Below are 243,689 nucleotides of genomic sequence, written 5' to 3' on the forward strand. Positions count from 1 at the left end.
TGTCCAATTTACAAACAGAAACCAAAATGATTCATGGTACTTTAATACAAAATAAAACAAACTCCTTCCTCCACAACAGGGTCCTTTCTGTCCCTCTGACAGCCATTCTTCCACCTCATCACTTGTTTTCTCCCATTTTCTGAAAGAGCTTCCTGGACAAAAATAATGCTGATCATGTAAGACAGCATTGTGAATATCAATGAAGGTTTCTCTTCTTTTCCTTCTGCTCCCAGTTCCTTCTCTGGGCAAAAAGTAAATAGAGTCAGCTGTAGCTGACACAGAAGCTGAGGAGGGAGGCACATTAGTTTGTCTGCCTGTCGGGGATTTCTTGTGTAGCAGCCTTCAGATCCAGAGCCAAACTTCCCAACTCCATCTGGGACAGGATTTGGGACAGGATCTGATTTTTTTCTTTTTGTTCATGCTCAAATATCTTATTTACTTCATTACTTTTTTCTTTTTTTTTTCTTTTTGGTGGAATTTCATAATGAGACCTTTTTAATACCAGTCTGTAGATTAGTATAATTTATTTTGGAAAAGGTGAGATGCTAATTTTTAAGCACAGAAAATACAGAGGCACCATAAAATTAACCTGGGTCTTGTTTTGATGCATATGTGTGAATTTGTAATTACTAATTAGTTTGTTCTAGTGGTTGCCTAGGGACAAGTGGACAGGACTTTGTTATAAAGTACAGGAGACTATTCCAGCAAGTAATATGTGCATATAAATATTTGCTGGATCAAAGGTGCTAATTTTACTGATCTAGAGAAAATTACATGCTAAAACAACCTATAGTCTATCAGTAAACACAGCTGACAGTCTGCTTTACAGATTTTTTTTCTTTTTTCCTGCTTTTCATTTCTTTTCTTTTTTGTAGGTGTTGCTGGTTGTCACAAGTCACAGGGTTAAAATCCAGGGATTTTTTTTGCAAAAATTGCAGGGCAGAACTGTGCTGAGCCCCTTGCTGGGGTCAGCAGGTGCCTGAGCTGCATGGTGAGGAGGTGGCACCCTGGGTGTCAGGGCACTTCTCTTTGTGCTGTGAACCCTGCCAGGGGGGCACAGTGCAGATATGCCATCAGGAGCCCTTGGAAAATACATGTGCATGCCACAGAGAACATTTCACTGCTGTCCCTTCATCCACAAAGCAGCAAAATGGAGAGGGAGCTGGTGCTGCCTCGGGGAAAGGCTGCGCTGCTGAAAAGTTAAATTGGCTGCTGAGGTTAAATTAGCCAACACCAGTAACACCCAGCCTGGGCAGTAGGAATCTGCCTGACCTGGCAAAGGGAAGATGTAAAAGGAAATGTCCCTTCCCCTGTTGCCTGTGAGGAGTTTTCCCTCACTCTGCCCCGTGCTCACCCGCCCTGCTCAGCTGCTCCTCTGACATCCTGGTGGCAGAGGGGAGTTACCAAGGAAGCACTCAGGTTAAATTTTACTCCCACGTCAATCCTGACCTTGCATCAATAAGTATAATTAACTCCTATTGACTTGAGTTTCCAGAAAGAAGCCTCACATGAGCTGCTGAATTGATCCACTGCCATCACGGAGGGAAATGTGGCCCAAGAGTGCAGGGGTCACACACAGCTAAACCCACAAGTGGGAATTAACTCTAAATAAGATGCTTCTGTGACCACGTTTGACAAATAAACACCTATTAGTGTATAAAGCATCACTGGCTGAAGACAGATCAGCTGGCAGCAGTGGTGCATAGGCATTGGTAAAATGCAGTTTTTCAGATCTGCTCCTGGAACTCAGGCTGAAGCTGAGGTGTGCCAGCCCTTATTGGGAGGGAGTTCCTAAAAGTCAAATTCCACAGTGTCCCCCTAAGGAGCTTCCCAAATCCTATACAGGTGTGTGAAGGATTGAAGTTGTGAGTTAAATCTCATCTACCCCATCTTCCCTGCCATGAATATCCAAAAAACCCACGGACCTCCATCCCAGGGAAGATGATGTATGAAAGTGAGCTACTTTGGCCCAAATGCTTTAATTCTGAGCACATTCTCCTGCTCATCTCTACTCAGCTCCAGGAACAGGATTTTCCAGCACCAGAATCATACAGGGAACTAGAAGAATTCATGGTTCAGCAGAGGGGTACATCACATATTCCAAAACCCTGTGGATATGGCACTTGAGGAAATGTTTTAGTGCTGAACATGGTGGTGACAGTTGGATTTGATGACCTAAAGGTCCTTTCCAGCCTCAACAATCCTGTGATTCTGTGCTTGTGTCTAGACTTTGTGAGAAAACATGTTTTTAATAAGCTTTCTGGCTTCCTGCAGAAAGCCCCTTGCACTCTCAGGTTTTTAAGCTTTCACAACTTCGACCACAGAGATTCTCAGAACTTTATTTTATATTGAATGGAAGTGGCTCAGCCCCTGAATTGCCCTCAGCTGAATGGGTGCAGCTCCCAGGGAAATTATCACTGAAGCGGAGGATACAGGCTGTTGTGTCTTTTCCTTTCCATGCCATTACAAAGAACATGCTTATTCAGCCTTTTAACAGACTGGCTATTTCTACTTATTCAGCTTTTGCCATGTTCCTCATTATTTACAGATTCCTTTTTCTCTTGAATTGCTTTACTTCAAGGTACTGGTTAAAATTCATGTGGTTTCAGCATTACCACGTTTTTCATTACAGCCTTATCACTCTTACCAATGTCTGCTTTTTTAATATTTTCTTATATTAAATAAATTTCTGTGACTGTAGTCAGACTACAGAACTGTAGTTCTTTCACACTATCTTCCCTTTTTTAGTGCCAGCAGCTCAAAACAATCTGTTACTGCCAATAGAACTCAAAATTACCGTCTTTTAAAACGAGGTAGACTGCAGGAAGAAATCTTTATTATTTGGATTATGGAAGATTTGGATGTTTCCCATTTTGCAGAGCTGTGTCAGGCTCACTCATAGTGGGATGCAGGAAGACAGAGACCTTGAAAACCCTTCCATCAACTGCTTCGATGACTTGGGGCTTTTTTGCCCAGAGATATTTTGGGATTCCCATTCTGCTTTCAATTCACACTGTCCCTCAATCCCAACAATCTTTCAAGTGTGGGCAAGCCCCTCACTCCTCGAGGTGAAGCTGTTGGTGACCAGGAGGGCTGGGAGCGTTCCCAAGGACATTTGGACAGAGCTGTGGGGACTCTGCTGTGGCTCCGAAGGCTGGGCAGGAACAGGGGCTGGGAATTCCAGCCTGGAGGAGGGACACGAGCTGGAGATGCTGGAGCCTTCACTAAACAAATGGGTTTGGTTATGAAACTCCCTGGCAAGGAGTCACGGACTAAAAGGAGCTTCCCAGGGCCGGACAACTCGCCCAGACATGTTGGGACTGAGCAGCTGCTTTGGCTGCTGGATGGTTTGGAGGAGGAGGGAAGAGGATTTTGTCTCATGGGTGCTGGACTGACTGCTGGCAATCAGCATTTCTGCTGCAAGGTGCCACATTTCCTTGAAATATCATCATCAACACCTCTAGTTTTTTTGGTTTTCCATTCTGCCCTTGTATCACCATTTATGTTCCCCAATCTGCTGCAGTGACAAGGTTTGCTGGGATCAGTTTTCCACAGGACTGTGTTTCTCCACAGGAGGGAAGCACTTGGGTTTATGGTAGGTGGAGCTGATGGTTACACCTTTGCCTGAGAGAGTTGCCCAATACTTTCCCCCGTGAACCCCCAGTTTAATTATTTAACGTTGCAAAACTTTGCCAACAAGGCAAAATTTCCGTGCCATCTCCTTTAGAAGGTAACTGCTCTCCTCCCTCACTGCCAATGCAGAAGGGAGGAAAACACGGAGTTAAATTCTTCTCCCTGTCCAGTTTTGGGGTTTTATGGAGTTAAATTGCTAGAGAATAGCCCACGAATATTTAACAAAGGAAGAAATTGTCAATTATCCTCATTTTTGCTAAGCGTGGATATCTAGCTGAAATGCTTACAAACTGGACTGGAGAAGGATGCCCATGCCTTCAATTAAGACCAGAAAAAGCTACAAAAATTCAATATATCTTGGTCATCTGATCAGTGGATTTGTCTTGTTGTGGTCCTTTTGGAGAACTCTTCCAGATCAGCTGCTTAGTCATGACAAAGGCCTGCACCATCAGAAAATAATAATTTAAATTCCTGATTACTTTCTGTTTGTGGGGCTTTGCTTAAAAGCTGCAGCAGAAATATTTCTGTGCTTCATGTGGAGACTTATAAGGTTGAGCAATCCAAGAGGGGTGGCTGAATTGGAGCTTACAGGGGAAAAAAAGTATTTCTGGGCAAATCAGGAAAACCTTATAAAGATATTTTGAGTAATACAAATTACCCTTTAGTCCCCAAGATTTGTACTCCCTAAAGATGGGTAAATGAAGGGGTGAAATAACATGTGGGTATGGCAAAATTGGATTGAGAAGGACCAAGAGACATCCTTGGAGGCAGCTGTGCCCACCCCAAAACACTCCTCAGTGCCAAGGCGTGTGAGAAATTCCCCTGGGGATTTCATTAAATGTTTACACTTGTGCCAGAGCAAGGAGCATTATCGCTGTTCATGTGTGTCTGTACATTGTCAGCATTGTCAGCTGGCCAGGAGCTGTCAGCCCGTTTAGGGGTGACTCACACTCCAGAACTGTGCCAGCAAAAGCTTTTGGGGACAGCCGGAGGGAGCCCTGTGGCAAAGGAGAGGCTCAGATTTTGTGCTGAGGTTTGGTTCAGATTTTCCCCACTGCCCTTGCAGCCATTCCCTTGTTAAAGAACACCTGTATCCACCTCTGATGGGCGAGCTGCAGGACGGATCTGCTCATCCCTCTGCGTGCTTTGCACTGGGAGCTGAATCAACGGGAAGAGAAGGGAATTTTGAGGATGAGTATTTGTGTCTCACCTCCCTCCTGCACTCCCTGCCATTTCATGCTCACACATGGCTCCGTGCACCGTTTCTCTGGGGTCTTGGGGTGTCCATGGAGCTGCTGTGAGTGCCAGGGCATGGAGGATGATGATGGGATTAAGGAATTCACAACCACAGGGACGATGGTCTGTAAGTTACATAACCCCACAAACCTGCTTGATTTCACATTAAGGAAATTTAGCTACAGCATTTAGAAGTAAATTTGCAGCTGGAGACCTGCACCCTGATAAACCATCAGGACACCGATAAACCATCGGGACACCAATAAACCACCGGAACACTGATAAACCATCGGGACACCAATAAACCATTGGGACACCGATAAACCATCGGGACACCGATAAACCATCGGGACAAAGATGAAACAGAAGGAGTTAAACGTCCACCTCCGGAACACTGATAAACGATTGGGATACTGATAAACCATTGGGACACCGATAAACCATCGGGACACCGATAAACCATCGGGACAAAGATGAAACAGAAGGAGTTAAACGTCCACCTAATTTTATGGACATCATATTCCCCCACAAGGTTACAGCGAGCCAAGTTTGCACTGTGAAACTACCCACGAGCTGAAATGTCCCACAAATCCCACTGCTGAGAGCACCCACAAGGCTGTCATTCTTCCCGGGGGGACCCAAAATCCTCTGGGAACGCTCTCGGTGAGTGATAAACCATGGGGACAAAGATGAAACAGAAGGAGTTAAACGTCCACCTAATTTTATGGACATCATATTCCCCCACAAGGTTACAGCGAGCCAAGTTTGCACTGTGAAATCACCTGCTAGCTGAAATGTCCCACAAATCCCACTGCTGAGAGCACCCACAAGGCTGTCATTCTTCCCGGGGGGACCCAAAATCCTCTGGGAACGCTCTCGGTGAGGCGTCCCCGGCCGCAGGGGCTGCCGGTACCGCCTGATCTGCATAGCCACGCCCTCATCTGCATATCACCTGCGCCATTGGCCAGCGGTCTCCCCAGCGGTGGCGCGGCCCGGGGCGGTCAGGCTCGGCGCCTCATTAGCATTCGCCCCGCCTCCCAGCGGGGGGACGGGGAGCTGATTCGTCGTCTTGGCAACGGCGGGGCGCGGCCTCGCTCTGCGATTGGCGGAGGCGCCTGTCAATCCACCGCGGCCAGGGCCGCACTTCCGCCTGGGTGTCCGCGGTGCCGTCGCTGGAGCCGGTGCAGGTAACGCCGCGGGCCGGGCCCGGGGCCGCCGCGCTGCGCTCCGCGTTCCGCTACCGCGGGGCCTCCGCTCCCCTCGCAGCCCCAGCGCCCCCACGGCCCCGTTCGGGCCCGGCTCGGGGGTCCCGCCCCGTCCTCAGAGGGCCGCGGGCCGCGCTGTCAGCGCGGCGGGGGCGGGCGGTGGAGCGGCCGCCCCAACGCTTCCCTCCCGTCGCGGCGGCCCAGAGGGGCCTGGATGTGCCGGGGGGGCTCGGGGCGCTGCGGGCCGCAGGGCCGTGCTGCAGCCTGGGCAGCGCTGGGGCGAGGTGCTGAGCTGTGCCCGGGGCTGAGGATCCTGCCCGGGGCTGAGCTGTGCCCGGGGCTGAGGATCCTGCCCGGGGCTGTGGATCCTGCCCGGTGCTGTGGTTCTGCCCAGTGCTGTGATTGTGCCCGTACAGAACCGTGCCCGGTGCCGCGATCCCGTCCCGCCTGGGCCGTTCCCGGTGCCGTGATCCCCCCGGTGATCCCATCCCCGGCTCCGTGCGGCTCCGGCAGCCCCATCGCTGGGATTTTTCTGATTTTACCCGGTTTTTCCGATCGCCCTTGCAGCTGGGCGGTTGAGCAGAGGAGGCCCGGCTCCCCCGAGGAATGTGCTGGGCTCGGGTTCAGCACAGCGCAGAGCCTCAAGGGGCCTTTTAGGTCACAGCTGAAGCAGTTGGGGTTTATTCGGGGTTGGCTTTTATTTAATTTTGTTTTTCAGTTACCTACTCGGTGTTTCTCTTACAGAGAAGGGGAAAAGCAAGATGGGAAAAATAGCAGGAAAAAAGGCTTCTTTTTAAATAACATGCCACCAGAACTTCTGCATGGTAATAAAGGTAAAAGATCAATTTATTTAATTTGGTTATTGATCGTGTTTGTCCTCTCTGTATGTTTGGATTCAGGACTTCTTTTGGAAGCAGTTTGTTGGTGTGCAGCACTTGCAGGCCAGAATTTCAAATGTAGTTTCAAAATCACCTGGATTTTATGTGTGCAATAACCTTGTGTTTCCTCTCAGAAGTGTCTGCCAAGCAAGCAGATACTTCTTCCATTTACTGTGAATTTTCTCAGCTAAATTACATAGCCTTCATTTGAGATTCCAAGAAAGTAAAAGGAAGCATGATGGATCTGCAGTGTTCACTTGCACCACTCTTCCCATAGTGTTTCCTTTTCTAAAGCTTTGCATGTGAGGGAAAATAAATTTGATCATTCCAACTTAACCTTCTGAAGTTCTGTAAATCCACGTTCATGTTGCCATCTGGGGGCAACCACATTAACAAACTTTACAGTAGCGTGCTCAGGGACTTCTAAAAGCTCAGGGCAGTTTCTGGAAGCAGTGACTTGGGTCACATCCAAACATGAGGCGCTGTGCCGTGGGATGGGACTAGGAGAACTGGCTAAACTAGCACGGAAGCAAGAAATTCCAAGTGCTGATTTTCCCCCTGAATAACCCCTTGGGTTTTCAGTTACAGTAAACAGAGCTTTTTCTTACAATAGTTGTGGAGCCATGCACGTGTTTGAGCACATGGCAGAAAGCTGAGGGCAGTCTGGGAGAGGATCAGCAGTGATTGTTATGGTTTTGCTTTCCTGGACCAGCAGCACCTCATGATGAACTTGTAACTTCAGGAAGTCCTCAAAAGGAAGTTGAGTTGTCTGCTGTCCAGGAAAAAATATGGCTTTTTCCCTCCAGAACTGGCTCTTCAGCCATGCCAAAATAATCTTAGAAACAGAAGGCAAAAGTTTGAGGTAGAAAATGGTGATTAGACAACAAACCCTGTGCTTGCAGGCAGTTAAGGGATAGATGGGCTAAAGGTTTCAGCTGATGCAGTATTGAAAAGCAGTGTGGTTATTTGTTATTTGTTTGCTGACATCTTTTGGTAACTGATCAAGAAGATTGTTTCCACACTTGGATGGTTTCTTCAAGTCACTTTTAATACTGTTACTGCTTTCTATGATATGTACTTGCTGGCAGATCTTATGACTGAAACTGGAATTTCTTTCAGTTTTTCTTCTTGTGAATTCTTCTGTGTGAACCTCACATATGCTGACCTAGAACAAAGGTGGAAAGCTTTGCTTTCTGTTATCTTAGTGTTGGCTGGAAAACCAGCCAAAAATCGGGCTTTTTTTTTGCTTTGATAAGGCTATATTTTTAAATCACTGTTTGTAGTGCCAGTCAGATGATTTTTTTTTGCTGTTGTTTGAAAGCAAGATTAGCCTGCAAGTACGCTGAATTTTTAAGCAGATAATTTATTAGCTTTGATATTTGAGGTAGCTTGTCCTTGAACAAATGCAATGTTACATCATGCTGTTCATATCTGGGCCTTCTGTTTACAAGGTGCCATTTTTCTGGTCTTTCACTCCATCAGTTTTGTCACCTGCCTCATGGAGATGTAAGAAATGTCTGTATTTGACACTGGTATGATGTTGTAAAATGCTTTAGTGTTTAGTCTCTTCTTTGTGAAGTAACTAAAATGTTTGGTTCTTACAATTCTTGGAAGAAATGCACCAAATGAGGCGTGCAAAGAATATGTGTTAAATTAGGAGTGCTCAAGAGTTGGAATGTTGTTGCTGAGCTTGCAAATATGCAGCTGATCACATGGGTGTCTTTTCCAAGCTGAATAAATTGGAAAGTGAGAGCAAGGAACAAATTGGTCACTCTGTGTCTGCCACTTTGGAGATAGGGGACTTTGATGTTTTTCCTGTTGCAAAAAAAAATAGAGGTTATGCTTTATGGCAAATCTTTAATGGATTTTATTATTTTATGGAACAGAACTTGGAATTCAAGAATTCATTATCTCAATCCTTGCATCTTAATAATTAATGTGCAGACAAATGTATGTGATGTAATTATTTACTTTGTATCCTTAAAGGCTTGTAAAAGCAAGTTGCTGGAGAGAGCAACAAGCAATTCAAATGTAGCTTACCATAACTTTCAGTTATACTCTTTAAAAATGTATTGTTGATTCAGTGCACAAAGATAATGTCTCAATTTTCAGGATCAATAAGTTACAAGAATAGACTAAGCTTACTTAATCTTGATTTTTTTTTCTTTCCTCAAATACAGTTACAATTGGAAATTCATTTGCTGGTCTAGACAGATCATTTAGATTAATTCAGTTTATTTTATTATGCACATAATTTAATGAGACAGGTTTGTAGTAGATTGCAGCAGCTCTCCATTCAGAAAATGCAGAGTGTTGTCTTCCTGGCCTTGTTTATCCATCTGCTGGGAGGGAGGGTTCACAAAAGGTGAATTGTCCCTGCAGCTGCAGAAGCAGAGCTGGACTTTTTAGTCTTGGCCCTCTTGGTTTTGTAGTCCCAAACTTGAGCTGTCTCTGCTCTGTTGGACACCTGATGGCTGTGCTTGGTGTTAGACCAAACTGGTCTGTGCTGTTCCTGCTCCAGTCCAGCTCCTTTGCTGTGCTGGTCAGTTTTGGATGAGATAAAGGCTCTTGGGATGCTGTGAACCTCTGGGGTACTGCAGAGTTTGTGTGCTTGGGGTATTTGTCAAAAAATGTGTTTTTGTGATTGGATAAATAACTTCATTATGTTTTTACTAGCATTATTTTTACTCTTCTGAGTAAATTTTTTTTAGGCCTTCCAAAAGAATCTGTTAGTAGATCTCAGTGCTTTGATTCTAGTGATAGTTACTGGATAGTTACTCCAGGTATTGGAGTTTGAAGGTGGTAAAGTGTGAGAATTCTGAGGTGTCTGTGGTTCACATCCCTCTTGCTCAGATCACTAACTCACCAACCAGCTCCTCTGCTCCCTACAGCATGTCAGGGCAGTCAGGTGAGGATGAGAATCCCTTCAGGAGCTCTCGGTGATGAATCCTGTGTGTGTTAAGGCTGCAGAGAATTCTCTCTCCAGCCTGTTCCTATGGGGCCCTTCAGCAACCTGTGCTGACTGAAATAAAAACTTTTCCAGGAGAGCAGAACTGCCCCGTGCATGGATTCTTTCTGGGTTGTGCACTAGAACAATGAAACTGTTGAGTGGTTGTTTAATAGTGGAACAAAAATGTTACCCATCTCCAGAGGTGTAAATGACTTTGTTTACATGCCCATGTTTTGTTTTAAACAAAGTGCTGTGCACGTTTTGTTACCCAGGTGGGTTAATGTTACTGATCAGATAGCTGGGTGGGTTCTTTATTAAAACTGGGCTCTAAATGGAGAATTTGTCCCGTCTTGAGAAGTCAAAGTTAATTTTGTTTCATTTTTAAGCAAACGGAGTAGCAGCCTTATACTGGGATTCAGTAAGTATTTACTATAAATGCAGCTTTAAAGGAAATTCAGTCATAGCATAAAATCTGACTTCCTAAAGCTTTTGCTAATTTGTGGTATCACCTTAAAACCCCCTTCAGAAATAGGCTGTTAGCTGTGTGCAGGTGCTCATGCTGGAATCTGTGTGTGAGGAGGCATAAAAATATGGTTTCTTCTACTGCAGGGCTTTGCGCTGGGTTAGTCACTGTCATCCTCCTGCTTTATTTGCAAAATAATTGCTACCATAATTGTCTAAAAGTCGCTGTGAAAATTATTTACAAAATTCCTTGTGCAGAGTGAATGTAAACCTGCATCTTCCTGGAGAGAATGAGTCCACAGGGACAAAGCTGCCTTTGAGGAGGAAGATCTATGAACTCACACACAGAACTATTTTTGCTGTTCTAGGGGTTTTCTCCAGTGATATTTTATGCTGTAACTGTCTTCATAAGCTTCAGTGATCAATTTGCAGGGGTGGTTGCATTATGATGAGAAATACCCAAGCATCCTTAATTTTATCTTCAAAGAAGTGTTCCTAAATGATTAATTATGTATCTACTGACACTTGTGTCCAAAGCCACTGTGCTTGGAGTTATTGATTACTTCCTACCTTCTCTCTTACAAGTAAGATAAAATAGATCCCCAGGAAACAACTATGAAATAACTAGTTTTACATCCAGTATTGAATGATTTATTTTTTTAACAGTGTGGCTGGAAATGAGCTGATTTATCACTCCTGATCAAACCTAGCATTATGCATCATGCGTGGAGAGGTGTGCAGAACAGAATTTTGTCATTTTTTACAGTCATAGGCCATGAAATAGTTTCCAAGGGAAGGTTACAGAGTCTGAAAAATGCTGTATCAGATACTCTCAGGTGCAGAAATGTCTCTGATCTTGAGGTATTGTTAAGAAAGGAGAACATTTACAGAATTCTGCATGAATTTCAATGAAGTGTTTTGTACCAAAAAATATTAATCTGCTGGAATCAAGTTTCCTTGATCTGTTTTTACATTTGAGGGAAGTTCTGCAAACTAGTATCCTTGGCTGTAGAACAGAATTTTTGGCTGAAGTGAAAGTGGGGAATAGCCATTGATTCCATAGGTAATTGAGGTTATTCTGGGAGGATATTTTCTGTCCAGATTCATCTTTACAATTTTAATGTTCAATAAATAATGCTTCTGGTAGCAGCACTGGAGCTTTGGGCTAGGACAATGATTAGTGTGTGGGACAGTTACTGTCATTTTTCTGATGCAGAAACAAGTTTTGTGGCCTTTAATCCTTTGAAAGCCAGACTTGTAGTGTTTCAGTTGTCTCTTAATTCCTGTGAAGCATCACCAAAAATTGGTATTTCTGAGAGAACAGAACGTGGTTCTGTCTGCCATAAATGGCTCAGCTCATTTGTTCAGAGCTAACCTTTCAGATGTTCAGTTTGTTGTCATCATTGTTTCAAGTGCTGGCACTGAACTGTCCCCAGGCCATTTAATAACTCCCAACTACATAAAAGCCTGTGGTAGGGACAGCTGCAATTTCCCAAGAAATGGAAGAGTGACAGTGGGCTGAGTGTTCAGCTGATGCTTCTCATTCAGCCTCTCTGCCCTTTATTTAACAGATTTGAGAAGGAAGTTGCCCTACTCTTGCTGTGGTTGCAGAGAACTTTATCTTGCCAAGACATCTGGCAGATGGTATTACATTCAAACTTTGGACTAAGAAACAAATCTCACTTGGGAAAGAAAATCCTCTCTTGGATTCTGCTGTCTGTGTGGCTGTTCTCTGGCTGAAGAGATTGTAAGTGCATAACAGTTAATCTAAATTGCCAATTAAATTTGCTTCTTGGCTAATTTTTGTGGATGCTTTAGATCCAGTGTTGCTGGTAACCTAATTTCATGAGTCAATTAAGATTCATCCTTGCTGAAGCTTTCATTCAGAGATGAAACACTGCATGTTTGATGTTTTCAGGAGATGTGTATGAATTAAACACACATGAATATTTATCTGTTAGTTCAAGTTATTTATTTCTGTCCCTTGAAGCACTACAGCTATGTTTTATTGCAGCTGGCAACTCAAGAGATGATGGGGTTGGCTCTTATTCCAGCAGTCGTATTGTACACTGGGGATTTTGTGTTCTTTGTTTCCCCATTTCTTATTTTTGCTGTTATTATGAAGGATGTGGATGTTTAATCTTCTTTTGGCTCTTTGGGAATCTCTTTCTGGACAGGAGATACATCCTGAACACAAAGTGTCACAGAATCAGTGAGTAGTTTGGGTTGGGAGGGGCCTTAAAGCTCATCTCGGGGGACACCTTCCACTGTCCCAGGCTGCTCCAGGCCCCTTCCAGCCTGGCCTTGGCCACTTCCAGGGATTCAGGGGCAGCCACAGCTGCTCTGGGCACCCTGTGCCAGTGCCTCAGCACCATCACAGGGAAGAATTTTATTCTAATATAAAATGTAAACCTGCCCCCTGTCAGTTTGAAAATTCGTGTTCTCCCTTACCCTATCAAAGTAATGAAAACGTTTTTCATGAGGAAGGTCCCAAGTGACTTTTTTTTCCCTTCTTCCTTTTTCTTAATTGCTTGCAATTTTTCTCTTTTCATGTTGAAAAACTTAAATGATTTTAAAATTTGCTGTGAAAATGCACACCCAGCAAAACCTTGTTAGGCATGTGAAAAAGCTGATGAATGTGCTAGTTCATGAATTCTTTGGTGGCACTCTTAATTCCAGGGTACTGAACTCCTACCACCCTACCTGCTTGTGCTGGTGAACCTCTGGGGTTATTTTAATGACTGCTTATTGATTCTCTGCTTGGTTTTACTTAAATGCTTCTGGTTTTACTTAAATGCTTCTCTCTAGATTCTGTGTAATGAATAGAACAAAGTGTTTTATATGTTATGTACAGCTAGAACATGTGCTTTCAAAAAAAAAAAAGTATTTTTAATTTAGAAGGGTGGTGTTAGCAAAGCTTTCCAGAATTGATGCATGATGAAAATTTCAGCTTGAGGTCTGGAGGAAAAAGGCACTGCAGCTGTCCCCAGCCAGCTTCAAACCTGAGCTTGCTGAACCACATTCCAGCCCAGTGAGCCACTCATTGTAAATGCTGCTCTTTCTATAGAAATGTAAATGTTTCTTTAAGGAGGAGTAACTTTTGGTTATCCAGCTGGGTCTTTATTGAGGATTAACCTGGAAGAACAAGTTAGGATAGAGGAACTAGTCCATTTAACTTAGTGTAGTTACAGGTTTAAACTCTTTCAGGGGTACAAGTTTTTGGGGTTCTTTAATTGGTGTAGAAGTTCCTAGGATCCAGGAGCGTCCAGGAGCATGGTTGGTTGTTTTTGTTACTTTTCTCCTGAAAATGAAATTTGAGAGGGAACAAGCCTACGAAGTGACAAATTTGAGGGATTACTAATTTCCCCAGATAAAGGCAGTGCATTCCCACACGCTGGTTTTGGAGAGCAGCCCTGGAGGTGGAACGTGCATCTCCTCTCAGGGAGATGCTCACATGCACGTCACAGAATGCCTGGAGCAAATTAGGCAGTTTATAAAGTGATTTTCTTGAAAGTCTTGTGCTTTTGTTGTCCTGGTTTTAAAAATAAGTTCAAGTGGGAGGAAATGGTTTAAAATAGAAATTGTACAGAGTCTGGGACTGGTGTATTTCTGGAAGAGAATTTGTGTGCCTTCTACTGCTGGGGACTGTGACCTTGTAGGGGACACTGTGACCTGCAGAGAGCTTTGCATGCAGAGCGTGTTATTGGCAGCCACATCAACTGGGACTTGTCACTGCCGAGTGACAGGTTCAGCACTTTGTGTGACATTATTCACAACCACTTTGTGCTTCCTTGGTCGTGGGCCCTGGCTGGGGCTGGCTGGTGTGAATAGTTTGTTACACGCTCTGCATCAAGGCTCTGGGGGTCACTGGGAGAAGGGAATTTGCTCCTGAGCACCTCCTGGGACCTGTCTGGTGTTTAGGAACTGCCCTTTCTGTTTGTTTCCTCTCCTGTGACAGACCTAGTTCTGGAAGGCAGGAATTCTGGAATTCTGAGTCATCCCTCCCTTCTGCAGAACCTATTTCAAGGTGTGCTGTGGAGGTGTTCCTGCAGTTTTTATTTCAGCTGCATGTTTTGTTTTCTCCTTTAAGGAAGGGGCTGGCCATGCTCATCAGTCAGGAATGTGTGATCCTCTCTGATGAACTATGAGAATGTAAAGGTTTAATGGTTATCACAGAGTCATAGGATGGTTTGGGTTGGAAAGAGCCTTAAAGATCATCTCATTCCATCTCCTGCCATGAAACATAATAAATTAGTTCATACCAATCCATAGCCTTGAAATATGAGGAAGTAGATAAGCTTTGTTGCTTACCCTGTAAACCACAAAATCTATCCTGGTTGTGGCCAGGGGTGTGTTGTCATCATTAAATGAGGATTTTCCAGTTCTCTTAAGGTGCCTGTACTTGCAGCTTTTCCCTGTTATTGATAAGGTGGTTTGGGGAGGGAGTGCAGCTGGGCTGAGATTCCCTGGAAAAGCACATTTCTGGTGTCTCAGTCTCTCAGCTGGGCTGAGATCCCCTGGAAAAGCACATTTCTGGGTGTCTCTGTCTTGGGCACCCAGGCCCAGCCCCTTGGCCCTGCCTGGAAAGTGAAACCCACTGAGATATTTATTTTAGCCTGTAAAGCAGCAAACCTCAACTGCTGAAAGTGTTCTCTCAGCAACCAGAGTCTGTGTGGAAACCTGTTTGTTACATCCCTGTTGGTTACTGTGTATGCAAGAAGATGTCCAGACAGACTTTTTGTGTTCCTTCAGCTCTGCAGGGCTGAAAGGTGAGACCATGACAGGATGTTTGTGCTGTATGAAAGATTTTCCAGGAGAGCAGCTGGGCCTGAGCTCCTGAAGGTCTGTCTGACACAGGAGTGTTGCACCCTTCTTTCAATGGCAATTTTGATTTTTTTTTTGATAATTTTTTTTTAAAGGGTGCTGCTAACCACCCTTGCTGGTGTGCAGGTGAATTCTTGTGGGAAATCAGGGAATGGAAGAGGAAATATAGATTACAGACGCTGAATATGAAGCCACCAGGATGTTTTTGTTTTCTGGTATTTCAGCCTAGTTAAAAGTAACTTTTGGTGTTGCTCTTAGTAAGAGAACAGGATTTAATTCCATAATCCCATTTTTTTGGCTCATGAAAGCTGAATGCTGTTATCACTGTGTGTTCAGCTACATGCAAATTCATGTTAATCTCTGCTGTATAAAATAACTGAATGTAAAAGAAGTGATGCAAGTGGGAAGTTATTCCTAGTGTAACTCAGCAAAATATATTATTTTTTCCTTTTTTAAAATGTTCCTAACACCTTAGGACAATTTATGACTGTAATTATTTAAAGTAATTTCAATGAATATTTTGTATATAACGTACTGGCATATGATTGAATTTTCAAACAGCAGTGAGTTTCAGGTGTGGTGTGAGACAGATGTCAGGAGAGCACAAGATAACTCTTCTTTTCATTTGTCTCTGATTCTGGTCACTTTTATTTGTACTTTGTGAGTGTTTTTATAGGAAAGCTTTGTTGTCTCTGCAGTGAAACTGCACACTGTGGGATGTAGTTCCACTTCACAAGGCCTTTGGTAATGCAATTATTATTGTGCAGGAGAGGGGAGAGGAGAAACTGGCATTCATCTGTATGACCTTATTTATTCTAAGGCTCTTAATGATATTTGACAGTTTACTGAGTCATAATTTCTATTTCTTAGTGCTTTCTATACAACTCTAAACAGAAAAAAGGAAGATGCAAGAAAACATGGAGAAAATAATGTAGTTGTAGTCCTGATCATGAGAGGGCTGTGTCTTGTACATATATAAGTTTCCTTCTGGAAATATTGGCAGCTGTTTTGTGAGGAGGATGCAATGCTTGCAGACAATGAAAGCATAAATGTCTTCCATCTCCAAAGACACTTGGAGGATGAGGATTTGTAAATACGATATTGCTGGTGCAGAGGTTGTTATAAAATCCTAGAGTAGCAAGGAGATGGGAGGTTCCTAAGAGAAAAGTGACAAACTGAAATAGCTATCCTTGAAAGACATAAACTACTTCAAGGCAAACACTAAATTAATTCATTAACTTAGATGAGCCCCATAGTGGGCTGGTTTAGCTCCTCCCTCTGAATGGACAGTTAGAACTGTATGTATGTGAGACATTCAAACAGCTTTTGTTCTGGGCAGTGAGGGGAAAAAGACCTGGAACACAGTCTGGTTTCTTGCAGAGAAAAAGAAGGAATTGGCTTCAAACGTGGTACACTCTTCTCCTAGGAGCAGAGTGCACTTCTGGCTTTGTTTCTCTTAATTGGAATGGAATTGTGCAATTATAATTACTCTGGAGAAACTACTGTCACAAAAGCAGTGGAATCTTTGGGATCAGAAAAAATTGAGACTGACAGATTGAGGTTGTTTTGGAGGAGATATTGATAGCATTGCCATGCTGTCATTTATTGCTGTGCACTTGGCTCGTTGTTGCAACCTGGTGAACATTTGTAAGATTGAAAATGAAATTTTCCCATTCTTCTCCTTAAACTAAAAATGGGTGAGGTAAAAATATTTGCATTACACCATTGTCAACCATCTGGAAAAAATCTAATTTAGTTCCATCCATAAGGTAGAGCTGGAATGCTACATAAATCTGTAAGTTATTTGCAGAGTGCCTGGTTCTCCTGAGGAAAAGTTTGTTGGTTCTTTACATTCCTTCTAGAGGGAAAAATCTCCAGTTTTCTCTTTGAGAGTGCATAGCAGTGGCCTGACAAAACTTCTCTCAGGGTCACTGCATATTGATTGCATGATGGAGAGTCAGGCCCAGCATTTTCATGCAGTGGTCAGACTTTGAGATACCAAGGTTCTTTCTTGTTCCCAGCTTTCTTGGTTAAGGATGCAATAAAGCTTATCATCTTGCTAAGGAGAATTTTTGGTTTGCCCGCTGGCTTTTTCTTCTGTCAGTTCTCTGTTCCTTCTAGCTGTACTTGCCTGAAATTTAACTTGCTGTAAATAAGATACATTTTACAGTAATGTATATGAAGTATTGATACAGAGAGAAGTGTGACACAGTAAATCAGCTGTTCTCGTGGCAGGTAATAGTTGTCTTCAAAATTACTGTGGTTATCAAAGAAAGCTGTTTACTTATGAATGCAGAAATCCATCTTTTGCCAAGGGAAGAAACAGGAAAATTAGTGTTTGTCAAGTGTGAGCGTTTGTACACAGGAGAAATGTGGAAGCTGCTAATTCTGTTTCTCTGTCTTGTCAAATAGATCATCTAAAGCAGCTGGGTATTTGCAAAAGAAGACCCTGACAACACCCAGATACTTTAAATCAAGTTCAAGGATGCATTAGAGAGAGCTGCACTGGCTGCACCAGATTTCACCCTGAAGGATGAACAGTGAAGAAGAATTTTATGATGCCGTTACGGGTGAGTGATGGGCACAGTGCCAAGGGGAGAAAACCCCTGTAAACTGCATTGTGTGTGTGGTGGGGGGCTGGCAATATATGGCTGTTAATAATAAATCAAAAGTGAACTTGGGTTGGTAAAACTTGTAGTGCTGTCTTCTGAAAAGTAGAAAAGGAAAATTGTAGCTCGTGTCCAGGCTTGGAAATGAGGGGGTTTTTTGTTAAAGCTTAATGCCAGTTATTATTTCATCACTAGAATGGTCCTTTAGTGGCCAGGTCTTGCTTTTATTTTCTGTGAAAATCAATTTAATAGCAGCTTGAGAAGCAGACCCTTTGAAAGGTGAAATATTTCCTGTGGGTTGTTTTTATTGTTAGTGTATTAATTTTTTTTATTTTAATGGAAAACTTATTCTAAAGAATTGAAGTAGAAAATGTTTTTCTAGTCAGAAACAAATTGTTGTAAAAGCATGTTTTTAAGATAGGGAGCCAAAAGTCTTTGCAATCCTATTTTCTCTAAAAAAGCAAACATGAATCACTTCACACTTGAGCAGTGTATCAAATAGTACTTTGCTTTCAACTAATGAGGATGAATAGTTATTTATAAGAGCTTTAGATGGCTTTAGTGGTAAAATAAAATGCTTGAAGTATTTTAATAAAGAAAAAGGAAATCCTCTTAAAGATTTCAAACAATTTTAAAGATTTCCACTTAAATGTCTCTCAAGAAATCCTGTAGCAGAGGTGAAATGAGAAATATTGAGTGTGCAGTAGTTAATATAAAATCACAGGAATGAAAAGAGAATAATGGTAAGTGTGAAAGCTGCAGGAATGGAAGTAGCATGGTAGATAGAAGTGGGTAAGGTAGACTTAGACATGGATGGTTGGAAATTCATGTGAGGAATAAACAGAGGGGGCTGGGTGAAGCAGTGTGACTGACAGCAGACCGTACAGGACTTGTCACAACTGTGTCACAGGGGAGAGAGGAAATTTGGTTTGCATTCATGCCAGCTGGGAGTGAAGGGGACTAGTACTCCAAATTCATCTGTAAAATCAAACCATTGTACCATTAAAATCTTTCTGTGTGTCATTAATAATGGTGAGCTCAGGGTCACTGCCATAAATGAACTAGATTTTTTTTTCCACTGAAAAAGGTGTGAAAAGAAATGTACCTCTAAACATGAGGTTTGCATTGTACAGCTTTGATGGTGATGCATTCCTTTGTCCCTTGCTGCAGAAACTGCACAGCCCTTGGTGTTTGACCCATCTGTATTTAGACACTCTGGTTTTGTCAAACTCTTTCCTCTTCCTCCTCTTTTTTCCCCCTACCTCAAAAAGTTGATTCCCCCTGCAAGAGCTCCAGGTGGTGGTGACTGAGCTGTTCTTGTACCTGCAGTCCTGGCTGACTCTGCTCAGAACTGTCCCCATGTCATGCACAGGACGTGGTCATGGGAGGGAATGGTGTGCTGTGTGACTGGGAATCGTCCTGCTGGCACATGGTTTGTCCCTGACTGGATGATGATGGCACTTTTGGAGCTGCAGCATGGACTGGGCTGTTGATGAATCAAGGGGATGGATGAGTTGGTGACAAAATTTCCATGGGGAGAAGTTTCTTTGCAGTCAGAGGTTATTAGCATTGCTGACACTTGACAGCCTTACCTCATCAATGAGTACTGCCTAGGGAATCCCTTGGGAATGTTACCTGTGATCTCACTGAATTCCAGACCTCACAGCTGCCATGAATCTGTTTTTTCTCAAATTCCAGTGGCCACCTTCTCTGGGGCTGGATCAGGACAAAGGTGGTCAATCCTTAGATGAATTTCATCTTCTTAGAATTTTTCTGAGAGACAAGGAGCATCTAGCTTTGATCCCTGTCACCTCGGCTGTGTTAATGTCATCACAGACTTTGTAAAGACTGTGTGCCATCAGGGACCTCTTCTGAGCTGTATCCTTCATTAATATTGTCAGGTATCATTTTGCCAAAGTGTTTTGTGGAAGTGTTGCCACAAAGCAGGAAAGTGCCTGGCTGTTTACCAGGGTAGTTTATTTTTGAGAACACAAATAATTTAATTTTGCTTTTTTAAATATTAGCCTGCAGTTCCACAGAAATGTGTTCTGTGCCCATGAGGCTCAGCTGGTTCATCCAGCCAGGTGTATTTGTGAAGGTGTTGTTGCTTTCACGTGGGGAGGAGGAAGTGAGGTTATCTGCCAAACTGATGTATTTTCATCTGTCTGGTTCAGACTGAATCAATGTCTGTGTAAGAATTGCAGATGTTGTGAAAGGCCAACCTGCCTCCATCAGCTGCAGCTTGTGACAATTGACTTATTTTGGAAAGGGGAGAATGGTTAATTTCTGGCAAATAAAAACAATACCTCTTGCTTCACTTGCTGTCTGCACTTTCAGCATGTTTATCCCTATTCCTTTTTTTAGGGGTGAGGGCTCTCAGTACCAAGGTGTTTTGATTCCCTTTCTGCCTTGGCTGACAATTAATTATTGCTCAGGGAGGTTGCTGACTGTCCAGAGGGGAGGGCTGCTGTCCCTGCCCATGACTCAGGAGCAGCAGGCTGCTGCCTTGGCTCATGGGCAGCACGCTCTGGGTGGACTTGGTTCATCTGCAGGATGTGGAAGAGGAAGGCTAAGAGATCTAAAGTTACTGGCAAGTCACTTTTCTTTAAGCTCTTGAAATATATTTATGTTGGCACCCAATTTAAGTATTTTACTTTGAAAGTTTAAGTATTTTTAAAACTTGTTTGACACTCTTAACACATGTAAATGGGACTTCTGATTAAGCTAATTGTTGACATTGTATTTCTGTCTCTGGTTCCCATCCTCCTTTTAAATCTCCATTTTTATCCTCACTCCCAGTGGCTTTTCAGTATGAAAACTGTCCTGTAAGTAACTCTAACCTACTCGGTTTCTCAAGTTCAAAGCTTTATTGGCAGCTGGCGTAAGGCTCTTTTTGGAACTTAGAAAAACTACAAATCATTTCTGTGTGCTCTTTTTCTTCCTCTCCATAAAACAGTGTCTGGATAGTTCTTAATGGAGCTATAATACCTAGAACTTCATTGAGAAGCACCTTGCTAAGCTTTCTCAATGGGCTTGTAGTGGATAAGTCATGTGATGCTAAGGTGGAAAGTGCAGCTGAAAGTCTGTGATTATCTGGCTGTGTACCATAGTGGTTTTGGTGTTTTGGTTTTTGTTTTTTTTTTTAAGTAATTAGGTGGAAGTGCACTCTAATAAAAGCAGACTTACCCTTCTGATGTACTTCCTTTTCTGGAGCAGGGATTTAATTTTTGTTGTTTGTCTGCAAGACACTCATTTGAATTGGCATTTATTTACTTACCAATGACATATTGTTGTCCATAAATAATATATATACTTGAATCTAAGTTCCTCTTGTGCTTTACAAGAAAAGGACAAAACAATTCTGAATCGTAGGAAACAAACACTAATGTGGATAACACAATGATCATTTGATAGGATTTGCAGGGTTTCAGGTACAGTATAAAGACTGAAATCACAGTAACCTTTTTCAGAACTATTCCCCTATAAGCCAGTGGACTATCCCTGTTGTGAAGCTTTACTTTTACATTTAGGTGTTTTAATCCCATTGAAGTGATGCTGTTCCTTGTTGTTGTGTGAGTTTGATCAGATTTTTTGGATGAACTTGAAAAAGCTTTTTTTTTCCAACTTATAGTTAAGCTAATAAGTTATTTTGCTGCTTGTACTGTAACAGGTTCCAAAAAAGCTAATATATGGTTAAACATACTATTTTAAAATCAGAAATATTTTGTTGTGAGTTGACTGAAGGTTTTTTTAAGACAGGTGTTTCAGGGTACTCCTCATTTTAATGACCTGAATCTGTGTGTGACTGTCATGCTTTCCAGTTGAGTACTAAGAGTGCCAAGGTGTGATTATTGCTGTGTAATTACATTATTGTGACATCAAAATGTAGGAGACAGGGCAAGACATGACATCACTCATTACACCTGCTGTTTACCAAATAAAATCCTATCAGTGGGACTTCCTGGTGCAGTTCTGGATATTATTGCCATGGTCTTGATCCCTGAAAAAAGTGCAGCTTTTTGTTTCTGGATTGTGTGCCTTGCATGAATTGCTCTAATGCAGCAAAAGCAGCTATTGGAGAGGTTAAAATAAAGTTGAAGTACTGTTTTGTGAAAAAGTTAATGGCAAAAGATCACAGCATTTTAGTCTATTTAAAATGGAATAATCTTTGTCACAACTGATTTCTTTACTCCATTAGAGTGTTTGCAGGATTTGTAATATTTCAGAATCTTTCTGTGCCCACAGCAGACTCTGGGACAGGCCATAGCTGGGTGTGATGGGAGCTCAGTACAAAGACAAGGGGCTGCCCAGGCTGTGACAGCTGGAACAAAAGGAATGCAAAAATTATGTATTCCTTAAAACCATGGCAAAAAGTGTATGCCAGCAAATACCCTCATTTAATGTTGCTTTTGACTCTTAAATTGGAAGCTGGAAACTAAAGTCTTGAGGAAGAATTGACCCCTATGGCACTCAGAAAGGATTAATGATTTCAGAATTAATTTCAGCAAAAATGTTCCTTTATTACACTGACTGATCAGCAGTGATTTGTGTTGCAGTGCTGTGGCAGCTGTGAAGGATTGTATTAATTGATCATTTTAGGGTGTTCTGTGGTGATGCTGTTGTGGTTTACAAGTGGTTTGTTTCTGCAGCACTGAGGGGAGGCCTCTTGCTGTTGACTGAGACCAGGGGTGTGTGTAGAGGTGCATAGAATGCTTTAAAAATCTTCTCATTCAAAGCCATATGCAAAAATTGTCATTATTTATAGTACTATATTTGTAATTTATATGACTAAAAATCATTAGGAATCTTGGATAGTTGGTTTAATCCAACTTTCACTTAGGGCTGCTTGATAACACAAATTTGTGTTCTACAGATTGCTGCTGGTTTAACACTTAGGGATTAAAGCTGGTCCAAGCAGGTTGCTGCAGGCTGGGCTTTGGTTGCAATGGTGTTTCCAGTAGCTCTGGACCAAGTGGATGGATCTGGGAGATGGGAAGTGCAGCCACCTCCTGCAGGTCCCTTGTAGAGCTCAGGGAATGGTTCATCCTGGTGTGCACATGTTCCTGTGCAACCATTAGGGAAGCATTAGATAGTTTGCAGGTATGGGTGGCAAAAAGAAGTTCAATGTCCTACATTTCTGTGGTTCCAGTTGTCTGGGTGTTTGCCCCTGCATCATGAAATAGCTGTTTTCTCTTTTTTAAAAATTTTTTTCCTTGCCTATTAGTAATGTAAATTTAATTTATTTGATGTCTTTGAGGAAAACTACATAACTGAAACAAATTATTGTAATTACACTGCAGCTCTGGAAAAGAGAAAATGCTGCTAATCTGATTAGGAGCTACTCGAGAGCTTTTAAGATTCTAAATTAGTGTTACATTCAGCAGCGTGAAAAATGATAATTCTTTATTCTAATGCAATAGTTGGCTCATAATACTCCTGGAAATTAGGTTGCTTAATAAGGGTTTTCACTCTAATAGTCTTTGAAATAAACTAACCTAGTCTAGGCATTCTTCGGGTGTGAGACTTGCAAAATGTGAGTGGCACTCTGCGGCATGGGAAGGCTCCTAAGAAAACTGTTGCATTTTGGTTTTTATACAGGCTTTGATTCTGACAATTCTTCAGGAGAGTTTTCAGAAGCAAACCATAAAGGTCCAGAAATGCTTGATCTAGAGCCACACCAAAGCAATAGCACTGGAAAGCATAATGGAGAAACAGAGATCCAAGAAAATGGGATTAAGAGACACAGGTAAACACAGAGAGCTGCAGAGGAGATGGGAGTGGAGCACGTGCTGGCTCACACCTTTTGGGACATTGCTGTCCTCAGAGGGTAATTCTGTGGGGTTGGAAAGGCATTGCATGGTCTGCTTCCTGTGGCAAGTCTGGGGGGATGCTTTGCTTCCTTTATAAGTTGCTGCAATGGAAAATAAAATGGCTTGTTGTTTAGTGGGCTGATAATGACAGTTTTTTGGTTTTTTTTTTCCCCATTACAGGACATCATTACCTGCTCCAATGTTTTCTAGAAGTGATTTTAGTGTGTGGAGCATATTAAAAAAATGCATTGGACTGGTAAGTTAGCTTGAATGAAGCATCTGTGTTAGGTCTCCTAATGTCAGCTAATTAATTTTATTGCTTCAGCATCGAGACACAAAATAACATATGGTACATTTTCCTTTTTTTTTTTTTAAGTAAGAAACAATTTTAAACTGCAATTCCCAAAATCTCAACATTTATTTATTAACAGTACTATTTCCATATCTTCTTTAGGTGTTAGAGCAGCATGTGGATTGGCATTTTTGAAACTGTCCTTTAAGAACTAGACTAAAGCCATTAAAATATAATCAAATGTTTGATTGACACAATGCTCTCTTACCTGCTCTCTTTTTTAAATTCTTTACTCAGCAAAAGGTGATTTAGGACTTTATTTTATTAATTAATGTCATCTAGGAGATGCAGTTGTTCCCTCAAAACTCCTTTTTGGTGGGATGAGTGACCTATCTACTCAAGCTTTTGCTTGGACCAAATCAGTTGAAGTTAGTTTTTTTCCCTTGCTTGTGCCAAGGTGAGGAAAATGTTGCATAAACTTCATCTACTGTCTGCTAAGTTTTAAGCATTTACACAGATGTTTTAATGCTCATGAGTGCAACTTTGTAATTAAACAGCCAGATTTTCTTGGGTGTAGTAAAAGACCTGGGGAGTTGGAAATCTCTGTGTGAACTTTGTGTCTGTCTTTATCTGCACAGGCAGAAATGGTCTGACACAAATAACAGGCTGCTTAAATAAACCACTAAAATCTGTTAGAGCAATTCAAGTGCTATTCTTTATGTAAATGTTCCTTTCAAAGAATAATTTGTGGTTGCTGCAGTGAAATAGATAGATTTTATGCAAATAAGCATGTGAGGTTTTCCAAGGAGCATGTGGCACTTCAGTATCAGCACAGAGCTGGTTGGCACATTATTGCTGCTACCTAGGGAGATTTTAACCTCTTCTGCTTTACACAGAGCACAGCAGAGAAGGTAGCATTCTCTGTGGATTTATTAGGTTAGCTGAATCAATGTTTTAAGTTGTTATTTCAGATTGCAAGTGGGGTTCTGCAGTGCTTCCAGCCCCTTTCAGCTGTAGCAGATCTGCTTCAGGCTTGCCAAATATCCTTTGAGGAGTACTATAAATAAACTCACCCACAATTCTTTTTCCAAAATTCTTGTTGTTGCCAGTTGTTTACTTAATGTTGTGTCTAAGAAATCAACCTGCCCTTTGGTTATGTAGGAGCTGTCCAAGATTACAATGCCCATTGTCTTCAACGAGCCCTTGAGTTTCCTTCAAAGGATAACAGAATATATGGAGCATATATACCTCATCAATAAGGCTTGTAGTCTTGCAGATCCCCTGGAAAGAATGCAGGTAAGAATCCCCACCACCTTCTGGGTAATTCACAAGTCTTTTTTCTCCCAGTCTTTGATTTTAAGACAGTTTCTCACTTGAGTGTATCTCTTTCTCAGGGGCTACAGTAAGAATGCCCAGTTTGTCTGTCTAGATGAGTTTCTTCTTTCATAGTGGCTGTGTAAAATATTTGTGACATTTTGACCCTTCATGCATACACAGACCTTAAAAGAAAAGTGCCACAACTGACCATGCCCAAGGATCTCAACTCATTTCTTTAACTGTGACTTTTTTAATGGTTTTATGTGTTGTGAAGATGAAATCATGGCTTTATATCACTCTAAATTGGTTTGCTGAGTGATTTTGAAGTTCCTGGATGAAAAATTGTTGTGACAGAGACAAATTTACCACAATTTTCTTCTCCAAAACTGGTTGTTATTGGGAGTAGGATACAGCACCTGGCTGCTCTCCCACCAGGGCAGTGAATATGGTGACACCTGTGTGCATCAGGTTGTGCTGGTGTTGGTCACAGCTCTGGTTTTACTCAAGTGCAGTGGAGGGTTTATCTTGGTTCCTGTGGTCCATACCTCCATTTCCCAGCCTGCAGGAGCTCCTCAGTGTCCCCTGACACTGGATTGTCCCTGAACCTGCTGGCCTGGCTCAAGAAGTCTCATCTGTGCTAGAAATGGTTCCTACCCGGCACTAGGAGAGTGAGGATCTGTTCCCAGCGAGCTGAGGGTGGGGACAGTCAAAGCTGGGGGAAAAGCAGATTTAAAAAACCAGGCTGATCTTCTAGAAGTAGGTGAGGCAGAGTGTAATCTGGCAGAATTTACCACAGACAATAATTCCTGTTGGAAATGAGATTCTTAACAAGTGCTTATATCTCCCCACTTCCTTGTCACTTTTCTATGGCTTACAAATGTTTTTGCCTTAAGAACTATAAAGCAATTCCTTTCTGGAATAATAAATACTGTAATGTGCAACAAATAAAGTACAATAAACTTAGAGTTTTAATGCACTGTTCTCATAACAATGTGTTCTCAATTTACTTACAGGCTGTAGCTGCTTTTGCAGTTTCTGCTGTAGCTTCTCAGTGGGAGAGAACTGGCAAACCATTTAACCCACTGTTAGGAGAAACCTATGAATTAACCAGGTAGTAATTTAATTTGGGAGCTGGGGCTGTTTGTGTTCTTGAGTTAGCAGACTCTCACACTGGTTTGGTTGTAGTAAAATACCACTAAAGTATATTTCTGAGTATAGCTAAAATTCTTTTCCTCAAACTATCTCAGAATTTCTGAGAAGTTGTTATAAAAGCTAATAATTTTATTTCTAAGTTTAGGCAGAATATTCTTTGAATTATTTAGAGAAAAATTGGTTCATGTTCTTCCACCAAAAATGCTTCCTGAGCAGACACTGTTAATTAATTTTAATATTGTTTTGTTGATCATGTCAGATAGAGAAATTAGTCTGAAGGACTTTGAGATTTCTCAAATAAATGGGTGATATGTCTGCAGTAGAGTAAAGAATTTTCAGTCAGACCTTTTCATGTTGCCCAAAGGGTTTCTGTATTTTCATGAATTATTTCAGTGAAATTTCTTCAGATGCCTTTCTGGGTAGAAATCTGCTTTGGGGTATAAAAGGAAAGTGTTCAGAGTAAAAATCCTTTAATTTCATTAATTGTAAAGGTGTCACAGAACTAGAAAAGGAAAAGTCTCACCTTCAGTTTAATCTAAAAATACTTCACTTTTTTTTTAATACCAAATCTTTTCTCTTGCAATATTAAAAATACGCTTACTGTTTAATGCTCTTTTTTTGTTGTTGCCAGGGAGGACTTAGGATTTAGGTTTATATCTGAACAAGTCAGCCACCATCCACCTATTAGTGCATTTTATTCTGAAGGCCTCAATAAGGACTTCATATTTCATGGATCAATCTATCCCAAACTAAAATTCTGGGGAAAGAGTATAGAAGCAGAGCCTCGGGGAACAATTACTTTGGAGCTTCTGAAGTGAGTATGAGAAGTAAATAACTTTTTTTTTTACTTTTTGTAATAACCATGTTGGCTTTTCAGCGGTGATTACCTTAAAACCCCTTGCTGAAGAGGTTCTAAGAATTGATTTACAAGTTAATTTTCACTGCTGAATTTCAGAGCAGGGGTTTTTTTGTGTTGTGCTTTCATAGCTGTAGCAATTTGACCCAGTTTTTCCACCATGAAAATTAGCATTTCTTACATATTGGTTGTTACTGAAAGCTAGTTCTGTGAAGGCATGTTAAATTTAAATATAGAGATGAAATTCTCTTAATGGGCTGTTCACGCTCATCTCAATTTTCAGTGTTGCTGTTGGTTTTGGTGGTTTGTGTGCAAAGAGCTGCATCTCACAGTAACTGTTCTGTGTGGTAAGGGAACAGGAGAAACCTGTCAGGATCCTTCCAGAGAAGGATCAGCTTCCTACTAAAATCAAGAATGTCTCTCCAGCTTGCTCCCAGGCTCGTCCCTCATGAATTACATGATGTCCCATGAGTTGTTTTGTGTCCTGGTGGCACAAAGACTCTGGAGCTCTCCAAGTGGGACATGAGGATGCACTAGAACAGTTGCAAATAAAATATTCTGCATTTGGTGCTTTTATAAAAGCCTTTCTGAGGCCTAACTCAGGTGGTTTTAAAATGTTGACTTAAGAAAGTTGTAGACATTTGGTTTCAATAAAAAACCAACTTGCCTTGCACAGCAGGCATTGGCTTTTCCTGTACTTTATTTTGGAAGTAGTTTAATTTTTCAGCTGCTGGCATCTAATATTCCAAAGTTCATAAAAGTATGAACTGGTCTTGGAGATAAATGATGATGGAAATAAAGGAAATTTCTTCTGAGGTAGAAGGAACTGTGAATGTTAGTGTAGAATGCAGGTGTTACCAAAATAATGTTTGTTCCTCGAGAGCCTTTCTTTAGAGCATTATTAAAATTCTTGCTGAACCTAATCAAGGCTGAGATTTAAACTGGAAAATAAACAGTTAAAACATTTCTTTTCAATAATTGCTTCAAGTTAGCAGCAGGAGTTGAAATCAAATTTTGAGCCTCTCAGTGTTGTGATTCAGACCATTCTGTTGCTTTGAGGAGTCTGAGAACTGCTCAGGGCCTGAGTGAACAAGGAGCTGTTTGGGAAGCAAAGCTGTGAGTCAGTATTAAATTGTGCCTTTATATTAACCATGACTATTTTTCAGAGCATTTAAAGACACTTTTCTCTCACTTCTCCAGCACAAAAAGTGCTTCAATTGTTCAGCCCTGATCATAAGTGCCTTGTATTGTGTTTTGGTTTATGCTGTAAAGAATTTGTGTCAGAATAGTTCAGGAATAAAACTGTTTAAAGGCTGGGGGGTGAATTTGAGGGATTCTGGTATTCTTTCCCCCAGCTGAAGAGTAGTCATTGTTCTAAAGACTCCTTGAAGAAAAGGAGCTGTGGGAAATAGTGAGACTTCAATGATCTGTTGTTTCTCTGTACTGGGAAATGACAGATGGGTTGGAAAGATGACATGGGAGTGTTCTCTCCATGCTCACTGGAAGCAGAAGTGCAAGGCACTTTTTACAGTGAACTCTGCTTTTTCTGTATTTTCTGTTAAAACTGAGTTTTACAAACTTTTCTGAGATGGATAGATTGTCTACCAGGTAACTTCAGTATTTCCCTTACCAGCATGGAAAGATGAGTGTGAATAGATGGCTTTGACTCTGCTAGTGACAATAGGAATCCTGTTGTTTAACTTTTTGATCATTTCTGGAATAATGTCTTTTAAGGATTTTGAATCTGTAAACTCACCTTCAAAGCTTTTCACAAAACAATAAACCAAAAATAAAGCCAAGTGGAAAATCAGTTCTAGGATTTTTCCTTCTTCTCAGCAAATCTTTGGAGAAAGGATGGAATTGAGTTGTGAACTGAATTTTAAAATGTCATGTTTGTGGAGCTTGCAATAGTGCTGTTGTGTCCCAGTGGTGTTAAACAACCAAATAAAAAAAAGCAAAAACCACTGACACCCCCAAAATTACCTTCAGTGGCACTGGACCAGGCCTCAAATACAGATGAGAAAACTTGTGGCATGTTTGTGGAAACCACTTATGCAATTTACTGCTGCTGCAGCAATTGAACAGAAGACAGGCATTAGTCTGGTTCTCCTGCAAATACTATGTTTTATCACTTAAAACTTCAAAATTCAAATGAAAAAGTGGAATTCCTGGACTGCTCTTTATGTTGGGCTGAAATTTGTAATCCAAAGCACAGCAACTGTAAAACTCATGTGAGAAGGGAGAAGAATAATGGCAATATCACTTCATTAACTTGCACCAATGCTTGGATACAACACATTGTTGGCTTGTAAAGACAAGTCTGTTTCTCTTCTGTTTTGAAGAGAGTGCTGGATATTCAGAGAAATGCTAAATATTTTGCCTTGCCATGAACAGAATTGAAAGCAGGCTTCCATCTCAAGCTCAAGAAAATGATTTCTTTCTTTTATTTCCTTGACAGGCACAATGAAGCTTACACATGGACAAATCCAACCTGTTGTGTACATAATGTAATTATTGGTAAACTGTGGTTGGAACAGTATGGAGTGGTAGAAATTATAAATCACAGGTAATGCTGATCATGAACCCAGGGGCTGTAGGGATTGTTGTGGTCTTTTGTGTTACAGAGCAGATTTTGATTTTTGTCAGACACACAGGAAGCTTTGCTTTCTAGCTCCAAAGTCTTGGGGTTTTTTTTGGTTTTGGGGTTTTTTTTGTCTTTTTGTGGGGTTTTTTTTTTTCTTCTCCTGATAAATGCAAACTCTCCCTAGGCCTGAGATTACTTTCATAATATTATTAATGAAAAGGCACAAAGCCAGATGGCCTATGAAGAGCAAAGGTTTTACATTTGTGAGTTACCCATCCAAATTCAGCACCATTGCCAGAGAACAGAAATTAAATTCAACTCCAGAACCATTGAACAGAATAATTGTCAGAGGTGGGTTGGGCCTCCATTGTGTTGATTGTGATTTTTCACTTTTTTAGTTTAGATAATGGACAGTGTCTTAAATTAAGGGTACAGCACAGAAAAATTACTGCAGAGTTGGGAAATGGGAACTTGGAGACTGTCAACTGCTCTGCCAACTGCCTGAATCAAAGCTTTTTACTTGGATAAAATAAATTACCTTCTAAATGAGGGAAGGAATTTTGTGAGAAGCATTACTACTGCACACGTTGCTCTGTCAATAAATGAGAGCTTCAATCCAACAAACTGCTGTTTGATACTTCTCATAGCATCAAATCTGTAACCCTGTCTTCTGTACTTGCACAAAATTTGGTCTCTGGAATTTTGAAATTTGTGTGTCATTTTTCATGTCCTGGTCAGTCAGATAATCAACCATAGTTAAATAAAAATAATTATATATATATATATATATATAACCATAACTAACCACCAGCTAACTGTGACTATATTAAAAATTTAAATAAGGTAAAATAAATTTTCTCATGTATTTAGGGGCTTGCTTCTCTAAGCATGTACTTATTTCCTCCACAGTACTGGAGATAAATGTGTCCTTAATTTTAAACCGTGTGGACTGTTTGGGAAAGAGCTTCACAGAGTAGAGGGATACATCCAGGACAAGCAGTAAGTGAGAAAAACCTCTTGGTCTCTCTGATTTTAACACTGGGGCATTTCTTTTGCTGGCATAGTGACCACAGTGATGTGAGTTTAAAGTTGCTAGCAATGTAGTTTGTAACTCATTTTTGTTCTCTGTGTCAGTATTAAACCCCCTGATTTCAGGTTGATAATTTTTAAGCATTATTAGAAAAAGTCTCCAGTCCAGATTTTGGAAGTGAAGGGAAAATGCAGAGTAGCTGCAACTGATTTACAATTGTACGGTCATAATTCCAGTCTTCAGTTTAAAATAATGAGAATGTGGTTATTAAAAGTTTTTAATTAACCCAGACCTGTTTTGTGACTTTGAGTCTCTGTATTATAATTGGCTTTGATGTACCCACATTCATCTAACAGTGGCAAAAGCATGTGGCTGTCATGAGGATCTGTTCTGGAGGGATGGAATGAGCTGAAACCTTTTCTTTGCCTATCAAACATCTGTGTTTTCTAAGAATCACCCATTCTGTGATTCTGTGAAATCTGCAAATAGAAACAAAATACAGCAAAGTAGGAAGCTGAGTATTTAATATAGATCAGAATCTGCAAAGCTTGGCTTAGCAGCCCAATCAGAAGGAAGAGCTCAGTGTCCTTTGCTTTGTTTCTGTGCAGCAGGAAGAAGCAGTGTGTGATCTATGGCAAGTGGACAGAATGTTTGTGGTGCACTGATCCCACCACATACGAGACCTACAAAAAGAGTGAGAAGAGAGGCAGTGAGCCGAAGAAGAAGTCGGTAAGGGGAAGGATTCTTTAGGGAGAAAATATTCTGAAATATCAGAAATTAAATCAAAACATCTTATTTGGGTGAATGGGGGATAAAAGCTGCCTTTGGTTGGGGTTGGATGGGGCAGTGCAAAGGCACTTTGAGCTTTGCAGGCTGTAGTGTGAGCTGCTGGCATGGAAGGGAGCTCAGAGGAATGGTGTCTGCTGGAGATTGGTCAGAGAAATCATGAATTATCAACCCCCAAGCTGATGGTGTCCAGTCCTTGGATGAGAAAAGTGGCTCTACTGCCAACTCCAGCAGTAAAAATAGTTGGATTTGGGCAGTAAAAACAATAGCAGTTTTGTTCAAGTCAGATATGCTTTTTGGTGATGCAGATTTTCAGAACTTAGGATGTAGAAAGTCTTTACAAAAAAGAGGTCTGGGAACATACAGGGTTTTTACTTCATATGTAAGCAGTGTCAGGGAAGTTGCTGCCAAGACCTCAGTGTCAGATGGAAAATGGGAAATATTGTATGTGCAGCAGAGGACTTTGGGTTTCCTTATATCAACAGTTACTCACTGAAAATGAAAAGTTAAACAGAAGCTAATCACTCTTGATGTTAAAAGGCTCAAACTTTAAAAGTATTCACATCAGAAGAACCTAGAGCAACAACAGGCCTTGCTTTTGGCTCTGGATTCCATCATGGTACAGGCTTATATTTTGACTCTTTAAAAAAGATAATAAGGTTCTGTTCATCTTAAGAAAATCAACTCTTTCTTTCCTTCCTTCCTTCCTTCCTGTTGAGACTATTTTTATATGGGGAACTCTAACAGTAAACCAGATGTTGACATGGAAAGTAGCCTAGAACTGTCTTTTAAAATAATGAATACTCAAACCAAATGATTGAAATTAGACTCTTAACCATATGGAGCTGTTTGCTAGTGTATAAAACAGGCTCTGTTTAACCTAGTAGGGTATTTTTGATTGAAACAAATGAGCCATGTCAAAGAGGGCAGAAAGAAAATAGAAAAGGGGTGGGAGCGAGGAAAACTGTTACTGTCACTCCAGGATGTTACTGCCTCAAACTCCCCTTCTGGTTGTTGTGGTTTTAAATGGGTTCTCATGGTGAAATGCTCTGAAATTCCACAGTGCTGCTGTCTGTGTCCTGCAGCAGTCAGATTCTCTCAGGTTGTGAGAGCAGCCCCCTGAGCCATTGCAGTTTTACATGTGCACACAGCAGTGCAGCTGGTAACAAAGGAACTTGGAAGGAAGGTCACTGCATTCATAAACTTAGGGACACACTCTTCACAGTGAGAAAACTGGCAGTGATAATTGTGATTGGAGTCTGGATCAGACTGGAATGAGGGCCTCTCTTCTTTTAACTGAATGTTTTGCAAATAGTGAAGCAATATCCAAAACCAGGCATGCCCTGTTTATGACTTAAGAACTAACTTGGGAACTGGTTTAAATTTCAGTCTTGGCTTATTTGCACCTGTAGAAATAATGGTCATGTGAGGTGAAATTAATGGCATAGGATAGAAAGGAAGCTGGAGAAAACACTTTTGAAAGACATTAATTTACTATTATTACCATTAATGATTTATTTTGAACAGATACTTAAATTTTATTTAAGTGTTGGGAGACTATTCAGGGATATCAGGAGCAAGACATGATAAAAATGAGAGGGGCTGTATACAGAGTGAGGAAAAGCAAACAGGAGGGGTGAGGCAGAAGTACAGGAGTGTTCAGTATCTGAAATGTGAACAGATTCTTCAACAGTCACTGCAGAATCCGAGATGAAACCATCCAATGTTCCTTTGTTCCTCTGCCAAATGTTATCTCTGTTTCAGAATGAAGAAGATATTAAATCTGAAAATGATGAGGCTGATGATATGCCAGAGGTTCAAGACACAGTGCAGTTCATACCAGGCAGTAAATTGCTTTGGAGAATAAACTGTAGGCCACCAAACTCATCACAGGTAACTGTTTCAATCTGCCCCTGCCTTGCTCTTGCTGGTCCAGCATGAGTAATGGTCCAGGGAGCCTTGTTGCAGTGTCACGCCTTGGCACAGGACCAGGCTCTGGCAGTTCTCGCTGCACTGAAATTATACTCCAGCAAGCTGTGCTTTGGTCCTGTGCTGAAAGCAGCCTGCTGTGCCTGAGCTGGCACAGGGAATGTGTGCTCTGAGTGCAGCTGGGTATCTGGGGATTCAGCTTAACCTGTCTGGGAGATCTTTGCACTGAGAGTGGCTGAAGTATGGATACACATTCCCTTCTGCTGGCCCTGCTGTTCCAAGACAAGCTGCCACAGGGTGCAGTAGCTGGGCAGCAGGATATTTATCCATAGTTTCAACAAGCCTCTTAGGTCTTTTAGGTGTGGGTGGTTTTGTTTGGTTTTTTCTAAAAATGGTGCTGTTAAATATCAATATTGTAGGCAATCTGTCTTAATCCTCACAAGCAAAGACTGCTTAAAAAAATGAAAGCTGTGATTTCCATCCCCATCTGTCCTTTCTTGTTCTTCCCCTCCAACAAAACATCCAGCTGGTGTTGTATGAACCTAACCTTGCCTTCAGGGCATGCAGTAGGGGTTTGACTCAGCAATTTCTCTTGGAAGCTTTGTTGTATCCACTCATTGCAAGGAACCCAGCACTGCTTTGCTGGAATAACTTGAGTGTTCTCTTCAATTTGCTGTTCAGATGTACAATTTCACCAGTTTTGCTGTGAGCCTCAACGAGCTGGAGCAGGGCATGGAGGCAATCCTGGCTCCCACGGACTGCCGGCTGCGTCCGGACATCAGGAACATGGAGAACGGGAACATGGGTATGTGTTTGCTGCAGGAAACACTGGCACAGGAGTACGTTCTGGGAGGGCTGGCTGAAGGGAGGTCGATGCAGGAAACAATCTTCAGTTTCTCATTCTCAGAGCAGCCTTATCTCTTTTTCATCCTGCACACTGAACATGCTTTTGAACAGTGTATGATGCCTGTTTTTTCCCAGAAGAGCCTGGGAGAGCAGATGCATCCCAGGGCTGCTGTCCTGTGTTTGCATGTTTGTTAGCTTGGGAGCAGCTGCAGACGTGCTCCACTTGCTCTGGAGTTTGTCCGGAGACATGTGGTGAGCAGACGTGCTCTGCTGCTCTGGTGTTTGTCAGAGGAAACACAAAGTGAAAAAAAATCACTCTCTCTGTTGTTGCCTAATCTGAGTTCTTCCCTGCTGGCTCAGTGCAGTGTTTCTGAGAGATAAAACACCAACATCTCAGTTTCAGCTCTGTGTTTGTAGCAGCAACTTCTCTGAAATGAGTTGTAGGTTTTTGCTGTTAAAGACTCTGTACAGCAAATGCTTTGTCTTGCTTATATGAATTCTGTTTCATTTCTCTGCTCTTTCCTGTGTTTTCTGCATTTTTGTTTCTTTTTTGCTAAATTACCAATTTCTCTTGAAACATTGGCTAGATGTGGCAAGCAGAGAGAAGGAGAGACTAGAAGAGAAGCAAAGAGCTGCTCGCAAGGAGCGTGCGAAAGACGAGGTGGAGTGGCACACACGGTAAGGGGCAAGGAAGGAGGAATTTGTTTAAGCTTGGAATAGTTGGGTACTGCTTGAATTGTTTTTGTTCAGGAGAGCATGTGTCTGATTGCTTCCGTGACAGCACAATTTGTAGTGTCACTTGAAGCATTGCTGGGTCAACAATTAAATATGTAGCTGGAAGCTAAAATTGTTGATAAGTCTGTCTTGGAAAAAAATACCTAATACCTAACAATGAAGCCTGTCATAATTAACTACTGTGGTAATGCTGAATTTTTTTTTTAACCTACAGAGGTCATGTTTTTGTTACAATGAATGTTAAAATGTTAAGTGTCATCTCTCCTTTAACCAATTCCTGTCCAGCTTTTGGTAGTTGAGGAAGACGTTGTGGCCCTCTGGGGCTTTTTATTTTCACACTCTTTGGATTTCTTGGCTTGGATACTTCAGAAATTGCCTTTTTGATTGCATATTCAAGTGATTTCTGAGTCACAGAGTGCATCAGGGAGTGATGTGTGATTTGGCTGCTGCTCCCACAGGGTGCTTTTCACAGCTGCCAGTGCTGTGCAGTCAACTGTGTGCTCATGGCCAGTTGCTTCCTTCAAAGGCAAGAACTTTGGGATGCTCCATGATTTTATGAAATTCAGAAGAGAAAGCATTCTTTTCCCAGAGCTGGAGGAGTAGCTACAGATTTTTTCCAGTTAATGCCTTGAAAAATCTCTTCCAGAGAATATAAAATTGGTTTTGGTTAACGTGGTTTAAAAGTGAGCAGCTGTTGATGTTCTGTGCAGGGCACAGCTCCATAGAACAGAAACTGTTTCCCCTTGGGAGAAATTTCCAAAAATGATTGTGTAACAGATTTGGCATTCTTTTAAAGTAAAAAAAATATATATAATCTAGAGAGTCAATGTTATTTTTACTTGGAATAGGACAGGAATTTAAAAATCCATTTAATACTCCTTGACTTTATGCTAAAATAAAAGGTGCTCTACAAGGTGATGATAATTGTGTAGGAAGTTCAATTATTTTCATGTTCAGAATATTTCCAAAGAATTTTTTTATAAGAAATACCAGTGTATTTTTAGAATGGTTTGTCAAAGAAGCAACACTGGGGGTTTTTTCCTCTGCTAATAACTATTCATTCTGTTTCCTTTTTTTCTTTTATTGTTTCTCTCCTTTTTTTGTTTTACAGATGGTTTCATCAAGGCACTAACCCATACACTGGGACTCCAGATTGGCTGTACTCAGGTGGTTATTTTGATAGAAATTTCTCAGACTGTCCAGACATATACTGAAATTCCAGAAGCAATTGCTCATCTCATCCGGACATCTAGTTACTAGATTTCATTCCAAGCCAGTTACTCTGGTTTTGTTGATAGCAAAAACCAGCTTTTCAAAGTAAATTTTAACAGAAATTCTATCAGTCAACAATCAATGATTTAATTCTCACTAACGTTGGATTGCCAAATATTTAAATACTGCTGCGCTCATTCCGTAAAGCTGCACCTGAAATCATCAAGTTTTCACTAATTTTCAGAGGGACCTTTGGTTCTCCATTTCCTCCCCTAGTTTCTCTGGCAGGAGGATATGCTGTATCCGTAGAGCACATAACATCCTTGAAAACTACGTAACTTAAATAAACTAGAGATAATATCCTTGATACTTAGTACAATAGAGAAGAAGCTGAAGTTTTTGGCACTCGGAGCAGGGATGAAAAGCCAACGTGGTACCAACAGGATCAAACCCAGTCCTGTCACACTCCCCATGCTGTATGTAGCACTCCCTGGGGCAGGAGCTCCTGGCCCCACTCTCAACAATTCCATAACTGAGAGCCTTGGGAACACAAAACCCAGCCCCAGGCTCTCTCACTGTAGTTGTCTGTTACAGAGTCTTCACAACTTTGGGACACTGTGAGCATTAAACTGCATACCTGTGATAAATCCCATAGAGCATACGTTAGGAGAAGGGAAGGGCACACCCAAAATGTGCATTTCCTGAGGTCAAATGCTGTCCTTACCATAGGAGAAGCTTTGGAAGCAATAGCAGGAATGTCGAGGTGGTTCCAATGTACAATATATTGCTTGCTACCACTTGGAGGCTTAACTCTTCTGCACTACCTTTGGCAGCTTTGGCACTGTGTATGCTTCTAGACTAAACTTTCCTTTGGGAGCACTTCCGTGTGTGTATCCACGCAGGTTCATGTTTTGGGGAAGTTTTGGTTTGCATGTTTCTCATTATTAGGTCATGTCTGTTTTGTATGTGTGAAAAAGCAGAATCAGTTTAAAGCTTTGGCAGAGTTATACCTATTACAAGTTTCCTGTGAGCACGTGATGTCAAAAAGTGGGATTTTTTTTTTTAATTCCATATCAAACCATCAAAGCCATATAATACTGGAAATAATCAGTTACTGAACTGATGCATTCATTTTCTTTCAAGTGGTATACTTCAGGGGCCAGGGTGTGGAGGAAGGCTTGAAAAATTTGGTCCAGTAATTAAAACTTATCCTTATGTTGCTGCTTCTTTTATGGAAGTTTTTAATTGAGTAACCAGGCAAAAATGGAGAGCAGCTGTGCTGCTGTGTAGTTTACAGTAATTTAGAAATTGTTGGTGTTAAGTGCCAGCAACATGAAGAGTCCAAGAAAGAATTTGTCTGATTTTTGTCCAAAACATCTGTGATTTCATCCAGAAAGTAGATTTTTTTAGTGTTTCTCAGAAAATTAAAAAGCAAAAGAAAATTAACATATTCATAGAGAAATTCTTCCAGCAAATCATGTGTACAACAATTGGATTACATTTGGGGAAAATTTAGTTGTCTCCATTGGAAAAATAAGCCGTAAAACTTCAAGGCAATAAGGAGGGGCACAATCTGAATCTTGTTCTTGGCAACTTGATTCTGTTGCCAAAATTTGTAATTTGTGTTGATGGAAGTCCTCAGAACTTGAGCTGGACTTAGTGGCACAGTGGGGTTGTGTTTGTTCCTAGTATGGGCACAGACACTTCTGAAAAGACACTGCTGATCCACATGGAACAGCATAAAAATAGTTTTGATAAAAACCTGAGCTTTAATGACAGTGTCAGGCACTGTTAACCCTTTTCAGACGTGCTGCACATACCATAGGGAATTTTTTGTTAGGTGAGGATTAAAGTGAATCACATATTAGACCAGTGGGAGTTTAAAACTTACTTTAATTACATGGTATGTTCGATGCTGGAGTGATGTTTTTAAAACAAGGCATATAAATAGAAATTGCCTGAATGGAAAAAAAACTGTACAGTTGTTCTGTTTCCAAGAGGAGGTGTACAGGTTAGCATCCCTTTTGTCTAAGCCAGGATTTAAATTCAAAGACCTGAAGCCTTGTCATTATGTGAAAGCATGAAACAATTGTACCAATGTGTTTAATCCAAACTTCAGTATAGAATCTTCATGGGATATAAAAAGAAACTGGGAACATTTCCAGTTTAAAAACACTTCATTAGTTACATCTTCACCCCTGTCTCCCTTTCCTTTAGTCTGAAGTTTTCAGTAAAATTTCAGATTAGTTCCAAACCCATTCTTTTAATTTATTGTTCTTCATTGGCAACACTTTCAGAACCCTTCCCTGCGCTGCTGACACGGCTCTGCTTGGCCAGCCCTGGCATTCCTAATGCTCTCAAAGTCCAAAAGTTTTTATTTTCGATGCAGATCTCGCCTCAGTAGTTTACGTGTCAAAACATTAATAACTTTGCACCTTTTGAAAGAATGTCACTTTTATAACTTGATTAAACACTGTATATAAGATAACTGTGTTAGTATATGTTAATACAGCTGCATAGAGAAACCAGCTAGAAAGAAATTATAATAAATACTTAATAAATAAATACCCTTTGGGCCTCTGGATGGTGATAGAGATTTTTGTGAGACCTGTACAGACCTGTACAGGTGGGGGCGGCCAGGAGGACTTTGGCTTTGTTCAGCCAGCTGTGGGGCTCAGAGATTTTTGTGAGACCTGTACAGGTGGGGGTGGCCAGGAGGACTTTGGCTTTGTTCAGCCAGCTGTGGGGCTGTACCTTGATTTCATTGGGATGGTCACTGGGCAGAGATGATTTAAATCGGAGCTTTGGACACCTCCAGCCCCAGGTGGAGGTGCTGGCTGGAACTGGCAGTGGGAAGAGCCTCGGGAGCACTGCCAGTACTGACCTCGTCTGTGTGAGGATGGAGAGGGAGCTGGAGCGGGGGAGAGTGGGATTCTGGTAAAAAATGACTTAAGGAGGAAGTTTTTCACAGAAAGAGTGGTCAAATACTGGAATCATCTGCCCAGGGAGCTGGTGGAGTCACCATCCCTGGATGTGTTTAAAAAAAGACTGGATGTGGCACTTGGTGCTGTGATCTAGTTGAGGTGTTAGAACATGGGTTGGACTCCATGATCTTAAAGGTCTCTTCCAACCTAGAAATTCTGTGATTCTGTGATGTTATCAATGTGAAAGTTCACTTGGTATTGCTGTCAGCATTTGTGTCTGGGAGGTGATGTCCTGCTGTAAACGGGGAGCAGCTTTTCACACATCCAGCGTTTGTAGAACACTTGGCACCTGGATCAATGAGAACAGGAGCCATCGATCCTAGAAGACACCTAATGAGAACTATTTATTCTCGTTTAATAATTTAAAATAATTTTCCAGTAAGTTTTTAGCCCAAAACCGCTTTTAAAAAGCAAACCCATGACTCTTCACCCAAAGCTGCTGTTGGGAACACACCCGTGTTGACTTTTTTTTTGCCCCTGTGATTTGGGGCAGGGAAGCAATACTGAAATACTGTGAGGCAACCCGGGCTTTGGCCATGGGCCCGGCGTGCCTTTCGTGGAAGGATTTATTTTTGTAACCATTCCCTGCCCTATAAATAAAATAAAGGCGATGTTAAAGACGCGCTGGCGCTAGGCTGTGCTGGGACGGGGGCGAGGGGGTCATGAGGGCCTGGGGGGTGTGAGGGGGGAGCGCCGCCATGTTCCGTGACACAGCAGGGGCGCCTCGCCCCGCCCCCTTTGATTGACAGCCGCGCCAGCCAATAGCGCGGAGCCGCGGCGGCGCGCGCCCCGCGCGGGGCGGGGTTCCGGCGCGCGGGGCAGGAAGAGCTGAGGCGGCGGCGGAGGAGGAGGAGGAGGCTGAAGGCTGAAGGTACCGCTCGGGACCCGCCGCCGCTCCCCCGGGACCGCGCGCCCAGCGGCGGCCGGGCTGGGGCTCTCCCGCCGCGGGAAGCCGCGGGGAAGGCGGCACGGCGGCCTCGAGGGGCCCGGCAGAAGATCGCGCGCGACCCCGGAACAGCCGCGGGGCCGGCCGGGCCCGGCATCGCCGCCAGGCCCGCGGGTCGGGCCGTGCGGAGGAGGGGCCGGGGCAGCGTGAGGGGCAGCGCAGCTCGGGGCAGCCTGTGCGGCTCTGCCCGTGCTGGAGCCGCTGCGTGAGGATACAGCGGGGCTTCCTGCTTTGAACCATGGTTCCAATTGAAGAAGGAAGCGCCGGGGGACGGTGGTTTAATTTTCAAGCGGCTCAGTACACAGGCTGTCCTTTATTTGTGAGGGGCTGTAGAGCCTCCTGTCTTCATCCAGAGTTCTGCTTTAGCTCAGTTGAATCACCCTGGAACTCTGCAGGCAGCAGAACAGATTGGTTTTGTGAAGCCACCTGGTAAAGGTTGACATTTGATACTGGGAAGAGAGGATATGGGAAGGTTTCTCATCACACCTGCTGCTCTCTCTTTCCAGGATGTCTTCAGGTGCGTTATTTCCAAGCCTGGTGCCAGGCTCTCGTGGCTCCTCGAGCAAATACCTGGTGGAGTTTCGGGCAGGGAAGATGTCCCTGAAAGGCAGCACTGTAACTCCAGACAAAAGAAAAGGCCTCGTTTACATCCAGCAAACTGATGATTCCCTCATTCACTTCTGCTGGAAGGACAGGACTTCAGGCAATGTGGAGGATGTGAGTATGAGCTGGTGTTTCAGTGCTGGGGTGTTATGTCATGCTTGGATCTGCTGGCACTGCAGGAAGAGCTCCTGCAGGACAAATTAGGGTGAGAATGTCACTGACAGACCTGCACTTCCACATGCTCTCTGCTCTGAGGAGCAGATGGAAGAAAGTTTGTGGAGTAGAGCAGAGGGATTTGGGAGGTGAAAAGGAATGTTGATGTATTTTCTCAAACATTTGTTTCTCCTGACACACTTTCCAGGATTTGATTATTTTTCCTGACGACTGTGAGTTCAAGAGAGTCCCGCAGTGCACCACAGGCCGTGTGTATGTATTGAAGTTCAAGGCAGGATCAAAACGACTCTTCTTCTGGATGCAGGTTTGTGGGAAGCCAAGGACAAAGGTCTTGGGTGAAAATCCCCCCAGTGTGACTCATACCAAGAGCAATTCTCTTGCAGGAGCCCAAGACAGACAAGGATGAGGAGCACTGCCGTAAGGTGAACGAGTATCTGAACAATCCCCCCATGCCAGGGGCATTGGGTGGGAATGCCAGTGGAGGCCACGAGCTCTCAGCACTGGGAGGTACAGTCCATTCTCTGCTCCTTCATCTCAGAGCCTTTTTTTTTTTTTTTTAATTTATGTCTAGACTAAGCCCCTAGAGTTCCCTAGGAAGAAATCCCTGATGGCTGTGGAGGGTGAGCTGGGGACAATGTTATTAACAGAATGTGCCTTTAGCAGAATAAACTGTGCTGTTAAATAGGTGTAGGCTGAAAGGTAAGACTGCCAGGAGAAATCTCTTTGTTTCCAGTAGATTCTCTGGAGTCTTACCTCTTTATGAAACCAAGTTACATTTATCTTTTATGAAGATCATGAATCAGTAAACACTTGAAACTGTTTTTCCATACAGAATGTGATGCCAATTAATCTCCTGCTGTTTGAGCCGGAGTGCTGTGAAAAAAACCATGTGAATATGTTGTGTTTCAGAATGTTTTTGTTTTTAGGTGAGGGTGGCTTGCAAAGCCTTCTTGGAAACATGAGCCATAACCAGCTCATGCAGCTGATCGGACCAACGGGCTTAGGAGGACTTGGTAAAATGCTTTAATATCTTTATGCCAAAATGGTCTTTTCTCCTGCCAGGTTAAATCTTACCTGACAATGTTCTCAAGCAGTGCTATTGATCTCAATAGTGCTTCTTTCATGTGAGAAGGCAAAGCCCTGCCTCAGAGGTGAGCTCAGGGACAGAAAAAGGGTACCAGATTCTACACAGCACTCAGCTCAGGGCTTGATCTGCAAGGAACTGTGGTTCTGCTCCTTGCTGTACTGAATCTTCTGCTTTTTTTTCCCTTGTTTTTTTCTACTCCACTTTTTCTTCCTAAATATTCACTGGAGCAGGGGCTGAAAACCAGTGATTTGCTCCTGGTGAATGTGCTGGTTACCAAGCTGTGGGATTGCTTGTGTTGTCTCTGATTCAGTGAATATTTGTGTGCAAAGTAGAAAGAGTTCAAGAGGAAGGTCGGAGTGGTCCCACCCCACAGCACTCCCCAGTCAGGGGGCAAGGCTCAGGGCAGGGCTTTCTCTCCTGGGCAGCCCTGGGGGAGCTGGAATCACTGGTTTCTGAAGGGGCTGGGGGCTGTTCTCATTGCTGTCTGTGCTCCAGCAGCGTTTTCTGATGGGTCAGACCCTCGAGTGTAATTAGGCAAAGGAGCACAGCAGTGACAAAGGTTCTGTGCTTAAGCTCAGAAGTCCAGTTTTGTGGATCTGGCTGGTGTCTTTTTAGCCTCAGATGCATATTGGTGGGATGTTCAGATGCAAATCTCATGGTAGTGTTGGAAAAATCTGGCCTTTCGGGATGTGTTTGGAAAAGATCTTCCTCTTGAAGCTTCACATAATCCTGAGACTGTCCTCCTTTTTTCAACACTTTTCCTCAGCAATTCTTCTTTCCTTGCCTTTACGTTCAGCCAGAACCAGACTGACGTGTAGCAGAAAGAGAACCATCTGCTTGCTGCTGCAAACAGTGGTTGTGGTGAGTCCCTGGGGATCATTTCCCCTGGGAGTGTTGTCTTCATCACAGCTGGTTTGCATCTCTTGGGGCTCTGCAGAGCTCCAAAGGAGCTCTCTTGCTCCTGGATCACTTTTACCATGAAATGGAGCAGAGCAGTGTGTGGTGAGCTTCACCTGCCACGCCTGCTGCTGGGGAAACTCGGGGAAAGTGACAGGAGGTGTTGGTTCCATGGGATTGTTCCTGTACAAGGAGGGGCTGGCAGAGGCTCATTCTGACCTGCAGGGTCTGTAGCTGCAGTTGGCCACGGGTTTGCTCACTGTATGCTGTTCTGTCCTCTGATCCCAGGTGCTCCCAAAGGTGGGTGAGAAATGCAGGTGCTTTGTGTGTATAATCAGGTGTGGTGCAAGGAACTGCTGATGGGAAATGGAGTGTTTGGCTGATGTGGCTCAAAGGAGTTGTAGGGGAGCAGTGAAGTCCCTGACAACTCCAGGGGGGCCAGCAGCCAGGCCTTCTCCCAGCTGAGGTTCTTCTCCCTGCCACAAGTCCTTGGTAGTTGGGAAGTGTGATGGAGGAGGCTGGTTCTGGTTTCTTTGGCATAAGGGTGTTGGTTTCCTGCTGGCTGCTCCCCTGAGAGCACTTGGTGTGTGGAGCTGTCCTTCCTTTGCCTGTGAAGTGTTTAAGAGCTTGGCTAATTCTGTTGCCACATCTCTGCGTTAGGTTTGAAGCTGCAAACCCCTGGTCTGTGAGGAGAGAGTGGTGGCGACTCAAAGACACCTCTGGGATCTTCTGCTGAGGGCCTTGGTTTTAGAGTTCATAGAAAAGTTGGAATTTTGGTGTAGCAGATAAGAGGAGAGGGCTGTGTCACAATGATGGCACAAACCAGAGTAACTTCACACCTAGAAACGGAGTAATTTCTGGGATGTTCAGCTCTCTAATGGGGATGCAAGATCAGAAAAGAAGATTCTGTTAATTTGGAGAATGGGATAGGAGGGCGGGTTGGGCTCTTTCACCCCCTCCTCTATTTTAGCAAATAAAACCTTTCAGGTACAAGAGCAGCCTCTCCAGAGAAGAGAGGTGCAGAAAACCTGAAGAAATAAATGTCTAAACCTGTTCTTCTTTTATGTTCACGGAAGGTGGGCTGGGTGCACTGACAGGACCTGGGCTGGCCAGTCTGCTCGGCAGTGGGGGACCTCCAACCAGCAGTTCATCATCAAGGTAGGAGCCCTTGTCTGCCCTGGGCTATTGCAGTGGGAACTTGCCACTGCTGTGGGAGGAATCATGCCTTATAGAATGGGGAATATGGTGGGAATCAAGGCTGCTTATTACCTCTCTAAAATGAGGTAGGAGTTTTTCATACTGTAAGGGTTTGAAAAGAAGCTTTTCAGAGTACAAGAAGTTTTTGCAGGGGATTAATGACCCTAATTATCTTGCCCAGCTCTCGCAGCCAGTCGGCTGCAGTGACTCCATCTTCCACCACTTCTTCCACGCGGGTAACGCCGGCCCCGTCGGTTCCTGCGGCTGCCTCGGTGACCAGCCCCAGCCCCGTTCCCAGCTCGGGTAATGGAACCAGCTCAGCCACAAGCCCAACACAGCCCATTCAATTGAGTGACCTTCAGAACATTTTAGCTACTATGAATGTGCCATCTGGAGCAGGAGGACAGCAAGGTAACAGTGCTCTGACCAGGCAGCTGCTGGATCCTGGAGTCCTTTGGAGCTGTTTTACTGTCCTGTCCTGTTCCACATTGGTTTGAAAGGTCTCTTAATTTTTTTGTTCCTGTTTTTTGGTGTGTTTTTTTTTTAAATTTCATTGCTGGTTTTGACTGCTTCAGGAGACTTATTCTCACTCCAAAACTGAGAGGGAGAAAAGATGGTGGCAGTGTGGTAATTATTTTAATTCTCAGACCCTGACTAGATAATTTGATTTACATGACAAAAACCTGGGGTTTGGGTGTAGTCTAACAGCCAACCCTTTGTTTTCTCCTAGTGGACCTGGCAGCTGTTCTGACTCCTGAGATCATGGCTCCCATCCTGGCCAACGCTGAGGTTCAGGAGCGATTGATGCCTTACCTTCCCTCAGGGGAATCCCTGCCGCAGACTGCCGAAGAGATCCAGAACACCCTGACGTCTCCTCAGTTCCAGCAGGTAGATGCTGGCTCTGGGGGGAACTGCACTTCTTCCTCCTTTCCCATCCTCCTGATTCACCTTGCCCTCCTTTTCCAGGTTCCTGGCAACCTCAGAGTGAGAGGTTGCTCAGTAAAAGTGGAAAGGAGTGACATGGGTTTAATTGAGCATTAGTTCTTCCTGCAGTCACTCAAGGGCAGATGGGGAAATAGTTTTTACTTTTTCTTTTGGAGTTGAGCTTTACCTTCTTTATTATAAATGTGCTCTGGCAAATGACAGAAGTAGTAGTAGCAAATTTATTACTCCCTTTCCAAATGGCTCCTTAAAGGTAATTTCATGTGACTGAGCAGAGGAGATGCTCATGGTTACTACACTACATCCCTTGAAACACCAGTCCTTAATTGCAGGACACTGTGTGATAAAAGTTGGCATCTTACAGACCAATCTGAAGTAGTAATTTACATCAATTGATTAAAATTTGTCCATTTACAAAATTTCAGAAGCTTAAATGACTGGTTTAGATTAGACTGTAGCTACTTCCATGCAAAAGGAAGCAAGGGACATGTAACTGGTGATTATTTTATTGCATATCTGTTCCCAAGCCCTGCCCTGACAGGACTGCTGTCCTCCTGGGGTAACTGCTGCAGGAATCTGATGCAAATTTTATTTTGATGCTGTTGACTCTAATCCACAGGCTTTGAGCATGTTCAGTGCTGCCTTAGCTTCAGGACAGCTGGGGCCACTCATGAGCCAGTTTGGGCTACCTGCAGAGGCAGTAGATGCAGCAAATAAAGGCGGTGAGTGCTGGTGGGAGCAGGAGAAGAGGGGATTGTTGGGGGTGTTGGCACTGCACACAACCACTGAATAAGGGGTGTAAAGATCAGCTTCTCTCTAACTCTCCCTGTCTGAGAGTTGTCAGTCTGCAAGGTGACTCTTGCACTGGTTTACCTTGGTGGGTGGGACAGGTGTTCCAGCAGACAGAGTGAGGTGTTCTGTGCAGTGAGAGAAGTTGGGGCTCTGCAGAGATGTGTTAGCTTTTTTTGCTAGAGATGCAGAAGACTCTGGAGATGGCACAGTCACCTTGTTCAGGAATGCCTTTCTTGTGGGAGCCTTGAATGATTCACATGAAATCAGTGAACACAGTCAGGGCCAGCTCTGGCAGTGAGACAGTCCCTTTCCCCTAATGAGCTTTTAGCATCTCTCCCATTAATGTCAGATTTCTGGTCTTGGGATGCTCACACACAATTAAAGTGCATAAAATGCTGTGTCAGAGAGATCTGGATGTGTGTTACTTAGTTTAAAATTTTCCTCCCTGTTTGCTTTCTAAGTAACAAAGCTTTAACCTTGTGTGGACAATGAGGTCCAGCCCAGGAAAGGCAATAACTCGTGTGTTTAACTTCTAGATGTGGAAGCCTTTGCCAAAGCCATGCAGAACAGTGTCAAGTCAGACCAAAAGGAAGGAGACTCTAAGGACAAGAAAGATGAAGAGGAAGATATGAGTTTAGATTAAGTTATTTGCTCTTCCTTACAGATATTCCTAGATACTAACTTAAGCAACTGCAGTAGGATTACTAACTTCATATTATGCTTATATAAATCTACAAATAAAGAAATTTTCTTTATCTGCCATACTGTTCCTTCCAGTCTGTACAGTATCCCTACAGTGCTGATTATCCCTCTTCCAGCTCATCAGCCTGATGCTTACTCTCCCCAGGTAAAGTGAAAGAGAGTAACATAAAACTTTGACTCCGAAGTATGTACCAGTGATTTACAAAGACCACCTTTAATACTACAACTTTAAAAACAGGTCATAATTACATTTAAGATGGACATGTTAAAAACCCATTTTACAATATTTACCCCTCATAAAAAAACCCCACAATATAATGATATAAGTTACAAGTCCATTTCAGAAGCAAGATTTTGTCCCCAAGTGGCCAGAGATATATATACACACACAAATATATATATGACGTGTAAGTGCACGAGTGAACTGGGTGTCTTGGGAGAAAAAAGCTGCTTCAAGTGGAGACTGCACTACACCAGGGCTGAGGGAGGCTGAGCAGGAGCCAGGGTGGGTGAGGGCCAGGTGTGGAGGTAACCTTTCTCTTTCTTCCCTTTCAAGCAATGGTTTCTTGCTTCACACAACAGGACTTTTGTCAGTGTACTACCAGTGCTGAGTGCAAGTGCAGAGCCAGTGGTGGTTGTGCCTTTCTGCTTTCCCTCAGCAGTTCTCCCAGCCTATTCTGTTCTTCTTTTTTGATTCTTATAAATTATTCTGATAAGAAGATGCTAATTCTGTGAACAGAATTTTGTCCAAGTTCCCCCTTGCAGAGCTCTTTGCGTAGCAGTAGCAGGTGAGCTGAGCCTGCCCTTGGGGGGAGGTTAAATGTGCCCTTGCTTATAAAACCCCAAAACCAACGGAATTAATCCAGTTTGTCCTAATTGCATTTATTATAAACCAGAAACTGCCTGCAGCCTTTATCACCAGACAGTCTGTGACATTTATTAACAGCCTCAAGTGTTCAGTGAACTAAATCTATGTGCCTTGTACGTGTGGGGTGAAGGGACAGGATTCAGGACGAGCTGCAGGGCTGCTCTGTGCTGCACCACCATGGCCCACGGGGCAGCACGAGCCCTGCTGCAGATCCTGGACCACCCAGCAAGGACTCACCTGTCGCCACATCCCGCTCCAACTTTTTGGTTCTATTTGTGAAACATCCCCAAAGTGCCCCTTTCTCCCCAACCATCCTCCCCTGCCCTCCTTCCCCTGGGATTTGCGGCCCAGACCTGTGCCTGCAGTCACTGGAGAGAAGTGTGTCTGAGCACCGTCAGTGCTCTCAGTGGTGACACCAGGGCTGCAGCAGCGTTCTGTCCCTCGGGCTGTCCCTGGTGTGGCACTTAGAGCACGGGGCAGCCCTGCAGGCTGACAGAACCCCAGGCAGCCCCTGCTCGAGGCAGCTCCACGTGCCTCTGGTTAATCTGCAGGTTCCTGACACAGCCCACGTAGTGAGGGAGGGGAGGTAACAGCAGCCCTGTGCTGGCCTTGTCTGTGTCTGCAGAAGAAACAAAAGCAGGCATTAGTCTGGCAAAGGCTTAAATACCTCTTCCTCACACCAGGAATAGTATCTGCCTTGTCCTTGGGGTATTTCATCCTGGAGCACATCTTTCCCAACTCACCTGGCAGCCCTCCCAGGGAGAAGGTTGCCCTTGCGCTGGGTGCAGGAGGTTGGCTGGGTCCCACTGTGTGGTTGCCTTCTGTGTCCACATCCACCTGGATTACGTTTTTCCATTTGGTAACTTCAAAAGAAAACAACAGTCAGTGCTTCTTCCTTACCCATGGAGCAAGCCCACCTCTGCTCTCCAGCCTCGACCACTGCTGCAGCAAGAGCTGAACTACTGAGGGTCAAAGGGCCTGGCCTAGCTCTTGGGAAATGCCCAGAGTTGGGACAATCTCCCCAAATCCTCACCCAGGGCTGGCTGAACAAGATGAAGGTTTAAAATGCAGCTGTGACGAGATGGGGCTGCAGCTGTTCCCCCAAAAAGGGCTTGATGCAAGCCAGCACTTGCTCAATGGCAGCTACATTAAAGGCTGAGCTTCCTGTGCAGGTATGAACTCTGCAATCCCCCCTCCCAACTATGGGCTTGGAGCCCTTTGGACACACTCTACACCAAAGCAAATTGGGCTTTCACTTCCAAGCTGGACATAGTCCAAGATGGATCAAGTCCTGTGGCACATCCTTGGCCTTGCCAGCAGCTCCATGAAGTGGAAAAACAACCTGCTTCGCCTGACTACCAGAGCTGACAGTGCTAAGAGCAGGGAGGAGTTCTTGTTAATTAGGAAATTGCCCTCATGGCAGCTACAAACTCCCAAATTAAGTGCACACAGCAGGTGGATAGGGTTTAAATTCCTGAGCCTGGGCTTGTCCTGAGCTCCCTAGGAGATGTGGGCTGAGCAGGGCTGGAGCAGAGGCACAGAACCAGGGGAGCTGTCTCCTCACCTGCAATGGTGTGCCACTGCCCGTCGCAGAGAGCTGGGCTTGTCACCGACGCTGAGAACTCATCAGCCCCAGAGCCCGCTCTCACAGTGACCTGGGGTGAGAGAAACCCATCAGAGCTGGAGAGCTGAGAGGGACAGGCAGCAGACACCCACTCCCTGAAAGCCTGTGGGGGATCCCCCTCCCAGTACCTTGGTCTCCTCCATGTAGAGCAGGAGATGGTGGCTTCTCCGCGTGCCGATGTGGAAGATGAGGCCAGAGGCACTGCGGGGACGCACCTCCAGTGTCACCTCCAAGTCCTGCTCAGTCATCACTGCGTCAGCTGGAAGAGAAACGCCACTGGTGAGGAGTGGACATTCCCAAGGAGATTCCCAGGGAGTGTGACCCTCCTAATCCCTGGCCACAGTGGGGTACCTAAGGCGATGGAGCCACCATCTGCAGCAAAGAAAACGCCGCTCTCCAGGGCGCCCTCGTAGCACGGCGTCACCCCAAAAGTGCGTGAGGGGGGACCCAGCGGCCTCCCGTCCAGCTGCGGGTTCCTCAGGCAGCCATCAAAGCTGGAGGCCGATGCAGCCTGTGGAGAGAGGCCACTGAGCACACAGCAGGCAAAGCTGGGAGGCACAAGGTGATGCCACAGGACTGGGAACAGGCTGAGAGAGGGAGATGCCATGGGGCCGCCAAGCCCTTACCGGTATGTGAGCCTTGGCTTTTCCAGCTGGAAGCCCCCCCACATACAAGGGGGTCTGGGCCACAAAGAGCCCCGTGGTGGCCACTGCAGCACCCTGGGCTCGCAGCCCATCGATGACCAGCTGGGCCCGGCTCTGGTCCCTGCTGAAGAAGACCTGCAAGGAGCAGAGGTCAGTGCCAAGACTGGGAGGAGCCCCAGCAAAGGGAGGCCTCAGCTCAGAGGTTCAGCCAGCCCCGGCTGTGATTTCGCTGTCCCCTTTGCTCCCCTGGAAATGCAGCGTACCACACAGCCAGAGCAGGGCTGCACTGAGCCAGCCCCTGCAGGGGCACTGCTGTGGTTCAGGGAGGTCCTGCTGAGCCCCGTGCCCCGCTCACCGTGTGCCACCGCCGGTCACGGTACTTGTCCTTGCTGCGGATGCGCAGCCGCCCAGAGCAGGGCTGCACTGAGCAGCAGGGGCACTGCTGTGGTTCAGGGAGGTCCTGCTGAGCCCCGTGCCCCGCTCACCGTGTGCCACCGCCGGTCACGGTACTTGTCCTTGCTGCGGATGCGCAGCCGGCGCCTGCCCACGTCCACCAGGAAAACAAAGCGCCCGTTGGACACAAAGAGAGCCATGGAGGAGCCCCGCTCGCCCGCCACGTAGAACAGCAGCCCATTGGAGGAGTTCAGCTTCACCTCCAGCGAGAAATGGGACCTGCAGGGACAGGGAGTGTGGGAGCACCCGGCTCTCCCGCAACTGCACGGCACATGCGCTTCCAGGCCATGATCCCAGGGCCAGGACTGCACGGGGTGGGCACGGGGCGAGGCTCACCTCCACCCAAAGGAGGCTGGGATCTCATCAAACTCCCAGCGGCTGCTCGGGGCCCCCCCAAAGCGGAAGGAGCCCCTGGCTGTGCGGGGCTGGGGGTGCAGCTGGCACAGCCCGTCCTGGTCGTGGCGGCGGCCCTTGGGCGCAGGCTTGCCCGGCACCTGCAATGTGCACCAGGGAATAGAGTGAGGGGAGCATTCCTGCCCTGCCAGCAGCACTGAGGAGGATGAGGAGGAGGATGTGGGGAGTTCAGGCAGCAGCTGGTACCTTGGGTTTCCGCCTGTCCTTCCTCGGAGTGACTCTGAGCTGCTGTGACTGCTCGCCCAAGGGACAGCTCATGGTGACATTGATGCTCTCCACGTTCTGCTGCAGGTCCACCACCATCTGTGGCTCTGACATCCTGCTCACGGGGAGAAAAGGTCCTTGTCATGGCAGCTGGGAGGTGGGAAGGGGCTGAGCCCTGCTGTGTGCAAGGGGCACGGTGTCCCTCACCGCCGGACGAAGACGTTCCCGATGCAGCCGGTGAGGTTGCTGAGGGCCCCTGGCTCTGCAGAGCCCCCGAGATGGAAGAGCCGCCGCCCGTCCTGGCGCCGCTGCCGCCGCCCCGGCCCGGGGCCCGGCCTGGTGTCCTGCAGCTCGTCATCCACGTACAGCCGGAGCCTGGGGGGCAGCAGGGGCTCAGCAGGACCCCGAGGCTGCGGGCACCCCGGCCCCCAGCAGCACCCCCAGCGGGACACCTACCCATGGGCATCGCTGTAGAAGGCCACGTAGTGCGCCCTGCCATCTGCATAGGCACTGGCAGTGGTGACTTCGCTCCCCAGCAGGTTCAAGGCCAGCTGGCCCCTCTGGAGGGACACCTGGCACGTCCCCTCCTGCAGAAAGCATCACACAGCAGCTCAGCAGCTGAACCCCAAGGAAGAGCCCACTTTCCCCCCAGGAGCTCAGGGTGCAGATCTCACTGCAGATTCACATCCTGGCCCCATCACAATCCCCTCTTGCCCAAGGGGAAGCAGCACCCTCTCCAGCAGCCCCACTACTGGGACATCTGGGGGTCTGCAGGTGCCCACCTGTGTGGAGTGGTGGTAGAGCAGCCCCTCAGGCTGGCTTGTCTGGAAGCTGAAGCCGCTGTAGAAGTCCCGCAGCCCCGGCACATCCGTCAGAGCCAGGGTCAGGTAGCCGTGGCCATGGACACTGACTGAGCGGGCAACCTGTGACAGACAGCACAGAGGCAAGGTGGGAGCCTGGCCCTGGCCTTGCAGGGGCACTGGGACACGAGTGAGGAGCTCTGCTTCCTTGCTGGCTCTGGCTGTTGCTATGGCCAACCACGTGGAGCAAGCACCTCACCACAACCCCTCTGCACTGAGGACTTGGGAGCTTTCTGCCCGTTTCTGTGTGAATGAGGGGAGATGGGGGCTGTCCTGGGGGTCCTGCTCTCCCTTTCCCTGCAAACCCTTGCCCAGCATGCTGGCCAGGCTGCCAGGGCTTTGTGCTCACCAGGAGGTCCGAGGTGCAGCCGTAGCTGACGCCCACGGTGCTCATGCGCTTCAGGTCGACGTATTTGCCAAGAGCCTTCAAGCCCTTCATGCAGCCCCGGATGGGCCCACCCGTGGGGAAGAGAGATTTCAAACTGCAGGAGAAGCAGACAGTGTTAACGAGGACAGCCCCAGGCAGGACACAGCCCTGGGCAGGATCTGGCCCTGCAGATCTTTCAGGGAAAGTGCCTGGGAATGAACTGTGATGGTCACAGGTATCTCCAGTGTCAAGGCTGCTCCAAAGCACTCAGCATGGCAAAGAAGGACTTGGTGACACCCACCAGCACCTCATCCCTCACCAGAGATGGAAAAGGTATAATCCTTAAAGGCTCAGGATGATGGACAGGGAAAGGCAAACTTCCCCCTCAGTTTCAGCAGGGTTCCAACAGCCCTGGATGTGGCTGAGAAAGGGCCAGGGCCACCACCAGGGACTCGAGGGGAACATGCTGACTGTCCCACCCCAGTGCAGGCTGGACCCACCTGGGGGGCAGCACGGCTGGGGGCACACCCCCCAGGTAGTAGGAGACAGCATTCTCCAGGGAGTTCTCCTGCTCCACCACGAAAATGGTGAGGCGCTCCACCCGCACCAGGATGCGCTTCTTGTTGTTCATTTTGAGGAGGAAAATCTGGATCTGGAGACAGAACAGAGAAATGATCCGTCAGTCTGGGGCAGTTAGGTCCATCACAGAGGGCAAGACAAAGTGTCAAGTTAATGGCTCAAGTCAAAAAACATCTTGCAGCTCTGACTCCCTCAAAAACAAGGGTCCATGTGCCTCCCACCCTGGATGAGGAGCGTCCTCTCCCATCCACGAGATCCCTGTTACCTCTTACCGCTTTGTTTGTGGTGCTGCTGATGGTGAGGGATGAGGAGTTGCTCGGTTTTGCCATCTCCAGGCCAGAGCTGAAATCATAGTAAAGAGCCAGCTTCCCATCCCGGATGGCCAGACACAGGAACTGACCCTGGGGGAGGCAGGATGGACACTCAGCAGGTACCCAGGATGCAGCTGTGGCACTGAGCCCACCTGCCCTTTAGCATTGGTGGGAGCAGTCCCACTTCTGTGCCCTGTCACAGTTATTTGGGATTTATTTTCAGCCCTGTGCTGGGGCAAAGGGATAACACTGCAAGCCGGAAACGCTCCTTGCAGCACTGCCTGCCCCAGTGAACCCTGGCTTAGCTTGGAGGGTCTCCCAAGCTCTGCGGAGCCCCTCCAGCACCAGCCAAGTGACTGCTGTGAGGTTTGGGTCCAGTCCTCTCATGGCTTTTAACAACAGTGCTGAAATCCTGCTCCAAAGAGATCCCCAAATCCCTCCTCTCCCAAGTGTGCTGAACTGGGAATGCCTGGACTGTCCACTGAGGGATGAAGGCTCCCCAGGGGAGCAAGCACCTGCCTGGTTCTCCAGGAAGAAGATGATGCCGTTGTAGGAGACCACGCGGATCTCCTGCTCGAAGCGCTTGGTTGTGCCGAACTGGCTCTCGAACTTGATCTCCGCGTAGCCAGTGCCATCAAAGTAGGATCCATCTGTCAGCCAGGGGTCTCCCGTGGACTTGGACCTGAGACACACAACAGGAGGGATCAGTCCCAAGGCATGGAGCGAGCAGAGCTGAGCTCCTTGGGGCAGGCTGCTCCCAGCCCAGTGCCCACCTGGCGCAGGGTTTCTCGGCAGCGGTGTCCAGCTCGAAGGTGTGCTGGAAGTTGTAGAGGCTCACCACCTCCTCGTTCAGCGTGTCCAGCTCCAGGCACCCGCGGTAGTTGGGAAAGCGCAGAGCAGGAGGAGGCTGGGAATGAAAAACCCAACACTTGAACAGGGTTTCCCTCCTGTAAGAGCCTCCTAAAGCCCGCTCCCCGCTGCCTGCCTCACCGTGAAGCTGGAGGGGTAGCCCCCCACGTAGAAGACCACGTTGCGTGGGTCCAGGTTGAGCAGCCCGTGCTCTCCCTTGGCCACACTGTCTCCCTTGATCTCGTGCACCCTCTGCCTCTCCACGATCACCGACATGTGCCCGTACTGCAGGATCCTGCAGCAGGGAGGGATGGTCAGGAGCAGGGGAGACCCCCAAAGGAGCAAACCCTGCCCTCCCCGAGCAAAGGCCCAACCTGTTGATGCTGATGGTGACAAACTGCTCTCCAATATCCTCATCAACACTCAGGGAGGTTGGTTCCTCATCTCCAAGTTTGTAGATCCAATGCACTCTGCGGTCCTTGAGCACAATGCCCAGGTAGTCTCCAGTGGCCTGAACTCAGGGAGAGACAGGGCCACATGTTGGCATTTGGGACAGGCAGGAGCTCTCCCTGGTGCTCCCAGAGCTGCACTGGACAAATAGCCCTCTATTCCACCCCTCACCCAGGCTGATGCTGCATCCAGGGGCTTTGTGTCCCCCACAAAGATATTCAGGGACCAGGTGAGGTGCTGATGTCCAGGCATGGACATCACTAATGCAACATGGGCTCTATCCACCCTCTGGCCCCATCTCACCTCTTGGCTGCCCAGGTACAACACGAACCGCCCCTCCTCTGCCTCGTCCTGCTGGCTCCTGGGCTCGGGGTTTTGGATGTAGAATTTGAGGGATGTGTAGGCTGCTAAATCCTGCAGATTGCTGGGCATCCGGACCTGCACCCCTGAGCTGCCATTGAATTTCATGGGCACTTTCACCTGTAGGGAGACAAATACAGCCCTGTGGCACTGAACCCACTGCCACCTGCCTGGTCACTGCCAGTTCTACCAAACCCCAAGAGAAAGGGACACCAAACACCCTTCCCTGTGCATGCCACCCTCGGGTGAGCCCTCCTGCACCCAGGCCCCCTGAGCTGACCTTGCTGGCGGCGTTCCTCGCCTGCGTGATGAGCTGCCGGATCCTCACGATGTTCTCCGACACGGTGGCGTTCTTGTTCCTCCTGTTCTCCAGGCTGCTCAGCTTCTCCAGCAGCAGGGGAATGGTGCTCTCCAGGCTGGACACTGGAGTTGGAAGTGGAGCCAGGAGTTTTGGAGGTTAGCAAGGAAGGGAAATGCAAAGTTCAGGCAGTTTGAGAAATGCAATGTGAGCAAGTCACAGAGAGACTCCCCTAAACCCATCAGCCTTGACGGGGTCTGAGAATGCTCCACTGCATGCAACCTCCTGCAGTAAAGCTACAGGTGATACAGACATTGCAGGAGAGGAAAATAGAAAGGGCCAGGACTTAAAGCATTGGTATTGGCTACCTCCCTCTGCTCTTGATCTGGAGCCACAAAGCACAGCTTCCAAAAATACTCTGGGGGCATCTGTGCATGCAGTGGCTCATATAAGACACCCTGATAGCCCACCTGGCTCAGCACTCACCAGATTTCTGCAAAGCACAGCTTCCAAAAATACTCTGGAGGCATCTGTGCATGCAGTGGCCCGTATCAGACTCACCCTGATAGCCCACCTGGCTCAGCACTCACCAGATTTCCTGGCATCCTGGACTGCCTGGTTCAGGTCTTCATTTCGGAGACCTCCATACTGGTTTTTCCACTCATCCAGGTTCTTCTTCATGGTGCTCAGGGCATCCTCCACTCTTGCAGCTGTTTCATTCGCCTCAGCAGCAGCTGCTTTGGCATTCTGGATTGTGTCCTTTGTGTCCTCTGCAAAGAAAGAAATATCTCTGAGGTGTCCAGGAGCAGGGAGGAAGCACCTTGGATCACAGACAGTGCACGAAGAAGGGAGTAGAGAATCAGTCCAGCTACCCCAGAACAAACCTTGCTCCCTGCCCAGCATGTCCTGCACAGACTGGAGCTGGGTCAGGAGCTGCTCCTTCCTGGCACGGAGGTCAGCCAGCTTGTCCTTTGCTGTCTGCAGAGTTCCTTTAATAGCTGCAAATAAAGAAATGCACGTGCTGTTTGTTGGAGCTCAGTGCAGCCCAAAGGACAGCAGATCCTGCAAGCAGCCTCTCTCACCCCCATTGAGTTTGCTCTGCTGTCTCCTTGCAGCCTCCTCCAGGCTGCTGCTGTTCCTCTTCAGCATTCTGGAGGTGGCCCCGAGGTTTTCTGATATGACATTCTGTGAAAAAAAACAAGGGACTCTGAAGAGGAATTCAAGTCTCTGGCTCTAACTGCACACAAAAATGCTTACTCAGACAACTGCAGAGGGGTGTGACAGGGAGACCCAAACACTGAGTGTGGGCCCAGCTGTGGCAGACTCTGCTCTCAGGCACAGAGCACAGCGCTCATGTGTCAGAGGGAAGGGAGTTTGCTTTTTGCCCATCTGACAGGGCTCCCCACAGCACGTACCATCAGGGCCTCACTGGCTGCCTTGTCAGCGTCGTGGGCTGCCTGCTCTGCTTTCCTCACAGCTTCAATGATGCTGGCGTAGGCATTGGAGGCATTGACTGCCCTCTGGATAAAGCCATCCTGGTTTGTGTCCTGGATAATGCTGTGTTGGAACGTGAAGCCATCAAGTCCATGGAAAACAGCCTCTTGCCCATGCCCTCACAGACAAACCCCTCTGTGCTCCTCAGCACAATGTGTGCTCCAGTATAAAACTTTGGAGGTGATACCCTATAGCATCAAAGGCAACCCACAAGGAAGGGGACAGAAGGAATTTGACTCCATCTTATCAGAAGGCTAATTAATTACTTTTTTATACTATATTATTCTATACTACACTACATCTGAACTGGATCTGCCAAGCACTCACTCTGCACACAATTGCACAAACTCTCTACCAACAGTCCCAACACACACACTCTTGGCCCTGATAGTCCAAGGAAACAAAACATCATCACTTTGGGTAAACAATCTCCACATTGCCTTCTACTTTGGCACAACATAAGCACAGCAAATGAGGTAAGCATTGTGTTTTCTTTCTCTGATGTTCAGAGAATGTGAAACCCAGAAATATTCTTGGGAAGAATTGTGCCCGGCTTTTCTCTGTGAAAAGAAACCTAGCAACAATAGCCCCCTGTTCCTCTGCCATGGTGGGGCTGCAGTTTCCCATCCCCAGCTCTGGCAGCAGCCAGCCTGGCCAGTGAGGCTCAGGACAGGTGCCTCACCCAGACAGGTTCCTCGCGAGCTCATCCAGGAGCCGGGCGTGCTCCTCTGCCTGCTCCACGATGGGGATCTTGCTGCTGGCCGGGGAGAACTTCTTGACCCGCTCGGTCAGGGGCAGCTTGGCCCCATCCAGCAGTGCTGCCAGCTTCTCGTATGCCTGCAAGGACATCTGTCACTGCTGAGGGCTGCCACACCTCCCCTCTGCCCACTCTGCCAGAGTGCCTCTGCCACTCACCTCCTTTGCACGCTCCATCATCTGCAGGAAGTCAGAGACCTGGGCAAGGGCATCCTTGGCCATCTGCAGGGTCTCCTGCACCAGTGCATGCTGCTTTTGGAGCTCCTGGCTCTTTTGCTGGACACAAAGACCCTGGGTTAGGGACCAGCAGGGCTGGGACAGCCCCCCTCAGCCCATGGCCAGGACCGTGGTGAAAGTCTACCTGACTCTCCTCGAGGTTGTTTCGGTTCAGGCTGTTCAGCTCCTCTGTCTGCCTGGTTTTGTTCACGGCCTCGTTGAGGGCATCTCGCAGATCCATGAGCTGGGAGCTGTGCTGGGCCAGCCGCTCCTGGATGCTGCTCACCAGGTCCTGGTTGGACTGCCAGCGGGCGTGCAGCTCGCTCTTCACCCGGTGCAGCACTGGGGAGGGGGGAGAACTCTGCTAATTCCTCTTCCTGTGTTAAACACTCCTTCTGTGCCTGGCTGCCCCAAAGCCTGGCTGTGGTCTTGGCAGATACCAAGGTCAGAAGTGACCATCTTCCACCCCTCCCTCCTTTTCAGCCTAGATGGCACAGGATCCTGTCCATGACTGTCTACAAACCCTCAGAGAGATGGGATCTCTTTCAAAGACACACAGCCATGCCTGAAAAGATCCAGATGATGCACCTGAGGCCTTGATTACTTCCACTGTGAAAAATTACTTATTTCCAACAAGAGCCAGTTCATAATTCCAGCTTTCAGCTTCTGAGTTATGCTTTGCCAAGGCTTGTTAATCAGAAGTGCTCTCTTCCTACACTGCCAGCATCCCTGATTGGGCTCACTGCTCTCATTCCTGCAAGGATGCCCTCAGGACAGCAGAGCCACCGTGGGAGCTGGCTGCTGGTTGTTAGTTACTCTATGGGGACAGCAAACAGGAAGAAACATGGTGTGACTTATTCACATCCATGTGTAATGTGAATACATCACATAATGGTGATTCCTGGTTCTAAGTGTTGTCATTTTTGTTCATCAAACAGAACTACCCACTTAGTTCTGCTCTGAAATTTGCCTTAAGGGAAAAGGAACCATAAATGATCCTGTTGAAGTGTCACAGGGAACTCTGAAACTCCTATAAAAATGGCTGGGGGTGGCTGGTTCTTAACAGCGCTCTCTAAACACGACCATGACGTGCAGTGTCTGCGTGGGCTCCAAGCCAGACCCAGCAGGACCTGGGCAGCCCAGCTGGACTCACACTTCTGAGCCTCCTCGTGTTCACGCCTTGCCAGCTCCTCCTGGGCTCCCAGGCTCCTCTCCTTCATCTCCCTCAGCATCCTCTCCACCTCGGCCAGCTTCTGCCGGAACTCCTCGCCGGACGTGGTGCTGGCATTGTCTGCCCCAAACCTGGCCATCTGCCGCACCAGCTCTGCAGAGAAACCACGCCCTGTTAGACTGAGCAAACCAGTCCTTCACAACTCCCTGAGGTTCTTCTCCTCACAAACCACTGACAGCTTTCAGACAATAAATTGCTTGAGATCACCCAGAGGCACTGCCCCATGTTTCAGCCCCCGTGGCCACTACCAGTGACACATGTTACATCCTGAGCAGCTTTCTGCGGCTCTGCCTCTTGTCCAAAATCCAGCCACTCTGCTTTGCTCAATCTCTCCTGAAGCTGCAGTGCAGACTGCCCCTGTTTTGTTCATTTTAGTAACATTTGTGGAAGCTGAATGTGTTTTTTTCCCAGACTTGTGTTTAGCCAAGCAGCTGAGACTCACAATAAGGCTGGTCAGGGTAAAAGCTGGGATTCTGAAGGGATCTTCCTTTGTATTTTCCCTTGTTCTCTCCATGGCTTTCTCTAAGCACTGCACTACTTGGCAGTGGTTGAAACCAAGACCATGGCATACCACAGGCATAACCCCATAGTGAAGATCCTTCTTGACATACCTGCAATGCCCCTCTGGATGCTTTGGATGTGCAGCAGGAGCTGTTCTCCCCTCTGGTACGTGTCCCTCGTGTGCTGCTCAACGCGAATCGCTTCTCTGTGAGTCATGGTCATCTACCACAAAAACACTGGCTTAGCTCAAGTATGAGATGACATTTTATGTCTTTTGTCAGTGGGACTTGCTCCCAAAACACACACAAGGCCTGGGAATGTGTTGCTTGTGAGGTCCTTGGAGGAGCCTGTCCTACAAGGCACTGAAGGATGATCTTATTTAGCACTTTCAGAGAAGCACAAGCATTAAATACAACTCCACTGCAACAGGCTCTGGATGCTGGAACAATCCCAACACCACAGAGTTCAGCACTGTTCTGTGCTCTTAACACAGGGAAAGCCCCAGAGCCTGGAGCCAGGCACACCTAGGTCCTGATCAAGAGACAGGGGACTGCAGTCTGGCTGTCTGGTACACACAGGGCAGTTTGTCCTTGCAGCTGTCTGGGGAGATATGTCATCAAGCAGAGATTTTTCCTTCTCCCTCAGATTAGGAACAGGCAGTTTATAAATCAAATCAAGTGAAATCAAATCTTGCTCAGTTTATCCATTCTCTGAAGATGTGACTGCTAGGATGTAGACTGCATCCATGATGGACCCAGATGTTTTGTGTTCCTTACTTGTATGTCCCTTCTATAAATTATATTTGATTCAATTTATTTTTACTGCTTAAAGTTTAAGCCACCAAAAAGCAAGCAGTAAATCAAGAAAAACTACCAGTATTATGAGATGTTCCACGGCTCTCCAAGGAAGGAAAGCAGGTAATCCAGCTTGAGCACCTAACACTGCAACTTAGTTCTGACTGAGCAGGAGACCTGACCTGCCTGAACTAGGCTCCTCACAGCCTTCAAAGCCTACATTTTGGTAAAAGGGGGCTTGTGCTTTGGGAAAGAAAAATGGAGAAATACCCTACTTTGTGCTGCAGAGCATTCAGGTCCTGTGTGAGATCGATGTTCTCATCCTCCAGCTCATCAGCCCTTTGCCTGACCCTGCTCATGGCTCTGTGGTACTCACGGAGCTGGTTCTAGGAAAAACAAAAAAAGAAGAGCCTAAATTAGGCCAAGAGGCCAGGAAACAGGGGCAGAAGGTGCTGTGAAGCCTTCCACGTACAGCAATGGCCAGTATGGTGCCGTTGAGGCCGTGGAGGCGAGCCCAGGCGATGGAGCTGGCGTTGAGCGTGACCAGCTGGCCGCGGATGGACGGCAAGGACATCTCGATGCTCTGCAGGTCCTCCAGCAGGAGCAGGACACAGCTGTCACACACTGCAGGGAACGCAGCAGTCAGCACAGGCCCTCTCCCGGGCTGCCCTCCCCTCCTTCCCCAGGACAGTGGGACACAGACCTTCACACTTCATGCTGTTGGGGCCGTTTGCCACCAGGATCTCGTGCTCGCGCTGGCAGACGTCGCACTGCTTCCCCGTGAGCCCGTTGGGGCACGTGCACTCCCCAGTGCGAGGGTCACAGGAGCCCCCCCTGCACTCACACTCTGCAGGGTGAGAAACAGAGAATCATTTTGTGCTTTTACCACTCTGGAGTGAGGGGAAGGAGAGGTTTTATTCCAGCTATGGTGGGAATAAAACCCCACACGCCACTGGTGGGGGTTCCCTGTGCAACGCAACGACGCGCACAGGCCCTCAGACAGCTGCCAGCTGTTTTCTCCCCCCAAAAACTGCACCAGCAGCCCAGCCCTGTCCCAGTGCCCCTGGCTGGGAGCCCACACTCACTTGTGCAGCCGCCCTGGCCGAAGCCCCAGTAGCCTGGGGCACACTGGTGGCAGCGGGAGCCGCTGACGCCGGGCAGGCAGTGGCACTGGCCGCTCTGCGCGTGGCAGCTGCTCCCCACGGCGCCCACGTCGCAGTCACACCTCCGGCAGCCCGAGCACCCCTCAAAGCCGTAGTACCCCTCCTAGGGAAAAGCAGGACATGGACGCCCTGGTCAGCAAGTGTGCCTCTCTCCTGGGTCAGTGATGGGCGACCACAGCTTTCCTTTCTAGGTGTGTTTTGTGCACCACAAAATTCAAAGCAATATGGGAAAGATGTGGAGCTGCATTGAGAATACAGAAACCTGTGTTCTGTGCCCTGTGAACCTGCCTGTGCCCAAGCTGGATGCACCCAGGAAAATGGGGTTTACTGCAGTTTCACAAATGATGCCACTTTACTGGAATGCTGCCTGCACTGCTTGCTGCCAGATCTTTAATAGGCTTTTGCCATGTACTCATGCAAATTCAGCCTTGACCAGCTGGCAGCCAGCCCTGCTCAGCTCACAGGCCTGGGGGATGACACACCATGGCTGCCCCTCATCCCCATGACAAGGACAGACGCCATCCCAGGGCCCAGGTGACCCTCACCTCGCAGCGGTCACAGTGCTGGCCTGTCACTCCAGTCTTGCAGAAGCACTGGCCAGTTTGTGGATGGCAGGAGTCAGTCCCACAAGGCGAACAGTTGCACTCTGCCAGGGAAAAATCCATCCAGTATTACACTGAAGAGCCTGTCAGCCACTCACAACACTTACTGCTAACAGCAAAACTGCTCTTCCCCCCTTATCTATCAAAGTTAAGACAGAGCTTCTCTCTTGGATTTGCTTCTCACAACTTATGCCCACCACCCCTTTTACAAGCTGCATTGGGCTGCTGTTCCTCAGAGGGAGATGAGCAGTGCTGGGCACCCTCCCCTTGCCCCTGGGCTGGCTGCCTGCCCCACTCACGTGTGCAGTTCTTGGCCACCACGGCGTCCCCGTAGTAGCCGGGCGCGCAGAGCTCGCAGCGCGCGCCGGCCGTGTGGTGCATGCAGCCCGAGCAGGCGCCCGTCAGGGAGTCACAGCTGCTGAACAGCATGTTGGGATCCGTGTTCCCGCTGCAGTCACAGGGCTGGCACGAGCTGCCGATCACCAAGGGGTTGCCGTAGTATCCCGGGGCACACCTGGAGAAACGCAAGTTACAACAGAGTGAGGATCCTGCAGCTCGCGCCTGCACCGCGCGCTGGAGTTGCACAACTGGAGCAGCCTGAGCATGCAACACCTGTAACTGCTGCAACCCTCAGGGATCTCAAAGCACTCTGTGTTTTGCCTCGGGATGCCTCAGAAAGGTGCCTGTATCACAGGCTGCAAGTCAAGGCAAAGCACACACCTAAGTCACACACCCACAGTAACAGAATTTCAGGAGTCAGGCATTTGCAGGCTGAAAAGGACTGAAGGAAATGCTGCCAGAGCAAAGCACACAGGGGTAGAGCCAGCTGCTTCTGCTGCAGTCCTTAAGGAGAAAAGCCACAGCAGTGGCTGCACAGGGTTGGTGTCTGAGGGCCCCCAAACATGGGTGCCACCCGCCTTACCGCTCACAGTTTGGTCCAGCGTAGCCTGGCTTGCAGAGGCACTGCATGTTGGATCCCTTGTGGACACAGCCAACAGCAAAACTGAAATGAGAATGGGGACACAGGGAGGAGCAGTTACTCCTGATGTGGTGCCAGGGGAGCTGGTCACTCGTGGGCTGCTGGGGCCTCAGGCAAGAGGCCATGAACACGGTCTGGGGACAAGGACAAGGCTGGTACTGGGACACCTGCCCTGGTGGGGCACAGAGTGGTTCCAGTGGTTAAACAGTGAGGCCAAACAGGAAATCCCATCCTGGGGTGCTTACTTGTTGGAGGCAACTGAAAGAGGGCATGGGCACCCAACACACTGCAGGGGCTCCTGGGCAGAGGGGCTGCCCATGTAGCCATCCTTGCATCGCTCACAGTGGTCTCCTTCTGTGTTGTGCTGGCAGTTCTGCAAGGAAAAGGCAAACCCTGGGCTCAGCGCTGACAAGAAACGGTGGCTGCACTAAAAACTCCCCATCAGGATGCCTCAGTCCTTCCTCTCTCCCAGAGCTGCCTTGCACCCTAAGCTGACCCTGAGCAGGGTCACCACTGAAATAGTGAAGCCAATGCTCTGACTCAGGCATGGTTCTGCCAGCCCAGTTAGTATGTAAAGAGCTTTTGAATCACATGCTACAAACCTCCTAACTCCAAAACATCACACTGCTCCACTGCATACTTACAAGGCATATCCCAGAGCCTGGCAGGCACTGATCTGAGTGGCCATTGCAATGGCAGGGGATGCATTTTCCCAGGAAGAGCCCCTTGGTGTCCCTGTAGTAACCTGGAGCACATTCCTAAGGAGACAGAAAAAGGCAGAGATCTGAAAAACAGCCTCATTCTTTTGGGAAAAGCAAAGAAACTAAGTTAGTTTCCATGACAGAATTCCCACTGGGTTATACTGATGGAGAAAAGATTATAAGCAGAGATGAAGATTTTTCAGGGCAGTTCCTTCCTGCTCCTTTTAACCAGGAGAGAATTGGCCAGAGAGAAGGACCCATTCCAAGGTACTGTAGCACCTGAATGATTTCCCCATCATGTCCCTTCCAAGAAGGCAGGTGAAACTTTTGCATATCTCACAAGTGTAGGGTGTAATGGGGAAATGTTCCTTCCTCTGGAACAAGCCGAACTGTCACTTCAACTGAAGCCAGCCTGGAGGCAGCTGGCACCCAAAACATGACTATCTGACCCCTCTGACTGGCACAGCATGTGACTGCCCCCTTACCTGGCAGGAGTCCCCCTGGTAGTTAGCTGGGCAGAAGCACAGCTCCACGTTGCTGGCACGGACGCCCGTGGCTGTGTCCGTGGCCATCTCCAGCACCACACGGCGCAGGGACACGGAGGAAGAGAGCTGGGAGAAGAGTGCCCGGATCTGCAGCTGCTCCAGGTTTGCCAGCACCATCATGAGCTCCTCTCTGGACACAGGGTTGTGAGTCTCTGTGTGCCTGAAGTTACCCTGGTGGGAGAAAACCTGGCATTACTGGCAGGAAGCACAAGCATGTGAACATGCAGCCCAGCCTCCATATCCCTGCTGCTGGAATCTTTCCCCTCTGCCTGGGTGAAAGAGCCCTGCAGCACCTAAAACGCTGAGCTCCAAGCACCTGTCCCTCTGCCTGCATGAGGTCTTGTCCTTTCCTGCATTATCTGAGCACTTCACTTGTGTGTGCAAACTCACCTCCACCAGCTGCAGCCGGCCTTGATGTCATCCCTGCTGCTGGAATCTTTCCCCTTTGCATAGGTGAAAGAGCCCTGCTGAGCTCCAAGCACCTGTCCCTCTGCCTGCATGAGGTCTTGTCCTTTCCTGCATTATCTGAGCACTTCACTTGTGTGTGCAAACTCACCTCCACCAGCTGCAGCCGGCCTTGATGTGCCTCCCCTGGGGATGGGTAGGCACCTTCCAGAAACATGATGCTCATCTGATTGCCCTGGGAAAAGCAAGGAAGGTGTCAGTCATCACCTCATCCCGCTCCTGCCTTAGCAGGGACACCAGGGCATTTCTTGGGCTGCACCTTGAGGATGACGTCGGGCCGGGACTCCATGGGAATGAACACGTCACCCCTGCGAGGGTTGGAGTGCAGCTCGTAGTGAAGGTGCCCTCCATAGGAGGAAACCTGAGGGAGACACAAATCCCACAGGTTGCTGCAAGTCCAAGCACTGAAACAACTCAGGGATGGCCGTGTTCAGCAGTGCCTGCGCGTCAGGCTGCTGGTGAGGTCAGGGAGGTTCCCCATTCTCCTACCTGGTCCCCAAGGTAGGAGCTGGGTGCAACCCAGTAGAGCTCCTGGTAGGCATCTGGGAGGTTTTTGAGGTCAGCAGTGACGAGCTGCTCCCGTGGGCTCAGAGCTGTTGGCACCTCGTGGCGGTCGCTGCTCAGCAAGAGCCACCCGTTCATGTCGACAAACTGGAGGGGAAGAGCAACTCTGGGTCTTCTGGTGGAGTTACACAAAGCATTTGTGTGTTGATGCTCCAGAAGAATAGGTCCCAGAGCAGCAGAAAGGGGAGTAACAGGCTCACACCTCACATGCATCCTCATGAAGCCACAGGAAAGGTGATCATCACCCCCGCCCAGCACAAGAGAGCCCAGAGACCAGGAAAAGGGGCTGAAAGCAGGAGATGGGCACAGGGAGTCAAAGATAACCCTCCTCACTGGGGATCTTCAGCAGGATTAATGCAGGACAGAGACCCAAGGGCAGCAGGGAGCCAGGTGGATGGAGCACACCTGACCTGCAGGCTGTGGTGGCCCCAGCCCCTCTCACCTCAGCTCGGTGCTTCTCGGCACTGCGGCAGCGATCGGTGGCACCGAAGCAGAAGCACTTGGTGCAGCCCTTGGGGTTGGTGGCATCCAAAGAAAATGTCCCCAGGCGGCACTGGTCACACCTCAGGCCCTCCACGTTTTCCTGAAAGATAAGCAAAGCTCAACAGTGTCAGCAGCTTCTCACAAGGCCTCAGTGGAGGACAGGGCTGTCTGAGTGATCAAAGCAAAGTGCTGTGGTGCTGGAAGACCTTAAAGCAGTCCCTCAAACAGGTTTGCTTGTACAGCACCCACCAAACATTAAATTCACCTAGAGAAAGCACTTTAAGCCCTACAAAGAGGCTGGAGCTCAGAAGGTGTTTGAGTTACTCTGCTGCCATGGAGCCAGGAGCCAATAGGGCTGACAGCTCCACCTGCAACCAGCTCTGACACTGGGCTGGACTCAGACTGGCCATCTCCCCCAGAGAGAGCCCAAGGAGAGAAACTTCCTGGCCAGGAAGGATGAGGAGGTAAGAGCTTTTCAGGGTGTTTTGAACCCACCACCCCACGGGGCAGGCTGGGTACACACAGCCTCTGCCACCCCCTGCCAGAGCTGGAGAGCCGAGCCAAGGAGAAAGGCACCACATGGAGGCACTGGGGGACTGACCTTGCAGTGACACTGCCCCGTGACGGGGTCACACACGCTCGCCTGGGTGCCAGCCTGGTGGCAGTCACACGGCCGGCAGTCGGGGTAGTGGTAGTAGCCAGGGGCACAGAGGTCACACTGTCGCCCGATGACGTTGGGCTTGCACCTGGGTGGACACAAGAGCCACAAGAGCTTTCAGAGCTTTCCTCACCCCCATTCTGCACATTTCCTGCCCTTTCAGCTTGCCATCACTCCAGCAGGGACCAGGGATGCTGCCAGCTGTCCCCAGCGCCAGGACAAGGCTCCCTCACCTGCACTGCCCACTGTCCACGTCGCAGCCTGGCTCTGCCAGCTCCTGCACGCCGGGCCGGGAGCAGTTGCAGTCCTCACAGCCAATGAGGGGGTGGCAGCCGAAGGTCTGGGGCTCACAGACAACACACTCCGGCTTCAGGGTGTGGGGAGGGCAGATGCACTGCCCTGTCACTTCATCACACAGACGCGTCCCGCAGTCACAGGCTGCAAGGGACAGAAAAAGGCTGGGTTTGGGCCAGGCACCCAAGCGTGGGGAATGGACACAGAGCACAAGCTGGGAAGGCAGAGGGGCAGCCAGGGGAACTCACGCCTGCAGTTGGGGAAGCCCCAGTAGCCGGTGGCACAGCGGGAGCACTGGCGGCCGATGACGTTGGACTTGCAGGGACACTGTCCCCCAAAGGGCTGGCACTGGCTGCCCCGCGCCCCGGCCTCGTGGCAGCGGCACGGCTGCGCCCCGTTGTTGTAGAAGAGGGACAGAGAGATGGCAGAGTCACGGCAGAACCTCGAGGACGTGCTGGGGCTGCAGGGGGAGGCGGCAGGGGTCAGCGCTGCACATCCCCACAGCCTCCACACCACCCCACAGCCTCCACACCACCCCAACCAGCCAGAGCTGCACATCCCCACAGCCTCCACACCACCCCAACCAGTCAGTGCTGCACATCCCCACAGCCTCTACACCACCCCACAGCCTCCACACCACCCCAATCCAGCATCTCCTGCAGCCACGGGGACTTAGTGGGAGGGAGAGCCCTGTGACACTGAAAGCTCCCAAACTGATCAACAGTTTGGTCAACCCACGTTTGGTCAACAGAAGGGAAACCTCAACCAGCCCCTGCCTGCCACACGTGAAGGGAAGGGGTGCTGCTCCCTGAGGAGTGTGCAGCCTGCAGGCACCCAAAGCCAAGCATCTCACTTGATGTAGAAGCTGTTGACGCCACAGCTGCTGATGAAATCATAGGACTTGTCCAGGGGTTCCTCCTGCAGGTACTGGGAGGTGTAGCTGTCCTCAGGCACCACAAGGATGTAATCCTGCAAAGTAAGGGTGAGACACCTCAGACAGACAAGCACCATCCAAAATCACTCTGAAGTGCAAATGCACCTTTAACCTTTCATGCCTTGCTGGGACAGAATATAACACACCAAGCACTGCAAAGACCAGGAGCCACCTCTCTACTGAGGTCTGTCCATCAGGGTCCATTTAAGCTAAAGCTCCACATGAGGAACAGCACAAATTCACCAGACTAAAATCAGGCAGAATACCTCAGAGCACAGCACTGGCTGTGCCACAGCAGGGAGGCAATCTTTATAATATGAAATTTCTACACATGAAGGCACCTGGGCTCCAATTCTATCTTTCAGCCATTTATCCAAATTTTGGTCAACCTTCTAGTCCTGCTGCCTGAGAATAACAAGAGCTACCTACTCTCATGATGCCTGAACAAACAATATTATGCAGGTTTAAAATATTGCTAGAGCAGGAATAAGGCTTATTCTGGATTATCACAAACTATGTATGCAAGGTAAAGCTTCAGTTTCTGCCTGGTTTCGATACCAAAACCAGACAAGGAAGGACACTATCATATACAGAAGCTGCCCCTGTAAATTCTGGCCCCAGTTCCACACCACGAGGCTGGAGACTGCAAGTTCCAGGGTAGTTCAGAGATAAGTGATGGTGGGTAAGACTCCTGCTGTCACACAGTGACAAAAATCCAATGAAAAGCCCTCTGCTGAAGCCTGCCCAGCATGCTCTGGAGCTTCCTGGAGAGAGGCTCACCAGCCACAGCTGCTTGCCCTCTGGCACTCGAACAACCACAGTCAGGTCATTATCAGTAACATCCAGGATGATCTGGTCCTCAGAAACCACCAGGCTCCGACACCCGTAGCCATGTGGGCAGAAGTTTGCATTGGTCTGACCTGAAAAAACAACAGATGTGTTGGTCTCACCTGTCCCCTGAGTCCCCACCCCATCCTCCCACTTTGGAAGGGGTAAATCAGTCTTGCTTCATTTTCGCAATCCCTGAACAACCCACAGTCAACCTCTGGCATGGAAAAGTTCCATTTCTTCTGCCAACCAGCAGCTTCCCCAGGCTGCTGCTCCTCTCACCTTGCCAGATGCGCCCACCACTGATGAGCACCTCCACGGGGAAGGTGGGGTGGCTGGGCTGGTAGAAGTGCAGGATGAAGGCGTAGCGTCCCAGGGTCTGGATCCGGCTGTTGAACACCACTGCAGCCTGCCCCAGCACGGGAGAACACAGACAAAAATCCACGTCTGACACACACACACAGCTGGGATGTTTCTGAATTACTGCACAGATTTGGGCAGGTCGTGAGAATTCAGTGAATCAAGCCCCCCATGCCTCCATACTCTCTCCCCTCCAATGCTGCCACCTGAAAAGCTTTTCCTGGGATCCCAGAGAACCAGACAAGGTTGGATAAAGCCAAGAGTGGTGAGTCCACAGGAATTACAGGTTCAGGGAGAAGTTTAAAACTCAGATTAAATTCTGAAAATGCTAATTGATAAAGCATTAATCAACAACTACTGAAAATTTCTCCTTGCCCCACTGGTCCAGTGTCACAGCACCAGCAAACCAGCCCAGCCCATGCCTGTGCCCCTACCTGTGGGGACTGCAGGAGGATGAGCTCTGCAGTGGGGTCCATGGCTGTGGGAGGACGAGGAGCAGGCTCCACTGGCACCCCAGATGGAGCCACATGGACAGCCTGAGCCAGGGGCACCTCTGGGGCAATGGGCAGAGCCTGGGCCCCCTCCAAAATGATTGACTGAGAAAGCTTCAGGAACCTTGAGGGGACACAGGAGCTGCTGAAAAATAAGGAGCAAACAGGATGTGAGTATCTCCAGAAAGAGAGAGAGGAGGGAAGCACACCCTGTAACTCCTGGTGGATTACAAGGAGTGCCTGCTGAGGGAGAGCTCACTGCCAGCACCCCTGGGGCTCTGGGATATGGGCTCAGCAGGAAGAACAGGAGCCTGGCTCAGGCCAATTCCTCTGCAAATATTTATCTGAAGCAGTGTCAAAAATCTGGATACAGCAAGGGTCTTGCAGACCTATCAGTCTGATCCCAGTCTGTGCTCAGAGGACACAACCAAGGAGCTTCACCTCAGCTGGAGATTTATTCATCAAAAACTTTAAAAAGTCTCTGAGCCTAAGGGAAGCAGGACAAGTAAATGTTTTTGGAAACAGTCCCATTGATGCTAAAGCTGAGGGGGACCTGAGACCCTCACCTGTTGGATGAGAAGGTGCCATGGACACTGATGCAGTGCACTTTCGGCTCGATGAGCTCCATGGTGAACTGTGCAGCAGGGATCAGGTACACTTTGTGCTGCCACAAGGGAGAGACACACCTGGTTATGTGACAGCCTCTGCCCCTGGAGCCACAGCTGTCCCTGTGCCCACCAGCCAGCTGGCACTCCAGCTAATGCATGGCAGTCACGCCTCTGCTTATTCCTTGGCACAAGCATTATGGCATTTAGATGCTCCACATATTGGTGGGATTCTTCTGTTCTTAGCTAAACTAGGAATGTCTTCAAGATAAACAAAACTGCCCCACTGCAAGAGCAGCTGCTTCTCCCCATCTCCTCCCCACTCCCAGCCCCAAGATTTACTTCAAAACACCCCACTGACCACACTCTCCACTTGGACTGGTTGTGACACAGACCAACATCCAGTATCCAGTCCAAACAGGACCAGAAAACCCTTCTACAGGCTGGGTCCCATTCCACCTTTCCTCCCTGTGCCCTGCCGACAGAGCTGCCCTCAGAGGGAGCCTTACCAGGAAGAAATCAGCCAGATCAGAGGTGAAACGAACAGTGGCCTCCGAGGTGAGTTCAAAAGTTGCCATTCGACTCTGGGAATCTACCGCAATCCCTCGACAAAGGAAACTAAGAGAAACACACATTTTGAAATCAGCCTTGTACAGGGTCATGACCCATTTCTTGTCCTGCCAGCTCTATGTCCTGAGGGGATTTACACAAAGTCCCTGAAAATCTTTTGATGTTTTTTTCTGGCTGCTTGCAAGAGCAAAGTTTTCCAAGGACACCCCAAACATTTGTTTCCTACTGCAAAGGTTGCAATCTGAAGCCAGACAGGGTTTGACCTGTCTCCAATAAACCTGCCTGGAGGCCATTCCCTAAGTCAAGGTCCCTACCAACAATTCAGATGTAAACAGACACCCAAGATCATCTCCTGCAGGGGCAGGTACATACCTCCTGAGATGGGGTGGCCAGCCACTAAAATCTGTGTCCAGCTAGAATGAGTCTGGACATGCAGAGCTTAGGTGGACAACACTGAAACCTGCTTTGTTTATGTGATAAACCCAAAAAACTTCAACTGGAGGGGAGGCTGTCCCTGCCACGGCAGAGAACTGGAGCCTCTCTGCCCCGAGGTGCCCTTACCTGTAGACACAGGGGTAGAAGGTGAACGTGCCCTGCTGCGTGGCCGAGCGCGGTGAGCTCACGGCGATGCCCACGCTCTGCAGGGCGTTGGTGTTGGCATATTCCACCAGCAGCACGTACTTCCCAGGCTGGGCCACGGACAGGGACAGCTGCACTTCCACCTGGAGCACAGAGGGATCACTAGGGAGGGTGTGCAGGCTGCTACAAGCCAGCCTCCTCTGCAGCTCAGGGGACAAATCTCATCAAATCCTTGCAAGCCTTTACATGTGAGACTCTGGGTCTGGGTGCCCTGAACAGAGCTGCAGGGGTGCAAAGCCTTTCTGGTGCAGGTAAAGCCTGCCCAGGTGTAGTTAAAGCCCCAGACAGGGCGGGCAGGGTGGCCAGGAAGGGGACAAAGCAGAAGTGCCACTCACATCAGTGCCGCTGCAGCTGGCCATGCGGGGGTGGGAGGGGGTGAGCAGCTCCGTGGGACACAGCCTGGGCAGCCTGTTGTCCAGCCTGCACACTGCATCCACCCCTGGCACGGCAGGGAAGCCCTCCACGGACAGGTACTTGTACAAGAGGCAGCTGGAAACACACAGAAAATAATTGTGAAGTGCAAAAGTTACATCATGATTATAAAAGCTGAGAGCACCCACACAGCCTGGGCCCAGCCAAGTTTGTAAAAGGTTTTGGTCTACCAGGAGGGCCAAGGAGCAGCTCTGGGCAGTGTCCCCACTGCAAGGGACTGGGCATTACAGGACCAGGGAGGGCAGTAAAAACAAAAAGCTTCTCCCCTGTCAATGGGTTTTATCCTGGGGACCACCATTATAGTGGATGGGACAACCAGTGTCCAGAGCCCAGCCAGCCTTCTTGCCAACATGGTCAGAAAGGTTCTGGGGAAGCAGAAGCACTGAGATGCTCCAAACACTACCAGACTGCTCATTTTAAATAGTCCAGCAAAACCTACTCATGGCAGTCATTTCTGAGGACACACACAACCACAGACAAGCTGGCACTGGGAGCCCAGCCCAGCAGAGAGGTGGGCTATGGTGTCACTGTGTGAGCTGGCCCTCCAGGGTCTGTGAGAAAGCACAGACTGGCTGTGCCATGGATGAGGAGATCTGTGGGCTGGCTTTCTGGGCTGGTGCAGGTTCCACAAGCCTTACTGGCCACAGCCAAGTGCTCTACGAGCAGTTTTACTGCACCACTGAGTATGGACTGCGCATATTCCTTAACCCCAAGCCAAGAGGAGCTGAGCAAGCCCCACACAGCACAGAGATGTGCAGATCCTTACTTCTGGGTGGCTTGTTCAGGGGCTGGCTGGTAGACACAAGGCTCCGTGACCTTCAGCTGCAGGATTGGTGCTTCGTAGTATGAGCTGGGCAGCAAAACCAGGTAGTCCTGGGAGGAGAGATGGGAGAGGTGTTCTGCTTGTCACACCTGTCCCCAGGGAGCTGCTGAAGCCCCCACGGTGGGAGGAGCACATGCCTTACCAGCAGCACGCCCTGTGCTTCAACAACCAGAGACCAGGTGCTGGGGTTGAGCACGAAGGGCTCCCCGAAGCTGTTCTGGGGCACAGTGACAAAGGCTGGCTCCGTGCTGGGAGCAAAGACAATCTGCTTGGTCTGCTCTGTACCTGGAACGGGAGGGAGGAGAGGCTGTGAAGGGACTGGAATGGAAAACCTGGGGCTGGACATGGCTATGCTCAGGGAAGCAGCTCTGTGGTGCAGGGGGGAGTGACAGGTTCCCACTCTCTCGGGGCACCACAGTCCCACAGTGTCCTGGAACAGAGACATCCACTCTCAATCTGCTCAACAGCCTAATGGGAGAAATAAACATAAATCACTGCAATCCTCAATGCAAATCCAGAGCTGTCACAGTGTGCTCTGCATCCCCAGGCTGCAAAGCACAGAATGCTGCAAGCCAAGGAGAGTTTTGCCAGCTAGAAAAGGAAAGAACTCATCTGTGAAGAGACAGACAAAAAGAATTGCCCAGATACATTTCCTCCTCAGGGAAATTCTGACCCCAGCTCCACAGGCAAGATACCTGTCTTCTGGCAAAGTTTCAGGCCCCCAAGGTGTGCTCCTGCCTTTCTTCCTGCCAACCACAGACCCTGCACTTGAGATTCAGATGTTATTTTGAACTGACAGAACAGAATGGGGGCAAGGCCTGATCCTGCTGCTGCTGAACAGCTCCTTGGCTCATCTGACAGTCCCACAACCTCATCATTAGTGGATGCAATCACAATACAGCACCTAGAAGCAGACTGTGCCTGCCCAGCAGGTCAGGAGCTTTTGAAGAGCACAGGTGACAGGGATTCACCAGGAATGGCTGCATTTTGAGCAGGTGGGATGAAGAAGGAAGTGGGAATGTGGCACACTGACTGTCCTGGTGTGGTGCATGGACACCAAGGCACAACACACAGGGCCAGAGGCTAAAGCAAGGGCTGTGCTACTGCTGGGATGGTTAATAATAACCCCTTCCCATGTGTGGCAGCTCTGTGACACGCCTGGCATCAGCTGAGCCTGGGACTTCACTTTTCCAGATGGGAAGCAGAGGTGAGGACTCAAGCAGTGAAGAGATTTCCATGAACTGGCACGGGGGTAGATTTATTGATTGAAGTTTCAGATCCCTTTGAGGCAATACACAGCTCCAGCTGAGACATCTTTTGGAGGCAGAGTGGAAGAAACCAGGCTGAAAATCCCATACTTGGGAAAGGCTTTCCCTTTTGCAAGCCACATCTTCCAACTTTTTCCAGGCTGCTTGTTCTTTGCCTTGTGAAGCCCTTTCCATCCAGACATGAGATGGCTCAACACTCCTGAAGCCTCCCAAGGATGCTGCTGTCCTGTTGCTGGGGCACCAGTTTGGCTGCTTGCCTTCAGCACTAAAAAAATCACATTGCTTCTGCACAAGTGAAGCACTTTTTAAGGCAAATGAGCTCTGCTGCTTGGATAGGACAGGTCAAATACTTCTTGATCTTTTGTAGGATCCTAAAGCATGACCACAGCTCCAGCTCTTCTTTTCTTCTGCTGTGTAGTATGACTGGACATTACAAAATGCCATTTTTCCTCTCAAAAAAGAAAAAAAAAAAAGGTGGCAGAAAAATAGTATTTTGGCATTTCAAACCTTGCATACCACATCAAAGGCAGAACCTATGCCAACTCAGGACAGAGGAGAGAATTTCACACAGATAGTTTAGGTAGTCAGTGTTGACAGCCTTGTGCTGTGGATGTGTGGTCTGAAGGAAGAGCTTCAGCAGGACAGTGTGGCTGTGGCATCTGAAGGGGTAAAATGTGCCAGCCAACCATCCACCACGGCCTCAGGTGTGCTCCCATGTCATCCTGCTCAGACTGTTTCCCAGAAAAATTGCTGTCCAGATTTCCAGGCTTGTTCAGACATATTTTGGTGGCTCCTCTCCAGCAGCTTGTGGCTTGATGAGAGGACACTGCACCAGAGTGCAATGCCTGTGTAAGATGTGTAATTCCACGGCACTTCCAAGCCCCACACCACGTGTGAAACCAGCAGCCTGGTTTGGGAGAAGCACACGGGAAAGGCAGGACTGCCACGTCAGGGCATCTGGTAAATAAAACCACATCCAGCTGCCAAAGACTGGATCCACTTCCCAGCTCCTGGCCCATTCTGCTTTTGTGGAAAGTCAGCTCAGCTTTGCCTGGGGCACTGGGGTGATCTTTTCCTGTGCTGGAAAGGTTGCATGGAATTGTACAACAGCTTTGTCTCCCACCAGCCTGGCTGGTATCAGTCCTCACTCAGTGCAGCCCCAGGGCTGGGCCCACCTTGCTGCTGCTTTGGTAAATAAAGGGGGCTGCAAACTCAAATCAGCCTTTCAACTGGGAGAGCAGGACTAATGGGTAAAGCCATATGGAAGCGTCTTCTGGAAAGGATGATGCAGAAGGCTGCCTGGGATGGGGAGGAGGTGGCGATGGCACAGGGAAGCAGAGCAGTCTGGGATCCTTACCTCTCCTTCGTGGCTGATAAGCTGTAATTTTGCCATACACAGTGGCCCCTCCTGAATTAATATACCTCAGGATGACATGGAACAGATAGAGCTCTGCCTCCTTCACGTCTACAGTGACTCTGATTTTATTCTGCAAAAAGCAAAAGAGCACACGGGGCACACATCACTGGGGGGGCAGCTCCTGAGCGCCCACCCTCTCTGGGGAGGGCCTGACCCGCCTGCCCTACCTGCCTGCCTGCCTGCCTCTCTTCCCCCTCCCTCGCCAGCCCAGGCACGGCTCTGGGCACACCTGACACGGGCACACTCGGGACAGACACACCTCGGGCCAGGAGAAGGGGCAGAGGAGCAGTGTCGCAGCGTGGGACGCTCTGAGTTAGTCTAGAAGTGAAAAATGCACTTACAGTTGGCACAAACATTAAACTTTCCTTCCTCAAGGACCGAGACCCTCCCTTCCACACTGGCGGGCCCCCGGCTGACGTAGCGGAAGACGAGGCGGAAGAGGTCGGGGGAGGTCACATTGACAGTCACCACTACCTTGGGCTGGTGGGAGAGAGAGAGGGGAGAGAAGCAGAGCACACCTTCAGTTACCTCCACCACCCTCTCTGCCAGCCCAAGCGCAGCCCTCGGCTCACTGCTCCCAAAGCAACATGCCACAGCGCGAGGAGGAGACAAGCACGCGGACCCTACTGCTCACAGCACCTCGTGACACTGCCCCTCGCTCTGGGGACACCTGGGGACAGCCACCGAGGGAGCAGCCTGCCTGTGGAAGGGGGTGGGAAGGCTGTGACCACACCTGGAGGGTGCTGTGGCCCAGCAGGGTGTCCTGGGGCACACACAATTACATAGGAAGGTTATAGGAAGTTGTTGCTTTTGTTATCAGTGCGCTGCAACCAGCCACCAGGTACCAAACTCCTGCCCTTGTACTGATGGGGCTCTGCCCAGCTGCCTACAGCTGAGGCTGGGAATTGAGCTGGTGCCTCAGGAATGTGCAGGGCTAAGGACCAGCAGGGCCAACAGACCATGCAACTGATGGCACATCTGCTCTCCTCCTGCCTGGACACTGCTTGGCAAGACCCCAGCTAAGGAGATGCTCAGGTCTGACCCATTTCAAAGATCTTAGGCTTAAATAATCTCCTGCCCAGGGAGGCTTTATTGAGGGCTGTGCTCTCCAAAGCTCCAAAGCTCACCATCTTCCCATGGAGAGCAAACTGGAAGGGTTTTGATGATAACAAATTACAGGTGAGACCTCCCAGATGAAAGCCACGTGTCAGCCCTTCTATCAAGGTCCATTTCTAGCTCAAACACCAATGCAACACTGCAGCTATGAACCTGAGCATGAGCTCCATCCTTAAGCTTTAAGGCTGGGATTTTCTCAAGGGAGCCCTACAGGAGTTCACTGCTTAACTCCTACCTAAAATTTGGTGGGAAACAGCCCCTCTGTTATTTCACCTAAGCACAAAAATGTGAAGAAAACTCAAAGTACATGCACCAGAGTAAGGAGCATCTTACATGGAACAAGACTGCCAGAGAATCACTGCCCTGTACTCCATCCCCAAACGTGCACACACTTCGCAGAGGCCATGCAGAAGAAAACACCAAGGAGAGAAAAAGAGTCAACAGAAGAAACAGCTTCACTTCTAGGGCTTACACAACTCCAGGTTAGCATAAACCATTGTTACAGCAAACCAGCTCACAGCAAGGGCAAAGGCTGAAGGGTAACAGGAGGTCCAAGCTGAACATGGCAGCTGAGGAGGAGATACTTATTTTTGGAAAAGGGAGGAAAGGTTATGCAGAGTTAGTTGAAAGAGGACAAGGAAACCGAGAGACAGTGTTTATAGACATCCCTGTAAGTAATCACCATGCTACCACCTTTGTCTAAATAGACTAGGATGTCATGGGATTCCCAGTTTAGGATCTTTCCCCTCATCAGTCTATGCCACCCCCAGCACTACAGGAAGTATCTGCACAAACAGGCTATATATACACTGTGCTGTTTATGTTGGCCATCCTGTGACTTTGGGGGTTTCAGGAGCACTTGGGGTGGAAGATGTGTGCCAAAAGCACATCAGTCCTCCACCGGCCACATCCTCCCCGCGGGGAGCCGGGCTGGGCTGCAGCCAGCAGGCGTACCTGGATGGAGGACATCTGTGCATAGCCTCGCCAGCTGAAGCCCTCAAACTCCAAGGGGTTGTAGCCAAAGCGCACAGCCCGGCCGGACGGCGTGGTGCCTTCCTCCAGCTCGAATTTCAAGTGGTGAAGGTCAGGGAAATAATGATCCTGCGCTGGTCTGGGGAAGAGAGAACATCGTTACCTGCGGGGCTGCCCAGTGCCAGCAGGACACCTCGGCCAGGCTGATGTGACAGCAGCCCGGGCGATGAGGTCCCCATCCCCGTGGTGGCAGAGGACACGCGGGAGGTAGAGCATGCCAAGGTGCAGCTTACTGGGTGCAGGTGGGGCCGCGTGTGCTCTGCCGGCAGCGACAGGCTCCGCTCCGCGCCTCGCAGGACGGTCCCAGGGCCCCGCCGACGTCGCACCGGCAGCCTGAGCAGGAAGAGCCTGTTTACATTCCCGCCGTGCTAACGAGCTCCTGGTCGCTAATCAAAGGCTCATCCCAGCGGGCGGGGAGCCTGGGGCCACTATTTTTATTCCATTGTATCCGTTTTCATATTTGGCCCCGGCCCCACTTGGATGGACTCGTCGTCCACCTCAGCGCGGAGCTATTTCCAGGCGGCTGCTGGAACAAGGTCTGCAAACCCTCACGGCCAGCGCTGCAGCCCTGCCACCAGCCGTGCCAGCACTGCTACGGACGGCCCAGAGCAGCCCATCCCCTCCTTTACCTCTTCCCATGGGCATGGGGGAGAGTGGGATCTCCTTTATCTCTTCCCATGGGCATGGGGGAGAGTGGGATCTCCTTTACCTCTTCCCATGGGCACAGGGGAGAGTGGGATCTCCTTTACCTCCTCCCATGGGCACAGGGGAGAGTGGGATCTCCTCCTTTACCTCTTCCCATTCACAGGGTGGAGAGTGGCCAACCCCACGTATCCATGCCCACCCTCTCCCAGCAGGAGGAAGGGGCATTGCTGCAAGGATGTGGCCAGTGGTTCAAACACACCAGTTTATGGTACCCAAAAAGGGGCACCTCACCTGGCTGTTTGCTCCCCAGCCTGACAGACCTGTGTGCAATAGCAGAGAAGCACGACCTCAGGTCTGCAGAGCCACAGTAATTCCCATGCTCTGGGCTGTGTTATAGAATCATAGAGCCAAGGCTGGAAGGGACAAAAAGATCAAAAGATCTTTGAATTCTGACCATCAATCCAGCACTACCACATTTGGGGTGATGCACTTAACCGCATCACCCCAAAAATGATGACTCAAAACAGAAGGTGGGACATCTCTTGCCCCTTTTCTCCAAGGTCACCAACCAGTCAGTCTGTGCAATGGGGTCAGTTCTTGTGGCCCCCTCACTCCCCAAACACACCACAGAAGGGGCTCACCTTGGCAGCCAAAGTAATTTGCGTTCTCCATGTTGAAGTAGCCGTCCTTGCAGGCCGAGCAGAACTGCCCACACACGTTGGCTTTGCAGAAACACTGCCCATCGCCCTGGGAGAGAGGCAGGCATGGAAACTCATTCCCTCCTGCTGCTTGTCATGGCTAAGCTGTTCCTCAGTTATTTGGGATCTGGTCTGAGACACTGCAGGAGCAGCAGTCTGAGATTCATGCTCCACATGGCTTCCTGCGCGTGGGTGGGCCAGATAAGGGCCAGATAACTTAAATTACCCAACAATGCAGGCAAACAAAAATCCAGGCATCCTGGGACAGACCCAGAAATATTTAGGTGCCTAATTTATGACAGGTCTTAATCCCACATTCTCATGCAAGCCCAGATTGTGGTGCAAGCGCTGAGAGCTCAGTGTTGGGGCCTCTCCAGCAGCTGCTGGGACAGACAGAGCTGAACACTCCCAACACAGCACATCAGAGGAACCTGGGAGCAGAGAACAAACCCACCTGCCGGCACTCTGCGATTCCACTGATGGTGCCCTTGGTGTCACACTTGCAGCCTGAGGAGAGGGAGATGAACAAGAAAGCCAGAAGGTCAATCAGCCCCTGAGAAGAAGCCTGATGGGGTCAGCACCCACCACACCAGAGGACACTGGCTGGGGTAAGAGGAGCCAGGAACTGGTCAGGTAGAAGGTAGTCCTGCACAAGAGCTCAGATTTCATTTTGGTCAGCTACTGTTGAGGATGCAGCTACCAAAGACATCTGCCTTTTCTCCATATTTGGCCATGAAAAATTAGGTGTCTGTAGGGAGGGCTGAGAATGGCATAACTCATTGCATGAGCCCTATGTTTCACCCCAAGCCAAAAGCTCCAGGCTCTGGCCTTTCCCCTTTCCACATGAGGGTTACCCAGAGGACTCCAGCTCTGACACATCACTTCTGTGTCAGAGCTGGGTGAAGATGGAAGGAAGGAGGATCTGGCCTTCCCCCTTTCCATGTGAGGGTTACCCAGAGGACTCCAGAGCTCTGACACATCACTTCTGTGTCAGAGCTGGGTGAAGATGGAAGGAAGGCCATCACTTCCACTCCTCCTGGTGCTCACTGGCTTGGGTTTGGCTCCTGCACCATGGAGGGGATTTTGCAGGCTGTGCAAATGCAAATGCCATTTCCTTACTCAGGCAGCCATAGGGGTTCTCTGGAGTCAGGTTCCAGTATCCAGGCTTGCATCTGTCACAAGCTGGGCCTTCCACGTATGCCCGACATGCACAGGAGCCCTGGGGAAAGGCAGGGGGAGAAAGGAACAGGTGAGAATCTGCAGCACAGTGTTTGAACGTGGGGTCTGCTGCTCTGGCTGAGCTTAAGGACTTGGTCCAAAAGGAGACAAAGTAGATCACACAAAAGGACCTGCAGGGGTTGTGGCAGGTTCATTTCATACTCACTGGGGCCAGCGAGGGATCTGCAGTCTCCAACCCTGCTGGGTTACAGGAGCCCACTAGAAAAGAGGAGTAAAAGAACACATTTACTGCACTTGCCACCCCTTAGCTGTCCCTAACTGGGGTTATTTCTCCCCTTGCAAACATTTTGGGGGATGCTAAACGCATTTAACAGCACCCAAGAGACCAGAGTGTGCCAGGAGATGAGGGACAAGGGGCTACCTTCGCAGTGGGGGAAGCCGTAGGCGCCGGGCACGCAGCTGTCACAGCGCAGCCCCGTCACCCGCGGCCGGCAGCTGCACTGCCCCGTGTCCTGCTCGCAGGTGCCGTGCAGGGACCCCTCCCGGGAGCACTGGCAAGCTGCAAGAGAGGGGACAGAACTGCTGGAGGGGCCTCCAGGGCTTCCCAGCAACAGCCTCTTTTGTCCGCCTGACCTTCGCCAAAAGCAGCCAGGCGTGGCTGGTGTAAATAAATATGTATAAATAAAATTCTCATTCTTCGCTTTTGGTTAAAACCGCCCCATCTTTTAAGAAAAACAATAGAAGTCTCAATGCTTATCACAGCCATTCACATACACTTACGTGTACTTCAGAGGCAGGGAAAAGTTTTGGTTGAGGAGAAGGGGTGTGATTTCATTCCCTAAAAGTCAGTTGTCAGTGACACATCAGACCCTTCAAAATCCCAAATACTCCAGAGCAGCATTTGGCCATCAGGGTCTGCCCTGTGAATGCTGGATGTGGGCAGCAGGGTGAGGGCAGGGCAATGGCTCCACAGCTTCTGCAAGACCTGCTGCCCATGAATGCACAGAGATGCCACTGCCCTATCACAGGAAAGGTCAGCAAGCTGCCAGGGAGCTGCCCATGCCTTCCTTGCCCAGCCAGCACACCTCAAACCCCTGCCAAAGGAGACATTCTAGGCTGACACCCCCACACTGGCTAACAGCTAAAGACTGCTCAGGAAACAACAAATTTTAAAAAAATATAAAAATCAGGTGGTTCTTTTCTTTCCTTGCTGTGGTTCTTCCACAGCTCTGCAATGTGGCTATGGCTTTATGAGCCCAAAAAAAAAAAGTGACTACTGAACTCCTGTGAGACCATTTCATCTCTGCCTCCAGCCTCTTCAAAGGCATACTGCCGGCATCAGCATTTGGGAGGAGAGTTCTGCCAGCTGGCAAGGCTCAGGAGTCCACATTTAGTACTGTGCAAGAGGGTGATGATGCTCTTTTGTTGCTTCACGGAAATTGTATCACGGATTACTTTTTAATGAGCAGTAAATTCTTGCAGGGAGACATAAGAGTACATCTGGCTTCTAGTCGGGACTGCTGACAGGGAGGGAGATGGGGACACTCTGCTCAGGGCTGGGGAGGCTGGTCAGAGCATTTGGGGCTGCCACAGGTGTTGCTCAGTCCTGGCACCAGCAGCAATAGTCCAGGAGTGATGCAGGACCCAGGGAAATGGGTGGGATCAGAGAATCATTAAGGCTGGAAAAGACCTCTAAGATCATCACCTAACTGTTCCTCCAGCACTCCCAAGCCCACCACCAAACCACGTCCCCAAGTGCCACATCTACATGATTTTTAAATCCTCCCAATGATGGAGACTCCACCACTGCCCTGGGCAGCCTGTACCAATAATTGACAATGTTTTGGTGAAGAAATATTTTCTAATACCCAACCTAAACCTCCCAGAGTGCAACCTGGGACCATCTCCTCATCTAGTTACTTGGCAGAAGAGACCAGTCTCAGTCTGGCTACACCCTCCTCTGAGTGGCTGTAGAGAGCAGTAAGGTGTTACTCACGTGTGCAGCTGGGGAATCCATAGAAGCCCAGGGCACACTGGTTGCAGGTGTGTCCTGCAAAATTCCCATGGCACCGGCACTGCCCCGCTGGGCTGCAGTTGTTGTCCACTGCACCCCGGGAATCGCAGGAGCAAGCTGTAAGAGCAGGACTCTGATGATCCCTGTGATCTGTGGCCGAGCACTGCTGGTCTGAACCACCATTCAGCCCCCCCCAGGAATCAGCCACTTCCATCAGAAAAAATAATTTCTTAATCCCTTGGCAAATCATGCAGTATTTTCATTGCCATACCAGGAAAATGCACTGAGGGGTCTTTATAGCCCATTCAATGTTCCCCAGCAGTTTAGTAGGCTAATGCACTAAAATGACACACATGAAAGGAAGGCAGAGACACCAGGTCACAGCAGGGCCGTGATGAGGAAGTGTGACTGATAAAAACTGCTTTGTCTTCCAGGCTTTGCTATGATCCATGACCCCCAAAACAAGCCTGCCAAACTCACAGTGCAAACCACACAGATTTGACATTGACAAAGACCAAAGTTTTTCAAGGACACCTATGTTCTTCAGAGCAGCAGGAGCTGGGGTTCAGGTGCTTACCGTAGCAGTGGGGGTAGGAGTGGTGGCCAGGGCTGCACTGCTCACAGCGGGGCCCAGCAAACTCGGCTCTGCAGAAACAATTCCCAGCAGAGTCACAGCCTCCTGGCAGCGTCCCGACAGCACTGCAGCCACACACTGCAACACACAGAAACCACCCCCTGAGCTGGGAGCATGGGGCAGGGCTCATGGCAAAATGCCTTTTCCCTGGGGTTCTCAGATAGGCATCAGGTGCTGCTCTAAGCGTTCACACCATCAGTCTCTGCCCACAGCACACATTCTCCAAAACCACCTTCCAGTCCTTCAGTCCCCTGCCAGAGGACTCTGGCTGTGCCCCCACCCAGGCCTGGGAAGGACAGATACTCACACTGGCACAGAGGGTAGTTGAAGTAGCCTGGAGCACACTGGTCACACGAGTGCCCTTCAAACCCTGTGCGGCACAGGCACTGCCCTGTCTCGCTGTCACAGGTGCCATCGTACTGGCCAGGGCCAGAGCACTGGCAGGCTGCAAAGCAACAAGGGCAATAGTCAATCAGCAGGTTTTTTTGTCTTTAGCCTTCTCAGGAAAGGAACCACAGCATCTGTTCCTCTGGGGTAGAAAAGCAGTTGCTGGAGAAAGCACGGGGAACAGAGCTGACAGCAAGCATGCCTGGCCCATAGCTCATGTCCATAGCCAATTCCTCCAGAGTCCCCCACAGCTTGGGAGGATGCTGGAAAGGTCAGGGCTGGGTGGAAAACAACAGCCCAAGTGCAGAAGTCATGGGAATTTATCACTTGGAAGCAGAGCTGTGGGATTCCTCCTCCCCAGCATGGGTGGAGAAGAGGGAGAAGCCCAGCAGGGCGAGCCTGGGGACGCTGCCCACGGGTACTCACGCTGGCAGCTGGGCCCGTAGTGGCCTGGGGCACACTGGTCACAGTGTGTCCCCTGGAAGTTGGGCTTGCACACACACATCCCCACGCGGGGGTCCTTCCGACAGGCGTTGCCTTCTGTCCCACCCGCGTAGCAGTCGCAGTCTGCAAGGGGACACACAACAGACACCATACACGGCTGTCAGCCCAGCTCTGAGGTCCCACAAGGACACGCAGGAGCTGCCCTGAGGCAGCTCAACTGCTCAGGAATGCTTCCACAACCTTCCTATCAGATAAGAATGCTTTAACCAACCCACGCCTGGCTCCTGGGGTGGCTGGGAGGCCTCAGCACCACGCTGCTGGGAAGGTGCAGGGTGGGCAGCAGGGCAGCACACAGGGCAGGCAAATGCTGCTTCCACAAGCCCAGGCAGAGCTGAGTCAGTGCTGTGTGGGAATAACCAGAGCCTTTGGCTCATCAGGGTGAACTCTGGGCTTTCTCCGTGGTCACTCCACGCTCAGCTGCACCCGACACCTTCCCACTTCCAGGGCAGGGTGTTCCAGGCAGGCAGTGCCAAGGCTCTGAGCCAGCCCTGCTGTCACCAACAGCAGTGTTGTGGGGTGCTGGGCTGGGAGAGGCAAGGACAAACATCATCCAAAAAGCAGAGGGAGGGGGAGGTGAGGAAATGAGAAGGGAAGTGAGAAATTCCAGCTCAGGAAAGAAAAAACCTGTCTGGAAGATACAGACTTCAAAATATCAGAAGGAAGGAAAAGGTTATCTGGAGCGTGCTGGGGAGCATGAGACAGGGGAGGATTTGGTGGGAAAAGACAGAAAAAAGCAGAAGGGAGTAGATGACCCAAGAGGAGTGAGCATGAGAGAGGAGGGAGGTGGAGGGGAGCAGGGATGAGAGCATGGATGAGCTTTCTAAACAACAGAGGAAGCAACACAGGGTGAGTGGCTGCCTGTGCACAACCCCACAGCAGAGTCCCAGCCCAGCCACAGCCCCTCCATGACCTCTGGGAGAGGTTCCTCACAGGGAGGGCAGAAGGGACATCCCCACATGGCCTGGACCCCAGAAAAAAAATCACACTGTCACTACAGGCTAGAGTTTCCACATCTGTAAAAAGGGGATCATAAAACTTCCTTTCCCCCAACTCAGCTGCTGGTTGTACTCTCTCAAACCACTCAGGGCTGCCCCAGACAATGTATGTGCCCAAGCTGGAGACCTGATCTTGCATTGGATGGGAGGTGTAACAGATATGATAGCGTTGACAAAGCATCAAAGAAAATTGCACTGCTTACTTATTATCTGTCCTGCAGGAAGCACTTGTTCTCCAGTACTGTTGTGAGAGAAAGCTGGAATGGCTGTGCAGAGAAAGAACATTGCACAAGTCAGCACACACACTCAGAGCAATCCTGATGGAATATCAGGCATTGACAGTCCCAGAGCTGGACAGGATGAATAAAAATGTGGATTGTGGAACAAAAGACAGATGTCCCACTAAACAACAAACCATTTTTAGCCTGTCTTTCATATGAAAGTGGGAGATGAAACTCCAGCCAAATGGGAAGCTCCCGTTGACTCTGTTCAGAGCAGCTCAGCTCTGGTGCAGCTCCCACCCAAGCCAAATGTGGACTTGTGCCCACCTGAAGGAACTCCTGGGACAGGAGTGCCACGTGGCACGGGGAAAGGACATCCCAAGAGCCACAGCTGGAGCTGCTGGCCCTTCCCACAGCTGCGTGGGCTCCCAGCAGTGAACCCCCACTCACGGTAGCAGTGGGGGAAGTCGAGGTAGCCCTCGGCACAGGCGTGGCAGTGCTCCCCAGTGTAGTTGGGCTTGCAGTAGCAGCGCCCGGTCAGGTCCTCGCAGGTGCCGTCGGTGAAGTCAGACTCACAGTTACAGCCTGCAGAGAGGGACAAGCCACCAGCAGTGTCACTGATTGAGGCCTCAGAGTGCCTACAGCAGGAAAACCTCCCAGGCCAACCCTCCCGAGTGCCAGCAAGGGCAGCAGGACGTCACTGCAGAGCAGTCCACACTCACGGTAGCAGATGTAAGGGGAGTCGATGGGGTGGTCGGGGGATCGATAGTAGCCAGGGATGCACCTCTCACAATTAATGCCAGTGGTGTGGTGCTGAAAGACAGTGGGTTAGAGAGCCGTCAGTTCCTCTGCCTGCAGGATTCACACTCATCTGCCAGATTTACTAACAGGTTACAGAGGAAGCAGCTCAGGAGCAGCAGCACACCAAAGACCTAAATCTGCTCAAAATTCCACATACACCGACTTGGGAACAAAGCACTTCCTGCCAACTCTATCCTCCCATAAGCACAGCGTGAGTTTCAGGTTCATATCTGACCTTGAGCCCATTTCACTTCTTTCAGGTGGTAAAATGTCCTGACCATTTTGTGCTTGAAGGATGGGAGCAATCTGTTTCCTCCCAGCAAGGAAGCACAGCCAGAAGCTTCATGACAGTGCATGAATTAACCATGTCACAGTCACCATCATCTTGGGAAGGGAAGAGCAGCTTTCCCACTTTCACAGAGACTGAAGACTGGCATTTTGGTGGGCAGAGACACATCCAGGGAGATGCCAGAGCACTGTGAACTAGGTAGGGATTACACAATGTGCTGGGTAGCAACCTGTCCCTCCCAATTCTGGTATCGCAGCAAACTAAAGCTTTAGGAGGTAGTGGTGCTACTAGGGAACACCTAGAAACCCAAGTGCTATTCTCATTACTGCTGCAAACTCCTTTAATCCACAGCAAAGAGACTAAATTTCCAGGCAGAGACCTAATTTAGATAACAGAGGGGCTTGGTGGAGAGCTCCCAAGAGGCTGAACTCCAGGCTGACAGCAGAAACAAACACCAACATTTGCAACAGCCTTTTCCAGAGAAGCTCTTCGGGCCTACCTGGCAGTCAATGCAAACACCTCCCCCTTCAAACTTGTCCTCACGAGTCCTGCTGGCTTTGTGTCGCTCCACCTCCGGGTCGTAGTAGCAGTCATAGGCATGGCCATTGCAATTGCAGGCTGGAACACAGAGAGAAGGGAGATAAACCACCCATGAGAGCTCCTTCAAGGTGCCACCTCTCCCTCCTGGGTTTGATGGGTTGCTTTTCCGTGAGGAAAGATGCTTGAGTGCATCTGGGGGATTACATGATCTACCAAGCTCTCTGAAGTCTTTTAGCTCAAAAGCACAGAAGCAGCAACTCCTTCACAAAGTCTGGTCTGCAACCAGGAGAGTGCAGCGGGCACAAAATCACAAGTAAAGTATGTGCAGGCGTGTATGGATGAGAAAAAAATCACCACACTGTGGGGCCTCGACTAGCCTGGTTTAGATAGCAGCATTCTTGCCTCTTTTATCCCACCCTGGACAGAGGTGAGCTGTAAAATCCAGCACCAGGTGAGGGGGCTTTAGAAACTCCCAGGATTTAAGATCCTTTGCCACCCTGTGTTCCTAAGACATTGTTTGGTGCAGCTCTGTGCTCTGCACTCCCAGCACAGCAGAAATTCCACTGTCGGCACTGACCATATGTTTCTCTGGACAAATAAAGATGTCCTGTATGTAAACACATCCAAACCTAATTCATCTTGCAGACAGGATTGAGCAACGAGACCTGCCTGCATGAAGTCTTGGACATGCTGGAGGAGCTGGAAGGGAAGCAGAGCCAAAGTCCCACAGGAACCTCAGAGACCTCCCTGCATGAGCCTCACCTGAACACCAGCACCTGCTGTGCACAGTGCCCCTGCTGTGCCACTGCCCCCAGCTCACCCAGTCCCACTCAGCACCAGCCCAGCAGTGCAGCAGGGCTGTGCCTGGCAGGAAGGGAAAGCCCAGCCCTGTCACCATCCTATTTCCTGAAAAATCCCTTCACCAGGATTTCTTCTCCTGGGAAGCTGAGAAGCCTCAGAGAAAAATGAAAACAATGACTATCTGATTGCTTCTCCTATGTTTTGCTGTTTTGGAATGTGGTCTGGAGACTGTTTACCCAACAGGTGGGTTGTATGATTGGTTTCATGTGGGTTGTTTTCACTTAATGAACAACCACAGCCAGCTGTGTCAGGGACTCTGGAAGAGAGTCATGAGTTTCCATTACCATTCTTGTTAAGCCTTCTGTCTGCATCCTTTCTCTATTCTTTAGTATAGTTTTAGCATAGCATTCTTTCATATCATATCATAAAATAATAAATTAGCCTTCTAAGAACATGGAGTCAGATCCACTGATGTCTCCCCTTGTCTGCAAATCCAAGGCAGCCCCACTTACGCTGGCACTCGTTGGCGCTGTCGGCGGTGGCAGGCTTCCAGGGGAACTGGTTGTAGCCGGGGCAGCAGCGGTCACAGGAGCCACCACAGGTGTTGTGCTGGCAGTCACACTGCAGCCTGCGGGGACAGGAATGGGGCACAGACAAGGTTGGGGTGATGGCAGGGATGTGTGGGATGGGGAGCTGCTGTGTGACCCCGCTGTCACTGATCTGGTACATGAACGAGTGGTATTTGCTAATCTCAGTGTTCTGGAAAAGTGGCTTTAAGGCTTTTTTTCAACTTTTTAACTGATTTATTTTTTTTCTGAGACAAACACCAAACTTCGCTATTCCAGCTGCATTCTGTCCCTTTCTTCTCCTCCACCACAATTCCTTTTTTTCTTCACAGGGAGACAAGGAAAAGAGAAAAATCAGCCATGATTTAAAAAAAAAAATATCAGCCAAAATTTTTAGAAAATCAGCCAAAATCGTGTGCCACTGCCTAGCCAGCTCTGCAGAGAATAAAATGTGAAATGGTTGGAGGTGGCAGTGGTAGAAACCGAGCTGAAGCTGATTATTTGAGAGAGTGTAGCACGGTGCAGGGACACAAAGATGTCCCCATCACTGTGCAGGGGAAGCATGAAAGGAAAAAATGATAGCCCAGAGCCTGGAGAGGGATAGTGCCACACAAGTGCAGTCTGCTCCTCCAGGTACACTGTGCTGCAGGGAGGAGGGCATGAAATTTGAATTAAGAATTTCAGTGGATGCTGGCCCCACGCTCCCTGTGCACTGCACCTCCTGCTTTGCAGGCAGGGCTGTGCTGGGTAAACAATCTCAACAGGGCAAGGAATTTCAACAGGCACCCGATGGATCCCTGCCCCACCACCAGGGTGATTCATTAACGTCAGTGACATCAGCCCCAAAGCCTCCACTTAGCACAGGGCCATTCCCATCCAACACAAATGCTTTCTGTTGTATTAGACTTATGGATAATACAGCATGTTCCAGCTTTTATCTGTGCAATTACTCATTTCCCCTCAGGGCCAGTCTGCCACTCCCATCTCTTCCCTCCTCCAATGCTTTTCCATTCAAAAGCAGTGTGTTTAAAAATAAATGTAATTCTTTTAGAACGTTAGAAACAAAAGGAGCAGTCATTCAGGGTGAAGTGTAGGAGTGCAGACACTCTGCAGTGAGATGAGTGCCACAGTTTCCACCTACATGTAATTTTAAGACCTGCAAGTCTATGTATAGTGAATTGCCAGACAGAGGCAGCAGCACAAGTGACCTCATTTTAATGAAAATAAGGGGATGATCTGAAAGTTTTGGGGAATGCAAGTAGGACTCGGACTCGGCATGTCTGCTTCAGGCAGAGGGGTTGAGAGGCAGAAGGTGCCAGGGCTGCTGCCAGCCCTTCCCTTGCAGATGCCACGGGACATTTGGCTGCAGGCAGTTCTCTAGCACTCACCATGCCCCATTCCTGCCCCCATTCACAGGCTGGGCTGTAGCTGGCAGAGTCCAGGCATGAAACCGAACCCCTGTCTGGAACTTAAGTGGCAGAAAACAGCCCTGAAATATCCACTAGGAACTTAGTTCTTCAAGGGTTTGCAGACCCAAGGGGGAGTCTCAATGAGAGGCAAACCTTGGCCATGTCCCTGGAATGCAGCCACCCACAGACCTCTCACCTGGCTGACCACCACTCAGCACTTTCAAGGAAACAAGATTTTATTGTTTTTTTCCACAGCAGCAGCTGGAATCAAGATTAAGATCCATGTACATGCGTGTGGAGAAAGATGGTCACTGAGTCAGAGAACTTATAAACCTGCTGAGCAGTGTTCATCTCCCTGACTGGAGGACGTGGCTCCAGCCACACACCCCACGCTCCTTAAGGCTCAAGATGTTTGAAGAGAACTGGTTCAGTTCCCAGAATGCAAGCAGAAGGCACTGCATGAGTAAAGATGCTCATTTCAGAGGGAGAAGGAGGTATTTATTTAGTCTCTGCTGTTCAGAGTTAGCGATGACCTCTCAGAGAGCTCATCTATTACAGCTTTACTGCACCTTGTGCCCAGTCTGTGCTGCTAATGAATTACAGACAAATGTGCATACACCACAATATTTACATGTTTCATTGACTGAGTATATACAAGGGAGAAGAGGGAGCGGCTGTGTCCACACAGCACATATTTCCTGGTCATCCTGCTGTAAGAAATGAAACCGCAGTCCTCCCGCTGGAATTGATGCTCAACAGCAGAGACTAAACAGTTTCCAGTGAGCAGCTGTGGCAGAACTGAGAGCAGCACACAAGCACTACAGCATCTGGATTTGGCTGGGACATCTGAGGAGCACAATCAAGGGGGAAAAAATAAGCCCCCTCCTCTGTTTCTGACTGTACGGAGAAAAAAACAGCTGCAGAGAGAGCCTGACAGATGGCACAAATCTGCTGGCACACACAGTGCTTTGCCTTCCAAACGGGAAGCTGGAATTCAGGATGCAGCAGTGGGAAAGCATCCTTCATCTGTGGATGTGCTTCTGACCAGCCAGGCTGCTGCTGTCTTTGTGGCTGCCTTCATCATCAGGCACAGAAGGAGCAGCTGGACTCTGCTTGTCTCCTCTCTTTGTGGCATCTGTGATGGGGCAGTGAAGCCACAGAAACAGCTGCTCTTATCAGACAGATGCAGAACCCTTGTATGGTTCTCCTTAGCTCAGTCAGCCTGCTAACACACAACTCCTGTCTGGGTTCTCCAGTTCCTGAGGATTCTGATCTCACTGCTCCAAGGGTTTGCCAAGAGAAGAGCTGTGCCTCGTCCTGCTGGTGTTCACCTTTGAGCAGGAGAACATTCCTTCCCTCTGCTTCACTCAGCCCATTCCAGCTCAGGGCAAAGAGAGAAAGCTGTGAGAAGTGCAGAGAGCCTTGAGGAGGCTGTACCTGCCCACAGGTCCCTGCAAACACTCACACAGGGCCCAGATGTGCTGCCAGCTCAACACAGCTGGATGTGCAGCCTCTGCAGCTTGGCACTCCACACAAACTTTCCAAAGTTGGCCGAATGTTATCACTGATGGCCAGGAAGTCAGCTCATGGACATGCTTCATCACGTCCTGAAATCTCTGCCAAGATTCCTAGCTCACCTCTATCAAAATTCTCATCCTGCCTTTCTGAGCAACAGGCACAAGAAACGTGGGGACGTGCAGAAGAGAGAAGTTAAAATCAACAGCAGAGATCTCCCCCTCCCAACAGGCTGAGACTGTGGGATTTTCAGTAGGTCAGGCCAATCCACATCCTTTTATCTGCATTTCCCTGCCCAGCTGCTGTCACACATCAGATTCTGAAGAGGCAGGACATGTGCAGAGGGCACACCACACAGACTGCTGAAGACATGAGTTCCTGGTAGCTGGGCCTGTGTCCCAAGGGGTCAGTGTGTCTGAGCCTCAGCTGACGTGGCATTACAGATACCCCCAAGCTGGCTCTGGGCTGTGTCAGGGCAGGGGGGCTGGGATCCTGCCCAGCAGTGCCCACTTCAATGGGAAGGCTGGACACAGCTGCTCCTGGAGAATGGCAGCATTTCATCAATTACTCATTTTCTCAACTGAAAGCATCAGATTTCTGCTGACTTGCCTGTGCTCCTGGGCTTGCTAAAGGGTACAGCAATGCCATGAGAAGATCTATTTATCCAGCACCTTTTCCTGCTGTATCCCAAAGGACTTACAGCTGTTATGTTCTGACTGTACAAAGTACACAAGCAGGAGATGTTTCCTCCCTCAGGCCAGCGTGATCTGCTCTGGGTGAAATGCAACAGCTGCTTACCAACATGTGCTGCAACATCAGACAGCAGGCTGGGGCCAAGAGTGAAGATGCCAAATGCATCCAAATGAGAGTGGAGGAGAGGAATTTCAGGAGACAGAGATGGCTGCAAGCAGAAGTGGCACTGAACAAGGATATCCAACATATCTCTCCTTGTTCAACCCTCCCTCCCTTCTTGGAGAGCCCCAAGCCACTGATACACCCAAGAAAAGTCCAGGTATTTCCATGTCAAAGAATCACTTGTCCCCATGAAGCCTTTTGCCCCACACACATGTGCACTTTGCATCCAGCAACACCAATGTCTGAAAAACAGGAACTGTACGTTCAAATATTTATGAACTTCCTTTTGTCAAAGACTTTGGCACACTCAGGCAGGCTTGCTTACCAATACATCTTTGTTTTAATACTTAACAGCTTTAACCTTGGCTGGGACTCACTGGAATTTTATTTTAGACGATCCAAAAGTTCTACATGATCCTGATGAGAAAGAAATACAAGCTCCCCTCATCCAGATGAATCTACCCACCCCTTTCCATAAAGGCAACATTCAAGCTGCAAACAGATGGCTAAAAGCAACACTTCCAAGGTCTGAAGCAGCTCTTTGGCATTCCAAGTTGCCAAGGCAGATGGGAAGCTCCATTAGCCAAAATGTAACTTCTTTACACATTCTTATTCCTTTGCAAAGAGTTGTTCAGATATGTACATAACCCATCTATGGTTCTATGAGCAGAAATGGGAAGCAGTCTCTGGTTTCAAGGGAGAATTATTTATGACAAGGGAATCTATTTATGACAGCACTGTCCCAATGCTTAGGAAGCCACATGGGAAGCAGGAGACTCCTCTGCTCAAGTTCAGAAATGATCCCAGGACTTTGATGGGAAACCTCCCTGCTCTGCATCAGTATCCCTCCTCATCATTCTCACACTGCTCCAGTGGGATGGCAAAGTTGTGGACAGGGAAACTCGACCAGGAAGCTGATCTGGCTGAAAAATACTCTGACAAAAAGTGTGATCTTTGCTACTTTGTCTGGAGCGGTTTCTGCTTCTTTCTCAAGGCAGAGACACGAACAGCAGTGATGGCACCATTACAAGCTCAGGACAGGACACAACTAACTCTGGGATCATCTTTCATTCTCAGAACAGCAGTTCAATGCTTTCCCACGGGGTGGGATTTTGCAGAAGGTACCTGTAAGGGTCGTTGGGGTCTTTGGCGTCGCAGACGTCGGCGTGGCCGTGGCACACGCAGCGCCCTCCAATGCTGATATCCTTGATGCTGTAGTAGTACTGGAAAGCAGAAGGAAAGCTGGCCATTACTATTTTCACAAACCAGATTCACAGCCATTCTAGTCAAGATTCAGCAGGACTTTAGCCAGTAAAATGATGTGTTGGGACATTTCTCTTACAAACACTGCAGGCTGCAGTGTCTGCCTGTGGTAACATCCACCACCTCAAACAGAGTCCACCAGCTATGAGTGAGGGGCTCCCAGCACAGCCAGAAAGCCACATGTGACACCAAGAAGTGTTTCCCAGTTTCACATTGTTGGTGTCTTCCCAAGCAGCCTCCAGCTCCAGCCACAGCAGCATCTGCTGCAGATGCCTTCAGCTTTAGGGGCTGCAGGACCAAGAGAAAATCCCCACGGGCAACACCCAGGGTGTCCCCTCCCCAGAGGTGGCTTGCACAGCCCTCCAACAGCTCCACCTCACCAGCACGAGGCACCACGGCCTGCCTTACCCTCCTGGTGACCGTAGGGTCCCTCAGAGCTTTGCCCATCAGGTGGCCCAGCAGAGTGTTGGTCTGCAGGAAGCGCAGGCGGATGTTGGTGGCTTTGGTGAAATTCCGCAGGAGAGGAGAGTAGGAGAAGTTCATGGCTCCTGGGCGCCCGTTCACCAGAGAGACAACAATCTGTGCATGGCAGGAGGGAAAAGGCCAGGTTGGACTGGGCACTGAGCAGCCTGCTCTAGTGGAAGCTGGATCTGCTCATGGCAGTGAGTTGGAACTGGGTGGTTCCACCCCACACCATTCTGTGAATCTGTGAGAACAAATCCGCGTAACCCTGTGGGGCAGGAGGAAATCAATCTCTCTCCAGATGACTGGAGCAGCTCTCTGTCAATCTCATTTGGTTTAACTGAACGCTTTTAATGGTATCCAAAAATCAAGAGGGAGCCCATTGACAGGTGTACCAACAGCCCCTGAGTAACCCTGGGCACTCCAGGGGATGGAAACAGGGAGCTGCTCACCTGGGCACTCCAGGGGATGGAAACAGGGAGCTGCTCACCTGGGCACTCCAGGGGATGGAAACAGGGAGCTGCTCACCTGGGCACTCCAGGGGATGGAAACAGGGAGCTGCTCACCTCCCCGTTTTCCAAAGGCACGATCCGGGAGTACTCAGTGGTGCAGATGGCGTGGTCATCCCTGGTGATACGGTCCACAGTGTGCTGGCCAAACTTCTCAATGCAGTCCCTCTTGGAAGCTGTTCATCAACCAGAGACGAGAGCAGTAAGAGAAAAGGAACAATTCCCAGCCCTCCATGGATTTTCCCACGCTGACCAAGGAGAGATGGGTGTACAATCTCTGTTAAGCATTTACCACATAGAGATTGCTTTGTGTCATTAACTCTGTCATGGCTAAGTACATGTCCTCCACTTAGGGAGGGTGTCACTCTAACAGTAATAGGCAGGAAACTCCCCAAATCACCTCCCTGCAGTAAATGAGGAAGGTCAGAATAGCCACTGTACCTACTGCCAGCACCTGCAGAGAAACCCACCCCTCAATTTTGGCATTGAGCTCACAGTTTAAGCTCCAGCCTGAGATCTTATTCTGGTCTCAATCTGCTGCCTTGCTGGCAGTGGATTTGCTACACTGCCTCCACTGAACTGCAGAAGGGCTCTTTGCTGCCAGGGCTCTGCTCCTGGGGTAGGAGCTGCACCATCATTTCATGTGGCTCCTAAACCTCCTGGGTCAGTCTCAAAGCCAGCACAGAACCCAAAAAAGGAGCAAACACAAGCCACACTGACTGCTGGGACATCTCTCCCCAGGCAGGGTGGACAAGCAGACATCCTGCAGAGGTCCCCTCCTCACACCTTACTCTGAACTCAGCGAACCAGAAATGCCAAAGCCACCAAGAGCCACTCCTTGGGGACAGCAAACGAGGGCTCCTGCCACTAAGTGGCAATGCAAGGCTGGATAAAGGCAGGGAGCAGGCATCACCAGGCAGCCACTCTGCTGGCTTGGTGACCTTCTCTGGGGACACTGAAGCCAAGGCTGTCCTTGCAGCTACAGGAATGGCCTGGCTTCCCAGTATGACTGCTCCTGCAAGTCCAGCACCCTTGTCCCCAGGTGTGTGACATCCCTGTGCTAGCAGAGCCAACCAAAGCACTGCTGGGGCAGCTCAGGGCCTGTGCAGGGTGCTGAGCACCTTCATCTACCCATGCAGAAACCTGCTACTCTCAGGGGCTGCTCCCTCAGGAAGAACCTGGACAGAGGCTGCTGCTCCTTCCCACTCCCTTTTCACCTGTGCCAGGAGCTCACAGCAGAGCCTGCTGAAGTGAATGTCACTGCAGTGCTCCTGAGGGTGCTTCCACGGGGAGAAAAAGGAAGAAAAGGCAGCCAACACAATCTCCCCTTCCTGACAGTGCTGCACAGCTCACACAGGAAACTGAAGGGGAAGCGTTAACCCAATCCATGGGAATAATCCTCCAAAATCTGCCTCAATGTGCCTCCAGAAGGGAGGTCCCCCACTCCATGTGCTGTATGGGTAGGCTGAGCCAGGCAGAAGGAACAGCAAAGAGGGAGCAGAGAATTTCTGCCTCCCTGCCTTCACCTCTGGCTTGCACCCATCCACACCTTGTCTCCAGAATGTGGCCTTGCTCTGGGAAATGCTGTTTTGGCAACAGCAAGAGCTCAGTTGCATGCACAGAAGATGTGGAAATATTTAACACCAGGTCTCTGGTGGCTTTGGTTTGCTTCACCAGGTGCTTTTTAAAGGCAATTTATTTTTAAAGCCCCAGGCAAGGAACCTGTCACCAGTGGCTGGAGATGATTGATTTCCAGAGCACTGCCACGGCTGCATGCAGACAGGATGCTCAGCCCAAGGAGCTACTCAGGAAAACCAAAGAACTCCTCCAGATATTGCAACATCTGCACAACCATGTGAGCCAGAAGCTGGGCATTCTGAGCTAAAACAGAGTAACCCATTGGCCTTAAACTCTAGCAGTGCTTTAAGGAAACAGACTCACCCAGCAGGCTCTTTCCTCCCACAGAGCAGAGCCCAAAATCACCCTGGCACCTCCAGGGACAGCACTGAGCCAGGCTGGACAGTGCCAGTGCCACCCCTGGCAAGGCTCACTGGCAGCTCTGAAGAAACTCTACATTTCTGCCAGCTGCTTTTAACCCTGGTACTGACCTGGCAGTGTTTTTATCAGACCACCTACAGATTTCCCTGTGATAAAAATAAACCTCTGCAGAGGACTTCTTGTGCTCGCTAATCTGGCAGGTTTTGGAGCAGCCACCTCTTTATTTCCATGGGAATTTTCCACTGGGCTGTGTCACTGCACCTCCCTTCTCCAGGGCCTGATGTTTTGGGAGGGAAGGGGACTCCAGATGTTGCAGCACTGCCACTACACACAGGAGCACACCAGCGGGGCAAGAGCTCCCAGTGCAGCTCCAACCATGCAGGAACATGACTGTAATGGGCCCCAAGAGGCTTCAGAGCTGGCAGAGGAATTCTCAGAGAAGGTAGAAGAAAGCAAAGCAGGAATTTGACAGCAGTAATTCTCTACTAGCATGCAGCAGAGAGAAAAACATGCACCCCAGAGAGCAGCTACCACACTAAGGCAGCACAGAAGTAATTCCTGCAGCTCCTTCTTGCACAAGAAGAGCCAGAAATCCAAAGCACAGCCTGACAGGTAAGCCAGAAATATGAGCCTTTAGGGACAGCCCAGGGCAAGGCCTCTGAGTGCTCCCAAGCGCTTTCTTGCCAGGTTTTAAGCTCTGGCTGTAGATCTTAACTCACATCTTCTCCCAATTACTGCTGTGCTTCTGGGAGGAGCTGGTGGTTAACAAGTTCCTCGGCATCCGGCTACCCCACAGACCCTCTGGGAGAAGAGTTTTGTAGAACCAGCTGTTTCTTAAGGTTTTAATCAGAGAATTGGGAAGCCAAGTGCACAGACTGGATCTCCCTTCCAGCCAGCTGTCTCTGATCCCACCTTGCACAGCAGCAGGACAGCAGCTCCCTGCCCTGCACAGCCTGGATCCAATCTCCGGTACTGATAAGCACAAGGGAATGTTTTCTGCATCCAGACTTTTCTGTGGTAGCAGCCACTTGGAAGTGAGCTGCTGCTTGGCTTCTGGAGGAGCTGAAATACAGTCTGGGATGGTGCAGGGAAGAGATTGAAAGAGGAGGGCAGGGAGGAGATTATAAGAAATCTCACCTTCAGACCTAGAGCAACAACACCCAACTGCACACACTGATGCCAACTTTGGCACTCCCTACATGTCATGATGGTATTTTTAAAAATTCATTTAGTACCAGAGAGTATAACTCTCCTCCTGTCCTGAGGAGCATTCAACCTTCAAGTCTGCAGCCTTATTGGGCAGATGAAACAGAAGACATGTGCTGCATCACAGCAATGACACAGCTCCAAACCCAACCCTGTATTTGCACAGAGTTATCTTCACCACAGCCTCACTACCTGGCACTGAGCTGCAGCCCCCTGTCATACTCACAGGCAAAATACTGCCAGGGCTCGTAGGTGAGGCCAAAATCAGTCGATCGCTCCAGCACCCAGAGGTCAGGACGAGGGGAATTGGCAAACTTGATCAGGACATACGCCACGTGGAAGAGCTGAAAGAAAGAACACGGAGTTAGCTGGCTGCTTGAGGCACCCTGAAAAGCAGGGAGAACTTCTTGGGATGAAAGTGGAATAAAGGAGCTGGCACTTTGCAGCTCGTGCAGCCTGCGGAGCGGAATCCTCCATATCTAAAGGGATGGTGATACGACAGAGAGCCAGATTAGGGAGCTCAGCTCCCACTGAATGCAAACACAGCTCAGACTTTGTGGCTACAGGCTGTGCTCAGATTGTGCTGGGCAACACCTCAGGCTTAGCATTACAAACCAGCTACAAGGCTGCCCTGGGGACTCGGCTTTTGGGCTCTTTGTGGGGTCACAGGTGACACACTGGCCTGCCAGCCAGGGAACATCCCACTGTACCTTGCAGACAGTACCACAAAATCCTTCTTTTTGTTTTTTTAAGGCATTCCACATACCAGCTTCACCAACATAATCTGTATTTGGAAGCATGTTGCAGAAAAACCCCAGCACAGCTCCTCTTCCCCAGGTGCCACAGGGAGGGGAGAGCAGGAGACCCACTTGGCTCCAGCACAGCTCCAACACGGGGCTGCTCCCATTTGTCTGGACACTGACATGTGCACACACACTCCTGCCAAGTATAAAATAAACCTAGTCTTTAAAGAGCTACAATGTCAGGGCTGGAGAGAAACAAAAGCCCCAGCAGAATTTCCCTTCCCCGGCTGGCACAGGCTCGCTCCAAGAATCCCCACTCCATCATCCTGTCACAAAGTGATATTTAAAGGCAAATAAAGTTCTCTTATCAGAGGAAATTCCTGATGTCAAAAACAACCCAAAAGGGAGTTTAGTGCTTGAAAGGCTGAGATTTATAGCCCAGGAGTCCCTCCTCATGCAGAGCAGGGGCTGTATGAGCATACACCCCCCTGAAGACTGACAAGTATCCAGAGGGACATTTCTGCAAGGGGAGGAGAAGGACGGCTCCATGCCCATCTCAGCCGTGCAGGAGAGCCAGAACAGCAGCCAGAACCTCAGCCCTGCCCTGGCCACACACATCACCGAGCCAGAGGACATTCATTAATTATAACATGCCTCCAAAACAGCCTTGACAATCCAGACTGGGTGAGCAAAGGGCAGAAGAAACAAGAAAGAGGTATTTAAATCTACCAAGACATCTATAAAGCACAGATCCTGCTGGGGCCAGTCAGACAAGGGGTCTGCTGGTGTGCAGATATAGAGCAAGGGGATGTGGGCACCCCTGAGGACTGGCCCCAGCTCAGCTCCCCCCTCAGTAGGACATTCCAGCAAAAACCTCCTCAGGAGACTCCCAAATGCTCCTCTGGCTCTGGGGCAGCCTCTCCTCCACTTACCAGGGGGACTGGTGTGAATCCCACTGCAGGCTGGTGACATCTGAAAACACACCTGGGTGTAGACTGAGGGGGCTTGAGGGAGATGCTCAGGGAGGAGTGAAGCGGATCCAGCTGGGAAATCCACATGAAGATCAAGCACAGAGGGTCAGAGGCTGCTCTCCAGCTGGGAATGGGCAGCAGGGTGGGATTTGTCACCACTCTCAGGGTTTGCCATCCAGAACAAAGAAACCAAAGCAGTCCCCCAACTCAGTTCTCTGCTGCCAAAAGACTTTCAAGCCCAGCCAAGGGGGAAACAGGCATCCTTTTCAAAAGCTGAGGGAAAACAGACCTCAGTGCTGCCCTAGATCCCCTCTGCAACATACGTGCTGTCAAGGCATACAAGACGAGGCTTTTTCTGAGGAGCAGCTTGTTCTGCCTGCTTACCCTCTCAGCAGAGCTGGTATTTGATAGTGACGCCCAAGAGGTTCAGCTCAGGCAGCTGCTTTCTCTGCAGGACCAGCTCCCACAGCTCAGCATCTGCCTCTTGGCATGGGAACAGGGCTGAACACCAGCCTGTGAAGTTACACCTTCCCTCTGCTCTAAACCCTCCTCCAGCTTTATCCTGCAGGGAATAAATGAACGTTCCTGCTGGAATCTAGCGCTGCCTGTAGCTGCACAATATTCCCTGTGGCTCAAAAACACCTGCACATGTTCTGGCCCCAGGCACAGGGGGTTCTCTGCTCTGAATGAGCAGCAACCACAAACACCAATTTAGAAATGTGAGGTGCATCCCTCTCTTCTGCCTTTCTTTTTGCAAAGCCAGTAATGAATTTACTGCCAGTAAATCCTATGGAATTTCTAGGGGGTCCTCCTCTTTGCTCATCAGCTTTATGCTGGAACAGAGTGTTCCTAATTAAATGTGCTGGACTCCAACTCCTGCATGCTTCTGGCTCTCAGAAGTCCCCTCCCTCTGGAGGGCACGGATTGCCATGCGGGCAAATTGATGCAGCTTTTGCTCAAACAGTGAAATTTGACACAAAACCAAGCCTCAGGCTCAGCGATTCACGAAGTGAGAACAACAGCCAGAAAAAAACCAGTGCTGCTGCTGGTTGCAAGCTCAGGTGTAAATGGCCTGGGGCAGGGCAGGGTTGAGCAGCCACAGGCTCCAGACCCCTCTGAGTTCTCTCCTATTCCTGCTTTTCATAGCAAAGCACAAGAACCTCTGGGTTCTTGCTGGATATGTCTGGATCACCTGCAATGCCTCAGCTGAAAGACAGGGCAGATATTGGCTCTCAAAGCCAAACACAATTCCTCTCTCCATACCCAAATCCATCTCTGGTGCTGTTACTGCTGCTGAATTTTATTCCAGTTGTGACCGCAGTCTTGGGACACAAATAAACCAGCCAGTACTGCCCAGCCACTCCCCTTCCAGCATGGAAGGGTCATTCCTAATGGAGCACAGAAAATATTCAGGAGTCTGTGACCACAGTGACCCCAAACCTGGAACAAGACCCATGTCCTGGTATTCAGGGGGATTTTTGTCCAGTCTGGTGAATCTCCTGCCCCTCCATCCAACATCCTTATCTTGCAGATTATCACAGCCTGGCCAGAAAAAATAACAGCAAATTGCCTGTTTCCAGTGCATCTGCTGAGAAAACTCAGATGCAAAGATGGAGCAGTAGCTCTAAAAATAGAGCTGGCAGAAAAGCCAGACTTTTCATTCCATGTTTAGTTCCAGTACAGTTCTGCCCAACCAATATTGCAAGAGAAATGGTTGGGTTTTTTTTCAAAGCCTTTATTTAGCTCCTATTATCAGTCAGATGAATAAAAACCTCTTATACTCTCAGCCACTTCAGACATTTTCTTCCCTTCTTCATGGAGAAAAGAGGTGAAACACCAGACTTGATGCTCACACTTGTCTCCAGGCACACATATCCCTTATTTTCCCTACCTTGAAAACATGCCAGGTACAGCTCAACCTTTGACCAGCCTCTGGAATTCCATAAAACGACCTTCCAGCCAGGAAATTCTGACACTACTTTAATTAGCAACCAGATTTCTTTGAAAATAGTAACATCTCTACATGGAGTTGATGTTGCTGTTAGTGGTTTTGAAGCAAGTTTCCTTAGTAACAATCACTTGCAGCTGCCCCAGTGCCTGGAAGGATGGAGCCAGTGCTGGAGCCAGGAGGGGAAGACGGAGATGAGGGCATTTCCACGCTCCATCCATTGGTCTTTAGATGGTGGGCAGCTTTATCCAGCACCAAAATACCATTAAAATGTAATCCTGATTACTGCCCAGTGTGATAGTGTGCATACTTAAAGAATAAAAACAGATTCCAGAGAGTCAAGGGAAACTCAGCTGCTTTTGGAGCAGCACATTCTCTATTTGTTCATCCATCCTTCTGTGTAAGCAGCACATGATGGCAAAATCACACTTTTCTTCTCTATTCCTTTCCTTAAGACACTGATTTCACTTTTCCATGTGGGAATACGAAAACAGGACCAGGTCAGTGTTGCTTTGGTGAGGGAGTTCTGGGGAAGCCTCACTGATATTCCAAGGCACCTCAAAACCACAGAGAAACATTCAATAACCAAAATAGATCTTCACATTGTTGTAAAATTGACAACTACATTTCCACCAGCAGTAGGAGGGGTTGTTCTTGGTTCTGGGACTAGGAGGTCTGAGCAGGCTGTGCTGGCTGGGAGGCAGACCCAGCTCTGCTCCCAGACCCTGCAGGAGCAGTTTGCACAGCAAACCACTCGCTAATTTTCCACAGCACAGATTTATTACCTTTGGCATTGACTTATGAAAATAGCACCGTGTAAAAACAAAGCAGTTCATCTCTCCCTGACCACTGCTCCAGACCCCTGTGGAGTGAGTGTGTGGAGAGCATCACCAGCACTGCTCATCCCTGCTGGGCATCTCCTGGGAGGGTGGCAAGGACCTGCTGAGCCATGCCAGGGCACAGGCAGTAATTCCCACTTTAGGGGCACATGCAAAACCTACAAGCAGGAAAAGCAGAAAAAGAACTGCTATGGAAAGTGGGGGGAAGTGTTAATTTAATTTTCCCCACTTTGAAAAATGAAATTATTTCACTCCCTCTCAAGCCCATCCATCCCTCCAGGCACTGCCTGGTCCATCACTGCAGCCACAAGCCCACCTGGAAAACGTGGAGATGTCAGAGCCTGGTGGGGTTATCAATCCACAGAGCCAGGGAAAAGCAGCTCTCTGGGAGCACAGGTCACCTCTGTCCACAGCCTGGGCGAGTGCCTGCTCTGCTGCCAGGAATCAGCCTTGGAAACGCTCGGCAGCGCTGGCACCACAGCACTGGCAGCAGCTACAGCTAAGAAGGTGCCTTTTTGTGCACCTTTTATCCCCACAAACAAATATGCAGGAGGTGGAAAAGCCCTGGAAAGGCAGAGAGCTTCTGTCTCACTTTGAATTTCTCCAGGTCAGTGATCTGTCCCTTCTGCATCCTTTGCCTGTAATCATTTATTCTCATGGAAGCAGTGAATTTACTCATTAACAACTTGACTGTCCCCCTGCTGAGCTACTGCAGTCCTACAGCAGATTTATTTCTCCCCAGCCCATCCATCAAAATCCTTTAATAAGACCTCTCACATTTAGTGTGTGTCTACTTTTTATTTTCAATCACACAAGAACTGCTCCAACCCTCCCAGGCAGCAAACAAAGGTGCTTCTCCTCCAAGTGGGCACGGCTTTTTATCCATTTTTTTATAAAATACTCAAGTGCCTGAGAGCAAACAAACCCCACATATAAAAGCACAAAAGTCTGTGTTTGAAAGAGGGGTGTGCACTGAAATGTGCTTTGCCCTCATTTTGCTCTTTTCCCCACAGCAACTCCTGGCTTGTTCTTGTATGTCTGTGTCTCAAATCCTCACTCCTAAAAATTACATTTTTCCAAGTTATTCATGGAGGATTACAAGGTTCTGAATGAGAAGGTTCCCTATGCTTGTATCTCAAGATTTTAACAACCAGGCTTTAGAAACAACCACCCATCCCTTCCACCACAGGGGAAGGACAGAGGTGCAAAGTGGCAGCTATTAAACACCTCGGCAGGGCAAGGGAAAGAGGTGAGCACTGAGAATCCATTTTGCACCAACCTCTTTTCAAGTTTTTCTCTCAAAACTCTGGGGTTTTATTGAGAGAGATCAAAGAAAACACTCTCCATGAAGCCACAGATTCAGAGCTACCAGCCAGCATGAAACCTGCTCCGTGCCATAACAAGCAGCAGCAGCAACCCAATACTTCATGGTGTTATTTTCTAAACAGTGCCTGTTCCCTTCCTAAGCAGCTTGGCTTAGATGAACAGCTGATGGAGCGTTTTCCACAAAGGATTTTTTCTTTAAACACCACTTCTGAGAAGGATTTGGCTCGTCCACTGATTTCACACACAGCACTGCTTTATCTTCACAGCATCCTCCTGTTCAAGCTGTCCTTCCCCTGCCAGTGCCACACACACCTCCTGCCAAAGATCCTCGGGGGACTAAATCTGCAGCACTTGGCACATGGCAGGGCAGAGCAGTGCCATCCCTTGTGGCTGCACAGTGCCGAAGATCTGGATAGCCAAGTTTTAGAAACGACCTCCACCAGGGCAGCAGCAAGAGCCTGGCTGGCAGCAGGCTCAGCCAGCTGGCACTAAGGAGAGGCACAGAGGAACACCCTGCTAAATCCCTGCCCAGCTGGAGCTGCCAACAGCAAATGCCACACAGGTACAGGTGCAGCATCCAGGGATGCTGACACGCCAGCCTGGACACGGCCAAACAAGCCTGTGCTCAAACCCCAGCAGGTGGGGATCAGCCCTTTGTGGGTGCCCAAGAGAAATCACAGCAGAGCAAAACTGGTCAGGCCAGAGGGGGATGGCTGGAATTCCTTGGGATGAGGCTTCAGTCACTCCCAGAGAAGGACTTTGCCCACAGCAGCCTCTCACTGCACAGTAGGAGATTCCTGCACTTGACTGAGATGGAACTTTGCTACTTCACAGTTGAAGGGCAAAGCATTAAGTAACCCATTAAAGACAAGCCTTTGTCTTTTTTTTTTTTTTAATGTGTCCATTTGTCTTTTAGCCCAGATTTAAGCTACAACACCCTCAGGGAATGGCTCAGTGGACTCCCCTGTCCTTGGGCACCTTGTAAGGGGTACAAGCACTGCTGTGCAAGGCCAGCTCAGCCCAGGGGCTGACTGAGCCCAGAGAATGTGCAGAGGGGCAGCTGCCTCCACCAGCACTCCCACCCTCTCCAGCTGCTTTAATCCTCCTGCAAACACCACCAGAAACCCAGCAAGGGGTGGCTGTAAAGTGGCCCTTAAAACTTCCTGGTGCTGCAGAGATAAGACACTCTAACCACATTTTCAGGATTTCAGGTTCTCATACTATTTACCTTGAGGTGTCAATTGTCCTTGATGGTTAAATACTCCTAGGAAGCTTCTGGGAATGTTTGTTCTTTTTTTTTTTTTTAAACAGAGTGGTGGTTTCTGAGAAAATATGTGAATTAATAATTAGCTGGTAGGATTAGCAGCAGTTCATAATAGGGTCTTCCTCCCAGTATAATACAGTATTACATGAGAAGAGGGATAAGAAAAAAAGTGACTCAGAGGAAAAAAAATCCTCTTTTACAGAGACACAAAGCGCCCTGATGGCCCTCACTGTGAAGAGCCACATGCTTGTGCTGTGCAATGTGCAGGAGTGGAAAAGCCAAAGCTCCTGCAAGCAGCTTCAGGCAGACAGGTGAGCAATAAGCAGGTGTTCCAGGAAGACTTGGTATTCTAGAATTAACTGGAAGTCACTCAAAACCAGCCAGCTAAATAAATCCAGCCACTTACTTCATGAGAGAGAAAAAGCCCCATATAATTCTGAAGGCTGATTTTCCAAGGGTCTTGGGTTCACTCCCTTAAACTAACAGGAATTTGAGAGTAATTTTAGCAAAATGAAAACTACACCACAGCAGAAACTCTTGTAATCCCAGAACATACAGAAAAAAAAGTGCCTTCCTATAAATAGAAAAAGTGGGGAATTCCAGCTTGCTAATACTGACTGATGTGCTTGCAGCCTAAATCTGAAATTGCTATGAAAAAGGCTGACTTGAGGGATGTCATCTGACTGCAGTTATTTGAGACTGTGAGAAGCAGAGTCTCTTCAGGGAGCTGTCACTCCACACGCCAGGAGAGTGAGGTTTTTGTTACTAATAGGAAAGAACTGACTCAGCTTTTAATGCCAGGAAGACTTTGAAAGGAAATGAACAAATCTCCTTGGAGTGCCCCATTCTGCCATGGTAAATTCCACCCAAGGAGCACATCTCTGTCCTGGAAGGAGATGAGCAATCCCTGTGCCCAGGATGAAGGGCTCAGGGCTCACACTGAGCTCCAGCATGGCATTGGAAATGAGCCTTTGAAGTCCATCTGGGTCATCCTGTGGTGTTCACATGGACAACATCCCTCAAGATCCCAGTGCTGCCTCTGCTCAGGGAACAATCTCACACCTGTGTTGCAGGGACATCAGCAGGGTGCTTTGTGAAGAAGACTCAGAAACAACAGATAGGAGACATGAAGGAGAGGATGGCACTGCCACAGCTTCTCCCCATGGGGCCAAAAAACCTAATCTATCCATTAGTTCTTGGGGAGAAAATCCAGATTTAGAGATAAACCTGTCCCTGTTCTCCTCCCCAGTGACTGGCCATCACTGCACAGCAAGCACAGCTGGGAGGAGAGCCCTGCTCAGGCCCTTCCTTGCTGCCAAACTGTCCCAGCAGCTGCAGGAATTGTCTGTAAGGCCTCCCTGGGCATCTGCTGCTGGGACAGAGAGCCACGGGCTCAAAGGCAAGAGCTGCAATACTTTTAGCAGCCACAGCCCTGCCTGGTACCTCCTGTTTATCAACATGCAGTCTGACAGGGTAAAAACCATGACCTTGAGCACAAGGAAAAGAATTCCATTAAAAATCAATGTTCACTCCTCTACCTGCCAATGACATCACCCCTGTGAAAGGATTTCACCCAGAGTTCATCAGTCCCTGCTGCTCGTCCTTCTCATTTCCTCGGAGAATAACTGAACAGCTCTGGGTTAATTTGGTGTAAGTGTTCCCCCAGCTGCCTGCGTGCTGACACACAGGGAGCAGTGTCCACAGTCACGGATTGTTTGCTTTTAAAACATATAGGAGGAATCCGTGACTCTGGCAGCGAGCGTGATGAAACCGAGCCGTGAGAGCAGGGCACATTCCAGAGCCAGATGTATGGGCACAGCTGGGACACAGCCCAGCTCAGAGCTCTGCTCAGGTCCTCTCCTCCTCCCTGAAAGGAGGCAGAGTGCTCTTCTCACAAATCCCATTCTCACAAGCCCCCACAGCACAGCCTGCAAGGTGCAAGCCACTCGTGCCCTCATAAATAAAACTCTGGGCAAAGCCTCGATGGATTTGCCTCCCCCGAGCTGAAGCTCCCACTCAACCAAGCAGGAATTTCAGCCTGCAAGGGCCAAAATTCCTCAATTTCCTCCCCACAGCTACTCACTAAAAAATCTGGTCTGACCTTTCGTACCACTTCATTTCTTCTGCTCTGCAATTAAAAAGTGGCACAGCCGGGACATTGATTTTTGCACGTTTCTGTATAGAAGCAGCGTGGGCTGCAGAGGATTTGGGAGTACTGAGGCAGATTAATATTAGTATTATTATTTGTGTGACACCTACACTGTACTGCTGATTCTCAACTTATCAAAACCTGCCTGTGGGTAAATTACACCCCAATAAAGATGGGGAGCCAACAAATATGGAACTCCTGTGGGCAATTAAAGGCAAGCAAAGAAATTGGCAGATTAAGAAAGGAGTCTGCCTGGTTCTCAGTTTGGGTTCAACCTGAGAACTGAGTTCCTGAGAGATGGAATACTCAGCAATTCTCAAAACCATCTTTCAAGAAAGGATTTTTGTTTGAACATGTCTGAAACCCCCTGGAGCCAGTGTTACCCTGCAGCTCACTGTACCTCCCCATCACCACTCTGCCTTCAACACCTCCCAGTCCCAGGCATTCAGAGAGAAAAACCTGCAATGCAGACAGGCAGGAGACCTCTCTGCACAGGGTCAGCAGAACCCTAGTGATGTAACACCAACTTCCCAACAAGCTGGGTGGGAGGGTGCACAATCAAGACAAAATGCACAGTGATTAATTTCTCCTCGTTGTAGAAGTGTCAGATACCACAAGATGGATTCATGGAACAAGAATGCAGGGGAGGAAAAGCTGAGGAGGGTACATGAGAAACCTTTCCATTTAGGCCAGGTATTAAGAGCAAAATCCTTTAAATGCACCAATATTTTAAAAAAAATAGTGAAGTAATAGATACGATGTTGAACAACTCTGAACATAATGAACTTGTATCTAACAGGTGGTCCCAGTTAACCTAAAAGCTCTCTCAGGTACCTCACAAGCCAAGGCTGTGCAGAGCAGCTGGTGGGAAAAGCAATCATCCTGAGCAGCCAAAAGTTCAAATTTCCTTGAACTTTTGGCTCTGCCAGTTCACTCATACTCTCTGAAGTACATTATCTCTGCTTGCAGGGTTTACTCCAGCCTTTCATTGTTGTCTTATCTCCAGCCTCTTCCTGCCCCAGCTTCAAAAAGAACAGAGAGCATCACAGAACAATATGAATGAGCTAAAAAAATATATTAATAAACACCAGCCCAAAATCTTCACCAACCAGGCTGCCCAGCACACTTGGAGAGGCAGGAGGGGGTTTTGCAAGAACAGATGAGGAGAAATAATCTCCCCTGGCCGATACAGGGTAACTACAACATTCCCCAGACCAACCTATTTGCAGCCCATCAGTAACGTCAAGCTAGGCAGCATCCACTGGGACACAGGAGCAGGGGAAAAGGCAAACACATCTCAGTTATGTTTGTGCCAGCATCATAAACTATGGTCCATTCTTGGGTATGATGGACTAAAGCAGCTTATCTACAACTCACAGTGCAAACTTTTTGGACAACAACCCTGTAAGCAGTTGATTCCTGCAGTTGTGAGAGTGCACTGAGAAGGGTTTCCCAGGATATGGAGAAAACAACCTTCTCTGTCTGGCTGAGGAGAGCATGTCCCAGAGAAGACCTTTTCCTTGGACAACAGCCATGCATGACTAGTGGGAGAAATCCCCACGCATGTCAGACCAGCAACACATGCCAGGTGGTGGGCAGCCCTCTCCTGATAGCACAGCAGGATCCACACATCTGCACAGACCCAGAACAGCAGTCAGGCATCCAAGAGATGCCTCAAAACACACCTGAGCTGGGCCTCTCTACAATGCCCAGGACAACAGGTTCTGCAGCTGTTCTCATCTACCAGTTTAAAAAAATAATACCAAAAAGATGAAAGACAAAAACAAACCAAAAATCCCAAAAGTGGTCCAGCACCTCCCACACAGTCCAGGGCTTGTGAATCACAGCCATACCAGATCCCAGGCTGCTGCTGTGGGATTTCTGCACAACCTATCTGCCCAGGAAGAGCACAGTTATGACACCACAGCAGACTGGAGACCAGCATAATCTCCCAGATAAGGCTTGGCTGTGGTGAAAGGAAATTGGCTGCTTTGTTTCACAGCAGAGCTCCCTCCTGAGCACCTTTCTGCACAGCCTGCATCTCCCCCCAGCCCTGTGGCTCAGCTCTGGAGCCCAGCAATAACTCCCTGGGGTGGGCTCTGGGCAGCACAGGAGGCTCAGCCCTCCCTGGACCTGCTTAATTTGGCCCTTCAGACTCATTTCACATCTCCAAAAGAGGCCACTGTGCCCCACCACTATTGGCTCACTGAAGGAGCAAACCCGGGAGCCCCATCCACCAAAGGCTGATGCTAACGAAGAGCAGAAGCCAATTAGCAATCCCCCAGCTGACTCATCAGGGGTTCCTGTGTCCTGGATGTGCTGCAGGGTGTTCACCTACTCTGACTACACTGAAAGTCTCTTGAAAAGCAGCTTTGAGGTCATGCAGGCTATTCACATTTTGGGTTATTTTTAGAGGTCCAAATGATGTCGGGATATCCGGGAAGACTTCACAGATTTAGTCCCATTCCCACAGAGTTCAAGACCAAATTGTTCAGAAACTCATTTTATCCTCAAGGGTTTTTTCTAATGCTTGGCTTATACCCTCCTGCTTCTACTGGTATGTTAATTAGTTTTAAAAAAACTTACTAAACATTATTTTAAAGTAAAAATATGCTGCAGTTTTTGTGGTCAAAGCAGATATTTTAAAGCATTTCCCATATTGGGAATAAGGTCTTTAACATCTGAAAAGTCCCATGTTGCCTTTCCCATTACTTTTGAGCTGTTGCCACAGAGAATGTGAGAAGCAAAAAGAATGGAATAATTTTTGAAGTTACATAGGCAGGATAGAGCACAACAGGTGATTCAGAATCCAGGTTAGGCTTTGCAGAGATGGCAAGTCCAACACCAACAGCTGTGTTACAGGGGTAACTCGCCCAACATTCCCATTTGGATACCTGTGCCTCCTTACACTCCCCAGGGGCCACATGGGCTGCAGGTGAGCTGTCCATCCCAGGGAAAGAACAGGGATCACAGCAGAGACCTGGGAGAATTCCCAGCCTGGGAATCAACCACCTTCCCCCACCCACTGGGCAGCTCCTTCATCTCCTGTCCGAGAAATATTGCAGTTCCATTTTCCAGCTTGGCTCTTTCCCTTTTGGGGCTCATTGAATTTTGATCCGCCCACAGCATTCTTGGTATTTTTTTCCTTTCACACTACAAATTATCATCTACAGCATCAACTGCTGCTGTTCTGCTCCCAGGAGTCCTTCACGGATGCACCCTGGTTACAACACCACTCCCATGATGTGGGTCAGGGGTTGCTGTTACCATCAATGGCAGCTCCCACCTCCATCTTTCCCAAGAAAATCCCCTCAGACCTGGACACTGTCACAGCTGTCCCTGGCATCACCATCCCTTGGCACCTCCAAGCTGGATGCAGTGACCACAGACAAACTCCTGCAGTGCCCAAATTTCTGTCCTAACCCCATGCACCTTCTTGACCAAAGAGGAAAGTAAGTGCCAAATTCTGGCAACCCAGCTACCTAACATCACCTGGAATGAGTACTGGATGACACCCTGCAATTCTCTAATTTCTGGAAGTGCCCAGGCCACGTTGGCCAGGGCCACTAGAAGCAAGCTGGAGCATCCTTGCTAGGACCAAAGCCAATGCTGGCAGAGGACAGAGCAATCCACAAAGCTGGAATTCACCCCTCCTCCTCCTAATCCAAAATAGCCCCATTGCTGGCTCATCAGGCTCAGCCCAGAACTCAACTGCTTCGGGGTCAGATGAGGAGAAAGGAATTGTAGGAGGCAGCTTTAAGTGTTGGCTTTAAGTGGCAGGGCTGGAAAGTTAATGCAAAGGGGCTGCTAAGGATTGCTGCTGATTTCTGCTGTGGGGCTTGGTTCTGAAGGCAGATCAGGCACTATAATCAATAAAGTGCCTGTGCACAGCCTAGGGACAGCTGAATCCCTGCCCTGTCCATCACACCAGCGCTGGCTCCCTGCAGCCACCAGGGCTGCTGCCCAGAGAACAAGCCACACTAACTCACTTGTCCACAGCAGATTATGTTGTGGAATATTTATTGCCTTCCCGATCGGAAGAAAGAAACATTTCTCTCTTGGACATAATGAAGAACACATTTCCAGCACTTAACAGCTGGAAGCTGGAAAGGTGGCCAAAGAAAATCCCTAACTATTTTTTTCCCCTTTAAAGTAAGCATCTGGAAAGCTAATTTCTGAGGAAGAGGAACCTTCCTAAATCAATCCAAGGAAAGAGTCAAACTTGGTCACAATTTACAGGCAGGGGCTGATAAGATCACATTGTGAGTGTGGTATCAACAACATGGTTTCTGTCTGTCCCTGTCAGCTTGACTCCAAGAGGATGAGGAAAGGCTGTTTTTATTTAATGAAATAGAACAACTCACACTGGCAGAGACTTTCAGTGTGGTTTTGATCATCCACTGAAGTATCAGGGAGTTCTTCAATCTCCACCCCACATGGCTGCAGCTGATACACTCTGGGTGATGCTGACCTGTCCCCAGCCCCTGGGATGACAAGTGAGGTCCCTCCACTGCCTCAGCCTCAAACTGTCCCTGGGACCAGCTCCTCCAGCCTGTGTCAGCACGAACACAGGGAATAACAACTGGCACACGTGCCTGCAAGCAAAGCACTGCTCTGCCCAGGCCAGAGCCTCACATTAACCCTGCATAGGATGAGAGGGTCCCTATTCCTCCCCTTGCATGTTAACAGCATTAACTTCCACACCATGAGTGCACCTCGAGGGCTGGAGGCAGTCACTGATGCTAACTGCAGGGCTGCATCACCTGCCAAGGAAGCCCTGTGCCATGGCTATTCACCACCTGAAGCCGATGCCAGGCTGCCCAAATCTGCTCCAGGCCACAGAAGGAGCTGATGGGTGGGCACTCCCCAGGCCAGAGCTCCGTGCCCCCACACCTCAGCAAGCCCTGCCCTGCACACACTGAGTGCTCTTCCCAGAAACACAAGCAGCTGACGAGAGCAGAAACGCTCCGCTTTGGATGAGATGTCTGGGAAAATGCTTCTCCTCTAACTTTCATGACAGGTTCAAATTCTTTCAGAGGGAGGGCTAACGCGGGTTGTTTTTAAACAGGCGCTGTGTTATTGTAACCAATAACAGGAAATTGATGGCTTGCAGTGTGGTGGGACACAAGGCAGTCCCCCTGGGGCAGGCTGCTGACTGTCCCCAGCACGGCCAGATGCTGTGGGCTGGCTGGCTGTGGAGCAGAGCCTGCAGAAAGCACCCAGCACCCTTCACGGGCCAGCAGAGGGAAGGCAGAATCCAGAGCCAAAGCATTTCCAGATGCCCCATCCCATGTGTCCTGTAGCTGTGGGGTAACTGAAGCCTTTGTCCAGGTTTGGTGCTGAACACTTCCAAAAAGGAAACACAGGACAGGCAAAGAGATTCCCCTCCCTCCTGAATCCCTGGCTACCACACACCAGCCACTGGGAGAAAAGATGCTGCTGGCAAATTCAAGACTTATTTGAGAAGCAGGCTTAGCTCACGCTGTTCCCCAGCATTATCCACCCCAGCATGGGCCCAGGCTGTGCCAGAACAAACAGCACATCAAATAAACAACACATTAAGACAGAGCACGCTGCGGACACGTGCGGTCACTCCACTCTCCAGCCCAGTGGCCCCTGTGGCTCAGACATCCACAGCAGCTTCTCTCTGCTCCCTGTAAATGCTCCTCTGACCTGCCCCAGGGCTGCCACAGCAGGGCTTGCTGCTGAAAAAGAAGCCCAGCCCAAGGGCAGCAGCTTCACCCTGCTGGGGACTGATGCTTCCAGCACACCTCAGCAAGGGCTTGGCACACAAAGGAGCCAGAGGCCAGCTGCAAAGCACATCACTGAAGTGCTGCTGCTGCTCACTCAGCACCCAGCCAGGGCAGCACGAATCCACCTGCTCACATTTCTCACACTGAATTTCTGGCTCGGGCAGCAGCAGGGACGGGAGGAAGCGGCACAGCCCAGAACTCCATCCATCGGTGGGTTCCAGGTCACGCTCCTGACCCACTTCCAAATCCGGGTGGTTTTTATTTGCAGGGCACAGGGAGCTGCACCGCCAGCCATGCACCTGTCACCCCTCTCCCTTTCAGCAACCTGAGCCAGGGCCACCACGCCGCGGACACGCTCACATCCTGTCCCAGCCCCGGGGACACTGAGGCACGCAGGGCAGGAATGCTGAGCTGCACCAAGACTCACGGCTGGTTTGGGATGTGGGGAAATGAACCCCAAAGCCTTTCCAACACCGGCACCAAAGACAACACCCCAGCCAGCTCACATTTCCTCCTTCCTGGCAGTGTAGGGACACAACTGATCAGTCCCCCCACTGCAGAAATCCAAGTCCTTATCCCAACTCCCTGCCCAGAAAATAACACCAGCAGGGGCAATTCACTATCCCTCAACACAAGGAAAAAACAGGACCAGACTCACATAGCAGTTATGGATACAGCATGAACAGGGGGCTACAAACTCAGCATGCCTGGAACACCCAGTGCATGTCCTCACTGGACACGTGTGCAGCCATCAGCACAGCGAGTTCATCTTGATCAGGGTCTGGGATTTGCTCTGATTCAGGCAGGGACAGTGCACCCCACACTGCTGCTGAAATCTGGAATCTGTGCTGCTCCTTGGAGCAAGAATTAAGGACACCAGGCTGGTACCTGGCAGATGGCAGTAGCATTGTTGTAGCACATCATGCCACTAGAGAAGAACAAGAAGCTTTTATTGATCTTTTATTGGTGTCATTGTCCCAAAATGCCTTTAGAGCAGCAAAATAGTAATAACAATAGAATAATTCTACCCTTTGCTGAACACTCTGCAGCTCTTCTAGAGGCAGAGCCCTTTGAGTGCAACTTAGCATTGAATACAGCCCTGTGTGTCACAGTGACATGAACACCGTGGGGTCTGCAGTAAGTGGCTATTGGGAATAAGTGGGATCCCAGCAGGACACCAGCAGGACAGCAACCTGAGCAGGTCTGGCTCAGAGCAGTCAGACAGCTGTACTTCAGTCCACAGGAGGCCACTGTACTGTAAGGATCTGCTCCCAAGGGGAGCTTTGTAAATATTTTCCAGGATGAACATTTGTAAATAGTGTCTTTCAACACGTCTTGAGACCAGATTCTTGATGTCCTGTTTTCAAAAGGGAATCATCATCTTCAAAGGCAGGGAGGCAAAGCCGTTCATGCAAACAGCACAGCTACAAGCAATGCAGTTTGGCACTGGTCCCCAGAGCTGCTCAGGTGGGTGTTTGCACTAGATGTGTGTCTACCAGGCACAGCCACAGCCTCCCCTGCCACGGCTCCCAGCCCTGTTCCCAGGCACATCACCCTCAGAGCCCCCAGCAATCCGATCTGCCTGGGGAAACGTGATCACCTCCCCCTGTGCTGCTGAGGGACACGGGTCACATTCTGCCAAGATCACAGCACAGCAGACTGGCATCTGCCTGGAGCCTCACGGCTCATGAAATCAATATACAGGCCACGGGAGTCATTTTGTCTCCTCCACTCTTTGAAGAATTCCCTCCCTTCCTTCTCCCCAGCCACAAAACCCTGCTCTGGGTGGTCCCTCCCAAGACTGTAAATTGACTTGCTGAAAGCCTTAGCAAAAGAAAGGTCAGATGCCTTCCAAACACAGAGCTGACAGTGCTGTACAACTGTCCAGACATTATTCCAAGGCTGTGCACATCCCCACAGCTCCCTGCACCACAGCAGGCACTCACACCTCAGCCAGGTGCACTCACTCTGCACAGGTTTCCCCCAAAACAGCACCTGCAGATGCAGCCTGCTGTATGGCCCAAACCTGCACCTCTGGTCACGGCCCAAACCTGCACCTCTGGCTACAGACTGGAGTAGGGGTGGGGTGGGCTGTGGAGCTGCTGCCCTTCCCTGGGATGGCAAATTCCCACAGGACTTCACAATATCCTTACTCTGATGGTTGTGAATAAAACACAAGGGGACACAGAGCAGTGACAAGACCACAGCTACACCTGACAGCAACCTGCAGGACAGTTTTCAGTCTGTTACCTGCAAACCACACAAGAAACTGCAACTCTGGACCGCATCAACACATTCACTACAAATCCCACTGCCTCAGACCCTAAAACATAAAATCACCTTGCAGAACCCCTAAGTGTCCAGCAATGTGAGAAAACCCAAGTGTCCTACAGGTGCTCCCAGCCTTGCCTGTTGCTGTCAAGCCCTGCAGCATCACTGCAGGGCAAACAGGCATTTACAGCCCCTCCTGGCTCCCTGCTCCCACTGCCCAGCCCTGGGAAGGAACAGAGATAAGGGGAGTGCTACAGAAAACACAGGGGCTTAAGAAAGCTCTGATTTAGTGGAGATAAGAGGTCTGGGTGAGTAAGCACACACCACTGAAACAAAGACCGCTGCTGAAAGAAGGGCAGGCATATGGGATGGCACATGTCCAGGGTGGGGGTACAGCACAGGTGTGTCTGACTTCAGAGGTTAAAAACCAAGTTTTTAAGCATAGCTATGTTGTCATTCTCATGGCACCACATCCTGATGAAATGTGCCCAACTGGCCTTCATGGAAGTGGCTCTCTGCTGATGCCTCGTGGATGCCAGAGCTGCCCAAAGTGGGCACTCACATGTTTCAGGCAGAAAGCAGCACTGGTATAAAATACAGAGTGCAAAGCAGCATCCTCCCCCTGACCTGGCTGATGGTGTGTGAGCACAGCCTCAGCACAAGCCCCCAGCACACTCTCCTAGCAGGTGTACAGACATGATACCAAAAGTGGGGAGCTTCCAGCAATGAGACACACGAACAACAAGGCGGTGGGGGAAGAACACAAAGGATGAACTGGACAGAAAAATCCCATCTCCAAACACAGGGCTTGCTCTATCAAGAGGCAATCCCATGTCTGCAGCAAGCTCAGAGCCTGAGGGAGCCTGCTAAAAACAAAACTGCAACAACTGGGGCTCTGCAGGGTCCAAAGGAGCTCCAGTCACCTACCCAGTGACTCCAAACCAAGCTGGCAACCCCTGGGATAACACAAGCCAGGAGTAACAGCTCAGCACAGCCCTTACTCTGAGCACACAATTCCCCAGGCTCCTTAATAAGACACACTAATTTTTCACACTGTTAAGGGCAAAGCAAACAGCTGAGACATTTCTGTTCCTACACCAGGCTCTCGAGCACATTTGCTGCGTATCTTATCAGCAGCTTCAGCAGCCTTTCCAAGCCGTTTCAAGACTTTGGCCTTCAGAATTCTGGAGAGGGGGTGGAAAAACCCTCCATTCATTCTTACCACAGCACAGCACATTTTCAAGAGGACATTCCTACCATCCAGAGCAAACAAATGTTCCCAAGTGTGTGTTCTGTGGAGTTGTTTGAGTTGCAACAAGTAAGATCAATACAGGTTCACTGCACAAGGTATTTAAATATTCTTAAGAGGAGTTCCTGGGCCAGTTTAGAATTAAAAGGGAGAAGCCAGACAAAAGAATACTTGTCTGTGCTTTAGACAGCTTGCAGGCTGGTTTTTACACCCAGAGTTTTACAAGCACAGCTCCATCAGTCAGGACCACAAGCTTGTTGGGACGGGCTCTCCAGAGCATGCTAGGAGCTGTACAAATCTGGCACCTGCTCCTAGGCACTGCAGTACTAAAAATAAAATATAAAAAATACCATAAAAGAGCTATAGTAGGACCCTTTTCAGTACTGCCAAAGCCTTGCTGATTTACTAAGTTTGCTAAGGAAGCCCTTGGCTAAATCACAGACTGATAAAAGAAGCACTCAATACCCTTCCATAGGATACAAACAGGATTTTGTGCTTTGGATGAGACTTGAAACAGCATCGGCTCCTTCTGTGGCCAGCAGTGGATAAGATCTCTATGACATTCCCAGTTTCCTGCAGGTCCTGGGCAGGGATGCCAGGATCTCACCAAAACACAGCATGTGCACAGGTAAATGCCACCTGATCTGCTGTGACAAACAGGAGCCAAATCTTGTGTCCCACAGGGCACAGAGCAAGGTGTTAGAGCACAAGACCATGTGTCACCTCCTCTATACAACACCCCAGGGCCCTGGACATTCACTGTTTTTCTTGCCATTCTCAATACAGCTCTGAATTTGTGACAGAAAGGACTTATGCCTTCATGGAGCACTCAGGAATCACTAAGCAGAGCTTCCAGCTACAACACACTGAATGGTGCATGGTCAACCAGCATCTTCACCACAAATTGAATTCTAGAAAAAAAATTCTTAAAAACCCAAGCCTGCTGCATCTCAGCTCTTAATCCAACTAAAAAAACCCCAAGATTGATTTTAACCTTGACAAGGCACAACTTGTACATCTCTGACACAGCAATTTCCCATCAAAGAGAGGATTTCAGACCCAGCCTGTCCGTAACCTACCCAAGTCCTCTTTTTCCTTGTCTTTATGGGATTTTAAAAAAAAAAAAACACCAAAAAACACATGTCATACACTTCACTTCCAGAGCTGCAGGAAATCCACTCTAAGCTGCATGCCAGCGTCAGCTCCAAGGGTTTCCTTGGGCTGTTCTCTCAGCACAAGGAGAACAAAACAATCTTGGCAGCAGGCCATGCTACAAGAAAGTATTTCCCCCAGTTCCCTGGGATGCAGTGGATATCCTGTCACAAACCTGCACGCATGGGAAGGGTGAGGAGAGGAAGGAAACGGAAGAGGACGAATTAGCTAAAAATTGGCACAATGTGAGAGGTCTCGGCTTGCCACCAAAGCCCCTGAAAGGCTTTTCATTTTAAATGGCCCAGTGCCAATGATGAATGACTCGCACACGCCTCAGGTACCCCAAGCTCCCCAGCACCCAAAAGGAGTACACTGAAATCCTCCCTCCATTGGATTTGGAAGGGCACATGGATGCTCAAGCCCTGACACCTGATTTATGTCTGGCTCAGAGGTGGCAAATGCCTGTCTTTCCTTGTATTTCTTAGTTCACCATTTCCAGGGCCAAGGGGTTTTGGAAAGCCCCTCTCTGGATCACTGTCAGGCTCCAGATCCCACACGTACCAAGATGACTCATTTCCAACAAAAGTCTCCCTTGAATCTTGTGTGAGGTCTCTGCATCCAAGCCCAGTGCACCCAGCTTCCAGGCAGCACTTTCTGCCATTCTGGAATTCCTCTGTCAGCTCCTGCAAGCCTTGACAGCGCTGGCTTTAAAGCCTGGTCGTTAGCAGATTTCAACAAAGCCAAGCTTGACACGTGCCAGCAGGTTCACTCTCCTCAAAACGTGCATCCCAGGCGTGCAGCACGTTGGCATTTGTCAGCAGTTTCCCCACGGTGACACTGCCGCTCAGCCCGCCGAGCTGACCCAACTGCAGCACACAGCAGGGTCAGGGCTGGATTAACATTCCCTGCAGCACTGCTAACACCACACAGTGCTTGTGTGTGTGGGGTTCCTGCTGCTGGTCAGACCTGCAAGGCTCACAAGAACAATCTGTCCTCACAATTCCCCCAAGACCCCTTTGTACTTCCAGCCCCACTTACAGAAACTTGAAGCAAGCCTGCTCCAAGGCAGAAAACAACAACTGGAAGAGAAAGAAATAATCAAACCCCTTCCTGGAGTCCAGCCAAAATCTTTGTGCCCACTAAGTTTGGGTGGATGCAGACTTTGCCAAAGCCTGGAATAGGATTAAGGAACAGCTTTAGCAAACAGCCAGGACAACAAGAGTGAAGTCACGATGAAACCAGCAATACAGATTTCTGTTTGCAGTCATGAGCCTGTGTTTACAGTTTGCAACTATGTGCAAATACCAGAAAGCCATTCTTTTCCTCTTCCCATTGGAGCTTGGCATTATGCACATTTAATTACATCCAAGAGATGCCTACAGCAGCATGCCAGCTGGATTTTGGGCACAGGGCTCCAATCCACAGTGATGGGAACTTGCAGGAACCATAAATAGAGCTCAGCTGAGCGTGTGTGTGTGAGGGAGAGCTCTGTATCACAGCAGGCAGAGAGAGAAATGGGAAAGAGAAACTAAATTGTGGCATTCTCAGTTTGGCTGTTTGCTTGTCCCTGCATGGGTTACACAAATAACCACTGGCAAGACTCAGGATGCCAAGCAGAAGATGCAAAGTGATTCTCAGGCAGGGCACAACAACTAGGGCAACTTACAGACACAAGCCTTGCCAGGAAATCTGCTCCATCAAAGACACAGTTTACAGCACACAGCTCCATGGAAAAAGCCATCACTGATATGCAAATCTCACAGATAAAGGCAACTTCTGCTAAGGGAAACTGCTGTAAATTCCAGATAACCATGCACACCATGCAGCAGGAGCTCAGCTGGTTTAACCCTGCTGCTGAGCCCCAGCTTCTCCAGGAAGATGTGGCTGGGAACAAGAGGCACAGTGCTTTCTGCCACATCACCTCCCATGAATGTTTTGTTGTTTGACAGAGGGAAGGACAAGAATGTCAAACTACCATCCTAACACTGTTCTCCAGGAGCTCTGACTGACAAGTCCTGGCAGGACTTGGAGCAGCAGCAATCACCAGCAATGATGCCTGCTCATCCTCTCCCTGCCTCTGTCTGGCTGCCTTGCCAAAGCCCTGGGGCCAGGCTGGTGTGCCTGGAGGAAATGGGCAACGTGGCTTCCTCCACTGCACAAACAGGAGCTGGCACCCTCCAGACCCACCTTCCATTAGCAGTGACCTCATGCTAACAAAGGCGTTTTTATAGTTATGCTTGGCAAGCCCTTCTGTGGGGAACACAACGTCATTCCTCTCATTCTTGTCAGTCTCTGGTGACCAAGGCAGCCCCAAAGCACAGCTCAGTCCTTGCCTTGAGCAGAGTCATCCATGTGTCACTCCCGAGGCTTTGTGCTCTTCCTCCCTGGATGTCCCAGTATGACCCATCCCTGCTCCCAGCTCCCCTCTCTAACCTCCAGGATGCCTCCAGAAACAAAACCTCAGCTAGCAGGTCTGTGGGAATAGGCCACTTTTCCCTAATCAGATATACCACTGATCTGGAGTCTGCTCTTAGACCAACTAGGAAGATTCTTCCCCAGCACACCAGGCATGTGCCTTCCCCTTGTGTCTTCCTACTGATCTCAGTTTTCACTCCCATCAAACAGGAAGCAGTGCGCTGTTTATTGCACTGCTTGGCATTACACACAGGAGGGGAAGTCTGGAATGTGAAGAGCACTGAATCCAGAAAACAGGAAACAACTGAGGATCAAGGCTGGGCACAGCCTGAAGGCCCACGTTTATGACTATAATAAAAGGATAAGGCAGAGATGAATGCAGGGCTGAGCCAGGCTTGGTAAAGCATCAAACGAAAAGTGCAGGGGGCTAGAACAGGCTTGAAAGAGCAGGGAAGCTGACTAGGCAGATGATCAAGAGTGTATTTAGCATCCTCCCTGCCAGCCCTGTGGATCTGAGCCAGGACATAGCTGGGCTGGAGCTGTGCAGGGCAAGGACAGCTCCTGGAACAGCCCCAGGAAGCAGGAAGAGCTCACTTGAGGGGCTTCTCATCCCAACCAGGACAGGCAACGAGAACTAAACGGGCTGTGCAATGCCACAGGATGAGCCTGGCTCTCACAAGAGCAGGACTGGCAGTGACTGCAGGCTCACAGCCCTCGGGGTGTGTGCAGGACACGAGTTCATGGACAGACGAGCACTCACAGGGCTGAGGGATGCTCTCACTTGCTGAAAAAGTGACAGACAGGAAAAGGGCTGCACTGAGCCAAGCCAAGAGCTTGACTCAAGAAATCAGTCTGGTCTGAAACAGATTGGTCTGGTGCTACACAGGCTCCTGCACAGAAAATGATGGAGATAAAATGCAATATTCCCATCCTGCAGGTGGGACAAGCCCAAGCACAGAAAATGCTAAACCACTCGATGGGATGCCAGCACGCTCTGTGTCAGAGCCGTGAACTCTCTGCTTCCAGGGACATTCCCAAGCAGCTCCCTGTACCATCTCCCTGAGGGAGGAAAACAACACCAGCAGGGGCCTGACCAGGCAGTCCTGCTAGCTTCCAGGGACATTCAGCTGCTGTACCATCTCCCTGAGGGAGGAAAACAACACCAGCAGGGGCCTGACCAGGCAGTCCTGCTGTGTTTTAACTCGCCTGGCACAGCCAGGCACGGCCAGGCAGAGCTGACCCCGGAGCACGTGGAGCCACACACACACCCCAGTCAAGGCACACTCTTGTTTTCCAGCCCAGCCAAGCAGACACTTTCCAGGAGAACAGCAAGAAATTGCCAGGCTTGCCTTCCAGCTATTCATTACAAACTAAAGCCTCCCCTGCTCCAGCCTGACCTCTCCCCAGCCCACGCTCACCCCAAGGCTCTCTCCTAATCTTTGAAGAATCCCTGGGAGCTGAGAAGAAGGGACAGGCTGGAGGAAATAAGAAGCTCCACGGCAGGAGACCTCACTGTCAGCCTCTTTGTTTCTCACCACACCAACGTTATAAATAGGCAACAACACCTAGGGAGAAACTAGAGTGGAAATCTTGCATGCATTTCTCAGAACCAGCAATTATCCTTTCATCAGTCATTACCTGGAGCTGTTCTGGGGGGGGAGGCTGAGGCTTATTTTAACACCTGGTTCAGGTCTAGGCAGAGCAAGCACAGCCTCTGGGAAGATTAAGCTGTTGAAGCACAAGGGTCATTTGTATGAGATGCAAAGAACAGGCAGAAACAACCTCCTGAGGGTACAAAAGGTGGCACAACTCTGAGTGACCTGCCCAGAGCTCCTGCTGCCCTTCTCTTCCCTGTGCTCACAGCCTGGCAGACGTGAGGCAAGGCAGGTCTTCTGGGAATCAGATGTTACAAGTGAAATCCTACTCACTGCAGCCCTGGAAAATTAATTTTAAGCAGTACTGGTTTGGTTCATGACTTGAATAAACATAACAGACAATTAAAATTCATGTGTCACCAGTGATTTACCTACGCCAGTATTCTGCACATCTTTTCCTTTAACAGCAACCAACAAAGAGGAAAGAAGTTTCAGCCTTGGCTGCTCTGGAGCTTGGCATCCAATTTGGCAAGGCTGTTTGAAAAGGAGAGGATGGGCCTGCTCTTGCTGCCAGAGGAGACAGATCCCCACTTGATTAACAACCAGACACTCCCTTCCCGCTCACCTGAGCGGCTCCCACACAGCCCTTGGAGCCAGGAATCTGGTGGGAGCTGGCACATGGCCCTTCTCGACCTTTCTGTGCTAAGTGAAAGCAAAAATCAGCACCAAAAAAAGAAAAAAAAATTCAATAGCTGCCGGTCCGGGTCCAGGGAACCGCAGCTTTGAAGAAACAGAAGAGACTTCACAGCTAAGTTAATTTAAACAATAAAGTGTGAAATAAACTGGGAGAGAAGATCCACCCACTTGGGCTCAGTGCCAGCTCCCAGTGCTGCACGCTATCCAGTCACACCTTTTGTGCCTTTCCCAGAAGCACTACAAATGTACACCCTGCTTCCAGCCCACATCCATGGCCAGGACAGCAGCACTAAATGTGCTCTGCAGGTAAATGTGAGCCACAGACCATCTCAGATCAGGGAGCTACAGCTCTGAAGCCTACAAACAAAGGCCCTGACCTCCTTTTGAAGGATTTTATGGCAACTGGAGAGGACTCTACACAGGAGAAGAGACCACAGGCTCAGCTGTTGAAAGTAAAAAAGAAAAGTTCTGCTCAGCCTACTTAATGTGCTTTATTTTTAATGCTGCTTTTGCTCCAACAGCCAGAGAACAATTTGGAGAAAGAACGTCTTTGTTAGAGATTTTACGCCCCAGCCCTTTATTTAAGGTGCAAAAGCTCACAATAAATGTCACTAAGCTCTCCTACCCCTTTCCCACAGTGGTGCCCCAGCACAATGAGGACCAAGGAGGAGTAATTACCAAACAGCTACTCCTCAGCAGTAAGAGAACTAAAAACCATGTAAAAATAAATCTGAAATCCTGACCCATTCTTGCAATGCTCCATGGAAAACACACCAGGCAGGTAAGGCAGCCTGTGGCCCTGAGAGAAATGGACACTGTGAATTTTCCAGGGCTGAGTGCTGGGGAAAATGCTGCAGAAGACATCCCCAGTGAGGGGAAAGGAAAGAGACTTCAACTTTCCCCCTGTGAACAGCAAGAATGAACAAGAGTGCCCTTGAGGGAAATGCAAGCAGCAGCTTCATCACCCAGAGGCTGTGAGGGCTCCCACAGCTACAGAAATGAAGGTGCAAAAGCAACAAGGTGAAAAAACAGAAATTTAAAAGGTTTTCAGCTGAAAATGCTTGGATGACCATCACCCCCATCCCACATCAAGCACAGGGAAAGCAGCCTCTAGGACATCTTTATTCATTAAGAACTCTGAGTGCTCTCTTGGGATTTCATGAGTTAACTCCCTCAAGAGGGGATTTTTCAGTTAATGAAGCCAGAGAATAAACATCAGATTCATCTTCATGTTGAAAGCTTTTGCTGGGAACAGCAAGGTGAGCCTCAAGCCCATCAGTTTGCAGGATTTCCTTCCAGCTGCCTTTCACAGAGGGCTCCTGAAGACCTCCACCAGCAGCTCCCACTACTATTTCAACTAAATTAAAACAAATGGGAAGTGAGAAGCTGAGGTGAAAGAAAACTTCAGTGTTTTTACACACAAGGTACCATGCTCTGGATCAGTGGTGTTACTTTAGCATTAGGCCAGATCTGCCAAAGATGAGTAAGGATTTAATACTGATTAACAAGAATACAGCTCACACACCAAGGACTGAGCTGCTTGTGCAAGTCAGGCATTCAGCTACACCTGCACATTTGTAGGCATCCTGCACACCAGACCATTGTACAAAGCTGGTCCTGAGGGGCCACGTTTGCAGTGCAGAAGGGAAAGGAAGCAGGTTTATGTCCTGAAAATCCACCACAGGAAAAACACCCAGCTCCTTCAGAGCCAAGCTTCACACTGAAAGACCAGCAGCCTGTTGCCAAGGGCTGAAGCACCTCGCGTGCTTTGTGTATCAACACCTTTACTCTGGAGGTGGAAGAGCCTAGCAAGCACAAGTTAATCAGTCAGAGGCCAAAAAATGCAGCAGCTTTGGCAGATCTCACTGTAACTACTAGAAAACTCAAGAGGTGCTTCTCAAAGCACCTCAAAAGTTATCAATTTACTCCCTTGCTGAGACACATCCCAGTGACTACAAGATCCACCTTGGCACTGGCCCTGAAGCGTGGCTCACAATGCCTTTAATTTCCTTTCCATCTCTGTGAATGTAATACTCTTTTCCTCCTTCTAAGCCCAAAGGGAGCTGCATTTCAAGGAGTTCTGGAGATCTCCAAAGGATGAATGGATTCACTTCTCCTCAGCAGAGGTGAATGGATGTCAGCGTTTCTGTCAGGCACTGCCCCCCACTAAATACCTCTGGGTATCAACCAAAACCCCTGCAAAGCCTCAGTCAGAAATCCTGCTGCTCTCTGGTGTCACCAGGGCCAGCAGAGGGGCAGGGGAGATGGGGGCTGCTGCCCAGCCACCCTCCCACTGCAGGAATTAACCGCGAGCAGGCACTGGCACGAAGCTCCTGCTCTCGCATGACTGCGAGCATTCCTCCCCCAGAGTTTATCATACAGCACCAAATACCCATAAACATCTCAAGGAAGGGCTGGCCTGGGTTCACCTTCATGCAAGGAAGATGTCAGGCTCTGGCAGGGAGCCAGCCATTCATGTTTCCTTGAGCTCTGTCAGCTCTGACTCAAATGACCTTTTTGGGGGGTGAAAAAAAAAAAGTCTTCCATCACACCCCTTCCTCCCCCTCCACCCACTGTGGCACTTAATCACAGCAGGATCACAGGGGACAATTCCCATGGTGGCAGTGAGTCATGGTGTCCTGTCCTGCTGCAGCAGAGGCACGTTCCCATTTCCAGCTGGCCTGGAGGCTCCGGGCAGGAGAGGAAAGAGCCTGGAGCTGAGCAGCAGCACAGCAGGTTTAAGAGCCTCCACCACAACGTGGATCTTTGCCCTCCAAGCCAGGCAGGACAGACACTTTTTGAGATTTTGACAAGTCCAGATTGTCCAGGTACAGCAGTGTCCTCTCAGTTCTACTCTCCAAAACCTGAGCTGTACTTCATATGGTGCCATGATGTATTTTTACACCACATTCAGGCAGTGGCCCAGCCATTCATCCAAAATATACTAAGCACAATGCCATGATTACAAGAAAAAAAAAAATATCTCTCTCCATACTCCTCAGCATCTCCTAAAATCCATTTAACTTTCCTCCCTGGAGCTGTTTGTCATATTTCTGGCACTCAGACCTGGGTCTGACATGGAAACCTTCAAGTGACTTTTCCTCTTCTTGCAGCCTTTCTCCCCCACCAACTCTGAAAAGAAAAACCACTCCTCCCCAAGGAGGCAGAGCCAGACAAGGTACCAGCAGGAGCAATTCCCATCCAACCCCCAGCAGGTAAGTGGACACAGCCCCTTCCCAAGCCATGGTGGGAGCCCTGATCCACCTTGCTGATGAAGCCATGAAGATTAGGCTGCTGCTGGCAGTGTGATGTGAGGAGAGTGTTTAATATCCTCACACCAGCTGGGTGGCCAGCCCAAGCCATTTTGGAGCTTATTTGCTGGCTGTGAATATTCCTTCTCTCCTTCCCACAGGATTTTAACACCCCTGTGAGGAGGGCAAGCTCCCAGCCAGCAAAAAGCAAAAGGCTGCTTAATTAACTGACCCTCTCCCAATTGCCACAGCCTCACCAAAGGCTGGAGAAACCCGACTGCAACTGGTAATTAAGCACTTATGGCTGGAGAGGGATGGAGCCAGCAGGGAAGCAGAGCAGCAAAGGAAGGGGCTGACACCACAACCCCTGTGCCAGCCCTGTGTGCCCCCAGTGCCATCAGCACTCCAGGCACTCAGGAGCCCCCAGAGGGACAAAAGCTTTTAGTGGCTGTGAGTCCCTTAAATTAAACCTTAATTGGTCCAAGAGCTCTCTGGATTGATACACAGAGCAAGGAGAGGCCTGGTTTGCCAGCCAAGAAAAAGCCCTGCTGTCAGACATGCCTGGGAGGGTGTGCAGTTCTCACTGGTATCCAAGGAATTTGGGAAGCCTGGCTGCCAGGTACACTGGCCTGATCCTGCACCTGCCCTGCTGACCACACTGGGTCCCAAGAATTTCTCTCTCTTCTATCCTTTCAACCAGAGTCAACTTCAAAGGGAGGAAATTGGCGATTCTCTAACTTTTAATCTGTTTCTATTGCCCGACCTACCAAAACAAAGGAGTTAAAAGCAAAGAACTGACTCTCACCAGGAGTATAAACAGGTGATTACAGCAATTACATGCAATAAGGCCATGTATGAAGGGGAAGCCACTAAAACCAGCAGAGGCTTGTATTTAGGTACTGTATTGTATTGGTATTTAGGCTTGTGCTGCTCTTGGGACCAGCTGGGTCTGTCAGGTCTTGCAAAAGTGACAGGAAAGCAGAGGTTCTGTGAGGAAATCCACCCCAGGTGAAGCACCTGCCACCAGCACCACACATGCAAATTCTGATACCAATCCTGCAGAAATGATGGTGCAATCCCACCTGCCTGGGTACCAAGGGCAAACAGACTCAGGAGAGAGAATGTCAACGTAGACCAGCTCAGTTTTAACAGCACTGAAGTCCTCCCAAATGATTCCAAGCTCTGGCTCCCAGCACAGCAGCTCTGAAGGCTGCAAATCCCCAGGTGAGCCAAGCTCAGCAGCTTGCAGACACACAGAGCAGCTGGGTTAGCTCTGGCCTAAAGCCAGAAGGCTGCCAGGGAGAATGACAAAGAGGAGGAGAAGCTGCTCTCCAAAAAATCCCTCTGCAGAGGAGCAGTGACACAAAAGCCACATAGCAGGCTGGCCCTTGGTCACAGGGGGAGTGAGTGCAAAGCAGCACATCCCTGCCAGCTGGGATGTTTCTGAGAGACAAACACAGCAGATGCCACCTTGGCTGGGGAGGGCTCTGCTCCCGGAGGCTTTGCCCACACAGCTCTTGTGCAGATATTTCACTGCTGCTCTACAGCACAGCCTGAGACAGCCTGCACTCATGGAGAGAACAAATTTTTTAAGGGTGTTTGGCAGACTCCAAATGAGTGCTACAGCAAGGGAGGGAGCCGAGCAGAGCCAGTCCTGGGGACTGAAGTGTGTGTTACAGGCATCTAACTGAGGGGTGCATCATCAATACAGACTGGCCATCTCTGGATGTAAATTTGGAGCCAGGCACCTGCAAATTGCACTGACAAATGAGCCTTTACTATAGCAGAGAAAGATGCACCTGAAAAGATGCACACGAGTTAAAAGTTTTAGAGCCTTGAATGTCTCAGGGCTGTATTTTCCCATTTTGGGGTGAGGCCTTGCCAAGTGTCCACCTTTGAGAAGCAGGTACCCTCTAAAAGGAATGGCACCTATATAGTGACTTAACTTTTAGGGAAGATCTAAATAGTAACAACAAAGAGCACAGTGTAGTTAATATTACAAACAGGCAAGAGGTTTTCCCTTCCCTATTTTAACCAAAGCCTCCTGCCCTGTCATTAAAGAGTGGATTTTATTCCACACTTCCAGCGAGGTCCACTAAAGGATTTTAGAAGCAGAAAAGCAGTTCCTCACCAGCATGGTCTATGACATGAAGAAGAAAGGATTAGCGTTACCTGTCCGAGGTCCAGGGTGACGTTGACCTGGTTGAACTCCAGCCCCCGGGAGAGAGGGGGGCTCTGCCACCAGCGCTCTGTCCCATCAATGGCATTTGTGATGGGGTGGGCCTTGTTGCTGTTTGCAGAGGAGCAGATGTCGCAGTACTGGCCCTGGAAGAAAGTACAAAAAAAACCATTTAACTCTGGCCAGAAAAACGTGGTACAGAGCAGTCAGGTATCAAGCAATTCTGAAAATACAGGGTTTCATTCACTGCAGAAAATACAGCCTGCTAATGCAAATCAAGATAGAGAAAGTTTTGTTCACACCAATTTAAAGCGTGGGTGCAAAAAGGCTCATGAAAAGGCTCAAAACCCCCACAACCAGCCAGTGCAGAATCTGGGCTGCTCAGAGCAGCATCCCCTCTGAATTTCAGATATGCAGTGAACATGGACAAAGGATCCCAGACTCAGAGGAGTGGTTACCAGAAGCAGGAGTAGCTGAGGGAGAAGCTGCACTGCAATGGAGAGCAGAGGCTCAAACTCCATGGTCAGCAGCTCCTGTGCCGAGGCTGCCACTCACACCCAGCCCTACCATTCAGCCACTTCCATGGTCTCAGACTGGCAGCTCCTCTGCCCAGCTCCCTGCAGTCTGTTTCTTGTCCACCTATTCATTCCACAATATAGCTCTTTCAGCTACATTTTCCAGCTTAGTCTCGCAGCCAAGTTCCTTTTGCTGGTGATGCTGCAATGCAAGGCCAGGAAGGGACAGCCCCAGCTGTCAGCTGGCCAGGGACTGCCACCACTTCTCTGCCTTGCTTTTGTGGCCCCGGGTGGTTTTGTCAGCTCCATGGACACGCTGCCAGAGAAAACAACCCCACAACTTTAACAGCACCTCCTGAGCAGGATCACACAAAGACCTGAGCTGTTAGGGGCAATTCTTTCTCTCTCATTAATGGACAAATGAATCTGACCCACGCTCAAAGAAACCTGCAAAGCCCCCTGAAAACTGGCAAATTGTTATGTGGAGCCTCTGTTGTGTGGCTTGAATTGCTGCTACAAACAGAGCTGTGTGAGAGGCAGCTTTCCTTTTAAAGGCACAGTTATCCCCAGGCAGGAATGCTGCCCTTGCCTGTCCCAGCTGCAGCCAGCGTTAATATTGCACCAGGTACAAGATCTCAAGACAGGCAATCCCCTTCCTGCCCTGCCAGGGCTGAGGCAAGACAGGGCCACTGCAGAGCAGGTGATCGTCCAGATGCTCCAAACTCTGGAGGGATCTCAGTGCAAATGAAACGGATTTCACAGCATTATTCCCCACTACCACGTGCTTTGTTAGTTGCAGACAACTATGCAATACAAGTTATCCTGAACAAGAACACTTTTTAATTAATTCCTACAGAGATGTGGAAATAGAGATGGGCAAGCACACAGCCAAAGAAAAAGGGAGCTGAAACCATCCAGGTAACCCTGACATACATACAGGGAGCACTCAGTGTACAGAGGGGTCACAAGGCTGGTTTGGACATGCTTTGAGCCAGGAGGGAGAGCAGACCAGATAAAACTGACCCAACTCTTCAAGCTCAAACCTTTAATGGGAACCGGTGCAACAGGTTGTGTGGAAATTTCTGCTGCACGACACACAGCACTGAGGTGGGGGGGAAGTGAGGCAAGGTTACAAAACACGGATAAATAACAAAAAAAAAGATTACTTTCATACTTTAAATTCTTGCCACAGATGCAAAAACCATTTTGAACCCAAACTTCACATTGATGGGAGACAGTCAACTCAAGCTGGGTAGGAGGGGAGTAAAAATTAGGATCAGCTGCTCCACATTCATAATGCTGCTGTTGTCCCTCCCTGGGCAGCCTGCTGGGCTGGGAACACATCAACAGCTGAACAGGTCTGCTGTTCAAATGTGATTAGCCTCTCTGATGCACCAGTTGCTCATTAGTTGTTTCATTAGAGCCAGACCTAAACCTGACCAGAATCATTTCCAGCTATTTGTATTTTAGAGCAGCTCGGGCTCCTGCACATTGTGTCGGGTTCTCCACAGGGAAGTTCTGACATCAGCAAGAGGATTTTAATTAAAAAGCAACAGTGAGCTGCAGGCTTAGCAGAGCCTGCAGGTTGCCAGAGCAGGAGAGGCATGGACACTACAAAGGTATGGCCAAAGGAAGAACTTCAGCAATGCAAGGAGTTCAGGGCAGCTCCAAGAACATCAAACTGCCACTATCAGAGCAAACTGCAAAGAGGGAGAGATAAGGAGGGAGTTTGAATGAGGGGCAGCTTGCAGAGACCTGCAAAGCCTGATCCTGCTCAGGGCACTGGGAACTTTGAAATTTCCCCTGAGCATAAAGGCCAGCTGGGCACCCTGCTGGCACCTCTCTCAGGGGACACAGGTGGCTTTGTCCCAGTTCATCTGGCCCTGCCATGACCCAGCACCAGCTCCCCCCACCTGATTTATCAGAAAGCCACAGGGAGCATGGGGCTGCTGGGGATGAAGTAAAAAGGGCAGGAAATGGGGTGTAAAAAGTACAGTTTGAGACAAAGTGCCTGCTTGCAGGCTGCTCCCAGGGCTGTCCCTGCAGAGACAACTCACACAGAGTTAGGCAGGTACTGTCACACCACGTGTCATTCCTGTGGGCAGCAACAACTTGTTCCAAACCTGTGTTTTCATTTTCAGCCAGTTAAACCACTGAAATCCAACCCTGTCATAGCTGCAAACACAGAAGAGACACCTCCAGAGAGGTACAGCACCAATGGTCACCTGGAGCACTGAGAGCCAGATTCCTTCTGCCACACACCAGACAGGACATGGGATAAAGGGGCACCAGCACAAATGGTCACTGACACTGCAGCACATCAAAAGACAGTGCCACTTAATTCTGAGACATTCAGGGATGAAACAGCTTCAGATCCCATCTGTTATCAACACCTGGAAGAGTGAGAGGGCCAGAGCTCTGGTCAGTGCCCACACTGCCAGGCAGGGACAGCTCAGGGCTGCAGCTCAGTGTGCAGAGCAGAGCTGTGAACAAAAGGCACAAGCAGCACTGCCTTGAAATCAGTCAAATTTCCTGTACGTTCTTAAATTCTGAGGTCTGTAATTGCTTTAATTCGTGCCAGCAACCTGCCTCACTGCTACAATCCTCATCTGAAATAATCACCTACAGCCCTGCCCCACCCTCAGGAGCAGCACCATCCCTGCTGGCTCTGGAACAGCCCCCAGGCACACGGGTGGGATGGGGAACATGAGCACACAGCTGTGCCTTTGCAGACTTGTCTTGGAAGACAGCACCTCCAGTAAAGTTTAAATAAAAAAAAGAAATCTGTGATCTCTCTTCTGCCTTATCCTCGAGACATTATCATCCAGGCAGGGCTGACTCGCACTGAGGAGTGAATTTGACAAGGGAAGCAAACCTCCAAGGCAAGTCCCTTTCAGCACACCTCAGCGTTGCTGTGCCTCACATCCTTCCAGACTGAAAAGCCCCCCACAGTTGGAAATGCAGTCTTCTGCCAAAAAGCCCTGAATAAAGCAAAGGGAACTCCTTGAAAAGGTTTACAGCCTTCCCACAAGCTGTGCCAAAACCACTGCAAGTGACTTTAAGGCAGTTTTCTGAAGTAAACTTAATGATTATTGACATTTTAAGACCATCATGTTTAAAAGTTGGTGAACTCCCTTTTCTGAAGCCTCCTATAATGTCAAATTAAACTAGAAGAAAATAGAGAACTGACTCAATTAATTTATTAGACAACTGTATTAACGTTTATCCCAGGTCTTGAACCAAGCAAATGTCCCTTCACCAGCACAGCATGTGGATGTCTCTTGCAGGGTCCCAAGTGGCATTTTTCCAGTATTCCTGATGAAAACTCCTCATGCCATATCACACACAAGCAGCAATGACCAGGTGAATGAAGGAGGGCAGGGACTCCAGGCTGGTAGGACACGCAGGCAGTGAGGACATGCATGTGGAGCTCATTATTGTTGTTTCAGTCTGCTCAAATTGAACACTTCCCTCCCACCTCCCTCCTTGCTTTAGTCACCGGGTGGTGCCAAGACCCCTGAAGGGGATGAATTGGGAACTCTGACCTCTGCTCTGATGCCTCCTGTTTCCTCCCCTCCCTTTTAGGTGCTGCCTGTGGTCATGGAAAGGAGCCACTACAAAAGGAATTTTCTAAAGCTTTCAGACTGAGTGAAGCCCGCTGGCCTGGGAAGTGGTGCTCACATCAAAGCCCCCCTGTGCCAGAGCTGCACAGGGGACAGGAGGGGGTGGCTGCAGAATTCCACAGCTCAGGAGCTGTCTTTGGCAGCAGGGGGATGCTGGGGCTGCCCCCAGAGCTGGTACAGCCTGAAGGGTTTATTTCAGTCAGCAGCATCCTTAGTGCTGCGTGTCACGCTGAGCTAGCAGGGTGGCCAGAGCACAGATGGACACACGTGGAGTGATAAATGCACACCCACATTTGCCAGCTTTTCCAGGCAGCCTTATCCTCCCCGTTTTGCTTGGCACATTATTCACATATTTATTTGCAAATGCACAGAGCAGCAGTTACTTCTTCACCCTCCCTTACTCCTTTGCCTCACAAAGGCACAATTACTACATAGAGGTCCCTGTAAGCCTCCTGCTACTGGGACTCCAGGCAAAGCTTCTTTAGGTTACACTATTTTACAGTGCAGTGAAGCGAGATGTGGCTTTAAAAGGTGGCAAAGCTCTCAGGAGGACACGTCAGGTTTCTGCCATCCAGTGACATCTTCAACCATTTATACTACACAGAGAGCAAAATTCCGTGTCATAACCACACAATAGCTGGAAAATTCCTAGTGCAGGAGAATGTGGCCAGAATGAGAAAAATGCTTCAGAAATTATCTTGTAACAAAGCCACCCCCACCGAAAGGCTGAGAAAGTGACAGATTTCCTTTGCTCATCATTATTAGTACAACAGGGACAACACCACTGCTCCACCGCAACAGGTGAGTGGCACCAGGGCTCTCACAAGCAGCCAGCAAAAAACCACTGAGCAGCAGCTGGTGGCTCCATGGCTGGCTTCAGGCTGTGAGAACACTTCAAATCAGAGCTGTTCTTCCCAGCTTGGGCTGCCCTCAGGGGGGACACTGGGTCTGGAGCTCCTGCAACTCAACCTGGTGTTTTACAAGCCCGTTTACAACTGTTCTTTCCTCCCTTCGAGGGAGCCATAGCTCTTACACTGCACTGCAGCTTTTGCCGTACATTCCTGGCTGCAAGCTCCCTCTGGGCAGCTTAAAATGGGACCCCTGAGATGAATCACCTGATTGTACAATCCGCTCTTGTAACTTTCCCCTCGGCTCATCCCAACGCCCCATTGAACACACGGGGAACGGCGGAGTTAAAACACATCAATGTAAATATCATCAGCTCGAGACGCATCAAAGCGACCACTATCGCATTTACCATAACCATTCCCTGACTACCAAAGCGAATTTAGGCGCTGGCTCGCCCGGGATTTTACAAACACAAAGAACGCGCAACTTTAAAAAGAAGGAGAGCCCGGCGAGCCGCGTTCCACGCCAGCAGCTCCAAGGCTACGGGAGAGCCGGAGCACGTGTGTGCCCCCAGCCCCGCCGCTCCGGGCGATGCCCGGGCACCGCCGAGCCCCCGGCACCGACCCGCCCGCCCCAGCGCTGCGGGGGAAGCCGGGCTGGGAGCGGGGCCCTGCCCTCGGGGCCGCACAAAGCGGGCCCGGCCGTACCTGGATGGTCTGGTTGGGGTCGCCCCCGGCCACCGGGCCCCCCACCAGCTTGCAGTACAGATCCTCCACGGCGCGCCGGCTGCCGGCGCCCGCCGCCTCCTCGCCGCAGGTGGCGGTGGCGGAGATGCGGGTGCCCTCGGCCAGGTTGAAGTAGGGCGGGTGGAGGCTGTGCCCGTTCACATCGCTGGGGAAGGAGGCGGGCGGCCGGGCGGCGGCGGGCAGCAGACACAGGAGCAGGGACAGCGGCAGGAGCAGGGGCCGCGCACCGCCCCGCTCCGCCGCCTTCGCCATCTTCGCTCGGCGGGGCCGGGCACCGGCTGCGCTCCCCGGCTCCGCTCGGCTCTGCCCCTCTCCGCCGCCGCCGCGCTACTTCAGCCCCGGCGGCGGGGAGGGGCCGGCGGCCCCGCCGCCCCGGTTAACCCTTTGCCGCCCCGGGAAGCCCCGGGCCCGGCGGGGCGGGGGAAGGGATGCCGCCCCTGCCGAGGGCAGGCGGACGGGATCCCCCGGGAACAATGTGCCCATTGTGTCTGCGGGGCTGCGCTGCCCGCGGCCGCTCGCTGGGCTTTCAGCGCGTTAAACTCCATTAACCGATGGATCGGGTTATCTGCAGGAAAAACTCTATTACTAATTAACAAAACGGGGGAAGGCTTGAGCAAACCCAGTTGGCGCTCCTCGAGGTATGCTGTGGGTTCTCGGTTGATTTGGGCAGTGAAAATTTTACTTCCACTTTCCCCGGAAAGGATGGCTTTGGGGAAATGACTTTACCTTCTCACCTAAGGGGGAAGGAAGCAGCTCAGCGATAACCCAGCTTTCTCCCATCCCCTGGCTGCCCATGGACAGCCCCTCCGTGCTGTGACACATGCACTGTCAGCTCTTTATATGCTGCTGGGGGGAAGACATTTTACAGATAAAAACCTGAATATAAATACAGAGCAACACATAAATCAACCCATCAAACCACTGCTTTGATTTTCTGGCAAACACAGACTTTTTTTAAAAAACAATAATTAAATAATATACACGAAATGTTGTGCTGGAACTGGACAAGACTGGATCTTTAAACTGGGACATAGCAGGAGACCGGGTCCGGACTCCAAACAGTTGGATTGCTGCGGTATTTGAACCCCACAGGAAGCAAAACAAGCTCTAAAGTGTGCCCAGGTCTTCACAGGCTGCTGCTGGGCATTTGCTCTTTGCATCACATCATCCTCTTTCTTTCTTATTTTCTGTGGACACCCTAGGAGGTACCAGTCCTCTTGAAAAAGCTACTGTCTTAAGTATGAAAAGCTTTAAAAAGAAAAAAACAAAAACAAAACCAAACTAAAAAAAAAAACCAAAAAAAAAAAAAAAACCACCAAAAACTTGTGACGCGTGTGGCTCAAATATATAGCTCCACGAACGCCCCGTGTGTTTTTTTACATGGCTTGTACCAGCCAGGCTCTGCAATTACACTGATTTCAGCGCTTTCGGGGGCTTTTGAAAGATCCCTCTTACTGTAAGCGGAGCGCTGTAAATGGATACAAGCGTATATCTGGATTTATTGTCAGGTTTCCGCAGGGTTCCGCAGGCACTGGGGCGCTCGCAGCCCTCCAGCCAGGTGCTGCTGGGGAATGCTGGTGGGTCCGAGCATCGGGAGGTGGGGGATTTGCCATTTTTGCCGTTCCCGTAGTGCCCTAAGCCATCGGGAGCATCCAGTGCCAGCTGTTTCCCGGGATCACATTGTCATGACATCAGGAGCTGCGAGCGCAGGGCGGTGAGAGGTGCCCGGTTCCACATGGTGAGGGAGCACTGAAGCACGGCCGCCAAACCCATTCAGTCAGAAAGATTTCCTAAAGCGCTTTCAGACATCTTTTAACCCCTTCCTGCTCGCCCGTCTCTTTGGAGACCTTTCCCCTGCTTTCCCCACTTAGTGCAAGATCTTATCTCTAAGCGGATGAATGTATCCTTTAAAAGCTAAATAGAACCTTTAAAACCAAATTCTTATCAAGAGAACAGACAGTCTTTGCCCTTTAAACCGTGCTTGAAAATGAGTAGGTTCCGCTGGGAACAGCCACCTTTGAAAACACTTCTGCTCTGCAGTAATCGTTAACTAACGTGTTTATGTGGGGGAGACCAATACTCCACAGGACAGGAATTAAAACTTCCTTCAACTTTATCAAATACCATATTTAATTAGCTACTTACACCCCACGGCACCTGTAAATACATAAAAAGAGTTAACAAGGAAAGCAGGGCACAGATTAGGAAAATAACTTTCTCCCACCCCCACAAGAGTTTCAGGGCAAAACGCTTGGGCCAGTCTAATATCTGTAATCCCTCTAGTGGTAATATAATTAATCTCCCTTCCAAAATGCAATTAAGGAAAGTGAAATCACAGATAGCACGTGGGTTTTGTGGCACAGACTCAAGAGCACCACGCAGAAAAAATGACCCTTCTGCAGTCTGAACTGGCCTCCAGTTGACTGTAGAGTCAAAGACAGTTTGAAGACTGGAATCATACTTAGGCTATCTGTAACTGAGGGGATCTGCAGCTTTCCAAGAAGCAATGGAAATAGTTTAAAGACAGGGCATTCTAAGGGTCTTTTTCCAGCACAGGAAGAAAAAGACAGAGGGTTTCTAACACTGCTAAACATTCAATTTAGAGGTTAACAAAAAAGTTGAGGTTAACAACTTAAACTCCTTCCCTGATTCCATCTCTTTTCAGCCACACTCAAGAAAAAAGAGTTGTATTTACTAATTTGAATGGGACAGGAGTCCCATCTGGTCTGACATCTCACCTGAGAGCCACCAGCAGCAAACATTTCCAGTGAAAACCCCCATGGGTGGCTGAGGAAAACTCTGCTCCCCGAAAAGTTGTTGCCTGATTTATACAGCTAGAACTTAGCTTGGGTAGTGAAGCACTTCTTCCATTTAAGAGCTTTTTCTAAGCATAAATTTCAACATCCCTGGACATTTGCCATTCCTTTACTGCTCTGATCCCTCTTTGAATTTTACTGGTTTCTTGAGCCTCGCACTGGCGCTTCTTGGCTCGGCTTCACAAAGCTGGTCACAGTGACATGCTCTCAAATAAGAGGTGCTGAAGCAGAAGAGACTTTTCATTTTAAATCCAAACCACGACCAGTGAATGCAGAGAGAACTGGAAAAAAAGAATCCAGCCTGTAGCATTCCTGCTCCAATCTTCTGTGAGCCTACATGTAGTAACACGACCTCAGCCGTGCTGTTATCCATCTGCACCCATCTGCTAAAGGTGTCTGAGTTCCACTGAAGGTTTTACTTTTGCTTCCCTAAAAACTGCAGGGCCATGAGGAGCTTGCCCAAAACTGCCAGCAGAAAACACAAGCTCTTTCTTCAAGCAAGCTGTAGAGTGGCAGAAGGAGTTTGGGGCAGGGACAGGAAGAGCTTAAAAGAAATCTGAGAACAAATTCAATGTATGGGCTCCAAACAACTTATCTTGATGAGGGAACCCAGTTCCTAAATCTGAACAAAGATTCTGCAAGTTACAAGTGAGAGTTTTCCTGTCTACCCAGAGCCTTTTAACCTCCAGCAGGAGCACAGGGAAGCATCCCACAGCCAGAGGCGAGTAATTCAGCAGTGACACAGACAAATTCTGCTTCCTATGAATAAATTCTCTGGTTTTATCTTGTCTATCATGCAGAGAAATGTAAGGAGTTCTCCTCACTCCAGGAAAAGCAACATATGGCCAATGGAGAAAGAGCCATTTCCTTGCAGTATTTCCTACCAAGGCACCACCACAGCCAGAGCCATGACTGAGAGCAGGGCCTAAACCAAGAGAAATAAGTGAGCACATGGTTCTTGTAGGGTGTAGGGTCAGGAAGACATTATCTTAGGGAAGATTTAATCACTTTCCTGCTACCCTGCAGCAGGCTGTGTGAAGGAAGGTGTTTCCTGAGCTGTGCTTGGCAGAAGGAGTTTGGGGCAGGGACAGGAAGAGCTTAAAAGAAATCTGAGAACAAATTCAATGTATGGGCTCCAAACAACTTATCTTGATGAGGGAACCCAGTTCCTAAATCTGAACAAAGATTCTGCAAGTTACAAGTGAGAGTTTTCCTGTCTACCCAGAGCCTTTTAACCTCCAGCAGGAGCACAGGGAAGCATCCCACAGCCAGAGGCGAGTAATTCAGCAGTGACACAGACAAATTCTGCTTCCTATGAATAAATTCTCTGGTTTTATCTTGTCTATCACGCAGAGAAATGTAAGGAGTTCTCACTCCAGGAAAAGCAACATATGGCCAATGGAGAAAGAGCCATTTCCTTGCAGTATTTCCTACCAAGGCACCACCACAGCCAGAGCCATCACTGAGAGCAGGGCCTGAGCCAAGAGAAATAAGTGAGCACATGGTTCTTGTAGGGTGTAGGGTCAGGAAGACATTATCTTAGGGAAGATTTAATCACTTTCCTGCTACCCTGCAGCAGGCTGTGTGAAGGAAGGTGTTTCCTGAGCTGTGCTCTGTGCTGACCCCAGAACTCCACACCATTTATTAGGGTGCTGTGCCTTGACTCAATGTGTCAGGAGCAGCTAGCAGGAGCTAAGAACTAATTCTGCACGAGCTGGAGTTGGACTAACACAAGCCAGAAGTACAATCAATAACCTTCAAGCACATCCCCAGCTTTATAATTTTACATCCTCTTTTACATTCTCTACCTGAGGAGGTTGTAAAACAAACCCACAAAAGGCATCAGCAGGTCCCATGCAAGGTTTGCTGAGCTCACAGAGGCTCAGAAAGGAGCTCCCCTCCTGTTCACACAGACCCCCACACATGCACATACAGACAGTTCTGCAAACAGCCCCCAAACAGAGACCTAAAGTACATTTCCCCTGTTTGTTCTTCAAACTGACAGCTCAATTACAGCTTTTTAAACCCTTCTGCATCGGGGGAGCAAGGGCACAGCTTGAATTCAGTGGGAAAGGACTGGAGAGTTTTGTTGAAGGCATGAGGAATTTGACCAGGATCTGCCTTGGTTTCTGAGACTGGTTCTTAGGAACACATAAAGCCAAAAGCCAGAGGGGATGACCAAATTCATCACACTACCATCTGCTGTAGTCTGCTTTTATTAAAGTGTTTCTGGTGCTGGTTTTGCCATATTGACAGAAATAGTTAAGACTGGACAAACCAGACCAAACTGATAAGGTGATTCAATAGGAAGCAACTCTAGGAAAAACATAATTCTTTATATCTTTTTTAGAATTGAATTACACCATGTGAAAATACAACCCACTAAAACTGCCAAGTACCAAGGAGTGTTGGCAAGAGCCAGATTAGGACACATCTGGAATGAACAGTTATTTTTCCTCTGTCAGTAGAATTACTTTAATGTGTTTTATCTTTGTTTCCTTTATAGTGTTCCTCCTTTAACATTTATTCAAAATTGAAAAAGACTGTTTTGAGGCAGAGCTGGTCAACTTGCCATGCCCAAGCAGCACCTTTTAGTTAAAACCAAAAGGAGCAGACATCTGTGTTTTGTCTCCTGTGGACATTTTCACGAAGAGATCAAGAAGATTCATAATGCAGCAGGACATGTTACTCTACACCAGAGAATTCAATTCCCTTTAAGGTCAGCCTGTACCTTCCTGGTAATCAAATGGTTCCAAAACCCTCCCAAAGCCAGAACAGGTGTTTCATTCATACTGTCTGTCTACCTGGCAAGGACCCAAATACTTTCTTTTAAAGCCTAAACTCTGCATTATTCTGGGGCACATGGAAAACAGACCTGAGTGCTGTCTCCTAGGCACGCTTCGGGCTGGGTCATCACTGGCTACGTGTTTTTCTTTGCACAGCTCAAACAGGAACACAGCTGCTTTTATGTTAATAACTAAATCATGCTTTCAATGTGCCACACAGCCCTGCCTTCAGCCAGAAGGGCCCTGCAGATTTAACGAGCTGACATGTCAACAGAGATCAGTTCACCCACCAGAGAAGTGCAGCTACTCCTGGGGTGAGCTCTGGTACTTGTTCAGCACTGCAGGAGGACCAAGAGCTGTGTCAAGCTGAATCCACGGAGGAAGCAGGGGGACAAGTGAATGTGCTTGGAGTGAAAACCAGAGCAATGCTGGGGTTACACACTCCCTCAAGTGTGACAGAGCACTGGGGGCAAACTGGAGACACACAGACAGAATATGCTTTTTCTCCTTGTCTGAAAGGTGGGACACATCCAGCACTGCAAATGGGAAACTGACTCAAGCCTGACTCAGAGAATAGGACTGCTCCTACTATGTCATTGTAACTTCTTTGAATGCCTGGAAGTTCATCCTCCCACAGATTACTTCACCGGGGTTGTTTCTGTGTCCTGTGGGTATGTGCACATAAATACTCTTCAGGCATGGGGTCATGACATACCCTTGTTGGCTTCCATCAACATATCTCCAGTTTTCCAAAACTTAGATGGAAATTACTGGTAGCAGATAAAAACCCAGTAGCATTTCTAATCTCTGTCATACAGGATAGTTGTATTGCCATTTTCCTATAAAATCCTGTTTCATTAACGAGAAATAATACACAGCTAATGACAAGTGTAATTAGGAACAAGAAACAGACCCCACCAGAGGAAAGAACATCTCAAGCAATGTCCCACACCAGCAGATGCCCTTTTCTTTTCACGTGTTTTCCCAGAGGAAGAGGATGCCCAGTCCAACACAGGGTGGCTGTGGCTCCCCAAGGGAATCAGCAAGAGCTCTTGTGTCAGTGACAAGGATCACAGTTGGGGGAAGGTGCACAGAGCCAGCAAACACAGCAGTGACAGCCACAGCCCTGAGGTGTGAGGGTGGCACTGCCCCAGTTTGAGGGCACCAGCCTGTACTGGTGCAGGTTGTGCCATTCTCCGAATGGGACCTGGCACAGCTCTGCTGCTCTGCATCTCCACACGCATGAGGATGAGCTCATACCTGCATTTTCCACCTATTTCAGAGCTGGAAAGAGGGAGATTATTTGCTTCCAGGACTCTCCTCAAGGCACAAGACAGTGCTGGGTGACAGAGTTTACCTCCAGCCGCGCATTGTGGCTCTGCCTATGGGAAATGCTTTCCCCCTTTTTTTTTTTCCCCTCTGGGATACATTCAATCCAAGCACAATATTGACAATCAACTCTTCTTTCTGAGATTCCCAGTCCTAATCCATGGGACTTGCAGAGGGCAGAAGCATTGTAATGAAATATTAGCAAGAGTTGCCTTGGTAACTGCCCCGATGAAGCCCTCTTATATTCACTGAAGTCCTCCCAGCGTGACTAATACCTCCAGGGCTGTAGTTACACCAGTCTGAACGTCCTGAATGCATGACCAAGTCAGCAGAGCAAACACACTCAAGCCCCATTTATACAGTTATGGCTTAATCTGATTATTTGTAGTTTGACCAAGTGCAAGAGAAATTTGTGGAGCTTCACTCTGCAGCTCCTCTCTTTCATCTCACCCCTCTCGATAACACAGGTTAGGCTTTCCCATTCTGCAATTTCTAAGACAGAAAAGCCAGCAGCTTAACAGCTGAGTGCAAATTGCAGTCATCTGTTAGAATGCATTTGTTAACATTTTCTTTATCCTGTTAACCTTATCAGAGAGCAGAACACAAGGGGAATGCTGAGGGCCTTCATGCAGTGCAAAGTAAGAAATGCTCCACGCACACATCCCAGCGGCCCTTCTGCCACAAAATCCAGATCTGACCAAGCCTCTCCCAGGCCCCCTGGCACTGCAGGCACACTGCTCCCCATTTGCTGTCTGAGGTGCTCAGGTACGTGCTGCTGACCATGTACAGCTCCAGGCTTGCACAAACCAGAAAGTCTCTGTTTGAGCAGATGCCTGTGAAGAAAGCCCTGGATTACAGCTCTGCTGTCCCCAGGAAGGCTGGCACCATCCCACCCACAGGGCATTGACAGCAGGAGAAACTTCAGCTTCAGTTCCCTCATAAACTGCACCTGACAGCCTGGAGTGCCATCACTGCCCCAGACCTGGGCTTGCTCCTTGTGCTGGCTCCCTCCATCCCTGCTTCCACCCCAGGCCTTAATTTTAATTTTGTCAAGCTCCTTTCACAGCCAGCATTGAGGATTTACAGGTCCCAGAGAGAACAAGTCAGTGAGTGCCCTGATCCTCCCTGCCTCTCACTCTTGCTCTTATTCCTGGGAAAACGATTCATTTCCCTGAGCAGGATCAGGGCAGAGTGCCTGCAAGAGAGGAAGGTTTGCAAGAGCAAGAGTTGTCATCATTCACCAGCCCCAGCTGATTCACACACTAAATACACACCACAGGCTGGGAGCTCTGCATAAAAAGGATATTTGTGCCTTTCTTTAGTGTGTGCTCCCCATGTGCAGCACAAGACAGATTTCACACCTGTGTCCACCACTGATAAGAACAACCCATAGCTTGGGCTCCATATCAGGAAAAGATTTAATTTATTTCCATTGTCACAGCCATTAATCTGAAATCTAAATGACTTCCTATTTGGGAAAGCATCTGAGGCTTTTTTTTCCATGCAGATTATTCCTACAGTAGCTTAATAGGAACAGCCAGCTGTTTTGTGCTTAAAAATAATTCCCTTCTGTAGGAAGAGGTTACAAATAGGAAAATAGGTGCTTTCTCCACAATAGAAGAGCTACGAGCCTGTTTCAGACATCACAGGGACAGATGGTGCCACAGCCAAGAACTTAAATTATTTCTGAGGCTCAAGTCCCTTCACTGCTGCTTCCCTGCATGACCTTGGACACATCACTTAACTTTTTCTTTCCCTCTTCACATCAACTCAAAATGAAAAGGAGCAGCAGTCATAGGGGAATTATAAGAATAAAAGCTGTAAGATGCTCAACCATGCAATGTAGGTGCATTTTGAAATTTGTAAAAAATGGATTTAACAGCTAAGCTCTGCTTGGACCCCATAGGTCCGATAGCCTTCAGTGAAAATCCCACATATTCTGCCCAGCCTCTTCCCCTTCCAGGAGATCAAACAGCAAGCACAAGAGCTGCTGGTCTGTCAGGGCTTACACAGATCAGAAGCACAATGAGCTCTAAACTCAGCTCCAAGGGCTGGTGAATGGCCAAGCCATGGCCAGCTCTCATCCCAGGGCAGCTGAGGGGCTCTCCAGGCTGGGAGTTCAGGAGGTTGCAGAGGGATGTTTCCCTACAAACAGCCCAGACATGCTGGAGAACCTTGGATCATCCCAGAGGACGAGCTGAAGTGCAGAGTGGCTGCAGGCCTGGAGGTCAGGAACCCTTTTTCATTCCAGGGGGAAGCACTTTGGGGTCCTTCAGTGCAGAGCTTTGAGTGCAGTTTTGCAGCCCTAACACTTCAAATAAGGCAGCTGGAAACATAACAGAGAGTAGCCCTGGGCTTGTTCTTTGGCCACTGGTTTTCCCTTGCCATAAACTCCAATTTCCTCAGCACTTTAGGGAAGGTTTATATTGTGCATTACCTTTGTACAGCCCAAGTAACCCAAGAAATCTCAAACTCAAATGCCTGGTTGCTAGGATAGATCCTATTACTGCTTTTAAATGCTTTGCATTCATATAGAGGATGATATTTTAAATAACGAAAAAAGAAACCCCATAATCACAGCCAGGCTATTTGTGGGAGGTTTCTTCTCAGTTTTCAAAGATCCTTGAAAAGCTGGCAAGGAAACCAAAAGCTATTTCACTTTCTTTAGGAGCACTAAAGGGAAAAAGGTACTTTGCGGATTAGGAGATTAAAATTACAAATACACTGCCTGATAATTTTATAGTAATTAAAGTAATTAACTTGATTGTGTGCTACCATTTCAGCTGGCTTGGGCTTTTAGAACCTTATTTAAAGGAGCCACATCATTAGAGAACTTCAGATGTGGAATTACTGCTGAACGGTATCCACCCTGGATCGATCCATAGCTCTGAACTCATAAGGACTCCCAAGATGAAAGCCATTTGGAAACTCCTTATGTGATTTATGCACATAGTGCTACACCTGACATCCTCATCTTCATGGCAGGGGATTTATTCCTTGCCTAATGAGGTGAAGGTCAGGCGTGCCACGCTCCTTGTGGAAGCAGAGAGGGTAGGGGCGTGTGCCCCTTGGCATTCCTGCCTTGGGCTCTGCACTCCAGGAGTGAATAAAGCAATTTAATTAGCTCTTGCCTGCTTCTACTAAACAGCTCTGGAGGGAGGGATGCAGAGACAGTGTAATAAGGAGGATATGTGATTTGCATGCTAATGAAGGCATGCACACTTTCTCTGGGCAAGCCTTGACTTGACACCAAGATTAGGAGTTGCCCCAAACCCAACTGTCTTCCAAAGTGAGCTGCCACACACAGCAGCAGGAGTTTCACAGGGGTTTAAAGTTAATTACAGTCTATTCTGCTTCTGCTCTTTAATGTCTCTCTGGCTGTTCCCTGGCCTGCAGCTCCCTGAAAAAGCAAAGTGCTTTGGGATGTTTATCAAATCCTTATTATTGCAGGCCCTGGCTGGCTTTGGGAGAGGAAGTGTCAGAGTCCCTGTGCTGTTTGTGGCTGGTGTTTGGGGCTGCAGGGAGTGGAGGGGACGTGCTCCCCACACAGGAGGGAGCGAGGCTGTGGCTTCACAGCGTGTTGTGTTTGGCAGCAGCACTGACACCATCAGTGCTCACCCTGCTTCCCCTCTGCCCGTGCCAGCAGAAGCGTTTGTGGAACCAGGTTGTGAACTGACCCAGCTATAAAAAGGGGTGTAAACAATTCTTTTAGAGTTTGTTTTTGTAAGCTCTCCTAACCCATTTAAGGAATAGCCCTCCCTGTGAGGCTGCACAAGGCAGGCAAGTGGAAGCACAGCTATTTCTGTGTGAGGCTGCTAGCACAGGTAAGCACTGCAGGCTGCTGAAAGGCACATCCAGCTCTTGCTGACTTCAGACAGGAGTTCCTAATATCAGGAGTAATGATGTATAGCCAAGTGGAGTGTCATTAGGCCAGAACTGAAAGTGATCCATCTGTTTTGCAGGAGAGAAAGACAGGTCAATGCACTTAAAGCAGGGTTTTTAATTCTTAGAGCATGCATAAGCTGTGCTGTTTCAACCAGCCTTACAGATCTTGTCAGGGCAAAATCCCAAATGTTTTGCTGGAGTAGTCTCCAGCCAAATCCAGATTTTCAATGGGGATGGCTGAGTTTGTCAGGAAAGATAAATGAGCTGCAGTAATCAGCAGCAAAAAAGAAAAAAACCCAAAATATTTTAAGTGCTTATCTGGAGTCTGGATTAAGTCCTTGATTTTCATGAGTTTCCTACGTGGTCTTGGAAGGATTGCTTGCCTGCACCCCAGTTTCCCAGCTGGAAAGCAAATACAATCAGACTGCAAACATATTGAAGTGAAATACTCCTAGGAGAACAGGAAAAAGACTCACCAACAGCCCATGGCACCAGCTTGTACCCACAGCAGGGACAAGATGGCAACAGAATCTCACAGGAGTTTCAAAGCCATGTTCTCAGGGAAGATCCTGGGTGGTCTCTGATGCAGCTTACATTGATAATTTGCAATAAAACACCATCTTGGCAGCATACCTCAAACACCTTCCTACTAAATGAAAGCCTGACTTTGTCCCTGGAGCTGTTCAACCTGACACAGCTGCTCTGAACACGGTCCAAGGGCCCTGCAGAGGTGGGAGGAACGTGGGAAAACCCTGCACAAGTGTAGGTGAAACAACCTCCTCATTTCCCCCAGATCCCTCAGCTCACAGCCCAGGCATGGCTTCTGCTCTGCTGGTTCAGCCACCCCACAAGTGCCTGCTGGTTTTGTTCCCTGTAGATATTCCCTGTCCCACCAAACCACCTGCACCAGCTGGACTTGGGACCTTCACCCAAGACCCCATCCCATCCCAAAGGATGGGACCATCTCTTGTTGGGTCCATTTTCACCTTCCCCAAACTGCCTTGCTGTCACCAGCCAGCAGAAACTTAATTTCAAATCCAGCAAATATTCCTCATATGCTGTGGGCTGGATTCTTCAAAGGCTGTCATAACCCAGTTCCCATCTATCCCATTTTTGGGAAGATCCACCTTCACACTTTTTAACTCCAGAGTATTTCACAAATTGTACTGAAGGATTGAGCTTGGGGGGTTTTTTTGAGAGAGATGTGACTTACAATCTGCATTTGTACACTGCAAAATGGTTACATTTTGAGGTAAACTATGAACTCCTGAAAATCAGACGTGCAGCACGAGCCACAAGATCAATAGCTGTGTGTGCCAAATTCTGCCTGGTGTGCAAAAGATTGGGGAAAAAGTATTCCACATGGGTGCTCTGAAATGTATAGCGTGACAGAGAATTGCTGTTCTGCCAGAGAGCAATGGTGCTCTGGAGTCAGAACTCCTTCCCTGAGAGCACCACAGCACGACCTGAGCCAGCAGAAAAGCCCCAAATTCTTTGACAAGTACACACATCCTGTTGCCCTGCTTCACAAGGGCTGAGCAGCAGCCATTTACACGAGGTTACACTGAATCCGTGCCAGACTCCTTCAGAAATACTTGAAAATCCTCCATGAGCATCTCCAGACAGCAAGTTTGAGAGGAGATGAGCTGGGGAACAGCACAAGCCCCACCAAGGAGAAGGAATCCCTGCAGAATTCCTCAGGAATGCAGGAAAACCTCACAACTCTTCCCAATATTTTCTCTACTCTTCTGGTGGTTACTAATCTTTATGGAGTTTACATTCCATCTATCATTTTTATAACCAGAGATCAGAGAGGGATTATGGCTGGGGGTTGCAAGCTATTCACACAGAGACCCTGTTTGTCTAAGCAAAGAGAGCAGCTCTCCTACTTTAACCATTTATAAGGTGGCAGAAACATCATCTGGGACATGTTCAGAGCTAATTTCTTGTCCTACGCCAGAAATTTAGGTGGTGCCGTTTATATTTTGTCAGAAGCATCTCTCATACACAGCAGTCAAAACGAGGACATGCCCCAGCAGATTGTCGTTTTTACATTCGGTTCACATCCAGCTTTTCTTCTTCTTTATTTTTTTTTAAATCAACATCAATAATTGCATCCCTTCTCCCACACTGGGAGTGTGCTGGGAGCTGGAAGTGCTCTGATGATGGAGAGCTGTGACCCCAGGACCTCTGGCAGTCATAATTTAGAGAAGTCACAGTGCAGATCTAAATTCGTACTAAAGGTCAGATCATCCCCCGGGGGCTCGCTGCGGCCAGAGCTCGGCTACAAGAGAGCTGGGCTGCCCAAATTGGCCAGAAAGGAGCTGAAATCCAGCCCCCTGCGCTGGGTTTGGTGTGTCTCAATCACCCGTGCCTCGGATGAAAAGGTTGGTTGCTTAAAATGCGGCTGCCACCTCTCCTCGGTAACAATGATGTTTGAAAAGGTTCCTTTGATCTTCAGCAAACACCACAGCCCTGATACCAGAAATGCCTGAGCCACCCAGATCCCACTTCCCGTGAAGCTGAGAGGTTAAAAGAAAAAAAGAAAAAAATTAAAAGAAAACAAACACCAACAAGCAAAACAAAACAACAACAAAAAGAGGAGCAAGAATTTTTAAAAAAAATAAAATATTTGTAAATATTCAGTGGCTAAGGAATGAAACTGATTCCCTGATGCACAACAGCATCCTCTTAAATATCAGGGAGAGCTTTAATCCATAAATTTACATGTAATGAGAATAAAGCAACTGATGAAGGGAAGGAAAAGGGACCTCAGGAGACTTTTTGGAAGAGAAGGGGGGTCCAGGTTACAGCAGAAAGGGAGAGTTGGGGATTTAATGCTGGTAAGGTCATAGTGCAGACTTTCTGATGAGTGGTTTTCCCCCAGTATTTTCTTGCCCTGATACCTTTGAAGTGCCATATAAATTATCCAATAACCATGAGGAGTGGGCCTTACTGGCCTGATAGTGAGTCCTTTCAGTGAGTACTTTACCCTAATTTAGAGACCACTCCCTCTGTACAGATACTCGCAGTTACTTCAAAGGAAGCTGGCACCCACTCGTTTCTCCTGCCAGGTGTGTTTTTCATCTCCTGCCCAGCTATTGTTTCAGCTCAGACCCTCAGCGGGCACCAAGCCTGCCCAGCCCACCTCCAGCCACTCCAGCAGGGTGGCATTGCAGCTTTCCTGCCTGGGCACGGCCAGGAGTGGGCATGAGGCTCTTCTGCTGTGCCCTGCTCTAGGATAAACCACGAGACCGAGCTGCTATGGCATCTGGAAACCAGCTTTAAATGGAAGATCTTCTGTTAAATAGATCTGAACGTCTTGAGTTGATGGGGAGAGGAAGAGTCACTTCAGAACAGAACTTGAGCCCCAGCATTTAGGAAGGAGATGCCTGCTGGCAGGTCTGGGGGTGCTCTGCATCCCACAAAGGTGGGCAGAAATCTTCTGAAGCTGCTCTTAAGCACCCTCAGCATGAGCAAATCCAGCACTGGGGGTCCCTCCCAAAAACCAGACCTTCTGTGGGTTTGGGGGCAGTGTCAGGACTGGTTATAAAAGTGATAGATGGAATGTAAACTCCATAAAGATTAGTAACCACCAGAAGAGTAGAGAAAATATTGGGAAGAGTTGTGAGGTTTTCCTGCATTCCTGAGGAATTCTGCAGGGATTCCTTCTCCTTGGTGGGGCTTGTGCTGTTCCCCAGCTCATCTCCTCTCAAACTTGCTGTCTGGAGATGCTCTGGAGGATTTTCAGGTATTTTCAAGGGGCAGAGAGGAGCTGTGCTGCTGCTCCCTGGAAGGGGAGAAGTGTCCCCAGGCTGCAGCTCACCCCTACGAGGCAGAGCTGAGGCTTTCCAGGGCACCCTGCACACACTCCCCACTGCCAGCCCTGCAGGGATGAGCAGCCCCAGCCCCTGCCCACCTCCCCCACAGCCCACTGGTGCCTTTGCAGCCAGAAACAGCCCTGGGGACAGCCCCGGGCAGCTCCGGAGGCAAAGGTTACAGGTGTGCCCCACGCTGCCTCCCGGTGCACCCGGGGTGACAGCTTGATGGATGACATGCCACATGAAGGCTGGCAGCCTCTCTGCCTGGGAGGAGCAGGGAGGTTCAGGAGCATTTTTCTCCTCTGAAATCATCTCCCTGCCTGCCTGCCATTTCTAGCCCCTGCAGCTCTGTTTTTTTCCCCCTTAATAAAATGTTTTCAAGACAAAATGTACCAGGAGAAGATCCCCTCCTTGAGGTGAAGACAATCAGCATTCCAGGGATTTCCATACTTCATGGCTGGCTGTTTTCACAGTCACCTCCTGGCACAGCAACGCAGCTGTGGCACAGGGGACAAGTGGCACTGGTGACCTGGCACTTCTTGCACCTTTCTTTGGGAGAAATAGGAGAGAGGGGACAGACCCTCGTCCCACAGGTCACTTCTGGTTATTCAGAGCACTATAACCTGTGCATATCTCCTTTATCTTCTTCCCAGTTTGGATACTGGGAAGAGTTTGGCTCTTTCTAGCTCTGAAAAGGACCCAGTGATTGCCCTTCACTTCCAGAACAGCTGGGAGCAGAAATCACAGCAGCACAGGCATTAACGCCAGTCCCATTCCTACTCCAGGCAAAGCAGAGAGATGCTGCCTTGTGAAAACCTGAGTTTCACTTCAGACTCCTTTCCTGCTGGAGAGAAGAGGCATTCTGACAGCAAGAGACTCCCCAGGCAGCTTTGGATCAAACCCAGGGATGTGCACAGCCCCACTGTGCAGCCTCAGTTCCTCACCTCAGCTCAGTAAAAAATGTACAGAAAAAGCCAAGTCCACACAGAAAACCACAATTTCTTCTTTTAAATTCATGATGTGAAAGGAGCAAGACTACAGAATTATTTTTACCAATGGAAAAAAGCCAATGCAAGGAACAGCAAGGGAAAGCCTAGCACCTGGGGCTGCAGGCATCACTCAGAGAGCTGTGCTGTAGCAGGGACACCAATGCATGGGAAAGGACAGACTGCAGCTCTCCTCCATTTCCAGAAGGCCCAGTGCCCACCCCCCTCTGTTCTGGCAGTTTCAAGTGACATATCCGACCGTGGCTCATAAATCTCAGCTAAGCAGGGCATTTCCTTAGGCCCTGTATCTTTGTTTAATCTCTGTCTCTAGACCAGGCTGACTTCCCAGGTCGTGCATGCAATAGCTCAGCAGTTCCAGCAAGTGACAGGAATGAATGATGACCCCATGAACCACCCCAGGGCCCCATGCACCAGTCCAGAGCCTCGTGTGCCACACCATGAAACACCCCAGGGCCCCACATAGCACCCCATGAACCACCCCAGGGCCCCATGCACCAGTCCAGAGCCTCGTGTGCCACACCATGAAACACCCCAGGGCCCCACATAGCACCCCATGATCCACACCAGGGCCCTGTGTACCACCCCAGGGCCCCATGTATCACACCATGAACCACCCCAGGGCCCTATGTACCACTCCAGAGCCCCATGAACCACCCCAAAAACCACCCCATGGCCCCATGTACCATGCCAGGGCCCCACATATCACCCTATGACCCACCCCATGGTCCCATGTACCAGTCCAGGGCCCAATGAACCACCCCAGGACCCCATGTACCACCTCAAGAACCACCCTAGGACCCCATGATCCACCCCAGGATCCCATGTACCACCCCCAGGCCCCACATATCACCCTATGAACCATCCCATGGCCTCATGATCCACTCCAGGACCCCACATATCACCCCATGATCCACCTCAGGACCCCATGAACCACCCCATAGTCCCACATATCACCCTACAAACTACCCCATGACCCCATGTACCAGTCCAGGGCTCCATGTTCCACCCCAAGAGCCACCCCATGGCCCCATGAACCACCCCAGGGCCCCATGAACCACCCCATGGTGCCATGTCCCACCCCAAGAGCCACCCCGTGGCCATGATCCACCCCACAGCTCGGGCTGCTGCTGCCTCTGCTCCCACAGCAGAACATCTGCAGCCACCCTGTGCTCCTGCTCAGGGCTCACAGCAGTGCCCCAGTGCCTGGACAAAGCTTTGCTGTTCCACACAGGCTCTCGTGTGGTTCACCATGCACCATCTCCCCTGATGACAAAGATTAAATGAGTCATTCCTTAGCAAGTGTTTAGCTGGCCCAACACAACCTCATGGGGCTCTCTGATTGTAGCTACTTCAATCTGTTCCACATTAGATTCCCCTAAGCCAAAGAGGGTTAATTTAAAACTTATGTTGGGGTGTTATCACAGCTTTCACTGCAGATTTGATAAAGCCCCAAGTGCTCCAAGACCCACTGTGATAAAAATGAGTTTTCAGGAAGGTGCCTGAGTCAGCCAAGCAGTGTGCTCTTCTGAGAGAGAGGGAATCTGACTCAAAATGCACCTCACTTAGATCATGTCTGATACCAATCCATGGGAAAAAGTTGGTATTAGCAAAGCCCAGTAGCAAAGAGTTTAACTTGTCCAAGTCTGGGGACTGTTCTTTGGGTTTTCAGTGAGTGCCTGCTATTAAAATCCTTGTGCTGTAAATAGTCCAAAATCAACTATAATTTTAGCCTGTGACTCAAGCAGAATTTAAAAAAAAATCAAAACAAAACCACCACAAAAAACATTTAAAAAGTAAAACAAAAGACACTTCACTTTCATTTCTGAGTTACAAAGCAGCTGAGAGTGGACTGGGGGAGAGGACATTAATTCACCTACAGAAGGAATGAATTGAGGCAGTGGCTTATATTTAATGAGTTTTCAACATACTGGCCATGAAACTCCAGTGTCCCATGCATCCTGGCATTTTCCATCATTGGAAGGCTCCAGCCTAACATTTAAAAATTAGAGATTGGTGTTTGCATGGGATAACAAGTTTAATCTTTTTAGCAATGGAACTGCCTGCCTGGCAGTGGTGGGGAGGATTAGGTATTAAGATGCAGTTTTATGAATGGGGACAATCAGCCAGAGCTGTCAAGCTGGTTTTGTTGGGATTATCAAGGTAATATCCAGAAGTGAAGGTGTTCATAGGAAACAAGATGCCAAATGCAGCAGGGCTTTGCCTTGCAGCAATTAGCAAACAGGTGAAGAGTCATTACAAAAGAAACTCACCGTGGGCAGACACAGACAGGAAAATATTTGCAAACAGAAATCAAACAGGGCAAAATAGACTGTCCTGATGTCACTTTCAAAAAGCATCTAGTACAGATCTCCCACTTGTCCCAGTCCCAGTGGCTGCCCTAACCCATGCTGACTATTTACCTCAATACAGAGCCATGAGAAGTGGTGTCCTGTGTGCCAATGAACACCACACCACGTGCTGAGCTGCTGCTACATGCACAGGATCCTGTTGGGGCAGTAAAATGCTCAGTTGTCTCACATTTGCCTCCACAGCTGCTCCTCCTTGAGTGAATTTGCTGGGAAGGAGCTGTGCAGTCTCAGCCAGGACACAGCCATACCAGGGTGACTCTAATATTAATTTCTGACTTCTGTCCCCTGGACCAGTTCCTGAAGGGAACATCTCTCCAATCTGCTCGAAGAATCACACTTAATTGAGTACAAGCTGATTTTTCAGAACACCTGGGGGAAAAAAACACACCACAGATGGTACAGAAAGGATATTCTCAGCTGCCTCCATTCCCAGCACTCAGCAAAACATGAAACACGTGAGCAGGTGAAGTCAGAGCACACAGGCAGACACTGTCTGTCATCAGCACAGCACAAATGGCCCCTGCAATTAAAAGCACAGGCTCTGTCTGGTTCTGGCATCATTCATTTCTGATAGCTGCTGCCATGCAAGATGCTGTAGGTGAAACTAAACCTGGAAAGCCATCATAATATATCACTTTTATCCCAATATCTGAAGTGAAAAGTATGCTTATGCTGGAATGTGACAATTTAAGTGTTGTTCCTGTCAATCTCCAAAGGCATTTGCAGTCACACTGAGCTGCCCAAACTTCTTTGCTCCATTTGAAAATTTATGAGTAATAAAAGCAGTGTTAGGTGATGAGCAGAGGGGACAGGTGATGCTGAAATGAATTAGCAGATGAAATCTTGGGGACTTCTCTGTTCCTCCTCACCCTGCAAGCACCTGTCCCTTGGAATATTCTGATATATGTGGTCTTGGTTCAGGAGAGCAGAGGCAAGTGGGAACAGCAGGGAAAATGAGCATGCCTGTGTCTGAAGAGTGTGGAACACTGGGGTGGAGGCAGGGAAGAGAATAGGTTCAGAGCCCTGGGGATCCCCTGATGGGCAGCCTGCAGAGCCTCTCCTGGGTGATGGTAACCACACAATCCCCCTTAGACAGGGAATGGCTTCTCCTCCCTCCCAGCGCCTCCATGGAGAGCACACTGTGTTCCCAGCCTGTGCACTCCCATCCCCACACACCCTTTTTCCACGTGGGAAGCCTGAGGGCGGCCAAACAAAGGGATTTTTCAAATTTCATGTACTGTAAGTGCCACGGCTACAAACAAGATGAAAAGAGGACCCAGCCCCACTCCTGCAGGGGCACTGCCTGTGCCAGTGCAGTTGCATGTCCTTTATCTGTGCAGACAGGGTCCTCAGCTCCCCTTTCAGCCTGGTACATCCAGCACAGGATTTAGTTAATCATCCACAGAAAGAACACAGCCCTCTTTGTCAGAGCCCCGCGGGTGTCAAAGGCTCTCCAGGGAAGGGGTGGGCATCACTTGAAATTATGACACTAACGAGGGTCAAACACTCCTTGTTTCCCTTCCATCAACCCCACTGAGCCTGTGAACCACTGTGGAGAGCCTGAATCTGGAGCAGGGTGCCCACAGAGGGGCCCTGCCCACCGTGCCAGGGCTGGGCTCTGGCATGGACAGGCTGGAAGAGGTGGCATGTGGCCAAGGACAGGGTGGCTCTGGCTCCCTTCCCCAGCAGGGGAGACCTGTGCATGGCACAGAAAACTGGGAGAGGCTGCTGGCCCACCAGTGACTCCCAGAACTCTGGTCTTGGAGGAAATGCATGTCAGCAATGCTGCAAGACTGGCTGTCACTGGAGCTCTGGCTGCCACTGTTGCTTTGGGTGCATTAAAATCTGCATCCACTTCTGCCTGGCAGCACCTCTCCAGCTCAGAGGGGATGGAGCAATTTGGATTTTCCAAATTTTTGGATTGCTGTCTTGAAAATGGCAGTGTTCTTTCATCCCTTGCCTTCCCACTGCATACATGGCCTCCCTTGTTTTGGGATGAGGCACAAATCCTTCATGAACAGAATGGGGTTTGATGGAAACCCCGTCAGCCTCTCCTCAACCAACTACACCACGGCAGCTCCTTAGCTCAGTATCTTCTTGAAAACTTAATTATTTTGCCTGCTAAAGTGCAGCAACTCAAGCAACAATTTCTAAACATGTCTCCTTTGGGACTGAACCTCAGAACAGCCCAAACCACTCCACAAACGCCCCCCACATTTCTTGTGTTCAATCACAAATCTTAAGGAAAGCCCAAGTTATGGTGGCCTGAGGTGAAGCCACAGTGGGCATGGTGACCCCAGAGTTGTGTCCACTCCCAGAACGGTGTTTTCAGTCTCAGGAAAGAGGACTGAGGTCATGTTGGTGATGTTGGTGTGGGCTGGTGACTGAGCACAGGCTGCCCTGTGTGGGCTGACCCACTGTCATCCCAGGACCTACAGCAGCCAGAAGAAATGTGCGTGGGCAGAATTCCTGCATCCACAACTGGCCTCAAAAATCAGATAATACCATGGGAAAACGCAGGGATGACCCTTGGGGAAGCAATCCTGTATCCCCAATAGCCATTTGAGAGTGGCTCTAAAGCTGTCACCACTGCACGTAATGCCCCTGGGTTTCAGCAAATGCTGAATTGTTTGAGAGCCGAATCCCAAACAAACTGCCTGGATCTGAGCAATTAGAGAGAAAAATAAGTATGTTCTGCCAGCCAACTGCTGAATTATCGAGGGTATTAAGCACAGCATGCAGCTAATAGCAAAGCTTTGGATTTTCAGGACAAGCCTTTCTCCCTGCTCTGTTTGTTGGAAAGAATCTGAGAAATAACAGGATCAGGACTCATTCCCAGCACTACCACCCCTACTGTGGGATGAGATGGAAATGCCACTGTTCTGGGTACAAACTCTTTGCTGTGCTCCCAAGGGAAAGGGTGGACTTTTAAGAATTGGGCAAGATTCCCATGATGGAGAGAATTCCCTTGGTAGGTTTGTACTGCCCTGTGACCATAGTTGGCTTTCTGTCGTTCCCTGAGCCCTGGGATGGGCAGAGCAGAGGATTTGGTGGTGTGGAAGAGGGCAGAGCCCTGTGGGCTCTGGGGGATCCCACACTCCTCTGGCACTGGAAGCCCTGCAGGGGGATAATGCTGTCCTGAGGATGAGCCCACTGGCACTGCTGACACAGCACTTCTTTTCAAATGTAAACACTGGTTCCTGGCCCAGGAAAGCATTTCACACTGCCCAGCCCAAACATTTTAATAAAAACCCTCCTCTCCCTGAGTCTTGCTTAAGAAGCTCCATTTAATTTCCATTAAGTTAATGAGCTTTAGTGTTTGCTATCTTCACTTTGCTTTCTAGACTGTCTTCAGAGTGGTTCTGAGTTTTTCCCTACAGATTTCATGAGAAGAAATATAGCTTTTTAAAAAACTGCAAGAGGAAAAGGAAGCTAGTGGTAAAACATCTGATACTGCAAGACATGATAAAATCAGGGGAGCTGGCAGAGCTGGCAGGCTGCCCTGTCCTCCTCCAGCCCTGGCCTATGTCCCTTTGTGAATTGGCCTTTGTTCACTACAGATTCACTCTAGCGGTTTCTCACACCAGAAATTAAGCCCTATTTTATCCAAACCTGGCCCAGAGGGCCTCTGGCTCCCAGCCAGAACATACAGAGCATTTCTTTTTATTTGCTCTTCTTTTCTCAGTCTCTCTCCCTGCAGGGTACTGCTATTATTATTATTATTATTTTTTTCAATCTTCCATTTTACTGATTAAAGTGCTTACATTCATGTTGATACATTTGTTTTGTGGTGCCTTTGGGGTCATGAGGAAGCACAAATTATTCTGGATTGGATGGGAGCTGGGAAAAGCTGAGGAGAAAACCAGGATATTATCGGGCATTCCTTTGGTACTGACACACTGCTATCAGCCTGGTGATGATCCAGGGCTGGGGGGGAGGGAAATGGCATTCGGATAAAATGAGATGGGCTGTGATGTGCCTGAGGAGGGCTGGGGAGCAGGCTGTTATCAGCAGGGCCGTGCTGTGTGTGGTGGCACAGGGCTCCTGTCACAGCCCCGGGGCGCAGCCAGGCTGTCCCTGAGCACAGCACTGCCACTTCCCTCAGTGCCACACCTCAAACCACAGGAGCACAGCACCAGGGGGCTGCTCTCAGCACACACCCTGCATCCCAGCAGGGAGACACATGCCTGACAGCAGGAGCAGTCCCCCCAGAGCTCTGCCAGATGTGGCCCCTGCAGCATCTGCACCAGGAGCAGCCAGCAGGGCAGAGCTCTGTGCTGCCTGCAGCTGCCTGTGCTGCTCCCCACGGGCTGCTCCTCTCCTGCTGCACATCCTGGGCTCTTGGCTCTGCTCCCAGGGCTCCCAGGCTGCTGCTGCACACCAGCACCTTGCCCAGGGCAGGCAGGAGCCCTGGGGTGTGTTGCTGGTGCCCTGAGAAGGAAGGAAACATCAGGTGAGGGATCTCTAAGTGGAGGCTGGCTGAGCAAAGCTAAACATGCCCTCTCAGCTGTGTGTAAAAGTGGCTTCAAAAAGGGGTGAAAATGTGCATCTGAGACAGTGAATTCTGACAATGAATCCAAGCATGGGGGTTTGAGAGCAGAGACCTTTCAGCAGCTCACAGATGCTGCCACCTTCCTAATTCACAGGGTTGGGGAAAGCAGTGCCCACAGGGTCAGGAGCATCTCAGAAGTCACTGACTGTCCCCTGCTAGCTCCTGTGCCCCTCAGGGATGCCAGCACCTTGCTCTGCCTCTGGCCTCTCTGGCTCTGCTTGGTCTCAGACAACAAGATGTAGGGTGAGATCTCTAATGGGGGAGAACGAACAGAATCAAATAGGGAAATGTTAGAGGACTGTAGGACAAAAAAGGTTTTCTTGGCATCTTACAGATTTTCTTTGCCATCCTCCTGTTATCTCAGTTCCTTCTTCATATCTGGTTTCCATTTCCACCTTCAAATTCTCTTTCCTGATCCTAGAGATCTGACTGTGTGCAGGCTGTTTCCAACAGATAACTGGCTCCCCCCAACACTAACTGAGCCCTTTCCCTTCCCTCTGTCCCAGCTTGAGATGAGACCTTGTGCAATTGTCTGGGTTTTACCCCCAAGGGCTGTCTGCCTTCGTCTGATAAGACCTGGACCCTGTAAATATTTGCTGAAAAAAAAATATCTGCATCTACCACGACCTCAAGCAGGTCAGAGAACAGAGTCTTTATCCAAATCTGGAGTCGACTGTCTCCTTAAATCAATTTAAACTGAAATGAGATCCATTCCTCCCTCGTTCCCTATGCAAAAGTCAGCTGTAATCACAGGACCCTGAGTCTTGCAGAGGCTGGAGAGCAGAATGTGCCTCTGACAGGAGTGCTGGGCAATTTATCACAGCAGATTACACTCGAGGGTGCTCATGTGACTGGGATTTAACAGTCAATTAAATAACACCAACACTTCTAACAAAGGAGCTGGGGTTAAGGAAGGACTCCAAAATGACTCCTTTTCCTTCCTGGCTCTGATGCCAGCGCTGGGAATCTCCCTGTTATTAACCCAGATGTTCAATTAAAGCTGACCAGAACAAATGAAATTGTTCTGAAATGTCCCTGCAGTGGGAGTCAGACAGCAGAGCTGCCCCTGAGGCACTTTGTAGGGAGCTGTCCCATGTCTTGGACTTTATCAAAAGGACTCCAGCCATGTGTTTAGTGCAAGTGATTACGCTGCTGCTGCTGCTCAGGCCATTTCCAAGGAGCAGACAGGGAAGTGCTGCTTCTTGTCAGGGTGAGCCAGTGCCAGACAGGGCAGATGAACACGGTGCTGCTGGTTCAGAAGGACACATCCAGCTGCCCACACATTGACCAGAGCACGTGGGAGTGCAGTGCTTGCACAGTGAGCTCAATGCCTGGGCCCCAAAGAGCACATAAATACACAAAACTCTCCCTTCCCCATCTCTTCCAGCAGGCAGCAGTGCCTCCCTCCAGATCTCTTATGGCTTTCCTTGAAATTCCCCCCAAGTCCTGAGCACCTCAGTCTTGCCAGCTGTTCCCTCCCTCCTCTCCCACTGCTCCTGAACGTGCCCATTGCTCCTGCAGTTATCCTGCTTATCCCTCCTTACAAGCAGACTCACTCCCAAGGCTCGGGCATCTCCTGCTCTGCTGGCACCAACTCCAGCCCCACATTTCTCTGCTCTTTATCTAACTACCAAGCCACTCTGTCTCTCCTCACACAGCTGTGGAGCGTCCCCTGCACCTTCCAAAACTGCAGCAGGACACACACAGGCTCATGGTCTCAGCATTCAAGTGAGCAGCTCCTTTCAGGACAGCAAGAAAAGCTTGCTGCTGTATTCACCTTTCACTAACCAACATTTGCATCTGTTCTTATATTCCAGTGGCTTTTTACAAGAGTAAAGAAAAAAATATTTGTGGTACTTTTTGCTCATTTTATCCATTTTCTTCCCCTAAATGCTGCTTCCCAGGGCTGTTCTTTGGGAATCCCTCTTTGCAGTTGCTTATCCCTCCTTACAAGCAGACTCACTCCCAAGGCTTGGGCATCTCCTGCTCTGCTGGCACCAACTCCAGCCCCACATTTCTCTGCTCTTTATCTAACTACCAAGCCACTCTGTCTCTCCTCACACAGCTGTGGAGCGTCCCCTGCACCTTCCAAAACTGCAGCAGGACACACACAGGCTCATGGTCTCAGCATTCACATGAGCTTTCAGGACAGCAAGAAAAGCTTGCTGCTGTATTCACCTTTCACTAACCAACATTTGCATCTGTTCTTATATTCCAGTGGCTTTTTACAAGAGTAAAGAAAAAAATATTTGTGGTACTTTTTGCTCATTTTATCCATTTTCTTCCCCTAAATGCTGCTTCCCAGGGCTGTTCTTTGGGAATCCCTCTTTGCAGTGGGTCACCCCTGGAGCCAGAGCTGTGGCAGCACTGGGCCTTAGCACACAACAGACCTTCTGCCTGGGCACAAATGGCATATTTAGAGGTTACCTGATAAATAGAAGGACACAGCTTGTGTGACACAGGTTTCCTCACCACACAAGTCAGGAACGGGTTGTTACACTCTTGTGAGGCTGGCCAAGATGCTGAATTTTTTTCCCACCCCATGGCAAAAGAAACAACCTTCCCCATTCCATACTCTATCTCTCTCATTGGGTGAATCCAGAGTTTTGTTTTATAGGTTCCTCTAAAGCATCAGAATTGTTCCCAGTGTCCTGTTCTGGACAATTCGTCCCAGCAGTGTAGGACATGGTGCTTTCCTAAAAGACTGTTTTATAAGGTCACTTCATCATCTGGTCCCTGTTCCACGAGGTCATTCAAAAGTCACAACACTGGAGTCAAAATCCCCTTATGCTCATTTTGGTGGATTGGAAACTACCAGAATGTTTGCTGGAAGAGACAAAATGTGGCTGAAATAAATCCACAGATTTTCCCCTAATAGACTTGCTAGAATAGTATTGAGGTCATGACTCCCCCTCACTCCTCATAATTGCTGCAGCATAGCCCTAAAAATACAATTTTTTTTTCCATGTATCAGGAAGGAGTTGTTGAGAAATCTCTTGGAGCACATCAATGTCAGCCTGATATTTTACTTGGGAACTCTTTGACAGGATGCTCATTTTCTCACATCTACACCATTCTTTAACACCAAATCCACACCTTTCCATGAAGAAGCTGTTGGTTTTTTTCCAAACAGTAAATGTATATTTTCTACCTTGTTTGTATTAGGATGTAGTACCTAAAAAAACCAAATTAATGCTTGAGGTAAAACTAGAATTAAGAGACAAGACCATGGTGTGGTCTTGTGTCCTTCTCCTCAAATAATCTCCATCTGCAGTGGCAGGGATGACACAGAGGGTGACAGTGACAGAGAAGGTGCTGCTGTCCATGTGTTTGTGCTTCAGAAAGGCCATCAGGTGTTTATTTACAGCTCCCGGGAGAGACACTGACATTGTGTCTTAACAAAGACTTCATATTCCACCAGGCACTTGAAGCTCAGACCCAAAAGCCAACACTTAAACAAGTTCCCTACTTCTGGCATGTTGCTTTTGCCAATATTTGCTGCTTGAATCACAAGTGACAGCCAAACAGTAATTTGGGCTGTTCATTAGAACAGCACCATGTTCTGCTCCTTCTGAGGCCACACAGATATGCAGAATTAGTTTTCCAGGGAGTGGTGGCTTCTGGGAAGCTGAAGGATAGAATGGAAATTGCTGATCGGAACAAGAAGCTGTGGATCCCTTGAGGGGACACACAAAGCAGCACGGGATGCTGCTGACACTCTGTTTAAATTGGGTGGATTTATGAGCTTTTCTGATAAGAACTGCTATCTGGGGCTGGGATCAGACCCCACCCCCCTGTGCTGGAATTTCTCTTGGTTTGTTCTGTTCCCAGCTCCGAGCACTTCTGGAGAGTGTCCACGTTGTCTCGTGCAAATTCATGAAGATGGGAATCTAAGGCTAGTGGTGTCCTGTGGATTGCATTAAAGGCTGCTCTGACCTTAGAGATGCAGGAGGTCTTTAGGCTGGGCAGCAGCAGCAGGAGCAGCCCTGGAGCTCCAGCTTTGTGCCTTGGGCTGGGCTGACAGTGACCAGTCCTTGGTGGGATTTGCACTCCTGGGTGCCAGCTACTGATACCAGCAAGGGGTGACTGAGAGCAGGCTCCCCACGAGCACTGCATTTTGCATTTCAGAGTCTCCAAATGCCAGAGGCATTATCTCAGGCTGCAGAACATTGTAAATCAGAGTTAATTCTTTCCAGCAGTCAGCTTTGATATGGCCCTCCCTCTCATTACCCACTCCCTAAAGGAAGAAAGAACACTCAAAGGGTCCCAGCCCCATAAATGTTCCTGGATTCAAAAAGACAAAAATGACACTATTTTATTTACATGCCCAGAAAATTGGTGGTGTAAAATTCCCCTGCAGGATAGAGGATAAAACCAGAGGTTAAAAAGTAAATTAACACACCTTCCTCTGGCTCAACTCTACTGAGTTCATTGCAGATCTTTAAAGTTTATCCTACTTGTGTAAGTTATTTAGAAAACTATGTCACCTCCTTGTATAAGTTATTTAGAGAACAATTTTTGAGCACTCTTTATATTGATTTAAAGCTTCCTACTTTGTAAAATAACATTCATTTGGGAGATGGGTAAATTCTGGTATAGGATGTAGCAGTTGACAGGTCTTGCTGAAAACCAGCATCACTGCTGGAAGCAGAAATGAGTCTCCTGAACCTTGGTCCCAGTGCTGCAGTTTTATGGAATGCCTGGGATGCACACTTGGTGGGAAGCACACCAGAACAGTTCCCTGCTCTGCAGAAACAAACAGAACTTTTTTTTTTCTTTTTAAAGGCACTGAAAGTAGTGAAGGCTGAGTAACAGAGCAGGCATGAGCCACGAGGTGTCTGATGAAATGACATAATTTGAGATTTTTACGTAACCACATGGAAAGCTGTGATATGTGCATGAGACTTTCCTGGATATTCAAAGTTTTCAGGGAATTTTGACTTGCAGCAGTGAGTCAGCACTGTTTCAAGCGAGGCAAGCATTAACCTTCCTGTCAGGACATTCTTAAACAAGCTTGAAAAAGCAAAACCACAGAGATAGGTGACAAATAATACATTTTGGGAAACAAAAGATCAGCACCTGGGGCCTTAAGACCAAAGCAGATCCGTATCAACCATTCAGCCAAGATCAGAAGTGAGCAGTGGCCACAGTGTCACTGGCAGGCAGGCACTTCCACCTGTCCCACACCTGCAAAGCCTCCTGTTTCCTAGAAAACTTCAGCATTTGGGAGAAGGTCAGAAAAAAAACCTGTAAAATTGTCCCCCTTTAACCTAAAAAGGGTTTATCCCTACTGTGGTCACACTTGTACCCCTCTCCAAGAAGGCTGCTGAGATGTTGATTCCCTATGCAATGAAAAGAGCCAAAGTTTGGCTGTGTTACCCCTGCAGGAGGATGCAGGCTCTCCAAAGGCAGTGCAGTGTCCCCATGTGCTGGCTTCCCAGCCAGATGAGCTCTGTGCCGTGATCAAGCTCCCTCTCAGGTAATATACATTATAATATACATCCCAGCCTGAAAGCTGCTTCCTCCACCTCCCTTTGTAGTCCGTGTTTTAATCAGCACCATCTGGGATTAGCTTCCTTTTATTTGCTTATTTTTGGGTACAGGCAGTCTTAGATCCTCAGATTTTGGTCAGCCTGCCTGGAAACTCTTCAAAGTTTGGGATTACCAGCTCATGTGCTGGAGACTGGGGCAGGGATTCCAGGCACTTGGGAGCAGACACGAGACAGGAGCAAAAGTGACCCATCAGCAGACACTGAATTCAGCTGCAGCATCAACTTTTTAAGGTTAATTTCTCAGCACAGCTGGCTTGGGGGCAGTTCTGTCACACATCCACGCTTGGCTGAGTGATCCAGCACAAATGACCCCATTTTCCCAGGAATGCTGAGGGAGTTTGCTGCGAGCATGGCTCCACTGGCCACAACAGCAATCAGGCGTGTAAATCCCTTTCTTTTAGCCTCAAACTGCTCAAAAGGAGAATTAAATTCCCAGCCTTTCTAGCCCTTGTAGGAGAAAGAACTGAATGAAGCAGGGACAAGCAGCAAGTAATGATCTCTGCCACCTCCCCTGTGCACTACCCAATTTATTTTGAAGTGCTATTTTTGTTCAGCCTCAGACATTTGAAACATTTTGCCTGGAGCAGGAAATATCACATTTCCCAGCTCTGTGAGCAACCTGCACAGAGTGGTGCTAAACACTTTATGAAAATGCTGTTCTGTGAAAGAAAACAGGTGGTATTTCAGCATTTTTGCTCAACCTGACTTACCTGACAGGCACTGCAGGTCATGAGAGGGACTGAGTGACTTCAGGGCACCAGTGCATTGTATTTTGGTATTGATGGATGGATGGATCAAGGTGCTTGTCTGGGCTCTGATGCCCCATGAAAACAGCAAAAAGATTATTGTGCTTAGAGCCAGATAAGCAGCACCTTAATTTGGATGGATGTGTTGTGTCCCAGCACACAGCTTACAGCTCACCAAAATGCAAGTGTGACTCTCACTTCCATCCCTGCAGGAACCCCCAGTCAATGCCCCACAAGCCTTGTCTCCCTGCACAAGGATTGTCCTCCACCCTCTTGGAAGAGCACCTGAATGAACAGAAAATGAATGTACAGCTCTGGGGCTCCCACGATCTGCAGCCTAATCCTGGTGCTATCAATCCAGGTCTGTTTTAATAAGGAATAAATGGATTTTCCTGTTTTGCTCATGATGGTAGTTGGTAAGTGACCTCCCTGCTGTCACCCATGTGTTTTTCCACCCTGTGGAAGGGGAGAGGGGAGCAGCTGGGTGGGCACTGGCAGCTGGCCATGGTCAGCCCAGGACTGCAAACAGCAGCCAAAGGGGCCCCAATCCTCAGCAGAACAGGCACAACCTGCTCTGCTCCATGGCCCCAGTCCTGTAGAAACAAGCCATGGAAGAGGATTTGTTAGCAAATTTGTGAAGTTTGCTCATTTGTTAACATGCTCAGGTGTGTACATTGCAAAATACTCTTGGTTCAGCCTGGTCCCAGTAGTTTTACTCATTATCAGCTATCAGAATAGATGTTAAAATAATACATTTTCATAATAATTTATTTTAAAAAATAAACCCCATATTGACCTTATTAATTGTCCTTAATTCTTAAAATCTCAGTACCTGCAGTTCCTGTTGAGGATTTAGCCAAGCAGAACTTCTGTCTGATGTTAAACAAAAGTGTGTTTCCTAGCAGGAAAAAAAAAAAAAGCCTAATTAATTCTCTTTGGTTTTTTTCCATGGTTGATTAGTCCAACATACATACAGGGAAGCTGCCTCCCTAGGGATGCCTCAACACAAACAGCCATAAATGAATTAACTAAAATCAAAACCTCCCCTAACCTGCTCAAAGTAACACTTGCAGCAGAGGTGTATTTATCTCTGTGTTTGACTCAGAGTGACAGCAATTGAACAAAACAGGAGCTGGGAATAGACAGCTCTCCACAACAGCCAACTGGAAAACAGAACTGCTGCCAAATCCAGTGGAACTAGATTATCTCAGTGCTCTAGGTGGGCTTTCAGCAGCCTCCAGCACCAGCACGTGCTTTGGGAAAATAAACAACATCCCACAGAGCTGTCCCAGGTGCCCTTCTGCAGGGAGCACTGCTGAGACAGCTCTGCTCCAAAAGCTCTTTGGGTGCTTGGACACACATGGAGCAAAAGCAGAGCCTTTTTGTTGTCCTTTTTTCACTGCTCCCCTGAGTCTGTCTCCTCTGTGCAGAGACCCACGAGCAGTGCCAGGGGAGCACTTTGGGCAGGGCTGTGCCTGTTTGGCACCTGGAGCAGGGCTGATGCTCTCAGAGCTGTCACCTCTGTGCCAGGGTGACAGGAGCAGCTCCTAACCCAGGCTCTGATCACAGCAGGCTCACAGCTGAGACACACTGCAACAGCTTTTTAGCACTGTGGAGTTCATTAGAAGAATGCCAAGGCTTAAAAAGAAAAATCAGTATTATGAGACTTCTACAAGCTCCTACCAAGCCCCCAGGTGCTTTCAGGAGTTTCAGGCTCTTGTTTGAGCAGCAGAATTTTGGCTGAAGACACTAAAATAGCCCCAGTGAAATCAGATGTCTTTAGGATGCCACTGCCAAGTCCTCGTAAGTAGCAGCAAAGAATTTCACGACTTGGTGCAATGTAACCATGTAAGGGCAACTCTGTCCATCTTGTACAGTAGAGTATAGTTCATTCCCTTTCATGGCCCTCAAACATCTGAACTATTCCTGTTCCGGGAAAACAAAGAACATTTTACATCACAATACTAGAAAATGCAACTGAAAGTGGATTTTTAAAGGGACACATGTCCCCCCTTGACAAGATTCTGCAGGAATTTTGGTAGGACTCGCGTGCAGTCGTGCTGGTGAGGATGGTGTGAACTTCAGGAAGCCTTTAGCACAGCACTAATCCATTCCCAAGTGAATTGTTTCAGCATATGGCACCATTAACATTTCATATTTTGACAAGAAATTAACGACAGAATAATTTACTTCACTTTTTTTTAACATTCCAAAAACCAAATGGCAACAATCAGTGTTACAAAGCACAGAACATTTTAAATTACAACATAATCCTTAAATACTCAAACCAGAAGTGTAAATTTGGGTCAGCTCTATACTAATGGGGTTGTACTGCTTAAAAAGACATCTGAGAGACCTCAAGTTCATCTTGAACTTTTAAGCTGTCAGTTTGCTCTGCCTTATGGAGGAATTCCACTGAAATCCACATGGATGAACAGAGTCTCAGGGGATTAGGAACAAGCCAACAATATTTAAACTCTTTGGTAAACCAGGCATTTATCAGCAGCAAACAGTTAAGGGTTTTATTTAAAGTTCTACCCTAATGCCAAGGCAGAAGCAGCTAATTTAAGATATGTCAGAAAAAAATATCAAGTCCAATTCAAACTTATCTCCTCTTACTGTGTGCAAAAGAAAATAAGGATTGGACATAAGCCAAGCTGAAATCTCTCCAGTTTGAAGACTGTATTTTTCTTTCCAGAAAATGTTTTCACAGATTTATCTCCTGGAAAAATGAATTATTTCTAGGAGAATCACAACATTGTCATCCCTCCTCCCCCTTTTTTTCAGTGCATCTTTCATGGTTAACTTAGATGTCAGAAGAAAATAGCTCAAAAATAAAGCATGGATGAACTTCCCCCCTTGCTTTGGTATTTAAAAGGTTTCTCTCTTGTGCTTTGTGTATTAAGTTCAACATGAACGAAATTTTTTGGCTTTTTTAGCCAAGTTCCTCCCTACTTGTAACACCCAGGAGTTCACATTTTAAAAGTTCTATCAGCTCAGAGTAGTAGTAAATTCAAGTTTTATCAGTGGGGAGACTGTGCAGCCAAAGATGTTTCAGGTTATGGGTCTGCTAATAAGGGCTCTCAGCCTGCTGAGTTTTGATTCTCTGCTGCAACTCTCCTGGAATAAATGTTTAATTAGGGACTTCATTGTATCTATACAGTAGCTTACACTCTAAATCCTAATTAATGATTTGCAAAAGAAACTTATTAAAATTACAAAAAAAATCTCACACCACACTGTAACTCCACTTTAACATGGCCTGATTTGCTCTGCCAATATTCAGTAGGTATCCATGGTGCCAAAACAGGACCTTCCAAACAAATATGCTGCACTTTGTCACATCTGAGAAGAAAAATACAGGTAAGATAGCACACATGGGTAGTCCAGCCACTCTCCTTAGTCCAGAGGTAACAGCATCCCTGTTCCTGGCTGTGCTGAGGCTGAGCCTCGTTTCCCACGTGCACCCACAGGAATGGCAAACAAGTCAGAAATAAAGCACATGGTGACCCCTCTCAACGTGACAGCTTGCAGCATAAACAGGAAAGCATCACCAAACAGCCTCTGCCACTTGGAAGAGCTCTGGGAGGGCCTGTGCAGAGATCAGAGGATGGACAACTGCAGATGTTAACCCAGAGATGACCACAAGCAGGGAAGTGTAATCTGGATGAACCTCTGAGAATGTGCAGATCAGGATGCACCACCAGGACAGGCCCTGTGTAGTTGTGGGTATTGTGGAACTGGTAAAATGCAGCTGACAGGGGAAATTTCACATACAAGTCATACCCTATTACCCCATTTTATAAGCCAAACCCATATAGGACATTTATTTAAGTGATAATTACAAAGTGACAAATAAATCTGCTGTGTGCAAACAAAATCTACCAACACAAAAGCAGCACCTGGAAGAAAGGACAGACCCTTTCTTGAATCCTAACAAAAAGAATTCCCTCAGTTTTTCCAGTGAAAAAGCAGCAAGCTCAGTTAAGATTGCTACATTGCAAGTGTTCCATTACAGATGCAAAACTTATTAAATCTGGCAAAGAACAATGACAGTGAAGCCAAGAACAAAGTGGAAATCCTTGACTCTGGCACTGCTTTACAAGCTGATTTGTTTTTAAGAACTCACAGTGAGAATCTGTATATTTTTAAGACACATTTCCAAGTCTTTCAAGACTAACTATAATAAACCCACTTGTGTTTATGACTTGAACAAAAGACACAGCACAATGTAGTTTTGAACTGTTTATTTCACATGTCCCATACCGGAGTTTCTTCAGTTAAAAGTTCCTACAAGAAAATGAAACAAACATTGTTACAAATCAGTTTGCTTCAACAGCTCAAGTAAATATCTTTGACCAACTGTGTAATCATCCTATAAATGCAATGTACAGATTGTCATCCTCAAAGCTGGATTTGGGAATGGAAGTTCCCCCTGCAGGAGTTAGAGGGTAAGATAAACATACGTACTTGGACACAATTCCATCATTTTTTGCCAGACGCAAAATGGAGTCATCTGATTCACCCTGTAAAGAGAAAAGGAAATATTCTCAAGTGTCCAAATAATTGCTGACATATGTGGAAGAGAGGCAGCTGCAGCAGTTAGTGCAGATTAGTGTATTCAAAATAAACTGTTACTTTTTTGTCATCCTTAAGGGCAATTCCTTACCTTTAAGGATGACAAAAAAGTAATAAAAATATAAATGCATATATAAAACAAAATATAAATGCATATATAATGCATACTTAATATTAAAAATATGCATTTGCATGAACAACATATATATATGGATAAGTGGATTTGTGATACACTCCTCATTTTAAAGTCAAGGTTGTATCACCTCCAGTAATTATAAACAACAGATAAAAGCCAGAATTAGTACCTTGATACACATTCTTTAAAGAAAATAATTTGTGTATTTTATTTTGAAAAAACAACAAACATCTCCAGAAGAAATTGATTATTCCAAGCAATCCAAGGCCCTGGCACAGGGAAGCTGTGGCTGCCCCATCCCTGGCGTGTCCAAGGCCAGGCTGGGACAGTGCAAGGTGTCCCTGCCCACGGGAGGGATGGAACGAGATGATCTTTAATGTCCCTCCAAACCAAACCTTTCTGTGAGTCTGTGAATCTGCTTACACACTTCACAGAGTGTTCTCAGGGCCAGACACACAGCTCCTCAATGACTGGAGATCAGAAGCAGCAGCACAGCAAAGCTGCAGCTCAGGAAGGTGCTCACCATTCTCCGGATGGGGCCGCAGATGGCGTAAGTCTTGAACTGGCCGTTCACCCTGCCTGTCACCTTGTCCACCTGCAATCACAGCCCAGCTTTACCAAGTTTTACACTCTCACAGCACAATTGCCAAGTTAAAAACTGCACAAAGATACTTGCAGTGTTCAGAAAATAAATCCCAGAATCTCAAGGCAAACACTGGAGTTAGAAAGTCAACTACAATGATCTTTGCACAGCAGCTTTGTAGCTACACAGTGCAGGCATAAAATGCAGTGGATTACACACTGACAAGAACTGGTTGCTAAAAGAAAAAAAATATTTGAGTTCTGAACAAATGGAAAAGCTCTGTGTAAAGTAGATTTTCCTGCCTTTACTCTTTTTTTGCTTCTTTTAACTGAGGTCATATAATGGAAAATTGAACTGAAGGGGGAAAGGGACAGACTTGGTACATGGGTAGGAAAACGTCCAAGCTGAGAGACAAATTGTCTCACTTTCTCCAGCTGCTGAGAAATTTAACAGGAAAAACACCAAAAGACATAAATTATGGATTTAAACAGGGTAGTGGACCCTGTCATACCAGGTGGGCTCATTTCCATGTTCTGCTAATCTCTGATCCTTTGAAAACAAGGAATAGGGATCACTGGAGGAATTAAACATGCTGAAGAGGAAAGTACTTCCCTTAACAATTACAGGAATTACAGGGTGGTTTTTTAAAGGTTTCTCTTTTTTTTGGTGAGATAACTCAGGAGCCTCAGATTTTTAGTGGGGATGTGGTCTCCCATTCAAGAACCAAATCAAGCTCTGTAGCTCATAAGCGACAGGAACATTCTGTCCACAAAATTCCTGAAAGCTGAATTTAATAAACAATTGGGAAAAAAAAAATCCATGCTACAAGGAGCTTAAATTAATTAGAACCCACATGTATTCACTGGGAGACTGCAGGAGTCAATGCCTATTGTGACTTTCTTTATTGAATTACTGAAGATACATCACAAGCTGTTTGATTCTGTAACTTTTATCAAAGTTTAAAGGTTTAGCTCTCTCATCACATATTCTGTTGATAAACTTACCTCAGAAATGTTTATCTGGATGGAAGCATGATCCTTAGCACCAATGATTCGGTTGCTAGCAGAGCTAAGGAACAAAGCAGGACAGATTTAAACAAAAGGAAACAGCAGTGACAATGGCAAAGAAAGCCACTAGAGCCAATCCTACAGGCAAATTAAAACTGCACAAGGAATTCGGACAGCAACAGTTTAAGCTTTCATTACTTAGAAGATTAAAATGCAGTTTTAAGTACATTTAAAGGATATTTTCACTTATTAGCCAGTTTTCCCTTCACTTTGGTTTCTATGTGCCCAGTTCACCTTCATGCAGTGTACAGGGCAGTACAGGCCCCCAAAACACACAGAATGTTGTTTTCTTCTCTAAAATGCAAAAATACAGTCAAGATAATTAATAAAATTAGTTCCTATGCCTTTTTTTGCTGAGAGCCACTACAGCTGTCAAAGACACTCAGGTTGGGATACTCAGGAATTACAGACTGTAAAACATATTTAACTTAATCTAATAAAATTCATACAAGTGGCTTATTTTTACTGACTTTTTAAACTGATAGAAAACTGACGTTTTTTTTCTCCTCCTACAGATATTTGCTGCTACAAAAAGCCCTTTTGCACAGGCTGCACAGGTGATGGCTCCAGGGATGTTTCTGGGATGGATTTTGGGGTATTTTGGGCACCCCTCCTGCCCTGGCTGGCCCCTCAGTCCCTGCTCACCATTTCCGAGGGACATAAAGGTCCACGAACTCCCCGGCGTCGTTCTGCATCTCGTCCTGCTGCTGCTGGGGCACTGAGCACACACACCTGCAGGAATCACGGAATGTCGCCATTGGGGAGGGACCCACAAGGACCACCGAGTGCAGGTGCTGGCCCGGCACAGGCACCCCAGCATCCCCGGCAGCGCAGTCCCATTCCCCGGGGAGCCTGGGCAGTGCCTGCTTCTGGGGGAAAAACCTTCTCCCAAAATCCACCCTCACCCTCCCCGACTCAGCCCCAGCCTTTCCTTTGGGGCTCGTCGCTGCCCACAGTGCCCAGAGCCGTGAGGCGATGCCGGAGCCCGACAGGACCCACACAGCCGAGCCTCGCGGGCAGAACCGTCCGCGGCCTCAGCATTGCTGCCGCGGCTCCGCCACCGCTCCCGGCCCCGCTGCCCTGGCCCCCACGGCCCCCATGGCTCCCGCAGCCCCCACGGCTCCCGCAGCCCCCACGGGTCCCGCTCCCATCGCTCCCGCAGTCCCCACGGGTCCCGCCGCCCCTCCCGGCGCCGCCGCCATCGCTCCCACCTCACGCGCGGCCGGGCGGAAAGGAAAGGGCGGGCCCGGACGCGGAATTACGTCACAGCCCCGCGAGCGCTTCCCGCGCGGCCGCGTGACGTCACGGCGGGCTGAGGCATGGCGCCCGGCCCGGCCCGGCCCTGCGGGGCGTGCGGGGCCCGCCCTCGTCCCCCCGGGCAGGGGCCGCACACCCGAGCGGGCCTCTCGGTGCCGCTCCGGACGGCAGGTGCCGCTCCCTCGGCAGGGGGGTGCGTCCAGGGGTGCCCGCTGTCCTGAGCGCTCTGGGATTGTGAGCAGAGCAGCCCGAGCCCTCACGGAAACCGAGAGAGCGTTCCGAGCTCCTCCCAGCGAGCACCAGGGCTCTGGAGGAGCTGGGTCTGAGAGGGGAGCCCCTCAATCTGTACAGATATCTCCAAGGGCTGGCAGAAAATGTTGCCTTTGTAGCGGTGCCAAGGAGAAATGGCCATAAACAAAAACCACAGAAAATCCCACCTGAACTTGAATAATTTTCCATTAGGGGTGGCAGATCACTGTTACAGCTGCCCAGGACATGGGCAGTCTGTCTCTGGTGACATTTCAATCCCACCTGCACACTCCTGTGTCACCTGCTCCAGGTGACCTGCCTCAGCAGCGGGGTCACAGGGGATGATCTCCAGACAGCCCTTCCAACACCCCCCATTCTCTTACTCCAAAACGAGACGTTTGGTTACAAACCAGGTACCAAAACAGGTTTTATTTCACAGCATCTTAATTTCACAGAAGAAAAAACAAACAAACAAAAAAAATACCTCAAACCAAAACCAACAGGCTACAACTGAGACTTTTAAATAATGGAATATGACAAAACTAGAAGAGTTTTTGTTTACAGGAAAATGTACAGGCTCTTCTCAAGAGAGTTCTCCGTGCTGAGCCACCCCAGCAGCACCTTCACAAAGCACCAGACCCTGCTTTGGTGTAAACCTTCAGAGCAAGAGGAGTTCGGCTGTGCAGACGTGAACAGCTCTGGCTCCGGCTCCGGGTCCCGCGCTGAGTTTGAGCACACACGGTACTGAGAGTGCTTTGCCACATGGTGGCAGCTTTTAGGTGAAAAGAGAGAGATTCCCGCACAGGAGGGCGAGCTGGGAAGGGCAAACCCGGCGGGGAGAGCAGGGGGAGCTGCGGGAGGATCCTGCAGGAGGGCTGGGCTGGCTGTCCCCTACAGCAGGGCTGGGCTGGCTGTCCCTGCATCATCCCTGGCTGTCCCTGCACCATCCCTGGCTGTCCCCGCACCATCCCTGGCTGTCCCTGCACCCATCCCTGGCTGTCCCTGCACCCATCCCTGGCTGTCCCTGCACCCATCCCTGGCTGTCCCCTGCATCATCCCTGGCTGTCCCTGCACCATCCCTGGCTGTCCCCTGCACACACACATGCTCCTGCACAAGCCCCAGGCTCTGGCAGCACCACCCCAAGCCCAAGCTCTGCCACACAAGGCTGGCACTGCCCTGCATCACCCCTGGCTTCCCAACTCGAGTGTGTGCCCAAGCCAAGGGCTACAATAACTATCAGACAACATTCAGCTTCCTGTAATTTAATGCTCCTTTATCCCAATTTGTTCTCCTGGAAGGAAACAAAAGCTTGCCGGTTTTATGACGTAAACCCACAGATTCTGGGAGTGTAATTACAGCCCAAATGGCCACCTGAACTAGACAAACTTCCACTGAATACAGACTGCAAAGTGTTGCAAACCAAAGTGCATTTTGTCCCTTGGATGGTGAGAAAGGAAAGTTAACTTTGTTACACAAAACTCTTTATACACTAAATAAAGAAGTTCCCAGAGAAAGACACGTTCAGATTTCATTCATACTAATCAAGCTGTTCTGTGAGAAATTTCATTGCTCTGTTGTACCTCTGGCCCCTCCACAATGCCTTGGGAAGTGGTGGACCACCTGAGCTGTCTGCACCACTGTTTGCTAATTGGAGGCTCATTACACACTAGATGTTTAGTACATCACTATTTCTGCATGCAAGGACAGTTATATTCAGTAGAAAGTTTAACTAGTAGGCAATTTTTTAAAACATTTTGGAAGATATCTGGCAAGCTTACTGTCTAAACTATTAGCTACATCTCACTTCTGGAGACTGCAAAGTCCTTCTGTGTTAAGAGAAATCACAAGCATATTAAATTTCACACAAATAATTTGAAGCTACATACAGCTGAACACAGTTACAAAAAGTTTGATAGTCACTGTAATTATTATATATGAAAAATACACTTTGAGCCCCACTCTGAGAGGAAGGGGCTCCAGTAAAGGTTGCTGCAATTCTAATGAAGCCAAATTAGCTTCAGACAAAACACAGCTGAAGAGCAAGGATTCAGCTTTGGTTTTGGCTACCACCAATATTTAATACAAGGAACAGGAATTTACATTACTTACATATTGGATAGCAAGTCCCTGACCTCAGCATGAGGTCTGGCAGTTTATGAGTCAAACCTCAATTACAACTTCCTCAGCTGGAATAACCAAGTATCAGTTTTGTTCCTTGCAAAGGGACCCAGTAACTTGTATCATAATATTGCTTCAGAAAATGAACCCATGAGCCAATACCACAGAAGGTTCCACGGATAATCAAGAATTCATTCCCAACCTGGATACTGTAAAAATAAAGGAAGGAATGAGCCAACAGGAAGAGAAGTTATTTGAGCTCTGTGTATGCACTAGAGAGCTGCTGGGCACCAGCCAGTAGTGGCTGCTCAGATGTGCAAGAAATGCCAGTTTTATGAGGACCATCACAGTGATGCAACGCTTGGAAGAACAGAGAGTAAAAAAAGTAGCATTTTAAATACCGAGCATGCTTTGTTTCATTGGCCTCAGTTGGCAGCAGTAACTCTACTGGCTTCATATTTGCTCAGATAAGACCATCTAAAATACAGTCAATCCTAAAAAAGGTGCTTATTTCAGGCTACAGAACAGAGAAACAAATAAAACCCCTAAATTACACATTTGACAGCAAATTGCTCTTAGTCAAGTGCTCATCTTCCACTCAAGAGTGAATCAGGACGGCAATCACTTCCCAGCTACCTCACTCAATGTGTGGTACTTCATGACAGGTTTTCAAACCAATTTTCCTTCTAAAGCAAAATGTATATTTTAAAGTTATTTATAGTAAATAAATTGAAATGGAGTAATTTCAGTCTTGCTACTTATAGATCATAGAATAGATGCCCTGTATATTATTAGTGCAGATATACTGGAATTGTTTTCCTTGTATGCAAGGCCAATGCAGGTAAAGAATAAATGGCTATACAAATTCAGGATTCCCCACTAAATAACAGAACTAACTTAAAAAGCACTGGTACCAGACCAGCCAGTTTTAGGCACATCTTTAAAAAAATAAAGTATGCATTTCATTAATGTAAAAATGTGAGAAGGTTCTTAGAAACATCTGAATTTTATGGTGCACTGGAATGGAAGTGATGTTCCTTCAGTTTCAAGGAATACAATAAAGGCTTAAAACAAAACAAAACAAAAGAACCAATACCATAGTATTCTTCATAGGGAAGAACAGTTTTAGTAAAACCAGGAAGATAAATAAGAATAATAAGCAGCCATGACAGCTGACTGGTGAATATTTGTGCTTTAAATGTCCAAAAGAAAACAAAAGTTCAGTAACTCTTCTCGTACCATGCCCCAGATTTGGCATCTGTGTCACAGACCTCGACAGTTCCCATCACCCTGCAGCCTTCCCAACGAGCTGGAGCCAGTGGCACCTCCACAGGCAGCATCCTGGGGTGGGATCCCAGCACAGCTGGATGCCAGCTGGGATGGAGCTTTGGTTAAGACTGTTGTGTGAGCCGTCTGTAGTGAGGTAAAACTTGGTTTTCAGGGAGATACAGAGCCAGTTCCAAAGCCACGAGGACAGTGAATTCGAAACCAATGAGATCCCTTCTGTTGAATCTGAATCTCTCTTCTAGTTTCTGTCACAGTGGTAACAAAACAAAACAAAGGAGGGGAGAAAGAATCAGTTAATCCAGGTGATTTCAAGGCATTGTTAGATTAAGTCTTTGATGCACAGCCTGAGCTTATTTTCAGAATCAAAACCAGCTTATCAGCTCAGCTGTGACACCCACACAACTGTTACTGCTTCTCTGGCAAACATATACAAGTGCAAAAATAACTTTACTGGAGGATCAGTAAGACACTAGCCTGCACCAGGCAGATAGTTTTAATGAATTAAAAAACAAAGCAAGGAAGAGCCCTAATGAGACATAAAACTGCCTGGAAGAGCTGATCTTCCATGCTAGCACGTGCCACTGAAAACCTTGCATTTAATCTCTGCCTGTGAGCTGGGGAGGAGGCTCTGACAGCAGCTGGAACAAGGCTCATAGCACTTACATCTATTAGGTGTTTCACTTCATGTTTCCTGAGGTCACTGCTGATCTTGGCTGCGAGCAGAACACAAGCACCAGCGCACAGTTTGCGGTTCTGTTTGTTGAGTTTGCCTTGGAGGACGAGCTTCTCAAAGTAAACGTAAGCCATGGAGACAGTCACGGGCTCCAGACTGCATTCCTCACTCAGGTTTCTCATCTCTCTCTTTAAACTGGGAATAGGAGAAAAGACACCCCCCCAGACATGACAGATTTTATTAAATGCTGTAGAAATACTGCAGCACAGCAGCTCAGAGGAGCATATGGGCAAGATTCCTATTTGGAAAACCACGACAAGTTCTGCTAGAGTGGAAAAGCCCAGCTGGTGCTGATGCACAAACTGATTTCACTCTTCCAAAACACTAATTCACCTGGCTGACAACATCCACTCTGGTAGAACAATTCCTCATGTGCCCATAACGACCAGAGCTTAGCTGCCTCACTGGCACACAGGCTATTGCTGTAGGATTTCTGGATTTCTTCTGGGCTCCCAAACTGCTTTGTGATTCATGTTGTAAGAGTGAAGCACTCTGACCTACAGAAAACCACAGCAGAGCCCTGCAATAACAGCAGCTGCTGCACAGAGACCTGTCGAGTAGACACCTTGTGTAAGAGCCAGGTGAGGGGAAGGCAGCCTGCTTGCCACACTCCCCACACAGCCAGCCCTTCAGCTCAGCATCCAGCAGGCTTGGAGGTGGATGGCTCCTCCCAGAGCTGCCATCCATACTGCAGCTGCATGTTCCCTGCAGGAACACACTGCTCTGAACTGCTGCAGAGGAGCATGCAGGACTCAGGCAGAACAGACTGCCCAAGCAAACCTTCCCCTGCAGCTGAGCTACACGTGGCCCTGGTGACTCAGCAGAATCAAGAAGTGTTCAAGCTGGCTATTTCAACAGGCTCTGATTGCATTAATCTCCCTGTAACACCAGCAAGATTACAGCTCTCTGAAGGTGCAACAATGCATCTTGGTGAGGAGCAACCAGATGCATTTACTCAAGGATGAGAAATTCTGTGTGGCCTCCACAAAAAGCTTTTTTTACCAAGTCTTTCCAGATCTAACACTCTTTATCCTACAATCTTGTTCAAGTCTGTGGTCATCACTGAGTCTGGTAATTGAAAGGCAAAAATAGCCAGCAGGCCCAGAAAGCCAATCCAGTTGGAGTGGGACTGCACTGCAGCCAAGCAATCAGGTTACAAGTGTTTGTTTCAAAGCTAATGCTACTCCACTGTTAATTGGCTCCTAGTGTTAGTACACCACAGTTGGTGAAACAAAACCCTTGAGGTGGAACTTTGAAAACCAACTGTTACCCTTTCTCAGCATCCTGAAGATTCCAGCACAGGGCTGTCATCCTACAAGTCAGCTCAACTGACAACAGGAGATTAGTGTTTAATCATATATGCTATTAATAGATTTAGTATTTGCTGCATACAAGTGCAGCCTCAGACAGTGTGGATGATGTCCTTGTTATTCAAGGCTTATTTCTTACCTCCTAATTTTGCTCAGTGTCAACTTGATATGAGGAAACTTCTCTCTAAAGGTTTCATTCATATCCTTTTTAAGGTCTGAGGGTTTCACATACTCTATGACTGTAGTCTGAAATGCAAGAAGCAAAATTTATCATTTGTCTTGTGAACAGGACTGACAGCCAACAACTCTTCCAAAAACACTAATGCAAACTTGAGTTTTATTATTCGCAATGTAACATTTCTGAAATATCCCAGAGTTGAATCCCAACTATAGACAAGACCTTTAAAAGAACAGTAAACAAATGGTTACAAGAAATAAATGACAACATGAAGACAGGTGTCAGGTTGGCTTTTGACAAACTCACTGTACAAACTCAACTGTTTGTATTTTTCCTAATCAATTATCAGAAAAACCACTTTTTCTTCCTAGAGGAATTTTTCTTCCTCAAAAAAACTTTTTACAGGAGGATCTGTCAAGGAATCTCTCCTCCTTCAGGTATGCCAGTCACTCACCATGTAGGAGGCAAAGATGAGAACACGTTTATGTTTTCCACAGGGCCACTGAGGATCATCCAGAAGATTTGGATCATACTCTGCAGCTTCTCCAGCTTCACTTCCTGAGGGAATGAGGAAAGCACATTGGGTCACCAGAAAAAGTGCTTTAAATTCCCTGTTTCCTCCTTAAGAAAAAGTTTTCAAATAGCAAACATTAAGTGTTGGCAGATCTCACAGTACAGGCAAATTGCAGCTACAGGCACATGCTTGCATTTCATAAATGCACCAGTCACAAATTAGAACAATTAAATAAACCACAACACATTAAACAAACTCTTTCTCCACCACACACACACCATGCCTGACACACCATTTTAGATTTAGTACAAACTGAGTTTGCATGTACAAATATACCCAGACAACAACTGCCAAAGACTGAATTATTTTGCCTGTACTCTAACAGACAGCAGAGTTGTTGTCAGGTTTGCTCTTTTACACAAGAGAAGGGATTCTTGGCACAAACTCTGGCTTGTTACTGTGCTAGAAGGCAAGAAGAACCACCTGGGTCTATGTACACCAGATGTTTCTTGGTGATAAATATAAAACTTTACATTCCCAAGGAAAAGCTTTGTGCATCTTGAATGGCATAAACAGAACTAGGCCAGATATATGGAGGATGTAAGGAGTTTGTGGAAGCCTCAGTGCTAAGGCTCATTATTTGCACTGCACTAACGAGCTGCAGCACCTCCATCCCAACAACACACCGAGCACCTGCAGTTGTCTCAGACAAATCTCTGCCTTTTCTGCTGCGTGCACCAGTGATGACAGAGCTGGCTGCTGTCCTTACCAATGTCTGTCCCTGCTGGTATTGTTTTTGCTGTCACAGGTTTGTATCTTGATCCAGGAAGACTCCGGGGAGCACTGGCTCGACAGGGGGGAGCAGCACCGTAGGCGTCGGCTTTGCGAACAACCAGAGCGTTGGTCGGGTACAAGAATTTTGCATAGGACACAACCTGAAAGAAGAGAAAGTTGTAGTGGTTATGGGGGGAAATTTATTGAAAAGCTTACTTCCAGACACCTAGGATTTTCCAAATGAGAGTCCCCTAGAGTCTAGATTTGGGAGTGGGGAGCTTGGAACTCTTAGACAGGAGGAAGGGAAAAGTTGGATGAGGAGTGCCTTGTTTCCACAATTTTAAAATGAAGTGGTGTAGAAGATTTGGTGGGATGGCAAGGAAAAGGCAAGAATCACGACTAAAATTCTGGCATTATAAATTTAACTAAAACAGCATGAATTTCATCCATATTTCTATCAAACTTCACTCACATGTTGCCTCAGAGAGCAAAGCCAACTCAATTCTCCAGAAACAGAGGCAGAAGTGATCACAAGCTTCATCAGCCTCTTCAGAAGAAGCATTGTTGCAAGCCACAATTTCAAACTATGGGTCTAAAGCTTCCACTGCTCTGAAAAGCCACAGCTCTCACATAATGGACAGCAAAGCACTTCATAAATTGATTTGTCCCAGCATGAAATGGTCCTGGGATGAAAAAATAAATGTCCTTACCTTGCCATCAGCACCCAGCTCTACTCCTTCCAGTCCAAGCACCATCTCAGTAGATACTGAAACTCCCCCAGAAGGATGTCGCTGTTTCTGTCCCTCCATTTTCAGATCACTAAATGCAGGTAAGAAAGAGCACTATTACACAAAATGCAAGCCCAGCTTCCCACGGTAAACACCAGCCAACACCACCAGGTCAGAGCTCTCCTGCGTGGAAACAAGCCAACCCCTCAATGCCACCTCCAGGAGAGCATTAGTTTTTAATTACTCTTTTCAAAAAGTGGAGATGTTCATTAACCAAAGAATCAGATTTCATTTCAGTATAACACAAATCTACCAATCTACCTATTAAAGGTAAATTGTTTTTAATATGATCTTTCTGCACAAGACCATTCCCAACCCTCTAATGCTCAAACACATAACAGCAAACTTGATTTACATTACTTGTTTCCCAGGATCAGAAACCTGCCTTTCAAGAGCAAATTTGCAACCCCTGTGCACACAAGCTCAAGTTCAGAATGAAGCTGCAGATCTCTGTGTCAGCGATGGCAGCACGTGGCTTTGTCACCAATATTCCAATACAAAATCCAGTTTTCAAGTGAAGAACTGCCTTGCCAGCTTGCAAGCAGAACAGCACAGTGCTCAGAACTGCTCTGAAATAGCTCCAGTGACCTTGCTGCTTTTCTATTATGTGGGAGAATATTTTCCCATCAACTATTTTTATGGCATGTATTTGCATACAATACAATTCCCACCACTAAGCATCCGTTTCCTTTGTCCATAAGTTACGGACAGGACAGAAGTGACAACACAATTGCTTTGCCAGAACAGAATTAGTGTTTTGTATGGTATATTTGTGGATAACAAACCTTCACAGAATGGACTTAAACTTCACAAGGGACTGAAGAAAGACGCAGGGAAATCCAGTTTGCGAGTTTTGTTTCTCATAAATGAAAACAAAAGCTGTAAACAAAAATGTAGCCCAAACAGTTTGTAAAAGCAGTGTGAATCAGTCCAAGCTGTTTCTGCTGTTCTTAGGTTGCAAATAGTGATATTCATGGTTTAAAACAGAAACAAAAGAGTGTCTGTAACTTATTTAGGTGTAAATTCACTATAAAACCTTAAGAATTTCCACTGAAGGCAACAGCACCCTTCCCTGACACTCCCTGTGCTGTTTTGCTGATATCAATGTTTGTGGCTCTAAAGACAGTTGATTTCTGACCACTTTAGGAGTATAGAAAACCTACACAGCAGCAATCACATTATCTGTTCAAAGCTGATTTCAGAGATTTCACAGGACTGGAGCTCTTTAAAATGTGAATAAACACTGGAAGAAAAGTCTGCTTTTTCCAGTATTTTTCTCTTGGAATTGGAATGAACACTGTTACTGTGGCAGTATCTGGTTTTACTGCTCTGACAGCAAGCTCTTGTCCTTACACATGAATGGCAGGTTAAATAGGCTCACTCGCTTCAGGACAGGAGACCTACACCAAGCACACTCATTCCAGGAGATCTTTTGAAACAGCAGAGCAGACATCTCACAGAGCAGAGGCTCACCTGATCCGCAGCCCCTCGCCGTAAGGCAGGATAGAAAACGCCACACACAGGGTTCGTTTAGCACAGATCAACACTATCCTGCAAGCAGATGGGGAAAGATCAGGATATGAAGTAAGATCCAGAAGTTACAAAGCAGCTTTTTGTGGGATATTAACACAAGGCTCTTATCTTGCTCTGCAAGTCATAGGTACTGCTATGGATTAAACATTTTCAGAAAGCAGCAGAAGAGCAGAGGTTTAACACTGACCCTGCAGGTCCTTGGGGCTCTCTATCAAACCTCAGTGTTCAGGACCTGCCATCACCTTGGGAGCTCCTCAAAGGAGATCCCAGTCCTTACACATATATCTATATTTATGTAATTTTTACATAAACATTGTGAAAAGATGTAGATAATATTCTACATTTAGATGAAACCTCACACTTCTATTAATAATAAACATAAATGCAGCCTCCCTTTGTCTTCTGTTCAGCAACCATGAGCCAAGAATTTGGCTAAAGCAAGCCATTCTCCTTAATGGCTTCTCCATTTCTCCTCCATTCTCAGCTCTGACCTGTGCCAGAGATAAGGAAAGTGAGAGAAATAAGAAAAGTGAGAGAAGAGAGAATGATTTAACCTCCTCAGAGTAGGCTGGCAGAATCATCAGTGTATTGCTGCAAATGTAGCAGATATGAGCACCTACCACCTTTGACAGAAGTCTGGATAAAGCTAACAAGGCCCCAGGGGCATCCTCTAATTCTCACTGATATTAAATGTCTTTCTGCATGGAACTGGAGGCTGCTTCCTACTGCACACAAGTACAGGGGGAACCTCAAACTCCACATGTTACCTGCTGTTCTTGGTGTCATACTGCCTCATGTTCTTGATGAAGTGCATCTTCTTCAAGCTTTTGTGTCTTGGAGACCCAGATATGTGCTTGGTTCTGCAATGATAAAAAGAAAAACAAACAAAAAAGCCAAATCTGTTAAGCGTTCTGAGAAAAATTCATGCCAGTTGTATGATCAGATGGCAGCAGTAGCATGCAGGACCTCAGATATTGGCGTGGAAGAGGGTGGAGGGAGGAGAGGACTGCATGCAACGAGCTGAGGTTAATGCTGCTTTTGAAAACAAGTACCTTCGTACACTGGCATATTCCACTATGTCTTCTAAAAAGTCTAGAGAGCAGCGCTGGGAGATAAAACGCCTTCTGCAAAATGCACAACACCACGAAGAGTGAACAGCATTAGTTCATGGCCTCTGAGTTTATGAACTGCAACAGATCTATGAGCTCTTAGGATGCATGGCAGGTTTTCTGGATTTTTGTTTTGTTGCAAGAGTGCTTAACTAAGAGTTTAAAATTCCTTAAAAGGCCAAGAACTTGTCTCCCCCTCTAGGACTCCTGAAATACATATTTATACCAACTTCATCAACAAGACCATTCATCATCTGCCACACAGAAGAATGCCTACCTCTAAGTTAAACACCTAAAAAGCTTCCAAATACTCATTTAAAGTCTGGCAAGAATGTTACAAAAAGACCCCACCATCAAGGGAGGGGAATAAATAATTTTCTATCAATTTAAGCTCAGATCCAGCTACATCTGTATGATGACCAAACATCTGTGTGCATTCTCCATTCAGAACAGCTGTCTCCAGCTCCAGGAGTCAGCAGACTGAGAGTCTGTGACTGCAGCTCAATAAAACTGACAGATCTCTCTGAGAAACAATAGAGAGGGTTATTAGAGGAAGCAAAAAGTATTTGGCATCCATGTGAAGTCCCAGAATGGAAGATGCAAGAATAATAGTAGGGCTCACGTGAGTTAGTGTAACAGCAATAGGATATTACGTTCAAGCAAAAAAAAATAGACTTTGCCAAAGTAAGACGAATTACTATTGTCCAAGTCAAGTCTTTCTTTGCTGCTAGAGATTTACAAATGAATTGTGCAACTTTGACTGCCATTTCTACAGGAACAATGCACTCCACCAGCAAAAGCTGACACTACAACTATCAGAGTCCATATTTTCTGCCTTTGTTTGAGCATGCATTATGCTACACTTTTAGCACAAGCCATGTGTGTTCAGCTCCAAGGTTTTCTTCCCAAGTGAGACAGAAACTCAAGTAATGGGCAGCACTGCCATGGAAGTCAGTGTAGAAGCAGCACACAAGACAGAAGTTGGAGGACTCTGGTTTGACAAGACCAGCTTCTGGCAAAAAAAAAATAAAAAAAATCAAAGCTGCAGCAGAGCAGACTCTCAGCTGCACTGTTCAGGCACTCTCATAAGGAAGTAAAGATCAGAACTCAACCAGGTAGGAGGATGAAAAATTAGTGTCCTTTCTGCAAACACAAGGGAGGCAAACACTCCCACAGGACTAACACCTTCAGTATTGCTAGAGACTGCCTCCTACAAATCCACTGCCATTAAGGTGCAACTGGAGAACATTCCTGGCACAACTTCAACACCCTCCACCAGCACTTCAATTTTAAAATTATTACTGGTTTGCTGCTTTTCAGACAGAATGGCACAGGAATGTTTAACACTTTCACATTTACATGGCTCTCCAGTCTAATCTAGCATCTAAAATTCAATAAAAAACCCTTCATGAAATGAGGAAGTTACTGCAAACCTCCTGGCTCTGATGCAGTTGGTAACATTCACAATCTTCCTTCCCTCCCAGGGGAGACCTGGCTGGATGGAGACAGAAAGACGCCGTGTATGGCAAGCAGAGGGAAAACACAGCTAATGCCAGTGGGCACGGGTACAAAAAAAGCACATAGTTCTGTTAAAGGATGCTTGGTGTGAGCAACAGGATGGACTGGGAGAGCCATGGCTACATCCTCACTCCTAACTCCACGGTGGAGACTCAGCCAGGGTGTTACACCTTCTGAATACCCCCTTGTTTTCTCAGTAACAGGGACAAGAGTGCAAACACCTGAACCGAGAGCAGATCTGGAAGTAAAACCCTGCTGCAGCGAAGGGAAGATCCCACCCCTTGACTCAGAACCACAATGACTCATCCCCACTCTGCCAACAGGAAACTTCATTTTTAGCTACACTTGTAAATAATTTCTGCCCTCAGCGAAGCTGTCACCTTGGAGGAATCCCTGATGCTGAGCCAGACACTCTCCCTCAAATCCCAAAAGGGGGTGTATGTAAAGAATTCTCAGTAACCCAAAGTACTTGAAACAATTTCTAGGCCCAATCCAAAACTTTCCAGCAACACAGCACCCTCAATATGTTCTGAGAATCACTAGTGCAGTACTTGGAGAATGCACCAAAATTTGACAGTTTTTGAGCAGTCTGCACTTATAAATATGCACACACAGAGATATTTGCTTTAGTTTGCGTGCTCTTCTCATGCAGCCAACTCACACTTGCACAACAGGCTGCACTGGGTCACTCCAGTGACTGCTAACTTGGATGACAAAAAAATGTCAAGTCACCTATGCTGTGCTAAGCAGCTTCACCCAGGATAACACTTCTTGCTTGGGTCCGTGGAATTCAAAGGATTTTAAATGGTTTCCATAGTGTGTTTGTTGCTGAAAGCAACCTAAATACTAAGAATACCAACACCTCTACATGTGCTATGTTATGCAGCCTTACCCACGTGTGACTTGGCAATTTGAAACTGAAATACCCAATATTAAAATGTTCATGGGTTCCATGGAGCAGGCTGTAATTCCAACAGAAAATCCAAACATGGCTGCTTGCCAGCACCAGCCATTGCTGTGACAAGCTATAGAGGGTTTGGGTGCTTGCATGTCCCTGACCAGGAGCTCATTTTTGGGTGCTTCCCAGCCTTTTATTTCAGGAGCCAATAAAGCCAAAGCAGTACACTTCCAAACCATTAAAAACAGCAACTGTGTTTACAGAACCAGAACCTCGAGGGGACTGATCAAGAGCAAAAACACACAGAGCCCATGCCCAGAGATAAGGGGCTATCAAGTAGAGGAATTCTGGATTACGCCGTGGCTCCTTATCTCCCTGTGCACACCCAGGCTCACACAATCCAACACTGCTGCCAAATCCCTGACCAGCTGAACACGCACTTTAAAAAGCCCAGAAAAACCCAACAAATTATCTTCAGAGCTACATTTTGACTCCTGCCCAGCAAAGCAGCATTTTATTCTTCCTGATGGATCTCCCACTGAGGAAACTCAATGTTTAAGTGCTTCCAGCTTCAGAGCTGTCCTGGTCCTGCCAGGGTCCCACACTGGACACTGGGGAAGCAGCAGGGGGATCCCCAGCCCCGAGGGTGACACAGCTCTTCAGTGTGGCCAGCAGGACAGGACACAGCTAAGAGCAATCTATGAATAGCAAGGGTAATCCCTACATGTCCTGTCTTATGAATGCAAAGAAGAAAGCTTGCTAAGTCACAGCTCCAGATTAGACAACACTGACCTTTCTGCTGCCTTGCCAAGAGTTTTCTCCCTCCTCCCACCTGCACTGGGCTACCTGCAGACACCCAGGAGGACAAGGACAAAGCTTTGGGATGTTGCTGCAGTTGGAAGTGTGCAGTTGTTTAGCAGGTACTGAATGCAAGAGATGGTGGCCCTGTGCTGTCAGATGTGGCTTCAGGCACAGACCAGCCTTGTCCACCCCTGTTCCTGGGCCACTGACAGTCCTCTAAGGCACTCCCTTGGGCACCCATGGCCCCACTCTGCACTCTCAGATTCTGCAACAAACAGCACAAATCTCATTTTAACCCCATAAAGCTAGGCCTTATCACCCAGTACTGGGCCTGACAGTGGACAGTGGTGCTGCTGACATTTGGCCACTTGGAAGCTCCTCTGTTTTGCTCTTCTGGTTCCTGCATTTCTGCCACAGCAGGTGAACTGACCAGCTGGCCTCCTGAAGGGTGAAACTGAAAGCTTCTAAAATCTCAAGTGTTTCTCCCATTTTCTGATTAATCCCCATCCCTCTCAGGTACAGGGCGGCACTCTGAGCCCACCACACAGCCAGAGTTCAACCAACATTCAGATGTTTCCACCCAAGTTCATCTTATGCTGTGATCTCTTGTTCTCAGCACCTCCAGGATCACCAAGCCCAGCAATAGGAGCATTCAAAGATGCTGCCAAGGCTCTCCCTCCTCCAAGAGGCCCAGCAGTGTGGATTTGTTTCTATTGGAGCTGCATCCATGGCCCTGCAGATGCTGCATGCACACACAGGCACACACCCCAGGCACTGGGCTAAAATTAGCAGCAGGGCTGATACCCTCTGCTGCTCTTTAGCCATCCGTACTGCCAATAGATGAGTGCAATGGGGGAGGTCAGGGATTTTTAATTACTGTGTAAAATTAGGGCCTAATAGAATTTGGTTTCCTATTTCTCACTTGAGTTTTATTTTAATATGATGTCCCTTTCTAATGTCCTTTACAGGCCTCAGTAGGATCACATTTGTCAAGAGGCTGAGTCATTAATACAACAAGGACAAAAAATCATTTACTGGTTTTTGGAAGCACTAGCTTAAAAACAACTGTCAAAGGTAATTTGCACAAGAAATCCAGATCCCAAATCCTGTTTACAACAGGAATACATACCTGTCAGCTTTGTTTTGCCAAGACATATTTTAAACATTAAGCTGTATTGTTTTCATTCCTTAAGGCAAGACAACAAACAGATATGAACTGTGCTTGGGCTTCACTAGGTAAAATACAGGCATTGGAGGATTAAGAAAGCTACTTCCTGTATTTAAGCTCACTTTTTAGCAGCTGCCATTTCTCCTGCAGCCCAGGAGATATTCAGAGATTTCAGAGTGTGTGAGTGGGAGCATCCCTGCTCTGCTATCAGTGCCCTGTGCCTCACCACCCTCGGCGCTCACACTAATGAGTTTCCTGCTCAAAAGCAGATTGAGTACAGCTCACTGGTAGCAACAAGTTATCAGTAATTAAAGCCAAAAGAAGCCCGAGACTGCATTTACACTGAATCACATCAAAACCATGTCTTTGGTAAAACAAATGACTTCACAAAGGATCTGTGTCATGAAGAGCCCAGCACCGAGCAGGCCATTTTCATGGGTGGATGATTTCAGCTCAGATGTTCCTTGAGAGGCAGAGAAGAAAGACACTTTGCATCACCAACAGTAAGAGTACAGCTCAGTGCTCCTCCTTCACAAAGTCGGCTCTCACTGTTTTATGGCACCACAAACATGCATTTGGATTGCAGGCCCCATCCCAGGAGCATTCTGACATTTAAGTACCAGCCTGCCAGAGGATAAATATGAGTCTCACAGCAGGGCTAGTTTAGCTTATTCATCAAGTAATCTTCATTTTAAAGGGTAAACTGAAATCAGCCACATGAGTATGAAAGATACTTTTAGGCTACAGAGCAGGTCCCTCTGTGAGAGCCCAGGATGAAGGAGGAGGCCTAATTCCTTCAGCTTTGTGCTCCTACTCAAGGTTTGCCTGCAAAATTGAAAGGGCACCAGGGGCTTTCCTGCTGGTCCCAAACAGCCAGGAGAAAATCCTGCACTCCTCCACCAGCACAGCCACGTGCAAGGGAAGAATGTGTCACACAGCGTGTGGAACAGATGAGAAGGAAGAGAAATGAAGTATAATTTGAATGAAGGTGGAGGCCGAGTAAGTGGGAAGCTCACTAAGCCTGGAGAGTTTTAAATACTAACAAGGAAAGAAATTAGATAATCTTCACAGCAGCTGCTACTTCATTGCTGATTCACAACCACATATGATTAAGGCCTAATAGAGAATGAGCTTTATATTCATTGAGTTTCATAAATCACATTGTTTTGGTGCTCAGAGTGTTTAGACAATGCAAGGAGAAAATAATGCCTTCCAGTAAGTATTGTGAAAGCCCAGCTGTTGCAACAGAACCACCAAACCAGATGTGAAGTTTGCTGTGCCCACGGCCCTCTCCTAAAGCTCACTCCTAAAAATCCCTTCTACTTCTCACAAGGCAGGCTAGATGTGCTGGCCAGAATACCACCAGCATTTCTCCAATTTTCTCCCAGTTTCTGGAAGTGTTCATAGCTCACCAACCTGGCTGCCCCCTGGGCTTTGTGCTCTGCTTACTCAGCACTGAACTGCTGACCAAAACAGGCACGTGAAATGCAAAGTGTGTCCTTGATGACACTGTGGGCATTATGCTAGAAATATTCATGCACTTCACTGAGAGATGATGCTGTCATTTCATCATGTGCCTTGCTAAATAAAAGCCTTCAGCACAATAAACTCCCAAGCTGAAAAAAAAAAAGGAAGATTAAAAAAAAGAGAAAGAGATGCTCTTAACTGGGAAGGAGAAAATTAAAATTGGTGACTGGAGGAAACCAAATCAAAGCAAGCTCAGAGAGGTCCCACAGTGTTTATATGGGCACCTGTTTTTTCCCATTTCATCAGCCATCCCCTTCAATGCACAGTCAAGAGGTTGCAGCTTTACTAGGGCAAAATTTTATGCTTAAATTGCAGCAGCCACAACAGAGCAAGTGCAAATCTGTCCCTGCTGCTGAGCAAGAAGCCCTGACCTGCAGCAGTTCAGCCCATGCTGTGGGGACTCCAAAATGAACCAGCTAGGCAGCTCTGAGGCAGGTGTGCACTTGGGTACCACCACCTGAGCAAGAGCTGGCACAGGAGGAGCATTCCCTGGAGAAGAGCTCCAGGATCACAGCCTCAGCAGCAGGGTCAGCCGGCAGCAAGCTTTGAGTTCTAAGGGCTTGGTATGTCTTGTGAAACAGAGAGCCAGCTGAAGGTTCTTCCTTTAACACCTTTCCAGGGAATAGGTAAATTCCTCTTACAGCAGGTTACAGCAATTCCAGGTGAATTCCAATCACAGTTGGTTAAATACACAACAGCTGTAAACCAAAGGTCAGGAGTCTGGGGCTCTGTCTGAAGAACTGGGTTGACTGAGTGGCTTTAGCTGAGCACCCTCCAACTGCAGTCATCTGCTTTATCAACAGTACCTTGTGCTCATTAAAGAGCCTAAATTTCATTGTGCATTTTTAAAACTCCAACTACAGAGCCAGACACCTTCAGAACAACCTTCAAAAGAAGGCTCAAAAATATCTTCAAGCTCGCTCAGCCTGACAGCCGCAGAGCTTTAACTGGTTGACAGATGGAAAACAGGAGAACACAGTATTTAATATACTATATATCTAATATACTATATATAACTAAATAATTACTTTTAATATACTATACTGTAACACTCCTACAGGACTTCCTCACTGGAGGTCTGAATGGGATTCCCAAAATTAAGCTATTCTGGTTTTTATATTTAATTTGGTAGTTTTCATTCTCTGATGATGAGTCCTTGAAGCAAGACAACATCATACTGACCACCCTCATCACCTCCTGCAGAAAGGAGCTTTGAGCTGGAATCCCAAAACCTGCAGCATCCCAAAACCCACTGCCAGGCCTCCTGCATCACTCTGAAAAGCTGCAGAATCCATCCACAAGTAAAATCAGCTGCAAGTGCAGTTAATTGTGCACAGACTACTCCTGCCTGGAGAGCAAAGATACTTTAAAGCCTCTGGACTGTCTAAATTGAAGAGGTCAAATAACCTCGGTGTTGGAAGTGTCACAGATTGCCTGACCCAGACCCATTCACAGGAGTGCACAGGATACAAGGACTTGCATGTTCTGATCTCCAAGCTTCCTGCTAGGCATACAACTCCCTTCTGCTTAATAAACCTGGCTGGGAATGTCCACAGGCAGCTATAAAACACTCAATACTGGACACATGTAATTCACCTGCAGTCAAGAATATGAGAGAAATCTGCTGAAGCAACCTGGGGAGGAGACTGCAGCCTTAACTTTTCAGCTGACTTTTAAATGAAGTTCAGGCTTAGAATATGCTCATTTTCAGCCTCGAGCAGCATATCCCAGTCTGCTGTTCACCTCTGAAAGGTCAAAGCTTGTCATCTTTGACAGAGCTCACTGCTTCCTGAAAAGCACCATGTGCCCAGCTTATTCCAAATTAGGTTCAAAATTTAGACTACAACTTTTTATTTCATCCATCTCAACAACATCTGTTTATTAGCAAAAGGGTTTTTATAAAAATATTTATATTCCTTTAAGTGACAACAGCAGCTAAGCTGACAGTAGGATAAAACAACATATTAACCACCATAAGTAAAAAATCCTGACAAAGCATTTCTGCTGTTCCACCCACAGAACTAATCTGATCACACCTATGTCAGCAATCTGGCATCCAATTAACACTCAAAAGCAGAGTAGGTCCAGAGTGTTGCTGTTATCAACTACTGTTTAAACTCCCACTTTCAAAATGACCTAAATTTGCTGATAAATCAGAAATGACTGAGCTATCACAAACACTCAGTTCAGCTCCCTGACCACTGAACTCCAAGGACATTAAAGCATCAGTCACAAATAATTTAGTCTCTGTGTTTATTCTTAGGCCCAGAAAAATGCAGCAAATTATGGCAAAACCAGCTGCTTTTACATTACACTATAATGAAACCTCAGAAGCACAACAAGCATTGACATCCAGGGCTGTTGTTTCCATTTTTCATGCTTTCATAACCTGGCTATTTCCAGGGCTCTCTGCTATCTGTGTTTCCTCAGAAAGCTCTGCCAGTTTCAGACCCAGCTGCAGAAATTCATTAAAAATCTGTGAATGCCGATTTGTTCCCTGTTTGCTGCCTCCCTGCACTGCCTTCTGTGAGGCTCGTTCTTTGAAAGAACAAAAGAACAGAGCAAGATGGAAAAGGAGAAGGGAAGAGGGATGGCAAGCAGATCAGGCAAGCTGGTATAACACAGCATTGTAACTTAAGATCCTGTAAACAGAAGATTCCTTAGGAAAATGCAAGTGGAAGGTTAAAGTCATTCCGTTTGTAACGCTCAGCCAGCAGCACAATGAAACCGAGCACCCAGGTTTGAATGGTGCCTCCTCTGCTGAGTTTCCATCCTAAAGGACCTGAGAGCTATGGAGGAACTCCAGGCTAGTCTGAAGGTGTCTCCTTCCCTGGGCTGTACTGCAGATCCTGCTGTACCAATAACCAACCCCCAACTGGAGCAGAGGTGCTGGCACACCCTGCCCTGAGCCACGCTGGCCGCTCTCATCAGCTTCTTGCAACCTCTCAATCAAGTCAAACAAGGTCAAGTTTTGTAATAAAGCTCTGCCCAATGATACTGTCAGTAGATAGAGATGCTGATAGGAGATGGAGATCTCCATGGATCGGGGCAAGCCCCAGCAGGATGAAATTCCCAGATATGGCACAAGACTGGTCACTGAACACAGGCAGAGCGAGTCTGGAGACCCTGCAGACAGTGATCCTCATGCATCTGAGGAAAATTCAAAGCAGCTCTTGACAGGGACTCAAAAAGGACTTGGAAGAGAACAGCTGCCCAAAGTGGATACCAAGGATGAAAAGTCCAGGATGGCAGTGCACATTCCACTTTCCCCTTCCCTCCAGCAATTTCACTTGCCTGTACCTCTGTATGATGCATTCATGATCTGGAATAGCAACATCGCTGTATGGCAAAACAATTCTCAGATTCCCAAGTCTTAATAAAAGAAGATCCATTTTGTAATTGCTGACTTTGGAATCTTAGTTTGCAAACAGCTCACCCAACATGAAGGGGACGGAGTAAAAGCAGCACTGTCCTAAAGGACATTCCTCCTGCAATTCCCTGAATTATTCCTCATGTATTTACAACAACAAGAGATGCCTCTGCTCAGTGGGGATGGGAGATATTCTGTCACAGACATGAAACTGCCCAGTGAAACATAAGGTGGTAAGTCACTCACCCTGTGAGTTGACAGTGAAATTGTCATTACAGAGGGATGGTCCATTTCAGCCACTCCTGTGCCCAGTGTGACTGGGATGAGGCACACTGGCTCTAACACATCTCCATAGGCAGCACAAAACTTCCTTTTGTCAGAAGACGTGTGTGTCCATGTGAAGATGTAAATCTCCCTTTTGATGGTTTCAGCAGATGCCCTTTTTCTTTCAAGATGAAAACCAGATGAACTCCCACTCCAAATCACCCTCAAAAGTAGTATGCAAACTGATCAATACAATATATCCAGCCAGATCTTCCATTCTTTATTTTGTCATTACTCAGACAGAAGCCTTTTGATTCCCTTGATTGCCTCTTGCACTTCTCTCTACCTTTTCTTTCTGATTCATCATTCTTTTCAGCCAGATTGATTAGAATTACTCTAGTGGAACAGCTCAAACCTGATGCCAAAGAAAGAGGCAGGAATGATATCAAATGGGAAGATCTTAGGAATATTTTCTTAGTGACTTGTCATGGGAAGGGGAAGGATCATCTCTCCAGAACTCTGCATGCACAGGCACAACGAAAGCCACATCCACAAAGGCAACTATGCTTTGAAACTCTTGATACAAAACTTGCCCTCAAGAGCTTCGCCTACAATATAAAAGCAATGAAATTAAACCACACAGCACCTCCTGTGCTGGCTTTTGTGGACCAGGAGTGCCGGGTAGGAACTGTTCCACAGCAACACCCTCACTCCAGGCTTTCCTGCTCAACAAGCGGCACACAACTGCACAATACAGGGCACCCAGCTGGCAGCCACAGCTCCCATTTCTCCAACAAACAAGGAGGGAAAGGGCCCTTCCATGACAAGAAAAGCAATAACATTTCAAGAGGAAAACACCCCAGGAGGGACAGTGCATGAGGATCCCCTCACATTACTGACAAACAGCTACTTCTCTTCAAATTCATCTGAACCCCCAAGCTGGGATACACAGGACATCTCCACTGCGAGATGCACACTGAAAAGGGATACCCATCAACTGCATTAGCAAACTCTCCAGCTTTAAAGCACCGACAACATCTCTATTTCAGCTCACTGACAAAGCTCTTGAAGCTACTGTAAAGACCACAGAGACTTAAAGCCTTTGATACTGCTGCCTATCTGCAGGCTCAGAGGGCCAGCTCACTTTACAGAGCTGTTTATGCAAGAAACGGCCTGAAAAGAGTTCTTTCAGAGCTCAAATCCCCAAGATCTGAGCAAGAGCCTGCCTTCCAGTCGATTGGAAAAGCAACATTTTCAGCCTGACAGAAGTCCCTTGGAAATGCAATGGTAATCCTGCTCTGAAGGCCAGAGCATCCTCCCCCGAGGCTGACTCCAAGTCCCCTGTGCACAAGCATTCATTAATACACAGTTGCAGAGACAAGCAGCACAAGAGCAGGAGAAGGCACGACACCAGCAGCGGAGGAAGCGCTCTGCCTAACAGAGACCCTGCCAGCTCCATCTGGAAACAGAGAAACGCAGAAACCGGGCTGGGGAAAAGCAGAAGGCAGGGTTCAGGGTACCGCAGACCTGCAGCCAGAGCCTCAGCGAGAGATCCCCTCCGCAGATCCCCCTCATCCGCCGCTGCGCCGCGCGGGGCATCCTCCGCGTCCCCGGGCCCGAGCGGCGTTGCCGAGGCGGCGGCAGGGCGGGCCGGCAGCGCTCCCGGGCCGGGCCGCCGGGGCAGGTGCTTCCTCCCGGGGCTACAGCGGGGCCGGCGCCGCCTCCCGCGGCCGCTGTCCCCGGGGGCGCCCGTTTCCCATGGCCCGCTCCCCTCCCGGAGCCGCCGGCCGGCCGAGGGCCCTGGGAAAGTCCGGCTCTTCCCAGGCCCGCGGGGGGTCCCGGCGCTTCCCACGGCCCGCGGGTCAGCGCGGCGGGGGCGGCGGGTGTGGGCTGGCCCGGCGAGCCCCGGCCCCTCACTCACCTCTGCCGCTGCGCCTCCAGAGCGAAGCCGCCGCCCGCCGCGCTCTGCGTGGGGCTCAGCAGCCCCGGGGCGCCCGGCTTGGGGGCCGCCAGCATCCCCGGCAGGGCGGGCGGCGCCGGGGGCGGCGGGCACAGCGGGCCGCCCAGCAGCAGCTGCGGCAGGAAGATGCCCCCGCGGGCGGGGTCCGCATCCCCCTTGGCTCCGGCGGCGGCGAGCGCGGGCACGCCGGGCAGGAGCAGGGCGGGCGGCGGCTGGCATACGGGCTGCGGGGGCAGCAGGCGCGGGGGGGCTCCGGCCGGCTCCGCCGCCGCCTCTTCCCCGTCGCCCGGGCCGGCGGGCAGCGGCGGCTTCTCGGCGGGCGGGCAGGGCGGCCGCCCGTCCAGGGAGATGTTGTTGAGGAAGAAGAGGGCGGCCTGCCGCCGCCGGGAGTCGCCCCGCTTGCGCGGCGGCGGCTGCTCGCGGGGCGGGCGGGGAGGCGGGGAGCCGCACGCCGTGGCCGCAGCCATTCTCCGAATGAGCCGCGGCCGCCCGGGCGGGGCGGCTGGAACGCAGCGCGGCCGGCGGCTCGCGCGCCCATTGGCTGCGTCGCGCCGGAATGCAAATGAGCCCGGCGGCGGCCCCGCGGCCACCCGGCCCGGCGCCCCCGACCCTGCCCGGCCTCTCCCTTTCCTCGCTCCGCGGCTTCCCTGCCGCAGCCACGAGCCCACCGTGCCCCCATGCAATCCCCCCTTGTGTCCCCGCACGGCCACCCACCGTGTCCCTTTGTGCTACTTTCAAAAAACTTCTGCGCTCGTGTCCCCACCCAGGCATCAGCAGCGCCGCTGGCCGCCTGTTCCCAGGAGGTCCTGACCTTCCTGCAGGACACATCTGCTGGACCCATCGCGGGCGCTGAGCGCGCCAAGCGCTGCTGTCGGAGCGGGTGAAGATGCTCTTGCTCGGTCCCAGCGGGCTCGGAGCCCAGCCCCAGGCTGGCCGGGCTGAGGCGGACCCCAGCCCGCCGGCCCCGGGCGCAGACCCCGACTCACCCCCAGGCAGCCCCCAGGGCCGGGCGGAGCGATGGATCCGCGCTCTTCCAGCTCCTGAGGCAAAGCCAAGGCAGTGCTGATGCTGGGCCGTATATGGGCAAGGCAGAGCCGGGGCTGGGAGGACATAAACTCGGTATTTATCTCCGCAAAGTGACTCAAGGCATCTCTGCGCCACACGTTGCTTCCCGGACTGGTGTGTTTGTGCTGCGCGGGATAAACATTCCCCTCCGGCACTCGAACCACGTCTGTCACATCCCGGGATGATGCTCTGCCCTTGCCTTTCCTCGGGGGACGGTGATGTGCGCTGGCAATGTCCGTGCCGCTGGAAGGGGATGTTTGGGAGCTGTGCTGGGCGCGATGGAGCCTCCGGAGCTGAGAACAGCAGTGTGTGGGTGCTGGTGGCCTCTGTGTTCCTCCGAAACCGAAATGAAGTCTTCCCATGCTTCCCACCTCTCATGCCCTGAAGCAGCTTGTGCTCCCAAGCAGGATTTTGCCCACACAGTACATATTTTAAAGTACAGACCAAACCTGCCGTTTGAGATGTTTACCACTGAAAGTTGCAGTTACTGTATTTGCAATGCTGGACCCTTAGAGTGGTGAATGCTTTTGCCAAATAGGCTTAAAGAAGCCACGTGGCAGCTCTTAATATCGCCTGCAGGCTACACCAACAATCCAACTGATGTCTGATGACATGGCCTGAAACATGGGCACTGAGTAAAAGATAGGTTTTGAAACTGTCCTATAAAACACATAAGGGTTCTATGTCTTTTCATATGCCTGTTTCATAAGATCGTTTTTTGTACGTTGTTGCAAGTGGGCCATCAACACCTCTTATAGTATTAGTAACATATAATAATAATAATAATAATAATAATAATAATAATAATAATAATAATAATAATAATAATAATAGGATTAAGATAGGAGATGTAAGACAGTGTTTTCTTGTAGGATTCCATTAAAAATCCTACAGTGAAATACAAACTCTGCCCTTAAAATCCCAAGAACGCATTCAGCATCTTATACTATTCAATATAGGTCAGATTTTGAGCCTAAATTATTTGGCAGGACCATTTCATATCACAGCTGTGGAAAAAAATAGTTTGGGATAAAGAGGAATTAAAATCCTTCCTGCTGGCAAGATCATCAAATAAGCCAGGGGATGAATAGGCATGGAAACCTATCTAGGCTTGCTGCAAACAATTCCTTAGAACCCAAGACTGGATTTTGAAAAATAAATGTGTGGCTTTTTTCTCATTCTTTGCCTGTAAAAATAGCTGTGGGATGTAAATCGTCCCACTGAGTCAGCGCAGAAAGGAGCAGCCTCCATGGCTTAGTGGGTTGCTAACTTCAAAGCTGAATTTAGCGGTTGGAGTGTTGCTGCTGTAAATGTTGGGGAGCTTTTATCTGTGTCTGACAACTCCCAGTGTTTGAGTACAGTGAGCACAGTGCTGTGTTTCAGAGAATGTGATGCTGAAACAGACGAGTGGCACATCAGCATCACTCCCACAAAAGGCAGAGCCTGGGTACAGCCCTGAACCACCTTTTCTCCCTGTCTGCTGCAGGGAGGGAATCCCTGGAGAGGGGAATGAAGGAAGCCCAAGCCCGTGTGTGTTCTCTCCTCCACACACAGGGATGCTGCTTTGGAGACAGGCTGGACTCTCCACCCTGCTGCTTCAAGTTCTGGCTGAAGCCTTTCCCAACCTTAACCGCCATGAAATCACATGGAAGTGGACAAAGGCAGGCAGTTCTGCATTTACAACGACGTTATTGCACAGATGTAAAATGTTCTCTGAATCACCAATACTCAGCTCACACTCATTTTGCTCCTGGAGCTCCTGCTCTGCCTTAAAGGAAGCCCTGGGCTGTTTGGATACATGTCTGAACAGTCAGGGGCTGCTGGGATAAGGAGCTGGTGTGAAACAGGACAAGCCTGCACATCCTTATTCCATACTATTTGGGGAGTAGAATCACCAAGGTCACAAGGATTTTTCTCCATGCAAGAACTGCAGGATCTGGTCTGAGCATCTGATATGAGACAGCATTTTAAAGTACTTATGTGGGCTGGCTGTTATATTTTTTGCAAAATCATGGCCCTGAATCAAGCAAAGATAAACAGGTCACAAGTATATTTAGGCTGGGAACCAGAAGTGCAGCTTCCAGTTGGAGGAACTACTGGTATTAAGATAAGGCACCAGAAATTGCTGTAGACATTTTTCCAGCCTAAGCAGGGTGGGAATGGGGGTCCAAGAGACCTCACAGGGACCAGGATAATCTCTGGGAGTCTGGGAGGAGGACAGAGAAGTGCATCCAGAACTTACTGTCCCTTCTCTCCTGAACAAGCTCTAATCCTTGTCCCAAATTTCCTATCATAGCTTGCCCCGTTTAAATTCTCTCCTGAAATCAGCACACCCAGGGGCACCAGCACTCTTTGGAGCTCAGCCTCACACTCACCACATCCATATAAAGATCAGCCACTGAGTTTTTGGGAATACACATTCCCCTAAGCTCATCTTCCCCCCTTCTTGGGTCTGTCTCAGAAAACACCCGCAGCTGCCATTCCCTGCTTGTGTTCCATGTGCAGGGAATGATGAAACCCTTCCTAACCCCATGCACATGTTGGACCTCTCCTGCTCCCTGCTGGCACATCCATCCCCATTGCTCTCCTCCTGCATCCCAAACCCGTGAGACAGGTTTGGCCCAACTCTCAGTGCCACCAGCTGGGTGATTTTAATCTGCCTCCAGTGGGTTCCAGTTCGGGGTCCTGGTGTTTTCTGGCTGCTGCTGGAGCAGAGCAGCAGAATTCCCTGGATTGCCGTGGGCTTGCCCTGGTGGGTGACGCAACCCTCTGCTCTTGCTGTGTGTTCACAGTTACAGCAAAACCAGCTGCTGCTCCCCAGGAGGCAGACATTGCCAGCAGCCCTGTGTGCCTTGGAGAACAGCTCAGGTTCTCCTGCGTGACACAGAGCATTTAAAACACATGCAACTGGTTGATTTAATCCCATTTCTCTGTGCTCAGAAGGGCCCCGTGCATTCAGGAAAATGTTGTGTGCTGTTTACAGGAGGATTTGTGAATGAATGGATCAGACTCTCTTCCCTGAAGCATGTGGTGCTGCACTAAATGCTGTTATTAATAAATCAATAATTTTCATGGGAGAATCTTGGGAAATGTGCTTTCTGGAGAGGTCCCACTGGAGCAAGTTTGGTATGAGCAGGGTGTGCAGCACAGCCTGAGGAACTCCTGAAGTCTTGGTGGTGATATTCAAGGCAGAGCAGAAAGCTGTGGTACCCAAGGGATGCAAGAGGAACTTGCATTTTGGCTCAAAAATTCCTGCAGTAAACTTTGCTTGAGATAAAGGAGCAAAGGAACTCCCCAAATCTCTTCCTTCCAAGAATCGCTGCTGCTTGCTGGATTTGCTAAATCTATCCACAACTTCACAGCCTCCTTCCAAAAGTGTGAAGGCTTGTCCCTATGCTCTGTTCTGAGCACCCAAGCTGTCCCTGTCCCCGCTCCCTCTGAGCTCCTGGCTGTGAACTGCAGAGCTGCAAGAGGCTGCCAGGGTCCTTTTTCTGCCTTTTTCTGCCTTTTTCTGCCTTTTTCACACATTCAGGGCGTATCTGACCCTACACAAAATGCCCATCCCGCTTAAATCCCCAAAACAGGATTAAAGCAAGGCTTCAGTAATGCTTGGAATGAGTTTTCCTGTGGTGGACTGAGGAGTGAAGCTGTGTTTCCAAAGCCAGCACTGTAAATGGGCACTGCTCACAGACCAGATCACAGCTAAAAGCATTTCCCTGCAGAGAAGGTGGTGCTGAGGCTCATGAAAAGGGCATGGATTCAATCACCTTCAGATTATCTATTGCCATGAAGGCAATGCCACAGCAGAAGGTTGTGAGGGGGAAGAATCTGATGTGCATATCTCTATTTCTGGAGCTTTTGGATCCTGCATTGCAGCCAGCTGAGTTCCCAGCACAGTTCCCTCTAGCTTTGAGCTTGTGGGACTTCCTACCTTTCCTTCCACATACAACACAGGAACCTTTGTGGGTGAGAGATTTTTTCCCCCCCTGAGATGGAGATTTATACTCACCACTCAACTTACACAAATTTACTCCTCACAAAATTTTACAAATTAAGCCTAGACAGAAACAGAAGATGTCATTCTGCTGGTTAGTTTGGCGGGAGGCTGAAGCTCAGGGAGGCCTGGAGGGTCTGAGAGCTGAGATGCTCTGTGCTGTGAGGATGATTCAGCATGTGCAGATCCTTAAGCATCAGGAAGCAAAGGAGTTGCAGTGGTCTGTTACCGGAATTGTTTGGTTTGACAGGTAATAAAGGAACCACTCACTGCTGTTTCTGATGGATTAAAAGTGAACAGAAATGGTGACATCATCTCTCTCCCAGATTTCTGTGCAATTTCAAATCCAGCCCCTGACCTGGGTGAACCCAACCCCTTCCTCTGGGCAACCACTGCACTGGCCCACATGCCCTACCCACATCATGGCACTGGTGACACCAGAGCTGCAATTTGTCTGAACGAAACAAGTGTGAGCTGCCAGCCTCCCAGAAGGACTGCTCTGCTCTTGGGACAGCTTCCCTTCTGCTCTATTGCTCTGTGGGATGTAACTCATGCACTCTGAGGGTAATTTCAGTGCATTTTTGAAGGTTATTGTGTAACACCTCCTTCTCATACTGAACAGAAGTGTGGCAACAAAAGGGATTAACTCTGCAGAAAGCAGAGACTGCTGGGTCTGGTACACAAATGCCATTTGGAGTCATTAACCAAAGTCCTGTGGAGTTATTAAAAGGCTGCTGTGCTGAACGCTGCCCTGTGTGCTCCTGCAAACACAGCACCTCAGGCAGGGCTGAACCTTCACATGGAAACCTCTGCAGAGCTCCAGAGCTGCTTGCAGGGCTCAGATTTCTTCCTTACAGCAGAATAATTCAAGTCTGAGGCTGCCTGCATATCACCAGATCAATACATGCATTTACCTGTCAAGAATGACTTGAACAAAAGACTGACAAGCACAATTTTGAGAGTTAATGGACCTCAGCAATTATCCATCTTTCTGTAGCACGGTGAGGAGGTAACAGCAAGCCAGGGGATGGTAGGAGCAGAGAAATTCCAGGATCAAGTGCAGCATATAAAGTTTAATTTACTACAACTACTTCCTCAGAGGAGCACTTTGCTCAGAGCTGACAAAAACTGTTTTTTGTTTTTTCAGATCTGGGATTGCCCTAATTGAAATGTGTCCCTGCCAGCCCCTCAAACACACCCAGCACGAGATGTGGGTGAAAATGTCTAATGAAAAAAGGCAACATAAAAGGTATTAAAAGCCCACTAATTTAAGGTGGATTCTGTGGTGGTGTCATGCAATGTGAGGGGAAAGAATCTTTGTGGGAAGAAAAGAAACTGAGGACTTCATTATTTTTGGCAGGACTTCTGCACATTTTGCTTATCAAGGGACTGTCATAGGGAGGTGATTATTTTACAGTCCATGAAAGTTCCCTCCCTCCTTCATTTCTCCCAATCCCAAGCAACTTCCCTAAGTCTCAGGGGCCGCTTTATGGGATTGCATTTCAACTTCTTTTTTTCCTTTTCCTTGCTGGGGTATTTTTAAGAGACAGTTTTATCCAGTTCATCACTGTGGTCAGTGGGTTATTGCTCTCCCCTCCAAGCTGCTCAGAGAAGGGACAGAGCTTGTGCTGTCTGCCCAGGACTGAGATTGGAAGGCATCAGTGATGGTCCTGATCCATTTCCCATGGCCACAATCCAATGAATGGTTTGAGCTGGGATAAATCAGCCCTGCAAGCCTGGTGACCGCAACACTGCCCTGGGCAGCTTGTTCCAGTGCTTGATAACCCCTTCAGTGAACTTTTGTTACCTAGCATCCAATCCAAACCTCCCCTGGTGCAATTTGAGGCCGTTTTCCTCTTGTCTTGTCACTTGTCACCTGGGAGAAGAGACCAAGCCCCACCTGGCTACAGCTCCTTCCAGGGAAAAGGTCCCCCCGAGCCTCCTTTTCTCCAGGATGAGCTCCCCCAGTCCCCTCAGCAGATCCGTGCTCCAGACCCTTCCCCATCACCCGAGGAGCTCTTCCAAACCGTGAAGACAGGGGGAAGATGACGGCTGGCTCAATAATTTTTCAGCCTGGGAGAGTTTCTCTCCTGTGAAATTCCGTGACAGCCGCGCCATCCCCGCGGGATTCCCGCCGCTCCATCCCCGTGCCGGAGCTGCCGGCTGCCCCCGCTCCCTTCCCGTGGCTCCACAGCAGAGCAGCTGTGCCCTGGGGAGGATGAACCGCATCCCCGGCGCTCGGGGAGCGGCCCCGGCCCGGCCCGGCGTGCCCAGCAGGCGGCACTGCCCGCCCGCCGCACCGCCCGCACGGCTCCCGGTACCGGGACCGCACCGCCCGCACGGCTCCCGGGCCCGGGACCGCTCCCGCACCGCCCGCACGGCTCCCGGGCCCGGGACCGCTCCCGCACCGCCCGCACGGCTCCCGGGCCCGGGACCGCTCCCGGGATGGCTCCCGGACCGCCTCCACCCCTCCCGGGACCGCTCCCGGGACCACTCCCGGATTGTCCACACTGCTCCAGCTCCCGCACCGCTCCCGGTTCCGCACCGCCCGCACCGCTCCCGGTCCCGCACCGCTCCCGGTCCCGGTCCCGATCCCGCACTGCCCGCACCCGGTCCCAGACTATTCCCGAACTATTCCCGCACAGCCCCCGCTCCCGGTCCCGCACTATTCCTGCTCCCGCTCCTGGTCCCGCGCAGCTCCCGGTCCCGCACCGCCCCTGGTCCTGGTCCCGCATCACCCGCACCGCCCTCGGACCCAGTTCCGCATGCTCCCGGTCCCAGTTCCGCATGCTCCCGGTCCCGCACCGCTCCCGCAGCTCTCCCGGTCCCGCACAGCCCGCACCGCCGACCCCGCTCCCGGTCCCAGTCCCGCAGCCGCTCCCGCAGCGCTCCCGCCCGGCCGGGTGATGCGGGGCTGCCCCGGGCAGTGCGGGGCCCCCCCGCAGCCGGGGCTCTCTGAACGGGATTTTGGGGTTGTGGAGATGGGAAGGTGCTACGAGCAAAGGGTGCTGCTCTTGGCTGGCTGTGCTTTGCCTTCGTTCGTGTGAACGGGCAAAACCTCCACGTTTAAACAGAAATAACTGCAGGTAAAGGAAGTGGGAGTGCCCCATATCAGGAATTGGCTCTGGCACTTCTCTGCTGGTCTCTGTTTTGTCCCTGTTCCCTCCACCTGTGTGCCAGGAACAGCCCAGCCTGGCTCCTGGATCGATGTTGTGAGCAGGGATGCTCGCTGCAGCCCTTCCCATCTCATCCCATCAGAGAAAGATTACTAAGAACAATTTATCCACGTGAAAAATAGCTCCCAGCAATGCTGCCAAGGTCAGTGTGAGCTGCTGAGCTGTGCTCTGCTGTGAGCTGCAGCTGGGTCTCACACGCTGACCTTTCCCAGGCAATGCAGGACAGGCATTCCTGCAGGGACAGGTGGCCCTGGGGACAGGGAGCACCCAAACCCTCCCTTCCCATGCTCTTCTCCCTGCCCTCTCCAGGGACTCATCCCACCTCTCTGCCCATGTTCTTGCTCCTTACTTAACTAGAAGAGAAAACCCTGGACTTTCCCCAGGTCACACAAGAGCCATGTGTGTATGAAACCTGGGTAGGGATTTAATTGAAGCAGGTTTGTGCTTGGGGGTCTGCAGTGTTTGGTTTGGTCACCACCCCTCAGCCAGCCACTGGGACATCCTTCATGAGGAGAGAAGTCTGGTGGTCCATTCTCCAAGTGTGAAATCCCAGGGATGAACACGGTTCTGATGCAGGGTGAGGGCTCCAAAGACACATCTCCTCTTCCTGGATCCAGTCTGAGGGTCTGCTCTGGCACAGGGCTGGGATCCCTGACTGTGGGGCTCCACCAGCAGTGACCTGGCTGCTCCAGGTGTCACCTGCATGGCTCATCCTTGCCCAGCCTCTCCTGTGGCACTGAGTGAGGAATTTCAGGGTGCTCTGCTCACGAGTGAGTCCTTATGAACTCCCCACTGCCTGGCCCAGCATGACAGGAGGATTCACTCTCCCAGCATGGGTGGGATTCTGAGGTCTCTGAGCTCTGTCCTTTGGTCTGCAGTTGCTCCATCCTGCCCTGCTGTTAACTGTCCTTGGAGGGATCATTGTGGGAAGCAGAGCAATTCTCCAGTTCCTTTGTGATCCCCACTGGGCATTGCTCCACTTTGATTTTCTTTTTTCCTCTCATTGACTTCTTAGATCCTGTAAACAGCCAAATGACAGCAGGAGTTAACCACAGAGAAATGGATTTACACTTCTAGAGTCAGCGTGGCCTCATCCCCAAACAGAGACAGCACAGGAGGAAGCAAAGCTCAGCACAGAAAAGATGAAGAGAAACCCCTCACATGTGAGATGTGTGGGTATCCAGGGGAGGCTGCTGTGCTCCTGGACACAAAACAATGTGAAGCAGAAACAGGCAGAGAACTGACCTGATGCAGAATTGTCCCTGACAGGGTACCCAGAGCAGCCAGATGCATTCTGTGGATTTCTCCCTGTTCCAGCGTGGTTCATGGCTCATACCACATGCTCCATCACCCCACTCCTGCCACAGCTGCACCCATCCCTCACCTGGGACATCCCCTTCCAGTCCTGCAGGGTCGTGTGTGTCTGCCCTGGGCCACACAGCACAGCTTCCCCCCATTGCTCCAGGTGGCTGGTTTTGTACAGCAGACCCTCTTGTCACCTGGCTGTGGTGGTGTCCCCTGAGTGAGCAGGGCCCTCTGAAGGCCAGGCTGCTAAACAAGCTCCCTTCAAGCTTAAGCAACAGCCTTCTCTACATTTATGGCTGGGCCAACACTTCCCTGTTTTTACCACCAGGACAGAGCAGGTGAGCAGCAGGGTTTTTCTGACAGAGCCTTTTTTAAGGCTTGACAGACAAACTGGCTTATCCTTGCCCTTATCAGGAGCAGTTTTCTGCTTGTTCACCTGGAGGGAACATGGGTACAACACATTCCTCTGTCAGCAGGGAAACCTCCACAGCCACAGTGGAAGATCAACAGAACTGGCAGAAACCTTTCTCTGAATGTCAATAACTCACCCCTGGGAATTTGGCCTTCCCCAGTCACCACCTCCCTGACCAGATAAGCAAACACAAGGGACTAAGCTCTGTTAGCTTAGGTGCTTGGGGTGCTCTCCTGGTCAACCTGCCCAGGCTAACCATTAGCTGGACTCCTCTGGCTGGAGATATGAGTGTTGCAAAAACATGGCTCAGAGGAGAAACCTCCTCTCCCCTGTCCTTGGGCATTTCTCACAGGAGTCCCTCTGGAAGCAGCAGAAGTGGTAGCCTTGAGCTGATGCCCCAAGGAACTTCTCCTCCCTACCTTTTATCCAGGTATCCTGTCCTCTTTTTCTCTTCCTCTGCTGCCCATGAACTTTGTCTTTGGTGCAAAAGTATTTCCCGTCAGCCTCAGCTTCTTGTAGGATCTCATCTTCATACTTCTCCTACACCAACGAGAAGAACAGTCAGCCTACAGACACCCTGGCTTTCCCAGGGAGCTGGTGGCTTTGCCAGGGACCTTTGTGACCATTGCTATGGAGTGATGACAAATGCTATTGTTCATAAACACTCTTGACTGACTGGAAAGAGTGGAACTTCTACCCCTTAGCAGCAAGTTGTGCAACAGGGTGGGAATGAGGTTTGGCACCTGGTGCAGGAAGAGCCATTGCCTTCTGGAGGGAGTTAGGGCTGGCACAACCTGTCTGATGCCTCTGGGACCCAGCAGCATAAGCTGATAGCTGAGAACAAACAAACAAACTAACCTCGCTGTCCGTTGTGTCTGCCTCATCGGATTCTTGCTTCCCAGACTCGGCATCATTGTCATCTAAAGAAACACAAAAGAAGGGTTTTTGGCTGGTGGCAGGCTTGACAAGCTCATGAGCAGATGCAGAGCCACTGGCCCAGGCTCACAAAGCCACTGAGGCAGAAAGAGCTTCAGCAATCAACTGTGTTGTGAGGCAGAGGCACTGCAAGCCTGGAATGAATGTTTAGGAGTGCTCCAAGACTCTGTTGGGAAAACAGCTCCCAGGAAAGCTGTATCCACAGGACTTTGCTGCACCAAGGTCACAAGAGCTGCCCCAAATCTGTGGCTACATACAGGGGGGAAATTGGGGGTATTAAAGCCCCAGACTGCACCTTCCTGTTTGAGCCCCAGGTGGGGAGAAGCGTGTTGGGGTGAAGAGGCCAAAAGGGACAATCCCACGTCTGCTGCTGGTTCAGCCAGCAGCTCTTGGCAGGGAACGTGTGCTGAGGAGCAGAGGAAGGAAAGGCAGGGGAGACACTTCCCTTCCCAGCAGAAGCATTTCACTGTGCACAGCCCCTGGGGCTGCACAGCCCCAGACATGTACCTGCACACACCCGACCTCTGCACTCACTGCATCTCCAGGGGCTGGGGCCAGGCCTTGCTGGTGGTGGCATCACCCTGTCTGCACACACAGTAACACCTCAGCTGGCCATGGTGGCCAGAAAGGGCTGGGCACAGGGCTGTGCCCTCTTCTGAGGGGCAGGGGCACCCCCAAAGCTCAGAACTTGTTGCTCATCACACCCAGCCCTAGCCAGCATGGAGCTCAGCAGGGCAGCCCCCTCTCCTGAGGTGGGAGAGCAGGTGATGCTGCTTCCAGGCATTCCTGCATTCCCTGTAGCCTGATCCCATCCTCACCTTATCCTTCTGCAGGTTAAGGTTCACTAGAAAGTGCAGAAGTATTTGTGTATTGTTTCCCGGGCTTTGTGTCAGCCTTAAGGTGAGAACTGAAGAAAGTCCTGTATTCCCACACCCAGAATGTAATCAGCTGAAATTCTTCTGCCATGATGATATCTCCTTAGCATGTAAATCACAGAGGATTCTTTATTTTTTCTTTTTTTTTCTTTTCTTTTTTTTTTTTTTCCGCCGTGAAAAATCCTGCTCTGGAGAGTGTTCCCAAACCACTCCGACACGCCCAGACCAACTAATCCAGGCGAGCTCAACTTTCTGGCCAAGCCAGTAAGGCTGGTACTGAGCAGCAGACGTGCTTCCCACTGTGATCCCCATGGCTGCTGCCTCCCACCTGCCTGGACAAAGCTGGCACCTGTGTCTCCTGGGGGTCAGGCAGGGAGAAAGCCTTGGAAGGGCTCTTGTGGAGGGTGGAGCAAGGAGAGGAAGGAAAACATCCTGATCTACCTGCTGCAGGTGGCAGCATCCCTGGCCCTGTGCTCAGCCCTGTGTGCTGTGCCATCACAGGACACGCTTTGCAGCAAGGGGGCAGACAGGGATGGTTTTCCAGTGCAAGTCCTGCAAACCTCTTGCATTTTCCCCATCTCTGCTGGGACATTCTGAGCTGCTTCTTCCCTGAGAGGAGTGGGAAATGCTGGAGCAGCAGCACTATCTTATTGCTGCTCATTGTGGAGTGGGTTTTGCCAAGAGGTCAGAGCTGTGCTGACTCCTCAGCTCCTGGAGAATTCCATGCCCCCAGCGTGGAGTGCAGGGTGCTCTGCTGAGTGTCAAGAACACCCTATGGATGGCTCCTCTCTGTGCTTTTCTCCAGAAAAACCAAATTACTTTCTCCCCGTTTATACTAAGCCTGAACTTTGGATGTATCTAGGGTGGAAAGCTGAGCTCTCAAGGACAGAAATGTGAAATCTGAAGTTCCCCCAAAGGCCCAGAAGAGTGGAGAGGCAGGAGCCCTTGGTCCCTGGCAGGTGGGTTTGCAGGAGTGTGCAGAGCCCAGCAGAGAGCTCTGGCCTGGGAATGCCTTCACCAAAAGGCACCTTTCACTCCTGCCTTCTCAAATGTCACACTTGCCTGGGGCTTCTTACCTGCATCTCCCTTCTGTGCAGCCACATCCCGTCTCAGCCCAGCCTCAGGAAGGGCCTCTGGGTCGCTCGGCGTGGAGCTGTTTGTCAGATAAGCCCGTGAAAGCGTGAGCTGTGGGACACAGGGAGCACAAACGCTGCTGTCACCCGGCAGGACAGGATTGTCCCCAGCCCTTACCCGGTGACAGTGACACCCACAGGGACAAGTATCACAGAGATGCTGTTGTGCACTCTGGTGTGCTTGTAGGGAGCCCAGTACCTCCTGTGGGAAGGGGCACAGCCACTGCCTGCCCTTGGGCCTGGATAGAAACCCTGAGGGCACTGGAGGGGAGGTGGGGAGTGAGAGCCAGGACTGAGCAACCACAGCTCTGCCATGTGCAGATTGGCTTCACACCCATCAAACCCACCCTCCCACTGGTCACAGTGGTCCCAGCAGCAGTGATGGGCACCCTGGGGTGGGGAAGGGGCTGCGGTGGATGCCACAAGAGCCGCACTCACCACAGCTGCATCCTCCTCATCCTCCTCCTCCTTGGCAGCAGCGGGCAGTGCCCGGGTGGCACCGGGCCAGCGGTAGGGGCAGCGCAGCTCGTCCCGCTGTGCCCTGTGTCCCCCGCGGGCCGCGGCCACGGCCGGGCTGTCCCCGGGGCTGTCCCGCAGCTCCCGGCGGCCGTCTGTCCGTCTGTGCCAGTCCGTCTCCCTGCCGCGGCCGGACTCGGACAGGTCCAGCGGCGCGTCCCCATCATCGTCCCTCGCCTCCTCCACCTTGGCTCGGAGCTCGGGCCGCTCCCGGCCCAGCCAGAGCGCCTTCTCTTCCTCCTTGCCATCCGCAGCATCCTCCAGGAAGATCCTCTCCTCCTTGCACGCCGCGGCGATGCCCAGCCACGGGGACAGCGGCCGCTGCCCGGGCCGGGGCTCGGCGTCGCCGTCCGCCCGCTGCTGCAGGAGGAGATGCTGCAGCCGCTCCCGCTGCTTCAGCAGGCGCAGCTTCTCCTCCAGCTGCTGGTCCCTCACGTACACCATGGTGGCAGGCAGCTTCAGCAGGGCGGCGTGCTCCTCCCAGGGGTCCCGGGAGCGCGTCCTGCCGTCGGCAGCTGGGCTCCGGAGCAGGGGGCCGGGGAAGGAGCCGCCGTCCCGCTCGCCCGGGGCGCGGGGACTCGCCAGCCCCAGCTGGTGCAGGGAAAGGTGCTTGTGCAGGAGGCACAGCTGCTCTCTGCGGGCACTCAGCTTTAGGTTTTCGTAGGATGGAGCAACCTTGGGGGAGTCCAGTTTGCTCGTTGTTAAATAACTAAAAAATGAGTGGGAAAAAAATTACATTAGAGATCACATCAGGGGAAAAAAATTACCCTAGAGGTCACATCAAGGGAAAAAAATTACCCTAGAGGTCACATCAAGGGAAAAAAAATTACATTAGAGGTCACATCAAGGGAAAAAAATTACATTAAAGATCACATCAGGGGAAAAAAAAAACCCCAACCCCACATGTTAGCATCAGAGCTTTCCCATGGGTTCCCAGTCATGCAGGGATGTGTGTGGTCTCTCCTGCTCCTTCCATGCCCTGTTGCAGCTCTTGGTCAGTACATCATGTTTGTGTTTGGGTTCTGTGCTGGGGAGGAGGGTCCTGGTGGCCAGGGGCATCAGGCAGTCAGCAGCAGGAAGACATTCCCATCCCACACAGTGCAGGAAGCCATTCCCATCCCACCATCCAGCAGCAATTCCCTGTCTCTAGGCCACAGCAGCTCAAGGCAGGGGTTTGAGTGAGGGTAAGGATGCAGTGACCTCTCACATCAGCACTGCTGCTCAGAAGTCACTTTTGAAATAAAGTCTTACAGCTAGCAACATCCTTGCTATCCCCCTGGGCTTTCTTAGTGCCTGAAGATGCCCAGGACAGAGGAAGAGCCCACCCTCCCCTAATCTCACTCAATGGGAGACTTTTACAGCCATCCTAGGGAGGCTGGTACTGTGCAGGAACCTGCCCTGCAAACCCAGTCCCTGCTGGGTATTTGGCAGCTCCTATGAGTGCAAGCTGTTCCCAGGAATGCTCTGCAGAGCTACTCACACTCTGGGAACCTCTCTGTCTACAGGTGAGCTCACTGGCCTGGCTCAGCCCTCTGTGCTCCTGGAATCAGTGGGGAGGAGAAGCCTGGGAAGTGCTGAGCCCTGCAGGAAAGCCCATTAGAATAGATAAGGAGGAGCAGGAATTGCTGCCTGCCTGGGACAGTCCTGCCTGGATGTGGGGACACCTGGTTCACTTTGTGGCTCTGTCTGAGGAGCTGGAATAACCAGGGCCTGATCTTGTCGGGCTGGATTCCAGTCATTTTTTACTGGTGTAAACTGGGATATCCCCCCCTTCCCAAGGCTGTGGGAGAAGTCTGGGGAGGGAGGTGGACAGACACAGGGAATGTCCCATCCATCCCCTGAGGGACAGCTGCAGTGGGCTGTGGATCAGCTCCCACCACGACTCCCGGGTACTCACGCCTCGAGGCCGGGGCTGTGCTCGCGCTCTGGAGGCAGAGGATCCTTCCTGGCTGGTGGAGACACTGCTGGCCCTGAAGGACTCTTTTCCAACAGGCAGGGTCTGGAGCCAGGTCTCACCAGGGCAATGGTTCCGTGCAGCTGGTTGGAAATCCTCTGGGATGCCTGTGGCAGAGGACAGAAAGTGCAGGTGAGCCTTTCTGCAGTGTGCTCCAGGGAGCCTGGCTGAACTGGGACACATCTCACCAGTCAGGACAAGACAGACAGCTCCTGAGTGCTCTGCTTGATATGGTTCTGGTCAACAGCTCTATCAAGTGTTTTATTTATTTTTCCAGGAAATTTTCCCTTCAGGTACTCTCCATTTTCTGGCTGCACTGATTTGTAGCATGGGAAGTTTTGCATCTCCTCTTGAGTCATGATTCAGTGGCTTAACCAAGATAAGACCCTGCAAATTCCTTGTCCCATAGTCAGGCCTTTTTACTCATGCAAGACTTTATTCATGCAAGCTCCTGGCACACACTGGTCTGGTGGGTGTATTTCTGGTGGAGTACCTGGGCCAGGACATCATTGTCTCCATCAGCTGCCATGAAAGGCTCACCACATGTTCTGACTTGACTTTCCCCTGCCCACCTGGAGATGTCACCAAGCCTTCCTGTGATCCCTATTAATTATCCCCACAGCCTGCCTGCAGCCTTACCAAAACCCCTTTTCACCTGCTCTTTCAAGTGTTTTTGTGGAGGTCGAGTAAGCAAAACCTGTGCCAAAACAGAAGAATCTGTGTGGGTGTGTATGTGGGCTTGAGTTCCCATGACCAGGAACAGGTCCAGGTCCTGCATTCTCATCTCCCAGTGCCCAATGTCACCATGTCACTCAGCAGCCCCGAGCTGACACCCTCTCTGTGTTTGTCCTTGCAACCACTGAATGCCAGGCTCTCTGAAAATGTGAGGCTCTGGAAATGACAAACTGTCCAAGTCTGGATAATTGTTCCACCCCCCAAGTGCCTCCTACTCTTTCCCCATCCCAATCTGCTTGTCTGGATCCAGTTCAGATGACCACAGCAGTGGGGAGAAGCCTGAGGACATCAGGCTGCCTCTGACAACTCACTATTTCTGCAAGGCTGACTTCCTGGAGGAGGGTGCCTGGAGAGGCCCTGCTGCTTGGAGAGCTTCTCTGGAGCTTCTCTGGAGGCTTTTCTGCAAAAAAAGACACAACCAGCTGCAGTAATGGTCCCCCAGAGCTGCTGCAGCCCTGCCCTGCAGTGGGTTGGAGCCATGCAGCCTCCCAGGGATGCCACTGGCTGCTCCCAACCACCTCTCAGTGAAGATTTTGAGTCAAAATTACCTTTTGGCTCAAGCCAGTACCTGACTGAACGTGCCTTTTGTTGCATGTGTGGGTGGCAGGAAGGGAATGCCATGGTCTCTGCATGAATTTTCTTTCAGTGAGGGCACCAAGCACTCTTCTGCTCTAATGCAGAGCAGGGTGTTTCTCCCTTGACCTGCATTTCCCTCCCCAACAGCTTTTCTGCCTGTGGCAATGTCCCTTTGAGCTGCCAACAGCTTGGTCTTTGCCCTCCAGACCCTTTCCCAGAGCAGTTGTGCACCATGGCTCAGTCATTTTCCACATCCCCAGGTCCCTCAAGGGTGGCAGGAGCCAGCAGCACCCACCTTCACTGAGCTCGAGGTCTGGCACGTCCTGCTGGGCTCCTGCTTCCCTGTGCTCTGCCTTCTCTGTGCCGACACTCCTGCTCCCTGGGGACAGCAGAGTCAAAGGGGAGCTTGGCGTGGAGCAGCTTTCTCTGGACGAGACTCCTGGGGTCTTTGTCCTGTCCCTGTTGGAAGGAAGAGGACATGAATGAATGAGAAGGGGCAGGAGAAGGAAGGTTTTGGAGCTGCTGTACTGAGAGCTCTGAGCCTGATACACAAATATACATATTAATGTATGTGTGAATGTGGACATTCCGGATCCTCAGACTCAGCTCCTTCCTTATCAGCAGCCCAGTGCAGTCTGGAGCATGGACAGAGCCAGCATGACAGCCCCACTAGGAGGTGAGATTGCCCCACTTGGTTGTGGGTAACGTTGCAGGAACCACGATGTTGGGTAAGCCAGGCCCCAGCTGTGGCTGTTGCAAAAGCTCTGTGGGAACCCGGCCCTGGCTGGGCCTTCAGCCTGATGGAGGGCTGGATTCAGCACAGGGATGTGGTGTCTGTCCCTTGCCACCAAACCAGGATGCAGAGGGTGATGCTCAGTGCCACAAGGGAGTGCCTGAGCCTTGGAGACACACACAGAGCCCTGGATGGACTCTGATGCTGAGATGTGGATGTTGGGCTGGAAATCCTATCCAGCATCTCAGGGGAGAGCAGAGCAGAGCAGGGCAGAATCACTCAGTGCTCAGCAAGCCCAGCCCAGCCTCCAGCTCTGCAGCTACTCAGCTCTGGGGAAGCACTGGGGAGTAGGAGCCAGAGTTTCTCTTTAAGCAGATGGTGCTCCTGTGCTCCAAAGAAAACACATTTCTAAACTAATCCCTCAGTGCTAATTCCTCTGGACTTTAAACCCTTGAGGAATGAGCTGATTTGTATATATTGGCCAGCCTGGCAGGTTACTTGGCTTCCAGCACAGTGCTCTGCTGGGCTGTGAACCTGTTGGTGCAGATCACTTCTCCCTCTTTAACCCCATCACTGTCCCTTGTGTGTCACTCTCCTTCCCCCAAAGCCACCTGTGTCCTGCAGACCCTCTCTGGCTGCTGCAGGAGGGGAGCTGGTGCCGTGGAAAAGCCATGGAATTCCAGGCTGAGGTCAACGCAAGCTGCCCAGGGCTTTGTTTCCAAGGAGTTAAATATCTTTGTTTCCCAAAAATTAATCATTGGATGCTGGTGGACAGGAGAGTGAGCAAAGGCCAACAAGGATTTTGAGACTATCAGGGATTTTTCCATGTTTTGCATACACAAGAACCCACGGGAATTAGATGCTAAAATACCCCTGAGGATGCCACCCTTGCCCTGCCCAGCTCTGGGGATGCCCCGGTTGTTGCCAATGCCCCTTGTAGAGAATGAAACCAGAAAAGTGCTTACTCCAGGCTCTGGAGCCTCTTCAGTTCTTCCTTGAGAGTTTTATTCTCCTCCCTCAGGCGATTGGTCTCGTTTGCTGCAGGGACAGAGGAGGTTCTGTGAGTTCTGATGCTGCAAGGATGCTACTCACAGCTCGCTGGGGCACCGGGGGAGGAGGGAATGGCACCGACTTTTGGAGGGATGCCCAATTTCCTTCCTTCTCTGTAAATGTGCTGGGGCTAAGGAATAAAAGGGAGCAACTTTCTGACTCAGGTTGCATCAGGATTGGGTCTGCTTGCAGGTCACCCAGCTCAGGGGAGGAGCACGACCTAGAGCCAGAACCAGAGCCAGATCTAGACCCAACTCTGACCTAGACCTAGACCCAGACCCAGACCCAGACCCAGACCCAGACCCAGACCCAGACCCAGATCCAAACCCAGACCCAGACCCAGAGCCAGAGGAGGCAGTGGTGGTTTGGGCACGGGGAACACCCTGCACCAGGGCAGGGTGGTGAGTGGGTGCTGGGTTAGGGGGAGGGCTGGGGGTCTCAGAGGGGATCAGACAGAGGCCAGGGGGAGATGTGAGCACCCAGCACAAGGTGCTGCAGCGAGGAGGCCAAGGAGAGCACGGGTGGGCTCCCAGGCATGGTGCCTTGCCTTGCTCCACTCGGGGAGCAGTGGCATAGCAGGGGAGATAAACCAAGGGCTCTTGGCACCTCTCCATCCCTCCTAAATGCCTTATCTCCTTTACCCCGTGACCCTCCCTGGGCTGGTCAGATCCCCAGGGAAAAACAGCCTGTGCCTGAGCGGCGCTGGGAGCTGTGCCAAGGGCTCAGGAGAAGATCCATCACACGTGTTGCTTGATTTCATTTACCCGTGCTGAGCTGCTGCTGTGACTTTCCTGTCTTTGCCAGAGTGTTGCTTCTGCCGTGCCAAATGCATCCTTTTCCCAGGCAGCTGACACAGCCTGGAATCTCTCATTTTTCTAGAGGTGTGGGGGACTGCGACCCCCAGCTCTGATGATTTGTGTGAAGGGTTGTGTCTCCTTGGACAGTCCTGCTCCTTCCCTTCTCCCCATTCCCAAACCCTTCCCAGATTCCTGCTCACCGCAAGGGCTCACGTGCAAATATCTGGGAGGGGAATTAACTGAGCAAAGACTCAGCCTGCCAAAGCCAAGCTCACAGAGGGTGTCAGTACGTACAGAGGATGAAGATGTGCTGCAGGCTCTGGAAATGAGAGGTCTCATACTCATTCTGCTTCTTTTTGGCCAGCTCCTGAGTGACCATGCATCTGTCACAAAGACCAGCTCGCAGCCTGGAGGAAGGAAACCCCACAGCTTGTTACCACACGGTTTCCATGTGTGTGAACCAAGAAATGGGTTTATGCCCTCCCCACGGGGAAATGTGAACACCCAGACCATCACAGAGAATCACCCCCACAGCCCAGCACTGGCCTCTGCACCCCTCCAGACCCAGCCCCACCACCAGCAGCCCAGGAAAGCTCCTGTGCATGTGCCCAGACTCCTCCAGCTCTCCCAGCAGCTGAGTATAGGAAAAATAGAGGTTCATGTGCTACATCCCAGTCCTGGGAAGACAGCAAGCCCCAAACTCTCCCCCCAGGACTGTGCAGTCACTGTCACTCAGCAGCACCCTACTTAAAAACAAATCCTACCTGTTTTCTAACACCTTTACATTTTCTTTCAGGACCTTCTGTTGTTCCCTTAACTGGTGATTTTTAGCAAACAGCTCTTCGATTCTCTGAGCATCGCTAGTTGAAGAAACAGAACAAAGAAAGGAAGGTTGTTGGATTTCTTCCCAAAACCCATGCCTTCATCCACAGTGCCCTTTTTCTTGTGTGGCAGGAGGGGAAACAAATGTGTTGGAGGCTGGATGCTGCCCTGTGACACCCTCCTTGGAGTTAGCAATTTAATTCCTCCCAAGGAGAAAGCACCGGGTGGCACAAGCATCACCTGCCAGTGGGAAGGCAAACTGGAGCTGGGCTGGGATCACCCAAGCCCTGCCTGGAGCCAAAATCTGGCAGTGCCAGAAAGGCAAATGGTGCTCTGTAATGCAGCAGTGTTGGGGAATAACTCAGAGGTGCGAGAGTGCAGTGGTGTGACTGCCCCTCTGCCCCAGCATCACTCACCGGCACTTCTCTGTCGTCAGCTCCGTCACCTTGCTGTGCAGACCTGGAATAATGAACAGACACAGAGAGATCTGGGTGTTTATTGCCAATTCCCCAGCACTCAGAAGCAAAGGACACTGATGGGATTTCAGGAAGGTGCGTGGCTTTGCAGAAATCTCATCCGTTCACAAGCCTGATCTCCAATAAGGAATAACACATTGCATGTGTTAAACACAGTCACAGTTTAATGTAGCTGGGAAAGGTGTACAAAATGAGAGCTCGTTTTGTATCCCCACTATTCAATGAGTCTGCATCTCCTTTGCAGATCCAAAAAGTCTGGTTTAGTTTTGTTTCTACTTATTTCTCACTACGGCTCACATTTCCCAGGTGGGCAGTATTTTATAGCTTTCATGGTTGGAAAGCATCTTGGAGAATATTTACAGCTGAATGGCTTTCCTTGATGGATCTGCAGACATTGTATCCTGTCAAATCCATTTTATGCAAAGTAGATGTAAACATGTGGTTTAAATTGCTCAACAGTTTCCTCTAACTCTCACACGGCTTGAAATTACACAAGAGAAGAATGAATTCATAAGCCAGAATCATCCAAAAGTGCTGAAGTTTTGTTCATAATATTGATACTGGGAATTATTCTAATAGGAAAACAATTGGACTTGGCACTTGGTTGCTTAACCTAATGGGTTTTATTTTAATAATGTATGGCCTGAGAAATAATTTATTCCCTAGAGGAATAAACTATCCAACCTGACTCAAACGTTTTCTTTAGCAGAGCTTTATCTCCTGCTGCTTCTGTCCTATAGATTATGCATCTTTCTGCTTTGCCTTTGATCCCTCAGTATCCAAACATCCTGCAATCCTCACTGCTTGGAGCAGATGCCCAGCAGGTGTGTGTGTCACCCCTGCAAACTCCCAGCTCACAGACCTCGACAGCAGGGGCAGGAGGAGCCAAATCCCCCGTGGTTAATGCTGGGAGCAAGTGGGATTCCTGCAGGCACTGGGCACCTCCATGGCCTCCTTTCCAGCAGCATGGAGTGCAGGAATGTCCTTTCTCTTCTGCTCCTTCTCATCATTCAAAAAGTTACTTTTTTTCTCAGTATGGCAGCGAGAGGTGCAAATATGCCTTCAGTGGGTGTTCTCCCCTGAGGGACAGGCTGTGACCTCATGTCCCAAGCCATCCCCAAGGGTGCTGCTGGCTCAGCACTAATCCCCAAATCTCCCTAATCCACACCTGCTCCTCCTCCCTTCAGGTTATTTGACACCAAATGGATCAAGGTGGCATTACAAAGAAATGGATGTTGGCCAGGTTTTGGTAAGAAAATTTTGTCTCCCTACCTTGGACCTCTTTCTCGTGGATTTCCTTGAGCTTGTTCAGGAACTCTGCAAAACTCTCTGTAGTCATGTTCAGGGCTGAGCCACACACCAGGCTGTGTCCAGTGCAAGGATGTCCTTTTGCTTCAAATTACTCAGGTTTCAGCCTAAATTAGAAAGAAAAAGTCCAACAAAAGAGATGTGTCTGGTGCATGTGGTGTTCTGGAAAGGACAAAGCCCAAAGCTAGGAAGGGAAATAATTTGCTAAACCACGGGATGCATTTTTGTCCACCCTGCCTCAGTGCTGAGCACAGCAAAGAGCAAAGAGCATGTCTTAGATACTGGGAGAAGCCCAGCTGGAAAATCAGGCTTTTCCTCTACTTGTTGAGCTGTTTGAATTGCACTTCTCTGGGATGAGGTGGGGCAGGGCATCTTCTTGAGCATAAAGAAGGGACTGCAGAACTCGTGTTGGGACCACATGGGGACTGATGATGGGGAAATTCACAGCAGATTTGGTGCTCGAGCCTGATGGACTCATCTCCTGCTGGGATGCTCCCTTGCATCCCTCATTCCCTTGGCATCAGGGAGAGCTTTTATAGAGGGAATACACAGCACTCAGCCACCACTGTAGCCTCTTCCAGCCCTTGGAAGACCCCCAACAGAGCTTTTCCACCCAATTTTACGGAGAAACCAGGAGAGGAGGTGTCCAGAGCCAAGCCATTGTCATTGCCCAGGCTTCCTGCATGGCCTTGCTGGCTGTAGCCTCTTCCAGCCCTTGGGAGACCCCCAACAGAGCTTTTCCACCCAATTTTACAGAGAAACCAGGAGAGGAGGTGTCCAGAGGCAAGAGTTGCAGGAAGCTGTCATGGGCACATCCATGGGGTCCTCTGGAACCACCAAAACCACACTGGGAAAGAGGCGCTTCCACATGAAGGCATTTAGCATCTCCTCATGGGAGCTTCTCCCCCCAAAATCATGAGTCATGGCGAGTAATTCCAACCCAAACAGAGCACCTGGACACTCAGCCTTCAACCACAAAGAGATGCACAGGGAACAAACCTCCCCTCTGTAGCTGGAAAGTGAAGAGTGGGCTGGGGCTGGGCTCTGTAGCCCCACGGGAAGGTTTGTGCTGGCTGCCAGCGCTCTCCAGCCCGGCTCCCGCCCGTGCCTTTATCTGCTTGGGGAGCAGGGATGTGCCAGATCGCCTGCATATGCAAGATGTGGGCACGCAGAGCTGGAAGAAGAAAGTTTCCCCTAAAGCATCTGATTTTCAAAAGAAATGAGGCACGCGCCAGCAAGCAGAAGCAGCGAGCGCGGCACGCTCGGCGCGGCAGAGCACTGCCTGAACACGAACCATCCCCAGCCACTGCCTGGCTCTGGAGCAGAGCTGATGCAAACTGAGCAGAGATCTTATTCTCTGGGGAAACAACTAAAAATAGTCATTACTCCTGCTTCCCTGGGAATAACACACCCGCTCCCAGGGCTGGGTGATCTAACCCAGCAAGTGAAAGCACGGTGTGGCTCGTCCAGCTCGGGGTCTGCCGCTGTGGAAGGGGATTGGGAAGTGATCTCTGCCCCAAGAGCCACAGCTGAACAGCCAGCTAGGGGAAACAACGTGCAGCTCTAGTGCAAAACAGAAAAAACCCTTCTGATATGAATGGGATGCACTTGCCAGGATCGCTGAGTCCTAAATTAGGATCTGCCCTGGGCAAAGCACCTCCCCAGGGCTGAAGGGAGCTTGTGAGATCAAGCACTGCCATCACAGGACTGACACCCCAAGTGCCAGCTGGGAGGGCTCTGAAGCACCCAGGCACTAATTCCCATTGCATTCCCCAGTGCTGTAAGCTGGGAAGGGATTGCAGCTGGGAGGAGGTGGTGGCTGTGTGTGCTCCTGCTGCTCTTGCTGCTGCTGGATCAGGTCCTGCCCACCTTGTACCAAAGGGTTCAGCCCTTTCCCCAAGGCTGGCGTCTCTGGAGGCTGAACCCAGCCTTTTGAGGCACAGGGATTCAGCTCAGGCACCCCAGGAAGGTGACACCCTGGCTGGGACTGGTGCCAGCCCTCTGCTCAGGGAGGCAGGGCTGGGCTGGCTTGTGGTGGGAGGTGGGAGGTGTGGGGGCAGCCCAGGTGTCGGTGCTGGATCTGCATCCCTGCAGCTGTGACTCAGTGCTGCAGGCAGAGCCCTGCAGATCAGGATTTGGGGCTGGGCTGTGGGCAGCAGCTTCACCTTCCATGCACAGCTGAGGCTGTGGTGCCACCAGGGTTGGGGTTCACTCCTGATTTTCTTTTCCTTGGAGCCCTCAGGTGAGTGGGGACCTGCTGCTGATCCAATCAGGGAAAAGCTGCCAGTTTTGGTGCTTTTTGAGATGCCAGGACCCATCTCTGCCTGCAGATGGAACAGCCACTCTGTGGCAAACCTGGCCAGGACCTTGGCTCTCCTCAGTGCACGCACATGGTGACAGAGATCCTTCATGAACATGGCTCCCCATGTGTCCTTTTCCCAGGCTTCAGCCTTTTTCTGCAGCAGAACAGCCCCACTGACAGCCCGGGCTCCCTGAGGGGCCCAGCTTTGCTCCCTCTCACACTGTGGATGGGTGAAGGTGTGAAGCTGCAGCTCACTGCTCCTCTGCCCTGCTCTGGAGGATTTATTGAGGGAGATTTACTGCTGAAGCCCAGACCACAGAGTCCCTGAGTGTGGAGCTGGCTCCCTGAGACAGGGATTTCATTTAGAGCCCTCTGCAGAGCTGTCACTGTGATATAGAGCCTGTGGTGCTGGATGTGGCCCTGTGGCAGGGCTGGAGCAGCCCTTTGGCATCCCAGCAGGGCTGGGAGTATTTCAAAGTGACAGGTGCCCTCTGAAAACAGAGCCCCAGTGTCAGGGACCAAAGGAAACTCCTGATCCAACCCGAAATGGAGGGTTTGGGAAGCCCAAGACCTGGGGGGAGCTGTTGTTACCTGCTCTGGCTTTGCTCACCTGCTCTCTGCATCCCTGGACACTCAGCTCAGGCTGGGACAAGGCTCCAGTTTGGGGCACAGGGTCCCTGGGGTGTCTGCTCTCATGCACAGGGCTGGAGCAGCCCCCAGCATCTCCTGGGTACCAGTGGCATCACTCCTTGGGCAGGGTGCTCCTGGTGTGGCTGGGGAAAGGAAAAGCACAGGGAGGTTATTTTGTGTCCCATCTGAGGGGCTGGGAAGGGATGGGCTTGGACAGCTGGCTCTGACAGCACAGCCAGCCCCCATTCCTTGGTCCCCAGGGAGTTCCTGGCCTCAATGCCATCCCCAGCACGGCCTGTCACACTCACAGTGTGACATCCCACCCTGAGCCCTGTCTCCTTTCAGGGGGATAAAGCAGCTCATTAGCTAAACGAGCTTAAGTCATTAAAATAAAAAAAGGCAGAAAAGAAAAAGGCAGGACAGTGACAATCTGATACTAGGGGATCAGTGAAGCTTAATGGATTTACCACCAGATATTTCCCCATCAGCAGCGCTGGAGCTGCTCAGCTCCAGGCTGGATTGATGTCACACACCTTTCTCTGGGCAGAGCTGCTTTTACCAGCCAGACTTTCTCTCCTTGGCTACACTACTATGTTCCTGGTTTAATTTTAGAATTATAAAACAACTTTGTACTCAGAAAAACTGCCTGATCACTCATGGAAAATCTGCAGTCCAGGAGTATTTCACAGGCCAGTATGGAGCTAATGCTTTTTGCTGATGTACTTCACTTGGCAGCTTGAAGAGAGTTTTTTTGGTACATTGAAGGATTATTATTTATTTTTTCCTGGCTATTTATTTATTTGCATGACTTAACATGGCACAGACTGCCCTAAAATGGAGCCCAGTGCCTGCTCTCCACCGTGCTGGCTTTGCTCTGGGTGCTGCACGTGGGCTGCCAGATTGCAAAATTCCCTCCCAACAAGCGAGACAGGAGCAGCAGCCTTGGCTCCTGCCTCTCCAGGGGGGAGGATTTGCTGCCTTCCTCTGCCTCGCACAACCTGAAAATCCTCCCCAGAGCAGAGCAGCTGCCCCGTGCTGCTCCACCAGCCCAGGGGCCGGTTTGCAGGGAGCTCCAGGGCAGAGCTGCCTCTGCTGGGCGCAGCATGGGGGTCCCATGGGGCTGGTGTGGAGCTGCAGCACGGCTGGGACCTGCCCAATGGCCCTGTGGGACAGTGGGGACTGGTGCAGGGCACAGCCCCCTGGACCAGCCCAGCAGGATCAGCAGCACCAGGGAGATGCTGCCCCTGCTCACGTGTGCACTGTGCACGGAGAGCTGAGCTGGAGCAAACCCTCCAAGATGCTGCTCCAGCCTCAAGTCCCAACCTGCACACTCTGGAACTCTGATTTACTTCTACTCCAGAAAGTCTCTGTTGCCATAATAGAGCACAGCCCTGCTGATCACAAACTCAGCAGCTCCATTTCTCCCCCACCACCCTGGCCCTGTGCAGGCAGCCTCTGCTTTTCCAGCTGCTGTGGCAATCACCAACCCCCCAGTTTGAGTTTTCTTCCATTACCTCATTTCTGCTACGAAATTAGCAGAATTATTCCCTTATTTCCCTCAAGAATACTTGTTATTCCTTGCAATAGGGACATCCCTCCTCCCAGCAGAGTCTTGGCTGCCCTGGGCTTGCAGGATCACTAAAACCAGAGCTGTTGGTCCTCTGCAATACCTGAACACAGCCAGGAATCTGACTGGCTTTCACACAGCAGGGTGAGCAGTCTGGGGGTCTCTCCTTGCCCTGACCTCATCAGGGAGGGAGGTTTTGTCCTCCTGCTCCCCAGCTCCTGCTGCTTTGCTGAGGTTTAACAGTAAATATTTGTTCTGCTCCCCACTTGAGGACAAATGGCATTTGGAGCCACCAGGTGTGCCATGATGCTCCCCAGAGCGTGGTGGGCTTTGGGCAGATCTGTGGGCAGGCCTGTCTGCCCACAGGAGGATTCAGAAGATGATTAAAAGTATTCACATATCTGCCTGTGCATCTCGGGGTAACCACAGGTTCTATAAGCATTCCTCAATTAACACCTCAAAATGCCCTGGGAAGTGGCTAATGAGGCATTATCTCGTATTTTGGGTGCTTTAATTGAGAAGTGGTGAGGCTCAGGAGTAGCTCAAGGCCCTGTTGGGATTGGAGGCACGTGGTCACTGCCCATCCAAAACATTTCCACTGCCACCCCCAGCTCCAGAGCTGGGCAAAGTGGCAGGGAAATACCCTGGGAATCTCTGCTGGATGGTGGATATCTCCCCACCTCTGCTTGTGATCCTGTTACGCTGCTCATGGTGCCCAGGGAGCTTCTTGGTCCCACTGTCTTCTCCTGCATGGCCAGAGCAGCATGGCTCAGGGCCCACTCTCTCTGACATGGGGAATTCACTATTCCTGGTCCTGCATGGGAAAGCAGGTCCTGTGTGGGAGAACGGGCACAAAGATTCCTCCCAACCACCCTTCCACACACTGGCACCTCTGCTCCTGCTGTGTCAGGGTGCTTGGGCATCCTGAGCCAAGGTAATGGCCACGCAAAGGGAAAAACAGAGCTCTTTCCCCGGCTGTGGAGACACCCCTGGATATCCCCAGATGGAGAAGTCTTGGGGAAGATCAGCTTTTCTCTTCAGCACCATTTAGAAAAGGAGAAATGTGCTAGGAAGACCTAGCCCTGCAAGCCCCTCCTGGGTGATTAGCCCTGCTGCAGCACCAAGGATGAGTCTTAGTAACTCAGCCCCGAGTTGTGCTGTCCAGCAGCTGGGACAGACAGAGCTGGGCATTTTCACAGACTGAGGCATCTCTGCATGTCAAAAATGCCTGGTGACACACTGCTGTTGGGGACACATGGCTACCTAGGCTAGGTTTTGCATCAATGCATCAGTGTCCTGCATCCTCCAGGGGAGGATCTGTGCTCATCTCTGAAAGCTCTCTCGGGACATGGCCCATCGTGGCACTGTCCCAGCAGAAGGGACAGGAGAGTGGGGACAGCTCAGCCCACAGCAGCAAACCCCCGTGCAGGGAGGCAGTGTATGTGACCCCACAGTCCCTGCCCTGCAGCTTTCCCACCACCACTTCCTTCCTCCTGGATTGGGAATAGGGAAGGAGGATGCCAGCCCTCCTGCCCGGGGCTGCTGGGAGCCCAGCGAGCTGCAGCCTCTCTGAGTTTGTGCTGCCTGAAGGAACAAATCTGGACGGCCCAGGAGGGCACTGCCAGCATGTCCCACAAGGGACAGATGGCCACCTTGCCCAGCTAGCAGGGGGCACCACAACCCACCACAACACTGAAGGAAAAAGCAGCAAATTTGTTCTCAGCTTTGGCAGCAGAGATGAGTTCCAGCTGTGAAATGGGGTGGCAAGGGAGACCCCAACTCCATTTAAAATATTTACTGCCCAGCATGTGCATGGTTTGGTGCAGGGCAGGGCTGCCTGAGATGCTGCCTGGAAGGTGGATCAGGTGTGGAAGGGGGTGGTGTCCCCCCAGCACTGACACCCAGGTGCTGCCTGCCCAGGATGGGCACGTCCTGGGTCCCTCACAGTCCCGCAGTCCATCCCATATGGCCACAGCTCTGCTCCCCCATGCCTGTCACACTGCTGGATATTTGCTCAGAAAACTTTTCTGTTCCTGCCTCTGGTCCCCCCTTGCCAGATGCAGACATGGCTGGGGCTCCCTGGTACCCACACAAACCCTGACACCCACAAATTGCTCTGACCCTCCACAGCTATTTCACTCCATCTGAGTGGAGCTGGTTGCTATTTCTCAGCATTTAGGATCACAGGGATATCCCATTACCTTTCAGGCTCAGGTGGAAAACAACAGAAGATAAATTTTTAAAGGAGAGCCCCAGGTCGTGGCTGGGCAGCGTGGCACAGCCCGGGAGGGCTCAGGTCTGCTCCCCACCAACCCCTCAGATCTGCCACTGACACAAACCACCGACTCCCCAGCTGCTGCACCAATCCAAATTTCCTCCTCGAGCCCTGAGAGGGGACAGAAAAGCAAGCAAACCCATGACACACCAACCTCTGTCCATCAGATGGGAGCTGGACCAGGCTCCGTGTGCCGGCACCCAGTGACAGCTCTGCCGGCGCTCTGCTGAGAGAATTTTGGGCAGCTCTCCATGCGTGGCTCACGCCAGCTCCCTTCCCAGCTACACAGCACTGCCCGGGATGCTGGGGGACAGATAAAAACCACAATACTCACGTCGGAGCACCGTGCCTGTGTCTGTTCCTCGGCTCCTGGAGCTGGGTTTAGGTCGCGATCAGGAGTCGGTCATCTGGGACACGGCAGACAGGAGTGAGCAGTGTGGGTGAACTTGCACAGACAATAAGCCCTAATTTTTCCTTGCAGCCAGACTGGTTCTACTGGTTTGCGTTTCTTTGCCCCAGCAGCAGAAAGGAGGCTCAGCTTGGCTAAAGCTGCCCAACAGGTTCTGCTGTAACACAAAAAGTGGCAAGACCAGTATGGTGTGAACCCAGATAGAGATTTGATTGTTTTCCCATAATTACAGTTCAGCCTGTGCTGTTGGTTGAAGTCAATCACATTAGCAAACAGACCCTTTTAAATAATTCATCCAGCATTAAGATGGGAAGTTCTTTTTGTACAACTTTTATACAGCTTGGCATCTTTTGAGAAGAGAAAAAGAAAAAGAAAAAGAAAAAGAAAAAGAAAAAGAAAAAGAAAAAGAAATGTGACAGCAGCAGCAGCATCCGACTAAACTAGAGTGGCACAGCCCAGGGCATAGAACAACCCCCAGCCCCAACACTGGGGAGAGGGAAGGGGATGTGCCCCAATTGACACAAATAGCTGCCTCAAATGCAGGATGAAAGCCCATGATCATCTTGGGTTTTCTTCTGGGGGCCCTTTGCAGTGGCTGGGGATGCTTTAGGGACAAGTGAGGAAGGGCTGGGTGACTTGGGCTCTGATCCTGGCCAACCCTAGCTCAGCCCGGGATTCCTCCCAGCTCCAGCTGCTGACACAAGCAGCTTTCACCCTAAACCGTGGGCTGGTGGAGCCGAGGGCAAAATGGACACTTCCCGAGCCTTTGAAGTGCAGCTACTTCAGCATCCCCTGGGGAAAATGCTGGCACGGATTCCCCTGCCCAGGCTGGGCAGGGACAGCCTTGCCCCGCAGTGCTGCAGACAGCAGCAGCGCCGGGAAAAAGCAGGAGATGCCCTCGCTCCCCATCAGCCGGGCAGTGATAAAAAGGAACAGAAACTTGTTGCCCACGTATGTGGGACCCAGGCAGCACATCCTGCTCTGCCAAAAGCCGCCCTGCGAGCGGGGCCCTGCTGAGCTGGCACAGCCACCGCCGAGCGCCGCTCCGGCTCGGGAGGGACGCGTCCCTCTTGCTTAATAGGACACGTAACCCGAGCAGGGAGGCTTCCCTGCGACATTTCCAGCGGATAGGGACAGCTCCTGTGGAAGGGGGTTTGGAGCACTGAGGCTGAGCTGCTCCTCCTCTGAGCGATGCCATGCCAGCATCCCCAGGGCTCGGTGCCCAGCCAGCAGCTCGGACCCTCTGCTGCTCCAAAGTCTCCTCCATCCACCAGCAGCGATGCTGCCAGGCTGCCTCACACCCCAGCTGCTGAGCTGGCTCCTCAGCCATCCCAGCAGAGCACTGAGCATCCTTGGCACTGTTTTCCCTGTGGCAATCCCATCTCTCAAACGGTGGCTTCGGGCTTTGCTCCCGCTCACGGACAGGTCGGGCAGGTGGGGGCAGCTGGGGCTCCCAGGAATGTGGCTGCACACCCATTCCATGGAAATGGGTGGCAGGTAAACAAGCAGCTGCTCAGCAAGCCGTGGTCCTGGGCAGACCTGTAGGGGCTGTTTGGTGATTGCTCTACGTGCATGGAATTCCTGACTCATTCCTCTGCAACACAGCACAAAGTTAAGGGGGTGTTTTCCATCCAAGCCTTCTTATGAGCCACCTGCAATGGGCAGAGGGAAGCTCTTGGCCTTAATATTCCCTCTTTCCTTTTGAACCCTTTGTTTTATTGTCGGATATGACAATTAGAGATCGAGTGCTTGATGTGGCCTGGCACCTCAGGCTGATGCTTGCGGTGGTGGAATTAATGGCAACCACATGGAAGAGAGATCCCTGCTCAAACCAGCCTGGTGACATCATGGGAAGGGCAGTGGGGTACCTGGGAGGTGTGGGGCTTGGGGAGATCACCTGCAGCAGCCAGACCTCTGAGCAGTGACACTGGGAGGGACCTGGGGCACGGGCACCATCCCACACCTGCCTCCAGCAGTTCCAGGGCAGCTCTGCCTGGAGCATCAAGGAGAGAAACACCCAAAGAAGGGTTTAAGGGAGCAGCTGCTTGTGGGTCTGGGGAGGCTTGAGGCAGAGCAGCTGTCTGGAAGTGTTTTGCTGGTGCACAAGAAGGCAGAATGGACATTTCTGGGAATCATCTCCATGTTACCTCCTCTTGTCTTGCAGGTGTCTACTGATGATCACACAGATTGCTCACAGAAAGCAAGGCTTGTCTGCTTCCTGGCTGAAGAGCCAAAAGATGTGGGCAGGAAGGGATTTCTTTAATCTAGGGAATTGAAAAAAAGAAATTCAAGTCCATTTTATAGAAGGAAAAAAAATAAGAAAAGAAACACCAATCCACGGATGCAATGTGAAGGTATTTGATCAAGACTGAGACAGGTGGCTGCAAATGGAAAGCCAGGGGGATGACAGGGCACCTTCACTGGACAAGACAAGAAGGACCTTCAGTAGGTTCCAACCTGCTTTCTGGATATGTAGTGGGCAAACTGCTCTAATGATGAGAGAACTCATCCCCAGAGCTGAGTCATACTGACACCCCCCCACCCCACAAAAGCAAAGGATAAGAGCAAGTTAGGCTTTCAGCAAAAGCTGGTCAACAAAATTAACATCTGTTATGGGATGCAGCTTATCCTTCACTCCACGGGATCAATAGAATGAAAAAAACCCTGTTTCAGGAAGGGAAAACACATGATTTATTCCTATAGAAGGGGACAGCACAGGGCACTAAGGACACCCAGGGGAGGTGTTCCCTGTGGGCTGGGCTGCTGGAGCACAGAGCAGAGCTGGAGATCAGATGCTGGCACACCCAGAGCCCAAGCCACCAGGTGATTTCACAGTGACATGGCCAGAGCTGGAGACCAGCATCCTGCAGCATCCCTGGGACAGAACTGGGCTGGAATGGGCTCCTGGGCCTGGATGTGGATGGAGGCTGTTAGGATGCTGTTAAAGCCCTTCAGGGTGCTGACAAAACCATCCCCACCTCATTAGAGTACATCATAGACAAGAGGGATCAGGCAAACAGCTTCTCTGGGACAATGTGCCAGCACCTGGAGGATTTCTCCTTGATATTTAATCTAATCCCACCCTCTGCCAGTTTGGAGCCATTCCCTCTGGTCCTGTCACTCGTCACACGGCAGACTGGGGACACTTCACACACACTTTTCACCAAATCCCATCAGAGCAACCCCAAAAGAGTTCCTGCAGCAGGAACAAGCACACTGGAACAGCATCACTGGGCAGACGCTGCTCCACAGAAACAAAGGCAAAAATATAAAGAGGAGGTGGATCAACGTTTCCAGGCGGGTGCTGGGGTGGGAGAAGGAAATATTCCCTCGATGATCCGCCCCATCGCCAGGAACCCCGAGCGGGCTCTGGCAGGACACGCTGTGTGCAGCACGCACATAGCAGGCAGCTTCCACCAGAGGCTGCTCGATGGCTTCGGAACAGCTCTGCCCGCAGCTGCCTGCACGGGACACAGCCCCGGGACAGGGTTTGGGAGCCACAAGCTCGGAGGGCTCCCAAACCCTGGGCAGCACCCGAGGGATGGAGCATCTTTACCTGCAGGACCAGGGCAGGGAGGCTGCTGGCTGCTTTTCTCACCTTGGAAAGGTGGAAAGGCTCTGTAAGAGCAAGACAGGTAGAGGCTTAGCTAAACCGGTAGTTTTCTGGTGTTATGAACATTTAAATTGCACTAAATAACAAAGGCAGCCTTTGTGGGCTCTGGTTGTGCCATTTCTCCCTGGATTTGCATGGGGTCACACTGGGTGACACAGGGTGCAGGTGAGTGAGAGATGTTTTAACCCTGGAGGTCACCCACACATCTCAGAAATGTGCACAGAAAAAGCTACCTTGAATTTGCATTACTAAAAGACACAAAACCAGATCAGCTGGGAAAAGGGCAACCAGGTGTGGGGGTTTTCTCTCAGCTGGAAGGAAAAGCAGATGAGCCCTTTCCACTCTGGCTGAGCTTTCCTTCACCTTCTCCAACCTGCCCCATCTGGGCTGCAAATGCCCTGAGTGTGCAGCTCTTGCCTTCCAAGGTGCTGGGAATGTGCAGCAGAGAACAAAGACATCATCAAACTGGGTGGCAGCTGCTCTCAATGAGCTGAAAAATGGTGCTGGGAAGGCAACTGTCCATGCCAGGCTTTGGCACAACCTGTCTAGTCAGGAAACACCTTGTAAGTTTTGTGATCCCACCTAAATTCACCTGTTTCTGTTGCTGTTGGTCACATTTTGCCAATAAACAAAAGTTTAAATATTTTATACCCTGTTAAAATTTGTCTGTGTGGATGGCTTGCAGAGCTCGGGGTGCCTGGCTCCCTCATGAGGATGCTGAGGGCTGGTGTGCCAAAAGTTGAAACAAACTCTTTTAAACTTTACAAAAATGTTCTTTTTTGGACTCACCCATCTTTATGTCAGCTCTCAGCCAGCAGCAGCTCAGCCCAGTCTGGGGGTACACAAATGAGTTCAGCTGTTGGGGTTTCTCTCTTCACCTTTGCCTTCCCCTCCTTCTGCAGGGGAGATTGATGCAATTGGGGTTTTGTGACCATTTCCTCTCTCACATGAAAACATGTAGGGGGAGTTCACAGCTGGCTCCCACTGCCCAGGGATGGAGGACAGCCAGGCAGCCCCTCTTCCAACTTGCATTCCCATCCAAGCTGGACCAGGATGCCAGTCTTGGCAAATCTTGCCCAAAATTCCTCATTTTTTCTATGCGTAGAAGGGAGCCAGGTCTTTTTCCAGCTGGCTCCCACTTGACTAAACCAAGGAGGACCCTGCTGTCCTCTGACACATCCTGGCTCTCTTTTAAGCAGTCATGACCCATAGTTTGAGAAATTCTGCACTTAATAGTCCTTCCTGTCTCTTACTCCTCCATCTCTGCTCTGTCTCCTGCAATATCCATTTTCCCTTGCCCCTCCCTCCTCCCCTGGCCAAAAAGAAGTAAAAAATTAAGTGTGAATTTCAGAGCAAAAGATGCTTTTGTGGGTTTTTTTTTATTTTGCAGGGACACTGAGAAGTGAAGGCAAAACCCTTCCCATAAATTACAGTTCCATGAAAATGGCTCAAATTGCATGGAGTTTGCAAATCACAGAAGATGCAAATGTCAGTTGAAGAATCTCTGGCAGTAAATATTTTTCTCAACTGCTTCGTTAGCAAAACTTTTCACTGGAAAGGCTCCTACTCTTGAGAGCTGGGGAAGGATGACAGCTCTTAGGCTTTAAATGTTTCACCCATAACACACAACTGTGTCATTTATTCCTCTGTAATTAATCAATCAATAATATATCAATATTAAACACAAGAAAATTTATTTTGAACTTCATTTCTGGCACAGATCCTTGGAAAGAAAGAAGCTTCATAGCTCTCCTTGGCTGTCCCTGATGTGTTATCTCCAGTGTGGCAGCACCTGAAGACCCAACATAGGAACCCTGAATGTGCCAGAGTTGGGTTTTTTTCTGTTTCCATCTCCTCTTTCCCATGATGGAAAACCAGCAGGAAATCATGCCACAATAAAAAGAGGAATGTGATGATCTGCCTGAGTCCAGTTGAAATGGAAAGAGCAAATATTGAACCAGCTGTGGAGCATCTAATCCACTGATCCATCACTGTTTTTTCACCAATCTCTAACTAAATAATAATGTTTTTTAAGAAAAAAAAACACCTAGAAAATAAAATTCTGTAGTTTGCAGCAGTGGGTGATCAACTTTTAGGCAACCTACTGTTGCTCTCCACCAAATGTGGCACTGTCAGCGTGGTGTACATGGCTGTGCCATCTCTGGGGTTTGTGTCCCTTCCTCCTGAGCACAGACAAAGACAACATCACCACAAGTATTTAAAAGAACCTCTGCAAAATCCTTCTCCAAGTGTGAAAACTCTTTGTGGAATGTGCTAGATTTGGGCCAACTTCTCCCCCACAAGGGCTGTGTCCAATTCAGAGCCTTCCAGGATGGGTTGTTGCAGGCTCCCCTTGCCTGCCCTGCTCCCTTGCCTTGCTGTGGGATGGATGGGATGGAGCTTGGCACAGGGGGGTGGCTGGATGGATCCTACAAACCTTCCTTCTGCCCTGCATCTGCCCAGGCTTCCTGGAGGGCTCAGAGCACACCCACCCTAATAAAATCACTGGCTGCCCCCCAGGAGCCTTCCCCACACACAACTCATTTGGGGAAGTGTTTTAGCACATTCCTCTCCATCACCTGGTAAAAGCAACACCCACTCTGTGTTTTTTGCAGCACAGAATGTGAACCTGGGAGTGAAGGGCTTCCCTGCCTGCCCCCACGCTGGCCTGGCTGCTCCAGCCCCATGATTTATGCTTTGATTTGGGAATGCCTCTTCCTGCCAGGTGATCACATGGGTCCTTGCCTGCACATTTTTGTATTTGCTTTTGCTTCCCTTGCCTTCCTGCTCCCCCCTCAAAATGGTTTTCATTTTTATTAAAGCAATTTATTCTGGCCGTTGCCAAAAGCTTATCGGGTTCGGCGCACGTTCAGACAAGTTGAGCACGGTGATTTTGGAGGTGGGGGGTGCTTGGGGTGAAGAAAATGAATGAAAGCAACTCCAGAAAGGCAGCTGAGCAGGGCTGGAGTGATCATGGCCCAGCTCCAGCACCAAGATTTCGGCTCCAGTTGAGGGTGGAGGTCAGGAGCAAGACAGTCTGCATGGAGCTGGGGAGGACCACAAAAGGGTCAAAGGGAATGGGGGGAGCTATGTCCACCCCCTCGAGCTGCTTGCCATGTGGCCACTGCCAACCTGGAGCTGCTGGTATTTAAAATGGCACGTAGAGAAGCGTCTCTCCTCCCTCAGATCTATGTTAATGAGCATCCTGTTAAGAAACTCCTTGGAAACTTCAAGTGAAGACAAATTCTCTTGGTTGATAAATTAATTTTCTCCCTTTGCTTGACCCGTCAGTCTGTGCTGCCAGCAACGTTCCCATTAGCTTTGGCGGAGTTTGCCAACATCTGCTGAGATCCAAGACCCATAGACATCCACTGGAGCCTTTCCATGGGTCTCGAGGAGCTTTGGGTCAAGTCTTCAGCCTGTGGGATGAGGCTGGGGGTCTGTGTGCTGGCTGCCTGCGTGGAGCCTGCCGGTGAGTGATGAGCTGTTGAACAATGTCTTCATCTCCGGGCAGGGCTGGGAGGAGGGACGGGGATGCTAACTGGAACCAGCCTGAAATGAAGTCATTTGTTTCACCACGCTGTTTCCCTTCTCCTGAAGGTTCCCAGGGAGGGAAGTGGAGCTCACAGGCAGTGATGTCTGCAAAAGCCCAGGGCTCTGTTTGGTTGTGTTAAAGCTTCACGGCCTCTGAGGACGTCGCCCAGCTCCAAATATTGCCCCACAGTGTCGGTCCCACCACAAGAGACCTCCCACTGCTGCTTTCCTGCAAACACCGTGGCTCTGCTGGGAAAGGGCTGTGGCAAATGCCAGCAGCATGAGGCAAAGCACAGCCCCTGGGAAGGCTGCCCTGTCCTGCCCAAAGAGAGTGAAAAATCTCTGCACTGACAGTTTTCAAGCGTTCCTCGCGAGGCAGCTGAACACGGCCTTTATCAGCATATGAGAGCTTGCAAAGATAACGCTTCAAAGGAAACACGTTCTAAATACACCTTTAAAAGCCTTAAAATGTAATTCCATAAATGTTTGTGTTACTCGGGCAAGAGATAAAGCCAAGTGGTATTACTGAATTGTAGTGGGGCTCAATACCTGCAAACTTCCCTCGTGTCCCTATCAGATGAATGGTTCACTTATTAATCTGTATCTGGGTGCAGTGGAGCCCTTTCCTTTCCCCACAATCTTTTCCCCCATCTCTGTGTGCTGGCCACTTTGCTGCTCTGACAGGACCTCGGTGTGGGTGTGAATCCCAGCAGGATTGCTTCTCTGGCTTGATAGAAGAACCCTGTCCCTGCAGCCTCACCCCACTCCTGGAGATTAACAACACCCCCAAGGCTGTGGAGAAATAACAAAAAGCAATTGTCACTTAATTGGTGATGCCGATTCCAGTGGTTTGGAAGTGGCTGATCAGTTTTTGCTCTGCTGTTGGGGGATCAGGACTGTGATGTCTCCCTGTCCCAGAGGACGGACTGCAAGGCCATATTTCCATAGGTTTAGATTAGGGATTAACAAGAAATTCTCTCCTGTGAGGGTGGTGAGTCTCAGGCTGCCCATAGAAACCATAACTGCCCCATCCCTGGAAGTGTTCAAGGTCAGGTTGGACAGGGCTTGGAGCAACCTGGAATAGTGGAAGGTGTCCATGGCCATGGCAGGGAGTTGGAATGAGATGGCCTTTAAGGTCTCTTCCAACCCAAACCATTCTGTCATTCTGTGATATTTCAGCATTATAAAAATTGTAGGAGACATTCCTGACACCCAAGGACTGTGAGGTAAAAATATTCCATTTCAGGTTTTTTGTTTGTATTAAAGAAATAAAATCAGAAAGACAGGACAGAAGCAGCCTGAATTTAAATCCTTCCCAATACTGTGATCAAGTGAAAATGACTCCCACTAACACAATTCCAGAGAGGCTTGGCCCTGACCGGGGCAGGAGTGAAGGAAATCCCTGAAATCTCTGATTTTCCTTTACTGTGGGTATGTGTTCACATGGGGCTGAGAGTCTGGGGGGAGTCTGAGAGAGTTTTCCAGTTAATTCCCCTGCAATTGTTTGGTCCCTGCAATGGTTATCAGGGAAGGCAGCACAAAAGAACAAAGCATTGCCCCAACACCTCAGAAAATGTTGAGCCCTGGAAGCATCAATCCCAAAGCTATTTTAGGAAGTGAGTCCACCCACGCTGGCACATGTGCAGCCCTCCAGCTGTCTGGGCTGGCAGCAGGATTTGGCCATTAATGGAAGATTTTGTGCCTGTTCACCCAATCCATCCTTGACTTAGGCTCAGCAGTTTTCCTGCAGCTCAGAATAGGGGGATCTGCCCAGGGTCCCACACCCATCACTGACCAGTGGCACGTAGCAGCCAGGTAAAGGGACTTTTTTTCTGAAGAGCTGCACAGCTCTGAGTTTTTTTTCCTGTGGGAAGAGAGGAGATGAGTTTTCCAGCAGACCTTCTAGCTCCCACCCACAGGCAGGTCCCTGGCAGCACTGATGGCCCAGGAATGGAAATCAATGATAGTGCAAAGGCAGAACAAATTGATCCAAACCCTTCTCTGGTGGACAAAAATTTTCCAGTGTATCATTCAGTGCATTTAGCCTTAAATATTAATTTCTGAATTAATTAATTGATTTCTGAAGGTGTTTTCTTCTTTAACCCCCCCACATTCATCTTTCTTTAACCTGTCAGACCACTATTCAATTCTCTTCTTTCTCCCAAAAGAAAACCCTCTGGATTTCTTTGGATGTCAGAAGGCAAGTCTTTGAATATTTGGGTTTGATCCAGAAACACTTCACTCACTCAAAGCCAAAGGAAAAGCATTTGCAATTTTTCTTTTTTGCACTGCACAGTGCAAAAAGATGTTTAGAGAGAGCAGGGATGAAGGGTGGCCCAGGGTGTGCCACATCCCCAGGACTTTGTCCTGTTGGAGCCACCTCTAAGACCCAAAAACCCGTCTGTTTTCTCCCCTAAAACCCACCCAGTCTGTAGGGAACCCTGATGAGGACATGGTTTGCAGGGAAGGCTGCTCCTCCCTGCAGAAAGTCTCTGGAAGCCCTGTGACCAACGGATGGCACTGGGAGCCCCCCACCCTGGAGGCGGGGAGATTGCAATCAGGAGTCAGCAGAGATGAAGGATGGCAGGGGGGGAACTCCTGTGTTTTCTCTCCTTTATCTGGTGAACAAGCCATCCAGGCTGTGTGTGTGTTAACTGTCAGTGCCTGGGACACTTCACATATTCCCTGCTGCTCATCCCTGGGCAATCCCAGAAAAGGCAGTGGCTGCAGCAGCACCACTGGCAGCTCAAGAGCTTTAGCCAGGGCTGTAAGCACCCATCCTTCTCCAAAAGTCCCTTTTTGAATCCTAATTCTGTGCTTGCTCAAGGGCTCCTCTGGCTCCTGGTGCTCAGGATGAGTCCCCAGGCTGTGGGGTTGACAGGTCAGTGCCACAGCTCAGTAAACTCAGTCGTTAATGGTAAATAAAGGCTTCATCATTTGTGTAATCTTCCTTAATTAGCAAAGAAAAGCAACTAGTCTGAGCCCACCCAGAGGCTGCAGTGTCAAACACTCTTCCCCACAGTGATTGATGCTGGGTCCCCAAAATTCAAACTGATAGGAGGATGTTGAGTGAATGCTGATGGGCAGGAGGAGGCACCTGGAGGGGACACATCAACCCAGGGTTTCATTTTCAGCCCAGAGCGCCTCAGCCCATGGCTGGGAGTGGTTTCCACCAGGGCAGTCCATCATTCTTGCTGGATCTGTCCACTCATGAAAAGAAAACACATTAAAATACCACTCCTATTATTTTTGCTTTTCTTTCAGGTCAGAATACCCAGTTTCATTGCAAAGAAGATACTTTTTATTTCATTTCATTTATATGCTTTTCTTCCTACCTGAGCCAAGTGCTATCCATGGGCACTGCCCAGGGTTTTGGATCTGTGTGTGCATCAGTGCTCAGTGGAAATGAGGGACAGATTTCTTTAGTTGTGTGACATCTTTGCAGCATGAATTGCCTCATGTTTTACAGCCCTGATGTGCAGCTTGCTGTGCATGCATGCTAGAGCTGATAATTTTTAACTAACAGTGGTATTAAATCATCAAATAAAAACTAATGAAGGAGAGAGCCAGAAGAGGTGATGATGATGAGGGGGAGGAATTCAGAGTAGCAGAGGGGGCCAGGCATCATCCATCCAGGGCTGCTGAATTTATGTGTGAGTTAATTAACATTTTGATTCATTAAGCTTGGCTCATGGTGGGGATTCATGGATGAGAAGGCAATTTAGGAGCTGGTGCCAAGCAGAAGTAGTTACTCCATCTTCCATTCTCCCCTTCTTGTGCTGGCGAAGGATAGAAGTGGATCTTAATCTTAAGTGGAAATAAAAAGAGGGTGGAAATGGGAAGGTTTGGGGTCACAAAGCAGGAGTGGAGGCACTCGAGAATGGCCACAGAAATGCACAAACAAGGATCCTGCCCACATCAAGTTTTCTGAGACGTGGTCATGGGTAAAAGAGCTCCCCAAAATCTGGCATCTGGCTGCCCCAGCCTTCAGTTACACCTGTACAAAGCAGTGCACATCTTCTTCTGGGTGTCATTCCTGGGCACAAAGAGGTCACTGCCATGGGCAGAGCCATGACCACATCACTCATGTGCAGCCAAGTGCTGAATCATGGGTCACCTTATGAGATGCCATTGAAATGTGTTATATATATATATGTATTTTATAGAAGGAATATTTCAAAGGTGTTTTATAGAGCATTAATATCCTTGATATGTATTGCTTCTTTTATCCCTTTGCATAAAAAGCCAGGTGTACTTTCTTTGCCATGAATTCTGGGCACCTGGGACTGAGAAGAGAGAAGAGTTAAAGCCAAACATTTCAGAAATCTCCAAAATGCACCTGTAATGGTCTCCTCATCCATCACTGCACTGTTATTTTAAGCTTCAAAACCCTGGGACATGCCAAGGCTCCAAGTGAGCATTGCATGTACTCTTTTCACACCCTCCCAGAAATGATTAACCACAATTAAGAAGGTGGACCAGCTTCTCATGGGTGTAAATCAGCCCAGCACACTTCAAGCCATCAAGCCTTGCCATTGTACAGCAGCAGAAAACTTGATCCTGAGATCTAGACAAGGAAACACTGATCCAAGAACCAGAGGGAAAGGAATGATTCTTCCTGAGGCATTTTGATATCTCCTCCTCTGTTCTCAGAGTGGGAATTACAGTGACTCACAAACACAGAAAATAACCTGATTAATTCTAACTCAAATTCAAGAAACAAAAGGGTAAAAATCAGAAACTGGTGGTTGTTGTGGCCATTCTGTTTTGCCCAGGGCCCATTGCCCAGGTTTTTTACTGATAATGCTTTTCCTTCCCAAAAAAAGCCCAGCCAAGTTACTCTGCTGGCTCACTGCACTTTTAAGAAATGCATTTGGCCTCATGAGGATGCATCAAAATTTTGATGTTTAGCAGAAAATAAAAATATTTTCACTCAGTTCATTTATAGAGCTGCACATAAAATCCTTCCCCTCAGGGCATTTCCAAGGAAAAGGCTGGAAATAAAAATATAAATTCTAAACAGCAGTAAAATGTTTATCGCTTTGGGGGTTATGAGTGTTCAGCTTTTATTACTACCAAAATCAATTTACTGATCTTGGGTTTACTGCAAAATCACAAAAGTGAAAAGCTGAATTCATTTGTTGTCCAGGGCTTTGCTGCTTCTCCCTTCCAATGTCTGGGGAGAGATTGTCCTGCACCTCCCTGCTCTATTCCTCCTCCCCACCAGGCTCCTCTCCTGACACCATTAAAAACTTCCCTCCCTGCCTGGCTGCCCACCTGAGTCCCTCTCACTGCACCTCTCCAAGGAGACCAAGAGTCCAACCTGAAAAAACAAAGCTGGAAAAAAAAAATAAAAAAGAAATGGCCAATTTCCTGTGGCAGGGGATTGGTTGTCTCAGGAGCTGCAGTTTGGGATGGGGGTGCAGGATATTGGTGAGGAAAGGGGATGCCGAAAGGAACCTGTGTGTGAAAACATTCATGTGGACTTCATCTGTGAATTATCTGCTGGAAAGTGCAAATCTCCATGTGCACAATAATATTGTGATGCTGTGTTAGCCATTCCAATGGTCAAAATAATAAAATAAGAAGAAGAAAGAAAGGAAAAGTAGATGCTTAGATGTCATTCTGATGTGAGCCTTCAGTGGGTATCATTCAGTGCAACCCAATGCTCCCATGTAGCCACTCCTCTACTTTAATTTCCGGAGTTTTTAAGGCAAAAAAAAAAAAAAAAAATCAATGAATGTTTTAACAGATTTAGTGGAAAGCAGTGCAAAGAGTTTGGACAAAAATCTTCAGGCTTGCTATCCCCCAGCAGTGGTCCAGAAGGGACCTGTGGCCATGCTGATGTGGTGGCAAAACTCTGCAAAACCTTCACAGTCTGACACATTCACCTCCCAGAGTCCCAGCCCTCAGTCAACAAAAAGTATTTAATATAAAGAGAAGTTCAGCTCTGCTGATAGCATCTAGGAAAAAAAGTAGCAGCAAAATAATTTTTCTCCAAATATTGCAGGAAGGCTGGGTCAACTCTGCAAATAGTCAAAGTAAATGTTTTGGGGAGAAATGAGGATGACAAAAACCCAGTGAGTCAGCAAATATGGGGAATAGCAGCAAGTTGTGGGAAAGAGAGGAGCAGGAGAGGATGATGGGGAGGGAAGGTGAAATTCGCCAGGAAAAGCAGCCAAGGGCTAGGGCTGATTCCAGGGAAAAAGCTGTGAAGGAAGGCATGCAGTGGCAGTTTTGTGTTCCCCTTGGGATGCCCTTGGCAGCTGCAGTGTGCCTGGAGCGCTGGGCTTTGTGGTTTTCAAAACCCTAACCCTAACCCTAGCCCTAGCCCTAGGCAGGAAATCAGCCTGTGGGCAGTGACACCCACCAGCCTTTGTACTGCGCTTTTGGGAGCTGAGTATCCTGCTTCCATGCTTCCAGGAGCCCATGGGACAGCCTGGCTGTCTGTGAAGTGTGGTGGTGGTGGTGTCACCTCTGTGTGCTCTGACATCACCAACCTGACCCACCCCAGGTGCAGATGGGGCTCCTGCCCTTTCCGTTTCACCTCTCCCCTTCCCCAGCAGTCCCACCCCAGGTGGATTTTCCAGCTCTTGCACCTATGCAGCCTTACAAGGTTTATCTGTCTATCTTATAAAAAATGGGAAGTGCTTTACAATTGTTACTGGGTCATCTAAAAACCCTGTGAGGCTTGAATGTGCCATAATCAAATCCCACCCCACCCTGGCACAGGGCAGGATGAATCAACTGGGAGCAAACACCACTGACAGACCTCACCAGCATGAGAGGCATGAACCCACAAACAATTCATTACAAGTGTGCATGTCGGAGAGGATTAATTTTCATTTCCTTAAAAAAAAAAGAAAAGAAAAGATGTGTCTTGGCTTGAAAGGCAGTCAATGAGACAGGGAAAGGCATTAAGGTACACCCCGAGGCACACAGACATGCTCATCTTGGCTCTGCCCTGCTGAGAGCACAGGTATCCCAGATCCTGCCCAACAATCCTCTGCTGGCAGCTGCTGAAATAGGGGAACACCTTTCCATGCTGCCACCAGCCCCCCAAAGTGAGCAATGTCCCCATTTCCAGGCTCCTGCGACAATTAACACCCGAGTGTTTATTTACCAGCCAAGATTTCACAGTAAATGTCCTTATTCACCCAGCTCTGCAAGCCAACAAGGATTCCACAATAAATATCCCTATTAACCAACCTTTCAAGCTACTGATTTTCAAACAGAAAAGTGTAGATTTTATGTAGATTATTTAACAGACTTCTCCAAATCCACCCACCCATCACTGCTCCCTCAAGCCATGATGAGAACCGTGGTGACACCGAGCTGTTTCCCACACAACTCTTGCAGAAGTTCCATCAGAGAGACCTCATTTCCTCCAGGATCACATTAAATATGGGAAGTGACTGCCACCTCCAGCCCTCCTCCTGCTACTGGAGCCAGCAGCTCCCAGCCCTCCTCGGGTGATTCGGGGAACGTGGAACTTGTTTTACTGCCTGCTTGTGCTGCAGATATAAACAGTGGGGCTGGAGAGCAGAAACACGAGATGGTAATTAGCCCAGAGCTATTAACTGTGCCTGAATATCATACACTCCAAGCTTCCTTGATCCGCTGGAATTTATATGACTGTTAATGGGCACTGTAAATTGCTGTCAGCGTGGATAACTCAATCCTTGCCTTTTTGGAGAGGTGAAGCAATGGGGGAAGTGGAGGGGAAGGTGGCCTGAGATGGACACAAGGAGCTGTACAACAGCTTTAAGGCACTGCTGTCTACTGGCACATAACAGATAATAAAAATATGCTTTAATTTAGAATGTAAGGATATGGTGTCAAAATAAAATGTCTCAAGGACTAGTAGGGAACATAAAAAAGTCATAGCCTATGCTGTGAGCATCAGCTGCACATCATAAAGATACATTAATGGTGTATTTCTTTAAAAGAAATTTTCATACTTTGGGGTTTTATGAGAAATAAGATTTTTAAATATCAAAAGTGGAAATTTTATGGTTGGAGGGGAAAAAATGTTCAGACGAAGGAGATGGGAACAGCAGGAGCCCAGAAATAAACATTGGTACCTTTGGTGGTGCTGCAGTGGCCGAGGGGTGTGACCCTGAGCCTGGTGTGCCAGCCCTTCCCTCCACCCACTCTGCAGCCATGGAACCAGTGGGATTTTTTCTTAAATGGGAGCAGGGCCAGGCCCCAGAAATACAGGCACAAAATAATGTAGGGTTGTAAAACAACAGGCTAGCAAAGCTGCTTCAACCAGACCCACTTATGTGCCAGTGGTCAAAAATAAAATCAATGAAAGAAATGAGGTTTAGATGTAAAATTCAAATGTTAGAGATAAAATCAATTAATCTGGGTATGGAATATTTTATTTTTATTCTGACCTCAGAGAAATATTATAGAAAAGCTCACAGCATTGGAGCATCTTTGCTTCCTGGGTTCATCTGGGCTCTGGAACAAAAAAGAATCCCATGAGTTCATTTTTATCAAGGGAAAAAAGCATTTTTAACCCTGTGACTAAAATATCCATTCCTATTGTTCCACTTCTCTGTCAACCACTGGGAAGAATAACCTGGCATTTCCTTCCTGTGTCCTGCAGCTAAATCTGCAGGTTTCAAGGGAAAGCTCACAAAAATGGGGAATTTCTAAAAATTTGATACCATGTGCAACCATCAGTGGCAAGCAGCTGTTGTTGGCCCCTGCTCGTCAGCATGGCTCTAAAATGAATTTCACTGACATGATTCTGTGCAGAATCAGGGTACTGGGATGCTCCTGAGCTGGCTTGCAATCATTTGCTACTTTAATATTTGTCTTCAGAGAGTTAAATTGAAAGAGGGCAGGTTTAGATGAGATATTAGGAAGACATTTATGTCTGTGAGGGTGGTGAGGCCCTGGCACAGGGTGTCCAGAGAAGCTGTGGCTTCCTCATCCCTGGAAGTGTCCAAGGCCAGACTGGACAGGGCTTGGAGCAGCCTGGGATAGTGGAAGGTGTCCCTGCCCTTGGCAGGGTTGGAATGAAATGAAATTAAATCCCTCTGAACACAAACCATTACAGGATTCTATGATACTTTTCTGCAGCTCTTCTTGTTCATTAAAGATGAAGAGATTTTGCTGCAAAGCAGAGCAGAAGGGTCTGAAAAAGACGGGCAGTGCTTGCCCAGATTGCATTTGGGGTCTCATGTCTGGAGGATGGTGCCTGCCCTGCTCCAGCTGAACACCAGGGGCCATGTGAGGAGAGCTGGGCTGCATGGCCAGGCTGCCAGCACACCCCCAACCTGGAGATGGCAGATCTGAAGCAAGAAGGACTAAAATTCCATCCAAACCTCTTAGAAAGGATTTTAATCTCAACTACAAAGCCAAATTTGCAATGTCTTGGAGAGTGTATTGTGCTTGTGTAGCGTGGCTGCTCATGATGAATGAACATCAGTGCCCTGCATCCAAAACCTCCCTCAGTGTCCATCAGCAAACCCTCATGGCCCACAAGAAGAGAACCCTCCTTCCTGGCTTTTAAAACCTGTGCTCAACCCAGCTGTGCAAAAATTGCCACTGTGAGCATTTCTCTTGTAAAACTTTTGGGAGAAACATCCTTAAAATAAACCAATCCCTGTTCTCTTGGACTCCTGATGCCACAGCAGCACAGCCAAGGAGCAGGAGGATTCTCCATGAGGATAAGGTGGCACCCCTCTTCCCCATGGTCCATAAAACGTGCCTACCATTCATTGTTGGGCTGCTCAGAGCCTTGTGTGGTCCATTATATTTTATGCCAGTTTCCTAAACATTCACAGTTAAATAAACTATGATAACACTTCATAAACATTTTTCTAACATGCGGAATGTTTGACATGAATTTCAGCTATTTTAAAACTAATAAACAATTGTCAATTGGATGTTGGAGACTAAGCAGAAGCCACAACTGTTCTTATGGAACATCAAAGGCATAATAAATATCTGATTTTTTTTTTTAAACGAGGCTTTTGTACTTTTTGCCTACGAGCCTCTGTCGAGAGCGTGGAGGGATGAGTGCTGGGGCTGTGTGTTATTGACTGCTGTGCTTTGGGTTTTCAGCAAAAAATAGGAGAGGTTACACTTCATGGGATCAGCTTGCACCTCAGAAATCTCCTGGTGTTTTGAAAACAAGCTGAGCAGACGCCAGGCTCCTGAAAGTGCAGATACACTTTCTTCTCACAGGTGAAAGGCACCTTGCAAAGCCTCGCTGGTTCTGCCACTCCTCTGGCATCAGTCCTGGGGTGAGCATGACCAGTGGCACAAAGCTCACCCCCAAAGGGCATCTCTGCAGGGCTTTGCCCTCCTGCAATACCCACACACCATGTCCCTCGCATGGAACAGGACACCAGGCAGGGATGGCAGCACAGAATCAGCCCTGCAGCCACCCTGAGCACTCACAGCTCCTCCCCAGAGCAGGACCAGCCCTTTGATCACGGCCTGATGGGTGGGAAGGGGAGACACCTCAGAAAAATATTTGTCAAGAGAAATACCACGTCAGTGGAATATTTTTTTTTTTTTCTGAGGTTTGAGGGGGGGTGTGGGGGGGGGGAAAAAAAAAAAAAAAAAAAAAAAAAAAAAAAAAAAGCTGATTTCAAAGAACAGCTCATTTAGCAAGAGATAATCTGTCTCTTTTAATCTATTGTTCATCCCTACTGGTTAAAGGCTTCCCGCCCAACAACAAGAGCTTGTGAGCTGCAGAGAGGAAACCAGCACAGCCTAATATTTCTCTCTGGGCACATCCATCAGGGAGGAGGCACCCCCAGCAGCAGAGCTATCAGCCTGTGCTCATCTCTCCTGTGCCACGAAGGATGTGCAGTTCCAGAGAGATGAAAGCTGTTCCCCTGTTTGGGATGAGGGATGGTGGCCAGAGCTGGGGAGGACTGCTGGGATAATTGTGCTGCTTTACAAAAACTGGAGAGTTTTGGAACTAAATCTGAGGGAAAGTTGTACAGTCTGAGGAGCAGATGCACTGAAATCTCTGGTTTCTGCCATGACACAAGACAGAAGCACTGGACAGGTCCTTTAAAGCCACCCATGAGGCTCACAGGGATTTGGGATGCTCCTGCCAAGCTGCTACAGAGCCAACAATCCCCAATACAGGGCTGTCCTTGAGCCTGAGCAGCTCTGCCTCCCTGGAGCCCCTCACAAATCCTGCACTCAGTAAAACCCCAGAGGTCCATAAGAGGAGGAAACAGGAAGGCATGGAGCTGCCAATAGCTCTTCCACCCTTCCCCAGTGTTTCTGTGGGCTCCCAGAATGTGTGATGCCCAGCAAAACCACGCAGGGAGCTGCTGCAGCTCCCACTGCCGGCATGCTGCTCTGCTCCACCTGACAAAACCCTCTCTAAATTCACACCTCGTGCCTTTGTGAGCAGATGCCTCGTGCTGCTGCTCAGGCTTTGTTTTAATCCCTTCTGCTCTGGGATGTCACTTCTTGCTGACGCATCTGTGACTCTCACATCTGTGCTGCCGCTGTCCCCCTGCACCAGAGCCACAGGAAGGTTTTTGCTGGCCCATTTTCACCCCTCCTGCCGTGGCTGGCTGGGACAGGGCTGGCACCCAGCTTTTCCCACCAGCAGGAAGAGGCTGGTGAGCCCCACTGGAGCCAGTCTGGCTGCTCTGGGCCGAGCTGGGCGCTGGGGCAGATAAGTAAACACTTGCAGCTCTGACATAAATTACTTTAGTCCTTGACAGCAGGACACTGACCAGGGTCGCCTGATAAGGGAGGGAAAGCCTTGCATGTCTCTCAGTCCCACTCAGATATTTCACAATAAATGTCACTGGGAAAGAATAGACACTTCTGTACCCATTAGGCAGCTGCATGTTCCTGTCACCTTGAGAAGAAGGGACGCATTGTCAGAGCTGTCGGGGCAGGCAGGAACCAGCTGTTAATCTGCTCTGACATCCTTTTTCACAGAGCAAGTGTGAACAGGGCGTTGCAAAAACCCAGTGGAAAGGTGATTAAAAATAGGCCCTCCATGAACATCTACAGGGTCTGGCACTGTACTGCTGCTGGGGAGCCAGAGGACCGGGATGGAGGCACCAGCTCCTCCTGGTCTCAGCTCCAGCACACTCTGCAGTGCTCTCTGCCCGTGCCTGTTTCCCTCAGCTGGAGCCACACTGTCCAAGGACAGGCCATCTCCCTTCCCTGCTGAGGGTGGGCTGAGCTTCAGGCACTGATTGCTCAAGCCCAGGTGACACAGTTGCAAAGCTGGCAGTCTAAAAATGAGCTGGATGGAGCAACACGGCTTGGTCTGGATGGGTCCTGGCAGATGTAGCAGTGACACCTGAGGATGTCACCAGCTCCACCAGGACACCCTGCTCCTCTGCCAGACATCACCGCAGGGAACATGCCTGTAGCATCAGTGTGCAGCTCCCTCCACTGCTCTGGCTGAGGGATCCTGCTCTCACAGACCCTCATTCAGGGACTGCTCACACTGGTGACAGAGATGGGGTGCAGAGGGGCTGGGGACAGGTATCCAGGGGGTCAAATGTACCTGAGGGATGGCTCTGCACTTCCTAGTGGGTTCACCTGGGAATCTCTGTGGCTTCACTGCAGGCAGGCAAGAGACACAAAGTCTGGGCAAGGAGCAGTGTGTCTGCTCTTCCACAGGTGCTCTGGAGAAAGTGGGATGTGTGGCTGGAGTTGTATTACCTGCCCACCTTAGAGTCTGGCTTCAAATGATTTCCCAAGTTAAAGACCCCTGCATCCACACCATCTCTTTTTCTTAGGGACATTATTGACCAAGGTACATTTTTCTGTAATGGAAATGGGTTTGTCCCAGTGGAAGAGATCCCTGCAGAGCTGCTCCTGGGCTTGTTGCTTACAGAGAGACATTGCTGGCCCAGCTTTCACTCTCTGTAAGTCACCTGCACACACTCTGCCAGATCCTTCATCTATTCTTGATCACCATGTCTTGCAGATCTTCAGCATTTGCTATGAAGTTTTTTAGATGCAAATCCCTTTCAGTATTTCAGATATTAGGAAATCTTGCATTGAAGACATCTGCTCAGTGTCTAAAGCCTTTAGGATACTCATTAAAGGGATATTTCCCCTGATATCTCATGTGTGACCATTGGAGGAGGATGCTGGTCAGTCTGGCTGCAGGCTGCCACATCTCACCAGGGTCCCACCATGGCACAGGCTATACCCCTCAAGCCCCACACCCCCCTGGAGACCTGGCCTTGGCTCCTGTCTGGGAACAAAAGGTCTGGCTAATGCAGAGAGATGAAAGCTCACTCGCAATCCCATGTTCAATATTTGATTGTGCTCTACTGCTTAGCCTTTTAATGTGGTTCTGCTTATTTTTACAGGTTTCCCAATCTGCCCCCTCCCCAGATTGTTTATATATTTGGAAAGCCTTCTGTTTAGTGCCTGTAATACCCCTGACGTTCTTTCTCTGCAGTGGTCTTCCCTCACTCGCTCCTCTGCTGAGACTTAACTGGGATTTGTTTCAATACTAATCTCTCAAATTGTTTATTAAACCACCTCCTGATTTATCTATGACAGATTTTTCTTGAAGTTATAAAATTTCAATCAAAATTCCTCTGGGCATTTCACATTCCCCTCTTACGATCACTAAATCCTATTTGTTCTTGGCCTGACCCCCCTTGGCTCCCAGCCCGGGCTGGGGCAGTGGGAATGCACACTGCAAGCCAGTGGCTCCAATTGCCCCCTGCCCCAGCAGCCTCCAGACAAGAAGACTTCTTGAGTTGCTCTGCTGAAACCATTTCTTCCCTTTCCACCTCCAGCTGAAGGTGCAAAGCTTCAGCAAATCTAGCGCAGTTTCCCTGCTAGCTGGAGGGAGTTTCCTCCTTGTTCCATCCCCTGGCACCTAGTTCCAAGCCCCTAACATGCTAAATAATTCCTCTTCCACCTTGGTGTTTACATTCTTCAGATACTTTCTGCTGCTTTTCATGTCCCGCCTCATTTGGCCCTTTGCTGGGGGTACCCGGCTCCTTTCATCTCCGCCCATGGAGCAGCCTCCCAGCCCCAGCCTGCCCAGGGCAGCAGCTCCAGCACTGCCCAGGCTGCTTTCTCCCCCAAAAAAGACTCATCCACCCACCCCTGTTTTTCTAGGATGAGGTTGGCCCAAAGGATGAGCTCGTTCCCTGTGCCTGGACCCCGGTTATCCATCAACGTTCCTGGCTGTCTCACTTGGCATAAATCAGGTATGGATCGGATCAGGCAGCGTTTTATCTCCGTTTCTGGCTCCACAGGGAATACAGCTGACCAAAATCCTGGTTTAAGAGGCAGTCCATGGCAAAGCTTCATCCTCCCAGGCTCTACTGTCACCAACTCTGCAGCTTTTACTACTGCCCAGGGCAGCTTTCAGAGAGAGATGAGGACAAAAATGATTTCACCTATCTGGAAAAAAAAAAAAAGTTTAGTGGTCAGCTCTTCAAACAGCTTTTGGGATCTATTTAAAAGGAAGGAAACCCTTTAATGGTTGGAATACCAAATAATGTCACATTAGGGATTCAAATCCTTCCAAGGGTTTTATCCTTGATGTAATTTATGAATTATATACTTATTAGAGCAAAGGAATGATGAGTCAGTAAATGGAATAACACATCTATGCAGAGAAGAAAATACTCACATTTTTAGTTTAATAGACACAATTTCCCCCAACACAGTAACTGACCAAAGTTAGCCAAGCTAAACAGTCCACCTACTGTACACAGGGCACTTCAAAGGGAAAATTAAAAGAGACAAAACCGATATGAGAGGATGAGGAATCGCAGAGGGTCCTTATCAGGATCCCTTTCAGTGGATGTTCCCATGTTTTAGTGGGAAAAAAAAAAAAAGGCAACAACAACAAAAAAGACCCGGGAATGTGAGCCTCCGTGGCTGATAGAGGATTTTCCTCTGGCTAGACACAGAGTCTTTAAAAAAGCTGCGGCAGAGTGTGGGATCATTAAACACCTTCAGATTCCTTCCCCACTGCCAATCACGGCATCAGCAACCGCCCTCTCGGTGGCGTCTGCTGATCCCACTTTGAAAACCTCCCCATTTATCACTGCTGGGAGAGATCCTGCTGAGACCGCTGGAGCCTGCTGCTTGTCAACAGGGCACCTTATCTTCTCCAAACATTTACTTAACCCTTTGTCTGGCAGGCCGGGAACAATGGGGATCCCAATTGCTGCCTGGTCACAGGCACTGGGACAGGCTGAGGAAAAGGAGGATGTTGGAGACCACCAGCCTCCACCTCCATGGAAAAGGTTACTTGCATCCTGGTAGAGCAGAGAATTCTTTTTGAATTGTTTTCTACCAGGGACAGACAGAAGGAGCTTTTCTAGCTGTAAGCAGGTAATGAAATACACCATCAGAAATTGAAATAGTCCCCCAAAATCAGCTACATCGGCCCAGAGCTGCTGCAACTCTACTCAAAATGACACAAGCGTCAGAAGTTGTAGTTCTTGCTGTGTACTGCTCAAAAGCTGATATAATTTTACCCTAAACTTATTGCCATTTTAAGTAGAATATTCCAGATGTGTCTTCATTTAGTAACTTATTCCAAAACAGATTTTCTTATAAAAGCTGGAGCATTTTTAATTTTTTGAGAGAACTTTCCTCTGATGTAGTGAATGAACCAGACTTACAGGTTCCCAGTGGAGATGGGCCTGACACTTGCAAGAGGAAAATGAGGTCTCAGCTCTTGACCTGCAGTACAACAGCAGAGAAACCCAGAGGCCAGATGTGCACCAGCACTTACAGAGTCAGCACTGATGAGGCCCCTGCTGCCAGGAAGGATGCCTGTGGGGCCAGAGATGAGGAATTTGGGCATTTTGGCATGAAGGACCCCAAGGCTGCACATCCTCACTTGGTAACCAGCCTTCAGCAGCCCTGCAGCAGCTGATGGCAGGGACAGACGCACTGGCCCAGCAACACAGAAGGATGGAAATCCCTCAGGAACCTGAGGACATGCAGATGAGCTCTCCCAGCTCAGCTCTCCCAGCTGTGAGCAGCCTGACTGGCCCAGGCTGAGGACAGTAACAAATGGCTGTGTGTTTGAAGCTGAGTTTGAAGTCTTTGTGTTGTCGCTGTAGCGCTTTGTGCCGTTATCTGTGACAAGAGCCGGGAGTTCACATCTTTATCTGGGAATAAAGACTCACAGATCACGGCACTGTTTGACAATATGACAGCCTTGGGAAATCTGGAATACAGAAGGAAACAAACAGCCCTTCCAGCAGAGCAGTGATGGCAGACCGGTGCTCCTTTCTCAATCCCAGTCTGGATTAGTAGGTTCTTTGAAGTGTTTTGATTATCTGCCTTTCATGTTCTTGTTACCAACCTCTCCAGAAGAGAAGTGAGCTTAGATATTTGCAGGCCATCCCTCCAGGACAGGGGACCATGACCACTCAGTAAGGAACTAGTGACATAGGCAGAGAGCTCTGGTCACCTTCTGAGGGGCACCAGCATTTACCCTTCAAACATTGTCCACAGCAGAGCCATCAGTAGAGTTACTCCATGTCCTGAATTTAGGCAAGCACTAAATAGTACTTAAACCAGTCTAAATTTCACTAAACTAGGAAGTCTGCCATGGGCATTAGATTGGACAACATGCACTGAATTTTTTCTACTGAGAACTGGGACCTTCTAGAGGAGAGGAGTTCTATTCAGAATTATTCTGTTGCTCAGAGAGCTACACATTGGTCTCAGATCCACATGAAATTTTAGTGATATTTTGTTACTTTCTGTCCCATTTTTGGACAGTGAAATTGCCAGCTTGCTTCAAATGATAACTTTTTTTTTCCCCTAAAGACTTATGACTGAGAACTAGTGTTTCTTCAGTGCTTCTCCACCCCCACATGCTTCTTCTGCAATTTTGGACAAGGCAAATACAAGCTTTAGTGCTAAAATGGAGACAAGATTCCCTTGTCTTCTGGCCTGGTTTTAAAGTGATATTGTGATAGAGAGGCACAGAAATGGGTCAAAGAAATTTTGGTATATT

General features: G+C 48.9%; 6 protein-coding genes across 16 annotated transcripts; 2 read left to right on the top strand and 4 right to left on the bottom strand.

Moving 5' to 3' along the window:
* Positions 1-5,987: 5,987 nt before the first annotated feature.
* OSBPL2 (oxysterol binding protein like 2) lies at positions 5,988-38,928 on the top strand. Of its 3 annotated transcripts, XM_039719284.1 has the most exons (16): positions 6,022-6,056; positions 6,819-6,907; positions 11,936-12,111; positions 17,601-17,758; positions 23,396-23,543; positions 23,788-23,863; positions 25,061-25,195; positions 26,230-26,327; positions 27,000-27,182; positions 29,683-29,790; positions 30,718-30,807; positions 31,447-31,567; positions 33,389-33,517; positions 34,235-34,358; positions 34,987-35,077; positions 36,246-38,928. In XM_039719284.1, exons 4-16 carry the CDS (start codon positions 17,722-17,724, stop codon positions 36,346-36,348), a joined length of 1,443 nt encoding a protein of 480 aa, XP_039575218.1. In that variant the 5' UTR covers positions 6,022-6,056; positions 6,819-6,907; positions 11,936-12,111; positions 17,601-17,721; the 3' UTR covers positions 36,349-38,928. The 3 variants fall into 3 exon arrangements, with proteins under 3 accessions (XP_039575216.1, XP_039575218.1, XP_039575217.1); XM_039719282.1 differs by lacking the exon at positions 11,936-12,111 and having other exon boundaries at positions 5,988-6,056; XM_039719283.1 differs by lacking the exons at positions 6,022-6,056; positions 11,936-12,111 and adding an exon at positions 6,077-6,731.
* Positions 38,929-40,111: 1,183 nt separating this feature from the next.
* Positions 40,112-46,730, top strand: ADRM1 (adhesion regulating molecule 1). Of its 4 annotated transcripts, none has more exons than XM_039719159.1 (10): positions 40,112-40,201; positions 40,783-40,993; positions 41,241-41,357; positions 41,437-41,560; positions 41,980-42,066; positions 44,114-44,195; positions 44,416-44,537; positions 44,965-45,122; positions 45,796-45,898; positions 46,505-46,730. In XM_039719159.1, exons 2-10 carry the CDS (start codon positions 40,784-40,786, stop codon positions 46,609-46,611), a joined length of 1,110 nt encoding a protein of 369 aa, XP_039575093.1. In that variant the 5' UTR covers positions 40,112-40,201; position 40,783; the 3' UTR covers positions 46,612-46,730. The 4 variants fall into 4 exon arrangements, with proteins under 4 accessions (XP_039575093.1, XP_039575094.1, XP_039575091.1 ...); XM_039719157.1 differs by having other exon boundaries at positions 40,113-40,201; positions 44,416-44,645; XM_039719160.1 differs by lacking the exon at positions 41,980-42,066.
* A 125-nt stretch (positions 46,731-46,855) lies between these two features.
* On the bottom strand, positions 46,856-132,204 carry LAMA5 (laminin subunit alpha 5). Of its 3 annotated transcripts, none has more exons than XM_039719156.1 (80): positions 131,899-132,204; positions 126,198-126,350; positions 96,630-96,747; positions 93,257-93,375; positions 92,637-92,807; positions 92,091-92,188; positions 87,133-87,248; positions 85,779-85,897; positions 84,912-85,002; positions 84,640-84,774; positions 84,172-84,234; positions 82,896-83,036; positions 82,390-82,527; positions 82,026-82,160; positions 81,431-81,565; positions 79,856-79,993; positions 79,640-79,692; positions 79,375-79,474; positions 78,710-78,762; positions 78,199-78,304; positions 77,146-77,245; positions 76,835-76,991; positions 74,705-74,834; positions 72,222-72,364; positions 72,023-72,129; positions 71,160-71,313; positions 70,747-70,907; positions 70,125-70,233; positions 69,577-69,674; positions 68,954-69,155; positions 68,442-68,568; positions 68,112-68,251; positions 67,251-67,366; positions 66,646-66,857; positions 66,337-66,541; positions 66,047-66,191; positions 65,405-65,545; positions 64,888-65,049; positions 64,658-64,759; positions 64,490-64,573; positions 63,874-64,104; positions 63,332-63,445; positions 62,933-63,060; positions 62,631-62,711; positions 62,008-62,222; positions 61,652-61,752; positions 61,029-61,209; positions 60,647-60,790; positions 60,416-60,567; positions 60,219-60,329; positions 59,260-59,371; positions 58,571-58,741; positions 57,563-57,759; positions 57,361-57,477; positions 57,128-57,282; positions 56,367-56,508; positions 56,034-56,136; positions 55,836-55,949; positions 55,542-55,721; positions 54,934-55,076; positions 54,597-54,773; positions 54,218-54,354; positions 53,985-54,138; positions 53,768-53,901; positions 53,514-53,676; positions 52,956-53,084; positions 52,605-52,756; positions 52,087-52,219; positions 51,660-51,800; positions 51,334-51,464; positions 51,085-51,252; positions 50,860-50,992; positions 50,596-50,753; positions 50,292-50,478; positions 49,789-49,941; positions 49,514-49,673; positions 49,291-49,421; positions 49,103-49,193; positions 48,282-48,401; positions 46,856-48,157 (listed from the first exon to the last, which is right to left on the bottom strand). In XM_039719156.1, exons 1-80 carry the CDS (start codon positions 132,187-132,189, stop codon positions 48,003-48,005), a joined length of 11,067 nt encoding a protein of 3,688 aa, XP_039575090.1. In that variant the 5' UTR covers positions 132,190-132,204; the 3' UTR covers positions 46,856-48,002. The 3 variants fall into 3 exon arrangements, with proteins under 3 accessions (XP_039575090.1, XP_039575089.1, XP_039575088.1); XM_039719155.1 differs by lacking the exon at positions 74,705-74,834 and adding an exon at positions 75,106-75,244 and having other exon boundaries at positions 68,954-69,152; XM_039719154.1 differs by lacking the exon at positions 74,705-74,834 and adding an exon at positions 75,106-75,244.
* Positions 132,205-165,032: 32,828 nt separating this feature from the next.
* Positions 165,033-168,445, bottom strand: RPS21 (ribosomal protein S21). Its single transcript, XM_039719194.1, has 6 exons — positions 168,376-168,445; positions 167,810-167,896; positions 167,102-167,165; positions 166,038-166,109; positions 165,271-165,326; positions 165,033-165,090 (listed from the first exon to the last, which is right to left on the bottom strand). Exons 2-6 carry the CDS (start codon positions 167,857-167,859, stop codon positions 165,081-165,083), a joined length of 252 nt encoding a protein of 83 aa, XP_039575128.1. The 5' UTR covers positions 167,860-167,896; positions 168,376-168,445; the 3' UTR covers positions 165,033-165,080.
* A 1,234-nt stretch (positions 168,446-169,679) lies between these two features.
* CABLES2 (Cdk5 and Abl enzyme substrate 2) lies at positions 169,680-191,007 on the bottom strand. Of its 4 annotated transcripts, none has more exons than XM_039719190.1 (10): positions 190,483-191,007; positions 178,959-179,030; positions 178,674-178,766; positions 177,847-177,924; positions 176,296-176,404; positions 175,581-175,746; positions 174,752-174,855; positions 174,259-174,365; positions 172,740-172,944; positions 169,680-172,321 (listed from the first exon to the last, which is right to left on the bottom strand). In XM_039719190.1, exons 1-10 carry the CDS (start codon positions 190,986-190,988, stop codon positions 172,181-172,183), a joined length of 1,581 nt encoding a protein of 526 aa, XP_039575124.1. In that variant the 5' UTR covers positions 190,989-191,007; the 3' UTR covers positions 169,680-172,180. The 4 variants fall into 4 exon arrangements, with proteins under 4 accessions (XP_039575124.1, XP_039575123.1, XP_039575126.1 ...); XM_039719189.1 differs by having other exon boundaries at positions 174,752-174,918; XM_039719192.1 differs by lacking the exon at positions 190,483-191,007 and adding an exon at positions 181,426-188,489 and having other exon boundaries at positions 174,752-174,918.
* Positions 191,008-199,303: 8,296 nt separating this feature from the next.
* Positions 199,304-212,454, bottom strand: RBBP8NL (RBBP8 N-terminal like). Its single transcript, XM_039719360.1, has 13 exons — positions 212,349-212,454; positions 211,017-211,059; positions 210,543-210,638; positions 210,073-210,185; positions 208,897-208,969; positions 207,494-207,657; positions 206,934-207,022; positions 205,831-205,994; positions 203,856-204,642; positions 203,361-203,469; positions 201,332-201,393; positions 200,893-201,013; positions 199,304-199,774 (listed from the first exon to the last, which is right to left on the bottom strand). The coding sequence occupies exons 1-13, from the start codon at positions 212,413-212,415 to the stop codon at positions 199,656-199,658; spliced, it is 2,007 nt and encodes a 668-aa protein (XP_039575294.1). The 5' UTR covers positions 212,416-212,454; the 3' UTR covers positions 199,304-199,655.
* Between the last annotated feature and the right edge of the window lie 31,235 nt (positions 212,455-243,689).

This window comes from Passer montanus, unplaced genomic scaffold, assembly GCF_014805655.1.
Source record: "Passer montanus isolate IOZ18808 unplaced genomic scaffold, ASM1480565v1 scaffold41, whole genome shotgun sequence".
NCBI lineage: Eukaryota > Metazoa > Chordata > Aves > Passeriformes > Passeridae > Passer > Passer montanus.

Excerpts from the sequence above, each read along its gene's own strand:
- OSBPL2 (XM_039719282.1), top strand. The coding sequence starts at position 17,722 with ATGAACAGTGAAGAAGAATTTTATGATGCCGTTACGG. Across the intron at positions 17,759-23,395 it reads ATTTTATGATGCCGTTACGG|GCTTTGATTCTGACAATTCT; the intron begins GTGAGTGATGGG and ends GTTTTTATACAG. Across the intron at positions 33,518-34,234 it reads GGCCACCAAACTCATCACAG|ATGTACAATTTCACCAGTTT; the intron begins GTAACTGTTTCA and ends TTTGCTGTTCAG.
- ADRM1 (XM_039719157.1), top strand. The coding sequence starts at position 40,784 with ATGTCTTCAGGTGCGTTATTTCCAAGCCTGGTGCCAGGCTCTCGTGGC. Across the intron at positions 40,994-41,240 it reads CTTCAGGCAATGTGGAGGAT|GATTTGATTATTTTTCCTGA; the intron begins GTGAGTATGAGC and ends CACACTTTCCAG. Across the intron at positions 45,899-46,504 it reads AGATGCAGCAAATAAAGGCG|ATGTGGAAGCCTTTGCCAAA; the intron begins GTGAGTGCTGGT and ends TTTAACTTCTAG.
- LAMA5 (XM_039719154.1), bottom strand. The coding sequence starts at position 132,189 with ATGGCGAAGGCGGCGGAGCGGGGCGGTGCGCGGCCCCTGCTCCTGCCG. Across the intron at positions 70,908-71,159 it reads CCAGCTGCAGCGGCACTGAT|GTGGAAGTGCAGCTGTCCCT; the intron begins GTGAGTGGCACT and ends TCTGTGCTCCAG. Across the intron at positions 68,252-68,441 it reads TGGTGGGCGCATCTGGCAAG|GTCAGACCAATGCAAACTTC; the intron begins GTGAGAGGAGCA and ends TTGTTTTTTCAG.
- RPS21 (XM_039719194.1), bottom strand. The coding sequence starts at position 167,859 with ATGCAGAACGACGCCGGGGAGTTCGTGGACCTTTATGTCCCTCGGAAA. Across the intron at positions 166,110-167,101 it reads TCCAGATAAACATTTCTGAG|GTGGACAAGGTGACAGGCAG; the intron begins GTAAGTTTATCA and ends CTGTGATTGCAG. Across the intron at positions 165,327-166,037 it reads GCGGCCCCATCCGGAGAATG|GGTGAATCAGATGACTCCAT; the intron begins GTGAGCACCTTC and ends TTCTCTTTACAG.
- CABLES2 (XM_039719189.1), bottom strand. The coding sequence starts at position 190,988 with ATGGCTGCGGCCACGGCGTGCGGCTCCCCGCCTCCCCGCCCGCCCCGC. Across the intron at positions 176,405-177,846 it reads GGCGAGGGGCTGCGGATCAG|TGATCTGAAAATGGAGGGAC; the intron begins GTGAGCCTCTGC and ends ACCTGCATTTAG. Across the intron at positions 172,322-172,739 it reads AAGTGAAACACCTAATAGAT|AAACTAGAAGAGAGATTCAG; the intron begins GTAAGTGCTATG and ends CCACTGTGACAG.
- RBBP8NL (XM_039719360.1), bottom strand. The coding sequence starts at position 212,415 with ATGACTACAGAGAGTTTTGCAGAGTTCCTGAACAAGCTCAAGGAAATC. Across the intron at positions 205,995-206,933 it reads AAGTCAGCCTTGCAGAAATA|GCATCCCAGAGGATTTCCAA; the intron begins GTGAGTTGTCAG and ends CCTCTGCCACAG. Across the intron at positions 203,470-203,855 it reads ATGAGGAGGATGCAGCTGTG|CTCACGCTTTCACGGGCTTA; the intron begins GTGAGTGCGGCT and ends TGTGTCCCACAG.